The sequence below is a fragment of the Mustela putorius genome, unplaced genomic scaffold (assembly GCF_011764305.1).
Source record: "Mustela putorius furo isolate JIRA1106 unplaced genomic scaffold, ASM1176430v1.1 tig00000585_pilon_pilon_pilon, whole genome shotgun sequence".
NCBI lineage: Eukaryota > Metazoa > Chordata > Mammalia > Carnivora > Mustelidae > Mustela > Mustela putorius.
Window position 1 is genome coordinate 4,803,005 of NW_025421424.1, and position 288,358 is coordinate 5,091,362.

Consider the following 288,358-nt stretch of genomic DNA (forward strand, 5'->3'; position numbering starts at 1 on the left):
CAGTCTAGCTACTTTCATCCTCCTCACATCTCCCCACCTGCTGTTATTTACAGAGGAGTCTTTACTCTGGTCTGTAAAGCTAGGAAGTTCGGTTGAAGCCCCGAGTCCTGGAGCGAGCCTGCTTAGCTGTTAGAGGCCACAGAGAACTGTGGGAAGAGGAAGCACACAGTGTTGGTGCGTCAGGCCTGCCAACGGCTTCACTGTATATACTTGGTGTGACCTTCTAGGACTCTGGATTTCAGTATGTATTAGGTATAAGTACTGAAATCTGCATTTCAGGAGCCATTAAAAAGCAGGTGACTCATTTGAGCAGTGAGTTGGGTCAGGCAAAGGAAGTGAAGCAAGCAGACGAAACACACGGACTGTCAGTCATCGCGGGATGCATTTCTTTCCTCCTTAGGGCTGCGAGATAGCTACGTCACAGCCGTCATCCTAAAATAGTCATGGTATTCCCACCCTTGTCCAGGAAGATTCTTTTCGGTGCTCTCTAACCCAAATCTGATCTTCCCACAAGACCGTGATAGCCCTGTGACCCTCTCAAAGTGTTAGCTACTTGCTTTTCCTCGCTTCTTATAACCGCTGGGTCCCACATCAGGAGGGTGGCCTGTGAGCTGATCATTGCTGCTTTAGGATCAGTGCTGCTTAGCCAGGAGGTATCTTTCCCCACAAGGGATATTTAGTCAAGACTTAGAGACATTTTTCCTTGTCTAGCTGGAGGCTGGTGCCGCTAGCATCTGTTGTGTAGAAGTCTGGAACACTGCTCAGCTCAAGGCAGCCTTCTGCAGCAAGGAATGAACCAGTCCAAAAGGTTCACCGTGCCTCTGTTGAGCTGCTCTGTTCCAGGTCATTACCTCTCTTTTTTCAAAATATGGCCAGCCTTGAGCCTCATGCCTTTCTACAACTTGCTGCCCCTCCATGGTCCCCCCTCATTCCTTGACGATTCTAGCCTGAGCTTGCTGCCACAGCAGAACCATGCCTCATAGTCTCAGATTAATTCAGTATTCACATAGGCTTCTTAATTCCGTGTTCCTTTTCCCCTACCTTAGCCATACAGTCAGTCATCCCCTCCACCTGGCTGCGTTCCAACTGCACCCTCTTTATCGATTCCATTTCAAGCATCCCATGACCAACAAGCTCCCCCATCTTTACGGCTCACCCACAAGAATAACCCAACCCTCTTCTGGAACACAATGCAGTGATTCTACCACCTTCTCATGGTTCCCCTCACGCCTGCATGTGCTTTCCTTCATCCTCTCTCAGATTCTACAGACCCAGCATTATAATCACTCTCTTGCATGTGGTCTCCCTATCATTTTTGGTAAAACCCCCGGTTAGATCCAACACTCTATCTAACCCAACTAGATGATCCTGGAGAAAAACACGAGCACGAGGACTTAGCCTTGCTTTAAATCTACGACCACAGATTTCAGTGGGCACCTAGTTGTCTGACATCTCCCTTGTCAGTTGGCTCCCCCCTCTGCTAGACAATTAGTTCATACTCCCCTCACAAATTCCACTTTCTACCCCACTTCTCCTCCCCACTTATGACCTTGCCTCCTATTTCACCTAGAAAATAAAAGGATTCAGAAGAGAATTCTCCTACCTTCCCACCACATCTACAGATCTGCCTATATCCTTGTCAAAAGCAAAACTCTGGGGCACCTGGGTGGCTCAGTGGGTTAAGGGTCTACCTTCGGCTCAGGTCATGATCCTGGGGTCCTGGGATTGAGTCCCTCGTCGGGCTCCCTGCTCAGCGGGGTATCTGCTTCTCCCTCTGCCTGTTCCTCCCACTGCCTTGTGCACACATGTTCTCTCTTTCTCTCTCTCAAATAAATAAAATCCCAAAAAACAAAACAATGAAACAAAAAACAAACCTCTATACTTGTATGCTAGATCTCATTGCATCTCCACAACCCAGGAACATTGCTCCAGGAATTCCCTCAGGAACATGCTACAATATTTCCCCCTCTTAAAAAAACAGATTGCCCTTGACTTTTGTACTAGTCTGCTAGGGCTACCATGACCAAACACCACAGAAATTGATTTCGCTCAGTTCTAGAGGCTGGAAGCCCAAGATGAATGTTTCTCTTGAGGCCTCTCTCTCAGCTTACAGGCAGCTGCTGCCTCCTGTGCCCTCATGTGGCCTTTCCTCCGTGCAGACACTTCCCTGGTAGCTCTTCTCATAAGGACACCAGTCCTACTGAGTTAGGGCCCACACCCATGACCTCATTTGACTTCAGTTACCTCCTTATAGGCCCTGTTTCCAAATACTGTCACACTGGGGATTAGGGCTTCAGTCTATGAATTTGCGAGGAACAAAATTCAATCCATAACATGTTTCAATGCTCCATTTTCTGCTTCCCTTTAAAAAAAACTTCAAAAATAATCGTTTACTAGCTCTACGTCTCCTTGCATCCTCTTAGGTCTAACCCCATCAGGCTTTCTTCCTCACCCCTCCACCGCTTCCTCACCCCTCCACCTCTCGTCAAGGTCCCCAGTAATGCCCACATTATGGAACCCAGTGATCAGTTCCCAATGTTTCCATCAACTGTATTTAACACAACTGATCACTTTCCCTTCCTTGAAACATTCCCTTCGCTTGGTTCGCATGGCATCACTCTCCTTCATTCTGTCTCTGACTTTTCCTGACTCTTCATCTTTGCTAGTTCCCCTTCCTTTCTCCCGATCCAACATGTTGGGCTGCCCTAAGGAACCATTCCTGCATTTCTATGTCCTCCCCCTCCCTAGATGATCTCCTCCTCTCCCGACGCTAACTACCATTTAGACATGAAAACTCTTACGTTTATCTCCCACTCCAAATTCCAAAGGATTATATCCGATAGCTTAACACCTCCACTTGGAGTCATCCCAGGCGCCTCAAATTTCAGACGTCCACAACATAACTCCCAGTTGCCCATTCCCACTTCCCACCTGCCTACACCAGCAAACTGCTTCTCCCGCAGTCGGCTCCACCTCTTTCAGAGGAAAGTCCAAATCTATTCTTACAGGTGGTAGGTAGAGTCAATGTCCTGGCAAACATGTTTGACTCCCCCCCTCACGTATACATCCAATCCACGGGTGAGTCCATTTGGCTTTCCCTTCGAAATACATCTGCTGAACACTGCTCTCCACCTCCACGGCCACTGTTCTGGTATAAGACACCCAGATCTCTCCCCCGCCTCCTCCCTGGTCTCCCTGCGTCCACCCTTCCCCTCCTGTGTCCTCTTCTTCAATCAGGAGTTAGAGAGATCCTTCTGAAATACCTCAGATCACGTCACTCTCCCACTCCACACCCAACATCTTCCCATTGTACTCAGAAAGAAGCCAGCGTTTGCATTAGCATGTAAGAGGCTGCACCCTGGCTCCCTGTTCTCTCATTTCCTTCCCCCTCACCCCTAGTCACTCTGTTCCAGCCCAACCTGCCTCCCTGGGCTCCACAAACCCTCCACGGCTCTGTGTAGCAGCCTTTACAATCACTGCCTCACCATCTGGAATGCTCTTCTCACAGATATTTAATGATTGTCTCTCTTTCTCCTCAGGTTTCCACTCCTACATCAAACATCATCTGTCAAACATCATCCTATCAGAGAGGTCCCTAACTACCCTGTATAAAATAGCAACTCGTCACCTCAGGGCTCCATATCCCCCTCACTCGGCTTCATCCCCACCTCACATACATTTCTATTTGTTTAATGTTTGTTCTCTGTCAGCTCCATGAAGACAAGGATTTGGCATTTATTGACCACATTGTTCCTGGCACATAGTAGAGGCTTAATCAATATTTTGTTGAATAAAAAAAAAGATCTCATTTGGCACAAGTTTCAGTTTGGCTGTCCTTGGTATCTGTTTCTATATGCAAGACTTTGCTTCCCCCAAACGCCAGATTTGTCATTTAACCAAATACCACTTGGGGAAAAAAAATATCAGCCTTTCTCTCAAACCTGCTGGATAAATTGTACACACTTTAGGGACCAGCCTTGAATTTTCCAATTACCTCAGACATCCAGGGAATTGCTTTGCCGTGGAGAAGCTTATTGTATTACATCATTTTCCCCATGTGTCTTTTAACAAATCACGTTTCAGAACCAAGCATAAAAAGCTTTTCATGTATTTCAGTTGGAAAAGGGTTTTGGTAATTGTAGAACTCTACTGTAGATGAAGCTCTGTGCAAAAGAAAATTTCTGTCAGACATCCACGTTCTGGCAAATGCCCTAGCCTTGAAGCAGTATTCATGGTAGCAATTCCTTTACAAACACTAAGATAGTTTGTGTGGGAGGAAGTGGGTGGCTTGCTCATTGGCCTGCCGTACAGTGGGGTCCAAATTCAATTCTACTGTCCTACCAGCTGACAGACCTGGCAAAGTTAAGAGTGATCTGCAGAGATTCCTGAGGTGAGGAAAAAAAAAAGAGAGAGAGAGAGAGAGAGAAATCTGAAGATTTAGGAATTGTTAAAGTGCTTCAGAAATCACCCTTGAGCTGTGAGCAGTGAAGCATCAACATCAACAAGGTACAGTGTCATGAGGTAAGTTTTGTCTCTGGTGTTACAGGTAAGACAAGAGAGCCACAGATTATCGCCTCTGTCCTCTGGGATGTTGTCAAGGGATAAACACCTTGGCTGTCTTGGATAACAAACACACACATCCACCAGGTGGCCCGCCCACTCTGATCTCTGAAATGCAGTCCTCACTCAGCTTTACCCCAGAGGATGCATGCCTGCTGAGTTTGTCTCCAGGGGAGGTTGGGTGAAGTGACCCCTAATGGAAGCAGGACGCAGAAAGGCATTTCCCTCTGCCTGGTTAGCCTTTCGGTACTGACTTCAATTCCCTCACCGCTTTCCCAGTCTTCCCTAACTAGTTCTCTAACTAGCCATCCCAGCGACCACGCCTCTCCCAGCAGCCCTTGACATCTCCACAGCCATTGGGGAGACTTTAAGCCTCAGGGAGGACGGGGATGGTTTCAGGTTTCGCTTTGACCCTTTGGCTTTCAGTGCCCAGCAATGCCTGGCATATTTAATATCAATTTTTGAACTGATGTACAAATGATTTAGCAGTGCAAGTATTCTCCCCATCCAACCTTGCATACATCATCTCTGCCCTCCCTCAGATTAGCTAAGGATTCTGGGTAAAAGGACTCAGGCAGGAGAGAGGTGTGTAGCTGCGGATCTGTGTGCTGGGTTCCCTCCCTGGCGGTGAGGTTCTTCCTTACTTCAATCCCCACCTACTGACTCTGGGGGGTACTTGGTACACTCACTGACCCTAATTTCATTTTTATTTCTGAAAATATTTTCATCTAGGTGACATGCTTAGGAATTCTAAGTTCTTATTATAATTCTTGACGTTGCCAGCTATTTTTAAAATTCGTTCTGCCTTTTCTTAGGACAAGATGCTAGACAGCAAAGAGCAGTACAATCTCCCCCTTTGTAAACCCAATTCTCTCAAGGCATCACGGTCAGTATCAAGATTCCCAATGACCACGGAGGTCACACTGAGCACTGACAGCTCTACGACTGTCCTACTAGTGCAGAAGAGTCTGGCTTTACCTCTGAGCCCGGCTGAAAGCCGCTTCCTCAGGCAACAGAGACAACCACAGAGTAAACAAGCTGGAGGTCACACACAGCTGTTCGCAGTCACGCAAACAGCAGCTAGAGAAAAGGGTCATACTCCACGCAGATGGCATCCTACCTGCTGCTGTTCATGACTGCATGGAAACAGGAGTCCTTGGCGGGATTTTTAAAGGGCTCGATTTTCTGTCCAGTCATGACATGCACTGCACACCCTCTGTGATCAACATTGCTAACGAGAAGTCAAACTGTAAACCTGCCACAGAGGCAGATTTATCACACGAGAAATCCCTGGTAAATTGGGTGCTCTGTGGGGTTGTGCTTCTGGATGGATGCTTGCCAGCTGGCTTTCAGCTGCACCCAGGCTGCTGTATTACTCTCATATGCCCAGACCCGGTCCCACAGCAGTAATATGCACGCCCGTGTGACCCTTCACTGCTTCTAAAGCCTCAGTGACATCCTGTCCCCACCCGAGTCTGGTCCGGTAGGCAGGCAGCCGTAAGAAAATCCTCCAAGTTAACAGTGTTTCTCTCCTAAACAGTGCATGGGATGCACATGTTCATTGAATATGCCTTCTGACGTGACCAATGTCCATCCCCTCAAACAGGCTGCAGTGTATAGAGCAGTTACCACATTCCCAGTGGAGCCTGATGGGATATATACTAATCCATACACCTTACAGATCAAAGAGCTGAGCCTCGTGGGGAACCTGTAGCTAGCCTAGTATCAGACAGTCAGCCCAGGGCAGAGACTGGCTTTGTACATGCGTGCTGGCCTGGGAGCCAGTTTTCCAGGGACTGTACCTTTGCCCTGTGTGTTCATCTTAAAACCTGCAAGAAAGGGCAATCTTACTTCTTTGTTTCCTGATCTCATCACGGACCTTATTATAGTTGCTGGGTTCTGAAAACAATGCCCACTTTACAAATGGGGCAACCAAAGTGCAGAGAAGTCAATGATCTTTTTCAGGTCTACATCCCCAACTAAAAGGAACCTGGAACTCAACTGAAGACTGAGTTCTACAGGAGAACTCTTCCTATGGGCCATATTGTCACCTTTGTCGGTCTTTAAACCTTGTCCTGAGAAAGGACCTTTTCTTACCCAGGCTCTGATGCCTCAGCCCACACTGTCACTGGGTTAGCTTCAACTCCCACCCCTGACTCAAGGTTGGCACTCATAGTTCCATCTAGGAGAACTACAATCCTTTCTCACAGAAATTAGCAGATGTGTTTTGGAAATGATTGCTAAGAGGAAGAAGGAAAGAGGAACAGCTTCCCAAAGCATACAAGTCTCAAGAGCTTTTATCAGTTGCTATCTGACCAACCCTAAAATCTCAGTGGCTTAAAACAATGTTATTTCATGATCATGTGATAACACCCTGGGTGAGCGGAGGTGAGGAGGGAGGCACACATGCAGGCTTTATTCCAGTCATTTGGGAACTGAGGCTTACTAGTCTGGCAAAAGGTCCATGGCCCCAAAGGAGGTTAAGAATCCCTGATCTAGTGGTTTCTCTAGGGCCTTGTAGGCTTCTATCAGTAGGAAGAAACAGTGTGACGAATCACTCCTAAAGTTGGAGGGGAGGTTAAGAAATGACTTACATTACCTCTCTCCTTATCCCATTGACTAGAACTCAGTAATATGGACCCATGTAACTGCAGTGAACGCTGGGAAATGTAGTCTCTCTGGGTGCCCAAGAAGAAAAGGAGATGGGGTTAGCAAACACACATTATCTCTGTTACACTGTCATGCACACATTTATTGGATTATACCAACCATAATGCAAATACTAAATGATACAATGCTAAATGAGAGAATGACACTACATGCCACAAATACTGTCAATCTGTAAAAACGCAAATACAGGCATACCTTGGCTACTGCAGGTTCAGCTGCAGACTAATACAGTGAATATCATAGTAAAGTGAGTCAAAAGAGTCTCTTGATTTCCCAGGCACATAAAAATATTTACACTATATTGTGGTCCATTAAGTGTCCAACAGTAGAATGTCTAAAAAACTACCTATCTTAATTAAAAAATCTTATATTGCTGGGGCGGCTGGCTGGCTCGGTTGGTTGGATGTCTGACTCTTGGTTTCAGCTTGGGGTTGTGGGATCAAGCCCCGCATCCGGCTCCATGCTCAGAGTGGAGTCTGCTTGAAATTCTTTCCCTTCCCTCTGGCCCTCACCATGCTCGTGTGTGTTCTCTAAACAAACACATAAATTTTTTGAAAAAATTCTTTTATCGTGAAAAATACTATCATCTGAGCTTTTAATGAGTCGGTGGAAGGTCTTGCCTCAATGTCAGTGGCAGCTGACTGGTCAGGGTGCTGGCTGCAGTAATCTCTTAAACTATGATGATGGTGAAGTCTGCCACATCGAAGGGCTCTTCCTTTCATGAATGATTTCTCTGTAGCATGAAATGCAGTTTGATAACACTTTCCCCACAACGGAAGTTCTTTCAAAAATCACAGTCAGTCCTCTCAAACACTGCCGCTGCTTTGTCAATGAAATTTATGTGATGTTCTAAATCCTCTGGCATTATTTCAACAACCTTCACAGTGTCTTCACCAGGAGTAGGTTCCATCTCAAGAATCCACCATCTTGGCTCATCCAAGAGCTCCTCATATGTTCAAGTTTTATCATGATATCGTGGCAATTCAAATATAATAATGATGAAGAAGCCTCAAACACTGTGAAATTACCAGAATGGGACACAGCCACCAAGTGAGCCGGTGCTGTCGCAAGAAATGCGGTGTCGGCAAGGCGTGACGAAGGGAGGTCTGCCTGTACTGGAAAGATGCCACGTAGTAAATTGTGTTTCACAAGCAGCACATGATACTCTAGCAATGGGAAATTATGGAACACCACAAATGAAACAAGAACAAACACTGGATGGTTCGAGAATACCCAAACCAGACATCTGTTCATGGATGACACACCTCCTTGCCCTGAAGCTGGTGTGGCAGAACTGTCTGGCCAGAGACAGCTGCAGAGGCCCGGCCTCCGGGTCCACTCTCTGCCCTGCCCTGAGACATGTTACCAGCCTCACTGGTAAGAGAGAGGGAGGGCCAGCACCGGAACGGGCAGTGACACTGGTTTCCCGTGAGCTGAGAAGAACAAGGCAACGGAGGGCTTTCTGAGTTTGTACTGAGGCTTTTGTAACAACTCCCCTGGCGTTGTTTTCCAAAATTATCTAACTCTAAGGCACATTCTTTTTTCTGAAGTAATTTTTTGGTTTCTACGTTACCCTTAAATAAGTTGACTGATCGACCTGACGACCCAAGTGTTTAATGTGATCACTGGCATCCAATTCCTTGGATCAGATGGCGGCTCCTACTGCAGAGGGCCTGGCACTTGCCAGTAAAATGAGAAGCCGAGGAGGGCTTATATCAGGTCACTGTTCCAGACTACCACAAACCTGCAGTGGTACGACCCTGAGCCCTAGAAAAGTTAGATGCCAAAAAGGACTTTGAGGTCAGCCAGAGTGAGCTTCTTGACAGATGTGCCAGATCCTGATAGGACCTGTTTGGCCAAAGTTTTCTTCTTCTCTTGGAGGTGTAAGATCTTCTCTTCTACTGTTCCCTCACAAATAAACCTAAAAAAAAAAAAGATAAATAATCAGAAACCCCAAAAAGCATATTTAATAACCTAATCAAACTTGCAATTACGCTTGAGTTTTTACATGAGATTTCTTTCTTAAGTTGTCTTAAGGTTTAGTTAAAAACTCCATGTTTATGAGAGCCAAACAACCTTGACTGAACATGTGCCCATTTAAAATGATGTGGCTCAAATTATTTTTCATTTCTTTCTGAAGCTAAGGTAATTGGGAACGTGCCAAAATAAGCAAACGCCATCCCTATCCAAAAAAATGCAGAGATCCAGCTGTCCCCCAAAAAGCTCAACCTTGATCAAGTCCGAAGGCCCTAGAGCTTATCAAGTTCCTGCCGTGTGTGCTGGTGTAAGTACAGTGTCTTATTTCTTGGCGAATTCGTACTGAGGACAGGTTTTACCCCCTGAAGAAATGCCACTATACTTATTCCCTCATTCAGCAAGTACTGATTGCGCATTTGCACTATTGCCAGGCGCTGTGCTAGGTCCAAGGATGGAGAGATGCATGCAGCCCAGTCTTGTGCTCTCAAAGAGAACATAGGAAGAAAGGCATGAAAATACACAATCACACAAGCTGGAAGTGCTACAGTCCTATGTCCAGTGTGCACAGAGTAAAAGGAAACATCTCCAGTGTTCAGGGAAGTCTCTGTTGAAGACCGAGTTCGTAATGTGTGGCCTGGAGGACGAGCAAGGGTTTGCCAGGCGCAGCAGAGTGGGTGTCCCAGGGAACGGGAATGGAAAAACCATGCCGAGTTCAGAACAGGGTTATGTCAGAGGAAGATCAGGTGGTCCAGTCTGGCCAGGGCAAAAGTCAAAAGGACTCTACCATGTTACAGAGCAATGACAGAAGCTCTGGAGGATGGTAGGTCAGATCATGAGAGGCTCTGCACTTCATGCGAAGAAATTCAGACTTGAAAGAGGGAGATGGCAGTGTGGATAGGAAAGAGGAGATGGTTTTGAGACATTTCAAAAATAAAATGAATGGACTTGGTATGTGAAAAGGGAGGAAAAGGGAGGGACCCCATCTGTGGCTCTAGGATTGGATTCAGGGATGCTATTCATGTAGAGGCAGTCTTCAGAAGCATCGAGAGATTGGAGGCGGTATCTCACTTCAGTCTGTGACATTCTGAGTTCCTGGAACGTGTCATAGTACTTGCTCCATAGTGAACACTCGGCAGGTATCAGATTTAGAAGCTGAATGAGACAAGTGAACGAGTGAACGGATAATGGATACACACTCGGATTCAGAGCGTTAGCAGGGATTTGAGTATCGAGGTCTGATGCTATAGGCCTTGGGGATGCAGGTTCAGACTTTTGGACTTCCTGGAGCAGATAGGATTACTAGGGGAGGACCATACAGGGTGAGGTGAGAGCTAAGGACAGGGTAACCAGCCGGATCACTGTGGAATTCACGGATGATCTGTAACAAGAGCGGTTTCAGTGGAGCAACAGGGGTGAGAGGCTGAGGAATGAATCTGAGAGGTAAGGAAGACAAGACAGTCAGCGACTGCTAATTCTTCAGGAAACCCAGCCCTGAAAAGGAACGAGAAAAAGGGGTCCGTTGCTAAAATGGATTATTGCATTAACGCTGGCTGTGGTTCTTAAGGGAAAAAGTCCTGAAGAGTGGAACATTCTATAAAAATCACTGGCTTGTGCTCTTTAAAAATGTCAATGTCATAAGACACAAAGAAAGACTGACGTATGGTCCCAAATTAAAGGAGACAAAAGAGTCATGACAACTTAATACTACACAGCCTCTAGGATTTTCCTTTGCTGCAAGGGACCTCACTGGGACAGGTGGCAAAACAGAATAGTCCGCAGCTCAGATAACAGCACTCTATCCGTGTTAATGTTCTGATTTTGAGCCGTTTACTGTGGTTATGTAAGAGAATGTTCTAATTTAAAACCACACCCTGCAGTATTTAAGGGTAAAGGAGCACCACGGTGGCAACGAACTCTCAAGTGGTCAAGAAAGAAGTCTACATGCACACAGACACGTGCTACAACACACGAGCAGTTTCTGGTATTATTTTTACAAACATGATTTTGGGGGATATTATTCTTTTAAGAACTCTTACATCCTTTTCTGCATGCCCGAAGTTACATCAACATAAAAGTTAAAAGCAAAAAACTAATAAACAAAAGGTGGAAGGAGGGTACTTTCCCTAACCCTAACATACAAGCCTTTTCTTCTCTTGCAGGGACCAACCCCAAGGTCACCCCCAAATTGCTTGTGTTCCCTTCTGGACTGTGAATACCAAGGGCGCCGTGACTCAGGAGCATAACTAGTCAAGTGATTGCCAAATATTTTACATTCTGTTAAAACAGGACCCAAGAAAAATTGGCACAAAGGGAAAGCCTGTGAAGGGGCCTAAGCCCCAGCAGGTCTTCACTTACTTGTGCACAACAACATCTTTCTGCTGCCCGACACGGTAAATTCGGTCACAGGCCTGGTCTTCAAGTGATGGATTCCTGTGAAAAGAGAGGCAAGACTCAAAGGGGCTGCCACCCTGGACTCGGTGGTCAAGGGCCCTGGGCAGAGGCGGCCTGCAGCTGTTTCTGGATGGTTCTTCACCTACAAATGGGGTTCACAGTTTTCAAGGGTCAGAAAAAACCCAAATAAACAAAAAGCCCACAGTGAAGAATGCGGGACAGAGACCCATGGGGCCTGGGAGGTCTAAAACAGCTACCATCTGTCCTAAAATATTTACAGAGAGCTTGCAAATCCCTGTCCTTGGCTATGCTGGCCCCAGAAAGGTTAGTGTCAGATACCTTCTTGGCCTCAAATGAGAAACTCAGGTCAGTTTGCCAAGAGAAACTCAGCACCACCACCAGCTGACTTTAAGTAACACAGGTGAACCAATGCTCCAATTCAGTCACTAACCAGTTGGATGAACTTGGGCAAGTCACCTCACCTCAACCCTTTGCACTTGAGATAGCCGCATGGAAACATGATGGCTACCTAATGAGAGGAAACAGCTTTCTCTTTCTTTTTTTCTGTAAAGATTTTATTTATTTGAGAGAGAGAGTGAGAGAGCGAGCGAGCAAAAGCTGGTGGGAGGGGTAAAGGGAGAAGCACTCTCCCTGCACTACGCAGGGAGTCGATGTGGGCCTCGATCCCAGGACCCTGAGATCATGACCTGAGCCAAAGGCAGATGCTTAACCGACTAAGCCACTCAGGTGCCCCGGAACACCTTTTTGATATTCTGGGATTCAACTAAAGAGACTTAATTTCTTTCCTTCTTTACAGATGCTATCAACACTAAACTAGTTTCTCATCTTATCTCTTTAAAACCTTGGACAACATTCCTCCATTTCAGAAAACAGCATTTCTTTATTTTTCGAAGATTTTAAGTAATCCCCATACCCGACAGGGGGCTCAAACCCACTACTCTGAGATCAAGAGTCGCGCGCTCTACTGACTGAGCCAGCCGGGCACCCCCAGAAATCAGCATTTAACTCCCACTCTGCTCTCCTCCCTCAAACACATCAGGGAGTCCTAAGACCTAAACACATTCTCCCAGAAGATGGTACTGGGTTGGCCTGAGTGTGCCAATCTGGGCCGCCTGGAAAACCAGACGAATATGCAGCGATCTCTGCTTGGCATAACTAGAAAACCCCAAACTGAGACTAATTAGGACATTTTTCTCCTACCAACACACACACTCATTTATCTTATTTCCAGGAAATTTGCGGTTACGCTCCCAATGTTGATACAACTCATGCAGCCAAGGGCCTTGTGTTACGCATATTCCTAACATGACTAGAAAATTCCTTCTCCTTTTCCTTTTGGAGTAAAGCTTCTCCTTCTTTTCCAGGGCTGAGATTTCCTTGGATGTCCACAAATGGCGTGAAATATGGTATTCTGAAGAGGTAAAACTGAGTGATGTGGCTCTTAGCCAGGAGAAAAAGACTTCTTCCCAGTTTCCATGGAAACAGATGTAAGATTAACAGTAAGGTAAATGCTATTTTAAGCAGTCATTTGAAGCCTGGCTTGCTCAGGAATTCGGGGCCATCAACAGCCCCACACCCTGTACAGACCAGGAACTATGCACAGGTGTGCAGCCGAGGCAATGGCCCAATACAAAAAGGGCCGCCTCTCCATAAGAAGTCAGCAACCCCCCTGCCCCCACCCAGCTATGCTAAGACAAGGCAAGATAAATCCAGAGTCATTACCAGTGCATGTCCAGAAGAAAAAGGTGGTTTCCTCCAGTCAGGTTTAGACCCACACCTCCAGCTGAGAGAGATATTAGCATAACCTTCAAAAGAAAGCATGGCATTCCCTTTACACAAATCTGATCTAATACACCTCTCCCTCTGTCTCTGGTTCAAATCCAAGATCAATACAGATAAGTACCACGTTCCTATCAAATTTCCCTCTGCTGTCAAAAAAAACTCTTAGAGATGCACTCCCCTCACCCTGAAGAAAACTGTTCACTTCTGATGTTTTTGTGACTCAACCTCAAAACATGAATTGTACGCCTGCCAAAATACACAAACGCTGCAATTCAGAGCACGGGGGGTGCCTGGCTCAAGGCACTTTCATGGAACTTTCCATTAATCAGATTCTGTCCACTCCCACGGTTTCTGCACCCTCCACCCTCCTGCCGCTGCTGCTCTTCCTGCCTCCCCAGGCCACCAGTGCTTTCCACGTTCCCTCTGTCCCTCCAGATCTCCCCACACTTCCTTGTATCCAACTCCCACCTACCCTTCAAGGCTGGCCTCGTCCACAGAGATCGCTTGAGCCAACGAGCTCTGCTCTTCCTCTGCTTTTAGCCCTGGTATTTTATTTTCTTTCAAGTACCAGTATACTTCGATACGTACCCCAGTAAATGTCTAATAAATTAAAAGTACGGGGAAGGATCAAGGCAACAAATGTATTTACACTGCAGTTCTCGCCACGTAACTGAGAACAAGGTGCTCTCTGTGCTCTCTCTGACAAAGCTCTGGTGTGACCAGCTCATACCTGAGGACCCCTGGAGCTGTTAAAGGCCTCCACCAAGTCCATCCTCTGTTTGGGGCTGACAGAACCATCAATGGTGGCGTAAGTCAGGCCGTGCCTCTGAAGGTGCCTCGCTACAACCTGCAGCATGCTGGTCCACTGGGAGACCACGACACTGGAAGGAAGGAGAACACAACATCAGCACGCTGCCCATCCCCCACCCCGAAGAGATGAAACAAATTCATCGGCAGGGTCTCAATGCCCCTGTTACTCAGTCATCAAATGTGGATCCAGAAAGGCCTTCTGTCCCCTGCGGGGCAAAGGCACATGTTTAGGTCACATCTCAAGGTGAGGATGCTTCCAGTTGTTTCCAGATCAAAGGTTGTCATTTGTCTCATGCTAGATGAGATCAGAATACAGTGGTGGTCAGCCTAATCTAAGGGCTGCAGCTTCCTATCACCTGGAGACCTGTGGTCCTGCAGGGAAGGGATGCACGGGCCGCCCTCCCTTCGCCAGCCCCTGTAAGCTACTGGCACGTCTCTACCCTCACACCTTGTGCTGTGTTTCAATTAGGGTTGTAAGTTTTAAAAATCAAAATACTCCACATATACAAATGCAGATCCCTAACACACGTGAGGCTAACAATGAATGGATCCATGCACCCAGCTCGAGAACATTCCCAGCACCTTGGGGCTCCCTGCTGACCACATACCTCACCCTGCCTTTTGCACCTGTCACTCCCCTGCTTTTCTTTGGGGGTTTCGCTACTTTTAAACACTTCTGCAGATGCTTCGCTCACTCTGATCCTCTAGGGACTTCCTTCTCAATCAGTGCCACAAGTAATTTAACTAGGAATCATAGAGAATGTGTGCTGTAACCTCAGTGCTTTCTGCTGAGGAGGAGTCAAGGTTCTGGATTTATAAAAAGCTGAGATTCAGAACTATCAGCAATATCAGAGTTTCTGGACTCACCACAAACAATAACTTGGATAATAAAATAACATTTACCTCTTCTGGGACCCTGAATTTCCTCGGATTGCCTCCAATTCCACCAACAGAGATGTAATCTGGGAAATGTTATTCAGTATATGTTAAGTTGCAGCAAATTCGCTTTTCTCCAGCATCCCTCACCTGAACTTCTGAATGGCCTGCCTCTGGTCTGACCCCACTCTAGGCCACTCCCCTCTCTGCAGCCCAAGGACTGTTTCTAAAATGCCAGTCTGTCACTTTCCTCCCCTCCCGCAGGGCCTTCCCACCGAGGACCGAACCCAAGCTCCTGATAATGACCTACCAGCTCAGCCCCTCCTCAAATGATGCTCCTGTTATACCAGAGTTCCTCCTCTGCTAAGCCATGCTTTGTCTCATCTTTGTCCACTCTGTTCCCTCTGCCTGGAAAAGCCTTCCATGTCAGATCAACATCACTTCTTAGGGGTCCTCATTAATCCCAAAGTAGGGTTAGGTGCCTACTGCCTCCCTGCTACTAGGGCTCCCTTTGTTTCTAGCACTGCCTTTTCCACACTACCCACTGTGTCTTAATCATCTCTTGCCCTCATGGCCTGAGGTGCTGCAAGGAAGCCAAGCAACAGAAGACTGGTTCATTTTGGTTCATTCTCCTAGTGGCCAGCACGGAGCCAGAGCAGAGAAGGTACTCTCCTAACATTTGCAGGAAGAGAAAATCCAAGAGCTTTACCCAGTTTAGGGCCCACTCCAAAGGCTGTTAAAGAAGAGACCCACCCACCAGTCTGAGCGACACTTGCTAAGGTTTCCCCCAAAGGCTCTCCGGGTATTTATCAAACCCCCTCAGAGCCCATCTGAGTCCACAGGGAGCGGTCGGTAAGAACCGTGCACATGAGCATGAGCTGGGAAAGCAGCTGGATTCACCCCTCCCAGCTGCTAATGCAAAGGACCTTTTGAAAGCCTCTAGGGTCCCTGGAGTTTGTCCCTGGGATGGTGGAGGAAGAAGAAAATGACCAGGAATCGGGAGATGAAGAGAGCTCTTCTGCTGTACTCCTTCGGGGCTCCTGGTGAAGAGCGTGAACGCCTCATCACGGAAACGAGGGGCCACCCCAGATGAACTCTGAGACACCCTCAGTGCTTATCTTGTACTGCCCTTGTTTGGGTGCTCACCTCTAAAGGCCCCTACTACCCACAAGGCTGCCTTCCGATCTCAAAAAATGTGCTGGACAGGAAGTGAGGACAACACTGGACCATTCTGAATTCATAGGGAGAAAGAAAGCAGGTACGTGAGGTGCCCGGCATCTTGGCGACTTGAGGTTGTGGTAAGGGCTTGGACAGCCTCATAAAAAAGCTAGTGATAGGTATTTTGAGAAAACATCAGTGGGAGAATGAACTCACGGTCCATGAGCAGAGGTCCAACTCCAGGAACATTCTACATGAGGTTAGTGTGCACTGCCAAAACTCCCTTCCCTGAGTAAAACAACCTTAAATGGTTTGAACTACTATTAAGGGGCTCACATTGAAACACCCTGTGAATAAATACTACCCAAGTATTAGGTGAAGCACACAAATTATGAAGACTCGAAGTTTTAACCCAGTATTTACTCTGAAGGTGCTACGACAGGAAGTTTGTCCACATACGGTATCCTTCCTGTGTTTCTCTCAGTTACTAGTGGTAAAGACCTCAGTAGATATTGTGAAAGTTTAATTAAAAGTAATTCTTAAGTAACACCATTCCCTTGGCAGTGACCTCATTTCTAGTCACATTAAAAAAAAAAAAAAAAAAAAAAGAACCACTTGGGGCGCCTGGGTTAAAGCCTCTGACTTCAGCTCAGGTCATGATCTCAGGATCCTGGGATCTAGCCCCAAATCAGGCTCTCTGCTCGGTGGGAAGCCTGCTTCCCCCCTCTGTCTCTCTGCCTGCTTGTGATCTCTGTCAAATAAATAAATAAAATCTTTAAAAAAAAACAAAACCAAAAAAAAAAAAGCCTTTGAAGAGAAGCTGAGGCTGGGAATGGCAGCTTCAGACAGCAGTCGAGAGAGAGGGCCTCGCCCCACTCTCAGGATACGCAGACTAATGGTGTATACTCCAAACCAGCCAACAGAAAGGCAGCCCTCAAGTTACAGCACCTCTCAGCCTCCCTCTACTACAATGCTTCAGCCTCGAAAAGCTTTAATGAAAATAGAACAAAATGACTAATGAAGATAGAAGGCAATTTAGGAAATAATGCTCACAGATGGATGCCTTTCAACAAGTCTAAGCACTTGGTGCTCGGATGTATTACACAGTCTCTGGGGTCAAGCCTTTGTTGTTCTCCTTTAAAGCTTTCCCGCAACAAATTGCTCACTCACTGAGGCCCTGTCACTGGCGTAAACCTGACAGGCAACCTTCCCGGTGATCCATGACAGAAGATGTGCCTTGCTGCCGGGGCTGGCCCAAGTCACTCTCTGAGAGCCCACGAGGTAATAAGACTTGTTATACTCGTGAAATAAAATAAGAATTTAAGACTGGAGGGGCAACTGGACCAGCTCACTTCTAATAGTTTTAGCCTCAGCATTCAATGGCTGTGCACACTTGGACAAACGTGTCGCTCTCACAAATGGGAAAAATGTGTGAGAAAATCCATGTTTTTCTATCAGAACGGAGGTGACAAAAGTACCTTGCTGCTCGCTCTTGTGTTCTCAAAAAGCTCTGCCTTGAACCGTTCACCGTTAAGGGAAATGATGGGAGATGCCTCCCTGTCACAGAGTTCAGACAATGTCATGGCACTGAGCTGCTCTTCCAGAGAAAGGGCGAGGTCCTCGCTTTTCAGTTCTGCCGGGTCCAGGGCCTGAGGAGAATACAGGAAGGGGACAGGGTGGGGGGTGCAGATGGGCAGTTGAGGAAGCAAGCCACATTATTTGCCAACGAACTGAGGACTATTTAACATTTCACACAGCAAAATGTCTCGTAATTTATCACTGGTCTTTCCTCAGAGAAACCCTGATTAAAATGTAATCCTGCAAGTTTTTCACAAGATGAAAGATAAATCAAATGATGGAACTTCTTAGAGATTTGCCAGACAGATTACATGATCATTCTGTTTTCCCAGCTAAAGCAGTATAGTTAATTAAGCTATTGATAACAAAACACATTACCACAGCTCCTCTGAAAGAGTAACAGACTCATCTTAATTATGGATGTGCCTCTAGCCAGTGTTAAGGCAACTTTTCCAACTGTATTTTTTCCAACTTGAGTTTTCATGACTAGCCTTAAAAGCCCCTGTGCTGCCTGAAGGCAGAAAAAACTAGTAGCTAAACTGGCTTTATGACATCCTAAAATACCAAAGTATCCATGAATGGTTTAGCAGAATGACATTTTCCATTCTAAAATTAAGTTTATTTACAAAAACAAAACCAATACAAGCTGTTCTCAACACTATGGGAATAATCAAGATCAATAAAAACTAATATAAAGTAAAATAAAGAAGCTTCCACTTCTCTGTCACACCAGAAAAACAGAAACACCCCAAAATGCCATTCCCCTTGATCCAGCAGGCTGGACCCCAGTTACAGAGGCCTGAAACGGACCTCTCTGGCAGCCGCTGCGGAGGGGAGCACATGAAGAGCTCTTCTTACCGACTTCAGCAGAGACAGGTGACAGCAACACTGGCGAAGTCTCAGCAACTGGGTCAACAGTACATGGGGGGTGCTGGATCTTGGCAAGCTTGCCGCCACCTGGGGCCCAGGCCCAGTGGATGCAAACTCCTGGGCCACTTCCAAGAAGGGACACAAAGCACATGGAACAGGACAGGGTTTACAACGGAAAAGCAGGGAAGAATCACAAACTGAAGGAGGCTGTTTTGAACTTCTCTGATCTGCGATTCAGTAACAGAGCTATAACTGACCTCTCTACCAAGGAAGCCACACAAAATACTGGTTTTCTTTATGGACCTAGGTGCATTATAATCACGTGGATTTCAAGAGTAATTTTAGAAAAGTTAGATCAGCAGGTCTGGCGATAGCAGATCGGCTTATTTAGCTTTGGTCTGAGTTTCTAGCTAAGGTCAAGTCTCTGATACCAGGCATTCATAATGTCCCGCAGCCGTGATTTTTACCAGATCTAAATCCACATCTCTGTTACCTGTGTGTACTTATGAGTGTCCCACCGCTTACCTTTACTGAATGGATTATCAGGGCTTCTTCCAGACTGGCTGCCCCCACCTTCCTGCCCTCTTAGATAGGATCGCAGAGCTGACCTGCCTCAGATCGAAAGAAAAAATGCACATGGAATGTTTGCTAAGACCAAAGAGGTTTACTAGTGGTCACTGCTTAACCGAAGCAGGATCTTGACTAAGACTTGTTAAATAAAGTCAGGCTCGTGGCAAGAACTGGCAAAGGTAATTAAAATTAATTATTTTAAAAGCCAAATCATTTTTAAAAATAAGTGTCAATAAACACATTAATATTATAAATATTATGTCTGATGATAGTTATTAATTTATAACATATTATAATGTTAATATTAATTAGTATTGGTTTATATTTATCAATAAATACAATAATATTACATCAGGTATACAAGGAGAAAATAAAATTCACATTGGAAATGAAAGGCATCAAGCAGGAAAGGGTAAATCTGGAATTTGGGGAAGGATAAGAGGTTTAGAGAAAGTACAAAGAACACATGACAAGAAGGATTACAGAGCAGTTTGTTGTTTTTAAGTTCCAATGAGATGCTGAGTAACAGGTTGAAGGTCAAAGAGATGTTCTTTCCCAAAATAGCCCCACAGAACCAGACACACCTGGTGTAGAGAGACCACACTGTTTGGCTTCTACGCAAGGAAGCCGATGAAGAACAGGTTCAGTGTGTATACAAGACAAAGGTAAGCCAGGGAACAGGTGAAGGGAGAGAAAGGGAGATTTAAAACCAAAACAAACAGAAAAAGGAAGGTAGACATCCAAGTCATCAACAACACTATAAATGCAGTCTGAAGAAAGTGGACCCTTAACTCACACCCAAGCAAGGACAGGAATCACACAACAATAAATGTGAGGTACTTCCTCTATGCACACACCTTGATCTTGCCAAAAGGACACTGTAAACATTCTCTTCATCTTCAGAAAGCTTTAAACGGTGCACTTGAAATTTACGTTGGGGCAGCATCACCTGGAGGAGAAGAATTCAGCTACAGAAGTCCAACAAATGACCTGGGCATTACAGAGTACATTCCCCATGGCGGACCCTGGAAACCTAGTCAAGCCCTAGGTAGCTCTCTCACCTGCCCTAAAAACAGGATGACTATGATACATGACCACTGAGGCCCCCTCACAGAGAGACGGGACACTCAGAGGCTCCGGAGCAAAGCAGATGGCTGTTCAAGCCAAGGCAAGGACAGGGCAGCCTCCTTCCCTGGCCTTCCCCAGGGACAGGGACAAACGAGATTACCAAGGGCTGGCCAGTGGAGTCCAGCTGGTCTTTTGTTCTCCTCAGCAAAAGGCTCTTGGTTAAAATACTTAACCGTTCTCCTCCTTTCTTTGAACCATTGTCAACCTGGCTCTTCCACAGTCGGAAATCATCGAATGGAGAACAACGGAGAAATCTTTTTTTGTTAAGGAATAAGAGGGACAGTAGGAAAAAAGAATTAGCGAATGGTTTAAGAAGTAAATAAGGGTCCAAGGAAACACACAAGATGAGAAACAAATCCAATTTTCTGTTATATCTGTCATCCAATCATTTTTTAATAGTGAATTTCATACTAAAGCTCTGCAAGACACAGCAAAAGAATCTAAGTTGATAACAAAACCACATTATAAAATGTGAATTTTCCTATATCTGTATCATCACAAAAGGACATACAACCAATAGCTGGAATTTATTCCTAAAGCTTCAAAGGCCAGCAAAGAAATTCCGTATTCTCTTATGGGCTGACTTGAATAAAAGCAAGGGCTTTAAAATCAGCATTCTTTTCGGTTTGCTTCGAATAAATAGCAGGCCTGACCCTAGGCCATACATTTTACAACAGAAAAAGCCCAAAACAATCACTGGTCTGAAGAAAGAGGGCTTCTGTTTCCTTTTAATCCATCCTATATTTTTCCATATATAGGGCCTGGATAGAATCTTAGTCCTGCATCTGCCAGGCCATCAGCTGATTATCTTCTCATAATATGAATTCATTTGCCCTTTAAAGGTCGAGAAGCTTGCCATCCCCTACGTGAGATAATCTGGCATGTTCTGGAGCATTATTGTGAGATATGCAATAATGACCAAGGGTTAACTGACTGGTTCGCATTTACATAATCCCGAGGAGTTTTACTCACTTCAGCAGTGAATACATGTCCAACAAGGTGTTCTGAATGGGGGTTCCAGTGACAGCCCAACGGGCCCGGGCCTGGAGCCTGCACACAGCCATGGAAGTCTGAACTCGTGGATTCTTCACACAGTGAGCTTCATCTAGTATGATTCGAGCCCAGACTATTCGAAGCAAAGGTGTTTTTGCAGTATCCTGGAAGAAACCCAAGTGACATCATCAACAGTATGGAAAAATGTACATGTCTTCAAGGAGAGGAGGGGGAACAATGAACGAGTAGTGAGGGTTCACTCTCGCCATCCAGTTTGAGGGCTCAGATTGGGTATACTGAAATGAGAATTAAGCTGAAGAAACCAAAAGTGGAGACTCTCAGTGGGTAGAAATAAACAAGTTGACCCAAGGGCTCCAATCCTTGAGTTTAAGATGCTTGAGAGTAGGGGTACCTGGGTGGCACAGTCAGTTAAGCCTTCAACTCTTGGTTTCGGCTCAGGTTGTGATCTCAGGGTTATAAAATTGAGCCCCACATCAGGAGTCTGCTTGAAATTCTCTTTCTCTGTCTGCCCCTTGTGCTCACTCTCTTTCTCCCTCTCTCTTTCAAATAAACAAATCTTTAATTTAAAATAAGATGCCTGGGGCTCCTGGGTGGCCCAGTGGGGTAAGCCTCTGCCTTCGGCTCAGCTGGGCTCATGATCTTAGGGTCCTGGAATCGAGCCCCGCATCGGGCTCTCTGCTCAGCAGGGGGCCTGCTTCCCTCTCTCTCTCTCTGTCTGCCTCTCTGCCTACTTGTGATCTCTGTCAAATAAGTAAATAAAATCTTTAAAAAAAAAATACTTAAGAGTAAAAATCTTTTAACTTGAGTTTTCAAGTTATAACTCCAAAGTGAGCAACAGCTGTGGGTCAGGACTGCACTAGGGGTCGAGCCTGGAAATTCACCCATTTGAATAAAATATTTACTAAACTGACAAAAAAGTCACTATAAAAAAATTCACTGCCAAGTCTACTTTATAACGTAGGGTATGAAATCAGCCATAAAGGATGGTTCCTAGCCTTAACGAGTTCACAATGGAGCGGGAAGAAACACAAGCAGAAAGATTAATCACAGGCGATGTTTCTGTACGAAGTCCCACTGGATAACCCAGTAGATCCTGGAGGACTCTCGTCAGCGTGGGTCACTGCCGTACCCCTAACACCTGAAACAGCAGCTGGCTCATAGCGGATACTCAGTATCAGCTGAATGTGTGGAGGGCGAGGACATAAATAAGCTCAAGGTGCTGAGAGGCATTTAAACAAAGGATTAAAGGATTCTTGAAGGTGAAAAAAACAAACCAAATTAACCTGGAAAAGGCATGGAGGCAAAGCATTCCACTCAGAGAGAAGGAAAAGGCACCGAAGCCATGACAGAGCAGGGCAGACACACATCCCGGGGTACTGAGCATGCGAGGCTGCAGGGAGGGCTGGGCCGTAGGAGATGAGGGACGCCCAAGCAGGGCAAGGTCATCAAAAGCCTCATACATCATGTACAGGAACTAGGGTCTTATCCTGAAAGCCGTGAGGAACCACTAAGGGATGGGAATAGTTCATTATCAACCAGAAGTCAGAGTTGCTGTGCTGAAGAAGCATTCTAGAGACTTCCGCAAATATGGAGATCAGACAAAAAATAAGAACGTCTAAAAGATTTGTTCTGGGAACAGTGCTGTATTTTCAGGAGAAAAACGCCCCATAGTAACTATGCAAAAAAGCCTCCATGCTGAGTAACTGAGAGGACCCTGGGCGTCCTTGGGAACAATCAGACAATCAGGGTTTTGGCCCGGTTATCATTTAGCCTCAGGCCCCTTTGTGGCCTTACCGTTTGCAACCTCTTTCCCTGGGAGGCAGAAGAGAGGCAGGCAATTACCGCTTAATACAAAAATACTCGTCCTAAAATACTGGTCTTTGGGGGGCCTGGGTGGCTCAGTGGGTTAAGCCTCCACCTTTGGCTCAGGTCATGATCCCGGGGTCCTGAGATCGAGCCCCACATCGGGCTGTCTGCTCGGCAGGGAGCCTGCTTCCCTCCTCTTTCTGTACCTGCCTCTTCTGCCTCCTTGTGATCTGTCAAATAAATAAATAAAATCTTTAAAAAAAAAATAAAATACTAGTCTTCACAGTAAATATAAAAAATATCCTACGAGTATACCCCAGAAGATTCTAAGATAAACAGTACAACAGGTGGGGCTCCCACAGTCAAGTGATGTCTAGTATAAAAAAAAAGGAAGAGAGAAAAGAACTTTCCCCTTCCATAGATGGATTGTTTAGGCCACTCCTGACCTCATAGGAAGGTACCTTTGCTGTCTGTGATGCTGCGGAAAGACACTAGTTAAACTATGAGGTATGGGGGGTGCCTGAGTGGCTCAGTCGGTTAAGCATCTGCCTTCGGCTTGAGTTATGAACTCGGGGTCCTGGGATTGAGCTCCATGTTGGGCTCCTTGCTCAGCGGGGAGCCTGTTTCTCCCTCTCCCTCTGCTCCCCTTGCTTGTGCTCGCTCGCTCTCAAGTGAATAAATAAAATCTTATTAAAAAAAAAAATTAGGGGTGCCTGGGTGGCTCCTCTGCCTTCAGCTCAGGTTATGATCCCAGAGTCCTGGGATCGAGCCCCGCGTCGGGCTCTCTGCTTTGCAGGGAGACTGCTTCCTCCCCCCTCTCTCTGTCTGCCTTTCTGCCTATTTGCGATCTCTCTCTCTCTCTCTCTGTCAAATAAATAAAATCTTAAAAAAAAAAATTATGAGGTGTGGCTCCCAGACTCACCTTCCCCACACTAGGGTTTGCACTGGGGGTCACTCCCTCTTCTTTCTGTGTAGGAATCTCCTTGGCCAGAAGGCTATAGGTAGTGATCACGATGTCGTATGTAGAGAGGCTGCACAGATAGGACACAAAGCAAAAGGTAAACAATCCCTCTATGACTGACAGGAGAGGTGGAGAGGATCCCTTTATGAAAATGCCCACGGCTGGAGGCACATCGGCAGAATTCATCAATTCATGTCCTTAATCCACATATACATGGTTCAAGAGAGGTAAATTTTACTCATTGCCTTATGTTTTATCTCTGATCATTTTAATAGTCTGTTTACTATAGCTAAATGGCCTACCTATTCCCATCACATGAGTCAGAAAGAAAAATCTCTAGCTGGAGTCATATAAAGCTGGTTAGGATCTGGCAACAACAGGAGTAGGGTAGGGTTAGGAATTAACATTTAGTAATGCTTTGAGCTAGATCGGTGCTGAAGGCCCAAGGAAGTAAGAAACCCTCAAAGCACTGTTCATCTAGATCTGATCTTTTTTGCCTTATCATCCTATAACGGATTTCTGAAAACCCATTAATCCAGCCTTGACATTTGGGTAAAAAAACACATGCTGTAAGCTTTGAGTTTACCTTGCCTATGCTCTTTACATGTAAAGATTCTTATCAAAAGGCACAACCTTCTTTCCAATGAAACTTAATACTGTGCACCTGGGAGAATGTCCATAAATACTTTGATAAAAATGATCTGCCTAATTCAGAGGGAGCACTGTTTACACGCTGGCTTAGCATAACAGAGAGAAGAAAAATTAAGAATGACTCCAATCAGTCAACTAGTACATTCTGAATACAAATGACGTATGACTAAAGTGCAAATCAAGTAAGGTACAATTTATTTTTAACAACTATCTATTACAGCGCCGTCTGGGTGGCTCAGTCGGTTACGCATCTGCCTTGGGCTCAGGTCAGGATCCCAGGGTCCTGGGATTGAGTTCTGCATCGAGCTCCCTCCTTGGCAGGGAGTCAGCCCCCCCCTCCTTCTGTCACTCCACCCTGCTCATTCTCTCTCTCTCAAATAAATAAGTAAAATCTTTAAAAAAAAAACTATCTAGAACAAAGGCCAGCCACTGACAGTACTCTGCTGGAGAAGGGACACAGGCCTATCATTGATGCCCTGACACCTTCTGTCTGCTAGACTGACCCTCACTCGTGAGAGTGGGTGTAAGACCTAAGGCCCCAGCTTTTGCAACTCACCTCTAAAAGACTACCACTCTGTTCTTTAGGAGATAAAATAATCTGCTAGGACAGGCTGGGGAGATTATTTAGAAGCAGAAACAACTCCGTTCTTGATTAGATCAACAAGTATTCAACCCAGACCATCATATTACAATTAAGAACAAAAAACAATTCCTTTAGGGGTTCCTGGCTGGCTCAGTTGGTGAAACATGTGATTCTTGGTCTTGGGGTTGATGTTCTTGGGGCTGAAGTTCGAGCCCTACATTGGGTGTACAGATTACTTAAAAATGAAACCTTAAGGAGGGGTGGGGTTATTGACATTGGGGAGGGTATGTGCTATGGTCAGTGCTGTGAAGCGTGTAAACCTGGCGATTCACAGACCTGTACCCCTGGGGATAAAAATACATTATATATTTTTTAAAAATTTTAAATTTAAAATTTAAAAAAAAAAAACACCTTAAAAAACAAAAAAATCCTTTAAAGCCAAAAGGCAAAGACTAGGACTAAAATCACCATCTGGGGAAACATTTTCCTTCCTCCTTCCCAATCCTCCTCCTTGAGGAGTTCAGTTGGGCCTAATTCTAAACTCTTCAATCTAAAACTTCCTAAGATGATTTCTATATGAAAAACACAGCCAGTCTACACCAACTAATCATTAATATTCTACCAAGATGCTCTGTAAGACTGGGCTGGTTGCACTCACATGAATGGAAAAAGAATATGAATTTGGAATCAGAAATTCCACAAGAATGCAGTAACTGTGGCAGACCCCTGTTCCAGGGCTTGCTGGCCGAGAGCTCAGCAGCTCAGGCTACCTCGCACAGCTACTCTTGCTGAGGATGGTGACAAGAACAAAAGAACACCATTCTCTTCAAAGATGCATCTCGTAGCACAGGTGACAGATGCTGGGTGGTGACAGTGCCTTCGGTTCTTCACAAGAACCATGAGTCCTGACTATCTGAGAGCTTGGGGGGAACAGGAAGGCAATAGGGCTGCTCAAGCCAAGAGGCTGAGGGCTCGTGCCCACTGCCGTTTTTCTGCACTTACACTTTCGCACGTTGATCCCGATTGGGCCCGTGATAGAGACAGACTCTTAGCATGTTGTTGCTCACACGTTTCATCACCTCATTTTTCCAGTGATGGATCAGGGAGGCAGGACAGATGATCAGCGTTCCACGGGAAGTGAACTCACAGGAGTCTTGAGGGGAAAAAGAAATCAACACCTCATTGCTCTCACTAAATAGTCTTAAACTCCTTCAGGGTACCTCCTCTTCCTCTTGACTTTTATTCCTTCAATCAGTATTTTTAACAGACTGGTGCTCTTATTTCCACACACAGCGCAGAATAGAATGGAAAATGACTCAAACTGCTTCTTTATTTTCCCTTGTACAAAGGTTAGACAGAGAGTAGCTAGAGGGAGAGGAAAGGGTGTGGTCCGTAGCCTCGGTCTAAAAAACCCAATGTGCTTCCACGGTGGTTAAGAGGTAGAAGTGGGATCTTTTCCTACCTTGTCCTGAGTTGATGCGTTACAGGGGCTATTATTACTTTTTTCTGGAAAGCATAACTTAATTACATCCATGCTATAACACAAGTACAAAACCCCTAGGACAGGCCATGTGTGATGTGGGGTTGCTGACATGTTACACATAGGACCTTGAAAGTACTCAGACAGTAATTTTATCTTAACAGCAGCAGCTGTGGTGAGACAGAAATTGCCTAGAATTGGGAAACTTACGGAATTTCAGAAAACTTGGGAACAGTTTCTGCTAAAATCAGAGGTTGTGACGGACCTTCCTTTAAAAAATTATGTATTAACTCATTTGACCCGGTCCTGTACCTGTGTCCTTAATGTTAACAAGAATCATCATCGGAGCCATTCCAGAGGCTTGGCTTTCTCTATACACTTTTTTCAAATCACAGGTCAGGTTATATTTATGGCAAAAGAGGAAATGATCACTGGTAACGAGCAGATTCAGCCTCAGAAATGATGCCAGAGGACAGAGTCTAACACTGGTTTTCTGATCGATTAATGACACAGGACCAAAAGTATTCTTTCACAGCTAAAACACGCCCACACTCACTGCTGGCTCAGACAAGTTAGGAAAGAAGAAGCTATGAAGACATTTGTATACCATCTCTGGAAAGCCAAGTCAAGGCTGTGTTTTTGTCCTCTTCTTTGTTCTTCTCTTGATTCTTCTGGGACAGGATGAGTGCAATCATCGTCAGGGTTTTTCCTAATCCCATATCATCCGCTGGAAAAACAAAACTGAAGTCAGAGAGTTTATCACTTAGAGCAAAGAATCCCATCCACTTCCACAGAAGAAACCAACTGGAAGACCTGAGTCCTTGATGAGCAGCCGCTGCTGGTTCAGGCACTATTATTTCTGACCCTAACAAATCCTTGACCTTGGGAACAAGGAGGAACCCTCGCCCCTCTTTCTCATTATCAAAATCAAAGACATTTACCATGACCTTTGCAAAACTCAAAGTTTATTATTTAGACCTCACTCCTGTGTGCGTTGTAGTGTTACTTACCTACCACATTCACTGGCTGGCTGTTTCAGTCGGCTGACACTGCCCCGTCTTTCTTCACTCCACAAATCAGAAAGATCCGGCAGATGGAGTTAATTCAAAACAGTCCTCCATTCCCTTAACTTACTCATCAAAGAGGAGCATAAACTAACATTCCTCAGACACTGTCATTGTGCCCATCACTGAACCTCTCTCTTTGAATTTGCTATTTATACCCTAAAAAATATTCTCACCCTCACTGTAACAGTTTAAAATGTCCCAGCAAGGGTTCTGGGTCACATTCCGGCTTCGAACTCCAATGCAAGCAGGGTTCCCACCACTCCCAGAACTTCTTAGGGCAGCTCACTGTGCCTACACTCCGTGCACAAACACTGTGGTTTATGCCGAACACCTGTTTTCCTTCGGGAAGCCTGGCATTTCAGGACGGACCAGGCCTGAAGTTACCGGTGTGACCAGCTCCCAGCAAACACCTGCGGCCCAAACTCCCATGCTTGGCAATATCTTATGCATGTCATCACCCTGTGTGACTTCACTGGGAAAGGCCTCTGGAAGCTTCCACCTGGTGTTCCCTGAACTTTGCCCCATGGTTTTCCCTTTGCAGATTTCAAGTCATAGCACATCAAAATAATTTTACTTTTTTATTTTGCAAGAAATCCTAGCCATGCATATGACTATATGCTGTGCCTCCCCCTTCCAAATCATTGACCCTGGACGTGGTCCTGAGGAGCCCTGTCACAGCCACTTACTTCCTAGCCACTGTGGCCACCTGTCATATTTTATAGAAGCTGAGCACCCTAGAAATTTTTAGTTTGATGAGTCTCCAAAGCAGAGCATGGAAAACTTGCTTTTGAGGGTTCCCTGCACCTAAGTCCTTGGCAGTGTGCCTTGCCTCGGGAGAACACACGTACTCCCACAAGAGCTCAATTTAGATGCAAGCAACTTGAGAAAAGAGGCTCCTGTGAATCCCTTTCTGCAGGAAGGGGTGGAGACAGGAGTCTTTGACTTTGGGGTGGCAATGCTTTCCTTTAGAGTCTAACAGAGCAAAGCAGCCATGAGAGTTCCCACAAGACACTCAGTTTGTACTTGGCTTTGGCCATGCTCCTAGACATCTGGTCTCCAGCCTGCCTCCCCACACGTCCTCGAAACTCTCTGTGCCACCAGAGAATGAATTCTCCCTCTGCTTAGTTAGCCACGTCAGCTTCTACCACCTGCAGCCACGACCTGCCTGATCCTCCAGCTGCGTACTCTTGACCACATTGCTTTACCATCCTGCACCTCAGTTTCTTCACCTGTAAAAGGGGGGCAGCATAGCACCCACCCCAGAGTTGTCGAAAGGATCAAATGAAACCATACCATACACCTGTTGCTCTTAGCATAACACCAGACTCACCCAGAATTCCTCCGTGTGGCTTCTGACTTTCCCGCCATGACAACCAGGCCAATGCCTGCTTCTGGTGTGGTAGCAAAGGGACCTGACAAAGGAAGAACCAAAAGCTGAGTATAAATTCCTCAGGAGGGGCTGGATCCCGACTCCACTGACTCCATGCTCTCCTCTCTTCTTTTCTGTAAGCGATCCTACCAATAATCCGGCTGTCATGGGCTGCCCACAGCATCTTGGAGGTCCCTGACTCCACCTCTCACCTCCAGTGGCCGAATGTCCTGGGCTGCCCAGGACAGACTTGCCCCTACTGGCCAGCATGTCTATCAAGAGCATCCCCAACCCCCTCAAGTGAGTCTCCCTCTGTCTGCTTTAATCAGCCAGGCAGTTTCTACTGCTTGTAATCAAGACCTCTGACCGGCCACCTTCCTTTCACTGATGAAGCCATTCTGATGGTTCTTCCTCATTTTCTCTCTTAAAATATGACTCTCCTGGGGCGCTTGGGTGGCTCAGTGGGTTAAAGCCTTTGCCTTTGGCTCAGGTCATGATCCCAGGGTCTTGGGATCAAGCCCCGCATCGGGCTCTCTGCTCAGCAAGGAGCCTGCCTCCCCCACCCTCTCTCTGCCTGCCTCACTGCCTATTTGTGATCTCTGTCAAATAAATAAATAGAATCTTAAAAAAAAAAAAAAAGGTGACTCTCCTCTCTGCAGGCAAGGTTCCCCTCGCACCATGAGTTGTAAATTTTAATAGCCTTTTGGCGAACACCCCCTTCCAGTCTTTTCTTAACTCCAGTTCATCTTGCACTCTGTGACAAAAACCACCTTCAGGAAACTACCTGGCTTGAGATTCTAGAGATTTCGTCCCATCTCTGGAGCAAGTCTCTCTGAGCTGCTTCCCTGTGCCACACCACACTGCCAGGGAGACCCCCACTCAAGGACGTCACCTGCTCCCCACCTTCAGTTGCTGGTCCTGCTCCCGGGACCTTCTCTCTACCCAGAGTGTTTGGCTTCTACCCTCTCTGCTTCCTTTGGGCTTGCAGCTCTGTCAAAGCACAGGGCAGGCAGGCGACAAAGAATGCTTGACCTACAGAGACTTCTCTCTTATTCAGTACACTGTCTGTGTCCAGTACAGGGCACACTTTACCTATGTTCCTGTGTCCTTTTCTGTTTCACGGATGTTGTAGATGCACTCCCCCCCTCAACCAGTTAAGAGCAGCAAATCCTCTGCATCCTTGTAGCACCCCTGAAGCTCAATAAATGGGTCTTCTATTGCTACTGACCTACAGAACCTTATGGTTTTAAGAAAAAAAAAAAGTGGGTGTGGTTCTTTTTTTTCTCAGTGCTAAACAAAAGGAGAAAACACTCCAAGGGAAGCCATGAAAGCATTACGTGTAGGAAATGATCCATCAGGAGGGTGCTCTACCAGGCAGCCCCCAGGGTCTCCCTATCCATGGTGCAGGGACACTCTTGGAGGAAGGACATGATGTGCCTCGAGTCTCCCCCAGCTCACCTTCAGCCCGGCTGGGTCCTCTGCCATGGCTGTCTCTCCTGGCCGCGACTCCAGTGACGCGTGCAGCTCATCGATGGCTTTACTGATGATTCTCCACGTAGCATGAGGGCCATCCTGTGCAGGGCCTGCAGACAGGTGGTATGGAAAGGTGTCACAAGGGCCGCAATCTCGCAACTCACGATTCGCCAGGTAACCGATCTGCACAAACTACAAATTCTCACTCCCAGATTTTCCTTTCTCACAGGCTCCACAACCCCATTTTCCATTTGTTTAACCACACACTTCCAAAAAATCAAGAGCAAAATAACAGAAAACAGATGAAAAAGAGAGCTTGGAGTATTTTTGGTGGGCTTTTTCTTCCCCCTCCAGTTTTGAAGAGGTGGCAGAGGAAAAGGTAACGCCACCATTATTTTAGGAAGAAAAGCTCCTTGGGGCTGGATGTAAAGAAGGGAAGCCAGCAATAGGGAAGGCTGGGCTAGTGGAAGTCTGTGGACTTTTAGGGAGACAGAGGGACACCCCCTGATGTGCACGTCACACGCTGACTGCGCCGTGCCAGGATTTTGAGAACGAGCGTGCACATGTGAGCATGCAAAGTAGGGACGGCCCACCCCCAGAGAGACAGAGACAGAGACCAGCAGACTCCCTGCAGAGCCCAATGCAGGGTTCGATCTCACGAACCTGACGCTCAAGAGTCCGACACTCAACTGACTCAGCCGCCAAGTGCCCCGAAACAAGCGCATTTTCTGTTTTTTAGGCCACCCTCAGTTGTATCCAGCTCCTAGTCTATTTCTTACCCCTGTTAACTATCACTCTTCCACTTTCTCCCTTTCCTTCCCTTTTCTGTTTCCTTGCTTCCTTCCCTTTCCCCTTCTAGATCGCTAGGGCCTTCAGCTGGGAGAGAACTAGCCTTAGCTTTTCCAGTCACTGACAACCAAACAGACCAGCGAGCTTGGGTACTGTCTCCTCATCAGCAAACCAACCCATCCTAAGACATACGACCTAGTTACTTCTGAGCCATAGTTTTCTGGTAAGTTCAGGACAGAAACTCATTTAAATAGGGTATCACTGCTCTTGGTGGGTCTTTGGTCATCAGGTTAACTTCTGCTGCTTCTCCGCTCGGCCTTTATACACAGGGTGCAAATGTGCCCACTGGTGTGCCTACCTCACTGTGGAGTAAGTCTGAGTTTTCATTCACAAAACATTTACGAGAGGATTCCCACATGCCAGCCCCCGGGTTAACTGATTACGGCTCGTGACCAAAGTCAGTGAACACAGCAGGCACAGAAATCTCAACATTGTACAAGCTCAGCTAAGCAACACAATCTGTATCACGCGGGCAACTTAAACCTCCAGAAGGGCTGCTCCCTTCATACAGGCACAGAGACCTCTCCTAGGCAGCATTAAATTTGTAGGAGTAGCCATTCACACTGGGCCCAGGCCCTTGGATCTTACCTCCATAGCCATGACTGGATCCCCCAGCACCTGCTGGGCAGGCAGCCTTCCATCCTTGAGAACCCAGAGGCTCGAGACCCTGACCCTGCAGGGGCTGGGGAGGCACCCAGGGAAGGGACTCAGTGGTAGATTTGCTGAAGTTTCTCTGTTGCGGCACTGGAGTGTTACTCTTCTCATTGGTGTCTGCTCAAAAATCAAGGAAAGAACAGGCTATAATTCAGGAAAGCAAAGGAACTGTATGTGGGAGCGGAGGTCAAGAGGGGGTGGGATCACTACCACTCCTATAAGCTGGGGAAGACCTCAAGGGCACAGCACTGAAAAGTTCTTAAACGATAGAAAAGAGCTGAGTCCACAGGAAATGAAGGAAGCTTTCATAAATCACAGGGGTCATTTTGAAAAGCTCAGAAGTAGATAATCAAATGGGACAGGTAAATGGAGCAACAGATTCTTTACTTAAAGGCCTTGTCAAATGTGTCATTTAAAGTTCCTGCAGACCCCGAGTTCTGGGGTGTAACCCATTTTACCTGGCTCTGGGGAGAGGGCAAGAGCACCAAGGGCTTCCTCTAACTCCTGAATTTGCTTGAGCAACTTCTGACCCTTGTCTGGAAGAGCCTGGATGTTCACTGACTTCAGTGTGCTCTGAAAAACAGATCCTGTAAGATGATCTCTTGTCTCAAGTTGTTAGAAAGGTAGTTTCAGAATAAAGTAATCTAAAATGTGAAAACACTGCAATTAGGGTCCTTTGAGTATATGTGTGAAAACCTGGGTTTTGTTTTGTTTTTTTAAATCTACAAATATAAACCCAGGAAAAGACAGAACCTAACTATCCACCTACAAAACCTTTCCCACACTGACACAGTTGACTTGCCTGTAGCCCCCACCAACCACTGCTCAGACCTTAAACACAATGGACACGGTGGGTCAGGAGTAATTACCTTCTTTTGCTTCAGTTGTGTTGTGAGGTACACACGTTGGGCTGCTGGATCTGAAGACTCTGCCTTCCTGGAAACACCTGAGGCAGATGTTTTTGTTTGCACACTCTGACCAGGGAACGGGAGGCTCTCCTCCTTCTGTGAGTCCGGAGTCGAGTCAAAGAACAAGGGAGGCTTAGAGGAAGTGAAAACGGCATTATTCTCCTCACCGTCACCACAACTGGAGGCCGCCTCTGGCCTCTGTCCTGGGGAGCGGACCGTGGCCAGTGGTGCACACCGTGCGGCTGGTCCTCCCGGAGCAGGCCCATGCCCAGGCTCCGACTGTCGGGTGGTCTGAGAGCATGAACCATCCCTTGCCTTTGTTTCTATCACCTCCTGGCTCTTGGGGTGCTCTTTGCTGACCTGTTGTTCTTTCTGGGGCTTGCTTACTGGGTTCTGACTGTGAATAATCCCAGGCAAAGGATTGGTTCCTTTTTCCCTCAGAGGCTCTGACGTTTTTTGGACATGATGACTCTCAACGTGTGACTTCTCCCGAAGAGACCCACATGGTTTTCTCGGCTCCTCACCATGACACTGCTTGGATTTAACCTCAGAAAGGTTTCTTGTGTGCATCCCTTCCCTCTCCTTGGCTTCATGCTGAAACTCCGCCTTCTCCCCTCGCTGCTGCTCTTGAGGTATAGGCTGCTTCTTCATTCCCTCCACCAGGCCAGAAGAGAGATCTTTCTTCATCCAGCAGTGGGATTCAGGCTTCCATTCTTTCTTTTGATCCACGAGCCCATCTCCCTTTTCCTTCGGCTTATCAGCCACCTTTTCCTCACATTCGCCTTTGCTGAACTGCTTCCAGAGAGATGGTGCTTGATTCTTGTCCAGCACCTTGAAAGGGTTTCTCGGCTGGGTGGAAAGACAATGAAGAGGCTCCGAGGCATGCTGAGACTTGTTGGTTACAGAATGTTCTCTGGAACAAGGCTCCTAAAAGACACAAAAAAAATAACCTTAATATAAAACATTAATGCAAGCATCGTATCTAGAATGCCTTTTTTTTTTTTATTTGACAGAGAGAGATCACAAGCAGGCAGAGAGGCAGGCAGAGAGAGAGAGAGGAGGAAGCAGGCTCCCCACTGAGCAGAGAGCCCGATGCGGGACTCGATCCCAGGACCCTGAGTTCATGACCTGAGCCGAAGGCAGCGGCTTAACCCACTGAGCCACCCAGGCGCCCCCCCCCTTTTTTTTCTAGAGGAAATGGAAACAGTAGTCCGGTATTTCTGAACATTCCTGGGACCATTTTTAGCTCTCAAAAGGACTATATGCCTAACTCATGAAGTATTAGTTCCTGAACAGTACTTTTGAAGCCTGGTTCCTTCTCTGTCCGTGACCACTGCTTTCCTGGGTCTCAAGGACAAGCACTGACCCAATCAAGTGCTTTTGCAGTTCCAATAGCCACAATGTATACCATTCACAAAAAATTATTCTCTCGAGATGAACTGATCCTCAAATGTATACAATGTCCTATGCTTGGAGTTTGGCTTTAGGACAATTTCACTATAGGAAGCCAGAATGACAAGTCTGAGCTACATTTCGACCAACGAAAGTCTTGCCGCTTCCCCTGCGTTGAGCCTCTCATGCTCTGGGTATCTGTCAATCTCTCACGGTCTAGGAGCTTACGAATAACACGCTATTTATACCAACATCAAGGAGATACAGTCTATTACAAGATGCTGAAATTGATCAAGTAAATCCAAATTTTTTCCTAAATAGAACAGTGACTCCATTTAAGACCTTGATTATTTAAGTGAAACAAGAGGCAAATGATTAAATCTCCACTATAACCAAGAAGTCCTTTGAATTAGAAGACCCAATAGCATCTATGTTGCTTAAGGAAAAGAACTATTTTTCAGAGACAGTATGATGAAGACCAACCAGTTTATACTGGACTTCAAGGTCTTTTCCGGTGACATCACAGATTAACCAGTCTTGGGAGAGCAGGCTGAAAGACGGGAATAACTCCTACCTGCCACGGGATACTTCCGCACCATTGCTTCCCCGCCGCCTTACTTCTAACGCACTGGAAGAACAATCTAGTGAAATATAAAACACAAACAATCAAGGCTGTGGAAATCCATCACAATGAGACAAACTACTTTTTCATCCAAAAAACATCTTGCAACTATTTGGTGCTGGTTTTGAAAGGTCACTTGAAACCAATTACTCCTATATTTACATTTAGAAATTCTACTGCATGAGGTATGTAGAAGGACTAAGAAATGGAAGAAAAGAAGCGTCATGGAAACCAAGATGTACACAGGTTTATCCTTTTCACTCTGCAAGGAATGACTAAAATAGAAACATGATCAGCAGCGGCTGCTAAAATCAGAAAAAGAGAGAGAACCAGACATTAGGTATCCCTGATGGGAAACCATGATATGACCTATACAGTAAAACAAAACAAAACTAAGCCAAACCAAAACAAACAAAAATTAACCCAGATCAGGTCAAACCCCCAGATTCAATTACCAATTTACGGAAAATACAAACAACAGGAACACACAGAGCTCAGCCACAGGGATATGACCTGTAAGATCTTGACCGTGAGAAATGATCTATGACAAACAACTGCCTTCCTTCGAAACATATATTACAAGGGAGGGAAAAAATGGAGAGAGAACTTCAGAGACTTCACAGACACATCAATCAATTGCAACTGTGAACCTTATTTATTGATTTAAACATATAAACAGAAAATCATTAAAAATAAACTATGACATCTATGAAGCTCCTGGCAATCTGCACTCCAACTGGTTAAAAAGAGAGAGAATCCCTGTCTTAGAGCCATACACTGAAACATCTACAGAATAAATGATGTAATCTGGGACCTGTCTGAAAATATGGCAGGAGATGGCAGGGAAGAGAGGGTAGAGAATACACAGAACAAGACTGGCATGAGTTGGTAACTGTTGGAGCTCATATGTTGTAATAGTCTATCTTGTCTACTTGTATATATTTGCAATTTCCCATTAAAAAAAAAAGACTGTACTCATACATTCCAATACAAGACTGTCCCTATACCAGCAAACACAGCCTACGACCCCCCCCCAGAAATGGCTATGCTGCCCCATCCACAAATGAAACCATGCACGTGCTCTCTGGCACGCCAGATCTTGCATGTGATTCTCCCTCCATCCAAAGAATGTCTTCTTCGTCCCTGTTTGCCCACCACGTCCCCATCACCAGTTCTCAAAGTCCCACATGTCCCTCAGAGCCCAGTTCAAGCCACACCTCCTGTGCAAGGTTTTCCCATATTGCTTTCCCTGTTCATCCAGGGAAATTGTATTGAGTTGTATTCTACTCGTATCTGCCTGTCTGCCCGACATTTTCAGCAACCAGAAGACTATAGTCATATGTGATCTCTTTATTCGCAACTCTGCCTTGCCTTTTGTACGTACCTGTTAAGTATCGTGGAATTAAATAGAGTGAGCTGATTTTTTCCTTACCCAAAATGAGTCTTCAAACAAATTTAATAATCAGTCAAAGAGAAGCAGCTTTTAAATATCATTTTACTTAACTGTTTAACTAGGCAACAAACTCAACCAGAAAGTATAAAGCCATGAAAAGGATCATCTCACAGTAACCTATTCCCAGTTCCCATCCTTTCCAAGTACCCATTCCTATTAGCTTTCTGTTTACCTTTCCAGAGATTTTAATATATTCAGATCAATATAAATATATGAATCATAATTTCCTTTTCCACACAAATGGATAGCATTGGTATACATTATACTAAATACACGGCATTTTTTAACAATGTAGTCAAGATTTTTCTAGAACACATAAAGGGTTCACACATATATATGTGCATATATTTTATGTGTATATGCGTGTATATATATATTTAATATGTATGCACATATATATTTTTTTTTCGTACAGCTGCACAGTTTCCCCCTATCTAGAGCTCCATTATTTATTTATTAAGAACCTTCTTGATAGACAGTTTGGTTGTTTCCAATATTATGCTACTAAAAACAATGTCACAATGAATCTTAATGTATCTGTAGGGTAACTGCTTATTTCTCATATTGTATACTAGGGCCGTCTCGGTTTTTCTTGATCAATTACCTTCTCGATTTTATTTATTGCTGTTATCTGACTCATTAAATTCCATTTTTACCTACATTAATCCTTTCTTTCTTCTTTCAGCTTAATCTCTTGCTCTTTTTCTAACCTCTTAAATTAGTCACATGATATACAACATGAATCGTGACAGTCCAAGTCCCAATTCAAAATCCCCAGATGTCATTACCTCACCTGGACATAAAAGCAAAGATAAGCCTCAAATGAACAAGTGTTCCAGTCAAACTGAAAAGAAAATAGGTCCAGCCCCCCCAGTATAAACTCACAATTTTCCCGTTCAAGCTCACAATTCTCTGAAAAAAATTTGCTGGTCTCTTTAGTTTTTCTCACTGCAATAGGATATTATATTGAACATGTGTAAAAAAATTTCCGAGATGCTTCAAATGCATAACAATATAAAGTCCTGGCAACTATCGGGCAGTACCACTCCTTATCTAAGTGAATCAGGAATAAATTTCTGCTGTTATTTTAAGTGTATCAAGTACTTGAAATCTTCACTGACTAGAACATTTCATAAATCGTATCCATTTGAAAGCCCAAGTGACTGCAGACTTTCAAAAGGGCGGGACTTAAGAGACCAAGAAGGGACAAAACAACATATCTCTGATTTAACAATTAAGCATCTACTATGTTCTAGGCATGGTGCTAAAAATGCCTGTACTTGTATTTTTATTAAAACCAATCTGGGTGGGCTTCTCTGTTTTTAGGATAAAAAGTCTACTATCTTTATTAAATTGCAAATCAACAAAGAAAGCAACGGAAATATATGCTCAGAAAAAGCAAATATTGATTCTGCCACAAAGAAGAATGTAACTTCTGCAGTATATTCATTATCTCCCAGGATGTAAGCGATAAACAGTAATAATGAACACAGCTAGAGGAAACCAGACCTCTTCAATGCTCCACGAGAAGGCATATCCTCCCTTTCTCCTACAGGTTGATTGTCCAACCCAGATTTACACTGTCAGGCACGTTCACTTTAGTCAGGCCAGGATTCCCTTGGGCCCCAGAGTCTTCTCCCATTGGTCAGAATCCCAGCCTCAATACATTTAGCTCTGAATCCTCAGATAATTCATTTGATTAGCCTCTGTGCCAGTTTCCTATTCTCTAAAATGGCAAAAAAAAAAAAAAAAAAAGGTACCTACCTCTTATGATCACTGTGAAGACCACATGCATTAATACATGTAAAGATAAGGTTCAGACCAAAGCCTTTTCTAAGTAGGACCTAAAGCCCTGCAGCTGAGGGGTGAAGGATTTGGCAATTCTGGCCACATCAAAGTTTTAAACTTCCACCCGCGGGAACCACTAAGGAGCATGGCTCTCCTCTACCCTACGGCCATTAAAATAAAGTTTTAAACTTCCATGTGGTGAAAACATCGTTAGCAAGATTATAACACAAAAGGCAAAGTGGGAAAACTGTGACACTTAGAGCTAACAGCCTTCACATATGAGGATTCCTTCCATTACACAGCACAGTGTATGATACTCTACCATACAAATACACTACAAGATGTACTAGCTTTAATGAAGGGGGCTCTTCGTGGGGGTGGAACTTCATGAGCTTCTGCATGGGCCTGGCTTAGACCCAAATTTCTGTCATCTGCCCAGAAAATCATCACTGGGCTACATCGTCTGCACCCCAATCTTACCCAAAAACCAACCACACAAGGAATCTGCTAGACAAAGACTCAAATGATACTAAAAATAAAATAGATTTTTTCAATTTAAATTTTAAATTTATTTGAGAGAGAGAGAGTAGAGAGAGTGAGAGTGTGCACGAGTGGGGTGGGGGGGCAGAGGGAGAAGCAGATTCCCCGCTGAACAGCAGGCCCATCCACAGGGCTCAATGCCAGGCTCAATCCCAGAACTCAGAGCTCATGACCTGAGCTGAAGGCAGCCACTTAACCAACAGCCACCCAGGCATCCCTAAAGATAAAATATTTTGAACATCCCACAACAATCAGTTATTTAAAGAATTAAAACCTATTTTACTTAGTTACAGATAAAGAATACTTCCTTCTATTTTGATTCTAGATCTTTGAGAAGTTGAAAGACAAAGGAGAGGAGGGGGAAATGGGAAAGGAGCAAACAGAAACTCAGGAAGCTCAATGACATGTCCACACTTGATGTGTAAATCAAAGTGTGTGTATCACATCATTCAAGTCAGGGCAAGAGTTCCTTCCTCTGGTTCTACTGAAGTGACTGTTTCTTGTCCCTAAACAGATGGCCAAGGCTGAAGGGCCAGTCAAATGCTGGTAAGTGCCACCATCTGGTGTTTAAGTTAGAGAACTGCACACAAATGCAGCTACATGCCAAGGAATGAAAAATGGGCATCTTTGCCTCATCTGGGCTTATACCTCCTTCCCATTACTTGGCTACACCTGTCACCTAGTTGGGTTAAGCTTCAAACATGCTGGAATTAAGTCAAAGACACGAAGTACTTTAAGTTCAGTTTTCAGAACAAAAGGTTGTATTCCCTGAGGTTATTCTCCAGAGTACAGGGGTCCTGGCTAAAAGCTCTTACTGTCTGCTAGGGAAGTCATCTAGTGACATACTAGATGTATCTAATTCTGTTAAAATCTCCAGTCTGGACTATGTATCAGGGTACTTGACTGTTTCTTGTTTTTTATTTATTGTGTGTTGTTGAACTGTATTTTATTATCCTAAAACAACCTCTTAAAACCTCCAGTAAGTACCTCCTAGTAATAATGTTCCAGACTTGGGCTAAAAGAAAAACATTGACATACTTTACTTTTCTATTTTTTTTTTAGAGGGGGGAGGGGCAAGAGAGGGAGAGAGAATCTTAAGCAGGCTCCACGCCTAGCAAGAAGCCTGACACAGCACTCCGTCTCACAAGTCTGAGATCATGACCTGGGCCAAAATCAAGAGTCAGATGCTTAATCAACTAAGCCACCCCGGTGACCCTTTACTTTTCTATCTTAAAATAATGATCATGTCTCGGCCTCATCTACCTAGTATGAAAACTATTCACGGTAACTTGTCAGAATTCCATCTTGAGCTTAGACCTTTCTTTGGAGCTGCACTTCCTTCTCTAGCTGGTCTCCTATATATGTAAGACGTGACTAGTTCAAAGCTGTCTGTGTTGTCCACACATCCCAGTCCTCCACTGATACTACCTTTCTTTCCTTGTCTTGCTTAATGGTAAACTCAGCACCCATAGATCCCAACTTGAGCAGCATTCACTGAGCACTCACAGTGAGCCAAATGCCAACTGCATGCATCAGACCCACGACCTCACTGAATCCTCAAACCCAGGGAAGTCGGGACCGCCAGGGTCACTGCTCCTGAGGGGAAAATGAAGGACACAGGTACAAGCTTAAATGCCCTACCAAAGCTTTTCACAATCTAAGTACACCCAACTCCACTGCCAGTGCCTCAGTCCAAGCACACCTTTCACTCAGAGACTAAAGGGGATGGATGCATCTAGAACCAGCAAGACCAAGGTCTGAATCTCAGCAATGCCACTTCACAACCCTGGGACCTGCTTCCTTTCCTAACCTCTCTAAATGTTAGTTGTCACATTTTCCTATCACAGAAGAGTCTATGGTGGTAAGCGATACTGACTATGCCATCTACTAGCCATTTACTAGCACCTCTATACCCTAAGTCTCCTTGCCTCCACCGTCTTCCTGTCTGACCAACCTTCTTCAACCATGTCTTTTATTAATGCAATTGGAGCAAACATTCTTCAGTGGCTTCCTACAACCTCAAACAGTCTTCCCATATGGGAGAGGGGTACCCCCAGCAGCATGTAAATGGTTTTAGGTGTCAGGACATCCTGACTTCATGCTCTAGAGGCTTACCAGCCCCACTGTACTAACAACAACAACAACAACAAAACAGTCAAAAGGTGAAAATTTCAGAGCACCTGGGTGGCTCAGTTGGTTGAGCATCTGACTCTCGGTTTCAGCTCAGGTCATGATCTCAAGGTCATGAAATTGTCCCTGTGTGGGGCTCTGTGCTCAGCGGGTAGTCTGGTTGAGATCTTCTCCCTCCACCCCTTCCCCCACTCCCTCTCTCTCTCAGATAAATAAATCTTTTTTTAAAAAAGTAAACAATTTAAAAATACCATTTATAATAGCATCAAAAACCATAACACTCTCTGAAGATTAAATTTAACAAAAGGAGTAGAGTACTCTACAATGAAAACTATTCAACAATGCTGTGGGGAAAGAAAGCCATAAATATACCATGCTCATAGACTGGAAAATCAACTTTAATGTCAGTTCTTCCCCAAAGGATCTATACAGATTCGGTATAATACCGACCTAAGGAAATGTAGAAGTTGATGCTACATTTTATATGGACATGACTCAGAAGAGCCAATCTTGGAAAAGAATGCTGGAAGACTCACACTATCTTACCTGCTTGTGTCAGGATAGGCAAAAGGACCAACAGAACAGGTTAACAAGTTCAAAAAACAGATCTGTAACATGGTGGTCACTGATTTTTTACAAAGTGCCAAGTACTTCTACGGGGAAAGGGAAGTCTTCCATAACGGTGCCAAGACAACCAAATAATATATTCACTCAGTAACATACGGAAAAATAAATGAACTATTCCTATCTCATAAAATAGCCAAAATTATTTGGAATAGATCACAAATGAAAAAAAAAAAAGCCATTAAAAAAATAAACTATAAAATCTCTGTATCACTGCAAATAGAAGGAGAGATAAAAAGGTTCCAGGACGGGCACCTGGGTGACTCCGTGGGTTAAAGCCTCTGCCTTTGGCTCAGGCCATGATTCTGGAGTCCTGGGATCAAGCCCTGCATCAGGCTCTCTGCTCAGCAGGGAGCCTGCTTCCTCCCCTCTCTCTGCCTACTTGTGATCTCTCTCTCTCTCTTTCTCAGATAAAAAAAAAAAAAAAAAAGTCTAAAATTTTTTAAAAAGCCTCCAGGACAAACAAAAACTAAAAGAGTTTGTAAACACCAAACCAGCTCTTCAGGAAATATTGAAAGGGGTCCTCTAAGCAAAGAGAGAACCTAAAAATAGTAGACCAGAAAGGAAAAGACACAATATACAGTAACAGTCACCTTACAGGCAATACAATGGCACTAAATTCATATCTCTCAATAGTTACCCTGAATGTAAATGGGCTAAATGCCCTAATCAAAAGACACAGGTATCAGAATGGATTAAAAAAAAAAAACAAACCCATCAATATGCTGTCTATAAGAAACTCATTTTAGACCCAAAGACACCTCCAGATTTAAAGTGAGGGGGTTGGGCGCCTGGGTGGCTCAGTGGGTTGGGCCGCTGCCTTCATCTCGGGTCATGATCTCGGGGCCCTGGGATCGAGTCCCGCATCGGGCTCTCTGCTCAGCAGGGAGCCTGCTTCCCTCTCTCTCTCTCTGCCTGCCTCTCCATCTACTTGTGATTTCTGTCAAATAAATAAAATCTTAAAGTGAGGGGGTTGAAAAACAATTTACCATGCTAATGGACATCAAAAGAAAGTTGGGGTGGCAATCCTTATATCAGATAAATTAGATTTTAAGCCAAAGACTATAATAAGAGATGAGAAAGGACACTATATTATACTCAAAGCGTCTGTCCAACAAAAAGATCTAACAATTTTAAATATCTATGCCCCTAACATGGGAGCAGCCAACTACACAAACCAGTTAATAACAAAATCAAAGAAACATATAGACAATAATACAATAATAGTAGGGGACTTTAACACCCCCCTCACTGAAATGGACAGATCATCCAAACAAAAGAAAGGCCTTTAATGACACACTGGACCAGATGGACACCACTGATATATTCAGAACATTCCATCCCAAAGCAACAGAATACACATTCTTCTCTAGGGCAGATGGAACATTCTCCAGAATAGCTCACATCCTGGGTCACAAATCAGGTCTCAACCAGTACCAAAAGACTGGGATCATTCCCTGCATATTTTCAGACCACAGTGCTCTGAAGCTAGAACTCAATCATAAGAGGAAATTTGGAAAGAACCCAAATACATGGAGGCTAAAGAGCATCCTACTAAAGAACGAATGGGTCAACCAGGAAATTAAAGAAGAACTGAAAAAATTCAGGGAAACAAATGATAACAAAAACACAAATGTTCAAAATCTGTGGGACACAACAAAGGCAGTCCTGAGAGGAAAACAGTGTTTAGTAGTGTTTATAGCAGCAATGTCCACAATAGCCAAACTATGGAAAGAACCTAGATGTCCATCAACAGATGAATGGATAAAGAAGATGTGATACACACATACACACACACACACACACACACACACACACACACACACACGAACACGACTATGCAGCCATCAAAAGAAATGAAATCTTTCCATTTATGACGACGTGGATGGAACTAGAGGGTATTATGCTGAGCGAAATAAGTCAATCAGAGAAAGACAATTATCATACGATCTCCCTGATATGAGGAAGTTGAGAGGCAAAGTGGGGGGTCTGGGAAGTAGGGAAGGAAAAAATGAAACAAGATGGGATCCATAAGAGACTCTTAATTTCACAAAACAAACAGGGTTGCTTGGGGGGGGGGCAGGTAAGGAGAGGGTGGTTGGGTTATGGACATTGGGGAAGGTATGTGCTATGATGAGTGCTGTAAAGTAGGTAAACCTGAGATTCACAGACCTGTACCCCTGGGGCTGATAATACATTATATGTTAATAAAAAAATTTAAAAAAATTAAACAAAAAACAACTATAAAACCTACTCTAGAAGAAATCCTTGGAGAAATTTGTGATCTTTGGGCAGGCAAAGATTTCTCAGAGGGAACACATAAAGCACAAAGGACAAAAAAATGATAAATTGGACTTTATAAAAATGAGAAACTTCTACTTTTCAAAAGGGAGTTAAGAAAATGAAAACCAAAGACTTGGAGAAAATATTTATTATACATGTATTTTCTAAAGAACTCGTATAGGGAATATATAAAGAACTCTTCAAATTCCATAATAAAAAGACAACACAATTTTTTTAAATTAACTAATTTATTTTAATAAACATACTATGTATTTTTATCCCCAGGTGTACAGGTCTGTGAATCACCAGCTTTACACACTTCACAGCACTCACCATAGCACATACCCTCCCCAATGTCCATAACCCCACCCACCTCTCCCAACCCCTCTCCCCGCAGCAACCCTCAGTTTGTTTTGTGAGATTAAGAGTCACTTATGGTTAAGACAACACAACTTTTAAAATAAGCAAAAAATCCCCGAAGTTACCCTTTATGACTCCACTGATGTAACATTTCTGAAGGAACAAACTTTAGAAATGGAGATCAGATACCTGGTTGCCAGAGACAAGATGGAGGGAGTGAGAGGCAGGGTAGAGGAATTTAGTGATGAAGGAACTGTTCCATATCGGGACTGTGGTGGTGCATACAAAAAACTACACATGATAACTGTACAGAACTAAATCTACACACACACACACATTACCACAAGGAAAATGATCTTCACAAATAAGATCAGTGGGCTGAATAACATCCTAATTGTAATATTAGATACTATTTATGTATACTTTGCAAAATGGTACCAGGAGGTAAGAAGTCTACAAGGGCTCTTTTTGTACTATTTCTTATAAATGCATGAGAATCTACAATTATCTCAATAAAATTTTCAATGAAAAAAAAAATGGCTAAAAGATTTAAACTGATACTTCACCAAAGAAGATATATAGAGGGCAAATAAGCCCAAGAAACTGTGATAATCACAAAACAGAACTCAACTCAGCAATAATGAAGAATTATTGATACACACAACCATGTGGATGAATTTCACAGAGACTGTTTCATAAAAGAAGCCAGACATAGAAGAGTAACAGTGGTTGCCTATGGTGGAAGGGGAGGAGTAACTAGAAGGGAGTCCAATGGCACTTAATGGGGTAATGGAAATATTTTTCTATTTTGACTGAGGCTTGGTTATATCAATTACTCAAACTCAACTGTTGAACACTTAAAATCTATGCATCCTACTGTATCTACAACCCAATTAAGAAAAACAGCAGTACTGGCATTTAAGTGCCATATGAAGATGGTACTTAAATGCCAATATGCGGGGGGACTGATCTGGAATATATACATTCTGAACTGCACAGAGTATCATATAGCAAACATCATACCTGGCCTCTGCCTCCTGACCAGCCTTATCTTCTGAAATCTCTATTCAAACACACACTAAATTATTACCCAAGCAAATGCTTGCAATTCCCGGTTACTACCTAAATCTGTGCCCTAATGGAGGATATTGATCCTTCTCTTGCCCCTACTGAATTGTTACTAACCTTTCAATATTCATGATAAATATCACCTGCCATTTATATAGATGTCCCTGCCTTACCTCGGAGTTTTCATACAATAGAAGGGAAACTAACATTTATTGAGTACTTAACATACTTGAGACATTTTTAGACATTACTTCATTCTATGACTAAATGGATAAGTTGACAAGTCACAGCAAGTTAATGACTGTTGGGGGACTGACAGCAGTGGCTACTGAAGAGCTGGAGAGGGAGGAAGGAAAACCAATTGATCTGAAATTAACCAGATCAACCACTAGCTCAGCAGTGAGGAATGACAAGCTCAGAAGATATTCAATACACACAGAAATCCTCTTTGTTAAAAAATCGTTTTTACAGAATAGTCAGTTCTAGAAAACATACCTGGCTGTAACTCTTCCAGGGAAAGAAAGAAGTAAATACATGAAGATTTTCCCTTTGGACACTTACCTGTATTCTTCCTTGCCTGGCAGTAGAAGCAAACCCTGAAGCCCTACCACGCAGTCCTCATGCAATAAACAATGAGAAACAGGAATACTAGAGGGGAGGGAAAAAAAAAAGGAAATTTTGTTTTAGGAGATCATAGAAATTAGCATTCTAAAATTCAATCCAATCTATGGGTTTTCTTTCTTTATTTTTGAGAGTGTGGTGTGTGTGTGCGTGCGCGTGTGTGCGTGCCCTCGCAGGCATGCACAAGGGGGAAGGGCAGTGGGAGAGAGAGAATCTCAAGCAGGCTCTACACCCAGTGTGGAGACTGACCCAGGACTCATCCACATGATCCTGAAAGCATGACCTGAGCCAAAATCAATAGCCCAATGTTTAACTGACTGAACCACCCAGGCACCCTTAAACCATGGGTTTTAAACATAAGAATACATGTATGACCTCCATGGGTTTGTATGTATGGGTTTGTAAATCCCATACATTTGTACATCTATGCACATCCCTCTGGGGAAAGGCTCCACAGCTTTCAATTTCCTTCCCTCTCCCCTAAAGACAGGAAGACGATAAATACACCTTTCTCCTGATGACTCAACAGCTCAAAACTACACTGTGTTTGTGACCTCTATGTTGTGAGACACTCACAGCTGAAGTACCTAAGACTGGCTGTGAATTTTCCCCAAGTTCTTCCATCATCTCTCGTCCTATAACAATCTGTTTAGGGGCAGGCTCTCCTAACCTGCTTCATGCCTGGCCTAAGTTTTCTAACTCTCCTTTTGCAGTTTATCATGAGCGAATGTATACAGAACATTTGAGGTGACACAGTTTTGAGTGAAGACCTAAAGTGCTCTCATATGATGTGGGGCGCTTGTTTCTTCCTTTGCTTTGCTTATATTGTGGTTATCAGACATATTCCAAATTGGTCAAGTTTATTAAGTAACTGTCAAGTCAGCTATTATATTGTACTAGTTTGATAGCAGTATATTTGCATAAATGATATTCTATATAAAGGTATCTTTTTTTAATGATTCTATTTTCAAGTTACCTCTGCACCCGCCAAGTTCGACATGGATCACATGCTCCACCAACTGAGCCAGCCAGGCGCCCCAAAGGTATGTTTCTTTTAACATAAAGCTGAGTCTTACGCTACCATTAATGCTTCATTCAAGTCTGAACATGCTTCCATGTTTCATGAGACTTGAACGAGGTACAGGACCTAAGAAACTTGGTATAGAAATTAGAAATAAATAGTAAATCCTGACTTAATGATATGTTGTTGATAGCTTAACTGGCTTATCCCTTCTATCTTAAGATCTGACACTACTTTTTTAAAAACCATTTCGGTATTTAACTAAATTGAGTCCCGGTAATTTCTTTCCAATAAAATGACAACTAACTAGAAGACTAAGAAAGTATTTTCTCTGAAAATTTATCTGCCAAATCTGAAGACAGATTCAAATTCCTTCACTTAGTTTCAAAGCACAACAAAGACACAAATCATCTAATCATGTAAGGGAAACATAAGTTAATACATACAAGCTAAAAAATAATTTATTTTCTAGTATTGATATCCACTTTATGCCTTACAGCAGATGGAGAGAATTCATGTTTTCTACCAAATTGAGTAGAGAGCAAGAAAAATGTTTAATGTGATTAGGTTTAAAAATTCACATAGGCTGTGGACCTTATTAACACTTTATGACAACAGTATTACTTTTCTCACTTTAAGGAGATGCTTAACATTTCTGGGCCTCAGCTTCCAATTTTGTAAAACCAGAATGCTGATCAGATATCTGGTTTTCTTTCAGCATTAATCCCAAAAGTAACCTGTTTCTTTAGATTATCAATCTTACACCTTAAATGAAGAGAATCCTTTTTTTTTTTTTTTTTTTGAGAGAGAGAGAAACATAATCTTAAGCAGGCTCCACACCCACGGCTCCAAGCGGGACTCTATCTCAGGACCCTAAAATTATGACCCCAGTGGAAATCAAGAGTCAGATGCTTAACCAACTGAGCTACTCAGGCGCCCCCAGAGAACCTTCTTTTAAAAAGGAGTTGACAGGGGCGCCTGGGTGGCTCAGTGGGTTAAGCCTCTGGCTTCGGCTCAGGTCATGATCTCAGGGTCCTGGGATGGAGCCCCACACTGGGCTCTCTGCTCATCAGGGAGCCTGCTTGCCCCTCTCTTTGCCTACTTGTGATCTTTCTCTGTCAAATAAAATAAATAAAATCTTAAAAAAAAAAAAAAAAAGGAGTGGACAATCTGACCAACAGCGAGTTTTAACCTCAAACATTTAAAAACAAATTCGGCCTGAAACTAGTGCAAAACAAGAACCACTTATTTTCTACTACGTCTGCATGTGCTCACTTAGCAAGGAGCAGCAATGTCCTAGCAGAAGGCCTGGCAAACAAGAAGAAACCCAGAGCGGGAAAGGACCAGAAGGTTCCAGATGTAGTCGAACCTCCATTTTACAGGTGGGCGAAATTGGAGGCCCAGAGAGGGTGATTAAGCTGCCCAGGGCCAAAGAGCAGGCAGGAACCGAGCGCCTCCTGAAGACGCCACGCTGTCCCGGGACCACCAACTACTTAAAGGCCCTGGCTGCAGAGACCAGGGTCCCCACCTCTCCTAGTGCCAGTGGCGCAGGGCGGAGGGGAGCTGGCGGTGGCGGGCAGTCATGCCCAGCTCGAGACTTACTCGGCGGCCAGCACGTAGCTGCAGGTATTAGCCGGGCACACGTAGAAGCTCTTTCCTTTATTCGGGCCATCACGGACGCCGGTCTTGAGAAAGCAGACGCTCCCTGAAAAGAGGCGGAGGTTGACAACGATTACACCAAGCTACACCGACACACCCCGGGAGCCCTTAAAAGACCCGGACCCCTTACCATGCTCCGAGCATCTAACCACTTCCATGAGCGCTCCGGTCTCCAAATCCACGGAGCCCGCCCCCAGCGCCTGCTTCCGCCTTTTTTACCCCGCCCTCCTCGCTCAGGAGCCAATCAGCATCCACCTTCTGCAGGCTCAGCCCCCATAATTCACCGCGCGGGACCTTCACCAACCACTTTCGCGGGCGCCCTGAGTTTAAATAGTGGGGCGTGGCTTGGGTGGCGGGATGGGGTTTCGGAGGATGGGGGGGCGTTCCCGGCGAGGGGCTTTCCGGGGGAGGGGCTGCGCTTGGCAGGTGCGCTGAGTGGACCGGGCGAGGCAGAGGACAGGGAAGACCCCGGTTTATAATTGAGACCCGGAGGCGGCCCTAGAGGGAGCGCGCGTTACACCTGCAGAGGGGCCCTCTGCAAGGAAGACTCCCTTCTCCCGGTGGCAGACGGTGCCCGGAGCTTCGCGGTGGTCTCCGAGCCCCGGCCTGGGGCTCCGTCCCTTGGGAGGCAAGCCGGGAGAAGCTGCTGCCGCCAGAGGAGCCTGTGAACTTGCAGGGCGGGGGTGCGGTGGTGTGCGGGCTCCTGGGCGTGTCCCTTCAAGCTGCACGGTGAACCGAGAAGTCTGGGGGAGAGCAGGCGTGAAGACTTCTGCAGGGAACCCCCCGCCCCAGCAGTCCTTTAAGTTTGCTCAGTGCTCACGCATCCCCGTCTCTCTTGACTTGACAGCCTGGTGAGATGGGCAACATGATAAGGAAGGCCTCGAGAGGTTCATAGAAGTATGAGTGACTCAACCAAGGTCACGGAATTAGTGAGTGGGCGATTCACGGGTGCCCAGGGGACTGCGCAGCTGCTTCCTGTGTGTACTGAAGGTTCGCTAGGCCCTCCTGGTGCAGGAACCCTGAGTTGTACAAGTCAAAGTAGAAACAGCAGGGAAGAAATAGATAACCTTTAATGAAAAGTACTCTATTTTTTGTATTGTTAAACTTGTCTTATTAGTATGCTTTTGTGTTAAAAATCGAGGCTGAAGATAAATAAAAGAAAGGGAACTGTATTTGAAATGGTAATCAGAGCTATTAGTAAAAAGGGAGGAATAGAAATCAGAGACTTATTGCAACAGAGATGGATTCATATTACAGCTATTGAGGACCATATGCCCAGACATCTGGTGTGGCACATGCAACTGTTCTTAAGGGACAGTAGGACAGAAAATCTGTAATGTCTAGGAAATCTGGGTTATATGATAAATATAAGTGGTGGGGAGACAGGAGGCAGAGGCTCCTGGAAGGGAGACAAACCTGAGGTGTCATTATTAATTAAACAAGTACTTATCAAACAGCTTTTCCTGTGCCCAATGTGAGTGAGGTGCTTGGGAAACAGAATTCGTTTATTCACCCACAAAGTCTGAAACAGTTCCTCTAACCACAAGGAACTCAGTATATGAGGGAGGCTGAGTGAACGCATAGCGAATACTTAAACAACATAAAATAGTATTTAAATGTCAGGATGAGTGGAGTTGTAAACTCTGTAAGGCTAGATAAAGGTGTGTTTGGAACCAAAGTTGAGGTAGTTTATACATAATTACCTCTCTGAAACACCTATAAACTTAGAGATAAGGCAGGAACAAAAAACAAACAAATAAATAAATAAATAAAGGCATTTTCTTTTCTTTAAACCCAGATTACAATTCTGCATTGAGAGATTTTTGTGTACATATCTACTCGATGCTGTACTGGGAGACGTAGAGCGTGAGTACTGGAGCTGCAGGATGAGGAGCGTGGTAATTTCATTATTTCTTGAGTAAATAAGCCTTCTGGAACAAAGAAGACAAAATCAGAGTCTCTTAAATATCCCCTTTTCTTCTGCAGGATGTAAAGCAGTGTTTCACATCCAACCCCATGGAAGTGTGCACAGCCAAATTACAGAAAGGGGGAATATTTCTTCCATAAATTTGGGATATGCCAGATGAAAATGTTCAGGCTCCAGGCAGTTTATCCCACCTAACCATATCTGTAAGAGTGAGAAAACAAATAAGCTGATCCTTGAGTGAAATGCGGCCATAATGTTGGCATAAACTGTAATGAATTATGTAATATACGCTTTTCAAAATATACGTTAGTGTACGTGTATTAACTTTTATTCTTAACATATAGGTTTAATTTATATTCTAATTAGCCTGTAGACCCCTGGAGAGAATGTGTTTCATTGACCTCTCTTTGGAGAGAGAGTTTCACTTTGTTTCCCTTTAAAGCTTGATTTATTCAAAAGGAATGTCTCTGCTAGGTTCTAGAGCCAGATGGTTTAAATCCACAAGGTAATGAGCCAGTAAATTCTTTCCCTGTGGGTCTGGTCAGATGGAAAGTATATGATGGAATTGTTCTAAAATTGAATTGTAGTAATTGCGTAACTGTAATACAGTTACCAAAACTTCGACAACTGTGTATGTTAGGGAATTCTATGGTATCTAAATTATCCCTCGGGGTGCCTGGGTGGCTCAGTGGATTAAGCCGCTGCCTTCGGCTCAGGTCATGATCTCAGTGTCCTAGGATCGAGCCCCGCATCGGGCTCTTTGCTCAGCGGGAGCCTGCTTCTCTCTCTCTCTCTCTCTGCCTGACTCTCCGCCTACTTGTGATCTCTCTCTCTGTCAAATAAATAAATAAAATCTTTAAAAAATAAATAAATAAATAAATAAATAAATAAATTGTCCCTCAATAAAGCTGTTAAAAACAAACAAAAAACTTAATGTATGAGTCATGCCAGAACATCTGCCTGGAAAATAAAAGCTAAGATCATCTCGGTATTTTGACATCCTGAGGAAATAGAATGGGTGAAGGAGTAAAATAGTAGACACTAGTTAGTTTCAGATAGTGTGCTCCTTATGCAGCCTAGTCCTCTGACCTATGGAATAAAATATCAAATGATGCAAACACTCATTGGAAATCTTGGGAAAATGAAAGAATTCTGTTTCCCTCTGGTCAGCATTGTGCTGGCTGGCATATAGTAAACAGAGCAGGCACCTGTAAGGTACTAGAAGTGAGAGGATCAGCTCCAAGTCACTTTTTGATGTCCTTGTCACTCTCTGTATTGTTTAAAAATAATCAGTGAGGGACACCTAGATGGCTCAGTCAGTCAAGCCTCTGCCTTCAGCTCAGGTCATGATCCCAGGGTCCTAGGATGGAGCCCCGCATGGGGCTCCCTGCTCAGTGGGGAGTCTGCTTCTCCTTTTCCCACTCCCCTCTTTGTGTTCCCTCTCACTATCTCTCTGTCAAATAAATAAAATCTTTTAAAAAAATAATCAGTGATCCCAAGTTATTTGTAAAATTCCAGCTTTTGTGCAGCCTTTGGCTTTACTCGGTATTTTAGTAATTAAATTGTTCAAATGTGTTTTTCCAATCAGCTGGTAATGCTAAGAAATATATTTTGTTTTCTGAACTTCTTTCAGGGGTTTGGCTTAATTTTGGGGATGGGGTGGGTTAGGAAGAAGTAAGTACTTTGGAATGTCAGATAAAGGATATTTGTCCAGGAGGCACACAATTACTGGTGTGAACCATCACAGCACACTATTTTCTGACATGTATTCTGAGATAAGTGTTTTCACATGCATTTTCACACTTGGTTCTCACACTGACCTTGGCAGTAAGTATTCTTTTATCCCCATTTTAAAGAGTAGAAGAGTCGTTAGGAACTTACCTCCACACCACGCTCCTAACCGCTAACTTGCAGAGAGCCTCTGCTTGAACTTTGGGACCAGGTGGGCCCATACATTAATCTCGTTAGGGCTCAAAGTCACAAAGCTGACTGACACCAGGCAGATCAGGGGCTGGAAGCTATTTTTTGAGATTCCCAATCCAGTTCTGGCCCCTACAGTTTGTGTTTGTTTGTTTGAAGCATAAATTATTCAGCAATCCATTGAGATATTTAACCTACACACAGCCAAGCATTGAGATATTTGTGGTATACAGACAGGGCTCAACAAATCCAAGGTTTACAAAAAGGGGGGGCGCAGGGAGGTGGGGGCAAGCCAAGTGGCTCTATTTTATAAATGACCACGAGGTGGCGGCATAGGAACATAAAAACTAAACACAAAGCTCTCTTCCGGTGCTGTTTTTCTTTTTGTCTAAGGGTATGTAATGGTAACTCAATCTCCTTCCATATTGTGCCTTTCAAAGATATGACCGTTTTAAAATTCATCCTTTGACATAGGCACCGTTACGATGACATTATGTTAAAGGATAAATCTGGTTATCACCTGAAAAGCCAAGAGACTTTACAAATTCTTTTGTTGTGCCCTATTTCTTCTTAGGCTCCAAATTTCACTCATCTTAAAATAGTGTCCCCAAAATGTTCAAAGCACCCTCTCCTTCATCTACTTTCTGTGTGTTTGTTAAGTGTACAATTCAATACTTTTTCAGTAAACTTATGAAGTTGTGTAGTCATCATCATAACCCAGTTTTAGGACTTTTCTATTGTTATGCCCCAATAATGGGTCCGTGATTAAAGGAGCGAGACTGATACAAAGCGAAGGTCAAGCAAAGCTTTATTTCGCGCCAAGCATCAAGAATCTAACCAAATGCTCCGGGACACACCTCTTACAAGAAAGGGCAACCCTTCTCTGTTTCACAGATTAGCTTTTAAGGGCAAAGGCCATGCGGACGGGCCTGGCCTCGCACAGGTGGCCAATGAGATTGTAACACACACAGGGAACTCCACAGTGATGCTAGGTGACCAATTGAGTTACCATTTACCCTAGTAAACATTTGAACCAGCCTATTACACCTTGATTGGGATTGGCGCCCAAAGGGCGGGGCGCATACTCCTTGGTAACCACGGAGACAGTATGCATCCCCCCACTGATCCGATGTCTCCACCTGGTCTGACCCACCTTTGTATCTGGGCTTTGTTACCTGAAGCTGGTTTCTGGGACTTGTCTCCAAGTAAATCCCCTGAGGAAAGGAGAGCAGGGACAGTTTCTAAATAGGTCCTTACACTATCACCCCCAATATGTCCCGCAAACCTGTGCATAGGAATCCTCACTAACACTCGCAGCACCAAGCAACCACTGATCTGCTGGGTCTTTATAAATCGCCTTTTCTGGACATTTCCTGTAAATGGAGTATACAGCGAGTGAACTACTGCCTTGTCTTCTTTCATGAAACACAAAAGAATTTGAGTTTCCTCCGTGTTGTGGCACGTATCCATACTTTATTCTTTTTATTGCAGAAGAGTATTCCATGGTATTCATTCATCATTCCATGGTATTCATTCATCAGCTGATAAACATTTGGGTTGTTTTCCCTTTGGGGTCATTAGGAATAACGTTGTTATGAACGTTAACAAGTGTCTGTGTGGGCATTTGCTTTCATTCCTCTCAAGCGCATACCAATGGCCGGAATTTCTGGTCATTTTGCTTTTTTTTTTTTTTTAAGATTTTATTCATTTATTTGACAGACAGAGATCACAAGTAGGCAGAGAGAGGGGGTGGGGAAGCAGGCTTCCCGCAGAACAGAGAGCCTGATGCAGGGATCGATCCCAGGATCCTGGGGTCATGACCAGAGCCAAAGGCAGAGGCTTTAACCCACTGAGCCACCCAGGCGCCCCTAGGTTTCACTTTTTAAGAAATCGCCCAACTCTTTTCCAAAGTGCTTGAACCACTTTATTTTCTCCCAAGTAGGGTATAAACATGCCGCCTCTGCACACCCTCACCAGCACTTGTTATTGTCTGCCCTTTTTTGTGATAGTCATTCTGCTGGTTGTGAAGCGGTATCTCCTGGGGTTTTGATTTGCATTTCCTAATGACTTTTGACCATTGAGCTCCTTTTCATGTGCTTATTAAGCCATCATATTCCTCTTTTTCAGTGGTTTTGAAAGGCTTTTTCCTTTAAAGGTTTTTGTAGGAAAGTTAAACTAAAACCCAAGTAAAAATGACATCAATCGTTACTAATCCTAGGAGATCAAAGAAAGAGTTATAGTTTGTATAATGCTAAGTAACACAATTACATATATTATGATCATAGTCATGTGAAAATGCTTGACTACAACAAACTATTAGCTTTTTCTTTTCTTTCTTTCTTTCTTTTTTTTTTTTTTGGAAAAGGGTGGAAAACCCCTGAGCATGGGATGGGGAAGGGGCAAAGGGAGAGGGAGCAAGAGAGTCTTAAGCAGGATCCCTGGCCAGCACAGGACTGTACAAGGGTTACATGCAGGGCTTGAAGGGGGATGAAGGCGGGAGTAAAGGATTGCTGGATCTCAAGACCCTAAAGTCATGACCTGAGCAGAAACTAATAGTCAGATGCTTCACCGACTGAGCCAGCCAGGTGCCCCACAACAAACTATTAACTTTTAAGGCTATACACTGTATGGTTCTGTTCCTACGGCTTTGAGAGTTTGGGTTGGATTGGATTTTTATTTCATGCAACTCACATGTAGGATTGGGAAAAAAAAAATTCCAAATGTCTTTACATTAAAAGCAGATGGATAGGAAAAAATAAGGAGGGAATGACCTAAGCAATAATCGTGCTAATTTAAGATGGTAGGATTATTGGTGGCTCTTCTCTTTTTTCCCATTTTTCTGTGCAGCGTGTGATGCTGTTAGCCTGCCCGCGCGGAAAAGCGGTTGGAGGACCCACATTTCCACACCTCAACCGCAGCTCCTCTTAAAAACTCCTTCACTTCTCAGTCTTGCTAATTAGTCCTGACCTTCCTATAATCCTTTCTTTCTTTTACTTTCTTTTTTTCCTCCCGCCCACATTTTGGTATCTTGCTTCAAACCTTACAGCATAATTATCTTTTCCCCAATTCCCTTCATTCTATATTAGTTATTTTGCTTAATTCCAGCTTTATCCTCAACCCAGATTCCAAATAACATTAGAAAGCAATGACACTTCTTACTTGTTCCCTAAGACCCTAAACGCTTCACAAGTTACAGACGTCCTAGTCCCAGGACCTCGGTGACTGTGCCCTGGTGTCACCTTGAGCTGTGTTTCTTCATGAATAACAAAGGGCACTGGAGTAGATTCCAGGTTCTTCAAGTGGAGAATGAGAGCAAAGAATCCACTCTGAAGACTTTTGCCATGAAGTTTTGAGCCTCCCCAGGTGCTAGGATCTTCAGGCTTGAGCAACTCCAACAGAGTCCTGGCAAGCTCCCCCTCCACTTCCTTGTTGAGCTGACCTAGGGGCTGGGGCAGAACAGCCTCTGTTTTCTGCTGCTGTTCTTGTGCACTAGATTGTTCTTACAGAACTTATCAACCTCTTTTTTTTTTTAATGATTTTATTTATTTATTTGACAGACAGAGATCCACAAGTAGGCAGAGAGGCAGGAAGAGAGAGAGAGGAGGAAGCAGGCTCCCCACTGAGCAGAGAGCCCAATGAGGGGCTCGATCCCAGGACCCTGGGATCATGACCCAAGCCGAAGGCAGAGGCTTTAACCAACTGAGCCACCCAGGAGCCCCACTTATCAACCTTTTAAAAACGTGAATCTGATTCCATTACTCTTTGCTTAACACAATTCAGTGGCTCCCCACTGAACTTAGAAAAATCTTTAAATCCTCATCCTGTCTCATGTGCGGGGGGAGAGATGGGGGGATGTGACCTTGACCCTGTCTGCTTCTCTCTCTCTCTCTCACCCTCTGCCATTCTTTTCCGTGCCCCCTAGGTTCCAGCCATCCCGACCAGCTCTGCTTGCCTCACTGTGACCAGCTTTGTCTTATACTTTCTGCCTGGACTGTTTTCCTAGTTCTTTCAAAACCTAGCCTGGGGCGCCTGGGTGGCTCAGTGGGTTAAGCCGCTGCCTTCGGCTCAGGTCATGATCTCAGGGTCCTGGGATCGAGTCCCGCATCAGGCTCCCTGCTGAGCAGAGAGCCCGCTTCCCTCTCTCTCTCTCTGCCTGCCTCTCCATCTACTTGTGATTTCTCTCTGTCAAATAAATAAATAAAATATTAAAAAAAACAAAAACAAAAAAAACCTAGCCTCTAGGTCTTCAGGTCTCAGCTGAAGTATCACCTCAGAGAGAGTTTCCATGACTACTTAATCTAAGAAGATCCTTTCTGGCTCTTCCCCACCTCAGTACCATTTGCTTTCTGCATAACATTGAGTTAGCTTTCTGCTGTTTCCTGGTTGATGGGACGTCTCTTCCTCATGGATTATATACTTATGTGCCAAGAAAGCAGGGACAAGTTAGGTTTTGTTCCCCACAGTACGCAGAAATTCAATACATACCTGGTAAGTGAAATTAACTATGCCATAGAGCAGAAGGGACCTCGGGACACCTCGTGTGCCCCCCCCAATCCCCTTCCACATCACCCCTAATGGCTTCAGCGAAGGAACTTCGGGTCACAGCAAATTCTTTCTTAGAGTATATCAAAATGACAGTTAATTCTCATGTATACAGAGGACTCTGTCTTTCCATCTGAACCTTCCACTTCCTAGTAATCCGGAGTTACATATCACACACTTAATTCTTCTCAATGTCACTTTCAAATATATGAATACGGCTCTCTGCTCCTCCCCGCATCCCTCGTATTTCTGGTCCTCAGAGAGTCTGCTGCAATGACTGCAATCATGTCTTTCCCCTCCGGACCCCCTTGCCAGCAGTTTTCAATGAATGTTTGCTTCATTTGAGACATCGCAGGTAGAATTCAATATGAAGAATCCTGTGGGATAATTATCTCCTTTATTTTGGATATGACCATGATACACATGCAATATAAAACAGCAAAAAAAAAAAAAAAAAATTCTCTCTCCTTTCTAACAAATATGTCATGCTAGTAATTCTTATCAAGTGTGCAGTCAACCAGAACCACAGCTTTCATTTTTCACGCATGAACTCGCATCTCCTTTACCTGGCGCATCTAATTGCCTGAACTTAACTCTGGGTTCTATCTTTCATCCTGTTAGTGTGGCTCCATCATTCTAAGCTGTCTAGATCTCTTTGAATCTTGCTCCCATCAGCTGACCTATTGGTGCCATCTCCCAACTCCGGGTCAACCGAACAGTTGACAAGCCAATTCCCTCGGCCGCCATCTGAGTTGCCAAGAGAAATGCTGAACCAGGCAGAGCACTTGAGCACAACCTGGAGAGCTCTCCTCCGGGCAAACACCGCGCCCGAGGTGCCCTGCCTTGGGGGTGGTCCTTCGGGCCTGCACGGAGCAGAGCGCCAGGCTGTTCTCGCGCCGAGAGCCTTGCAGCAGCTCACGCATGCTCTGTACCTGTCCCTTGACTTACCAGCGTGCAAAGAGGAACGGAAAAGGAAATGAGGTTAATGTGGGCGATTTTTTTCTCGGTGAGCGGCACCGGAAGCAGCCTGGAAGCTGCTGGGGGTTGTGGTTCTTCAGGACAGAGGCCCTCGCCGGGCACCAGTCTAGTGATTTGTTCAGCCGCACCTTCTCCCGTCTTGTCGACTTGCCTGACAGCATCTGTCACTTCCCACTTTTCTTATCTAATCTGCCACCTCCCTGCTGGTTCTCATGCATTTGGATGAGGGCCAGCCGGTTCTGGGTGGTGGATTTGCTCCTGTTCCACTATGAGAAGAAGGAGAGTTGGTAACCCTTTTGATGGAGATCTGAAGCTGGCCTTCCTGGGTAATCCAGCCCAGGGCATCGCCTTCAAAAGATGGAGCTCTTCCTAGCTCTTCGTTTCTCCGTTAGAGCTTTCCCACCCTTCCTTTCCTGGACCAGCTTCCACCTTACTCCAAGCAGAAGTCCTCTGCACAGCAAACAGAGCTTCTTGTCCTCTAGGGTAGCAGGGAGACAGCGAGGCCTGTTCTCTGTGCCGAGGGGCTTGCTGACTCTCCTGGCATCTGGAAGATTCTTCCTGTAAGCAGGCAGCCTCCTTCCTTCTCCCAGTCATCAGGTGCCTTCAGACCCTGCTGGTGCCCCATGGTGGGGATGTGACCCACCCACCTGAGCCCCAAAGAAGAGCTTGGGTAGGGCTGTGAAGTTGTGCTTTCAGTGGTTTCTTGTCTTTTATTTCTGCTTTCCCACTCTTAAGCTAATTGTCTCGTTCTCTCCAATTCCTCTTTTGCTCCTGCTTTCCCCATTACCCCTCCTGCCAACCCTCAACACTTCTCCTTCAGTCCAGAGGAGACAAAAACAGCATTAAAGGGGCTGCGGAAGAGGATTCGCCCAGGCTCTGCGTATGCCAGCCCGGAGCTCTGTATGCATGTTTAAACATCTCTTTCCAACCTCACGCTTTTTTCCCAGATGACACATTTCCTACCCCTTTCCTACTTGCCTACATCTGACAGGACAGCTGGAGCATGGCTAAGTGGAAGGTGGGGAAAATTCTGCCCACTTGAGCAGCTTTGCTGTTAAGTTGTATACCTTACCTGAATGTGTGCATGTGCAAAAAAAAAAAAAAACCAAATAACTTACTCCTTCTGAACCCTCTGAACCATGCTAACAGGCATGGAGACCACGGTTCAACTCATTAATTACACCATCAGGTCCTCTATGGACTGAGTTGTGTCTCCCCAAATTCATGTGACAAAGCTCTATTTCCCAGTGATGGTGTTTGGAGGTGGGGCCATTGGAAGATAATCAGGTTAAATCATGTCCTGAGGATGAGGCCCTCAGGACCAGGATTAGTGCCCTTATAAGAGATAGCAGAGAGACTCTCTTCGTGTGTGTGTGTGTGTGTGTGTGTGTGTGTGTGTGTGAGAGTATGTGTTCTCTGTTTCTCTTTCTCTGTCATATGAGGACATAGCAAGAAGTTGGCAGTCTACAAGCTGGGAAGAGAGCCCTTGCCAGCTGGCTGGCATCATAATCTGAGACTTTTAGTCTCCAGAATGGTGAGAAACTAAAGTTCTGTTGTTTAAGCCGCCCAGTCGATGGTATTTTGTTATGGCAGTCTGTGCTGACGAAAACAAATTCTCAAGCTAATTATTTGCTACCTACCATAACATTTGTTTTCCAAATGTGCCATTTGCACTCAAATCTACATGCAAATTGAATTAGTTAATTAATACAGGTATAAAGTACCTCAGGATAGGAGTCTCTAGTGACTCCATTCCCCATTAATTGCCATATATTTATATATCTTTACTTGGAACTCCTGGATTAAACTACCCTGGCTCTTCATTTAACTATAAAGCACTCAGACGATTTTGTCCAAATGCTCCTCTTTCCTGAAACTTCATACTTATCTTTCTCTAAATTAGGCTCTTGGGCTGTGGACCCAAACAATGATCCTGTTTTGTAGCAAAGCCCATACTTGCATTCCATGTCCATACCCAGTTCTGTCCACTATCATGTTAAGAATTAGAATGTCAGGGCGCCTGGGTGGCTCAGTGGGTTAAGCCGCTGCCTTCGGCTCAGGTCATGATCTCAGGGTCCTGGGATCGAGGCCCGCATCGGGCTCTCTGCTCAGCCCGGAGCCTGCTTCCCTATCTCTCTCTCTGCCTGCCTCTCTATCTACTTGTGATTTCTCTCTGTCAAATAAATAAATTAAAAAAAAAAAAAAGAATTAGAATGTCAAATGCAGGTATCTGGTTTCCTTCTTAGGGGTAGAAAGGATTAGAATGTCCAGCTTGTCAGTGATGATAATGGTGATACCTAAGATTCAAGAATTCTAACCCCCATACATGCAGATCTCTTTAACCCTTGCAACAGACTCCATGAAGTAATGGGCTTCACCTTGTATGGATGAGGGAAGTGGGGCAAAGGAAGATTAACTGGCAAAGATGACACAGCCAGTGATGGATGTCAGGATTTGCATGCAGGCAGTCTAAATCCGGAGCTCACTGTCCTGACTTAAAAACTGGATATTTTCATTGAGCATACTATCTAAAAGGAGCAAAGAGTCAAAGTGGAGAACCCTAAGAAGGAGAAGTTTAGCAGCCTCAATTTTATCTCGATGCCTCTTACTTCCCAAAAGGGTCCATGTACTGATGATTTCTTTTGTGTGAGACAATTACTAAATATCACAGTCCTCATTTAGCCTGCTGTTGCCAGATGAGGAGTCTCTCGGTTTACTGTGTTTGAATGACCCATACCCTGAACACCTTCCCTCTATCAAGAAAAGTTTCAAGCAAGGAATTTAGACCTGAAACTTAGACTTTAGAGTTTGGTATGTGTATGTTAGGACCCAAAGTTGGACAGAGCCATAACTCTTCTTCAGTATCAAAGCCAAGTCTAGCCATTCCAGACTCCTGTACCATTGTTCCAGCTTTGCTTTAATAGTGATAGTTTTTGAGCAGCATCCCCATTTGTCAGCTCTAGGACTAGAAGGTGTTTGGTCCACATACAGTAATAAAGGCCATTCTGACATCAGCACCATCTTATTGGGCTGGTTCTATCTTGGGTACTGGGAATAGACGATCCTCAAAGAATTTTCTGCTGCCAGCAGGGCAGTACAAAGAGCTGCCATCAGACTATTAAATACAAGTTTCCCTAAAGACAGACTCAAGAACTTGTAGCATTTGCCTTCAATCATGGGAGCCCATAACAAAAACATGCATTGGTTGAATGGACACCTGTGGGAACCAGGGCAAAGGGTGCCAAGAGATCCCTTGTTTTCTAATCCAAATTCCTCCTCGTGTTTTTAGAGCAAATGGGCACTTAGCATGTGATGAAGCAAGCACCTATCATTTTTTCTATGCCAGTGGTCCTCCTGTTTCACCTTGTGTGTACAGATCTTTGCTCTAAATGAGACGGTAGAGTCCTTACAACTAGAGGAAGCACACTGCGATAGACCGTTGCTTTTGGAGTTAATGCACCTGGGTTTAAATACTAGCTCTGCCACTCATACTTAAAGGCACGATGTTTAACTGCTTTCTCTGGTTTATGGTTTAATCTGAGCTTCACAAGTTTGTCATAAAGATCCAGTCCTCATAACTCGTGATGGTTGCTCAGTGTAGAGAACATTAACTCCTTTCTTCTTTCCTCTTAGAGGGAGTGGATGATTCCTGTTGTTTCTGCATTCCTAGCTCCTACCATATGTCTTGGCACATGCAGAATATCAGAAGATGTTTGTGGAATAAATAAATCTTATAGCCCTCTATATTAAAATCCCTCACTCTGGTTGGTCATCTAGTTGGTTCTCAAATACTGTTTTTTTTTTTTTTTTAAGATTTTATTTATTTATTTGTCAGGGAGAGAGAGAAAGGGAGAGAGAGCAGGGGGAGTGCAGGCAGAGAGAGAAGCAGGCTCGCTGCTGAGCAAGAAGCCTGACTCAGGACTCAATCCCAGGACCCCGGGATCATGATCTGAGCCAAAGGCAGACGCTTCACTGACTGAGCCACCTAGGTGTTCCTCAAATACTTTTTGAAAGAGAGACGTTATTTTAAAAATGTAGGTTTAAGTTAATTACACACAGTAAGTTATTTAAGTTATATATTATTATATTTATGTAAGTTGTATATTATATAAAGATATTCTTCAATCTTAAGAAAATAGCTTTGTAAATTTTTATATGGGTATACACCCATGAAACCACTACCTAGATAAAGATAAAAAACATTTCAGTTGCCCCAGAAGTTTCTTTATGCTACTTCCCAGCCAATACCCGTCCCGCCAGGGGAGCTGATTGTTTAGACTTATGTCACCATAGACTCCTTTGCTGGTTCTTGGACTTCAAATACATGGAATCATAGAATGCATACCCTTTCTTTTTTTTTTTTTTTTTAAAGATTTTATTTATTTATTTGACAGAGAGAGATCACAAGTAGGCAGAGAGGCAGGCAGAGAGAGAGGAGGAAGCAGGCTCCCCGCTGAGCAGAGAGCCCGATGTGGGACTCGATCCCAGGACCCTGAGATCATGACCTGAGCTGAAGGCAGTGGCTTAATCCACTGAGCCACCCAGGCACCCCGAGTGCATACCCTTTCATGTCTGGTTTCTTTTACTAAAAAAACATGTTGTGCTATTCATCTATGGTGTTATGTATGTCAGTAGTTTATTTTATTTATATATTATTTATTTATACTGTAGAATACTGTATTTATACTGTATTATAGAATATAATACAGAATGTTATACTGTATTATAGAATACTGTGTAGTATTCTACAATATAAATAAATTCTGTATCCATTCACCTATTGATGGACAATTGGGTTGTTTCCAGGTTTTAGGAATGATGGCTAAAGCTGTGAGTATTTTTATATGCATCTTTTAGTGGATGTAGGTATTCATTTCTCTTGGGTAAATGCAAGGAGCAGAATTGCTAGATCATAGGGCAGGTATGTGTTTACCTTTATCAAAAACTACCAATCTATTTTACAAAATAGTTGAACTATTACACTGTTACCAGCAACATATGAAGTTTTGGTAACTCTAAGCTTTTATCTGTGTTTGATATTTGATATTATCTTTTACATTTTAATTATCCTGATAAGAGAGAGATCTCATTGGTGTCTTACTTTGCAGGTTGCTGATGAATGATGATGCTGACCATCTTTTCAGGTGCTGTGTCCTTGGAGCTGCACAACTCAAATCTCCCTTCAAGAGAACCTTCTGCAGGAAACATAGCTAACTGACAGCTTCCAGCAGCTAGATCTTGACATCCATCACCATGCTCATGCCTACGCCACATTTTCCCAGTTCTGCTTTCCGTCAAAGACTAAGCCTGGCCGGGATACTAGAGCTAGGCCATTTCTACCCAGTGGAGCACTCCTCCAACAGCCAAACTTTGTTCAACAGACTCCCATCAATGGCCCAGATTATCTCAAGATTACACTGAATCCAAAGTTCTTCCTACCTAATCCTTCTTCCTTCCCTATTTCCTTTTATAGATGTCCAACCTGCCCCAGTCCGGGCTCTCCCTACCTTCTCCTGCTCCACCCTCTTTTCCTTCCTAAGCATTTCCCTCAGTAGACCCACTGCATGTCTAATCCCATCTTGGCATATGTCTCCTGAAGCCTGAACTGATACATATGATTACTGACAGTTCCGATAACTCTCTCTTGTAAAATCCCTTGTTCAAGTCCTTTACTTATTTTTAAATTGAGTTTCAGACCCCTACTCCTTTAAAAAAAAAAAAAAAGGGATGTATAGGAGCTCTGTATATATTCTGGATGTGAGTCTTCATTAGGTATGTTTGGTGACTATCTTCCCCCCATCCATGCCTTGTATAATCACTGTATTAATGATGTCTTTGATGAACAGAGATATTTTATTTTAGTGATGTCCGGTTAATTTTTTTCTTTTGTAGTATGAAACATGAGGTAGATATCAAGGTTCATTTTTTTTCATACAATTATCCAATTGGATCAGCACCACTTACTGGAAGAATGATTTCCCTACTGCAATAGCACCCATAATGGAAATTAGGTAAAGGTACATATGTAAGTATATTTCTGGATTCCATTCTCCTCCATTGCTGTTTATACCTGTACCTATAACACACTGTTTTTTTTTTTAATACTATCACACTTTATTTATTTATTTTTAAAGTAATCTCCATGCCTAAGATGGGGCTCAAACTCATCACCCCGAGATCAAGAATGTTCCACCAAAAGAACCAGCCAGGTGTCCCATAACAGACTTTTTAAAATTATAGCTTCATAGAACTTCCTGGAATTTGAGAGCGTAATTCCTCCAACTTTTTCTTTTTAAATATTGTCTATCCTAGATTATTTATATTTTTATTTATTATTAGAATGAGCTAGCCAATTTCTAAAAATAACCTGGGATTTTCATTAGGATTCCATTAAATCAGGGTTTCTTATCCTCAACACTATTGAAATTTGGGGCCAGGCAATTCTTTGCTATGGGGAAAGGTGATGTCCTGTGCACTGGGGGAAGTTAGTAGCATCCCTGGCTTCTGCTCACTAGGTACCAGTAGCAATCCCCTACCCCAGCCTGTGCCACACAAAAACATGCTTCCATAAATTGCCTAAGGTCCTTCGGAGAGCCACACTCCCTCCCCCATGCCCTCCCTCCCCCACTGATAACCACCACATCAACTCTATAGAACAGTTTGAAGAAAATGGACCTCTTAACAGTATTGAGACTTTCAATCCACAAGAATGGATTATCGCTCCATATAAAATTGAAGCACACACTTTCAACACCCTATACCATTGTAACCTTAAAGGCATAATGAATTTGGATTTTCATTTACTGGTTATTTAATGACATATGAACTTATTCATACCTCCTATCCAAAGTGGTCTTCCATCTCTGCAAATGGTTTAATGTGATAATTAAGCTTCTAGTCAAAATACCACTATTTGAAAGTCAGAGCTAATCCAGAAGGAGCCTTGGATTTAAAGATGACATGGTAGAAATTGCAAATATGTAACGAGTAGAATAAACATAAAAGCAAGGATCAAGGGGCACCTGGGTGGCTCAGTGAGTTAAGCCTCTGCCTTCAGCTCAGGTCATGATCTCAGGGTCCTGGGATTGAGCCCCACATTGGGCTGTCTGCTCAGCAGAGAGCCTGCTTCCTGCTCTCTCTCTGCCTGCCTTTCTGCCTACTTGTGATATCTCTCTCTCTCTCTCTCTCTCTCTGTAAAATAAATAAATAAAATCCTTTAAAAAAAAAAGCAAGGATCAAAAAAATAAGGTGCCTGGCTGGTTCAGTCAGTGGAGCATATGACTCTTGATCTTGGGGTTGTGAGTTCGAGCCCCACATTGGGTATAGAGATTACTTAAAATTAAAATCATAAAAAAAAAAAAAAAGATAAGGCGGGGCACCTGGCTGGCTCAGTCTGTTAAGCATCTGCCTTGGACTCAGGTCATGATCTCAGGGTCCTGGGATGGGGCCCCGTGTAAGCCTCTCATGGGGCTCCCAGTTCAGTGGGGAGTCTGCTTCTCCCTCTCCTTCTGCCCCTCCGCCTGTTCATGCTCGCGCTCTCTCTCTCTCTGTCTCTCTCTCTCCCTGTCTCTCTCTCTTTCTCGCTCTCACAGACTCTTTCTCAAATAAACAAAATATTTTCCTAAAAGAAAGATAAGACAAAGGGAAAGCCAGGTAAGTGAAAAGATTTTAACTCTCTTACCAATAGAAAATCAGGTAAACAAATATTTACTAAACAGAAAAAGAATCTCATGTTATCATTATATTTAAAAAATACACATTAGCTACCTCTATGAACTTGATGTGATTCTTGAATCTTTCTGATAATTTTTTTTAGTTCTCAAACCTCACAAAATTGATTTTATCCCTGTTAAATGAATTAGGAAAATGGAGATTATTTCCTGAGGTTGGCTGCCCTGCTTCGCCTTGGTACTATCCCAGGCCTCACTCAACTCCTACCCATCACCTATGCTGCTGCTCTTTCAATTCTCCTAAAGGAGAGCTGCTCCTTCCATGCTAAATAACATTCAAGACTCACCACTGTCCACCAAATAAAGTCCAAGTTTTTATGCGTGTTCAAGATCTGTTCTCTTGCCCCTCCTCACTCTAACCTTTCCATATGTAATATCTCTCATTGCTCCATACATCTGACACTTAAATCAAACCAATGCTATTCTACATACTTTGCTTTTCATAGAGCCCTCTCTTCCTCCAGACTACTATTTATCCCAACTTCTCCCCTGTCAAAATATTTCCTGACTTGAAAGCCTAGTTCAAATGACATCTTCTTTGTGAAGTTGTGTCTGATTTCTCAATTGCCCCAGCACTCTACTGCATTAGGGGTAAAAATTAATAGCCATCCGGAAGTCCCAGCTGAGCCTACAGGGAATGCAAACTTCCCCGGGGCCAGTCTGATGAGTGAGCAGACTCCCCAGAAGTACAATTTGCATGACTCAGCAGCAGGGCAGACAGGAGGCCTGGGAGGAAGATGTACTAACAGGTTCCCAGGAGCTGAGTGGAGGGGGGGAATGGAAAACAGCGTGATGTCTCTCTCTTCCAAACTGGGCCCAGACTGGGTGGAGTCTGGACCCTGTGGAGCAAGGAGGTACTGGGCAAAAGCTACAGGACCTGTTTTTACAGTCTTTGGAGACATGGGGGCACAAGCAATTTTGAATTCGTTTGCAATCCTGAGTGCGACATGAGGACAGAGTGAGAGGTGCTTTTCCTTGCTTACCATGGAACAGCGACCAGCTTTGATACCTCGTACACTCCAGCATCCTAACCGCAGTGGGAGCCCAGAGATATGAACAGAGCAGCAGGAAACCATGCGGGAGTGGACTTGTTTGTGAGCTCATATGAATTCCCAGAATGCTATGGAATCCCCAGAAATACTAGAAGAACGCTTTATAGATGGCCAACAACCTGTGTAAGTAGCTTGGGGGCAAAAGTCTATAGAATTTGATTATCTTTTATTTAATTGCTTTTATGTGTAGACAGGGGAGGCCTGAAAAAAACTTGGCTATGCCCATATGCACTTACGACTTGAAGCGTTTTAAAACTTATCTCCATGTAAGGGTCTGATTCTATGCTCCACCACCATGCAAGGTGGATATTATCATCACCAGATGTTCCCCATCGCTGTGACTTTGAGCATAGTATCCACTGTGGGAAGACTCTAGGATTGGGTACCAGCAGACCTACATCAGGGCTCTTTCTCTTCTACACATGGCTGGATGATCCTGGATCAACCCAGACCCTCTAAGCATCCCTGTCTCTCCTGTAGGACATGGTAATCGTCCCTTTTGCATGGAGGTGCCCTGAAACTCTGAGACGATGAATAGCTTCTGTGCAACTATAAGAATGTATTATGGCCTTGACATTCTACCATTGTATCCATATTCTGCCATACATCAGCTGTTTCCTATACATTATCCATAGACTAAAAAGAATGAAAACAGCCTACATATGCCTTATACACGTCCACGTCATCTCGTCCTGCACAGAGCAGGAGGGCCTCCAGGGTGATGAGTTTTCCATCTCTAGGAGGAGTGTAGCAGAGGATTCGAACTTCACAACAGCTTGGACCAGACACCAATCTGGAGGGCCTCAGATTATTCTTCAGTTAATTGGGTATATAACAGATACCCGTACCATAGGCCACGGGTCCCAGGAACACAGTGCATGGTTAAGAGAAAACACAGCCACTAAAACAGGGCAGGGTTGGAAAACTTTTTCTGCAAAGGGCCAGAAAGTAAACATTTTAGGCATAGAGTCTCTATGGCAACGACTCACCTCTCCTGTTTTATGATGACAGCAGCCTGGGGTAATATGCAGGCAAACGGGAGAGGCTGTCTTCCAGCAGCTCCTATTTTACAAAATGGGTGGTAGGCTGCTCAGCCTGCGGGCCATAGGTAGCCAACTCCCGAGACGGTTTTGTTCTGTTGCCGAGGAGGACTGAAAACCCAAGATGCTGAAAGGAAAACCAGGTGCTTACATAGAATGGAAAAGTTAAAATCAGTGAATAAAAGTCAAGTTCTCCACTGAGTGTTAGAGAGTAAAATGGAACAAGTACATCATTGGAAAGAGAAGAGGTTTTGCGTAAAACGTCAATTGATTTGGGTGAACACAAATTTTATTCAGTTTGGAAAAGAGAAAAGATGACTTTGGGGTTTAGTTGCCTAAAAATTCGTGATGGGCCAAAGAGTGCAACGTGGCTTCTGAGAACATGTAGCGTGCTATATGAAGGCACAGGATCTGGAAGACACAAGGTGATGATCCCAGGGGATTAGAGCTGTGTCTGGCTGCATCCCTACTGGATTCCTCACACCTATCCTAGGCCCGGCACAAGGTGGTGCTCCCTGGGGAATAAGCGGTCCCAAGCTTGGCTCTGGGTGGCGCAGTTGGACATCTGCGTGTCTGCTCTATTGCCTTGTCTGGGCTGGATCCAAAGGTGAAGAAACAGCTGGTGAGCTCTGAGCGGAAAGGCGGGACCCAGGTGAGCAGAGAAGGAAGGAGTCAGGGGAGAGAGGACCCCAGGCAGAGGGCAGCACTAGAATCCGTTCTCATTATCTGATGGGTTTCGATTCTGCTCCCTTTTCCTTCAAAATCCCAATTAAAATACAGGTTTCGGGGGGGGGGGGCAGGAGGCATCACACTTTCTAAGAAGTCTTACCTTTAGCTTTGTTTTCTGAAAAATATGCCACCCTCCCTTTGAGAAAAGAGACAAATGCATTGACACATTTAAGGAAACACTTGGGATATTTTAAATGAGCCAATAAAGGAAGATGAGCAGAAGGGACATGGAGGTCTACACTGGGAGTTCTCATAGCCTCCGATGCTCCCCTTGCAAAGGAACTAATTATGTTTGGAGAAGACATGTGTGCTTGATAAAATAATTAAAAATAAATTGCTCTCCTTGGAAATGCAAATTAGCGAGTGTTAAAGCAACCCCGTTGGTCATATAGATAATAAATAGATGGGTTTTCTCAAGTCTGTTAGGCTGCACTGATCGATTTCCAGTTCTGGTTCCAACAGGCCCAGAGCGGCTTCTGAAACAAAGGTGAGGAGATCTCAGGCCCACTGGGAACCGGGGTTGTATCCTGAGGGCCGATGTTGAAAACCTTAAGCCAGGACACTCCCGAACCACACCCCACCCTACCCCCGACTATGCCTGGCTGAGAATAGGGGACCCCTGAGGAACCAGACTTGACCCACTGCTTCCCACGAGCTCCTAGCCGCTGCTGGGGGAGGACGGGGCAGGGGCACTGTTCCTCCTCCTCCCTCGATAACTACCACAATGCCCTGAGCTACTACTAATGCTGTCTGGTCACAGAAAATAAGGCCTTGGCTCAGAGCCAGGACCCAGATGGATCTTTGGGCGTGGGGAGGAAGGGGAGGTATGAGGCCTTGGGGGCTGATCAGACCACTGTTACTGAAACAAAAAAAAAAAAAATAGTTTTCCCTTAGCAATGACCTAATGCTAATAGACAGAAGAAAGAAAGAAAGGGAGAGACAGACAGACAAAGGAAGGAAGGAAAGAAGGCAAAAGAAGAGAAGAGAAAAGAAAAGAAAAAGAGGAAGGGGGAGGGAGAGGAAGGAAAAGCAGCAGGAAGAAAGAAAGAGAGGCTAGGCTAGGGAAGGAAAGGAAGGGAGGAAAATAGAAACTCAGACTACAAAATGCTTTACAGCTTCATGGAAGGACCAATATTGATCAGGGACCCTCGACACAGAGTTTGTTCTTGCAAAGCATTCATAGATGGGATGAGGGAATGATGGGCGTTCTGCTTTGAGGGAAGTCACACTCACCTTGCAAGACAGATGGAATATGAATGAAGGGCACATCCCTAATACCCTTTTGCCTTGCTGACGTCAGGGCCCTTCCTGCGCCTGTAATCTGGGGGCAAAGGATGCCCAAGGGCCAGCGTGACTGGACCACTCGGAGTGCTCTCCTGGGAGTCCGCGACATAAGGGAGGGAAAGGTAGCGGGTACTCTCACCGAGGCTTTGCTGTAGGATCTCAGCGAATACCCAAGAGGCTGTGTGAGGGAGGTTCTCTCCTTACAGACAGGGACCCTGAACCTCTGTGAGGTACTGCCAGTGAAAAACAGGGTAAATTGTCTAGCTCCTGGGAGGATACAAGGGGTAGATGAGGGCAACACGCAAAGAAACACTTCGTGGTGTGGGTCCCACAAACACGCTCAATGAACATTCCCTATGATTCCTAGGTAACTTGCCCAAGGTCATAGACACCAAGAAGGACCCAACCTGGATTCATTCACATTCACAAGCGGCTCAGTTCAATTCCAAAGCCCGCCCTTTCCCTGGGGCTGATGGACGCTCTCCGGATTCAATGGTCTTCCTCTTCCTCGTCCCTCTGGTTTATTGTCCAGTCTCCAGTCCCTTTCAAGTCCATCCAAAGGGACTTTTCTTTCTGTGCTTTTAGAATCATTGCCGACAACTTCCTGGCCTTGTGGCAGTAGCAGAAGAGAGCAATAAGCAGAAGAATCAACAGAATGCAGGGGAAGGCCAACAGGAAATAGAGTAAAGATGTCGAGGAGCAGATCCTGGAAGGAAGCGTGGGCTCTGCAATGAAAAGGAGAACCACCAAGATGATCAGTCTCCAACTTCCCTGCAACAATCAACCATAAACGCCTGGGGGATTTATTGTGACAGGCAAATACGGGCAAGAACCGCGGCCCCCTCAGATCAGAGGAGGACAGAAAGAGGGAAGCAGTGGGGAGAGGAGAAGCCCAGAATGGTGCTTTTCCAGCCTCGCTGCCTTCACCCAGCAAGTTCCAACCACTGGGGTTCCCATGACCTACTTAAAACCAACAGCCTCGAAGAAAAGCAAAACAAAAAAGAAAAGCTCTCCTTTAATCTTCTATCCTCAGAAAAGAGATCTATAATTCAGCCCTCGTTCTCAACTCTGTTGCTGGTCCTGAATTTTTAACTGAGTTATTCCCGCTGCTGCTTCTTGCGTGCGCGTGCACGCACTCTCACAACGTCTTGTCTTCACACGACAGCACCCAGGGTGAGCAGCTCCCTCCCTTCCCCACCCTCCAGATGGGTCTCCCCTGGGACACCCTCCTTTGGGCTCCTTTCCTGTGTTGCTCTCACGATTGCCTCCCTCTGGCGCACACACACACTCTATACCCGAATCCTCTGGGTCCTTCTGACCCAGCTCATATGACCCTCTTCCTCCCCAGGGTTATCTTCCTGCCTCAGGCATGGTCTTCCAAGGTCCTCTTCTCACATAACCCTTGGTGTAGATCTCTTTTGTTCCCCCTTACCCATCTCCTTGGTTTCATCCACCGTTACTTGAGCCTGCCTGAGAGTGTCATTTGGCCCCGTGTCCCCTGCAGTGTCCCACACACGTGCATGAGAGCTTTCGCCGATCTGAACTGAATGGGACTGATGGCAACCGGAGGCAAAGGATACTATATAAAGGCAGCCCGAAGCACATGACCGTCAGGCAGCTGCAGCCCGTGGGGAAGCCCCATCACACACAGACACACAGAGCACGCACGCGCCTCCCCAGAGTGATTCCCGGCCACGTGCCCAGGGAAGCAGAGGGACAGGACTGCAGACTTTCCCAGATTCCAGGAAGCCCCTCCCGGAATTCCTAGTCCAAGGACGGGGTTTACAGACTCTCCATGCAAAAAGACACAGGCTCAGAGAGATACCAGCTGCTAGATATAGTCTTCCATCTACATGTATTTACGACAGGATATTTGAAATCTGGGCTCTTCCGGAAAATCGGATGCTAATAGTACTTGTGTTTTTATTGGAAAATTGTAATGACTATAAACACATTCTTCTTCAAAGGTGAAGTTACAGGATTCAAGGGATTATAGATTCTTAGAGATGTAAACAGCTTTACAGGTCATTTCCATCAACCTGTTTCCCGCATTGCTGATGCATCTTGCACCGAGAAGAACGTCTCTTTGGTGGAAGTCAAGAAAGAATCTAAACATTTGTCCAGCTCCTGCACTGTGAGCTCCTGAAGGACGGGGCCTACATCTGATGCATCTTTTTACTTTGTCCAGCACTTGGTCTGTGGGTCATCAATGGAAACTGATGAATGAATTAATTACATGAGTACATTGCACCCACAAAAACACAGGGGTGGCAGCCATCATGTTACAAAGAGTAAAGATCATCACTGAACATTAGACCGGCCGCAGCGCTCGGGACTCACAGGTTGCTACGGGGGTTTGTGGCCTGGATTTTCTCTGGTCTCATTTATATTCTCCAGCCTAATTTTTGTTTTCCTTTTTGAAAGGGTGGACAATGATAAAGCTGGATTTTTAAATCCTTATCACCCTCCCTCTCTGTAGCCTACCTGACCCTTCTCTCCAAGGCCCTGCTTGACTACAGTAATTCTCCCAGCTCTTATGTGAATGTATTTGAAGGCACTGGGATAAGGAGGAGTTATAGATAGACATGCTGAAAGAGAATGGAGCTGCAGGGAACGGTGGGTAGGAGTACGGGGTTTGACACTTCGCACTACTCATACACAGGGTAGGGACTGACTACCATCCCCAAGAGACCTGGGTTCACATTCTAGCTCTTCAACTTACTGATATTGACATTAGACAAATTACTTATCCTCAACAGTGATTAGTTTCCTCATCGATCCAATGGGGATAATAATTTCTAGAGTTGTGATGAGATAATGCATAAGTTATTTAACAGAGTGCCCAGCACACTTGTTGAGTCAGCAAGAAATAAATGTTAGTTGGAAGGCTAGTGAGGATGTTAGGATGTTAGGAAAAATGATGGGCAACTTCTCTCAGGAGATGGGACAGAAAACAGGGCTGGACCAACTGAGTCCTCACACGGGTCACCCACCTGGCCATGTTCTCCCACAGGCCAAGACTCTCCCTTAAATCTCTGGTCCCTCTGTCTCCACGACTGGGTGACAGTCCACTGAGAGTCTAAAGACTACTTAGTAGGAGACTCTGACTTCTCTTCCCAGTCATGGGTGTCAGAGAACTGGAAGGTGAGAGTCTACCTTGGTCTCACCGTTGTTAGACGATGGTATGATCATGAGGGCTAGCATACAGAAGGGGGAAAGAAATCTGGTACTTGGTTTTTTCTGCCACTGAGACTCTAACCTTCAGCATGAAGGGACTGCCAGAGGGCTTGACTGTCTTAATGGGGAGGAGGCTACTCTGTTTGGAGCAATCTGCCATCAAAGGATGGTAAAGTGTGCTCTTCACAGTGCTGAATTGGCCAACAGCTAGCGACTGTCAGCTCCAGTGCTTCTAAATTACCTCTCCTGGGAAGGCAGGGTTTGCTCTGGATCCCACGATCACCATTTCGAACCATCTGCCTCTTACCCCTATTGGGATTAGAATTAGTGACATTCTAAACCGTTAAGGTTCGGCATTTTTAATCAATCCAAGTAAGTGCCCCATGCTCAAAGTACAAGTTCTGCAAGGCAGGGCCAAAAATGTAATGAGACTACTTCATCACCAGCTCTAGTTAATAACTGTCTTCCACCCACAGCCAAACATGCCAAGAGGAGCACTCCTTTTCGCTAGCGCTTCAGAAATATGTACTTCAGCAGAAGAAAGATATAAGATAACGATGGGGGCTATCAACTCCTCCCCCACCTCCCACCAAGACTTTGGCAACTGTCTATGCCAAGTGTGGCCATGTGAGAGAGTTGGCTCCTGTCCAACAATAAAAGTAGGGTTAGGGAACCTGATACGAGTGCATCCCGGAACCACTGGTGCCTGACAGCATCCTGTTTCCTTTGAAGACTTGCTTGCTCCTTCTTTCATCAAGCATTTGTGAAGTGCTACATGCCAGACATTGTTGGAGGCATTAGGGTAGCATGGGTAAATTCTATGGTCATTCCAGAAACTTCAGTGCGGTAGGGGCACATATCTCCTTTGAAGGTTCACTTTCTAAGTATATCCTTACCCAAATAGAAGTTGGGGAATAGGAACAAACACCATATAATTAGAACTAATCCAGTCCCCAGGAAGCCTTATAGTCTTGCCTGTTAATTAATCCCAGCAAATTCTGTAGAATAAGACATTTATGTCTGGGTTCTGAGGGTGAGATAAAAAGATGAAGATATCTCCAGGCCCTACATTGGCATGGTCAAAGAGAAGAAAGTAAGATGGAGAAGAAGATGAGAGGTCCATTCCCCCAGGGAATTCCTCTTAATTTTTTTCTGTCTTCATTTGAGCCACATGCCCCACAGTTTTATTAGGTGGTCCTAAACTACCCAACCTGACATTGCCACACAGAGGTGGTGGAAAAACCACCAAAGAAGTGAGAATTGCTAGCATGTTAGATCTGATCTGGACTTTATTAATACATAAGCAGGTCCTTACAAGGAGTGTGATTACACTGTGATTCGGTAAGACCTTGAGCATCTCTACTTGCTAGGCATTGCGCTGTGTTAGGAATGAGACACTCAGTCTGTGCCTTCTCAGAATGTACGGTCTGACGGTGTGGATAGATGTTAGCCAGGTGTGATAACTAAGAGAACAAGGCAAATCACAGATCGTGGCAGTTATACTTGGAGGTAGAGGATTCATGGATGTTGACCAGAGAAAGATGACATCGGAGAACATTCCAGACAGGAGGTGGTCTGTGTTGATGCAAGGTGTTGGACTATTGGTCTACTCTCTTCTGATCTTTCCCTTTGTCCTTGCCACTGCCTCTTTCCCCTCCAGAATGTAAAGGTTCTCAAGTCTCTACCACCTCCAAACCAACACGGAACAAAGTAAAAGTTCATTGACACCTCTCACCACTTGTTATTTCCTTTCTTGTCCTTTACATCAAAGTTCTTGAAAGTGTAATCTGCATCTGCTGTGTCCACTTTCTCACTGCAGTCTGAATTTTCTCATTACTTGTCTACAATGGCCCTATAGTGTGAAATCCAAAGGATATTTCCCCATTCTTATCTTCATTGATTTCTCTGAAATAGTTGAGTCTGTTGGCTTTCCCTTCCTTCTTGATACCCTCTCTGCTTTTGGTTTCTACAGTACCACTCCTACCTCTTAGCTACTCCTTTCCTTCCCCTTCACAGGCTCCTCTTCTGCACTGATCAACAGTGATAGATCTCAGGAGTCCCTCATGGGACACCATTATTGGCTATAAGTTGATGCCTTCTAATCTACAACTCTGGCAAAGATCTCACTTGGAAGTCCCCATGTCTATTGGGTAGAACTCTTCCGATAATTTACACGTACTCCAAACTCAATTCCAGCTCAGTTTATTAAAAATTGAACTAATTTCCCCTTCACACTTTTCTCCTATACCCACTAGAAATTTGATATTCATCCTTGGTTCTTCCCTTCTGCTCATGTACCCTTCAGTGTCTAACTCCTGAAGATGACGCCTCTCAACACTGAATGCCTGCCCTTCTCTCAACCCTTGTGTGTACTGCCTTAATTTAGGCCTTCATCTTGTCTCACCTGGGTTCCTACAATCAATTTCAAATGGTTCTCCCTTCTCTGTGTCTGCCTCCCTTCCAGTTCATCTTTAACACAGCTCCAAATGGGAGCTTTCTAAAATGCAAATCTCATGCTGTCCCTCCCCTGCCTGAACTTGTTTGCTGACACTCTACAACGTTCATGAATAAGTTCACCCTCCCCTTTGATATCCATACCCTCTCCATCTCACTAACTTCATCTCTGTCCCTTGTGCAACAGCTTTTAATATCATCTTGCGTAGTTTTTCCTTTTCCTAAAATATCTTCTCTTCCTTTCTCTTGCATACCCCAAGGAACTTTCTGGATCTCCTCCCCACACAGCCCTTTATCCCAGCCCTGCCTCTGTTCCTTCATCCCGAGGCTGCTGCTTTGATGACTGCTATCATTTTGGACTTCAAGTCTCCCATCGGAATCTGAGCTCTTTGGGAAAAGACTCTGTAATTCACATTTTTGTATTTTCAGATCCTCACATAGTTACTTATTGAACAACTTAAAATATTTTGTCACATATATGGATATATCCATTCGTGTGTGTGTGTGTGTGTGTGTGTGTGTGTGTGTGTAGCACGTTTGGTGGCATTAGGGGATAGAGAGTTAACATTTCTTGACCACTTACAATATTCTAGGAACCATGTTACTTTATGCACATTTGTATTATTATCCTCAATTTATGAGTAAGCTGAGGCTCACAGAGGTTAAATAACCAGGGTATGAGTTTGTAGGTAGGTAGTAGGGTGGTGATCTGAGCCTAGGCTTGTCTGATTCCGAACCCCAAGATTTTTCATACCCGCTCCTCCACTGCCTCCACAACTCCGTAACTCCCAGAAAGGAACAGCCAGGTAGAGGAAGCGAGATCCTGTAATTGAGGATTTACTTGGGAACCCTTAAATGTGGTTATAAAAAACCCTCAGCTGATTGTGGCACAGGCTTTCAAGCTTCTTCACCTGTAAGGAATACAAAGACGACCTAATTTTTAACATTTTCTTTCCAGAGTTCATCTTTTTTAAAACCTCTCACCTGATTTAGAAGGATTCCACAAAGATTAACAGTATATATACATATGCTGTGAAGGATCCCATCTGTCTCAGAGGAGATGTGTTTTTTAGTCACAGAATAGGTACATTTTATACTTGTTATCTATTTATGCTGCTACCAAAACCCGCTGATGCTATAGGGTCTACAGATTCCAGTGAGAAAACAGGTACGGAATGTGCTCAGGGTTGTGGGACTTCCCATAATTGTTAGACTAGAAGAAAAGCCAAGAGGAAGAAAAATTCTCTCTGGACACTTGGGAGAAAAGTTCTGCTGAAGAATGGTCAGGGGAAAGGATGATGGAGCCTCAGGGAACAAATCAGGTAATTGGCTTCCTCTCCAGAAGCTTGGCCGGGGCTGGGTTCCAACTAACCCTACTTCAAAGAAGTGGACACCTTTCTGGGCAGCACCTTTTCTCCATGCTAAGGACCATCACCCAAGCTAGCTGGTGTTTTAGGAATGTGACCTTTCATTGATCCTTCTTACCCTTCCTGGTGTAGGACACCGAGACCTCTCCAGTGTCCCTTTCCCAGTGTAAGTTCAGCTAATAGCTCACTTCTCAGCCTCACCTTAAACCCTGCCATAAAGGAGTGGCTCAGAGATGAGCTTGGCTACATCAGGCAGCGCAGTGATCACCAGGGAAGATTCACGGGTCTGGCTGGCAAAACAGTTGCTTTCATGAACAAATGCTTCGTGAATGTCTATTACATGCTCGGCACCAGGTTGGCTGGAAGGATGCTGTCCTCTCTTTCACAACCACCTATTCCACATCCCACCTGAAGCTGTGCACTGAGTAGGATGGTCTTCCTACATAGAGAATGGCCATGCTGTGGCCAAGGTCTTTCAGGAGCTACCCTCCTTGTCGACCCTGTGAATGAGTTCTGTGGGGCACACTTCCTCCTTCGATGCCTTGCAAGCTGTCATTAGGAGACACACATCAAACGACTATCATTATCAAAATCCTGCTAATCTGTTGAACATATAGAGTGATAAGAAGCTGGGCACTTATTAATTGAGAAAGGTTTCATTTTGTTTTTGAGGTGGGGAGCATTTAGATGTAGTTGACTTGGGTTCAACCCAATGAAACCTCAAGTCACTATACCCCTACCCCTCACTCTGACTCCCACTGCAGACCTGAGCCTTCTGAGAGTGGAGAATCAGCCAAGGGGTAAGGATGTCTACTGTGAACATTATTTTGTTCTTTGAAAGGGTACGAAGTTGATGTTTTTTGTGTGTTTGTTTATTTGTTTGTTTGGGAGGGTAAGGGGGGAAGTGGGCCAGATGCCCCTGACATTTAAATGTCAATGCCAAAAACTCTCGTAGACCTTGTCAGTCCAAATGAGGAAAGGAAATTGGCACTGAGAGAAATGGCAGAGTCACTTTCTTTAGGGAATCTGTAAATTGTTTTCAGCAAAACATAACTGAGAGGGAAAGCGTAAGAGAGGAGACAAAGATTCTCCTGACCACGGGCCAGGACAGATTAGCCCCTTGTTACCTGAAGGCAGCACTGTGAGCACCATATGCTGTGACTCGTCTGAGGCTTGCTTGACCCACTTGCTTGGGTTGCCATGCAGCTGCCACTCGGCCACTCTGCACCAGTAGAGCCCAGCATCCTCCATCTCTACCCAATGAAGCTGCAGGACAAACTCTGTAGAGGATGAACGGTAACAGACCAGAGGCCTACTGAGCTCCTCTTCGCCATACTCCAGCAAGCCATCATGCTGCAGGTGCACCAGCATTTTCGTTCCAGAATTTTCCCTGTTCCGGTACCACATCACAGAGAACAGGGAAGCTGAGCTGCCAGGACTCTCCAGGCTGCAGCGGATGGCCACCTGGCTGTGCTCGGTAGCATTCTCTGTCCTGTACTCTTTGGACACACGTACTTTACTTCCTAGGAAATAAAATGGCAATATGTTCGAGAAGAATCCAGATTTTTAGTTCGGATACTGTGTCTGAAAAATGTAGTTTTCACTGAGGAGATGCCGTCTTAAAATCCTTAGACATCAGGTCTTTCATCTGTAACATGTTTTTCCTTGACCTCTGTTCCTCCTCCACATTTGCTAGAACATTCTGTGCTAAGACTCAAACAGGCCATTTTCCTTCTTCAGCCTTATCTCTTGTCTGTTGAAAACCTGCCCCAGAAACCTCCTAGCTTCAGTGGGTGTTCTGCCCTGCTGCTTTTACCCCTCCCCGGTCAACTCTTTCCTCTGCTTCCCAGAGGGATCCTTCAAAACCTCCAGCCATCCTCTCAAGCTGTGTATGGCACCAGTGCCCCTCGTTCTTAGCAGATTACCCTCCTCCCATACGCCCACACATCATCTCAGTTCTAGGGGCAAGGAAAGAGGAGGCTATCAGAGAGAATGAACATGTTTATACAAGTGTTAGACTACCATTCAAGGAGACACTAAATTACTGGATTAGACTAAGCTGTTTTTTTTATTATGTTCAATTAGCCAATATATCATTAGTTTTTGACACAGTGTCCAACGATTCACCAGTTGACTACTTTTTTTTTTTTTTAAAGAATTTATTTATTTATTTGACAGAGAGAGATCACAAGTAGGCAGAGAGGCAGGCAGAGAGAGAGGAGGAAGCAGGCTCCCTGCTGAGCAGAGAGCCCGATGCGGGACTCGATCCCAGGACCCTGGGATCATGACCTGAGCCGAAGGCAGAGGCTTAACCCACTGAGCCACCCAGGCACCCCCAGTTGACTAAGTTTTAAACAGATTTTGACATTTACTTTTTTAAACATTCCCCTCCTAACCAGCAGGTGAGAACTTCGAAGGCCAGAATAGTCACAAACAAAATATAGAAATTATAGTACACACTAAATTTTCGACTCTACTACAAACACATTTATTAAACTGTCTTTAAAAGAATGACTTCAGGGGCACCTGGGTGGCTCAGTGGGTTAGGCCTCTGCCCTTGGCTCAGTTCATGATCTCAGGGTCCTGGGATTGAGCCCCACATTGGGCTCTCTGCTCAGTGGGGAACCTGCTAGCCCCCTGCCTCTCTGCCTTCTTGTGATCTCTCTCTCTGTCAAATAAATAAATAAAATCTTTAAAAAAAAAAAAAAAGAATAACTTAAAGAATGACTTCAGGGCACCTGGGTGGCTTAGTCAGTTAAGCATCTGCCTTTGGCTCAGATCATGATCACAGGGTCCTGAGATCGAGTCCCCCATCGGGGTCCCTGCTCAGCGGGAAGTCTGCTTGTCTCTCTTCCTTGGTCTCTCCTCCTGCCCATGTTCTCTCTCTCTTTCAAATAAATAAATACATACATAAATATCTTTTAAAAAATAAAATAAATAAAAGAATAACTTTATCTGATCCTGTATCTGTTGCTGTTATTGTTACCACCTTGACTCTCTCCTTCCCTTCATGGCAATAGATTAGTTTATATGATAGTGTCTCTGCTTCCTCATCTCTAATTCCTCCCTACTGGACTACAATCAGTCTTCCAGTCATGCTCTGGCTAAGATGCTCAGTATGGGCCCAATTTCTTAGCTCAAGACACTTTGTCTTGTTGTCCTCTCTGTGTGTTTTATCCCTGAAGTCCATTTTCTTCTTAAGTCCTCTCCTCTTTTGATTTCAGAGAAAATGTCTCTCCTACAATTCTGACCACTCCTTCGCAGTATCTTTCCCTGGGGCCTCTTCCTTAACTCACACCCCACACCAGGGTGCACGGTTGGCCACGCCCACCCACAGATACGTTTTGTTTGACACCCTCAGAATTTGAAAAGAACTCGGATTCGTTGCGTACATTCTCCAATCGAGCGATGTCACACAAGAAAGATTTTAGGTATTTCTTGATATACTAAAAGATCAGACAATACTGAGCCCACATTTCTGGATGGGAAGTGTTTGCTAGCTTGAGCTAAGGAGTGGCTGCCTCCTTAAAAAGGGTGCGCATACACTGTCAAGATCTGGCTTGGGCAAATGGGAGAAAGGGCTGCCAGCCACACAGATGGAGAGTGTTAAAGTATGCACGGGTCTCGTGGGATGGCAAGGATGATAATGCAATTTGGGACCTGCTGAGTGTAAGGGTCTCAAGGGCATCCAAGTAGAAATGTACAATAGCCAGTTGGGTAGAAAGATTTGGAGCTAAACATCAAGACTGAGAGCAATTTCATCGAAGGTGGTAGTTGAAACCAAGGAAGAATTGAAGAAGTTCTGAAGCAAGCAGAGAATAAGAAGACAAAGGGGCCCAGGATCTGTCCCTGAGGAACACCCACATTTAGCAGGGAGAAGAAGCGCCTGAAGAACATGGAGAAGAGGAAGCAGAGCAGCAGGAAGAGATCCCAACGCTAAGCTATTGTCTTGCTCTGCTGCCCCCAAAAGAGAGTAAGCTCCTTAAGGCAAGAGCTGTGCCTTATTCCTCTTGGTATCTCTAAACGTTCATTATAATCTTATTTTTGGATGTTACGTTGCAAATAAAATTTTAAGCACCACTTATTTGCATTGTGCTCTTGGATCTCAGCCAGTTCCCAAACCTTCGCTGTGACATTCATTTAATTTTAATAAACATTGGAGGTGACCTAACTAACACCGAGTGATCTAATGAACCCTGCCCACATTTCAACCACAGCACTCCTAGACCAATGCAAATGGATGGAACTTCTATTACATCTTTAAAGATCTCCTGAGGAAGAGGAGACTCCCTCAGTAAGCCATTCCAACAGTTAACTACTCTTATTCGCCTTATGTTTAGGCAGCCAAATGTTGAAAAGCAATTTCTCCACACATCCCTATAGAGTTGTACAGTTTCTGTTCACAGTGGGAGAAATATGCTTCGTATTACTCTTTCTTTGCCAAATTACAGTAGAGCCCCACTGGAATGACACAGCTTGTTATTACAGAGATCTAGAGATACGACACGCTAGGTAGCTCCAGAGACCAGGCTGCCAGGCTGATAAGCACCAAAGTCCCCATCCAAGCACCTTGAAGCCACGGACTGATTCACCTTAAGTGATACCTGCTTTCTCTGCTGGGCTACCAGGTCCTGCATTCATTGTGTAGGCAGACACTCTTCCTATGACCCTGGGTCATAGTTCTACCTTCACATAACCACTCTAGAGAAAAGATGCCCAAGAAAAGATGGAAATCCTATAGAAAGACATGTAAGAATACACTTGCAAGGTTTACCTGTGGGCCTGAGTTTCAATTCTGTCAGACCCGACTTCTTTTCTCCAAGTTTGTGCCAAGTGCCATTTGTAGACAAGAGCCATTCCTCCACAGTGCAGTGGTACTTGCCCTGATCGCTGTCTTCCACATTCAAAATGTGTAGCTGAAACAAGTCTTGGGAAACTTTCTCGGGGTAGAATTTTTGTTTTCTCCTTGGGGTGTGAAATTCATCCCCATATTTTACAACATTGGTTTGGTCCATTTGCAGGATCCTCAGCCAGATTGCGTTAGTGGAACTGGGAAAGAAGTACCAAATGACGGCTAACTGAAGGTCTCCAGTGGACTGGGACAAGATGCTACATTCTATGTTGGTGTTGGAGTTGATGAGGATCTCTCGGACTTGACTGCTTGAGTTCACTTGCAGCTTGCTCTCTAAATTAAAAGAATGGTGACAGTAACTTTTGTTACTTCACTAGAAAATAGAATTTTAAGGTAGAAGGGACATTAGAGGTCAACTAAGGCAAGGCATCCTACATTCATTGGATATAGGCATTCCCTCCTACACAGTCCCACTAACTGCCCACAAAGCCTCTGGATAGCTCACCAATGGATAAAGCAGCTCGTTCCATCTTTGGACATCACTGCCACTAGAGAATTCTTTCTGATGTCAACTTGGATTTTACCACTCTGTACCTTCCAGTCACTGGTCCTGGTTCTACCCTTAGCTGGCAGAGTAGGATAGGGAACATGGGGCAGGATGGGGTGTCATACGGAAAACCAATCTCTTCCACATGGTAATGCCTCACTAACAAAGCCTAGACATTTTCTCTTCTGTCGCATTTTATAAATCAGTGAGAAAAAGTGGCCCTATTAATGCTTTGTTTGTGTACTCACTCTCCAGAATACTCCTGGATTTACAATTTGCTGACATGTTCTTGCTTGTTTTTGCCTTCAAACATGGGTAAACAAGAGGTAGTTGTAGGTGGGCTATTAAAATTGTATGTCTCTTTGAAGCCAGTTAATGGGAATCTCATACAGATATGGAGTCAGCTATCCTTTTACTCTAGCAGCTTTTCTGCTCTATCAGAAAGAAGATTGCTACAACCTGCTTTCCAAACCTTATTCTAACTTCTTGCTGTTATCGCTAATTCTACTTTTGTAATGGCTTCTTGAAGTTGCCAGGAGGTCTCTTTCCTCTTCCTTCAACAAATACGTATTAAGCACACACTGGGTTATGTGCCAGACCATTCCAAGCTCTGTGGATACCTCCATTAGCGGGTTCACAGTCTAGGGAGAAACTAGTGCAGGCACAGAAGTTTACAGATCACAACACTGTGTCAGCCAAATGTGACACAGGTATGCAGAAATGGCTGTCAGAGCCCAGGACAGGACTATCTAACTCAAATATGGCAGTGGGGAGAGGCTTCCTGGAGCAGAGATCTCCAGACTAAGTCTTAAGAGTTAATAGGAATTTTTCTGGTGGAGAAAAGGTTAACGAGTTCACACAAAACCCATGACTTGAACAAAGACTAAAAGTGAGGGAGAACATAGAGTATTTGAAAGCCTGCAAGTAGTTTAGTGGGGCTGGAGCTCAAATTCAAGATGGAAAGTAGAAGATGATGCTGGAAAATCATAATGTAAAGACATAAATGTGCCAGGTTATAAAGGATCTTGCAAGCTGTGCTATGGGAGTTTGGATAAGGTGGATAAGGAGGCGTTGTGGTTTCTCACCTGGGCCACTGGTGGTGGACTGTATATACATGGAGAGCAGTGTAGGAGGAGTAGCTTTGGAAGAATAAAAATAGTGCATTTATGTTTGGACTTACTAAGTGTAGATATGCCTCAGAGCTAACTGCATAACGAGTCTGGGGATCAAGAGGAGACTTTCAGGATAATGGATTTGAGAGTCGTCATTATATAGGTTGAACCAGGGGAAGGAATAAGCCCACTTCAGGAAACTGTATAGACTGAGAAGAAAACAAGCTAAAGCTGAAACACAAAGGAATGGATCTGTGAAGGAGGAGAACTCTGCAAAAGAGAATGAGAAGAAACAGAGTGTTAGGAAAGAAACCAAGAAAATCTTATGTCATGAGGCCAAGGAAAAAGAAAGTTTCAAGAAGAAGGGATTGGGTTGATGATTTTAAATACCACAGGAAGGACAAAGCAATTAAGGCATGAGTTAATCAACAAGGAGATTATTAAATGTCGCTCAGCAGCAGAGAGAATAATGGCTGCCACCATGTCTGACCATCCTCTTGGTACGTCAGGCACTGTCCTGGGCACATTACATATATCACCACCTTTACAGTGCACAGCAGCAATTTAGGGATGAAGTACCTAGACTAGGACAGACTGAGTGACTTGCTCAACGCTAAGCCACTCACTGGTGCCTGTCAAGTGGCAATGACTTCAAAGTCTCTTGAACACAATGTCTTTAGAGAACAGAAGTCATAAAAGAAGATACGTTAACCCAGCATGACTTTGCCCAAGGTTGTGTCTTACTTTTTTTACCTCTGCTGTTTCGCCAGCTGATGAGGTAAATTCTATTTGACTATAATCAGATATTCTCTCTTTACATTAACATGTTAAATCAAGAGGATAAATGTATTCTAATGGAATTGACATTACCCTTACCAGTAGGGGAGACTTTGCAAACATTTAATGATCAGTAAGGCACAGGCAGTGACCAATCCAAAGAATGCCTCCCTCCCGACCAGAGCTGGTCCAAGAAGCCCCCTGTTGTGCCACATGATACCTTTCACTTGCTGGGTAGTGGGGACTTATGGAAAGAGGGGGATGGTGCCTGGAGCAACAGTAACTAGTAGTCTGTGTGGAGGTATGTCAATGCTTTAACAACAAGTATGGCTGTCCCATGTGTACTAACTTCATGTTAGCCTGGATATCAGTTTTATTCAGTGCTAACTTACACAGTCAAAACATGGGGGAGGAAGGTATTTTATGTTTTAATTCTATAACTTGCCCCAAATAAGAGAAAGGTGCTTGTTTGATTTTAAAGCAAGGATTAATTTCCAGTGGTGTTTACCTGGTAGAGCGATGGCTATCATCAGTGAGTGAGAGATGGCAGAAGCTCTTGCGGGGCTGCTTGTGCATAGGGAATTTCTGACATAAACTTCGACTTTACACTGATAGACTCCTGCTTCTTCCTCAGTGGCATCATGGATTAGGAGTTGAGAATGAAACGAGGACTGGAGAACATTTGTCTTCTTTTGGAACTGAGCTAGTTCTTCCCCCCACTCAATAGTGCCATTATGGGTGACTCGAACAAGTAGATGAAAGACTTGAGATCTCGATGGTTGGAACAGCCACGTCACAGTGAGTGGCACCTTGAGGTTGGCGTAGTCAGCCTCCACTACGCAGGACAAGCCAAAGGTCTTGCCTAATTCTACTTTGGGCTGACGGCTCATCAGCTTAACCCGTAAACTTGACTCTGTGGGCAGAAACACACGGGAAACACCAATGCCAATATGTTTATCAAATCAAAGTTCTCCTACCTACCGCCTCTTCATATGGAACCATGCATTCATACATGGGGAGCTCCAAATATTTGGGGCTAAAAGTTGACTCATGGTACAGTCTGTCCTGAATTCTGGTTTCAGTTTTCCAAAGTTGATCCTATTCTGAGAGCGTTCCTAGCGGTAACAACAAACCGGCAGGGTTTCTCCAGCCTGCCGCTTAGACAGCTGCTACTGAGTAGGTGGAGTGCTCTCCCCTCCCCAGCCCTACCCCTGAATGGTGGGCCTCCCCTGATTTCCACTCGTGGGCTCAGCGTCTCTCTGGCGCACAGGCTTGAAGAGATTCTGCAAGCCCAGAGCTGCAGCTATAGAAGCCTGGATATACAAAACTCATGTCCACAGGCACAGGTCCTCTATACGTCCACTCTAGCTCATAGGCTTTTTTGTTTAGCTCTGACCAACAACCAACAAGTGGCACCCTACACATGATCCTTATAAAGAGGAGTAAACTTTAGAGACTGGTGGACAGACATGGCAGCCAGAGACTATGCTTTGTGTCCTGGGGTGCACGTGCCACAAGGAGGGGTTTTGGGACGACGCACAAATTCCACTGCATCCCACCGTCAAGAAGGTACTGCTGATATATTTAAGTTTAGAACAGGATTTCTTCGACACTTACCCAGAGACTTGACAGTGACTGCCAACTTCTGAGTCCAGCTCTGACCTCTGGAGTGGCTCTGGGTGCCCTCAGACACTCGGCACTCATACACACCGCTGTCTGTGATGCTGGTGGGGCTGATCTCCAGCTGGAAGGTGGCCCAGTCCATTTTCTCCAGCCTCATGGGGCCCCGGTTGTTGAGTTGCTTGTAGGAGGCCCCCAGCTGCACGGCACCATCTTGTTGCATACTGGCCACCAACTCCGGCTGTGCCTGGCCTTGTGGGAGGTGCCACCATTCCACGGACAGGAGACTCACAGCCCCATCTGCCTTGCAAAGAAGCGTTAATGTCTCTCCTTCCCACATGGCTTCCTCCTTGTTCTTGGTGGATAAGACCACATTTCTTCCTATGGGTTACAGATTTGAGAGGAAAAAGAAGTATTTCAAGTAAATGAAAATTTTACTAAAACACGGTGAAATCTCTTTAATTAGGCCTTGACTGGTTTGTGACAAATCAGATCAGGCTGTTGACTGTTCTTACCACCCCCAGAAAAGAGATTTGCTAACCACTTAACTAGTGGCAATAAGACAGCAGAAAGAATATCAGGAGCACTTATTTACACTTAAACAATTTATAACTTGCCTTTATTTTTAGTGCTTTGTTAAATCAGCCCTTCATTAAGAACATCTAGTTGGGAAAACATCTGGTAATATTTTGTTAGATTAATTAGGGTGGGTGTATGAGCCTAAAAGTAACAAAGCTGTGTTTATTTAAATTTTTAGTCTTTTAGAATTTTATATTTCATAGATCAAAATGACATTGCTCTCCCTACTTATTTTTCCCCTAATTAGTATGTGTTGTGAACAGGAAAGGAGTATTGGTAATTAGATTTCTTTTCAAAAACTACCATTAGGGGTACCTGGCTGGCTCAGTCCATAAAGCATGGGACTTTTGATTCCAGGTTCATGAGTTCGAGTTCCACCCTGGTTGTAGAGTTTATTTAGACAACAACAACAAACAAAATACTGCCATTAAAAACAATTACTAGAAAAGAAAAAACAATTACTTGGGGGGAAAATACACAGATAGATACATTTCCCTTCTTCAAATCACATATTCTCATACATACACTATTGGTTGAAGGGAGATCCTTCTTTTATCTGAACTATAATGTTAAATTACAAAATACAAATGGCTCCCAGATGGGAAACTCAGAATGTATAGAAATGCAAACACTCATTCAACAGACACTTCCCGTGCAAGGCTTTGTCCTGGGTGCTTTGTGGGCAAAGCAAAGAGACCTCAGTAGCTCATGCATCTCAGGTTTAAGGCCAAGAAAATAGAATTGGGATGAGAAATCTCAATAGGATCTAAATGAATTTGCAAATTGTTTTTCCCTGTTGGGGAAGGAGCTGGGTCTTCTCCAGCTCTATGTATATACGTAGATGAGGTACAAAGGCAGAATGAAGCCTGATGTCCACAAGTACATCCAATACATGTATTTAATATTTTAATTATCTAATAATACAATTAAATAAATGATCATTATTTAATAATTATTAGTTAGATAATATTTAATATTCTATATCTATATCTTTATCTGTATCTGTATCTATATATGCAAACCTACTTCCAGATTTTGGGTAGTGAAGGCAGGATTATACTTAAAGTTCTTTTCAAGTTAAAAATAGACTCAAACTGAAGTTTAGAAAATAAAGAGGAAATTATTACTCATAATCTCACGACTTGAATGTAACCATTATGGTTAGTTTCAACTAACATCAATTTTTTTTTTAAAGAAAAAAAATGAGGTCTCCTTAGTTCTTTACAGTCATTACTGCCTCTTGGTAAGAAGTAATAATCTTATCAAGTACATGTAAGTTACACATTCACAGTGGTAGTGAGTACCCCCTTCTGTTTAAAATATTCATAAAATATGAGTTTCACGATAAAACTGCTCAGACTTTGGTTTGACTTTCAAAACTGAATGCTCAACAAAATCCTTAATAAATTTGCTAATAACTTTTTCTGTTTCCACATACCAGGCCCAGTTTGGACTCCAGCCTACACAAAGAACTATATTTCGCTTTGGAAGACCATCCTACGGACAGGCTTGTGATCTGAGGACCACAAAGCACACCTTCAGGTCCCTCTGGCACAGATTCCCATATGCCAAATTTAAGAAAGTTTTACAGATCTGTTTCAGCAGAGACTGAGATGAATGAAGCCGAGATTACGCTTCATGTAAATATGTAAACCCACCCACACAGTTCTTCCTGAATCCTAGAAAGTCAGACCAAATGTTTAGTGTGAAAACTAACACCAACACACTTCCTGGCGTGCCATCCTAGGCCAAGGCTTGTGCTTCTTCGTTGCTCGCAAACGGGGCAACAGAGAAGAGCATGAAAGGGAAATTGATCTATCTTTGGAGATGCCACCAATGAGCAAGTGAAAACGAGAGTATCTTTATTTTTAGCTAGGTTTTGTTTTGTGCTCTTGGGCAGTGGATGCTTCTAGGCTTTGAGTATAACACCCAGTCCAGAGCATCCTAACATATGTTGTAGATTTGTCTGTTTTCTCTGCACACAATAAACAAAGAGCGTTCACCACGTTTAAGGTTGTCCAATCTTCATAAACATGAAACAAGAGCTGAGTGGCCTTCCATGTCCATGCCTATGGTAGCTACGTGGACCTGTTTGGACAGGCACCTCGCATTATAGCAAAATGCAGGGAATTGAGTCTGCCTGCTATCATTTACCTCTTCATTTCTTATTCTGAGTCAGGCTTTGATGCAGAATTAACATGTACTCTCATTCCCTGTATCAGGTTTAAGCGAACAGAGGATGAACAAAAGACATCTGAAAGATGTTTGTGGGGCGGGGGGGGGCACAATGCAGGTGTTTCATCCACAGGAAGGAGGCCAAGTGTCATTCTTTCCCCTCACCATACTTGCATCACACAGACAACAAAGAGAAGACGGGGGTTTCATTAACGCTGGTGCTTTCCGCGTGGAGAAAAACCCAACGTACATAAATGAGGACTGATGGCAAATAGAATCAAAGAATCTAAGACAGCAAGAGGGGACTTCAGGGCAATCTAAATGTATGTAATTATTTTATATTTAAGGAAGCTGAGATTTAAAGAAGTTAAGCCTTGGATCTGTGGTCACAGCCTGTTTAACGGTCCTGGAATAAGACCTAGGTCTTCAGCCAGTTTGGTGTCTTCTCTTTTTAAAAAAAAATTTTTTTTAAGATTTTATTTATTTATTCGACAGACAGAGATCACAAGTGGGCAAAGAGGCAGGCAGAGACAGAGAGGGGGGAAGCAGGCTCCCTGCTGAGCAGAGAGCTCGATGCAGGGCTAGATGCCAGGACACTGGGATCATGACCTGAGCTGAAGGCAGAGGCTTTAACCTACTGAGCCACCCAGGCGCCCCTTGGTGGCTTCTCTTAACTCCACCTCAGAGTGATGGGACTGACACTGGACTCTCCAGGGGTGTGTCTGCTGTGTCCAGGGAGGCAGCCTGGCTTCACAAAGGGCGGAAGCAGAGAGCAGTCCGGGCATGTCGGGCTCTGACTTCACATACCTGCTGGCTTCCTCAGATGCACGTGGCTGTCTGGGGACTGCTTGCTCTGAAGCACCTGCCAGGAGCCCATCGGAGCTCTTGCCACCTCTGCCACAGCGCAGCTGTAGGTGCCTTCGTCCTCGGGTCCCACAGAGAAGATCTTGAGATAGAAAGCTTTGGGGCTTAACTTTGAAACCTGGAGCTGTCCTTGACTTGCTCTCTCTCTGTAGTCTCCCTTCAGGTCCAGAACACCCCCAGCGTCCATGCGGGCCATCTCATTACCGTTGAAGAACCAAATGCCCTGAAGCCATGGGTCCCGGCCACCACCTACAACCAGGCAGACCAGTTCTAAGGAATTCCCTGCAGTCCATGCGCTCTCAGCTGAAATGTTGATGTGAAAATCTCTCACTAGGAAACAAAAGCAACACAGGTGTTTAGAGAAGCCTCGGCATCTGTCCTTTCAGGACCACAGAGAGATAATACCCCCTGTAAGGGTAGTGTGGGGATTGCATTTCATGTGGGAGTCAAGCTCTGAAGAGGAAGTCAGCCAAAGCAATGCCTAGAATCAAAAATGTCCTTGCCTATTCCTTCAGTCTTTCAGGAAGACCAGCGCACATAGCTTTTCTGATTGCAATCCTATTAAGCAAGATGTATGCATAGAAGTATAAAAAGTAGGGTATATTTTTTGAATAAAAAATATAAAATATAATATGTTGAACTGCTATAAACTGTGACTGCTTTGCTCTCTTTTTGGGGGGGCTAAGACTATCCAGTGGAATTTTCCTAAGTTAAAGCCATGTGACGTGACGTATGACAAATCCACAGCTAACTTAAGACTAATGATGAAAAGCTGAAAGTCTTTCCTCTAAGATCAGAAAAAGACATGGACGTCCACTCTCACTAGTTCTATCAGACATAGTACAGGAAGCCCTAGCCAGAGCAGTTCGTCAGGAAAAAATAAATAAAGAACATTCAAGTCCAAAAAATGAAGAAAAATCATCTGTTTGCAGATGATGTGATCTTATATATAGAAATCCCAAAAGCCTCCACCAAAAAACGGTCAAAACTAATGATTTCAGTAAAGTTGCAATATACAAAATCAATATACAAAAAAAAAATCAGTTGCATTTCTATGCACTAGTAGACACATTATTGGAAAAAGACATTGAGAAAACCATTTCTGCAGATGGCCAATAAACACAATGAAAAGATACTCAACATCACTCATTGTCAGGGAAATGCAGATCAAAACCATAATGAGACATCATCTCACACCTGTCAGAATGGCTATTCTCAAAAAAGACAAGAAATACCAAGTATTGGAGAGGATGTGGCAATAAGGGAACACTTTTATATTGCCGATAAGAATGTAAATTGGTGCAGCCAATTTGAAAAGAGTAGAGAGATTTCTCAGAAAATTAAAAATAGGGGGCCTGAGTGGCTCAGTAGGTTAATGGCCAACTCTTGGTTTTGACTCAGGTCTGATCTCAGGCTCTGTGCTCAGCACTGAGTCTGCTTGTCCCTCTCCCTCCCCCTCTTCTCCTGTCCATGAGCTCGCTCTCCTTGCCTCTCTCCTAAATAAATAAAATATCAAAAAAAAATTAAAAATAATATTACCTTATGATCCAGCTGTCCCTCTTCTGGATATTTATTCAAAGAACATAAAAACACCAAAAAGATATATGCACCCCTATATTCATTGCAGCATTATTTATATTAGCCAGGATATGGAAGCAGCCCAAGTATCCATCAATGGATGAATGGATAAAGAAAATGTGGTATATATACACACACACAAAGAATACCATTTAGCCATAAAGAAGAAGGAGATCTTGCTATTTGCAATAACACGGATGGACCACGAGGATATTATACTAAGTGAAATAAAGACAGAGGAAGACAAATACCACATGATTTCACTTATATGTGGACTCTAAAAACCAAAACAAATGAACAAACAAAACAAAAATAAACTCTCTATAGAGACAGAGAACAGGTTTGTGGTTCCCAGAGAGGAAGGGGGTTGGGGAGTGGGCAAAATGGGTAAAGGGGCTCAACTATATGGTAATGGATTGTAACTAGACTTACGGTGGTGATCACATGGAGTGTATACAAGTATTGGATTAGTATTGCACACCTGAAACTTATATACTGTCTTATACTAATTTTATCTCATTTTTTTTTTTAAATCTCACTTGCAATAATGTCAAAAAGAAGAAAATACTTAGGAATAAATTTAACCAAGGAGATGAAAGACATGTGCCCTGAAAACTGTAAAATATTGATGAAAGAAATTAAAGATACAGGTAAATGGAAAGATGTCCTGTGTTCCTGGGTTGGGAGAATTAATAACACGTGTTGGTGAGGATGTGGCGAAATGGGTGTGGAGGACATGCTCTGTTTTCGGGGAGATAATGTTATAGAAATGGTGTGGAGGGGGGCACCTGGGTGGCTCAGTGGGTTAAGCCTCTGCCTTCGGCTCAGGTCATGATCCCAGGGTCCTGGGATCGAGCCCCACATCGGGCTCTTTGCTCTGCAGGGAACCTGCTTCCTCCTCTCTCTCTGCCTGCCTCTCTGCCTACTTGTGATCTCTGTCAGATAAATAAAGAAAAAATCTTTAAAAAAAAAAAAAAGAAAAAAGAAATGGTGTGGAGGTTCCTCAAAAACTAAAAATAGAACTACCATATAATCCAGTCATCCCTCTTCTGGGTATATAGCCAAAGGAAATGAAGTCAGGATCTCAAAGAGACATCTGCATTGCCATGTTTATTATTCGTGATAGCAAAGATATGGAAACAACCTAAGTGTCCACTGATGAATAGATGAATGAAGATAATATAGCAAATATATACACATTGAAATATTATTCAGCCATGAGAGAAAAGGAAAGCCTGCCATTGTCAACAACCTGGATCACCCTGGAGGACATTAGGCTAACTGAAATAAGCCAGACACAGAAAGACAGATACTGCAGGGACTCACTTATATGTGGCGTCTGAGACTGCTGAACTCATAAAAGCAGAGAATAGAATGGTGGTTGCCAGGATCTGGGGGGTAGGGAGTAGATATTGGTCAAAGGGTACAGAGTTTCCATTACACAAGATAAGGTCTATAGATCTATTGTATAGCATGGTGACTGAAGTTAATAATACTGTGTTGCATACTTGAAATTTGCCAAGAATAGATAGCTTAAGTGTTCTCACCATACAGCACAAGCACACGCCCACTACACACAGAAAATAACAAGGTGAGATGGTGGATATGTTAATTAGCTTGATCGTGGTAATCATTTCAAAATGCATATGTGTATCAAAACATGCACACCTTAAATACATATAATTTTTGTGAAAATAAATAAGAAAAATAAGACTGTTTTACATAAAAAACTGTTCTAAGAAGAGGAAAAGCACATGAGATAGGTCCTCACAGAACTCACTGAGTGTAACTTGGACCCTTAAGAGCAATAGGACAGGGCACCTGGGTGGCTCAGTGGGTTAAGCCTCTGCCTTTGGCTCGGGTCATGGTCTCAGGGTCCTGGGATCGAGTCCCGCATCGGGCTCTCTGCTCAGCAGGGAGCCTGCTTCCTCCTCTCTCTCTGCCTGCCTCTCTGCCTACTTGTGATCTGTCTGTCAAATAAATAAATAAAATCTTAAAAAAAAAAAAGAGCAACAGGACAATTTCTTAATGAAAGAGAGTAACTATCCTCCTAGGAAGGAAGGGAAAGGAAGGGGGAAGGGGAAGGGGGAAGAGGAGAGGAGAGGAGAAGAGAGAGAAGAAAAGAAAAGAAAAAAGGAAAGGAAAAAAAAAGGAAAGAAGCCTTGAGTGATCCACCATTGGATAACTGCTGTTAGTCTGGATATATACGGCGTTTGCAACCTCTTCCTGTTGGACCATAGCCCATGTAGAGAAACCAGGAATGACAGCTGAGCCTTCCCGCTTGCTTTGATGAAAATGCCAGTGGATCATGAAAAGTAACACCATCCCAAACAGGAAATGGGGTCAGATGGAAGGAAGTCCTGGCCGTGACTAAGACAAGACTCCACGATGGAAACTGCTAGAGCTACTCTGAGGCCCAGGGGTCTGTGGTGTGGAGGCTTCCGAGAGACACACCTGCTTCGAGCACCAGCTCCACCTCTCACCAGCAATTTGCCTGTCTGAGGCTCAGGTTCCTTGTTTTAAAAATGGGGAGTCAACCGCTTGCCCCATAGGGCGAGGACTAAATTAGATAATATAGATAAAGTAGGAAATGTAGATTAAGTGCTTATACAGGGCTTGGCAAGGGTGGTAACAAAACCATTTTCAGGCATGCCTTGCAGAACCTACCTAACCATTCAACAGATCTTATCCCATAGAAAACCTGCTATGGACAGACCCAACGCCAAATGTCCCTCTTCTTACTTATGCTTCCCAGATGCCAAAACCCAAATGTATTTAAACTTTCTAAATGTTTTTTTTTTTTTTTAAAGATTTTATTTATTTATTTGACAGAGAGAGATCACAAGTAGGCAGGCAGAGAGAGAGAGAGGAGGAAACAGGCTCCCTGCTGAGCAGAGAGCCCGATGCGGGATTTGATCCCAGGACCCTGAGATCATGACCTGAGCGGAAGGCAGTGGCTTAACCCACTGAGCCACCCAGGTGCCCTCTAAATGTTTTTTTTAAAGGCATGACTGAAGATCAGAAAAACACCAAAAAGATACCCCATCAATACCCACTATCAACATACTAACAAGTTTCTTGAGAAGATCATTACCTATGGGTTGGATCCTCAGAGCGGTTTGAGCTGTCCGCTTTCTCGCGATTGAAGTCCAGGTTTCATCTGGATCCTTTATCCATTCGGTGGCCTCACAGAACAGCTGGCCTTGATCTGAGGGCTGGAGGCTCCCTATGGACAGCCTGAAGGTGGCGACCCCAACCTTGCTGAGCTGGACGTCACCAGCCGCAAACCTCTCTGTATACGAGGGCCCAGGAATCAATAGGAAATCTTTGGAGAGGGAAATAATCTCAGTGATTTGGTTTCTTTCTCTGTCCTGCATCAGGTACCAGGTGACAGAGAGGTGGGTGTGCTGAGCTGAGGCTTTGGCTGCTTCGCAGGTCAGTTCTAATGATTCACCTTCCTCCTTACTGAGGGTCTGGGAACTCATGGTGGCAGAGAGGGTATCTGGAATAACTGGAAGCAAAGGAACAATGATAACTGACTGGCCCAGTATCCTGCCAGACAAGCCTGCTCGGAAGGAGATGGCGCCCTCACCCACCATCCGTAAAGCACCTACTTGGAGTTGCTTTTCCACTAGCCACAGGCTTTCCTTATTGCCAAGGGGAACATCGGCGTCTGTATTCACAGTCTGTGGAACTTGGCAGAACTAATGGCTTAGTGATGTACTGACCCTGACTTTACGTTTTTAGCTTAGGCAGTGACCAAATTAGCTACTCAGACACAGAGTATTTAAAAGGGAAGAGCACTGGGAGCCAGAAGACCTAGATTCTGGACCTAAATCTGTCCCTATTTGACTACAGGAATTGGAGCAAGTTGCTTCATTTCCTGATGCCTTAACCTGCTTCTTCGTGAAGTTCTGAAATAATCTCTTATAATCGTTCAGAGCTCAAATGCAGCCCTTACCAAAGTTTTGATAACCATCCTACTACCCTCTAACTGTGTTCTTCCTCAGAGGAAATCACACAGCCTAAGCTTATGGGAAAGCAACACTTAGATTCGATCAATGAGTATTTACTGAGCAGCTACCCAGTGCTACCCACCATGCTAGGGGCTGAGATCATGATTCTGCCGGAGCTCGAGGTGAGGAAGGAGTTGTATAAGCAGCCAAATACCACATACACTGGAGGAGTGCTAATAATAGTGATGTGAATAGAGCATTAGGAGGAAACAAAGATGGGAATATATTGCCTGAGACAGGACGGATTTCACAGAAGAGGTAAGAGCTAAACTGGGTCCACCAGTACATGTGGGTTGGCTAGATTGTAAAAGGGGTGCCAAGGTATTCTAGGCAAAGGGGCAAAATGGTAATTGCAAGGACTATGAACCTCTCTATGTAAATCTGCTTGAGATGACTAGCTTGGGAATATTCATTTCCAACTGAATGACTTACCACTTGACCTTATTAACTCCAGCTCTCTTACCAAGTTAACGTCCTGCCCCCAAGAAGAGACAGGACATGGGAAGAACTCTCAGAATTTTGTTTGATGCTGTTGCTACGATCACCCCATGGCTAGCTATGGACCAAGCCTTTGGAAGATCACATGCTATCTAAATCTTGGCAGTGGGCCAAGTTGACCAGAAAGACAAACTGAGTGTTTGAGAGAAGGGGAGATGCCAATGTGTGACCCATCTGCAAAATACCCAGAGGGCTTCCAGGGTTCTCTTGCCAAAGCGAGGACATGACTCGAAGCCCCGTCACACAGCACAAGGCATTGTGATGGTGGGGCTCTGGCTTCTGGGGGCTGCCGGACGCAGGCGGGCCCATAGCTTACCAATTAGCCTAGTCTTCGCGCTGTAATTGCCATAGTATCTTTCATCCGTGTTCGGTGTGTGACACTCATACTCGCCAGAATCCTTCAGCTGGGGCTCTGAGATGTGCAAGAAGACTGAGTTGCCCCGGACCCTCTCCACATAGATCTCCCCGCTTCGCACCCGCTGTGCGTACACCACATAAGAGAAGCTGGCATCCTTGGTGCTCACGATCTGGATTTCTTGTTTCGGGGTTTTAGGCAGGTAAACAGACCACTGGAAATTCTGCTCAGCAGGTCCCTGGTGGCCCGTGACATTGCAGCCAATGCTGATAGGGTAGCCCGCGACCCGAAACAGTGGTCCTTTCTGGATGGTTACCTCCCTCTGGCCAAGGCTGAGCTTAGCTTGCAAGGAAGAGAAAGAACGGGGAATAAAAATAGATTAGCGCTCCAGTCCCCAGTGTGCCACCTTATTGCAGCGCCCTGTATTAGAGTTCTAGCAAATGAGATCACAGGTTATTAGCTATAATCAACTCAAATGTTCATACACCTCCTTCAGGTTGAGAAGCAGTGGAATGGCTTGATGAGTTCCTGTTCTTTCATGACTTCAACTTCCATAGTAAGTCCTAATCACGTTAGAAAAAAAAAAAGGTGAGCTTCAACAGAATGATAACTATTATAACTAGTATAACACCTAGTGCCTGGTGTTATCTAAGGGCACTTATTTCAAAGTCAATATGAGGGGCACCTGGGTGGCTCAGTCGTTAAGCAGCTGCCTTCAGCTCAGGTCATGATCCCAGAGTCCTGGGATCGAGCCCCACATCGGGCTCCCTGCTCAGCGGGGAGTCTGCTTCTCCCTCTGCCACTCCCCCTGCTTGTATTCTCTCTCTCACTATCTCTGTCAAATAAATACATTAAAAAATCTTAAAGTCAATACGATGCACAATAATTCACCTTTTACATTATTTTATGGGACAATTCAGCAAATTCTTCCTTCTGACTCTCATTCCTGGCTACCTGTTGGGCCGTTCTCTCCGAGATGGCTGGAGAGGGGAAATCTACCCACAGCCTGTGGTGCCACACTTTCTCGGTCTTGCTAGTTCGTTGGAACTATTTGTAGCTCCTGGCCACGTCTGATGCAGGACTAGCTAAAATTAGCAGCAGAAGAGGCAGCAGCACTTCCTTTCTATACTGTGGAGGGTTTTTTGTTTTGTCATTTTTAAAAGAACCACTACAGCTTTATTGAAAAGCTTCATAAAAGACGGCCTGTCAAGTCTGCCAGAATCTGGGCTCAAAGTCACCTTAGTTCTTCTCTCACCAAAAGCAGTCAGTTGGGATGACGATGAAGTGTTTCCTGTTGAGACAAATCTCAAGTATTCAGTTGCAAGGAGAAAACATTCACAAATGTCAAAATTTTCTTTTGACGTGCACGTGTTCAAAATCAGACACTTTGCAGAAATGAAAAATGCATGTGTTTATGGATTAGGCTAATATTAAAGGCTAGTTTGTGTGACAGAAAGAACAGAGAGCAAATGACAGAGTTGCCCAAGGGTGAGCACGATCTTTCACTAGGGGCCTGGGTCCCAGTGGAAGGAGAAGAGGAGGGGAAAGACCTCAGAAGAGTCCCACACGGAGCAATTGCTGGCATTGTGGGATGAACAGAACAGAGCTCCGAAGAAGACATGGGGAGAGGGTGCCTGGGTGGCTCAGTCGGTTAAGCATCTGCCGTCAGCTCAGGTCATGATCCCAGGGTCCTGGCATCGAGCGAGTCTCAATTCGGGCTCCCTGCTCAGCGGGGAGTCTGCTTCTCCCTTGCCCTCTGCCCCTCCCCCATGCTTGTGCTGCCTCTCTCTTTCAAATAAATGAATAAAAATCTCAAAAAGAAAAAAAAAAAGAAGGTATGGAGAAAGCAGAATATCTGCTGAATTTCGTAAATCCATAAGAACAGCAAGTAAAGGAAACCAGGGTGGAAAAAAAGTGAGAGAAAGGAAAAATGACCTTATAGAGATCATGTAAGGCTAAGGAGAGGAATTTTGGAATGGAAACAATTCTGAGAGAAGAGGGACTACACAAAAACCAGGGAGAAAGTTCGAGTGGTCATTTGAGGCAGTGCACTAAAAATTGCCTATTGAATGCTTCATGCAAAACTGGAAAACAAACATACATCCAACCAACCACACACACTTCCAGTAACAATTAAAGTATAATAATTTATTCGTAAATCCCAGTTCATGTGATATATTGATATTATGCTCTTTTTGTAATAAATCCTGAGGGATAGAAGGAAAAAATGTAACTTACTACTTACCAATTATTGAACAGAGAACTTAAAACATTTTCAGCAATGCCAGTTAGACATATATCTCAGAGAAATGTGTGTGTTGGGCACCAGGCTACGAATGGAAAAATACCCATGTCAACACTGTTCATCGTAGCCCCATCTTGAGACTACTGGTATGTCCACCAGCAAGAATAGACATACTGTGGCATATCCATAAAATGAAATATTACACAGAAATGAAAGCAAAAGAATCCTAACCGGTTGTAACATGGATGATTGGGTTTAATGAAAGGGACCATATGTTGAGATTTTTTTTTGACGCACTACAGAATGATTCCAGGATTTATCAACTTAAAAACAGGCAAAACCACACTGTATCATTTAGTAAATGTGAACAGAAAACCACTTAAAAAAAGAACAAAAGCTAGGAAGTGGTTATCAGGGGAGTCAGGACAGTGATTGTGTGTAGGGGGGATGGTAGAGATCTGGAGGGGGCTCATGGCACAGTGAGTGGGTACTTCTAGGGTCCTAGCAATCTTCTGTTTCTTGACCTGGATAGTGATGACATGGTTTTATTTTTTTAACTTATTTCCTACACTCCATGTTTATGTTTTACTAACTTTTCTTATGTGTTATATTCCACAACAAAAATGTTTTTAGAAATAGGGTTTCTGAGGTACCACTTTAGTGGTATGTTACCACAGTGTTATTTTGGTCGCTAGGCAACACTTTTCATTATCTTCCATGGCATCAGGAGATGGGTACCATATCTGAAACATTTTACTGTGTAAACTAGCACCCTATCTTCTACTGCCTTATTTGCCAATTCAATAAATACTTTTTCAACAACTTATAGTATTTCTGATGCTTCAGGAGCTAAGACAAAAAGATGAGTTAGGGATCATCTTTGACTTTGTGATTTTATAATTTAGTCAGATAGGATGGTAGTCCTCTCTCTGTAACAGGGAGATGCTAAGAGAGCTTTAAGGAATTTGAGGGAAGGAGAGATTACATTTTGAGAGGAGGGAAACAGGAGAGATTTAAGGAAGAGACCGTTTGAGAAGTGGAATTTTAAGAATTGGAAAGATTATGATAATTCATGACAAGACTGTATGAGTAGGAATCAAAAGACTTGTTTAGGAATTAGGGAGTGATAAAATGGATTGGGGGTGGTGCCTGGGTGTCTCAGTTGGTTAAGTGACTGCCTTCAGCTCAGGTCATGATCCTGGACCGAGGATCAAGTCCCACGTCGGGCTCCCTGCTGAGCAGGGAGTCTGCTTCTCCCTCTGACCTCCTCCCCTCTCACGCTCTCTCTCTTTCTCATTCTCTCTCTCACATAAATAAATAAAGTTTTAACAAATGGATTAGGGGAAAGTTTACACACATGAAGATGAATGAAGGAGGTAAGGCTGGACAGGAATTTGGGGCCCAAAGCATGAAGTTCTTGACTATCACATCTTAAAGTTTGGATTTGACTGATCAAGTGATGCAGGATCCACTGGAAATGTTGGAAAGAAAGGTCTTAGGAAAATCAATCTGACAGCTGTGTAGGATGATGGAAGTTAGAAATAAACATTAGGGGGCGCCCAGGTGACTCAGTTGGTTAAGCAGCTGCCTTTAGCTTGGGTCATGATTCCAGGGTCCTGGGATCGAGCCCCACATCAGGCTCCCTGCTCAGCAGAGAGCCTGCTTCTCTCTCTCCCCCTCTCCCTGATGCTCTGCTTACTTGTGCTCTCTCTCTAACTCTCTGTTAAATAAATAAAATATTTTTTAAAAAAAGGAAATAAACATTAGGAAATCATGGTAGCCCAGGAGAGAAATGATTGCTGCAATCGGAATGCAAAGAAAGCTACTATAAGAGCTACTGCGGAGATAAAATCTAGTGAGTTTTTTAGTGACTTGGATGCTCGGAGGTAGAAGAGGTGGATGGAAGGATGGATGGCTGTTAGAAATTGAAAATGATGGCAAGTTTTGTGAGGTTGACTGAGAGAATAATGATTCTCTTAATAGAAGTAAGGGTATCACAGGGCACCTCGGTGGCTCAGTCAGTTAAGCGTCTGACTCGTGCTTTCTGCTCAAGTTATGATATCAGGGTTGTGAGATCAAGCCCTACATTGGGCTCCGTGCTCAGCACAGAGTCTGCTTGGGATTTTCTCTCTCCCTCTGCCTCTGCCCCCTGTTCTCTCTATAAGGAAATAAATAAACAAACAAATAAATAAAATCTTTAGAAAAATAGAAATAAGGGTATCAAGAAGAGACTGTTGTGTTCAAAGGTAAGGGAGAAGATACTGCATTTGATTTTGAAAGTACTAAATTTGAATACCATAAATTAAATAGGAAGGATATCCAGCAAACATTGGGAAATAACACTGAAATAATATATATTCTATATATGTGCTTATAGATACATAAAAGTATAAATTAAGAAATAAATGGTTTTTTTTTAATTTTTAAAAAAGATTTATTTATTTATTTGACAGAGATCACAAGTAGGCAGAAAGGCAGGCAGACAGAGAGGAGGAAGCAGGCTCCCTGTTGAGCAGAGAGCCCGATGCGGGGCTCGATCCCAGGATCCTGGGATCATGACCTGAGCCGAAGGCAGGGACCTTAACCCACTGAGCCACCCAGGTGCCTCAATAAATATGTATTTTTACTTTGAGGTCTACTCAACCCTTTGAAAATCTTTGTAATCTAGTCCTTTTAAGAAGTCTGTGATATTCCCACATTTAGCAAAGTCAAACTTGTAAATGGCTGAGCCTGACTTGAAACTAGATTTGCAAATGTGAAATCCCTGGCTGTCTCCATTGCTTCTCACCATTTCCTGTGAATGCCTGTTTATAACCACAGAAGGTTCTGGGCCACGGGCGCAGATTAGGTCACAGCACTGGGCAGTGTGAGGGAATAGAAGGAGGAGGGCTAAAGAGAGATTTCTAGAGGGTCTCTCTGTTTAGGGGATAGGATGAGGAACACACCTACAGAAGGAAAAGTGAGGGAGATAGGAGAGCAGACAGGACATAGTAGCTTGGAAACCAGAGGACGGAAAAATGTTCCACAAAAGGGCTTGTCTGGGGGTCACCTGAGTGGCTCAGGCAGCTACCTTTGGCTCAGGTCATGATCGCAAGATCCAGGGATCAGCCTCACTTTGGGCTCTTGCTCAGCAGGCAGCCTGCTTCTCCCTCCCCCTTCCCCTGCTTGTGTTCTCTCTCCCCCTCCCTCTCTCTCTCTCAAATAAATAAATAAGTAAATCTTAAAAAAGAAAAAGAAAAAAGGTCTTGTCTGCTTGCTGAAAAGCTGCTGTGAGGGCAAGGACCCTAAAGTCAGGGAACAGTCCTTTTAGTTTGATGAGGATGGTATCAGGGGAGATCTTTGTAAAAGAGATTTCAACAGAGCGGAGGCCGAGGATTTCAAGGATAAGAAGCGACCGCAAGAGGTGGGAACTTCTTCGAGAAGTTTTGTGGAGGCAGGAAACAGAAGAATAAGGTGGCAGCGGGCAATGGCAGCTGAGAGGGGAGAAGCAGGGTGGGCCGCCAGGTGTGCTTAAGGGCAGAGGAGCTGCAGAGGGGAGATGGGCCGTGAATGGAGGAAGGCCCCACAGAGGCACGAGGTCACGAACACGAGCGGGAAGGTACCGCTTTCTCAGAAAGGTGAAGCAACAGCACGGAAGTATCACAGGTATTTTTGAATGGTCCACAGAGGTCACTCAAATGGCTGTGCACTGGGGCCATTCGCTGAAGCAACTATTTTTATAAAGACATTCTCTGTGGGAGATGTCCCTATCTCTCCTCCTCAGCAGTAAAATACTTCAGAGGACTGTTCTGTTGCTTTCTCTCCTAATGGACGGAGGGTGAGAACCCTTTGCGTAAGCAGCTCAAATTCTCACTGACTGACGAATATACAGCTGGGCCCCGACACACCACACCGGGGCCAGGCTTTTGAAACCCAAACAATTCTTGGATGATAATGGGATTTTCTTTTTTTTTTTTTTTCCAAAAAGATCACTGGGATTGCCAAATTTACCATTACAATATTATTTAAAGGGAGGATGTTAGGTTGATCATATAAAATGGCCCATAAATGACCACTTTTTAAAAGGATTTGTTTATTTTGACAACGAGAGAGAGCGAGCACAAGCAGGGAAAGTGGCAGAGGGAGAAGCAGACTCCCTGCGGAGCAAGGAGCTCAATGTGGGGCTCGATCCCAGGACCTTGGGATCATGGCCTGAGCTGAATCCAGACACTTAACCGACTGAGCCACCCGGGTGCCCCTATAATTGACCATTTTTGATACACAAAAATAGCACAAATACACAAAAATAGTTTTGTATAATTACAAAACCTACCCAGAGAATATCAAACACAACAAGCAACATCTTACACGTACACATACAAAAACCTTATGCCCTTGAAGGTGGAGAGAACTTCCAACCCAAAACAATTTCTTCTATGAATACAGTCTCTGTAAGATTATAAAAAAATGGGTCTCTCCCTAGGTCCCTCCCGAATTAGTGGTTTTTCTATGGAAGGAAGCTAGTCAGGGTGAAGGGAGACAGGTCTAGATCAGGGAGGCCAAGCTGAGTGCTAAGTCCATGAGCTCGTTCACTGATAACATTAATTCATTGAGCGCTGTATTCTGGCAGAACTAATCAGTCTTTATGTTTATTAAAAAATTAATCTAGGGGCGCCTGGGTGGCTCAGTGGGTTAAGCCTCTGCCTTCCGCTCAGGTCATGATCTCAGGGTCCTGGGATCGAGCCCCGCATGGGGGGGGGGCGCGGGTCTCTGCTCAGCAGGGAGCCTGCTTCCACCTCTCTCTCTGCCTGCCTCTCTGCCTGCTTGTGATCTGTCTGTCAAATAGATAAATAAAATCTTAAAAAAAAAAAATTAATCCAGACAAAGTATACCTTTGCTAAGTAGTGCAACCAATCAATTGATCAGCATTCAACTTCTTCCCTTATTTATAATTCTGCCTCCATAATTGTCAGGACAAAGAGCAGGCTTCCAAAGTTCTTTCGAGTTGCTTCCTGACTCATATGCCCTTTACATAAAAACCATGGTTCTATAAAAAATGAGTGCTTTAAAGGGAGTCAGTACTTAGAAGCAAGAAATACAGGTCCAGTTTGGATAATTGTCTATGTGGGTTTAAGAAAAGCTTCCAGCTTCCCTTTTTTGAACTTGGTTACTACTTGCCTTCACCCTGGGCTTCCAGTCTGCTCACCAGAATTTAAAAAAAAAAAAAAAAAAAAAGAAGTGTGTGAAGGAGAGAATTTGCAATGTCTGACTTGTTGCACAACACACACCCTGTTTTCTACTCTACACAAGCTAAACACACAGTACAAATACACAAAGCATGTTTACTTAAGAATCACCCTCTAAATACATACATACATACATAAAATTTAAAAATAAACAAATAATCACACTCAGCAACTGAACAGGACAAATTGGAACGTACCAGCCACCGACCTGCCCAGCCAAGCCAGTCTGGTGAGCATCCATCCACCCAGCCACTAACCTAGTCTCGTAATTAGCCCCACAGGCCCCCTCTCACCCCATCAGGTCCCAGATCTGATCCGTGCCTCACATGATCTACCGTCTGCTGAGACATGAGCCCCGTTCGGTTCAAGCCGATGTTTACGAAGCACACCATTGTGCTGAAGGCTGTCACTTCTTCATGTGTTAGCCACAGCTCTGGCCACACTGCTGATTAAGTTCACTTAGTTCCCCTAACTTCCCACTCAGGTCCCCGTGTGAACTCCGTCTAGTCTCCACAGCAGTTCTTAGCCTGAGTCCACACTCAGGATTCAAGGTCCATAAACTCAAATTGGGGGAAAAAAAAAAAAAAACCCTACATCTTGATTTTTCACTCGTCTTAATGAAAATTTAGCATTTCCTTCAGTCATGAAGGTAGACAAACAAAGCAGAGATATGTTCACGTTACATTACTGTTGTTGAAGACATCTTGAAACATGATTTACATTCATTATGCCTTCAAAGTTTGGTGGTTAACAGACCACCTCTAGATCTTGCGATGGAACCGCCAAGAAGCCAGTAAATGACTACATCACCAGTTAAAACGATACCAATAATTGCATTTAAGTATGATGGCTTTCCCCTATAATCCTATGCATTTTATTTTAGGCATTTTACAAATTATCCTAAGGTGGGATTTATAGGCCTCGCCACTAAAGGAACCCATAACACACAAAAAAGTACCTGTTACCTGCTCTGGAATGATTCCATTCCCAGCACAGGTCATCTGTTCTATTCCAAATCTCCCCATTCCTCCACGGTTATATGTTTAAGTGCTCCTGGGCCAGCTAAGACCCTCCATGTGCCCTTTAGCAGAGCCCGGTGAATCTTTCAGCCCCTTCTCAGTCCTCAGATCAATTCCCACTTCTCCCAGGGATATCCAGAACTTTCTTTTAGCTTTGCCTAAAATTTCTAAGTGCTCTCCTAACTTTCCCTTCCATCCATCCACATTCCCAAAGAAAATACATCAGACAAGACATGAGGTCACCTCTCAGTCTGGGCAGCTGAGGCCTCCACAGATGGGTTAGCCCAGGAGGATAAGGTAAACTCAGGGCAGCATAGACAAATGTGAACATCGGTGGGCCCAGGTTCACGAACTCAACCAAGCACCGCATCTCTCTAGAACTCAAGCGCGCTGAGGTAAACCAGGACACCGTTCTTGGTTAAGTCAAAAATTAGTGCCTAAACTCAAAATGTGTGGCACAATTTTTGCCTTTAAATACCAAATTGTCCTCCTCCACCACCCAACAGCCTCCTGTTGACAAGCTCCTGGGACGACAGAGACATGCAGAATTATGACACTTACTCAGAAAGAGAAAGAAAGATGCCACATGTGGGATGTGTGCCATTTGGCCCAGTACAGACCTTTCCTCGTGGTGTCACTGAAGTTGCTCAGACACTGAGTGACAAACGCTGTGCTCTCGCTACAAAGGTAAAGAGGAAGCCAATGGTGTGGTTTGCAGCACAATGGGAAACACAGATGGCTTGCAAAGAGCAAAACCGTTTGCATCATATGGTTCTTTGCTAATCATTCGAATCTGGGTGAGAAAAGTGAGTGATCTTTATGGGTAAGTAAGCGTATACGGATGAAAATAAGAAAAGATGGGCCTCATCCTGGCTAAATGTGCATCATTAGGTCATGTAGTAAACCGGATAAATAAAAAAAATCAAGCAGAAATGTTCTCTTCTTAATGCCTCCCTCTCCTTCCCCCTTGGGAAAAAGGGTCAACATGAATGTGGGGAGATACAAGGTGGTAGTAATGACGATGGTCTCTTGAGCCAGGCTGCCCAGGTTGGTATGCAGGTTCTGTTTTCAATAGCTGGGTGATCTTAGAGAACTTACTGACCCTCCTCTGTAAAACGGAGATACTAATAATATGTACCCCATCAGGCTGTGTGGGTTGAATGAACTCATTCACTTCAAGCACTCAGAACAATACCTGGTACATAATAAGTGCTCAATGAGTATCAGCAGCCATCATGTGACATTTAAGTGTGTCTTCATCTGCCCAAGGATGGCGAGTAAATACTTAAATCTAACAGGTGCCACTGAACCCAGCCCAACTCAATCCTACCTAATCCTGGAAGACAAGGCCATATAAAGAGGAGCTTATCGAAGACAACAGATTTCTAGGTCAAGGCTACATCTAGATGGGCCAATACTAAACTGGTGTGCTTTGGGCCACAGTTTCAGGCATATTCCCACTCCATCCACCCACTGAATCATTTTTTTAGTACTGCTATGTGCTGGGCGCTTTGGTAAATTCTGCACCTATGGAGATGTTAACAACCCAGTCTTTGCTCTCAGGAAGCTTCCACTTCATGAGAGACCCACAGTGCAATGTTGCAAGCACAACCATCAATGCAGCTCCTAAAAGGAGTGAGAAAGGTTGGGGAAGAGGAGGGAAAGGCAGGATGGGCTGGGTTGGGCCAAATGAGACAACTAGGGAGGAAGAGAGGCAGTTACAGCTGGGGAGAAGCAGCCTAGTGTGAATAATGATGCACAAGCCCCCCCACTCCTGTTTGAGTGAAGTTTGAGGTTGGTCTACAAGGTTAGGCTGGGGCAGATCTTACTGGGCCATGCATGCCAAGCCTAGGACCTTGGCCTTTATCCCACAGAAAAGGGGAGATCTGAGGTCTTCTTCTTCTTCTTCTCCTTCTTCTTTTTCTTCTTTAGGAGGAGAATGGCCTGATTGGATTTTTCCTTTTGAATTGAATTCCATGTTGTGTATTGCTAACTAGTTGAAAGATGAGGGAGGGAAGCAAGGCTGGAAGCAGGAAGGCCAGTTACAGGATTTTTGTAGTTTCCCGTATAAGAAATGATGAGGTCCTGAATTAAGTCATTTAAGATATTGCAAAGGAATATCGATGCATTTGGAATTACAGGGTAGCCCCTCTGATCTTCTACATGGGATGGTGGAGGCAATCAGGAGCATGACTGGCTCTCACACAAGGTAAGTTCGGTGAGGTGGCCTAGGAGAAATACGAGTAAAGAGGTACGGACATTTGAAGGAGGGAGAGAGCACAGCTGATTCGAGGAGAAAGGGAAATCAGGCCAATCTTCAGGGGAAAGGTAACATTTTGAGACAGTTCTTACTTTCCCCATGGCCATTCTAGTAGAGTAGGGTGATATTCAACAAATTCAGGTCTGGAAGCCTCTAACTTTTACCCCTTTTCAAGTTTTCACTTCCTTCCCTTTTGGTTTTATTTATTAGTGATGATACCTAAAAATTAACCCTCCACGGTCAGTGAAACTACAAATACTAATGTCTTTAGTGAAAAGCTCTGTACTTCCCTTGTCAAGGTACTATGCAAGACTTAGTGGAAGATGAGCCATTCCTTCCAGAAACTTGAAAATTAGCTTAATAAACAACCACAGATAAGAAACAGTAGCCAGTTGGCATGAGCTCTCTCATGTGGGTCTCTCCACAGTAACACTTGAGTGCCCTCACAACATGGCAGCTGGCTTCCCCCCAGATGGAGTGATCCAAGAGACAGACCAAGGAGGAAGATGCAGAGCCTTTTATGGACTAGTATCAAAGTTACACACTATCACTTCTGCCTATTCCATCTGCTAAAAGTCCAGCCCACACTCAAGGAGAGGGAAATTAGGCCATGCCTTTTGAAAGGAGGAGTGTCAAGAATTCATGGATGTGTTTTAAAACCACCACAAACCTAACTCATGATTTTTAAACATTTTCCATATGTCCTTTAATCATATGTGTGTCTGTGAATATGTATGTATTTGTTCAAGACAAAGAAAGAGAAAGAAAGGAAGGAAGGAAGAGAGAGAAAGAGAGAGAGAGGAAGAGAGAGGGGAAGGGGGGGAGGGAAAGGAAGGAAGAGTAACCAAATAAGGCAGCATGTGTTGAATCCCCCATTTATGACTCAAACAAGAAATATCCTAAGAGTTAATAGGCTGGAGGGGCTGCTGTAGGCAGGGAGCAGCCATAGGTCATTCAGGAAACACTGGTTTCAAGTAGGTCCTTGGGGGTCTGGTGTGATTCAAATAGGCAAAGGAACGAGGGGAGGATTCCAGTAGGGAGAAATGAAATGTACAAAGATACAGAAGCACGAGGTGCAGGTTATACTCAGGGAACAAGTAAAGGGTAGTTTACCTTGAATGGGCACTTCACACTACCTCTACAGGCTGCTGACTATAATATCAGTGGGACCTAAGGTATGGTAATTGGTCCATCGTTTCAGTTGGAGAAATCATGGGTCATCCCCAGGCACCGAAATTATAGGCAAATACACTGAATCATTTAGTTATTGCTGTAACAGTACACATTATTTTTGTTCTTAAGCCTGTGGGTCACCTGTCCTCGACCAGCCTTGGCTAGCATCCCTCTTCCATCCCTCCAATAGGCTAGCCTGAGCAGGTTTTCATGGTGATGTGAGGGGTCCAAAAGGACTCGTGGAAATACAACAGCACTTTTTAAAGCTTCTCCTTTTATCATAGCTGCTAACACCTCATAGATCAAAGAGAGTCACCTGGCCAAGTCCAAATGCAAAAGATGGGTTAACAGGCTGCATCTTTTTAGTGAGGGGAACGGCAAAGCGACAGGGCAAAAGGAGAGAATTAGAACGATGGATGCAGTCAGTGCGCTACGTGCACCGGAAAGAGAATTCTTCTAGAAGTGACCATTGACCACAGAGACGGTCATTGTCAATAATACGTCATAATCAGTATTCCTGAAAAACGTGCAACCAAATTAATGCTAGACAAGTTCTCATTTCTATAGCTTTGCCCCCCCAAAAAAGAAATTTTTTCCCCTCTTTCCATTTTAAATGACTCAGTTTCTGCCAAAATTAACATTGACAGAGTGATGTTGCTTCTTTTCTGGGGCAAAAAAAACAAAAAACCAACCAAACAACAACAACAACAAAAACAAGCAGTTTTCTGTTGTCAAGGGGGAAAAATGAAGAAAGAAAAAATAAAGCCAGAGAAAGAGTGTTATTCTATTACCTTGGCAATCACTGCATTGTATCAGCTGAAAAGAATGTAAAAACGCACTTCCTGAGTCAGACGGAGGGAGAGAGCCAGGAATGGACAAAACGACACAGGAATGTACTAATGAAAAAAATTCTGTCCCAGTTCCTGAAAGATTAAGAAAAAAGAAATGTATTTTCTTTTCCTTCAGATTTGACATGCACAAGTATTCCACAGAAATCCCAGGTATTTTAGCCTCCTCTCCGAAGCATGTGGGCTGAAAACTTATTTCGACAGGGACCTTTTTACATGGGCAATTTTTTTTTAATCCTTTTTTTTTTTTAAGATTTTATTTATTTATTTGACAGACAGAGATCACAAGTAGGCAGAGAGACAGGCAGAGAGAGAGAGGAGGAAGCAGGCTCCCTGCTGAGCAGAGAGCCTGATGCGGGACTGGATCCCAGGACTCTGGGATCATAACCTGAGCTGAAGGCAGAGGTTTTAACCCACTGAGCCACCCAGGCACCCCCTTCACATAGGCAATTTTATAGAAGAGCTCACACCACCATGTGATGGGTATTACAAATCCCATTTTACAGAGGAAGAAACTGAGGCTCAGAAGAATCAACTGGCCAGGACTGTAAGGATAGGAAATGGCTGCCTTCTTGCTCTTGGCTCAGTGCTTTTTTTTTATTCATTCCAGTATAATACGTATAAGTGTTATATTAGTGTCAGGTGTAGAAATATAGTGATTCAACAATTCCACACATCACCCAGTGCTTACCATGATAAGTATACTTCTTAATCCCCATTCTGTTTCACCCATCCCCCGCCCACCATCCCTCCGGTGACCATCAGTGTGTTCTCTAGAGTTCAGAGTCTGTGTTTCAGTTTGTTTTTTCCTTTTTTCTTAAATTCCACACGAGCGAGATCTTATGGTATTTGTTTTTCTCCGACTTATTTCACTTAGCATTATACCCTCTAGAGCTATCCATGCTGTTGAAAATGGCAAGATTTCTTTCTTTTTCATGGCTGAGTGATATTCCATGGTGCATACATACCACATCTTCTTTATCCATTCATCTACCGATGGATGCTTGGGCTACTTCCGTAATTCGGCTATTGTAAGTAATGCCGTAAACATAGGAAGGCATATATCTTTTTCAATTCGTGTTTTCATATTCTTTGGGTAAATACCCAGTAGTGGAAATTGCTAGATCATAACGCAATTCTATTTTTAACTTTCGAGGAACGCCTATACTGTTTTCGGTAGTGGCTGCACCAGTCTGCGTTCCCACCAACATGGAAGAGGGTTCCCCTTTCTCCACATCCTCGGCAACATTTGTTTCTTGGGTTGTGGATTTTAACCATTCTGACAGGTGAAGTGATAGGGCTCTTCCCATTGTATCTTCTAGCTTGCCATTCATGATTTCAGAAGGCAGAATGTGCGTGGGATAGAGTGTGACTGGAGGTTGGCAGAGAAAAACCCCAAGGGGTCAGCAGGAAGCTGGGCATGATTCCCCCTGCTTGAGCTCTTCCAATTCAGGGTAAATTGAGAGTCACTCAACAAGTGCTGAACTTGCCAAGATACAGGAAGCCCAGGGACTGAGCCCACATTCATGGAACATCAAGCAGTGACCCCACAGGAAGAGATCCCGGTGACCTCAGTCAACGCCCTTGTGGAACAGAGGAAGAAACAGGCCTTCAGCGGGCCCAGCTGTGAGCTGGCCCTGGGCTGTGACCTTGCCCCTGAGCTGTGACCTTGCCTCCATAATGGGAGAATGATACCTAGGTCTCTTCCCACTTGCCCAGCTCCACCAAGAGTTAACAACTAGTTAACCTTGGCTGAAGAGGTTTTCGAGGTGTGTGGCAACCCCTCCTATGTGTGTGGGAAAAGCCTGAACTGGACTTCTGTGGGCAGAAGAAAAAGCCAGGGTGATGGGTAGGGGTGGGGATGGAGTTTGGGGGGTATAAGATGGGGAATAGGGGCACTAGCAGAAGAGAAAGAGCAACTGACGGGATTCCTAGGTCATTGGCTGTTTCCAGATCTTCCCTTGGTAAAGGCTATTCCTTCAATTTCCTACCAGGGATTAAGTGACATCCAGCCCTGATTTTTGAAAAAGAGAGTGCGGCTGGGGGGCACCTGGTTGGCTCTGCTGGTAGAACATGGGACTCTTGATCTCAGGGTTGTGAGCTCCAGCCCCATGCTGGGGGTAGAGTTTACTTTAGAAAAACACAGAGTGAGGCTCACAATAGTTCCCAAAGAGAGGAGAAAGGGAGAAGAGACAGGAAGCTGGCTTTGCCTGGGCTCTGGGTCCCTCCTACACCCTCAGATACAGATGCCCATAAAGTAGCTCAGGTGTCTCCTACCCTATTCAATAGCCACATTTTCTCCCTAGCTTCATACTACCTTGTCTTTCCCCTCCTCTTCAAACTTCTGACGGTTTCCCAGTTTTCTGTTTGATTTCCTAACTCATCGCCGCTTCGGCCCACTGCAATCTGGGGCGGTTCACACAAACATCCATGATCACAACAGTGAACACGGCTCAGTTCTCCCCTACACTCCATCTTTGGGGGCACCAGAACTGGCAAACCTGCTTGCAATTCTTTCCATCCTCCTCTGATGACACTCTCTCCAGGATCCTTCCTCAGCCCCGTTGGGCCCCTTCTCACCGGATCCTCCTCCCAGCCCACCCCAACACTGTGGTCTTCTCCTGGGTCCTCAGCAGCCCTTTGCTCCACAGGCTGCTCTCATCCCGCATCTGTCTGCTGACAACCACAGACACACATCCAACCCTGTCTTCTCCCTTCAGTGCCGGACCAGCCACCTAGCTGGTGTGGAACATCTCCATTCGAAGGTCCCCCAGGAAACTCAAACTGGAGTCTGACCCTGAAAGCCTTGTCTTCTCTCATTGGTGGTGTCCATCGTGGTTGGATGAACCAGTATCTTCCCAGATCCACGCTTGGCCTCCACACTCGATATCCACTTCTTCCTCAAATCTTTTATGAACTCATCCTACCTGTTGCTGTCACAACCAAAGGTCTCAATTTTATTGCTGGATCAACACAGTTCAACTCATCTTTTGGCCTTGCTTGCACACCCTAGTCCCTACTACCAGAAAAACCAAACATGTCAACATTGCCATGCATTCTCCTGATTAAGGTGTTCCAGTGGCTCCCCAGATATTTCTAGAAGATTGAGTCCAAACTCCTTGACTTGACCTTTACAGGTTGTCCCTTATAAACTCTCCCACCACCTCGCCCTTCAGACATAGAACCACTTGTACTCCTCCCAACCTGTGCAAAAGCTATCCCCACTGCTTCGAACCTTGTCCCCTTCTTACCTGGGAAATGCCTGTTCATTCAAGAAACTTAAAAATCTAGGTTTGTAGATTGTATAATTGTTATATGATAATAACATAATTATTTCGTGCCTCTTTCTCCTACAAGACAATCAATTTCATAATGACAGGGTCCAGTGCTTACTCATCTTCCTATCTGTTCAACAAATACTTGCTGAGAGCTTGAAATACTCAGGCACTGCCGCTGGTGTACTGATTTAGAATACATACAGTCATTCCCCCCTGCCTTGTTCACAGCTTCACTTCGCGCAGTCAACTGTGGCCTTCTGGAAGCGGATGATCCTCCTTCTGTCATGTCATCAAGAGGTCAGGAACAGCCTAACACTACGCCCCAATATTTACATCATTCACCTCACTTCGCCTCATCACACACGCCTGGTACCATCTCACGTCATCACAAGAAGGGTGAGTACAGGACAGTAAGATATTGTGAGAGATGGAAAAACCACGTTTGCTAGTTCTATCATTGTATATTGCTATAATTGTTCTATTTTATTATAGTTATTATTGTTAACTTCTTATCCTGCCTAATTTATAAGTAAAACTGTATCTAGGTACTTACAGGAGAAAAACATAGTAAATAGTAAATACAGGGTTTGGTCCTATCTGGGTTTTGGGGCATCCACTGGGGGTCCTGGAATATGTCCTCTGCAAGCAAGAAGGGGGGCACTAGTGTGCACACTTTGGAGTCAGACAGGTCCGCGTGCAAATCTTACTTCATTTGAGCGGAATTAATGCCGTCTTAATCCCCTTATCTCTGAAAATGGGAACTGTAACAGTAGGAACTCCATTATCTGAGGTAATTAGAGCTGTTAATCAATTAACAGAAAATGTCAGGTGAAGCTGAGAACTGTAGGAGGATTCCCGTGTAGCTGACATAGGTATTCTCACCTCAACCAACACACTCATTCACCTATCTCTGGGCATAGGCCTAGGTTTTTGCTTTGCGTGGGGGTCTGCTGTCCTGAGGCTCCCGTCCCATCCCTGCGTAAATCAAACCTATCGTGTCTTGTCTAAAATGTTCAGCTTTGGGCACCTGGGTGGCTCAGTCTTTAAGTGTCTGTCTTCAGCTCAGGTCATGGTCCCAAGGCCCTAGGATGGAGTCCCTCATCAGGCTCCCTGCTCAGCGGGGAACCTGCTTCTCTCTCCCTCCCCCTCTGCTACCCCCCCAACTTGTGCTGTCAAATAAATAAAAGCTTAAAAAAAAAGAAAGAAAGAAAGAAAAGAAAAGGCAACTTGCCTCTACTGAGTCTTTCCAGAGAATTCTTCTCACATTTACCAACACCTGGTTAGGAAGCGGAGCTAGTGTGCTGAATCAAGAATACGTAGGGTATAACCTGCTACAGGAGGGGGCACAAGCCACGCACACAGGGTCAGCAGGGAGCTTCCTCAGCACCCATGTTCCCCAGGGCCGTTCTGATGGAAGGTGTAGTTTCAGTGCGCTCACACAGAGGAAGTCAAGTCACAGGATTTGTTGCTTACACATCTCAGCAACAGGGCCAGGGGCAATGAACTGGGGTGAGGGTAGCCCCCCATGCCAGTCATGAGGGAGCAGGAGACAGAGAGCAGGGTGGCAAGCACCTATTATTTTTAAGGAGCGTGGGGGAGAGGTCACTAACTTTTTGAGGGTCACTAACTTTTCAAATAAAATAAGTGGTTATTTTATTTTTACTTTTTTAAAAAGATTATATTTGCTTATTTGAGAGAGAGAATGAGCATGAGAATTGGGGGGGTCAGAGGGAGAAGCAGACTCCCTGCCGAGCAGGGAGCCCGATATGGGACTCGATCCCGGGACTCCAGGATCATGACCCGAGCCAAAGGCAGTCACTTAACCAACTGAGCCATCCAGGTTTCCCTAAGTGGTTATTTTAAAAGGTACCTGGGGAAAAGCAAAGTAGGAACTCATAGCAGGATCCCTAAACAACAGTCCTTAGCTAAGAGTCCAGATTCTGGACCACACGGTGGTGGTGTCCCCCGTAAAATGCCCAGGCATCTCCTCACAACACCTGTTTGGCACTCATATCTCAATGGAGCACACATGCTACGGAGTGGGTCTGTGTAAATCACAGTCAGCAGGACCGCTGGCGAATCCAAAGAACAGAGAGGACTCAGGCGAACACCAGCTCCGCGGGTGGAGCTCAGGTGTGCCCGAGCAGCCGACAAGCCTCGGGCTGGTGAGCACATCAATCATGTCATTCTGTACTGTTTTTTGAGGCTTTGATATCTAGGGCCTCGTTGATCCCGGGGACTGCCTCTCTCCTAGAGAGAGGAACTGACGCACCGTGAGCGCGCCTTTCACGCCACCAATCCCGAGTCCACAGTTCTGCTACCCTCTCCACCGGGGCTCCCGCTCAGGACCACTGTCCCCTGCCCTGCTCCTCAGGACCAGGTACCAGAAAACTAAGGACAACCTCTGCACCCCAGAACCCACTGAAATGATCCAGTCGAATCATCCCTAAGCCTGAGGACCCTGACTCACCTGTCCTTCCCGTGAAAACCACAAAAAAGGCGCTGCCCATCCTTTACTCTCCCTCTGCCTCCTGATGGCCGCCGGCCTTTCCTGGGTGGCCTCCCGGACTGCGGCACGCTGTGCTCCCTCCTCTTGGAATCTATGAGGAGAACACTATCGTTGTTCTGCTATCCCTGAGTTACCCAATAACCATAAAACCTGTATTTTAAAAAACAGGGTGCCACACGCCCTGGGCTGTGGGTCTGAGGAACGAAGCAGCTTCTCTCTGAAGATCCAGCTGCACGGAGAGCGGTGCATGGATTGGCCGCGTGGACCTTCCACGTGTCCGGAACTGCCAATCTCTCAGCCAGGTTAGAAACTAGGACACAGCCCCAGCCCCTGCAGACCTCACCATGAGAGATGCTCCCTGCCCAGGACACATATGGGGCCCACAGTGGAGGGGGGCAGCCAGCAGGGAATCGGGGTTCTCAGTGTTCTCTCCTGTCCGGGCTCTGGAAGCTGGTGGCCCGGGAAGGAACACTGTCCTTACATCACAGGGGCTGGCACCTTCTGGACCAGTTTGGCTCCAGACTGGGTCATGAGTCAGAAAAGCCATTGTGCTCCAGTCATGATACGGTCACAGAGCCTTGGGTGTCTGTTTCCTCAGCCACAGACAGGAACAACATCTAACTTCCCGCTTTCGTGATGAAAGACCTGTAAGGTCATGAGAATTCACCGAAGAACGAGGAAACTGTGCTAGGTAACGGGACCCCGGCCCACAGCTTTCTGCTCGGCAGGGATCCAGTGCGGCTCCTGTTAAATCCACTCAGGGAGAACCTCCAGCGTGATGCCAGCATTCAGAGAGCCTGGAGATGTCCCCTGGAATTCAGCCATGGTCCCTCACGCAGAGGAGAAGAAAGGGCAAGGAGACCAAGATCAAGTTCCTCACACAACTTCAATTTAAATTAAACTTCCTTTAATGAAATAAAAAACAGATGGTGCATTGCATAATATTTGTGGTCACAGTATAAAACAATACAATTAGTTCATATAACATCGGATATGGACAAAAATACACAAGACCCTTTCTTTGTCTACGCGAAATCCGGCAGATCCTTATGTGCCACGCTAAGAAAGACAGAAAGTCACCTTTTTTTTTTTTTTTAATCTTAGTGATCTGCACACAATATTTATCACTGAGAATTTGTTCCAACAGCAGAGGAGAACTTACCCAAATTCTAGTTCCCTTCTTCCTCTGTTGTCCTCGATGAAGCTAAAAAAAGAAAAAGTTTTCTGAAAGTAGCAAGTTGTGTAGTATTGCTTATTATTCCTGCCAAAAAGGCTCAGTCTTTGGCTCACAGATGTCAGTGACAAAATCATGGCTGCAGACGGTCTGCAAAGCAAGAAGCAAGAGCCACAGGGGAAAACAGACAAGGGTCTGGGTGGCAGGGGCGTCCTTTGCCAGGATCTTAGGGGAAATGCCACATGGGTGGGGAGGGGAAAAATACACAAATAAATAAATTTCTAAATTAAGATTTAAATCCAGTTGGTGAATCAAGAGTTCCACCGTCCCATGAAAAAAATCTGAAAAGTTGTTAAAAAGTCAGAGTTTGCTTTTTTTGCTTTTTTTTTTTTTTAAGCGAAAAGTGTATGTAAACATCACAAAGTAAACAATTTAAAGTAATTTCAAGGCTTCTATCTGAACATAGCTTAGGCTCTTTCTGGGGGTATTTTTGTGATTAGGAAAAAAAAACAACAACCCAAACTTTTTAAAAGTTTCTTTTTGTTAAGAAGTGCAATCTCATCCATGTGAATTGTGGCTAGGTTCTTCCATTCCTATGAGTGCTTCTGGCAGGAACAACTTCCAGAAGAGCACTTTGTGGGGAGCCCTATTTGGTACAGTGATAGAGTGTATCTAAGACTTTTAAAAGGACACACATTCCAGGCCCTGGGATCTCTTCCTCCTCTGGACCAGCCCCTCCAGGCGACTTGCTGTTGGACCCGATGATCAGAGGACCGGGTTGGGGGCCGTGCCTGAACAACCCCAGCCCTGAGCTACAAGGTCAGTTTGAAAGGAGAAGGTAGAGTGCATGAGCACAGATTACTTCTCCTCCTGCCAAGTGTCTGCTGTGGCCCATTGATGGTCTCACATCGTCCTGGGGCCACCTGGTCACATGCACGGCTAGGTACCCTTTCTTCTACCAACGAGGGCTTACTACAATAATCCTGAACCTTCTTATAGGACTGATAACTGTGTGGGCTCAAAGGGCACTGGTGTCACTAACATAGCACCTGTGAATAAGTGTTCTCTCTTTAATTCCCGTATATACAATCACCTGTGACCCACCTCCTCTGACTTCGCATAGGCAAGAAATGACAGGTGGACAAGACCTGAACCTAGCGCTGTCAAGGCCTCCCCCTCTTTCTCTGGCTGTCGGTGCTCTGGTGGGGCAGATGCTGGGCCTGGAGTGCATCTGTGCCATTACTCTTAGCACAGTGTCCACCATGAGGGGTCCCCTAGGTGGACAGAACCAAAAGGGGAAGCTGGGTGGTGATCTGCACCTCCCCCCTTCCTGGGGTGGGGGAGGGGAGACTTGGTGACAAGGACAGAATGGATTTCGGGCAGCACAGTGAGGGAAGTGGAGGGGGACGATGGTGAGCTGGGATGGGGGGGTGGGGGAGTGTGGCTCGTCCGGCCCATTGTGACAAAGAGCCACACATGAATGGCCATCATTTTGTATGACTTTATTGCTCAAAACAAACGAATCTTTTTTCCCTTGGGAAGACAGAGCAGTGTTAGACCCGTCAGAGCCGGGACAAAAGCAGAGAGGATTGCAATGCGGGCCGTGAGTCACCAGTGGGCCTCAGAAAACCCCACTGGGATGCTTCTGAGAGGCCAGTGCTGTGCAGGGGCAGAGGCCTTGGGGAGCGGAGGATCTCTTTTGGTCTGTGTCCTACTCCTGGTACGAGCAATCGGGCAAAACAGATTGCTCTCAGATCTACTTTGTAGGCTGTTCACACAGCAGTAAATTGCTGGTTTCCTCCGTGCTCCTAACAGGAAAGCAAACCTATCACAAAGCATACCCTTCCTCGCTAACCCCCTGCAGGGGATCTTACAAAGACTTGAAGGACTGAAAAGGTCATGGAAAATGCATGGTTTTCTTCCAGGTAATTTCTGATTCTGTGAAGGCAGACAGTCTTGCAAACAGCAACACACCTTCACGTGAAGGAGCCCAAGCAGCCCGTGAAGGACAAGGGGCATCCTTGGGGGCCACAGGCGGTCCCTGGGTGGCCAAGGCCTCTGCCGCCCACAAAGGGCGGGAAGGGGGGACAGGGACGGCTCCCCCTCTCCGGACACAGCCCTGGCACCACCACCCCGCCCGGGACGAGCTGCGGACATCTTCCCAGGACCCTGTTCCGCTCTCCCTGGGGCCCCCTGAGGCACAGCGGCCTCGGAACCACTGCAGTGAGTGCCTCCTTCCCTCGTTCCCCAACCTCCCCCGCCCTTGAGGACCCCCTTACTGCCCTGGACAGAGGTGGCTGTGTATTTTTCTTCATATTCATACTCATTCTTAAGGCTAAGGTGGCAAGATAAGGTGCTTGGTGGAGAGCCAAATTCTAGATTCCAGGGCCATGCCAGGGCCATGTCAGCACGCTCGCATAAAAGCAAATATCAAAGAAATGGAAAGGGGGCAGAGAAGCATTAAAAATGTTAAAAAATTAAAAAAGAAAGAAAAAAAAAAGGAACGCATTTGGGCTCAGTAAGAAGTTACATACTGCAAGTTTAGATTTCAAATGTCGTCTAAACCCCTGAAAATCCGGGGTGGGTAGGGTGGTAACAGCCACCAGTCAGCCTTCTTCACAGGCCCGTGTGGGGCAGAGGGCGGCGTTGGCAGCGCTCTGAACACCGGCCCCCCACGTGGAAGCTGGCTCCCGGCGGGCGACTCCGTCCTCCGCCCGCCCCAAGACCAAGAACTCTGAGAGCCATCATCCTTCCTCCCCGCAACCCCTCGGAACCAAACAGACGAACACACACAGGTCAGAGATCTATAAACCGGCAGGAGAAAAAAATTAGACGAAAGGGGTAACCATTAAAAAGCCGCAGCTGGGAAAACACACACGCGATTGTTCTACCAGAAAGTGCCGTGGGGAGAAGAGCCGTGTGCTGGTAAACGTGTCCGCGCTCAGGACTGGACATGCAGAGAAGAGAGCGCGCCAGGTCCCACCTGAGATTAGAGAGGACTGGGTTTGAGTGTCACACACTGCACGTGAAAAGCCTGCTGTCCTCTTCCCGCCCCGAGGGCTCCGACGCCGGGCCGGCGGCCGCTCCCTGGCCGGGCCCTAGTCCATCTCCATGGACATGAGCCGGCGGCGCTCACGCCTCGTCTCCTGGACCTCCTTCTTGCAGCACCAGTGCGAGCTGCAGTACCCGATGAGGCAGGACAGGAGCCCGATGACGGTGGACAGGCCCACGCCGATCAGCAGCGGGTACTTGAAGGCATTCAGCACTGGGAGGGACGGAGCAAGGGGATGCGAGGTCAGTGGTGCTGGAGGCAGACACCAGAAGCCCACTGCCTGCCCCCTCCCTCCCCACGGGACAGGTAACCACCCCCCAAATACCCACCCCCCAGGGGACTCGGGCTCCATCCAGCACCTGGCACAGTGCTCTAGGAGACGGAAGCACCCTTATCTATGCACAAAGTGAACAGATCACACCCCACCCAGATCTGTGGGGAAGAAACAAAAAACCAGGAAAAAGAATTCATTTGATGTCTTTGAATGTCAACTTGCTTTTTAGGGTTTTGGCAGGAGATGGATTTTTAAAAGTCAGGATAAGGGCATCGTGCATATAGCAGCAGATGAAGCCTTCAAAAAAAGTTCATAAATCAATTCTCTGCATCAAATAACTGAAGTGTACTCGGGGAGCTATTTTAAGTAACACTACAGTAAATTATCTAGCAAAGTGAATAATCGCTCCCTTGTTTGGGAATCTGGGTTTTCGTATGGAGCTACTCCATGCGAGGAATTTCTAAGATGCAAATAGGGTCTAAGCGATGAAGTTTCAGGAAGGCACAAACACCGTACAGATCGCGTGCATTCAAATCCCAAGTCTCTTCTCCCAGACGCACCAGCCCTCCTTGGGCGGATGCTGGCGCGCCGAGGGCTGCCTGACATTTCACGCGGCTTCCGGAGCACCTTTCGGAACAGCCCGACGCAAGATGGTCACCCCGTTGTATGAGAGAGGAGACGAAGGACCACAAAAGTGAAGTCACCTGTGGACGAGCTGGGTTCGATTCCAGCCTCCCCCAAGCTGACAGCCCGTCAGGGAAACACACTCTAAGGCCCCTCCCAACCCTCGGAGGCGCTGGGGCTTTAGCGCTCTCCATGGAATTTCCCTATTAACTTGGACTCTGACGCTTTTCACAGAGAAGACCGGTTTCTCGCTAGCCAAGGAACAGCTGGCCCCACTCTGGGATGTTTGGGGAACAGAGGGGTGGGAAGGGGGCCCTCTGACAACTGAGTTAGAATGAGTCTGGTGGCAAAGCCGCCCTCCCATCTCAGGGGTTTGGAGAAAACCCCGTCTATGCTAATGACAGCAGGCGGAGCCTCTCTTGTCCAAGAAGCAAAACTAGGAGGAGGACAGGAGGGGCAGGAAGCTACTCACTGCCTCCGCTGGGGACCTGAACCCACTCTCTTGATGATGTTCTCTGCCTCTGCCTGGCAGAATCCAGGCCAACCCTCTGACAAGGAAAGTGGGTTTGCAAAGAATTTGGAGAAAGCATCAGAAATCTCTCTGGGAAGTCTCAAAATCATTTCCCAGGGGTGCCTCCTGTGGGCGATATCACAGCTGGGGAAACAGCACAGCCTGTGTGTGCTCCCTTGGGGTCCAGGTCCAGGCCAGGTCTGGAGCAAGCAGGCCGTGTGGTGGCATGGTCTCAGATAGGCCACCTGATCCCATGAGCTGCGGCCCAGCCCAGAGATTTCGCTGCACATCATTCTTACCATCCATCTTCACGGTTACAAAGATGGGCTTGGAGTAGATCTCCGCCTCCTTCTGCCAGGAACCCGTTGGGGACTTGACCCACGGAGTCACAGAGCAGTAGTAGTTGCCAAAGTCCTGATCCTCAGAGCCATGAACTTGCAGCAAGAATTCCAGCACGCTCACACGCTCCAGGCTGAGCTCGCTCTTCCCGTCTCTCTCCGCCGTGGTCACGATCCCCTTCCGATCGAGAGCAGACAGGAGGACGGGAGCCTTGTCCAGACCGAAGGAGTGCACCGCAAACCAGGACACATCAAAGGCCATGTCGTCTGTGGATGACAGACCAAGCCGGAACCCTGGGTCAGTGCAACCAGCAGAAATCGCACGTGTGGCTAATACATGCACCACATCACTGGGGGCCAGCATGGCTCACCATGCCTTAGGCCAGGCCAGCCCCACGATGAAGGTACTGCCACACTCCCCACCATGGTGGGGCCCAACACCTCTTCCAGGTCACAGAGCCAGAAGCAGCACAACATGTAGCTTCACCCAGGGACTGAAGCTCCAGAGTCCTCCCTCTTAACCACGCTGCCACCACCACCCAACCCAAGACACACCCAAAGCCATCTCCCACAAGGAACACAGGACATAAAGGGCCTAGGTGGTGACAATCCCAAAGCAGGGTCCTCTGACATGTCAGGCAGAAGAGCCCAAGACTCTACATTAGGACACTAATGTAGTCAAGAATGAAAAGTACATAGAGTGAACCAGACAAAATTTAGAGTCATAGCAGTTTAGGGGTTTCTTATTTGTTTTGGGGTCTTGGGTTTTTGTTTGTTTGTTTTTTAAAGATTTTATTTACTTACTTATCGGAGAGAGAGAGAGAATGAGTGCACACAAGCAGGGGGAGCAGCAGAGGGAGAGGGAGAAGCAGGCTTCCCGCCGAGCAGGGAGCCCAATACAGGGCTCCATCCCAAGACCCTAGGATCACGACCTGAGCCAAAGGCAGATGCTTAACTGACTGAGCCACCCAGGAGCCCCAGCAGTTTGGGTTTTATTGTTCATTGTGTTTTTTCCCCTGCAGATGTGCTTAAGTTCAAAACAAGAGGAAAACACGTCCAGCTGAGAAAGTGGAACACCGTTAACAGCCCCAGAAAGGAGGCTGCTGCATCTCAAAGGACTGCGAAGTTAAGGTTCAAACAGCTTCAAACAAATGAACACGGGCACAGGAGGGGGAAGACTCTGGCGTATGAAGACGGAGGACACGCTGTAAGCCCCTGACCTCTTCTCTCAGCCATTCCCTGCCATGGTGGGCCTGGGGCGCGTTCAGCAGGCAAGGGCGGACGGCAAGGCCACACACACTTTCTATCTTACATTCACCTGGTAAGGCTTTTTATATAAATGTTAAATGATACCATTTTTGTTACACAAAAAGTAATATTTATTCAGTTTGTGAAAATACACTAACAACCTCAAAATCACTATACACCCTCACACCCTCAGGGTGTGCTGCCTTCACGGGCAGGGGCTGCGTGGATCCGGAAGGCAAGAAGTCACAACTGTGTCGCCAATACTCAGGCACAGAGTCTAGCCCCAGTCCCGCCAGGTGTCATGGAGCTGTGGTCAGTCTGCAGGGCCAGGCTAGCGTGCCAGACTCCTGGCACCAGCCCCTGCTGGCCGTGTGGCCTGGACGAGTGACTTAATGCTCTGTGACGTAGTGTCCTCAGCTGGAAAAGGAATACTAACACCTTCGCCCATGGTGAAGTGAGTCATCTCTGCGAAATGCTTAGAACCACACATGCCTGGCACACAGTGCTCACTGTCTGCCCACCACGAGCATCCTTATCTCCACACTACAACACACCCAGTCCATGACGCTGGCAGGGACAGCCTTCCCGCCAGCAGCAGAGGCTCTTGGTGCCTCGAACATTCTCACACCCCTACCCTCTTCCAGAGGACTGGCTTCCATGGATGGGAGCCACTTCCCGAGATTAAGAAACACCCCTGCTCCCCAACCATCTGGACTGTGTGCAGCGACTGGGGAATGGTGGGGATCTAAAAGCCCAGTGCCTTACCTCCCGGAGGCTGTCCTCTGCGGTACCACGGACGCTCCAGAGCTCCCCGGGGGAGTCAGACTTGCTCTGAATTCACATCTTTGCCTGACTTCTTTCCCTGCTCTGTCTCGACTCCCTCACTCCCTGGGAGCACATCATCAATTAACCACCTGCACGCTTGTTTCAGGCTTTGCTTCTGGAGAACCGGACCTAAGACACGGCCTCTAAAGGGCAGTGATATGCCCTGTCCCTCCCCTCCCAGCACAGGAGTGCCCTGGCGCTCGGCCCACTTGCACGGTATGCCCTTTCCAAAAGAGATTTCCTTCACAGCCCAGCGGGTGCGTGAGGAAAAACTAAATTACAGCGTGTGCTTCATTATTCAGAATCTTCTACCCACATAGTCCAAGAGGGCAAAGTTCTGGAAAACTGTGATCTGCATGATAACAGCCACCTATACCTTCTGTAATCACCCAGGAGGAAGACTTTTATATTAAGGCCCAAACCGGTGACCCATTAATTTACCGAGAAAGAACATGTAAATGATTTATTTTTGTATATACCATCCATGAGCTTCGAGGGTAAACATGGTTCCAGTTTTTGAACACGATTCCCTCCCCCGTTTTCTGGCAGCCTCTTCTACTCTCACTTTCGTTTTCTCTTCCTAACCCCACTCTGTGTCCCCGATCCTCCACACCCCAGCATCCTCAAGACCTGAGCTACTTGGGTACCTTTTACCCTTGAGAACACAGCTCACCAGTGGGTGGCTTGAATGGATGGATTCCTTCTCCTTTTCTTCTACCTTCTCTTCCCTACCTCTGTAGCTCAGCCATGTTTGGGTTCCCCGAGAGAGCCAGTTTGGGACCCATCAGCTCGTGCAGGGCTCAGCAGCCTACATCCTGCAGGGCAAATCCAGCCCACCAGCTATGTGTGTCAAAAAAGGTTCATGGAGGGGTGCCTGGGTGGCTCAGTGGGTTAAAGCCTCTGCCTTCAGCTCAGGTCATGATCCCAGTGTCCTGGGATCGAGTCCTGCATCGGGCTCTCTCCTCAGCAGGGAGCCTGCTTCCTCCTCTCTCTCTGCCTGTCTCTCTGTCTACTTGTGTTCTCTGTCTGTCAAATAAATAAATAAAAATCTTTAAAAAAATAAAAATTAAAAAAAAAAAAAAGACTTCATGGGAACACCGTCAAGCCCATTTGCTTACATCCCGTCTATGGCTACTTTCACACCAACAGCCACAAAGCCGACTAGTTGCTGCAGAGACCATCTGGCCCATGAGGCCAAGACATCCTACTGGAGTAACTGCCAACCCAGAACTAGTTACTACCTACACCTCTGATCCGAGGTCCCGAAGAAGCTGGATCTCGGCTGGTGGCCACCCGGGCTTTTGTTCCTTGACGCCAGCTCTACCCAGTCCCCTACTCATGCTGTCCACTCTGGTTTCACTGCGGGCCGTTCTCACTTTGCTTACAACCTGCCCTTGCTACAGAATGAACACCCGCTTCCGCTTTCCACCCCAGGGTCACAGGCCCAGTGGTCTCTGCACAGAACGCTGAGACTTTCGTATACTTTGGCCTTTGCAAGGTGCTGATCGGTGGGAGGCCCGGGCTCTACCCATGCTGGGGTGGGCAGTACGAAGACACCCAAGGACAAAGCGTATGGGAGAGAGTGCAGGTCCCACGCAGCAGATCAGGTTCTCAACGGTCTCATTAGGAGAAGGCAGCAGTGGGTACTGTCCTGCTCGGCAACAGACACCTTATGTGCCTTTAATGTCCTTTCAAACCCCAAGGGTCTACAAGCGAGGTGGGGACACCAACTGGTCACTGAAGAAAAGGTGTAAGATTGACAGCCCAGGGCTCTTAGGCATCCCATGGGCAATGCTAACATTTTTTGCAAAGAAAAGATCCACAAAGATTTCCCAAGAATTTAAACTACCAAAGTACCATCTGGTCCCTTGCTGCTCGCTTACTCTGCTCCATCCTTCACCAGAGAGTTAACACCATCTGATAGTATATTACATGAGGATTGCTTTCTTGTTTATCTCCTTAACCAGTCTGCGAGCTCCACGATATAGGGCGTCTGGCCCCTCCTCTAGAACAGTGCCTGTTACTAGAAGCAGCTCAATAAATATCTGAATGAATCAAGGCTTAAAAGACAAACTAAAGGAGCTGGACCCTGCTGATAGGTTTCAAACCAGCCTGAACTTGAATCAGCCCTGGAAGAGGCCTGGGACAACTATGATTCCAATACCTGGATGGGTTTCCAAATCATCTAACAGACAGGGGCGGTCATCAGCAAGGATTTACTCAACACCTACTGAGTACCAGGTACGGAGCAGGGCAGTTTGGGGATTCGCACCATCTAATCCGTGACCTCGGTGTCCGGGTCGCACAGTGGGGATGACACGAGAGGCATTTACAGAAAGTGACATGGGCAAGGGGAGAAGACAGAGCGAAATACCTGGATCCAGGGCCGCTCCTTCAACAGTGATGATACAAAACAATTTGATCAGATCTCCCCGGATGACTGATGGTGTGTCTGAGTGCACGGAGGCATTAAACACCGGCCCTGGAAGAGAGTGAGAGCCCCTCATTATTTCCGCTCACGCTTCTGTTTCAATTCCACTCCTGACGCTCTCATGAGCATCTGTGGGCAGCCCCCCTTCCTTGGACCTGGGCGAGATGGTGTTCTCAGGCTGCTTTTCTTCTCTTCAGAGAGACAAGTGTGTCAGGCACAGCCAAATGAGCAATCACCTGAATTACACCCACAACAGAACTCTTTGTTTCTGGCTTTTCCTTTACCCCTTCTCTGATGACAACCATGGACCCCTTGGCCTTCCAAGGGTGCCGCTTCTGGTTCTGTGTGGTTCACTTCCAGACCGAGGTGGCAGGACAGCAAAAGGCATGGGACTGGACCAGTGACACTTCTGGCCCCAACGGAGTGAGAGGCCTCACTGTGCTGGGGACAGGGGCTCTGCCACTGGGAGGCTGAAATGCAGTCAGGAGACAGACATGCCAACCATGACAACATTCTGTAGGGGACAGTGGGAGCACCAGAGGCCCGGCTCCAATCTGTCAGGGGAAATCGAGGCAGCACGGGTTTTGCTTCAAAACACTACCCAGACTCACACACTTGCCCCGAACATCCCCTTGATATTCAGTTCGTTTTAAAAAACACTCTTTCGGGGCACCTGGCTGGCTCAGTGGGTTAAAGCCTCTGCCTTCGGCTCAGGTCATGATCTCAGGGTCTTGGGATCAAGCCCCGCATCGGGCTCTCTGCTCAGTGGGGAGTCTGCTTCTCCCTCTCTCTCTCTGCCTGCCTCTCTGCCTACTTGTGATCTCTGTCTGTCAAATAAATAAATAAATAAATAAATCTTTAAAAACAATAAAAATAAAAAATAAAAAAGGCTCTTTCCTTCTTCCAGAGACCAAAAGATGTGTCTACCCAAACTAAGCTAACTATGCAAGGCAGAGATGTTCCCACTGTTTTGAGTTGTGAGCACAAAAATGAGCAACAAAATAGGAAGTATAAAGATCAAACACACAGAGAGAATTTAGTGCCAGAATTTAATAATATTTACCATAGAGTCTGCTGGATGCATTTGACTGTGGGTACGATTATTGTTATGCTGTTTGATGATGGGGCATAAATAAGTAAATTTATTAAATTTTTAAAAAAGTATGCCTTGGATGTAAGGAATCTAGCTCCTATCCCCTTCTTAGAGAGAGGGGCTATCTACTACCTTCCTTTTTCTTTTCTTTTCTTTTTTTTTTTAAAGATTTTATTTGTTCATTTCACAGACAGAGATCACAAGTAGGCAGAGGCAGGCAGAGAGAGAGGGGGAAGCAGGCTCCCCGCCGAGCAGAGAGCCCGATGCGGGGCTTGATCCCAGGACCCTGGGATCATGACCTGAGCCGAAGGCAGAGGCTTTAACCCATTGAGCCACCCAGGCGCCCAACCTTTTTTTTTTTCTTAAAAAACCTTTTACTCCTCAGTTTCAGGCGACAGCATCACATAGCTTTAAGTCAACCCAATCCTAAGAGCCCGAAATTTACCTTATCCTAACAAGAACAGGCAAACCTGTAGAAGGTTCCAGAATACCAGTGCCATGGGATGCTCCTTGGGTTCCCCGGGAAGCAGAAAGAGATGGCCCTGGACACTGATTCTGAAAATCATTAGATGCTAATAACACAAGTATTAATACCCTTTAAATCAGATCACCAAGAAGGAAAAATAAGTGGACTTTAACATACACAAAAATGACTAAGAAAGTGTGTAAAAGGTCATGCAAACCAATGAGGCAAAGAGCTAGAAAGGCTGTGTTTTTACTTCACTGTGAGCGGTAAGATGAACTCATCAGACTCTTTCCTCAAACCAAGAGTGGGAGCAGTTGGTGTTCTGCTGGGAGAAAGGCAAAGGGTGAATGGAGGAGATGGCAACCTAGGGAGGTGGGACAGCCCTGAGCAGGTTGTGGTGAGAGTCCAGACTAACCAGAGAGCAGCAGAAGGGCACCAACTCCGGGCACAGGGGAGAACGTAACAGGACGGTGGTCACAGAGCAAGGGGAAAGGAAGGAAAGCAGAGGAGACAAGGAAACCTGACCTGCTTGTGGGTAGCCTGCCCTTCAATCAACCCCTCTCCCAGCCACAGTTCCCACAGGTCCTGACCACCCTGGATTTGCTCTGCTTGTTGGAGTGAGGTGGGACAGGATTAAGCCAGTGGCTCTGACTCGGCCCAGTGTTCATGACTGCGGAGCACTTCATACCACATATGGCCGCCTGGGAGCACAGGCCGGTAGCGACCCAGGTGAGCAACAAGGACCATGTTTTTTTTTCTTACTAAAAATTTTGCAGTCATAAACAGAGCTACACCAACAGGTTTCTTCCAAGTGTTCGAGGGCCCTTCTAAGACCCCACAAAATGATAAAACATAAGGACCCTTATAATGGATTTAGGTTCCTAAATTTGAAACAGCACACAAAGACTTACCAATTTGGACACATTTCACTTTCTTTTCTTTATATTTCCAAAGAAAACCCCAAATGCCTTCTAGGTCACAAATTATGGTTCTCATTTCCCCTAGTAGCTGTGGCTGTAGGAACAAGAGAGCATCTATGCTATGGCTTGCCATGTGGACATGGGTCTGGGAAAAGGCCGTTGCTGTAAAATATTCACAGCAGTGGATTTCCTTCTAATGAAATCAATAACTCACTGTTAATGTGGGTCATTATCCCAGGCTTGGAAATATTTTTATTATGGTCAATTTCTGTGTTAATGCTCTTTTTGTGAGGGAATTTATCTGGTTAACTTCACAGATGACAGACTACAGCACAGAGAATTTAAGTGAATCAGAGTCACTAGCTGTCCCCCGATTCCTAGCCTCTGGAGAATAGGTAGACCACATTCAGCTTTCTAAATACAAATGTTGACAGAACATGTTCTAACTCCAGCCCCTAAAAAGGGCTGTAAACAGCAGTCCTCTTGTGAGAGCCAAAATTGCAGACCATCTGCATGACCATCAATAGGGTTAAATGACTGACTAAATTCTAGGAGGTGTAGTCATTAAAATTATTTACCTAGAATTTGTTTTAACACGAAAGCTACTGATCTTAGAAGGTTAAAGAGGGGAAAGCAGGTCACAAAATTGTATAGACAGCCTGATCTCACAGCCATGAAGAAAACATGCAAGGGAAGATTTCTAGGAACAAAAACAACACAAATGAACAGTGTCCGGTAGGTTATGGCTAATTCTTTTCCTTCTTTCTACTCTACCATATTTTCAAGCTTTTATCCATTAAGGAGAAAAACTTTGTTCTTATTCTTCTTTAAAGGCCAACATCCTGAACACCATAACATTTTATTTGTATTTTCCCCCGACACTTTGGGTCAGTGAAATTCGTCACTCAGCCGCGCTCCTTTGGAAACACGGTCTGCATACCAAGAGGCAAGCACCCCAATACCGGGGGAAAGAGAGGCAGACACCAGGAAGGACCTCTCTGTTATGGGTATCTTATGGTGCTGTTGCTGATTTTTAGGAAGTGAAGACTTTTCAGTATCAAGTCAGTATTTGCTGGGAGCCATTCAGGGCGAGGGCGCGGTGCTGGGTGGATCGAGCAGCCACTTCTAATGAAACTGTGAACTGACCATGACAACTCCGTGGACTAAAGAAAATAAAAAAACTCAGCCAGTCTATTCAACCTGGAAGCTCTAGTCATTTTATCTGTTATGCAGAGATGTAAAGAATTGAGAAAAAGACTCAATGCCCATTCCTCACCCAGAAATACAAAAGATTTTATGTCTCCCCTGTTTCCCATAACAGTTCTAGCGAAACATCAAATAACAAATGTAAAACAAGATGGAATAAACTCCTACAGAGAATAAAACAGTGACACAAATAAAAGACAAAAACCCCATAATCATCTAACTCTCAAAAGACACAGACAAAGCATTTAACAACATCCAACATCTCTTCATGGTGAAAACACTCAACAAACCAGTAAGGAAGGGAAACTTCCCCAGCTCAATAAAGGGCATCTATGGAAAAAAATAAAAATCCAAAAAACCAGTTACAATGATTTTTAATGGGAAAAGGTGGAAAACCTTCCCCATAAGATTAGGAACAAGACAAGGATGTCCACTTATGCCACCACTATTCTACATACTACTAGAGGCGCCAGCCAGGGCAATTAGGCAAGAAAAAGAATTAGAAGGTATTCACTCTAGAAAGGAAAAAGTAAAATTGTCTTTATTCACAGATGTCATTTTATTATATTTAAAACACCCTAAGGAATCAACCAAAAAACAATTAAAACTAATAGTAAGTCCAGCAAGGTTGCAGAATCCAACATCAATATATAAAAATCAGCTGTGCTTCTCTATATTTGCAAAGAACAAATGGAACAGGAGACTGAGAACAATTCCATTTACAGCAACAACAAAAAGTAAAATACTTAGGAGAAATTTAATGAAAGAAGTTCAAGATTTGTGCACGGACAACTACCAAACACCACTCACAGAAATTAAAGAAGACCCAACTAAACAGAAAGATGTTCCATGTTGACACATTAGAAGGCAATACTGTGAAATGGCAATACTCTCTAAACTGATCTACAGATTCAACACAATTCCTAGCAAAGCTCCAGTGGTCATCTTTGCAGAAATCAATGGGTGATCCTAAAATTCATACAGAAATGCAAGGGACCCAGCATAGCCAAGACAATTTCGAAAAAGAACAAAGTTGGAACTCTCATACTTGCTGATTTCAAAATTTACTACAAAGCTACAGTAATCAATCAAATGTGGTCCTGGTATAGGAAAAGACATACAGAGCAATGTAACAAAACTGTGAGTCTATAAAAATCCTTACATTCATGGTTAAAGGATTCTTGACAAGTGTGCCAAGACAAGTCAAGGGGGAAGGAAGAGGCTGGGCCACAAATGGTTGACTAGAAGAACCAATGGGTGTTCACATGCGAAAGAACAAAGCTAAATTCCCATCCCTGCTACACACAAAAATCAGGGCACCTGGGTTGCTCAGTGGGTTAAGTGTCTGCCTTCAGCTCAGGTCATGATCCCAGGGTCCTGGGATCAAGCCTCATGTCAGGCTCCCTGCTCAGCAGGGAGATCTCCCTCGGCCCTTACGCACCCTCTCCCCGTGTTCATGGACTCTTCTCTCTCTGTCTCAAATAAATAAAATCTTAAAAAAAAAAATTAACTAGAATGGATCATAGCACTAAAAGTAAGAGCTGAAAACTGTAAAGTTCCTTAGAAGAAAACAGAGGCATAAATCTTCACAACCTGTGATCAGGCAATGGTTTCTTAGCTAAGACAGCAAAAACACAAGCAACAAAAAGAAAAATAAACTGGACTTCATCAAAATTACAAGCTTGAGTGCTTCACGGGACACCATGAGTAAAGTGAAAAAACTACCCACAGAGTGGGAGAAGATATTTTTAAACCATGTGTCTGTTAATGGGCTTGTATCCAGACTCTCTGAAAAACTTGACTACTCAACAATGAAAAAGATGAATAACACAATTTAAAAATGGGCCAACAATCTGTATAGACATTTCTCCACAGAAGATACACATACGAACAACAGCCACATGAAAAGATGCTCAACATCAATAGTCATTAGGAAAATGCAAACTAAAACCACAATAAAATACAACTTCACACCCACCGGGTCGCCTACGATAAAAAAGATGGAGAATAACAGGGTTAGTGAGGATGTGGCACACTTAGAAGCCTCACACATTGCTGGTGGGAATATAAAAGGGGGTAGGGGCTTTTGAACACAGTTTGGCAGTTCCTCAGACTTAAACAGAGCTCGTATGAACCCAGCGTCACTCCTGGGTGAGAAATGAACTCTGATGTCCACCCCCAAGACTTGTACACAAATGTTTACGTCAGCATTATTGACCGTAGCCACGAGGGTGGAAACAACCTCATGTCCGTCAGCACATGAATGGATACACAAAATGTGGTCCATCCGCACCACAGATACTGCTCAGCCATAAAAAAGAACAGAGTACTGAAACGTGCCATCACGTGGATGGACCTAGAAAATGGTACAACAGATAGAAGAAGCCAGCCAGAAAGTCCGCATATATGGTTCAATTTATGTGAAACATCCAGAAGAGACAAATCTCCAGCGACAGAAAGATTAGTGGTTGCCAGGGGCTGGGGATGGGAAGGCAGTACTAATGGGTACAGAGCTTCTTTCTGGAGTGGTTAGAACCTCGGGGATAAGATCGTGGTAATGGCTGCACGACTGTGAATATACTAAAAGCTACTCAATTGTACACTTGACATGGGTGAATTTTATATGTTAACTATAATTCAATGAAGCCATTATTAAAAAACAAATAAGCAGATACACAATAAAAGAAACCTGTGCTTTCTCTGCTCTTTCCAAATCTAAGGGTTTAAATCTCCAGTATTTTCTCCTTATTCAGCTAAATGTTAACAGACTTAGAGCATGCTAGAAGATATTGAAGTTTATATTAATATAAAATAATACTAATAAAAACTTCAATGGAAAAAATACACTTTAAGGTCTAGTTTACCTGTACTCTAAAAAGTAACCACGTAATTCAACAAATATCTTGTATTCATTATGCTGATTCAATTAATACCTGAATTTTTACAAGTGAGTAAAAATTTACATAGTCAGAAGCTTCTAATTGGAATCCATGGCAGATTTAGTGAAAACATTCATTATTAAACTCATAAATGATGATCCTTCACCTTGATAGCCTAAATAAAATTGGGGGATCAAAAACTTCTATCTACCTGCTGAAACACACACACACAGAGATTGTTTCAGAGGAGTTTCATGAATTACACGGACAAATAAGAAATATTTCTATTTAAGAATATGTATCCATACCATTAAAAAAAGTTGACCTTTCTGTCTTATGGCATAAAAATGTTTTACTTAGCCAAAAACAAAATCAATTAAGAATAGACATAAAAATGCCTGTTTTAATTAACCTTGCCATACATGACCACCACCAGGAACTAGACTTAACAAGCTGGTTGACAGATATATTCAACCATACCAGCACAGCTCAGGCAACTCGACTAATTGACGGGAAATCTTTTTCCAGTCCTAAAGCAAGATGAGGCACAGGGATGGGATACTCAACCCCTGTGTGGAAATACCACTTTGTAAGTCAGGCCAAAAGTAGTGCCCATCACCTTCAGTCCTAGGGACCCCTGATGAACTTGGCTTGAACCTTGCACATGCAGCAAATCATGTAACCCCTGTGGAGGTGCAGCACCCTTTTCTCTTTATTTATACTCCACAGTGTTCTCTAAAGAAGCTAAATTGCTGAGTTTTGGTTCATCTATTAAAAAAAGGTAATGAGGGTAGTATGTGTATACAAAAATTTGTACAGAAGAGCTCCTAATGGTCCAAGAAGTGGAAACACCCAAATGGCCATTGTTTATCCAAACAAAATGTAGTGTCCCCACACCGTGGAGTACTATTTGGTCATAGAAAGGAATGAAGTACTGATACATGCTATAACACAGACGATCCTCGAAAACACTGTACAACAATTAAGAATAAAGACCAAGAGAGAAAGAAAGAAAGAAAATGATGGGTTACAGTGACAGAAGACAGACGTGAGGACCACGTATTACATTCCATGAATGCAATGTAAAATGTCCACCACAGGCACGCTGACAGAGACAGAGAGTAGATAAGTGGTTGCTGGAGGGCTGGGAATTGAAGGGTGTCAGCTAAAGGAGACAGGATTTCTTCGGGGGATAACGAAAATGTTCTACAAATCAAATGTGGTGATGGTTTGCACAACTCTGTGAATATACCGGAAGCCATTGAATGATACCCTTGTAATGAGTAAACTGCATGGCTTGTGAATTACATCTCACAAAGAAAGCTGTTTAAGAGAAACGAAGCCACTGGCTCAAACCCCTAGGGTCACGTTCTAGTTCAGTCTGTGTTCAACAGGGTCCCCGCTCACCTGCAGTTTGGAAGTCAATCTCAATAGGATTGGAGAGACTGGTGGCTGCTTCTCGCCACAGGCTGCCCCTGACAGGAGACCAGGCTGTCACCACGCAGCGGTACAGCCCCGCGTCGGAGACCTGAGTCTGGTACATTCGGTATCGAAATTCATCTTCCTGCACTTTCTCTAACACGACGCCATCCACCCGTGATGCATCTGTCCAATTCTCCAGCTTCACCACAGAATCCTGGTCCAGGGAGATGATGTACTTGGTTTCATTGGGACTGGAGAGGTCCCCCACAGGCTTCTCCGCGGTGATGAGAACAGAGTAGCGTGGTGATTTAATATTCTTGGAAGACACTTTGCAAGTCATCTCAAATGTATTTCCTGCGGCAAAGAAAGGCTTCGGCTGCCTTGCCTTCACCACGAGCACAGAATCTGGAAGGAAGTACCAGAAAGAGGTGATTCCCAACAGGACTAGTGAAAATGGATATGCATCTGAAAGCACAATGACACGGAAATTGGAATTTATTTGCAAATTGCTGCACAATAGCACTTAAGAAAATCTGGAGACTCAGAAAGAAAATCACGTGTATCTGTAAGCAGGCTACAAACCACCCCGCTGGATGAAGCAGAACAGTCTGAAATGATTTAATGGGTGTGAAAGAATCCGGCAGACTGCTGGGATCCTTAAGGATGTGAGGCAGGACTCACGGTTCATGACTAGGAGGAGATGCGCCAGAACCCAACTCCCAAGTCCGGCCCTAGACCATGCCAAGACCTCTCCCTGATGTTCTGCTGGGGAAAGTGCAGGGATAGTCTGCTTGGAAGATCAGGGGAGGGAGATATGGGTTCTTTCTGTTAAATCTATATGACAGTCACAATACAGAACAGATTGTGGGTCAGGGGAATGGAACACACACCTGTCCGTCAATGATTTCCACAGAGAGGACATTTTAACATTTTGAGCAAGTGTCCATGGCTACGTTAACTTTAGGTTTAGGTATGTTACCCCCGCTTTTCTGTGAAAAAAGAAATCCCTAAGCATATACACATTAGAAGCCATCTATATTCTAATGGCTCACTGTCAGGCACTTGGAAGGTACTTAAATATTTGTTGAATGGATGAATAAATGAATTAAACACAGGCTTTTTATCCTTTAATAAGATTATTAATTCTATAATCTGTCTCATTATAAAACAAAATTTTTACACTAGGTTTGGTAGGAATAGCTGTTCTGCCAAACCTATTAAGCAGAACATGTATGTCGGAGTGTCTCTCCATGCTCACGGATGCCTGAGGTTCCACTGAGCCCCCTACATTCTTTCCTGATTCTCCTGTGAGTTTGGTAATCCATCCCTTCACTGAACAAGTACTAAGTGAGAGCCTCCCGTATTCCAGGCACTGGGAATGCCACAGTAAACAAAGCATACAGAAGTCCCTCCCTTTAGGGGCGCCTGGGTGGCTCTGTGGGTTAAAGCCTCTGCTTTGGCTCAGGTCATGATCCCAGGGTTCTGGGATCGAGCCCCGCATCGGGCTCTCTGCTCCACAGGGAGCCTGCTTCCTCCTCCTCTCTCTCTCTCTCTGCCTGCCTCTCTGCCTACTTGTGATCTCTGTCAAATAAATAAATAAAATATTAAAAAAAAAAAAAAGCTTTAAAAAAAAAAAAAGTCCCTCCCTTTATATGCTAGTGAAGGAAGATGAACACAGCAGGGAACACAAATGGCAGGGTTAGATGGTGATATGCTTGAGAGAATAAAGCAGGGAAAGAGGAGAAAAAGAATGTGGGGGGGGGGGGCAGGGAGAGACATCATAATTTTACACAGAGTGGCCAGGGATGGCGTCCCTTGTGAGGCATCAAGGAGCTGCGAAGGTGAGGGAACGAGCCCTGTACCCCTGTGGGGAGCAACTATCTAGGCAGAGGGAAGAGCGGGCAGGAAGCCGAAAGCAGAGGTCTGCCCAGCATGCTGGAGGCACTATGGGCAAGGCGGAGGGGCTGAAGAGGAGTGAGCCTGGGGGAGAGTTCTGCATGCGGTCCGAAGATAAGGGGAGCTAGATGCCACAGGGCACGCAAGGCTACCAAGAGGACCCTGGGTTTTGCTTTGAGTGAGATGCAAAGTCTTTGCAGGTTAGGGCAGAGGAGTGTCATCATCTGACATTTTAAGAGGCTGCCCCAGCTGCCATGTGCATGGGCGGGAGCAAGGAGAACAGTCAGGAGGCAGTGATGTGATCCAGGCAGGAGGTGGCGGTGGCTGGCTAACAGGGAAGCGTGGCCGGGGCAAGACTCTGAGTCCCCGGGAAGGAAGAGGAATTGAGGATGAAGGTTTTGGGCTGAACAAGTACAACGAAGGTGCCAGAGAAGGCCAAAAGGAGACCAGAAGCGCCATTCTGAACGGGAGTTGGAGATGCCCGTTAGACAAGCGGAGGTGTCAACGAGGCAACAGGGTGCTGCATCTGGCATTCTGCGAAGGAGTCTGGGTTAGAAATATACATTTGGGAGTTCCGGGTGTGTAAGCAGTGTTTCAATTCATGAGGTTAGAAGACATCACCAAGAGAGGGAAGTCAACTAGAGAAGAAGTCCGACAACTATGTCTGGAGGCAGTCCCAAGTCTCAGGCTCAGGAAATGAAAGATCCAACAAAGAACGTGGAGAAGGAGTTGCTGTGAGGTGGGAGGAAAGCTCGGGGAAGGGGCGCCCCACAGCCAAGGTATTTCTGGGAGGAGGGAACGACCACCTGCATTAAATCCCGCTAAGTAAGATAATGAACCACGGGATTTTGCAGGATGTCAGTCACTACTGATCTTAACACGGGGACCAGGGGCCGAAGTCTGGTCAGAAGCAGGCGCCAGAAAGAAAAGGAAGAGAGAAAGCGGAGACGCTAAGTATAGACAAATCAAACGCTTTGGCTATAAAAGGAAAGAAAGAGCAATGGCTGGGGGCAAACGGCTTTGGGGAAGGGGAAGACAGAGGGAGAAGTAAAGTGAAAATTACTTTACAAAATACAAAAGCAGGAACAGGTGTTTAGAGGCCAACAGGAAAGGTCCAGAGAAGACAGGGAAATTGATGACATAAGAGAGACAGGCCTCGTGCTCGACCAGTGAGAGGGCCTGGCCTTTGCTAGGACACAGGCTGCGGGCAACCCTGTAGAAATTCTCTTTAGGGAGAGAGAACCCAGGACCAACAGCTGAGGGTAAGGCTGAGAGAGAAGGTTTTCAGTCCGGGAAGGTGGTATGCAATAATCGTTTTGGAGAGCAGGGAAGTAAATAGATTATGGAAATGCAGAATGATTGCCAGGCAGCCACGAGAACCCATTGACAGAAACAATCACAGACTTAAAGTGAAGCCAGTCAACACGTTTAAATGTTTTTATCCAACTACAAATGTAGGTAGGCAGGTAACAGAAGGTTGACTTTGGATGGCCTTGTGGTCTGGCCAGAGTGTAATGCAAAATTAAGTGGGGCAAGGGAGACTGGGGTGCAGGGGGTTGTTATGGCCAGGAATCTAAGCGGCATGACTGCCTGTCTAGTCCTCTTTTCCACCCCTGGACATAATCTAAGAACGGAAGAGGGTGCTAAAATGACACGGGAACGGTGCCTGGGTGGCTCAGTCATTAACTGTCTGCCTTCGGCTGGTAGGTCATGATCCCAGGGTCCTGAGACTGAGTCCTACATCAGGATCACTGCTTGGTGGGAAGCCTGCTTCTCTCTCTCCCACTCCCCCTGCTTGTGTTCCCTCTCACTGTGTCTCCCTGTGTCAAATAAATAAATAAAATAAGTCTTTAAGAAAGAAAAGAAATGACACGGGGCAGCAGGCACAGACTGGACTGCCCTGGACAGCTGGTCCAGCTACGTGAGAGAGAAATGGAGGCCAACACAAGGCGGTAGGGTTCATGGTGGGCTGCAGGGGTGACGCTGGAGGCGTACAGGAGTGATCTAGAAAAACAGACGGTATGTTTAGAGAAGAGGATGCATGGAATTGAGAGCATGGAGGGCTTTCAGCTGTCACAACTGATATGGTCTACTACAGGGTGTGAGACGGGAGAAAATGACCAAACCAGAGGGAAGACAAGATGACTCAAGCGGAGGATGGGGGACCGAGAAGGAGACGTTGATCTTCCCCAGGGTTCCCAGCACCGGCTGCTCGGGAGAACTGGCTTAAAACTTCCAAAGCCCGGGGGCGTCTGGATGGCTCAGTCAGGTAAGCGTCCAAATTTTAGTTTCTGCTCAGGTCACGATCTCAGGATCGTGGGATAGAGCCTCGCACAGGGATCCGCACTTGGCTGGAGTCTGCTGGAGATTCTCCCCCCACCCCCCGCCCCGTTCCTCTCCCCATCTGAGTGACCTGCTCACTCACTCACAGACACACATACATGCGTATGTCCATAAAATGTTAAAAAGAAAAAAATCCCAACGCCCAAAGCTGTATACACCCTCAGACCAACTAAGATAGACCCTCTGGTGGGACTCAAGCTTCAGTGTTTTTTTTAAAGCTCCTCAGATAATCATGAGGTGCACGGTCCGAATGTGGGCCAGCATTGTGCGTGGAGAGAAACTACAAGTCAGCGAGAGCACCAGAGAGCACGGCTGTGACACAGAAGTTAACCACTTCCCCGAGGGAATGAGGAGGACCCAGGAGTCCAGTCAGTGGAGAGGGGCACGAGCTGATGAACAGGTCCTGCTGTATGAGGAGAGTGGGAAGGAAACCCCTCTACTCAGGAGACCCCAGGGCCGACAGTGGCCTCAGCGGGGAAGCGAGGTTGGTCATGTTTACTGTGGGAAAGAGCAAGGAAGGTTCCAAGCTGAGTGTCAGGCAACAGAAGATTCTGCTGATTCCCAGAGAGCCCTGTTTGGGGTTGGGGACAAGGAGAGGGTGGCAATCAGTCAACTGAGGCATGTCGAGGGGCATGTGGTACTTCACATCCAGGGGCACAAGGGGGACCTAGGAGGCCTGGGCTTCCTGTCGTGCTGGACTTAACAAGTCTGATGTCCCAACACAGTGCTCCGAGGATCAAGAGGAGATACAGCAAAGAAACCGTTTCCCTTGAGTTCTTATCACCCCTCTCCAGAAACAATTTTTCTGATGGGGTGACCGGCACCTCAGGGGTATGTGCAATAGTCTGGGCCCCCGAGCCTTACCCCCTACCCCCCGTTTGTGGCACTGCACTCAGCAGGAACTCCCAGACATGAACACACCCCCAAGGCCCAAGAGCAACCCGGCAGAGCAACAGTGACAAGGACTGTGGGCACCGTCGAGACGATCATCTAGCAGCCACCAAGCACCAGCTCTCTCCCTGGGACTGAGCCTTCACTGGCGTCAGCATCTCAAAGGGGTTCATGCTGTTTTTACAGCAGTAGTCACCTGAGCTTGCATTTTCTTGGATTCCTAGCAGGGAGACCCAGCATATAAAACCACACAGTGGGGCGACGTGGGCCACAACAAAAACCCCGAACCTCAGCCAACAAGAATAAAGCGCCCACCTTCAGATGCCCAAAATATGGTGACGGGTTTGGAGAAGACATCTTTGCTCTTCACCCAGCTGTCGTTACGCTGTCTGGTCCACGCAGACACAACACAGTAATAATTGCCTCTGTCTTCCTCTGTAGTCCTTTGGATTCGGAAACTGAACGTGTCCGTGTGCTCCTTAGAAAAAATGAAGTCTCCGTCCTGGGCACGCTGCTTGCTCCGGTCCCCATACTTGAGTGTCCAGTCCCCGTTCATGACCGCCAGGAGCTCGCTGGCCACCACGTCGTCGCTGCGCCGGTTCACCCTGTAGTACCAGGACACGGTGAAGCGGACGCTGGCCTCCGAGCTCTTCACGTCCACTATCCGGCACTCCAGCTCCGTGAGGTCGTCTGAAAACTCAGGGACTTTCGAAGCATTCAGGTACACTTGGTAGTCTGGTTCTGAACAAGAGAGGTGCCAGGATTAAAACAAAACAAAACAAAACCCCCAAAAATCAGACAGCAGCACACTAAGAATGAGCAGAAGGAACAAAGCAAGCGCTACTCTTGTCCAGACAATCAAACGCCTGTCCTACTAACTACAGTGATGGAAACGGAAGTTTATGGAAAAACTCATACAACATGGCACCACCGTGGTCCCCAGGACACCTTCCAAGGCCAAAGCCAAATATCGGCAATCCGAGTCTGGTCCTTTCCATAGGGTTGGGAGCTGCCGTCAGTGACCCCGGGGGTTAGTCCTCTGAGAAGGATCTAAGATGCTCAGTGCTCACACTCCACCAGGGTTTTGTGTAGAATGCCAAACAGAGCCCACAGACCTTCAAAGCCACCTGCTAGAGCAGCACAGGAAAACCCCATCCAGAGTACATACCAGCACTTGAGGCCAGTCCCCACCCAGTGGTATGCAATAATCGTTTTGGAGAGCAGGGAAGTAAACAGATTACGGAAATGATCTGAGCTCCCGGCATCCCTGGCCAGGCTCCAAAGGCAAGGCCCTCGGGTCATCATTCCCCCTGCCGATTCTCATTCTCACCTTCCTGGTCCTCTGACTTTTTCAGCTCAGTCTGTGCTCAGTGGTCAATAAACAGCCATCCTCGCACTCCCCGAGATGACATCTCTTCGCGGCCACACATAACCCTCTCACACAATTCTCCAACCCTGAAGCTGGCTCCCGCGGATACCGGCTCCAGTAAAGCCCGCTCCCTTAGGACCACCCCACTCCCCTGCCCAGGACAAATTCTGACAGGGGTGCAAGGAAAGCCAGCCCTCTCCTGGCGTGCTCTGCGGCCGTCGCAGCCCGCTTCTCTTCACTTGTGTGGAAACCCCTTCTTCCTCTGACATTCCCTGCACCTGTTTCATCCGTTTTGGGGCCTCTACATTTCTGTCTTCGCAGACCCCTAGGCCTTCCTCCATGCTTGCCAAGAACTGGTGTTGGAACCTCTCTGTCGCCTTCCTCCCTGTGTCCCCACCCCCTCCCCAGGTCATTTCCAAAGACCTGAGGAACTCCAGCCCCCATACCGTGTTACACCACTGTGGTCACCTACCAGCAGTGTCCTTCTCTCTTGACCACCCTGCAAACTTCCACTCATTCTTCAATGTAACCTCCTCTGGGGTCCCCTCCTAGGTCCCCAGAGCATGGCCCCCTTTCTCCATGCTCCCACAAGCCGTGGAGGGACACTTGGTCAGCAGCAGCCCCTCCCTGTTGGGTCCCCAAGTTGTAAATACAGTCTTGTATGCAGTAGGCACTCGGTCAGTGTGTGCTGCCTGGCTTTTAGGGAAAGCTACATTTTTCTCTTACGGCACATGGCCTACTAGAACATGATTTCTCCCTGAACAGAACTTTCCATCTGCCACCTCTATCTTTATTCCCAACCCCTCAACCAGTTTTGTTTTATTTAACATTGCTTTTATTTATGACTCATTTGGATTACAAACTGCTGAGGTCAAGGAACGGTTCTTTTGTGATTTACGGTTCTAATAAAATGTGTAACATCGTGACTTCTCTAAGAATGATTCAGTGGCCAGGAAATGGAGAGAACTCAAAATCCCACCTCCTTCAAATGTTGTCCTCACGAGCATTTAGTGCCCCGAGTGTGGTCCCCACGGCATACATGATAGTCAAATCAGCGGGCCCCAGCTGCCACCAGGAGCCTGCAGAGTCATGAGGTGGACACTGTACAGGGACACCACGCACTGCTGGAATGTTCCCCTGCCTTCTTCCCCAGCAGGTGAGCGTGCCAAGGCTGTACAGCTCAGGGGTGTCCTGCCTCCTGGCCAGAGGGTTAGCACCCCACACTGCTTCTGAGGTGACACCGTCTACGGGATAAATACCACCGAAATGCCTTGACGCCATCACGTGCAGAAGACAAGGTGCTCCCCATGACCCCGCATCTCAGGCTTTAGACCCTTCTCTCCTGGAGAGCAACCCAAGGGCAGGCAGGACACCCAGGTTCCTCCCACGTGGCAGGGACACCGCGGGCTGGCTGTGCATGGAGCACAATGGCACCCCTCCATCAGGGCTGGCCGGGGATGCCACACCATCCCAGGCGCTCAGGACACAGCGGCGGCTCCCACTGCCACTCACGGAGCCCACCTCCTGTGCGGAGCACATTACGGAGACCCTTCCCGTGCTCCCGTTACCCTGAATGACAACCCGAAGCCGTGAAGAACAATGGTGAAGAGCCAGGGACCTGGAGCCAGACTGCTGGGATCCGGCTCAGCCGACCACTTGCTGTGTACTCAGGCACATTCCCTCACCTCTCTGGTGCGTCACTTGAAAAAACAGAGGGAGTAACAGTAACCAGCTCACAATGCGGCTGTGAGGATTAGGAGTCAAAACATACAGGGGTGGGACGCCTGGGTGGCTCAGTTGGTTAAGCAGCTGCCTTCGGCTCAGGTCATGATCCCAGCGTCCTGGGATCGAGTCCCACATCGGGCTCCTTGCTCAGCAGGGAGCCTGCTTCTCCCTCTGCCTCTGCCTGCCATTCTGTCTGCCTGTGCTCGCTCTCTCCCCCTCTCTCTGATAAATAAATAAAATCTTTAAAAATAAATAAATAAATAAATAAATAAATAAAAAACATACAGGGGTGCCCAGCTGGCTCAGTCAGGAGACTATGTGCCTCTTCATCTTGGGGCTATAAGTTTGAGCCCCATGCTGGGTGTAGAGATTACTCAAAAAAAAAGTACTTACACATGAAAGTGCTTAAACTAGTGCCTGGTACATGTCCGTATGTGTATATTCACACACATATATACACACATGCATAGTTATCTGTGAACTGCTGTTCACCATCCGAAGCTTGGGAGAGTCAGTCACATGCTCATACAGCTCAAAAGTGGCAAATCTGAACCCGGTGCCATGCACCTCCTATCACCTTTCAAGCATTGCTGCACCTCAGAGATGGGCCAAGCTCCCTGTCTTCTGAATTCTTTATTTTCTCCCACCACTGACTGGCTCATGACCTGGAGCAACACAGAGTGCCATGACTGGCAGTGACAGGGCTGTGGTCTGCCACCAGGGATTGGACCCAGGAAGACCACGCCCCAGAGGCCATCCTCTCAGCCTGGATGACCAGCACCATCCAAACGGCCAGGAGGCAACCTACGAGATTTCCCTTCTGTCTCATCGGTCACCAGCTCTTAGGAAGAAATCCCTCGGTCCTTCAGGGTTTACTTCCTTCCCCTGAGCATAATCCTCTGAAGTGGCAGTTTGAAAATTAAGGCTGTCCAAGTTAGCAAAAAAGATGATAGAGAAGCGGTGACCTCAGTGGTCAGACCATGGGACACACGGAGGTGGCGGGCAAACCAGCTCCCGCACCATCCACCTGAGCAGCTCTCTATATACCCTCTCCTCCTATACCGTGGCCTGGAAACACCCAGGGTGCACTCCCTGGACCAGAACCCAGATGCTCCGCTTGGTTCTTCCTTAGGCTCAGACCCTAACACAGGCACAGAGTGGGCTTCTAGGCATCTCGGTTTCATGCTTCCTTGGCATCACCAGAACAACTGTACCCTAATCCCCTCGCTCCCCACCTGCCTCTGCCAATGCGCATGTGCATGCACACACATGTGTGCAGGTATACAAACATGTGCACGCACCCACACATGTATGCACCCACATGTGCAGGTATACACACGAGCACATGCATGTGTGCATATACACACGCGCATACATTCACACTCGTACATGCATGCACACGTGCGCAATTCACTCATTCATGCATGCATGCACACATGTGCACGTATACACGCGAGCACACATTCACACACTTATACATGCATGCATGCGCACACAAGCACATATTCCTTCCTACACAGGCACACTGGTTCACATGCACACACACATACACATACACACAAGCACACATCCATACACACGCACACAGCTGACTCCCACTCCAAACAGACACGGCCAACTCCTCCTCCTAACTCCTCAGCCACTCTTCCTGCTGCCACACCCAGCACTCACTCTGGTGGTCACTTCTGCTAGAAATGTGTGCCATCCCCAACTCTCCACTCTGAGGGTCCCTAGCTCTCACACGGCTCCCATTCCGAGACTTGTGCACAGGAGATGATTTATAAATAATCAGTGAACAGAAGTGGGGACTTCATGAACACCATCCTCATCTGGGCTCTCTTTGCCTCCAGCCAAGACGATGATAACCGCCCAACACAAATCTAGGCAGACACAGTTATCAGGTCACCTGCACAATAAACCTCCCGTGGCTTTTCTTCCCACCTCCTGAGTAAGAACACGCTCCCCAGTCTGGCCCACAAAGTGCTCCTCAGTGTGAGTCTAACTCATCTGCCCAGCCTCACCGCCTCCTGCCTTCTGACACATACTCTACGCCCCACTGAGCCCACAGCTCTCACCATTCCCTCACCACCCCTATGGTTCCTGGTTTTCTGCCTCCCTTCCCGCTGTTCCTTCTGCCTCAGCACCTGGGACACCCGCCCAGTTCGTTGCTGAACAGAAGACTGAACAGACTCTCCCATTCTACTCCAGCCTCTCTTCCTCCAAGTGAGTCTGTTTAAACCCTATGGTTCCAAATACAGAGAAAGGTGAGCGCAGCAGGGTCATGGTGTATGCGCCTCTAGTGATAGGAACGATAGCATGGCAGGAGAGGAGAAGCCCTTCGCTGACTGATGTCTTATTTTCTGTTCAGTCAGTATAGACTGAATCCCAGGCCCCCCAAAGGGAGGATTTTTGTTTGTTTGTTTGCCTTAATGCAAAGGCAAACAAAAATCAGTGGGTTCTTGGCTTGGGAACTCATAACGCATAGGTTCCAGGGATTTAAAGGATGTTTGAAGGTCATCTGGACCACCCACCAGCCTTCCAGGTCGACTTTGGTCTTGTACTGCTGGAGAAGCTGTGGCTCCACTATGTCCCAATGGCAGGAGTACAGGGGGGTTCTTCTTTGGTTTTTGTTTTACTGCACGTGTAGACATTTTCCCTTATTGTTGTTTTACAATTTTAAAGATTCTGTTTGGAAACTGCCTGTTCCTTGAACTCCATCAGGCACGGACGTCTCTATAGGATATAGTGTTTCCTACTTAACGGAGAATGCCTGCTTCGAATTTACCTGTCATTATCTCTACTGTGTGCTCAACAAATCTTCACCCTACCACCCACCTGGCTTCCTGCTCTCTAAGGATTTTATCTGAATGCTGTCTTGAACTTTGATGATTATTGTATATATGTCTTGTGGACCTTCTATAGGACTCTTCCTGGGGTCAGTGACCCCCTACTTAAGTCATCTGTATGTGCTATGCCTGCAATGCCTTATACGTAAAAGACATTAACACGCTTGCTGAATTGGAGTAAATTTAATATTTTGCATAAAAATGCTCATTTTTGGCATAAGCATTTCATCACTACTGATTACCGCTATATCCTGCTTGATCTCATCAAGAAATCAGCTAAGAATGCAATGGTGGTTAGATTCAAAAAATGCTTATCAGTTAAGGATGCATACTAAAGTACTTAATGTCCAAATGACATGTGTCTGGGATATGCTTTAAATTCTTCCAGAAGAAGAAAAAAGAAAATATGGGGTGTGTGTGTGTGTGTGTGTGTGTGTGCGCGCGCGCACATGTTTGTGTGTGTCTGCATGAGGGAGGAGAGATGAAATAAGATTCACAGAACACTGGTAATGATTGAAGCTGGTGCTTCTTTCTACTTCTGTGTTAGTTTTTTTTTTTTTAAATTTATATTCTAAAAAGTAAAAAACAAAACAAAACAAAAAACCAAAAACACAAACAACTCACCCACATTGCAAGCCCTTTCACAGAATACGGAGACCAGTCTAACCATGACATCCTCATTTCTACTCTTAGAAATAAGGGTCTACTCCCTAATCTGGCTCCAGGATGCTGTCTGCTTATATATATGCCACCTCCTGAAGCTACAGCCTCCAACACTACAGCCCTCTCCCCACACCCTGCCCAAAGAAAGACTTGGTTTTTCTAATACGGGTCATCACATTCCCATGTTAAAACTTTCAAAAACAGTGAAAAGCTGTCAGAATCCTTGGCTAATTCAGTAAAGCAGATACTTTGTGGCGACTGTGTGCAGAGACCTGCACTGGAGGTTTTCACATAGACTGCCTCCTTCTTCTCTCACAGAGATTCCACAAGGATGGTATTAGCATCATCCCTGTTTGACAATGACAGTTACAGCAGCTGGCATTGACTTGGGGGCTTCCTACATGCCAGGGGCCGTGCTGTACACTTTCCTTGCTTCTCACTTAACCACCATTTGACAGAGGCACCTGGGTGGCTCAGTCAGTTAAGCGTCTGGATTTGGCTCAGGTCACGATCCCAGTGTCCTGGGACGGAGTCCCGCATCCGTAGGGGGCCTGCTCAGTAGGCAGCCTGCTTCTCCCTCTACCTGCTGCTCCCCTGCTTGTGCTCATTCTCTCTCTGACAAATAAATAAAATCTTAAAAACAAACAAAACAACAACAACAAAACCAACCTTATGACACAGGTATGATTTTCATGTACATTTCTTAAATGGGGGAAAAAAAAACAACAACAAAGCAAAACAAAACCCAAAACCCAGAGGTGTCAGGTCGGAAGCCTAGCATCTTGCACAGCGCATGTGAGCAGAATGATGGCGTGGGTCCCACCAGCACCAAACTGCACAACCCCCTTACACACCCAGTTATTAACGCTTTCTCAAAGCCGACTCCATCCCAGAAGGCGAGAGTGGTAATCACAGCCGAGGCACTAATCCTGAACTGTGTACAACAGGGCCCTGTTCTAACACCCGCTTTGAAGCTTCGTTAACTTGGGAGAGCTCATCAGAGGAGCAGGCTGCATGCCCAACTTAGAGGAAACCAGGAGAGGGCAGGCCCTTGTCTCTGCTGATCCCGGTTCTACTCTCTTGAACCAGGCGGGTACGCTCCATAGCTGAGCAAGTGGACTTGCTGTCAGAGTTGCTACTCTCATCATTTGTAGAACAATTAAGTGTTCTCTCCAGCTTAAACAGACAAGGCTATAAAAGCCTGTTGTTTGGGGGAGACACTTTTCCCCACCTGAGTTGAGCCTTTCTGATGAGGTTGTTTTCAGCATTCACCATTTCAGAGGAAACAGCAGTATCATTCGGACAACCCTAGTGCAGTTCTCTCTTCATCCTCACTCAGTGCTCCCAGAGGAGGAGTGAATTCCCAGGTCTGGGAGCAGGGGCAGAAACGGGGCTGGGTGTGGTCAGCCCAGCCCCTTCTCCTTGGGAGCAGCTGCTTCCAGAACACACACCCCTAGTCCCTCCATGCCTTGAGACAGACTTGCATGTCTTAGTTAGGTAAGAACCTGGTTGCAGAAGGGTATGCTACATACTGACCCTGACTTCCCCCAAACGCCAATGTCATTATCACCACCCTGCGAAAGTACAGAGACTTCGGGTGCCAGGCACTATGCTAAGCACTTCATATGCATTCTCCCATGGAACCAAGGAAACCAAAGCCACACACCCAAGCTAACACGCCCAGAAAGCAGTAGGCCAGGACCCCAGGACTTGCCCACTGCTACTCTGCCTTCTGAGATAACTGCGGACAGAGAGTTGATAAGAGCTGCCGGTAAGGTTCTGCAGATCTGAACCTTATCTCCTATGGATGGCACAGGACTCTGAAGTCTCTACCAAGTACTGAGCAGATTAGCAGCTCCTTTTAAAGAAAAATAATTACCTTCCTCACTGGTACACTGCTGGAAGAGGGGACAGTCCTCTAGTGGGGAAGAATGCAAATCAGGTTCTTAAGACTAAAAAGCCCAACTCAGCTCTGCCTCCTCCTGCTCCTGTAGCTGAAACCCTGGAACGCCCTCCAATTAACACCACAGAAGCCTGGTACTTTGGGCAGAGAGCTCAACCATAAACTGATTAGTATCCAACTCGTGCCAAAGACTCATTTGAGACATCTGATTGCAGAGAGAGATGGCCTACTATGCAGATTAGGTAGCCCTGCCTCCTTAGATTCTCTAGTTTTAGCCCTAGACTAAATTGGATCGACACAATGCAACGTTTGTCCTCCATGGTAACTCAGCTTCTTACAGAAACTCCTTCACACACTCAAGATTTACGCCCTCAGCTTTTATAGAGAGTGGATATGAGAAACGTCCATTTAAACAATCACTCAGAGCCTTTCATAAAAGAACAGTTGAAAGCACTGTCCATTATGTTACCCAATGCCCTTAAATAAAAAAAGCGCATGATAAATTCGGTGCCAACACAAAGTTTGGCTCTCCCGGTTTCCTTCATCAGAGGTGAACCGCGCAACCACGTTTCTCTTTGCCCCAACTCTTCAGAACTTCCGAGGCAAATTCAGCGCTCCAGTGGGGCTAACTAAACGCACCCCAGCCACCTTGCGAGATCTCCTCTTTGATTTGGTTTTATCCCCTTTGATCTTGATTTTATTTTTATGTCTCTTACTTTAAATCGGGCTTCATTTTGCAAGCCAACTGAATTTTTTTTTTCCTCGTGCAAAAGTAGGACATAAATCCTAGTAAAAGAAGCTTTTTCTTACCCTCTACAAAACCGACACCGTCATCCCAGCTGCTGCAAGTGCTCTTGGACTCGCTGGACCCGTGCGTGTCGCTGCCCTGATCTCTGTCTGGTTAACACGATGGAACGTATGAGAAGACCCCAATTAGCTTCGGCTCCCTCATCTGTTCTCTGCACCAACCCCAAGCAAATAAGGACAAGAAAGCCTCCTCTGGGGCTTTGAGGACTCTACGCTCTAGCATTTCAGGAATAAAGTTGATTCCCAAAGCCAAAATGTTTCCACACAAGAGGACAACACTTGGGACAGGCTTGACTTTGGGGCATCATTTTCTAAGTCACTATAAACATTTCTTATGAAATAAAAGAAACAAGCATTCACCATTTGGTATATTCTATTTTCCAAAGACATCTGCAGCTCTGTTTCCAATCCCTCATGCCCTTTTGCTGTGTGACCTTGCCACTCTCTCATTAAGAGATGGGATGGGGTCTCCCTCTGCGTCCCTGAACTTGGGCAGACACCGTGATGGCTCAGACCTGTAGAAAACAGCCAAAGTAACACTGTGCCAGACCCCGGGACAGCTTTCAGCTGGCTGGGCACTTCCACTTCCTGCCTCTTGGAAGCCAGTCACCACCTAAGAAGTGTGACTGTTCCGAGCACAGCATGCTGGGAGAAGTCCAAACCATGTGGAAAGGGCCTGAATGACATGCCATGTGGAGAAGGGGAGAGGGCGGTGGACATGGCATCATGCATCATGAGAATGCCATCCGGAAGAGGATCCCCAGCCGTCCCTGTGTGCCTGAGAGAGGAACCCTGTTGAGTCCTTCCCTAAATCCTGACTGTCAAAATCATAAGCAAAATAAAAATCAGTGGTTTTCAGATGGGAATAGGGGCAGTACCTCACTCATAAGGTTATTGTGGGGATCAGGTATTTAACGTGTGTGCAGCCCTTAGTCCAGGGGCCAGTGTACAGCAAATGTTTGATAAGCAGTAATTATGATTTTTAATCTATCAAGCAGCAAAACTGAAAGTTCTGGATAACACCTGCACAGGAAACCAACTTCCTCCAGAACTCTTTTGTGCCAACATCCCATAATCACATCAGGTAAGATGACCAAATAAGCAGAGTCCTTGGTTGGTCATCTGTCTTCCTGTCTCTTTCGGAAACTTCTCAGTCACCTCCAACAGGCCCCAAGACGCAGGCGGTAATGTACCCACATCCACGTGTATCTGGAGACAATCATGTGGCATCAGGCCAGGCCCACCTATCTTGGCACAGAATTCAGACCTGAGGTCCTGGAGAAAGGTCAGCTGATGGACTCACGCCCGACTCACCTCCTGAACAAGTGTCTGAGCAGCTGTAACAGTGTGAGGCGCAGGGAAGGAGGAGGAAATTTAAGAGGAAGAAAGAAAAACGCGGGTGGTTTCTCTACCGCTTCCACGCCCAGGAGGCTTACCCAGGTGCAAACATCTCTGCACAGTCTGTAAGTTGAATGTGATTGCTTTCTCTGCAGATCTCATCTTCCTATGCACACACTTGCACACTATCCAGGTTTATCTACCCATTCAGCCAACGTTTACCGAGGGCTCATCACGTGCAAAACAGCCGTGCAAGGTGTGGGTTCTGCGCCCCTTCCAGCGGCCAAGGTAAAACCCGCTGCGGACTTTCGCAACAGGGGTGATGGCACTCCACAGGAAAACCAGCAACTGGGTCCTCAGGATCATAATGGAGCCTTTCCCCACAATTTAGTCCCTTTATGTCTTCTCACTCTCTGAAGAACAGAGCCACCAACAAATTCTTTCCATTGAAAAGAGCCCCATTCCCTCCCGGAGCAACCCTTCCGCTTTCTGACAGTCCCTGCGTCTCCCCCGGGCGACGCCGGGATCAATGCACCAGCACTTCAAAGAGGCCCTCACCCTGGAGTGCAGGCAGCGCTTTCTAAAAAAAAAAAAAAAAAAATCCACGGGAGCTGTGATTCTACGTTGGGGGCTGGGGGCGGGGAGGGGGTACCGGGAGCCGGCGCTGGGATTTGACGGCACCGCACAATGCACCGAGCATCAGAGCCGAGAGACAAATTCAGCTCCAGAGATGAAAAATCTTCTTTCGGTGCTGACAACATCTGTTTTATTTTGAAGGTTGCTAAGGAGAGTTCTAGCTGGGCCAGCATTGTTCCAGTTCAGTACTCCATAGCGAGACTCTCGCACAGGGTTCAGACGGCGGGAATAAAAGCTCGTCAGATAAATCCTGCTCCCTTTACTGTGCAGATAGCAAAAAATCACTTTGCTACCAGGGATGATTAACACCCTGCCTGGGCTCACTCGGAATTGGCCATACCTTCTGCTCACTCTCTTTTTCCTCCTCTTCTCCCTGCCCCCTGTCCCCACACTTGCCAACTCCCCCTCTCTGCCAAATAAAGGCTCATTAGGAAGAAACAGACAGCGAAAGGGCCACTAACCCAGGAGTTTATGATGCAGGCATGAGGAAGAGTGACCTGAGAGACGGGGGCGGGGGTCATGGTGGGAGGACACTCAGCACCAGATGATGGAGGAAATGATTTCCTGGCCTTTAAAGGTCTGGGTTACCTACTAACGTCAGAGCGTTGCCAAATACCCACAGAGAGGTCAAGCTCAAAACAGAGGAGTCTCCACCTTTGTAATGGCGTGGGAGGTGAAGCACCCCATTCTCCACTCACCCCTATCCTGCTTAAGCTTACCAGCAAGTCATTATAAGACAATAACAGAAATTATGGGCGCCTGGGTGGCTCAGTGGGTTAAGCCTCTGCCTTTGGCCCAGGTCATGATCTCAGGGTCCTGGGATTGAGTCCCACATCAGGCTCTCTGCTTAGCAGGAAGCCTGCTTCCTCCTCTCTCTCTCTCTGCCTACCTCTCTGCCTACTTGTGATCTCTCTCTGTCAAATAAATAAATAAATAAATAAATAAATAAAATCCTTAAAAAAAAAAGACAGTAACAGAAATTAGAAAGTTGGGCGTGAAGGGCAAGCACTTAGGAAAATAAGGGCCAGGGAAGATGAGAATAAAAGAAAGGCACGATAGTTTCACATATAGACCAAGTTGTTCTAAAGTGAGGGCCGCAGGAGCCAACAGCTGAGAGCCGCTCTGCTCCCCCAACTGGGGACTCGCGGATGACTGAAGGAGCCCACCACGACAGCCTGGGGTGGCAGGAAGGCTTTTCCATTTAACTGGTATCTGCATATAAAATCATTTTGGGATTCCAGGGCCCTCAGGGAAAAAAAAAAAAAAGAAAGAAAAAAACAACAACAAACCACCAAAAACACCACATTCTGTTTACTGAAGGAATTCTCTTTTCTGTTCTGGGCTCTAGGAAAGCACCAGCTCCTGCCAGAGAGCACCTCAGAGTCTAGGAAAAGGAAAGGAAGAATGGAAGTGTTCTCACTCCAACAAAGATCCATTTCAAAGAACCATTCAGCAGGGCCGACCCTGCAAATCTTGACAACAAAAGGAAACTATATCCTCTCAAATGAGGGCATTGAGACAACTGAGTCCACATTATCTAAACATTTCCCTTGCCTGCCAGATTCTATTTCAGCCTGCTTTGCTCCCCACCCCCCGCCCCCCAAGCTTGGGATCTCTCCAGGCTGAAGCATGCTTGTCCTGATGTAAAGGCCAAGATGATGCAAAAAGGCGCAGTGCCCAGAGGAGGGAGGAAAGCCCCAGAGGCTAAGAGCCATCTTCCCAGCCACTCACCTAGCCAGGTCACATCCACGCTGGCCGGGGCAGACCTGGCCTCTGCCACCTTGTGCCAGCTCCTGTTGTGTCCGGGTGCCCAGAGTGCCACGTGGCAGAAATAGTAGCCGGAGTTTTCTTTGCTAACATCTCGGACAAGTAAATGGTAGGAGCGTGCATCCGCATGGCTCAAAGCAATGTGGGGAGAGCTGTGCACCAGGGAATCCCGGTCCAGCCGTGCCAACACGGGCGAACCGGGCAAGATGCTGTCGGGGGACCTGCTGAAGTACCACGTGACCTCGGGTCGGACATCATCTGCTCGGTCTGTTGTGATGTTGCAGGTCAGATCCAGTTCCTTTCCCTCGGCCACAGACACACTCCTGGCCACGGTCGCTCGCAGAACTTGAAGAAAAAAAAAAATACATCTAGAGCATCTGGGTTAGGTTTGCCCCTCCCCTCCTTTAGATCATCTCCTTCTATGTTCTTATTTATGGCATTAGAGTTAGAAGGCTTTGTGCAATTCTAAGTGCTTGAGAAATATTTACTGAATAAATTAAGGAAATTATAACACATTTCTTTTCATTCCATGGAAATACTAACAGCAGCAAATGCTTACATACACTTACTAAATGCCAGGCACTGCTCTAGAGTGCCTTGGAAATGTTAACCTTCAAAACAACCCTAGGAGTTAAGTACGATTATTATCTTCATGTTACTGATAAGGAAACTGAAGCACAGAGAAGTTAAGTAACTTGCCCAAGGTCACACAGGTAATACATGGCAGAGCGGGGATTCAAACATAGGCTCTCTGCCTCCAGGGACTCAGCTCAGAACTGTTAACATTTGTTTGAGAAGAAGTCAGAACATCACAAACTAGCATTATATTTTTTCTCCATGTGTACAGTTAAGCCTTGGGTGATTTTAAGGAGAAAGGACAGCTCAGTGCTGACTGGCATGGGGGTTGCAGGGGTTGGGGGTTGAAGGCTGGACTGCAGGAGGTGAGGGTGAAACCATCTTCTGGGTAAAGAGGAGAAAATCCTAAACAGAAGGACCAGGAGGATGAAACCAGACAATATGCTTCATGAGTCAAGCCTTCAAAGTGCAACGTAATGGGATAAATGCGAAGCATCATTTATTCCATTAGACATACCCACCTTAAAGCCAAACATCAAGCAGATATTCTAAAACCAAACCACAATGACTTTCGGGTTATCCATGCCCCTGCCTTCTTGCAAGAGTGTGGATAATTAAAAGTAGACTATATTTAGAGGAAGCATTGAAGTATTTGGTGTTACAGTCTCAAGGCAGATCTGGTTTCAGCATTCCCCTGTCAAAGCTTTTTACATGGAAACATTTTACTTTATTCGAGTGTTTGTTGTTGTTGTTTTTTTTAAAGAAGTTGAACATCTGTAATCAGAGTAGAAAAACATTCAATTCGTGGTAATGCTCTGGGAACCACTGCTTAGATGAGGAATAGCTAACACCTCCCAGGGGATTCGAGTAGAAGCACAGCCCTGGTCTTCCAAGACTGGCTCAGCAACAAAGGCTGGTGCCTGGCTCAGAAAAGGCCCAACCCCAAAGCCCATGCCCTTTGAGCAAGTTGCTCTCATAGGAGTATTTCCAAAGCCCGACAACATCTCCAACACGCATTTCAGGCCAAGGTCAAGATCCACCTTGACGAAGACAGAAAATCAGATGGGAACAGTATTATAAAAGATAATTTAAAAGTCTGATTTCTCACCTATACCCACCCTCCAAATTCTTCCTCCTCCTCCACCCCTTAAAAGGGCCCAAAAGGAACTTGAGGGCCTCTTGTGAGAGTAGTCAGTATGGAAACTGCTGCTCTGAGCCTGCCCTGGGGTTCAAACCGCCCCACGAGTACTGCTTGTGATCAGAGACTCTGGAATCCTGCTGGAGTCCCTGTGTGCCAGCTAGAGGTAAAAGAAGGCTCAGGAGGGAAGCAGGTTGAGTGAAGAAGGGGTAAAGACACAGCTGTGGACTGCATGTATGGAGAAAATGGATTCTTAGCTTGAGGAGTATCGGCAGAAATGTCTCTTCAACTGAATAGTTCACTCTATAATCGTCTCTCTGCAAATTGCTAAAAAGCTTGCCGCAGCACTAACCATTGCTCCCATATGTTCTGGACTAGGGGGCAATTCACAGCTGGGAGAGAGGATAGAGCAGGTGGAAGGGGGAAAAAAAGAATAATTTCTAAGGACTCGTAATACAAGGGGAGACCCTGGACAAAGCCTATAGTGGGGAAGCTTTCTCTGGTTGGGTCAAACTGAAGCCATAAATTAGACACCAAGATCTGCATGAAGCAGACCACTCCTAATATGAGGGGAGCGGGTTACTGCTATATCCACCACACAGCCCCAAGTTTAAGTAGCTCTGGGCTGTTCATCATAACAAGACAGTAAGAGTATTTAAGAAGCTAGCTTTGGTTAGTGCAGGTGTTGACAAAAAGAGAGAGGCCAGCAATCCAGGGTGGTGGTTCTTAACCTGGGGTCCAAGAAGATAATCTAGGAAGTCTGTGACTTGGGTGAAAAAAAAAAAATCTAATCTTTGTTTTTACTAATCTCTACCTGAAACACAGCATCTCCTCTCATGATGAAAGTAAGCAACAAATCACTATAGTATTATCTGTCCCTGGGACTTCGGCCCCATAGAAGTCAGGGATATTTTCAAATCTCATTGCAAGTAATTGCAGTTATCTTCAAATATCATGTGCACTCATTGCTACTTGGGAATTACAGTGGTTTGTTAAGTCTGCCAGTCTGTATTATTTAATGCATTAATAAAGCATAATATTACTATGTAACAAATTTGTCTTAAAATACTTCAGTAACTATTTCAATAGAATCACTTTCCTTTGTCATCTTATGTACATTTTTAATGAATTAAAACATGTTAATTCCGAGAAGGGTTCTGCGGGCTTCAAAGCTGTCAAAGAGGTCCATGGCAACAAAATGGTTATGAAGCCCAGGCTCAGGAGAGAGCCAGATGTTATTACATGCCTAAGAGGTTCAGTTTCCAACTCTTACACTCGATATTATGGGTTTTGTGGCTTGTCTGAAATAAAAAATACCTTTACAATTAAAATTACGCAGAAAAAGATAACTTGTTGCAAATTTGAACCTCTTAATCATTCTGTCCCCAGGGAACAGTTGTGTGATGCAAACTGAATACCCCGGTTTCTTAGGACAGATTGTCATCTTAGGACAGATCTTAGGACAGATCACATCCTTAAAGGAAGGTGACCTGAGTCCACTTAGAGAGTGAGCACCTGGGGGCACCTGGGTGGCTCAGTGGGTTAAGCTTCTGCCTTTGGCTCAGGTCATGATCTCAGGGTCCTGGGATCGAGTCCCACATTGGGCTCTCTGCTCAGCGGGGAGCTTGCTCCCCCACCCCCGCCCCCACCTGCCTCTCTGCCTGCTTGTGATCTCTCTCTGTCAAATAAATAAAATCTTTAAAAAAGAAAGAAAGAGTAAAGAAAAGAAAGAAAGTGATTTCTGCAGCCACTGCAAGACTGACCAAGATGGGTAGCTCCTTTCCTCCGCAAGAGCACCTCCCACCTCACTGATGGCCATAGTCGCTCAGGAACCTTAGTCCTGCTTTTTACCAAACCCAACTCCTGTGCAGTGATACAAATGCAGAGTAAAGTGCCCAGGACCATGCTGCCTACAGGGGGAAAATACTCCCCATGAGGACTGTCTCCTGCTTTCCGTCCCATCCAAGCAACAGAGTGGCCACACATTCACATTGACACTCAGAAAATGAGTCTGCCCAAGGTCCTCCCAGTTTACAAAGCAGGAGGCGGCAGCAACAGATCTGAAGATGTTAGCCTCCCAGAAAACCTAGGACAGCCATCCATCTACAGCAATGACCTCATCCTGAGATAGTCTCTTTATACTGTTTCTGCTAAAGCCCAAGGCTCTACGGGGCCCGGGAACGTTTCCCAAGCACCTCTGACCCCAGGGCCCAGACAGAGCTGATTACCCAGTAGTTTCTTTACCAATACTTGTTGGACACTGAATCAGTAATAGCTTACTTTTGATGGTTTTTTTAAAATGTATCTTGTATTTTCTTACTTTCTAGGAGGAGTAGGAAAGTACGTTATGTGTTTTTTTCAAAAACAAAGGCTGGTTCCAAGTGAGAGGACAGAGAACTTCTCACAGGGAGACCCCAGGGCTGGAGGCACACTCCTGGGGAATGTGTCATACACAGCCTGAGAAGAGGCCCAGGCCTAGAGAAGTCTCACCTAGCTGGGACCGCACAGCTAGAGGATCTACAGTACACCAGACGTCGGGTGGTGAGCCAGATGCACTCCAACCAGTTGTGCAAAAGAGCCAAGCCAGAAATTCGGGAAATACCCAAATAAGATAAAACCAAAACAAAATAAAGAGAGCAGAGTGGGGGCAGCTCGGCCCCAAAGTCTCACGAACACCAGGTCAGACCTCATTCTGGCACCTGAAGGGACTTAATCTTGGTGTCAACAACTGACTTAGTATTTTATGCAACCTGCAACGTCCCAGGAGTAGGAATCCAGAGGAGAAGCCGCTGTAAAGCAAAGCCGTAGGCACCCGGCACAAAACGCATACACACACCTTCCTCAAACTCACCACCACCCCACTCCCCCAGGCCCTCGACGGGAGGCCTCACGCGGCCAGCTCCAACAACCCTGTCAGCAGAGGACCGGGCTCCCGCCTGGTCCTATGTGTAAGCCAGACACGTTCCAGAAGCTCACCTGTGGGCTGGATCAGCACGGCGGCCACTTCCACGGCTTTCTCTTGAATCTCTTGCCAGCTGCCCTGCCCTCCGATCCACTCGCTGACCACGCACCGGTAGGAGCCCTGGTCCGAGGCCAGGGCGCGGGCCACCGACAAGCGGTAGCCGTCGCTGCCCACGGTGTCCAGACGCACGTCGCCGGCGCGGTAGCGCTGCTCGTAGCCGGGCCCCGGGTGGAAGCGGCCCTCGTGGGTCAGGGCCAGCACGCTCCACCGGGCCGCGCCACGCTGCAGCTCCCACAGCAGCGCCAGGTGCGTGTGCAGCGGCGACGCCGTGGAGGCCGCGCAGCGCAGCTCGAACGGCTCACCTAGGCGCAGGCTCAGGTCCGAGGCGGGCGATGGGGCGGCGGCCACGTGCAGGGCATCGGCCAGCACTGCGGGAGGAAGCACAGCCGTCAGCGTGCCGCGCCGTGCCCCCTCCCCCGGCGATCCCCGCCTCTTCTGGGGGGGGGGGGTTCTCCGCGGGGGGTTGTGTGGCGTGGTGCCCTTGCCCTGTTCTAATGCCCACGCGGGAACGCTCTCCCATTTTAATTCGTGCGTAATCCCAACTGACTTTCTGACCCGGAAAATAAAAAAAAAGGGAAAAAGCAAAGGGGTGGGGGGATAAAAAAAGAAAAAAGAAGAGGCACTAAAGACCACCCTCCCACCCTCACCCCCACTCCAGCCAGTCTAGAACTGAGTGGCGAACACTCCCTAACTCTCTTTCCGGAGCTGTGTCTGGGGGATGGATTTCTGCCACCCCTGAGCAAGTTACTTCACTCCTCTGAGCCTCAGTTTCCTCATCTCTAAAAAGGGATGACAACTGGACCCATAGCAGGGAGGCGACAGAGTTGAAGGAATGATAAGCCAAGGTGAATGGTGCTCAGCAATAGGGGTAAAATTCCTGTTAGGGTACCAGGCTCCAGAATCTAATACCAGTTAAAGCAATATGATCCAAGGAGGGCAGAAGCTGGCATGAGCTGCCTGTGCCCCGAAGCCTGGGAAATGCTTACAAACAGCGAGTGAGAGTAGAATGTACAGGCCGAAAAGAAACTGGTCAAGGAAAACTGAACCCTCAGCTATGTGCCCTATCAGGGCCACTTGGGGAAAGGTGGGCTCTTTACTAAGTCTGGAATGAGGGGGCCAGAAAGCCAGAAAGTATTGGTAAGTGCTAATTAGGAAGGGAAGCGATAATCAAAATAATCAGAGAAAAGGCCTCTACGAAGGGGCGTGGACCATCTCTGAGGCCTGTCTACAAAGCTGGATAGAAGAACCCTCCAATGCTACTATTCGTGACGTCTTTCGTTTTTCTCGAAATTTCACACTTGGAAACTAATTCAGTGTCCTTGAGGAAAAAAAAACTGCTCAGTCCTCAGAAAGACCTATCCCAAAGACCCATCTCTACAGCAAAATGAATATAATGACCTTCTAGTATATCCATCAGTCTGGGAGTCCAGTTAACAGGACTCGCTTCTCATGGCCAGATATCTGTCAGCACATGGCTGAACAGTTTCAAGACCCACAAAGCTGAAGGCCAGAAAGACCCCGGACCCCACCAGAGGCCCCACCTGGGCAGCCAGCCAGTCTCATTCATGGCCATCTATCTGCTTTCCTCACCCAAGAAAAGCCTCTCCTTGCTCCTTCCTTCCAAAGACTGGAGAAGAAACAGGAAGACACTGGGGGACACGGTCGCAGGAATTCTCCAGCTGCCCCTAGTCCTCAAGATGAGAATTACAGGGGAGGTAAGTGTGCACCTAACCTAATGAAGGTACAGCATGGGTGTGATAACTAAAAGCAACACATTATTTAACTTCAGTGCAAGAATGTCTTGCAGGACTTTTTTCTAAAAGACATCTTTAGGGGGCGCCTGGGTGGCTCACTGGTTAAGTATCTGCCTTCGGCTCAGGTCATGGTCCCAGAATCCTGGGATGGAGCCCAGCATCGGGCTCCCTGCTCGACGGGAAGCCTGCTTCTCCCTCTCCCACTCCCCTTGCTTGTGTTCCCTCTCTCACTGTGTCTCTCACTGTCGAATAAATATATAAAATCTTAAAAAAAAAAAAAGACATCTTTAGGATTTCCTACAAAGAGGTAGATTTGATGTTTTGATACCTACATAATGGATATGGCTGTTTTATTCCCTCCTGAGTTGAATGGAGGGAACAGCCCCTAAGACATGCCGGGGTTCTGTACATCATTACAGAGGGGGATAAATACCAGGATCATCCCCTTCTTTTTATTTTTTTCATTTTTTTCTTAATATATAATGTATTATTTGTTTCAGGGCTACAGGTCTGTGAATCATCAGTCTTACAAAATTCACAGTGTTCACCATAGCACATACCTCCCCCATGTCCACCACCCAGCCACCTTATCCTCCCCACCCCCTCCACTCTAGCAACCTCAGTTTGTTTCCTGAGATTAAGAGTCTCTTGTGGTTTGTCTCCCTCTCTGTTTTCATCTTTTTTCATTTTTCCCTCCCTTCCCCTATAATCCTCTGTCTTATTTCTCAAATTCTTCCTGTCACTGAGATCATATGATAATTGTCTTTCTCTGATTCTCTTAATTGGCTTACCATAAAAACCTCTAGTTCTAGCCACATGGTTGAAAAAAGCAAGATATCATTGTTTGATGGCTGCATAGTATTCCATTGTATATCTATACCACCTCTTCTTTACCCATTCATCTGTTGATGGACATCTGGGCTTTTCCCATAGTTTGGCAATTGTGCACATTGCTGCTATCAACATCCGGGTGCACATGCCCCTTCGGATCACTACATTTGTATCTTTGGGTAAATATCCAGTAGTGTGATCACTGAGTCATAGGGTAACTCTATTTTCAAATTTTTGAGTAGCCTCCCTACTGTTTTCCAGAGTTGCTGCACCAGCTTGCATTCCCACCAACAGTGTAGGGGTATCCCTTACCAACATCTGTCGTCGTTTCGTGACTTGTTAATTTTAGCCATTCTGACTGCTGTGAGGTGGTAGATCACTGAGGTTTTGATTTGTATTTCTCTGATGCTGAGTGATGTTGAACACTTCTTCATGTGTCTGGTGATCAGCCCCTTCTTTTTAGATCATCAAGTACATCTTCTATTGTCCCGATCTTTACCTACACTCCCTATTCTGATATAAATGCTTTTTGGAATAAGGCAGGATACAAAGAAATGCATCATTAAGTAATAATAACAACAATCAGGCTTCTATTTTATTGACCCCAAATTACTTTGTTCTTGCTCATTTACCAATTAGCTATATGATTTTTGGCCAAGTAATTAACCTATGCTCTTTCATTTTCTCATTTGTAAATCAGGGAAATAGTCTGCCTGATCTTCTTCACTGGGTTAGAGAACTGAATGTGGGAATAAATCTAAAAGGACTTAGAAAATGGAAAAAAAACAAAAACAAAAAACCCCCACAAAACCCCAAACCTTCCATATATATAAGGCAAGATTCTCTGCAGAATCAGGCCAATAGGCTAGTAGGATTCCATCATAAGCTAGCAGTGATGACACCGTTCTTTCTCTACCTATAACCCCCCACAAATTCCAGAACAAACTGCCCTTTGTGAAGCACACAAAGACAGACATGAGCTTCAAAGCATCTGATATCCCCATTAAAGTAAACATCGTCATGACCATCACCTTCTGAGTGCAGACCTTACGGATGCTTACTATGGAACTGCTCTGAGGCCTGACACATGCTAACTCACGTTGTCCTCATAACCTTTAAGGGAAGCCCTGTTTCACAGAGGAGGAAGCTGAGGCACGTAACATGCCCGCGGCCAGTTGGTGAGAAGCGGTAGAGCCAGCAATCAGACTGAGTGCAGGCAACCTGGCTCAGAGCTGGGGCTCTGCCACCACCCCAGCCACGGTTGGTTCAGAATCACAGGGAAGAGAAAGGGTCCTCAGAGGGGACCTGGCCTTTCCTCTCCTTTCAGTCAAGTAAGACACTTCTGTTCACTGGACAGAGGAGGGGGGCAGAGGCCCAGAAGATTAGTAAGTTTCTTGACAAAGCAGAGTGACTGAGCAAAGTCTGGCCCCTGATGTGATGATCCCTCCATGAGGACGTACCTTTGACCTGCACTGTGTCCTCATAGTTGCCCTGCACGGTGGCGTCTGTGCTGGGGGTCGAACATTTGTAGTGGCCCTCGTCTGAGGTCTGGACGTTCTTGATGTGGAGCTCCACAGCATCGTTGGCAGTCCTCCTCAGGGCGATCTCGCCCCGCTGCAGGCGTTCACGGTACAGCTGGGCTGCAAAGCCCGCCTCCCAGGTGCTGGCAAGCTCCACGAAGCTGCTCCCCGAAGACGAGAAGCTCCAGTCAAAGTTCTGCTCGCTGGGGCCGTCATAGTCACTGACATTGCAGGGGATGACCAGCTCAGTGCCTACCACCCGCACCAGGCTCCCTGTGGGGACTCTCACCACGCGTCCTCGGCAAAGAGCTGCAATGACAAGAGATAAGAGGTGGGACCTGAGTCATGGAAGGTCATCCTGCTACCAATGTGTCAAACCCGCGGGTGTTCCTGCTCACAGGCTCATGGCAAAAAAAAAAAAAAAAAAAAAAAAGGGACATCTGGCCAGCTGGGGAAAAAAGGGTGTGCTTTCTGGGGCTCAGTAGAAATAGGGTAAGCCCCTCCCTGGAACCATGAGCCAGGAATACGACCGTGAAATGAGTGCCTCTCGCACAACAGTTTCCTAGGATTGACAGGGAAGAAGACAAGTATTAAAAGTAGGCTAACCATGAACCTGAATCGCTTCTTCCCTCCCGTTACTATTTAACATACCATTGTCACTCAGTGTGATGTAGAAGTATTTTAGGGTTGGTGTGAAAGAAAAGGACACAGCTAATCAAGTATTTACATTTCTGCCCACCCTAGATCAACCCTCATCCCTAGAGACCATTCCCCAGGGCTCCTGAGACCTGATTTACAATGATGGATGCCAATTTTTAAACCCTAGAGCAGCCCGCTGATAAAAAGATTTAACTCTGGTTATCTGACATTGCCTATAAATTAATATTAAAATATGACGACTCCACCAAGTATTAATTTTCTATTTTCTGGCTCATTTCCTTCTCTCTACTCTTCGCCCTGATCTAAATTCAGAATGAGGATAGGGAAGCACAAAGGGAGACAGTGCCTTGTCTGGCTGGTTGCTGGGCGTTGTTAGGAATGCGGCAGTTTGTGGGGAAGATGAGTTCAGGGGACAAAGCCAGGAGTTTACTGGCACTCCCTGCCCCAAGAGCACATACCTCCCAGGCCTCCGATAGGGCCCTAGGGACCCTCACCTGTGCGTCCTTTAAGGGGTCACCTTTGCCATGAACTTCAGTGAGATTTTGTAGTATATTTATTACCTGTGCATAACATTTCGATTTGGACCAAATGAGCTTGTCTGGCTCCTGCATGATGTTCTATGAAGAGGTACAGCACGAAGGCAGACAAGGAAAAGCATGGGTTCTGAAATCCAGAAGGCTCAAGTTGGTTTTACTTTTTTAAGTCAAAAATTCATTTTATTTTGTATTTGAGTAACATAACAGAAAATAGAACACCCACACTCCATACATATTCCTTGTACTGGGATAAGGGTACATTCACTAAGTTTCTCTAAATTAATGTCTTCAGTATTAACATCAGGCATAAGCTATGTCAAAAGAAGTATCACTCAGGGAGCCTGGGTGGCTCAGTCGGTTGAGCATGTGACTCTGGAGTTCAGCTCAGATTTTGGTCTCAGGGTTGTGAGATGCAGCTGACATCAGGCTCTGCACTCAGCACGGAGTCAGCTCGAGTTTTCTCTCTTCCTCTTCCTATGCCCCTCTCCTGCGCCTGTATACTCTCTCTCCCTCTCTCTCAAGATAAATAAATTTAAAAGGAAAAATTTTTTTAAGATTTAAAAAAAATCTATCTGAAAAATGGGGCACCTGGGTGGCTCGGTGGGTTAAAGCCTCTGCCTTCGGCTCAGATCATGATCCCAGGGTTCTGGGATCCAGCCCCACATTGGGCTCTCTGCTCAGCAGGGAGCCTGCTTCCCCCCCTCTCTCTGCCTGTCTCTCTGCCTACTTGTGATCTCTCTCTCTCTCTCTGTCAAATAAATAAATATAATCTTTTTTAAAAAGATTTTTTTTTTTTTTATCTGAAAGAGTCGGAGAGGGAGCACAAGCAGGAGGGAGGGGCAGAGGGAGAAACAGACTCCACAGTGACCAGGAAGCCCAACATGGGGCTCAATCCCAGGACTCTGGGATCGTGACTTGAGCTGAAGGCAGATGTTTAACCGACTGAGCCACCCAGGCACCCCTAAAAAAAAAAATCTTTAAAAAGTTTTCAAGGGGCGTCTGGGTGGGCTCAGTTGGTTGAGCATCTGACTCTTGGTTTTAGCTCAGGTCATGATCTCAGACGTCCTAAGATGGAGCCCTGCCTTGACTCTATACACAGCACAGAGTCTGCTTGAGATTCTCTCTCTGCCTGTCCCAAGCACACCCATGCTCTCTCTCTCTGTCTCGAATAAAATCTTACAAAAAAAAAAAAAAAACCACTCAAAAATTATAGGAATTTTGAAAAATACTCACTTCTTAAAAAACTGAACAAAATCAAAACTATGCTAACAATTATAACGAAAGGAAAAGCAAGCATGAAGTCGTTAGAACGACTGGGAAGCACTCATTCCTGATATGAAGAGGTTATATTTTTATAAGGGAATCAGTTATGTTTTATACAGAAATCACACACAAAATCGATGCATTTGCCCAAAAAGTTTAGTTGCAAGAGCAAGTACCATGTCAGATTTACCCTCAAGGATATCCTCTGAAGGAGAGTTTAAATCTGGGAGACTGACCTCTCTCTGCTTTGGCTTCCTCAACTCTCCTATGGGGCAAGGAAGATTTACTGAGTTCATAGAATAAAATGCCTGGTGGAGAGTCTGCCTTGTCGTAAGAGCTCAGTAAGTTGGGAACTTCTATTATGACTTTTCAATTTTGTATTTTTATCATTTCTTATGGGTTGAGTTCTGCTCCCCCTGCCCCAAAACAAAACTCATATGGAGAAGTCCTAGCCCCTAGTACCTAAACATGTGACCTGACTGGGGAACAGGGTCCCTGCAGATGTTATCAGTGGTTATTAGACAGCATTGGGTCAGGTTATACGAGAAGAGGGTGGGACCCTAATCCAATGACTGGTATCCTTAAAAGGGGGGAAGCCTGCACACAGACAAGCACGCAGGAGAACGCCATGTGAAGATGAAGGCAGGAATAGGGGTGAAGTCTCCACAAGCTAAGGAACATCAAAGACGGCTCACAAATGACCAGGAGCTGGCAGGGAGGCCTGCAGCGGACAGCCCCCCCACCCCCCCGCCAAGGAAGCCACCCCGCCGACAAGTGGACTGCTCGTCCTTGGAGCTCTGAGAAAGCACATTTCTGCTGCTGAGGACACCCAGTCAGTGGGTCTTTGTTACAGCAGCCCAAGCAAACGAATATACCATTGTTGCTTGTTTTTCAATGATTTAATTCATTTCTTTTTCAAAGTCTGAGCTGCCATTTAGTGGTTGTGAAATGAATTTAGAGCCGTTGTGACCAGCATGTGTGTGTGTGTTAATACAATGAAAAAGAAGAGGAAATATTAGAGCCCACCGCATTTTGTAAAGAGTAAATACTCTTTCATTAAATCTTAAGTACACAAAGAGGTGTGTGTACCAGAATATGATGAAAACATTTATCATAATTTGGGTTGGCATAGAAAAGAAAAAGGAAGGTGAACACTTTTTAAAAGCCATCTCTTGTTTCCTCCACCCATTATCACTTCCCTGGAAAAGGGAAAGCATCCACAGGAGAGAAATGGTAATAAGGCCAGCATGTGCTCTGAGCATGGGGCTATGGGCCAGCCTGGCCAGGAGCAGTTCGTAGAAAAGATGCTGCACCTGGGGCGCCTGGATAGCTCAGTGGGTTAAGCATCTGCCTTCAGCGCAGGTCATGAACTCAGTGTCGTGGGCTCGAGCCCCGCCTCGGTCTCTCTGCTCAGCGGGGACCCTGCTTCCCCCTTTCTCTCTCTGCCTACTTATGATCTCTGTCTGTCAAATAAGTAAATAAAAAATCTTTAAAACAAAACACAAGATATTGTACCTGAAAGCACTCTCCTTAAAAATAGAGTGACAGGGGCACCTGGGTGGCTCAGTGGGTTAAGCCTCTGCCTTCGGCTCGGGTCATGATATCAGGGTCCTGGGATCAAGCCCCACATCGGGCTCCCCGCTCAGTGGAGAGCCTGCTTTCCCCCCTCTCTCTGCATGCCTCTCTGCCTACTTGTGGTCCCTCTCTCTGTCAAATAAATAAATATTAAAAAAAAAAATAATAGAGTGACAACTCAGGCCTGGGGTCACATCTCTTCCTGCAGACAACAGAACCAACCCCAAATATTCTTGCGGAGTAGGGCTGAAACATGCTGCTTTTTTCTTCCTAAGGCAGCTCAGTGCCAACAGGAAAATGCCCATGACCTCACACCTACTACTTCTGACAAACATGGGGCATACGCGTTCCTCAACCGCTCCTCAGCTGGGGCTGACCCTGAATGCCCCAGGCCCAGGGATGGACATGGCTAAAACCAGGTCACTTGGGGTCCTCTGGGCTCATTTTTGCTGAAGCTACTGAGAAATTTTCAATTCCTCCCGAATCAGGGTACTATAAAGATGATTTGCAAAAAAAGAGTCCAAGATGGTTGTGTAGGAAAGTACTGAACTCCCCTCCTGCCAAGGACACATGAAATCAACAGATACATACGGATCATCTCCCTCTGGAAAAAAGATTTGAAAACTAGATGAACTGCTCCCCACAACAAAAGATAAAAAGGACTGCACTGAGATGGATGGGAGAGGCAGGGACAAGGTCCTGCCAACCAACCCCCCAACTGCCATGACCCACCAGAGGGAAGGATCTCACTGGACAGACACTTCTCCTGGAGGAGTGAGGGGTCATAGTGGCCCATATCAGGCCCTCCAGCTCTTGGGATCTGCATCAGAGAGACAAGCTCCCAAAAACATCTGGCTTAGAAACCCAACAGAGTTGACATCCAAGGAACCCAACTGCCATAGGAAACTGAGATCCTCCTTTTAAAAGGGATCACCTGCAGTCTCACTTTCTGCAGAACCTAGCAAAAAAGCACCAATTTCAAAAGCACCTAGACTGTACGTAAAGGAGATTCATCTGCTGGTCTGGGGGCATTTGCTGGAGGGGCAGGGGACAGTCTGTGCTCTCTCCAGAGCTGGAGGCGCTGGGGGGCACCATCTGTAGCTCTCCACTTACCCTGCTAGTGCAGACTAGGTGCTTGGGCACAAGCACCCTCCCACTGCCTCACCAGGTCCGGCAGGGGTGAATGGTTATGGCACATCCTGCCGCCTTGCTGAGGCTGCATATCTAGGGAGGCTGCAGCAATTCCTGGCTTCCTGGCAGGGGCAAGTGAGCAGAGACAATCACAGCATTCTCTCCCTAGCCTTCTACTCCAGTCCGTGAGTGTAGGTGGCAGTTATGACACCTCCTCACCCCCTGGCTGGGGCTGGTGAGCACTCATGGTCATGGCATTCCCCCATCCCGAACGTGGGCCAAAGCAGGCATGCAGACAGGGGCCACTCCTGCTGCACTGCTAAACCCCATAGGCATGCATAGTGAGGGCATTTTTCCACTGCCTTTATGGGGTTATTGAGTGCGCCCCGCCCCTACATGTCCAGTTGCCCTGCTAAAGTCAGCAGAGAGGCAGAAACCACATAGCCCCTGGCCCTGGTGGCCATGGGGGCTGGCGTTCCTGAGCTCCAAGGTACTGTAAGAATCAGAAAAACAGTTCTTAGCAGGCCAACACCTGCAGGGCACTGTCCAGACAGCAGACTGAAACACACATACCATCTTCCTATGAAAAAGCCCTATTTACTTATCTAGAAGCTTCAGCCTGAGGGACAACCCTCTGGTTTTCAACACATCTAGAGGCTATGAAGGTACTCCCTGGGAATTACCTGTGTATCTCCCAAAGAGATACCATCCCCGTGTACCCCACTGGCCTCACTACAGCCTGATGAGATTATATGCTCCTTTAGAGTCCCAATTTTTGCAACTGTTGCCCAGAGAACACCTGCAAATCTCCTGGTCTGGAGGCCAGTAGGGTCTACAGCTGCAGTCCCACAGGGCTGGTATATATTTGCATACTTTAAAAACTGCTGCCTAAGGGTCTGGCTTCTAATCAACCTAAAACTAGGTGATAAATGAGATTCGTCCCCTTGGAACACTGACAGGTCTTGGCACAACCTCAACAACAGGGACATATCAAGAATAAATCAGGCTACTTAGACAATCACAAAGGTTCCAGAGACAACCAAGAGCTGGGGCAAGGTTGAACAAGAAGGATCATTATCCACAAAGCCTCTCCTTCAAGACTGAGAGAGGTAGCCATTTCACCTAATACACAGAAACAAACTGAAAGTCAAGCAAAATAAAGAAACAGAGAAATATGTTACACACACACACACACACACACCCCCAAAAAAACCTTGGAAAGAGACCTTAATGATATGGAGATAGTCATCTACCTGATAAAGTATTCAAAGTAATGGTCATAAAGCTGCTTGCCAAACTTGGGAGAACAATGTATGAACCAAGTGAGAAGTTCAACAAAGGTAAGAGTTAAGAAAATACCAAGCAAGGTTCCTGGGTAAGTTGGTTAAGTATGGAACTCTTGATCTCAGCTCAGGTCTTGATCTCAGGATCATGAGTTCAAGCCCAATGTTGGCCCAGTGTGGAACCCACTTAAAAAATAAGAAAAAAGAAAAGAAAAGAAACCAAGCAAAAGTCACAGAGCTGAAGAATACATTAACTGAAATGAAATATACACTATACAGGCTTAAGAGCAGACTGGATGATGCAGAAGAATGATTCAATGAACTGGAAGACAAAGCATTGGAAATCACCCAGACAGAGTGGCAAAAAAACAAAAACAACAACAACAAAAAAACAAAACAAAAACCAAAAAAACAACAAACCCCTCCCCCCACACACACAAAACACAACTAAAAATTTTTTTAAAATGAGGAAAAGAGATCTATAGGACACTATCAAGTGGAATCACATTCACATCTTAGGGGTTCCAGAAGGAGGAGAGGCAGAAAAAGGGGCAGAAAACTTACTTGAAGAAATAATGGCTGAAAACTTCCCTAACCTGGAGACAAAAACAGACAGAGAATTTCAAATAAAATAAACCCAAAGAGAGCCACACCAAGACATATTATAATTAAGATATCAAAAGTTAAAGAGAGAACCTTAAAAGCAGTAAGAGAAAAGCAACTTATCACATAAAAGGGAAACCTCATAAAGCTATCAGAAGATTTCTCAGCAGAAATTTTGCAGGCCAGAAGAGAGTGGAGGGACATATTTAAAATGCTGAAAAAACTTCTGACCAAGAATATTCTCCCTGGCATGGTTATTGTTCAGAACTGAAGGAGAAGTAGAGTTTCCCAGATAAGCAAAAGCCAAAGGAGTTTATCACATAAACAAGCTTCATACAAAATGTTAAAGGGACTTCTTTAAACTGAAAAGATATGTCACTAATTAACAACAAGAAAACATACAAAAGTAAAAAATCTCACTAGAAAAGGCAAATGTATAATAAAAGTAGTGGATTAACCACTTATAAAGCTACCACAAAAGTTGAAAGACTGAAGTAGTAAAATTAAAATTATGATAATTAGTTAATAAATGCATAAAATAAAAAGAGGTAAAATATGACATTAAAACCAAAATGTGGGCCCTGGGGGTAGTAAAAGTGTAGAGTTTTGGAATGTGTTCATATTTAAGTTGCTGTCAATCCAAATAGACTGTTATATACATAGGACAGGAAATATGCACCTCAAAGTAACTACAAAGCAGAAAATTACAGTAAATACACAAAAGAAAATGAGAAAGGAATGTAACACTAAATAAAGAAATCATACCACAAGGGAAGAGAAAAACAGAAGAGAGGAACTACAAAAACAGCCAGAAAACAATGAACGAAATGGGGAAAAGTACATGCCTCTCTATAAATATAAATGTAAATGGACTAAATTCTCCAATCAAAACACACAGAGTGGTTGAGTGAATTTTTAAAAACAAGTCTTATCTATACACTGCCTACAAGAGACCCACTTTAGGGCACAGACAGACTAAAGGTAAAGGGATGGGAAAAGATATTCTGTGCAAATGGAAATGAAAAGAAAGCTGGTATAGCTATACTCACATCACACAAAATAAACTTTAAAACAACGACTGTAATAAACAAAAAGGGCCACCACATAATGATAAACGGTTCAAGCCAACAAGAAGATGTAACACTTATATATTTTTATGCAATCAACATAGGAGCACCAAAATATTTAAAGCAAATATTAACAGATGTAAAGAGGGAAACTGACAGCAATACAATCAGAGGAGAGGGCTCTAACACCCCACTTACACTAGTAGATAGATGTCCTAGACTGATAATCAGTAAGGAACATCAGCTTTAAACAACAGATTATTGGGCCAGTTGGACTTAACAGATATACAGAACATTCCACCCAAAAGCAATAAAATACACATTCTTCTCTTGTGCAAGTGGAATATTCTCCAGGACAGCTCGCGTGTTAGGCCATGCAACAAGTCTCAATAAATTCAGAAAGACTGAAATAAATCATGTCGAGCATCTTTCCCAACCACAATGCTATGAAACTAGAAATTAATTACAAAAAGAAAACTAAATAAAAACCCCACAAATACATGGAGATTAAACAACATGTTACTGAACATCACTGGTTCAACAAAGATATCAAAAGAGAAAAAAAAAATTGCTAGAGAAAAACAAACAGAAATGGTATACCAAAATCGACAGGATACAACAAAGTGGTTCTAAGAGGTAAATTCATAGCAACGCAGGCCTGCCTCAAGAAATAGGAGAAATGTCAAATAAGCAATCTAACTTTATGCCTAAAGCAACTAGAAAAAGGAGAACAAAAGAAGCCCAAAATTAGTAGACGGAAGGAAATAATATAGATCATAAGTGGAAATAAATGGAATAAAGACAAAAAAGAGAAAAAAAATCAATGAAGCTAAGAACTTTGAGAAGATAAACAAAATTCTTTAATAAACAATGCTGACAAGTCTTCAGCTGGACTCACCAAGAAAAAAGAGGAATCAAATAAATAGAAATGAAAGAGGGACGCCTGGGTGGCTCAGCTGGTTGGACGACTGCCTTCGGCTCAGGTCATGATCCCGGAATCCCGGGATCGAGTCCCGCATCAGGCTCCCAGCTCCATGGAGAGTCTGCTTCTCCCTCTGACCTTCTCCTCGCTCATGCTCTCTCTCACTGTCTCTCTCTCAAGTAAATAAATAAAATCTTTAAAAAAAAAAAAAAAAGAAGTGAAAGAGAAGTTACAACTGATACCATAGAACAAAGGATAATGAGGCTATTGTGAGCAAATATATGCCAACGAATTGGACAACCTAGAAGAAATGGATCAAGTCCTAGAAATACTCAATCTTCTAAGATTGAATCAGGAGGAAACAGAAAATCTCAAAGGACTGATTACTAGTACGGAGATTAAATCAGTAATCAAAAACTTCCTAACAAATTAAAGTCCATGACCAGATGGCTTCTCTGGTCAAAGAAGCTTTAATACCTATCCTTCACAAACTCTTCCAAAAAACTGAAGAGGAGGGAATCCTTCTAAACTCATTTTATGAGGTCAACATTCCCCCAATACCAAAACCAGACACACCGCAATAAAAAACAATGAAAACTACAGGCAAATATCCCTATGAACACAGATGCTAAAATCCTCAATAAAACATTAGCCAACTAAATTCAACAATATATTAAATGGATCGCACAGCATTCACATACACACACCATTATATACTACCAGCAATACGTTAAATGGATCCCCACCGTCAAGTGGAATTTATTCCAGGGAGCAAGGCTAGTTCAACATCCACAAATCAATCAATATGATACACTGTATTAATAAAATGAAACATAAAAATTATATGATCATCCCAATATATGCAGATAAAGCATTTGACAAAATTCAACATCCATTTATGTAAGCATTAAACCACCAAGCTCCTGGAAGAAAACATAGGTGGTAAGCTTCTTGACATTGGCCTTAGTGATGTTTTTTGGAGGATCTGACTTCAAAGGCATGGGCAACAGAAGCAAAAATACACAAATGGGACTACATCAAAATAAATTCTCCTGCACAACAAAGATAACCACTAACAACATGGAAAGGCAACAGAGTGAACAGAAGATACTTGCAAATCATATATGCAATAAGGAGTTAATATCCAAAACATATAAAAGACTCATACAATAACAAAAAAAGCCCAAACAATCTGATTTAAAAAGGGGTACAAAATCTGCATAGACATTTTTCTAAAGAAAATCATATAGACAGATGGTCAATATCCCTGATATCAGGGAAATGCAAATCAAAACCACAATCAGTTATCATCTTAAATATGTCAGAATGGGTATTATCAAAAAGAGAAGAAATAAGTGTTGGCAAGGATGTACAGAAAAGGACCCTTCGTGCACTGCTGGTGGGAATGTAAATTGCTACAGCCACTGTGGGAAACAGTACTGAGGTCCCTCAAAAAAATTAAACAGAGAACTACCATATGATCCAGCAGTCTCACTTCTGGGTACCTACCTGACCTTGAGGGATAGTATCCTGCTAAATCAAAGAAATCAGACAGAAAAAGACAAATACCATATGATTTCACTTATACGTGGAATCTAAAAAACTAAGCAATCAAACAAAAGCCAGACTCCAAGACACTGAGAACAGACTAGTGGTTGCCCAGAGGGGAGTTGGGGGAGGTGAAAGGGCTGAAGGGGATCAAGAAGCACAAACTTCCAGTTATAAAATAAAAATGTCACGGGATCTACATGTGGGGAATACAGTCAATAGTATTACATTAACTCTGTGTGTTAACAGACGGTAACTAGATTTACTGAGGTGATCATTTTACAATATACACAAAGGTTGAATCACCACACCATACACACCCGAAACAAATCTGACACTTTCTGTCAATTACACTTCAATTTAAAAAAAAAGAGAGAGTGATGATTTGCTCTGAAGCTGCACTTGGGCAGCCCTCCTGACTAGGTGAGGATGCCATCTAGAGCGAAGAGAGCCAGGCCAGCACCTGGACCAGAGAGGTGGAATGAACGTGACCTAGTGACCCAACAGCGTCACACGTGCCACTGGATCGAGCCACACCATTTTATCATTCCACTCACACACACACAGGGGCACACATTTCAGTTTCTTGCAATTTCTCTCCTGCCCACTTACATTCCTTTGGTGAATTTCTGTCACTGGCAACCCAGGGCCTGAAATAACACAGCTATCTGGCCCTGAAGCCGACCTCACCAGAGTTCACAAAGGAAATACGCAATCTCTTTTTTCCGTTTAATTTTAGCCATGAGCAGACAATTCTGCATCTCCCTGAGAGACCTTTCAGAAGGAACTGTCGTGGGGGGAGACCCTTCAGAAACAGTGTGGCCTGCTGCTTAACCTCCTTGAGGCCCATGTTCCTCATCTGTGAAGCGGAGACAGCCGTAACCCCCACCCCCAGACTGTGCACCCTCACCACAGAACCCTGCGCAGGAACGAGCTGTAGCTAGCTATCTGCTTTGCAGACTGTACCAGAATAACCTGATCACAAGCCCTGCACTCTGCTTTCTTGGCAAGGTTGACAAAGGAATTCCCTAATGTGTAAATCTTGTCGATTCCTGTCCCCTTGTCAGGAAGTCGACCAGGGTTAACAAGCTGCTCACAGCGCCCTGAGGCGGGAGCCTATGGCCTTCATAAGGTCTCTCTCTCTCTTCTTAGTGATCCGAGCTTTGGAACCTGATCCAGCCCCTAGTCTCAGCCCCGTAATCCTTTCTCCAAATGGCTGCCAAAATCATCTTTTTAACACACAAATCATATGTCCGTTCCCTGGTCAAGGTCTGTAATGGCTCCTCATCACCTCCAGGATACAATCAATCTTCCCAGCAGCCCCCCACACGATCACCCCAGTTCGAGCCAACATCCCTCTCACCTGAATGATTACAGCCTCCCAACCGGCCTCTGGCTCCCGCTCGCGCCCTCCACTCCCAACATGGCAGCCAGTGCGCTATTTTAAACACTTAAGCTCCATTATGTCATCACCCTGCTGCACACTCGCCAATAACTGCCCACCTCAGGAAAAAGCCCAAGCCCACAGGGGCCTCACAGGACCCGGCCCTCTATTTCCAGAACCTCCTGCTCCTCTATCCCCTAGCCAGCCATGCTTTCCCCCTATTTCTGGAACAAACCAGATCCACTTCCCTCTCGGGGCCCTTACACATTCCCTGAGTTGTGGCACACTCCCCCTGTAGGCCCCCTCCCCACCTTTATTCCTGGGTCAGCCTCCTACACGCATGCATGTGCGTGCGCACGTGCGTTCTTGCACGGCCAAATTTTCTTATCCCGTATCACTAATACACTTAATGGGTATTTGTTTATTTTTACTATTATTGTCCATCTCTGTGCTCGCTTCAGCAGCACATATACTAAAATATTGTCCATCTCTCCTTACTAGAATGTGAGTTCTACAAGAGCAGTGCTTTTGATTTGCTTTGTTCACAGCTAAATGCCAGTGCCTAGAACGGGACCTGGAACATAGCATTTGTTCGGTAAATATTTGCTTAATGATGGAATAAGAGACCTACAAGATCATTCACAGTCTGGCCCACAGCAACCCCCTCACCTCCTCCCATTCCCCCACCCTCTAAAGTTTACCCTCCAACAAAACGAATGGCCCTTCACATTCTGGAAATGCCCTGCTTTCTTTCCCACGCCCCCTGCTTCTGTGTCCCCTTCCTGAGATGCCCCTCATGCCCCCACAAGGAACTGCTCCAGCGCCACCTCCTCTAGGAAGCCTTCCACATCTCTCCTGGGATCATCTGAGCGCTCCTGCCTCCATGTTCCAACTCAACCTGCAAAAATCCCTCCAAAACTGACTATGTTATCGTGCCACTGGGAAAAGTAAAGCAGGTAGGAACAGATGCTTGAAAGATCAAATTCTAATCTAAAAAGATATAAACCCAAGCAGTGTCTTGCATGCAGAACAGAGATGTCTCCTTATCCGTACAAATCAAGATTTAAAATTTTGGGAACAGAATTTTAACTTGTCATGAGCAGTCTGGTATTCAGCACAGATTTCCCTTAATATTGTTAAATAACAGCTAATAATATTTTTAAGTAAATAGAACTTGTAAAATATTAAAGCATATGGCTCTTTTCAAATCAAGAAGAGTATCTGCATAGCCACCCATTGCCAATTTTGGTCAAAACCTCTTGTAACAGTTGATAACTGAGGGGAACAAGAACAAAATTTTCCTCTGGTTTTCCAAATCATACCAGTATTTCAAATTAGGAGCTCCAGACCCTTAAAGGTAAGCGAACTGTATTAATTTAGCTCTCTATAAATATGTCTTTTCTAAGTAACAATTTTAAATTGTGGTTTCATTTGTTTTTAGGGGTCAATATAAGAAAACTTCATATGGGGACGCCTGAGTGGCTCAGTTGGTTAAGCAGCTGCCTTCGGCTCAGGTCATGATCCCAGTGTCCTGGGATCGAGTCCCACATCGGGCTCCTTGCTCAGCAGGGGGCCTGCTTCTCCCTCTGACTCTGCCTTCCACTCTGTCTGCCTATGCTCGCTCTCGCTCGCTCTCTCTCTGACAAATAAATAAATAAAATCTTTAAAAAAAAAAAAAAGAAAACTTCATATGAAAAGCATTTTTTTTTTAAGATTTCATTTATTTATTTGACAGAGAGAGCCACAGCGAGAGAGGCAACACAAGCAGGGGGAGTGGGAGAGGGAGAAGTAGGTTTCCTACTGAGCAGGGAGCCTGATAAGGGGCTTGATCCCAGGACCCTGGGATCATGACCTGAGCTGAAGGCAGACCCTTAACAACTGAGCCTCCCGAGCACTCCATGAAAAGCATTTCTTTATCAGCCTTAGAAATACTATTGGGGACACAAGAATCCATACGATAAAATGCCCTCAAAATTTTAGTACCAGAAAAAAAAGTACCTATTGAAGGATCACTGTACATCCTTTCCCCAGAAAATAAGAAGTACGTGGGTATTTCCTACATTCATGCCAGTTAGCATAGCCCCAGAGTACCTCTGAAACTCAAGACAAAATAAGGACACTCTAATATCACATCTGTGCAGTGGTATGAAGGCTTCTAGGCCAAATGCATTAGCACTCCCAACTCCTAAGTGGCCCAGTACCACATCCCAATGCCCTGATTAGACCCTTATAGATAAGTCTCAGCATCTTCTACAGTCTCCAACTCCTGTTTTTTTTTAAAAAATTCCCTAAGCCTACCAAAAAAAAACCCAGAACAGGGGCACCTGGGTGACTCAGTGGGTTAAGCCTCTGCCTTCGGCTCAGGTCATGATCTCAGGGTCCTGGGATGGAGCCCCGCATCAGGCTCCCTGCTCAGCGGGGAGCCTAATCCCCTACCCCCCACTCCACCTTCCTCTCTGCCTACTTGTGATGTCTGTCTGTCAAATGAATAAATAAAATCTTTAAAAAAAAAAAAAAAACCAAAGCAAAACAAAACAAACAAAAAACCCATGTAATCATTACTGCTAACTTTATCTCCTTTTTTCTATCCCAACTTTCAAGTCCTGTTCCCCAACTTAATAAAATTCATGAGTCATTTGTATCTTAGCTTCAAGACTAGTACTAAAGATGATGGTCAACTATGGAAACCATACATAGTCTAAATTTCTAATAATTCCCTTTCTCTATTTCTATATTTTACCTTCCTCTGCCTTCCCTGCTACCCTTGCACTTTTTTTTTTTTTACCATTATTTTAAGGTTTTTCTTGCATGTGTATATGTATTTCATTGCAAATTGCCTCAAATATTTTTTTGGAAGGAGGAGAGGTAAGTAGGTATAAATTTCAAGAGATCACTAATTCAGCTTTCCTCTTCCAGGAGACTTTCGCCTTCTGCTACGATGGAGTGGCTTGCATCAGATCAACTTCAGCCCTGAAAACAACTACAAAAGATGGACAAAATACAAGAAACAGCTAATTGAATGCATTGTGAGTAATTAAGGTATGCAGGCTCAAGGTGCTAAGATCACAGAAAAACACCAAGGTGGGCCCCACTGCTTTTTCTCTTGAAATATTTGCCAATTTTTAAGTGATAGAGGCCAGAGAAGTTAGCGTAGCTCCAGAGCCTTCCAACACCTCATGGGGTCCAGAAGACAAGTAAAGTTAAGGACCCTTTAGAAAGTCATAGTTTGAGAAGTCAGGACTCCAGAGAAAAAGGCAACAGCAGAGAAGCAAGCCTGACATGCTGCACTGCTTTCTCCTGAAGGCAAACTGATATTATGAAAGTTACACTGGGAGGGAACGGACTGGGATTGGGTAAGTGGTCGAGAAGCTAAGAAGAAAGTAAATAGTAAAAGGTTAAAAGGTTAAGAATTTTAAACCATCTCCCAGTACTGGGGAGACAAAAATTGGAATTCTGACATTACAAAGGAAGGTAGATGATAGTAAACACCCCAGGCTTTTGGTTACAACCCTGGTAGGGCCATGCCCTTGGAATGAGAGCAAAGCTGAAAACACTAGCTCTCATCAACACTGAAGTCCAGGCTCAAAACATCTTAATTCCTCATTGGATCATGGTAAGCGTCTCTTATTCTATTGGACCATCAAAAAATAAGCAAATCTTTTTAGGAAAAAGAGGACATCATGCAGAGTCTCCACAGTTTTTCCGTATCCAACCAAAATTTACCAACACTGCAGATGACAGGACCAAATGGCTGAATACAAAAGAGAGAGAAAAAAAACAGACAATAGATGTTGGTGTGATCAGTATGGACTTTACAATAACTATGATTAATTTACTAAAGAAACAGGTAACGGGATTTCACGCCTTAATTAAAATCTCTTGAAATAATCAAACTGAAACATAAATATATTGAGTCTCTGAAATTAAGAGCTCAAATTGGTTTGAGAGCAGATTAGAAGTAGTAGAAAAAAAGTCAGTACAAGCTATTCAAACTGAAGTCCAGGGTACAAAAAAAAGGACAAAAAGTACAGAAAATAGCATACAAAACACATAGAAATAGTTAAAAGGTTAAATACATGTGTGAGAGAATCCTCCAGGAGAAAGAAAGAATGTGGTAGAATTAGGCAAAATTAACTTTTGAAGAAATAATGACCAAGATATTAAACTGACTAAAGATATCATGCCACAGATCCCAGAAGTCCTATGTACCCTACGCAAGGTACATACAGGTACATACAGAGAAAACCACACCTAGGAACATCATGGAACTCTAAAAGGACAGAGAAGGGAGAAACAACACAACTGACAACTGATTTTTTTAACAGACTCTGCTCGGGAGACAACGGAATGACATCTTTAAAGTAATGAAAGAACAGAACTGCCAACCTACAACTCTATACAGAAAAAAAAATTCCTTAAAAGGCAAGCAAAATAAATATGCGTCCAACCAACTCTGAATAAGGGAAAGAGAATTAATTTAAAAAGTATTAAAGAAATACCAAAAAGGAATACTAAAGGGAACTATTCAAATGGAAGGAAAATGATCCCAGATGGAATCATGGAAATATAAGGAAGCATAAAGAGCAAGAGAAAGGATAATGGGGGGGGGTGTGTGGTGGTAAAGGATAACTTGTGGTAAATCTACTGGATACTGACTGCATAGTTGAATATTACTAATGCCTTCTGGAACTTAAAATAGAGGCATAATTAAAATATATGACATCAACGGCACAAAAAAGTGAGAGAAGGGAGTGGAATAAATGGAGTTTCAGTGTTCTAAGTTCTTTCAAGATTCTGGAAGTGATAAAAGGACCACCAGTAGATACATTACTAAGTCAACAATGCATACTCAAATCTCTAAAATAGCCACAAAAACGAAAGAATGTGTAACAAACTAATGGAAGGAGGGGAATAATACAAAATACCTAATAATTAATCAAAGATTCCATAAAGGCAGCTAAAATCATGTAAGCATTTCTCATTTATTTTGTGACCGTTCACTTTGATTCATCAGCAACTATCTCTCAACAATAACGCTGGGACAGAGTATAAGCAGGAATAATATACCCCATGTCTCTTACACCATGCACTGAGCTAGGTGCTGTTCGTAACTCACTTCAGAGCAGGATACTACCTCCCCTATCACAGACCTAACGAAACTAGGAACTGAAACAGAAAACTGAGATTCAGAGAAGTTACAAGAGCTAGCAAATGAGGGACCAGACCTCAGATGCCTCTGGTCTCTATGTTGCCGAGTCAAGGCAAAGGTGGGCTAGGCTGGTCTGCTTTCAATTGCACTGTTGATGTTACCACCTTCTATTGGTTTTGCCCTTGCTCTTAGTAGGAAGAAGAAACAGCTTCCAATTCCCTAACTAGAGGGTATAGATGCTACGTGAAATAAGTCCATCAGAGAAAGACAATCATCATCTGATCTCACAGATAGGAGAAATTTGAGAAACAAGACAGAGGATCTGAGGGGAAAATGAAACCAGATGAAAACAGGGAGGGAGACAAACCATTAGAGACTCTTAATCTCAGGAAACAAACTGAAACAAACTGCTGGAGGGGAGGGAGGTAGGCGGGGTGGGATGGGATGGCTGGGTGATGGACATTAGGGAGGGTATGTGCTATGGTGAGTGCTGTGAATTGTGTATGATGAGTCACAGAACTGTACCCCTGAAACAAATAACACATTATATGTCAATGAAAAAAAAATAAATAAATAAATAGCCCCCCCCCCCAAATTTCAAATTCTCCAAGGGCAACATGAGCCAGACAGGCAGCAAAGTAAAAACAATGAGAGCCTAACAGAGGAAATAGTATACATCCTCAGTATGAAGCGGAGAGACAAGAGAAACAGAATTGTTAAAGATAATTTCCAGTTTCTTCAAAACCTTTTCTGACCTATAGCCTTTACTATTTTAAGTGAGACCAACTCTAACATCTCACACATTCGTATTCAAAAAAGGTGAAAGGAACTTTATCCCCAAATCCAAAGAGGAAGTGCTCTTGGAATCCTACTGCTGTGACTTTTCAGCAGCAGGAGTAAGAAAGCAAGAGGTAATCGTTTCCAGAGTCCCATTTCCCTCCCTTTGAAGTACTCGAGAAACTAAGTGAATGCCTTCAACTTTCTTCTATCACGTAGAGTGTGGATGGGGACAGGAAAGAAAGGCAGGCAAGTTTTTCAAGGTAAGCTATTCCTGCAAAGCTTATTTCAGTAAGTGCTTACTGGCAACCATGAGGCATCATTAAGAGAGACAAGCTAATGAAGACTAAACTGTATTTATCTACCCTCTTCCACCCCTTCATGATATCCATGGGAAATATGTAGATTTTATTTCTTGGGTTATCATCAACATTATTCTAAATCAAGACCCGCAGAGTACAGCCTATCTGAGAAGGATTTTTCGCAACTGTTTCTATTATGGCTCAAATTTTATCATCTCGCGGAGCTGCCTAGAAGCAAACAATCCGACTCTCCAACCTGAGCCATTTGTAAGATAAATATTGGCAGTTCCTGAATCCACTGGTACAGGTAGAAATACTGCAACAGAGAGCTTATGGTATTTCAGCTTGCCTTGTCAAAGGACACCAAAACCCTCTTTGTGAGTCCTTGCGAGGCCATTAAGAGACGGGGGTGGGGGGGGGGGGAGTGGGGGGTTGGGCGGGGGGCTGTGGATTTCCACATGCGGTCCCCATCCACAGGCAAGCTAGAGATGAGCGCACGGAAGGTCAAACTTGTAAGCTCTCACAGAGCCTAACTGGAGTATTGGATGCAACAAATGAAAAACCTTGTCTCTTCACGTCTGCCATTGAGAGGTCTGGCAGGAAGAGATGGTGCCAGCTTTCCCTAAGTGAGGAAAATGCAGCAATGTACACATTAAACAAGTCCCAGCCAGCAGAGAATGTGTAATGAAGTCACATATGGCCGTGCTTCAAAATCCCATGTAAACGCAAATAAGGTTCTACTAGAGCAGGCCGTATAATCATTACAAAGAAAAAAAGAAGGTTCAGCTAAGACCTCACAGAGGTACACTGGACGAATATAAGACGGTATTACTCATTCAACAAAGAGCTATGGAGCAGGAAGCCCATGCACTGAAGGATGGGGGAGAGAAAGGTTAATCAGCCTCCTGATCTTCTTTTACGAAATTTAGAGTACATTAAGGGCCACGTGGGCCACGTGAGAACGGCAATTAAAGGAAGCACAGAAGAAACCAAAGAGAGGTACCAACAAGTGCCATGGGGTTCGAGAGTGATGTCATGTTCATCCAAAGGGATCAGTGGAATGCTTCATGCAGCGCCAACATTTGAATGAGGCCTTTGAGAAATGACTGAGGGGGAGCACTGGACAGGGGACACTGAGCATTGGACAGGTGACTAGAGCTGAAGGGAGGAGCACGAGCAAAGACCTGGAGTCTGGGGGGAGGGGAGCCTGTGGGGAGCACGGGGGGTGGTGAGGGCAGTGTACCAAAGGCAGACTGGAACAGACACCTGGGAGGTCCATTGGGAGCCCTCTACAAGAGGACAGGGGACACGTTATAAGGACCCAAACTGGAGCAACGTGGGAATGGAAAGACAGCAGCTCTGAGGGCCACGCTAGATGCAGCCCCAATTGACAGACCCGAGGCATGAGAGAGACAGTGAGGGGAAGCTAACAGCTGGAGGGAAGAGAGCCAGTGACATTTAGGCAAGTTGAAAGGTCCACGAGGCCATGGGGATAGAGACCCCCAAAAGGTATCTGAGCCCAAAGTGAATGTGGAGTCACACGCATTGGGGGAGGTGGGTAAAGAGGAGGTCTGCCTAAAGGCAAAGATGTGGGATCGCGGTGGTCACTGAGGGACAGGGTGCAGAGAAGAGCTGGAGGGACAAGCCTTCATGAGCTCCTATATTTCAGACACAAGCAGAAGGAAAAGACTTAGCAAAGAAAAAAAAAAAATCTCGGGCAGTTAAGAAGAAAACCAGAAAAGGTTTATATCCTAGAAGCCATGGGATGCAAGGATCTCAAAAAGGAAGGGCTGAGAATACATCTGCCATTGCTCCTGGACATACCCACTTACTTGCTCCCGGTAGCCCGCAAACTCATCAGGCAAGACCTGCTTCCTACCCCCATGGCATCTAGAGCGGACTCGTGTGTTCAGGTTGGAGGAAGGAAGGAAGGAAAACGAACAGCAGTGTCAAACCTGCAGAAAAGTCAAGGGAGAGAACTGCTGAGAAAAGCCGATGGAATTGATGACCACTGATGATCGGTAACCACAGCGGGAGTGCACTTGCAGTGACGAGGCCAGGTGGAATTCGCAGAGAAAGAGCCAGGGGAAAGGCACCAATCAAGGCGGCAATGAAGACAGGGCACAAGCATGAAAAAGATCCAAAGCAGGCAAGAGGAGATGAAGGGCGCAAGTGGGAAGTTTATTCCGTAAAGTCAGCTCATCGGTTCCCTAAGCACATTCTAGGCCCTGCAGACGTGCAGCTCAGGGTCCTTGCTTATCAGAAGCTGGGGTTCTAAGGAGGAGGAAGCCAGGAACGGATCCATAGGACTGATAAACACTATCAAGATAAATAACCTGATGTGATAGTGACGGGGGGGGGGGGGGGGGGGGGGGGGGGGGGGGGGGGGGGGGGGGGGCGGCTGTTGGGTTAGGCTGCTTTAGTCAGCATGGTCTGCAAAGGGGACCCTCTCACAAGGTCACCTTGAATTTGAGTTCATACCAGAATGAGGAGGAGGCAGGGGGGCAGGGATCTCTGGGGCAAGAGTGCTCTAGGCAGAGAGAACAGCTAATATAAAGGCACAAAGATGGTGCAAGCTTGGTGCGTTCACGCCATAGGAAAAAAAGATCAGCATGACGGATTATGAATGAGGGGCAGAGGCCTTGGACTCTGGCTGAAATGGGAAGCCTATGAGCGAGGGAATAACAGACACTGCTTTTCTGCAGAAAGTTCACCCCAGCTGCTGTGTGAAAGATGGATTATGGCGGGGCCAATTTGGAAGCAAGGACATCGGTATGGAGGAAGTTACTGTAGACCAAGTATGAGACGCCAGACCTCAGGCTGTAGTGGTGGTGATTGTCAGGAGGGGCTGGAGTCAGGATACAGCTTGTAGAGTGGATCCTTAAACTACATGGGGATTAGGGGCACTAACCCCCCCGCACACAGCCAAAATGTACATATAATTTTTGACCCTCCAGAAACTTAGCTACTAATTAGCCTACTCTTGACTGAAAACCTTACTAAAAACATGACGTTGATTAACACGTATTTTGTGTGTTTTATGGATGATACATTATATTCTTATAATAAAGTAAGCTAGAGGAAAGGAAATATAAAGGAAATTGTAAGAAAGAGAAAATATGTTTATAGTACTGTAAAAAAAAATCCCCATGTGAGAGAATCCGCATATATAGTTCAAACCCATGTTGATCAAGGTCAACTGTGTGTGTCTGGAGCTAGGGGGATGCCCAAGCAGAGACCTTCATTAAAGAGTCATCAATACATAGACGGTGTTTCAAGCCACGGGTCACATGGGTTCACACAGGGAGAGAGTATGTACGTAAAGAGGAAAAAGGAGCCAAAAATAGGCCCTTACTTTTGTTAGAATTTAGGAGAAAAGGATAGATAAAATTACAGAAAAGTTTTGAGGCAAAAGCTTGAGGCACATTAGGTTTGTCTCCAATGTCTCAGTAAAGTAGCAGAGAGGGGTCATGACCCTTATCACAGAAAAGGTTCAGAACAAGCATCAGAAGGAAGGTAATCGGAAGCCAACACAGAACCAACACAAGGGAGGGCTGACATGCGGCAAACACACCCTGACTTTTGGGCAACTCATGTGGGCAGGGTTTGAGACTTTCCCCAGCAAGATGATACAGCTCAGGCTCAGAGACAATGGTCGGTGGGGATCACTCAACCACAGCGTGACCACAGTGTGAGGACCGGGAAAGGAGCACGGGAGAGGGTCCTGGGATGCTACAAGCCCCCTGCTGAAATGCACACTGAGAGTAGAGCCCGGGACAGTGAGAGTGGCCTGGTGAGCTGGACAAAGGAACATTCAAGATCAAGGGATCCCAGGGGAGATGAAGAGTAGGTCTCACAAACACGGGGGAATTTGAAAAGAGTAAAGGGAAAAGACTGTGGTCACAGAGGAAAATATCAGAGATGACAAAAAGGTGAAGGACTTCTGAGTGACAAGGTCCAGGTATGGCCATTAAATCTCACCAACTGTATTTCTTTTCCCAGGGGCTAAGATGACCATAGTAGGCACTCCCTGGGTCCTTGCTGCCCAGGCTGGCTGCGGAAGCACGAGGGAGGACTGGTGTGCCTAAGAGACCATGCGTGGAGAAGGGTGGTCCAAAGATCGAACCCTGGTTCTCACCTAACCTCTACATGACAGCTTCTGCTCTAGTCTGCAGCCATTCATACCTGGAAACCTTGGGGCCTTCTTACAGGGTGAGGAGCAGTAAGTATCTTTATTTCCTGAGTCAAACAAGAACTCTGTAATAGAAAGGAGACTGATTCCACCAGAAGAGACACGCTCTCCAGGACCTAGCCACCTTTACTTAGCTTTTGGTGCCGAGATAACCGTTGCCTCCCGCACCATAGACAGGATGGCAAGGAAGACAGGACAGGTGCAGAGCCACCAGCAACTGAACAACACAACTGAAAGTCACCTCTGAAAAGACTGGATCATTAACTGACCTTCTCACTGGTAAAATGCTGCATCACACAACCATGACATTGCGTCCAGTTCTGTGGGCTTTGAGAGATCCTGGGAGGCTGGAATCTTTAATTCTCTATTATGAAATTGTGAGGCTGAGTACCATGTCAGCTTGGCCAAGTTGGAAATACATTTCCCAGAATCCTCCTCCCTGTGCCGTTCCGTGTTAAGAGTCAGACTAAATAGAAGTACACTTGAGATTTGGGAGGTGGAAGCAAGGAAGCCTGCAGCCATTGTGCTCTGCTGGTTGCCATGGTCAACGGTGGTGAGACGGAGGCACAGGTGCTGGTGGGCACTAGTTTGTCCTCATTCTTCTTTCTGCTCCATGTTTCTTCCTAAGAACTATCCTTACTGGCCAAGGATAGTGATCCCAAGACCACCAGATGCTTGGCTGGAGATTTGGATGGTAGCTCTAAAGAGCTCTGAAGAGGTGGTAGCTTTCCATGGACTCCTATGCCATCCCCCTTTCCCTGCCCTACTCTGTGTGGCTCCCAGCTCCTCTGCAAGCCCTAACCTGTCCACCCGTGCTTCTAGAGGGCTAACTAATGGTTTTCCTTGGATCCTCCAGCTCGCCTTCCCAAGCTATCACTTCCCCAACTCCTCCCATAATTGTGTAAAAATTAATTCCTCTAACACATGCTTTATTCCATAATATTTATGGCAGCTCTGCTTCCCTGATGGAACCCTAACCGATACAGTAAGCCAAGTATTGAGCAGACGGCTTTGCCCTCAAGGACCCAATAATTGACAGAAACCACCTTACATTTATAGCACTGCTTTATAGTTTGAAAATCCTGTTCACATGATTGAATACTCAACCTTGAGAGGATTAAATAAGGAAACTGAGGTTCATAGAAGTCGGGTGACCAAAGGACAGATGTGAAAACCACTTGGCAGCAATCTGTGCTGATCAGTCACCAAAATAACTCAAAATGCATGGAATGACTTAAACAATTCCCTGTCCGAGGACCAGAAACTGAAAAGGCTGAGACAAGATCTACCCACAAGGATTACTCTAGAGCGTTCTATAAAATTAACAGCTGCTAACGGACCAACCACTGCCCACCATCCCTCACTACTCAGCCATTTTTAATTTTCCCCATGTTCGAATCAGCCTACATAGTCTGCCAAGTTCTGTGTGAACACCTGGTCCTCCGTTCAGCCTCTAGTGTAGAGAGAATGGGCGATTCAGGCTGGGTTTAAACTTGCATGTGGGTCTGAAAGGCACCTGAGGTAGTTGTTGAAATTTCCCCCCACTCCCTGCCATGGGCAGCTTTGTCCTGTCTCCCTGTTTTACTATTTCCTGTACCCTATTCCTGTTCTTCCCTTGCCTTGACCACCCTCCCTCCCCAACAAGGTCCCACCTTCCACATCTCCAGGCATGTTGCCAGACACCACGGGTGGTGTGGAGGTCTCTGCCCAGCTTCCCCACTAAGGCCCAGTGAAGAATAGTGTGGTAATCTGGCTTGAACAGATGACTCTGGATTTACATGCCCTTCAGAGAGAAGGCTTTGGCTTCATCAACCTGATATTTCATTCCTCCATTCAGCACTCCTTTACTGCACACCCAGCCTGTGCTGAACCACATCACCAGGTGAGCTCCTGAGCATACGCCCAGCCCAGTGTCAGAGTTGAGGAGGGAACAGTGTGGCAGCTATGCAGAAAGGCCAGGAGGAGATGAGTTGTTCAACAATGGGAATCTTAAAATATAACTAAATAAAGGACATGAAAGGTTAGGGTCACTCTAGGGAAGACAGACCGAAAAAAATAAAACAAAACAAATTCACCTATGACATCAGGTTTAAAGTCCTCCAGGTGACATTCAAAGAGCTTCCCAATCTCACAACTTTCTCTCCAGTCCCAACTCTTTCCCTCTGAAGGACCTGCAACACAACGCTCCACTCCAACCACAAAAAGTTCTCCTCATGCAACACCAGCATGCTCTTATAAATAGGTCTATTTCTTTACCCATATTCTTCCTTCTGTCTGAAACAAATAACCCTACCCCTTCTCTGGCAGATAAAACTCCACTGATTGATAAGACTTAGGGAGCTTACATGAGTCCACAGGAAGTCTCCTGCTCCTCCCCTCCCTCGGCCCCGGCCAGAACTCTGAATGTGTCTGCTGGGGATCAACTTGGCTCCACCACTGCTAACAGTCTGAGCTTACTTGCTTACCTGCCTCCCTCACAGGATTGTGAGCCCTTTGAAGGAGCAGATCATTCCCTACTCATCATCACATTCCCAGCCCCACAACACGCCTGGTGATAGAATGATGTGATCACTGCAATCTCAAGGAGCTTCTGCAAACTGGAATTTTAGAACCCAAACTGACCTTTGGATCATTGTCTAGGTGGGTTAACGGGCATGACTTCATCTCATTTATATGAGAAAGGACCCCCAATCAACCATTTTAAAAAAAGCTCTTTGCTAATAAGGTCATCACAGGAAGAGAAACACCCACAACTAGAGCCACCATGAACACATAGCATCAGCCAAGAGACCCCAGAGTAGGGGACCTCAGCACCTTGGGATGGGACACAATCACAATATTCCAAATCCCAAAGTCTGACGCATCGGTTTTATTATCACTCTTCACTGGGGCTAGAGAAGCCAACATATCTGAGTGCTTTGGAAACTTCTAGAAGGGATTCATTCCAGACATGGCACCAAAGACTAAAAAAATGTATAGACAGGTACAGAGGAGACACGGGTAGTAATACAAACAAGTAGAGTGAATTATGTCCGTCATCTTACCTCTTCTGCAAGAGCACCTCTGTCTAAACTAGTCCCTAATACTCTCCCTTTTCTCCAAATTTTCGACATTGTTCTGTCTCGAACCATCCTGGGCGCTTCTTCAATGCCACCTCTCCTCCTGTGCATGTGTCCTGCCTCCACCAATAGACTGGCAGCTACAGGAGTCGAGGGACTGTGTCTCGGTCCCTATGTGCCCAGAGCTCTAGAACAATGTTTGGCATAGTGTGGATAATGAGGAGTTGCGAAATAGGCAAACGGAGAGACGAGGCTTATGCTCCCTGCAGCACCATGGCTGTCCCTTCACTCAGACGTGGCCAGAGCTGGCTGCTGGCCGGCCGGAGCAGGGATGACAAGCAGACAGTCTGCGGTCAGGGCTAACACAGACTCAAGGCATTTGCAGCCTGTTCTGCAAGGAAGGATGGCTTCTCCACACCGGGAATGACCCAGACAAAGCTGCGGAAGCGAGGGGGATGTTGGTTTGGGTTGGGAGAGGTGGTTTCAACCCCACCAAGGGAGGAAAGGGTGGAGGGAGCACGGGGACAATAACGAGGACCTGTGAGTCATGTGTCTCCCATACCAGCAGCCACGGAAGTAACTGGGGAAACGCTCATGAAGGGGGACTGGACACGTTCCCATCCCTTCGTTTCCGTGTGTGGACTCCCCTGCTCCACAAACCTCTGTCCTGGAAATGGAGTCACAAGCCAGTCTCTCAGAAATCGTGTGGGAGTAACAAAAGGGAAAAAAAGCGAGCAAGGACACATGGATAACCTCTGCCTCCTTTACAACTTACGGCCCCACAACATAGACTTTACATGTGCCTTTCACGTGGGTGTTGTGGGTCCCAGACTGCACAGACGCTGTATGTACCTGTATAGAGATTACAGATGTCCTCTATGCACAAAAATGAGCCTAATTATTCACAGACTCGAATTCCTAAGTACTGGGATAAACAAAAACAGACACTGTCGCATTTTTGTGGTGTTGACAGCTGGGATGAGACCAACAGCCCTCCTAATAAGCAGATCACTATCAATGGAAGGGCTGTGCTCTCAGGGGACGCGGCTCAATGAGAGCCCACGACAGAGGAATGGGCCACGGGCACCCTTGCTCCGGATCAGAATGTGCTGTCCTCTCGTCCTCTCAGGGCAGCGATGCTCCACCTGGGCTCCAGAGACTCAAACAAATGGAAATAACTGACAGATAAACAAAAGAGGGGCACTGCATACGGAAACTGGATAGTCGTCTCTAAGGGCAAGGAGAGAGGGTTACTTGGGAAAACTTCAGGAAGCGTCCCCGCAGCTCGGATCATGCATCCCGTTTTCACACTTCTCTGTTTGGAGGGCCAGAAGCCTCTATGAACACGCTGGGTGGAACAAAGAGCTTGCCTTAGCACAGCTGTTTTCTTAGGACCAAACTCAGAGCCGGCTTCGTGGAAGTCCCTTTAGGCCCATGGCTCCTGAGGCTACAAATGGGCAGCTCGCCTGGCCTCGCTACCTCTGTGAGAGTCCAGAGATGGGCCAGTTACTTACACGCCAGGTACGACGCTAAGCTTTCTGGAAACTCGTACTGCTGCTCTGAGCGCAGCTTATTTGTGGGATAAATTGTTATTAAAGTGGGACTCTGATGAACAGGCCACATGATTGCATAGATCTCGTTTCCCCAAGAAACACATCTACAATTTCCCATCTTTCCTCTAAAACTTATCTGTGTCTCTTATCAGGTGTTAGTCCTTCGAAGAAATGCTCTGATCAGCTACCTGAGGGGAGTATCAGTAATTGTTTTGTGAGCCATTTTCCTTGTAAGAAACCACCCAAAATAGGATTATGGCCTGACTTATCACCTTAATTTAGCCCACTAGCTTCCTGTAAGCCCCAGCAGACCTCACCAGCCTTACGCATGTGGGCTCTTAGCTGTTCTGTGGGCGCTGACAATGCTGCCAACACCTTTCAGGGTGACTTTGCTCACATTCTGCCTCTCCACCAACCTCCCCCTCCTCAGAGTTTAATATCCACATCCGCTGAGGTCTCCCTTACGGTTCCAGTTTAAGTCAGCTAATTCCCAAATGGAATGCCAACCTGCACACACTGATTTACTCCTACCTCTGAGAAACTGTGCTAGTCATTTCCTCCCTGAAGTGGTCTGCCTGCTCTAGGCTCAAACCGCTTTCTAGTCCTACCTGCTCCATGGGGCCTTTCCCCATTAACAGCTCCTGGCCTCCCTATGATTCTGACAGCCCCATATGCACAGCTATCTAATGATTCAGCTACTTCAACATTTAAAAAGCACCAATGATCCATTCTGTTATCACTGGTTCATTTCCTAATTCCTCTGTGATCTCCCAGTGGTAGAAACACAGTAAACAGTCCCTAAATGCTCCCAAAGTTCTAAAAGTTAAGATCATAAGAAAGAGCAAAAATGTCATAGATTGGAAAGTATGGTCGTAGTTGGGCATGAATTATTTATTCACAACTGTGTTCACTTTGCCCAAAGGAAGCGCCCACTGTGTGCCAGGCTCCAGGCAAGACACTATGGCCTGAACTTGAAACTTACTGGATAGATTTCTCAATCAAAGATGATGGACTATATATAATGTCTTCTAATAAATAAGAAAACATTTGGATATGCCAGCCTTTGGAAAATGGAAAAATGAATAGCTGTGCCAAAAGTGGTTTGGGTTTATTTGTTTTTTGTTTTTTTTGTTTTAAAGTCCTCACTGCAACCTAAGCAAAGCAGTGGCACACTGGACAGACACCAAATCGGCCACTATTCTGCTCTCAGGACATCCTAGGGGGACAGTGCATTTATAAAAGGCTCTCCACCCCTTCACCTCCAGAACAACGCAAGCCAGCAAGGCACTTTGAACATTTGCAAGAACTCACTCCTACAAGGCTTTTTCAGGCATCCAAGATGAGTAAAAGAGAACATGTGGGGTCAGCACTAAGGGTTACATCCCAAAGTAGTCAGGCCACAGTGAAGACCAAGGCCATAAACACACGCTCTAGTAATAACACAGAGGTTCTCCAGGCTATACCCTTTTCTCTGGTGTTACATCCCACATCATTCTTACCTTCCCTCTTCAGATGAAGAGAACAAAAAGGAAGAAAGTCCCCAAGCCCTGGAAACACATTTCTTAGCCAATTAAGGCTATTGATTAGAAATGTCTGAGTTTCGACTCTCCTATCCTTTAGGAAAGTGGAAAATCCAAACTCGTGTCAATATTTGGACACTTTTAAAGATCTTTGTCTCTTTTCATGGCAGCATGGAGAGTATTCGGGAAAGGAGAGCCTGTGCAGCCTGTGCACCTGCCAGGCGAAATGGGGAAGAACACACAAGTCACATTTCTGGGGGCTGAGACTCAATTATCTCAACCCCAACTTACTTATGGCTGATTTCCTCAAACATAAGTTGTTTTTTTTTTTTTAATGATAGTAATAAGAAAAACTCTGCCATCTAGAAACGCCTATTGGTTTTACTGTTTCTGCAACTTCTCCCACAAGTTGGTCTGAAGGTGTAGTTAGCCTGGGGGGTGGGGGGGGGGACACCTCCATAACCTGAAGAACCACAGGGATTATGCCCTGTTTCCCAGCAGGGGGAGCAGTCTGGAAGGAGGAAGTAATTGCCGAAACGGAGACTAAACAACAAACTATTCCCAGAGCCCTCTGAGGCACCAACCAACCCTCTGTGGAGGGGTGTCAAGCAGGTGAGACATGAGAGGGGCAGGCTGCGGACAATGGGCCAGCAGCCAGAGACTCCAGGGTTGGACCAAGCAGCCCATATGGCCACCAGCAGGGGTCAGCGTGGACTTAGTGAGTTCTGGAGATGGAAGGGAGCCTTCAGGAAACAACTAGCCCAGACCCCACTTGACTGAAGCTAAGAGCTAGTTCGCAACTTGTCCAAGGTCACAAAGCTAGTGAGTGGAAGGTCAAGGGCCAGAATCCAAGCCTCCTGATTTAAAAGACAAGGAAACAAATGTTACCACATTTTGGCTAATTGTATCAATTCCTCTCCTAAGTATTCAGACACATGTTTGCCTTTGAGTGTCTATACTGACACAGAGATGCAAAACAGCCTATTGTGGTAATGAGCCCAGACTCTGGAGCCAGGCCCTGTGGGTTTGAATGCTGGCAGTTCTGTCAGTTACTGTAACCTTGAGCAAGTCACTTCATGTCTCTGCAACTTAGTGTTCTCATCTGTCAAATGGGAGTAACCACCACCCACCTCATGCGTTATGAGTTATGTGCTAAATGCAATTTCCAGCACAAAATAAGTGGTATGTAAAAGGCAGGAAGGAATTTCTTTGGGAGGAAATAATCCCCATACTGGTTTCTCCCCAGCCCCTAGTTCATCTTAGTCACAGGTTACTGCCTTTTCCCTACAACACCTGGACATAATCCATCTAAAATCTCACACTGCTGTCTCTTCTCCCTTTCAGGCCAAACCCAGTCAGTTATTAGAAGTGAACTGGCCAAAATGCCCCAAGAGGTATGAACTCTAGCTAAGGATCTACTTTGGCTACTGCCTGCCCAGCCTACTGCACCCTCAGATTTCCACTTTCAAGATGATGGACTCAAAAGTTACCTTTTCAGATCCTCGCCTCCTACCTTCTGAACCCACCCACTCCTGTGAGTCTTGGGGTCTGCTTTGCGACCCTCATGATACACTCTAGTCCCTCAAACCTGCTGTAATCACAAGCCTTCCAACCTCACTTACTTGCCTGTCCTACCTTGGACTCCCTGGCCATCCTTCTCTGTGATGCTGTCACCGACTCCCTATAGATTCCTGCATCCCTCATCCCATGGAGAGATCACACTCATCCCTCCCAGGCTGCCAAACTGGGTGGAACAGTCCAGAAACCAGGCCAACTGCCTCCAGGACAGACTACGCTAACCTCACCCTTCATGGCTAACTGGAGGTCTGCCACACTTCCATGGAGCCCACCCTGGCCCACTCTCCTGTGACTCTGACCATGGCCTCTGCCTCGGAGTTCACCAAGGAAGCCAAGGCCACCAGAGAACAGAGATGACAGGCTCTCTTTCAGACTAGGGCTTCTCAGACATTAGCAGGCATTCGAATCCCTTGGGGATCTGGTTAAAATGCAGACTCTGATTCAGTGGACTGGACTGGGCCCTGAGCTTCTCCCTAGTGCTGCCAATGCTGCGGGTCCCCAGATCCCACTCTGAGTGGCAAAGTTCAAGGGATCACTTAAAATTCAGTGGCTACGGGGCACCTGGGTGGCTCAGTGGGTTAAGCCTCTGCCTTCAGCTCGAGTCATGATCCCAGGGTCCTGGGATCAAGCTCCACATCGGGCTCTCTGCTCAGCAGGGAGCCTGCTTCCTCCCTCTCTCTCTGTCTGCCTCTCTGCCTACTTGTGATCTCTGTCTGTTAAAAATAAATAAATAAAATCTTTTAAAAATAAATAAATAACAATAATTAATAAGATTCAGTGGTTACACTGTTGCAGATCTATTCTTTTTCAGATTCATGACAAACCTGCAAGATAGTCATCCCAGTTTACAGATGCAGAAAACTGAGGTTTAGAGAGATTAAGAAACCTGTCCAAGGCCGGGGGGCTGCTGGAGAGAAGATTCCAAAACCTGACACCTACTTTTGCTCTACATAAGGGATTTCCATGAGCAGAAATCATTAAGAAAAGCACATGGAATGGTTTATTCGTAATACGAAATCTTCTTAGCTGATGAGGATGAGATAAAGACGGGTTATAAAACGGCCACAGCGTCCCCATGCTGGAGAGTCCACCTAACAGCTGAAGGCCTAAAAGCAGCTCTCAGAAAGTAGGTTAATTCTACCAGTCAACATGGAAGAAGACATCCAGGGGAACAGAAGGAAAACTTTCCATTTGTGCAGGGAATGCAAGGGAACGCACAGATAACCTCTAACTGGCATGTTGGAGACTTTGTGGCCACTCCTTGGGCTAAAAAGGTTGAGAGCACGGTGAGGACCATGTTTCCTACACCATAGTGCTCCCTGCACATTTGACCTCCACCTTGCCCTTCCCTCCTCTCTGGGAGACCACCTAGCCCTCTGACCTCCAAGGCCAGGGGTGCCCTGGGAGCCCCCCCCACACACACTGCTCCACCTTCCCCAGAAGGCAAACCCAGCAGTCATCCTCCCTGTGGGCACACTGGAGGCCCTGGGTACTGTCAGGTCCCTGACCCTGCCATGCTCTAAGCTACTCCCCTCATGGTGGTCTCCCACCTGGGACCACCTGAAAAGGTGGGCTGAGGTGTCTGATGGCGACCCCACTCAGCTCACTCCTCCCCATCTCCACGTCGGTGATCCTCAACCTCCTCCTTCTGACTATTGAGTCCGACTCAGTCTCCCAGTCTGGTCCTTCTCCTCATCTTGATCTTCCTTCATTTCAGCAGCATCTGCCCAATCCCTTTAACGGGTCTCCTCGAACCCCCTCTGTCTGCTTCTGACGGAGCGCTCTCCTGGGTCTTCCTGCGTCCTGGACTACAGCTTCCAGAACTCACCTTTCCCGGCCCAGCCCCTCACTGCCCTCATTCCCGAGAACGTGCCCTTGACCCTCACCTCGATCATCCAGGTGGTGCCACACTTTGTGCTGACACCACCCGCCACATGTCCACCCGCCACACATCCGAGACACACCCTGCCCCACGCGGGATGGGAGCCCCAAGTCAGCTGGGGTCATGGAGGAATCAGCATTCAGAACAATGCCAGGGCTGGAATAGCGTGCACTGTCTCGGGGCCACTGGCTAAATAAATGACGTCCTCGCCAGATCACCAGGCTGCCCAACTTCCATCTTCCAACAGCTCATCCCAAGGCCAGGCCAGGGCCCATCCAGAGCAGGCTGTGGCTCACCGGGTAAAAGAAAAAACCAGCAATCTCCATCAAATCAGAGGATACAGGGGAAGTGATAATAACAGTACAACTGTCTTCAGTAAACAGAGTTTCTGGTTTTAGGAGCAGCTCTGACCTGTGGGCTCCGGAGGCTGAGGGTCTCAGCGTCCTAGCACACCTCCTATCCACTTGGGTCCCCTTACTGAGGTCCACAAGCTGTGAAGTTCCGGCCCTGTCCAGGTTGAAGTAAGGATAAAGAAGAGCCATTGTCATGATGCTCTTGGCCTCGCATCCCTTTTGAGGTCTGAGGAGTAACCCAACTCTCTGCACACCACTTGTAGTTCATTAGGATTCAAAGGTAGCACCCATTCTAAACTGTGCCCCGAACCTTAATCATAATTCTGTTCTTTGCAGTGCTAAGTGAAAACTCCTCCCAGACACAGCAACACTGGCCAGTGTTTCTCAATTCCCCTGAAATACCCTTCGTGATGTAAATGCTCACGTCCCAGCTGCTTACAAAGGTGCGAAGCAGGATGCAATTAAGGTCCCAGAACATCATACTTAAATTCGAATCATGCCGCTTAGCAACTCCATTATCTCACACAAACACTTATGGAGTATTGTAGAGGAATCAGCATTCGAAGAACACAAACGTGGACACAGTGCCATTATCTCTAGCCTCCTGAAAATCACACCACTGGTCTGCAACAGTGTTAACTACTGGGTCTAATTCTGTTGCTCTGCGAAGACTATCCAGTTGGTGTGGGGGAAAAACAGTCCAAGATCTAAAAACCACTGACTGTGCCAACTGCAGCACTTTGCCTTTTCCAGAAGATAAATTATGAAGAATTTTTGCCAGTTCAAGTTATTTTTCCCAAAGCCGAGAGTCGAATGGCCTTGGTACCCTGCCTTGAAGACACAGATGCAATTACACTGAATAGCTATGAACTGCCCCGCCAGCTTCCCCCCAACTTCATTTGATAAAGTGAGACGCAGACACACACTGACAGACAGGCACACACCTTCTTTAACTGCCAGATATAGCACCAACAGGAAAATGTACATCCAATCTACAGGGTGAAAATCAGCTCTGCAGCTCATCACTGAAGCAAAATAGCCATATACACGCCGACCAGCCCGACTGCCTTGTAAGGAACGATCGCTGACAACTAGGGTTCCTATTCAGCAGGCTAATAAGAATAATTATAGCCAGGGCAGGCATTAATCAGCTTGGCAGATACAGGAATTCTGTTAACAAGGCTAAAATGAGTGCCAAGGAATCTCTGAAGGCCACAGCACTTCAAAGACTGTTAAGCTGGGGGGATTCACTAAGGTTCCTCCTGCCAGCCTTCCCCCGCCTTCTGCCTTTGGGTCCCACCCCTCAGAGCAGGCGCAGGTGTGGGGACCTGCTAGGAGTCAGGGGTCACCACATGTGGGAATAGGGGTCCTTGGTCTGGCCCCTCCAGGAATTGTGCCTGGACTGCGCTCACCCCAGACTCTCTTATTTGCAACTGCACTCTGGCTGTCAAAACACAGCCGTCCTTTTTTCTGCCAAAACTAGTCTCAGGCAACACACAGCATGAGGTTACGGAGAGCACCAGTCAACGCGTTCCTGAGTGCAGGCACAGTGGAGCCCCGTGATCACATTCTGGCTCGGCCTCGGAACAGCTGTAGGACTCCGGACACGTGATTTAACTTTTCTGGTCGTCGCTTTCCTCGCGCGCAATGGGCAGGAAAGAACAGCACCTTTCTCAAAGGGTTGTGAGGATTAAATAAGAGAAGGCACAAAAACCCTGGTGCTTGATATGTACTCTCTAAACAGCAGCTATCACTTCCGTTCCATACAGAGCCCTCTATAGAAACTGAGAGAAAAGAAGAAACCAAACATTTGGTATCACGGACACGCGCACGTGATAGGAGCGGCTTCGCCTGGGCTAAGCTTTTTACCTGACCTCCTTCAGAGCTGACAAAGAGACTGCTTAGCTCTCCCCGCAAGTCCACTGTTTTTGCCCACGGATGTTGGTCCTCGGCAGCCGCCAGGCTACGTGGCATTCCTCGACCTCCCTTGCAGCTAGTGTGACGAGGCTAAGTTCTCTTGAATGGAATGTGTGCGGAAATGATGCATGCCCCTTCCAATCCTGGTCTATGAAACCTCCATGTGTTCTCCTCCAGGCTCTTTCCCTCTTTATGGGGCAGGAGAGGGGATGAGGGCAACCAAAGTGATCTGAGATGGGCTGAAGACAGGGGAGTCGCTATCAGCCTGGGCACCAGGCTGGCTGCAAGGACCAGGCATACCACGCACCCTCGTCATGTGAGGCCTCCCCTTGGCACTGTTGTGAGACCTTTCTATTGTTTGAACCCTGATGCTTCTGAACTGTGAAGCTTTGAGTCTCTTCCTTTGTTAAAGCAGTTTGGCCTACCTATATATAAAAGTCTTCTATCTAATTTAAATTTGAAAATGCAGATATAATGCTTCCGTCAATTAAAAACCGTTTCAGTGGATTTGAAAGTTGTTGTGTGTTTTCTTTAAAGACACAAATGAAGAAAAATTCCTCCCCCCTTCCTACCTTTCACTAATTCATGCTGCACAATAATGAAGACTCACCTCCTCCCGCACATTGCTGTGTTGTGTTAATTTCACCCAGAACCAATGAGCTTTTTCTTTCACAAAGAACCAATGAGCTTTTAATGGCTACCCAATACCCACAGAGAGAGGGATAGATGCATGTATCTACTCAGTTGGCCGACACTGACCAAATACCTACTACGTGCAGCCCACCAGGAACCCTATTAGTAACAGGACTACTACAGTGAACAGGATGAATGGGATCCCTGCCCCTGGGGATATAATCCGTGTGGGGATTCAGACCGGAAACAGACAAATATTATATACAGTGAGATAAGCGACATGACAGGAAGAGTACGGGCTGCCTGGCAGCACCCCCAAAACCAATGAACCCACCCCTCACAGCCCAGACTGCTCAGCCCAGCAAGAAAAGCCTTTAGGAGATACCCCAAACCCACCCTTCCAGCTTGCTCTCCCATTAGAACCTCCCCGTCCCGCCTCCAGCTCCATGGACCTCACATGCCCTTCCTGAAAGAGCCTAGCACTTTCACACGGCCCCACTCAATACCCTTCCACAAACGTGCTTTTCCTAGAACGCTCTTCCACTCTTTCTTTCAAAATTCTAATCATCCTCAAGGCTCAGCCCAAATGTCACCTCTTCAGCAAAATCAACCCCAACCCCAAGTCAAAATTAATCATTCTCTTCCCTACTTCCTCTGTCAGGTATCTCATTTGGCCTTGGAGTTATCTGTTTTTATTATCTGTCCATCTACCTGCACTGACCACTCAGGGAGGTATTTGTCTGCGATATTCTGTGGACTCTGATGGACTTTCAAGAAATGCCGTAGTGAATGGGTGGACGAGACAGGTCAGACACAGGGACCGGCTCCGTGAAGCTGAGTGAGTTCTGATGTGATTGCAACCTTTGAGAGGGAGACTTAGAAAAATGTTGTGGAAGAAGCGAGTTTGGGGGGAAACGGGAATACAGAGGTGAGAGAAGAGAAGCAGGAGGGACATTCCCAGGCCATGGAAAAGGGAAAGGCCGGAAGGTTCACACAATTCTCTGTAAGGACAGCAAACAGATTCCTTAGAATGAAGTATTTGATTCAGAGGGAAGCGAACACAAGGGGCAGAATATCCTCGGAAGAAAAACCACAAAGAACCAATGAGCAAAGGTGAGACACTCCCCAAAACGGATCCTTCTGGAAAATGATGACCTAAGACGGGACGACAGAGGAAAAGATCAGCCAGGAAGACGTCCGAAGTTAATCTGAGCAGGGAATTGCCAGAACCCGGGCTAGGGTAGCAGCTGTAGAAACAGGAAGAATGGGAAGATGCCCAAGTCTGTGCTCGGAGAAAAGCCACAGAACTGAGGGACTATGTGAACGTGGAGGTCACAGAGGTCAGTGATGGCAAGATTATGCCCAGGAGGCAATACAAGAGGAAAGATGAGCTTGTTGATTGACATATTAAGTTTCAGGAGCCAGTAGAACATGGAGGGTTTCCCAGAGGTCACAAAGAAGCCACACTGGGTGAGTGCTGGAGGGCAGAGCTGTCATCTGGAACACCAAGTTCAGAAGCTGTTAGGTGGAAAGGCATTGGCTGGGGATGCCTCAGATATTTATGTGTAGTTAACATGAAATGTCCTGCCAACATACAACCAAGACTTCTCTGAGCTGTGCTTTTCCCACTTCAGTTTTTTTCCCTTTGTCCATCTCTTTGCCCCCGATCCCTTTTTCTCCCTCATCATAATTACTCAAGGGCATCCTTTTCAGACTTCTTCATGAGCCCACCATCTGAGCTGGTACAAGGGTTGTCAAGAGCACAACTCTAGGGGGTCATTCATCTTGGCTCCAAAGTGAAGAGCAGCTCCTGGAGTAGTGCAGTGCACAATCTGTGTGACTATAGGGCATGGCCTGGTGTGACCCAGACACATTAGCCAATTAATGTGTATAGACTATCACAACAAACGGAGAACTTCAAGGGTCCCAGTATGAAAGGGAAAGCTCTGGGGCCTGAGACCATACAAAACATGCTACAAAACCAAGTGAAAGATCTGGAAGCTTTCTGCATGTGGTTGCAGCTAAAGCAGCATGGCTGGATGAGCTCTCTTGGGGAGTGAATTCCAGAAAACCCTTCAAAGAAAGAAAACACAGTATCGGCTAGAAAGGGCAGCGGCAGTCATGGGGGTGGGGACAATGTGGGCCCTGGAGTGGGCAGGATGGCAATGGCTGTGGAAGGCTTCCACTGGGACCCTCTGACTGTACGTGCAGAGTAGTCATTTGCCCTGTGTGCAGCTGGGTCCTGGCTGGGACAAACGCCACACACCATGCATTCTGCAAAAGATTCAGATCTGCCTTCTCTAGGGGCTTGGAAGAGAACCCTGGGTCAGGTCACAGGGCTCCTTCTGTTCCAGCTGACACAGACCAAAGGGATCCAAGAATATGAAAGAATATCAAAGCACTGGGGTCAGTCCTCCAGCACCTCAGAGGGCATTTAACAAACATATGTATTTCTATGGCTGATAACTGCATAGTTATGTTAAATAACCATATTACCATAATCATGTGTATCTACACGAAAATGGTGTCTGTGTGTATGGGGTAAAAGGAAAATGGAGAGGAGGGGAAAAAAAAAAACCCACCAAAGATTCCTTGGGTAGGGGGGACCCCGCTGGGTCAAATGCTCAAGAGGCACCCAGGTTTGGGGAGGGTGGAAGACGGGGGCCCTAAAGGGAAGAAAAGTAACAGGTAGGAAAAGTTAGAGAAGCCAAGGCGCCCGGGTCTTTGTGTGCAAATGTGCAGCTAGGCAGCTTCAAGAAGAGCTCAAGGAAAAGACTGAGGAGGCAGAATATCGAGCCACCGCCAACATGACTAAGGACGCGCACACCGATTTTTTCCTTTAGCGCTCTGGGCCACCCCGTGACCTTCGTAGAAGGAAGTTGGCGGATTGTCTCCCTTCCCTGGAAAGGCAGCTCGGCGTGGGCTGGCATGTGCCAGGGACGACTCGGCCGGTCTCGGCTACGGCGGGCCACATCAAAGGCGCATATTTCCGCCCCCGAGCTGGGGACGCGGCCGGGGACCGCTGGCACCTTCCGGGCCCGGAGTTCAAGGTGAGCCGGGCTCCCGGCGGCCAACAGGTAGGGAGGGCTGGGGGAAGCCGGCCACCGGCCACTCCCCCCCGCACAGGTGGGGCGAGGCGCGGCCTGGCGAGGCGGCCCGGCCGGATTCGCGCCCGGCTCCCCGATCCCGCGCCGTTCCCCGCCGGCCCGCGCCGCCCGCGGACCCCGCCGCCTCTCCCGGGAGCCGCCCGGCACCTCGGCGCCCCAGGCCGCGCGCCGCAGCTGCGCCCCGCCGAGCCTCCCCCGGCCCCCGCGCCCCGCCGAGCCCGGCGCGCACTCACCCAGCCCCAGGAGCGCCAGCAGCAGCGGCCTCGGCGCCAGGCGCCCCATGCTCGCCGGGCGGGAGCGACTCTCCCCCGCCTCCTGCGTCCCCGCCGCCTCTCCTCCTCCTCCTCCTCCAGCTCCGGCTGCTCCAGAGTCCGCGCTCCCCCGCCTGGGCCGCGCGCCTGCTCCGCTCTCCTCGCGAGCCGAGAAATCCCAGCGCTGGGCCGTACGTGCGCCCCTCGCTCCGCGCCGCCCGCCCGCCTGCCCCCGCCCGCCGCCCGCCTCCCGCCTCCCGCCGGCCGGGCACCGGGAGCCGGGCGCCGGAGCCGCCCCGCCGAGCCGAGCGCGCAGTCCCGACCGCTTCCCGAAAGCAAAAGGGAAGAGCCGCAGCGCCCGCCCGCCCGCGCCTCCCATCCGGCGCTCTGCCAGCTACAAACACAAACTTTCCCAAGCCCCTCCCCGCTCCAGGTAACGGCGGCAGCGCCCGGCCACCCGCTTAAAGGGGAGGAGGCGTCGGAGCCCACCCCGCTCTCCCCTCGGGCCCCCGCCCCACGACAAACTTTCCTCCGACCTTTAAAAGTTGGCCTGGGAAAGGACTCGTCTGGAAACCTCATCGCCTGTGCTCCATTCCGGGACACCCCGTGTTCCCGTCCCTCTGGAGTCACCCACGCGTGTCTGCTCTTCCCTCGGCTACCTCCCCGCCGTTCACCCCACTCATCTCAGGCTCCGCACCCCACCCACCAGCCTCTGGGTTCTTGCTAAAAATTGCTCAGGTAGGACTTTCCCCGGAGATGAAAGGACTTTAAAGGTCATGAGTTCCAGCCTCTTCGTGGTGCAAGGCCAGAAGTGACCTACCCAAGGGCTCACGGCAAAGTGGCAAGAGCGGAACTCCGATCTCACAGGCTCTGCTCCCTGCCCTGCGGCCGGTGGGCCTCCCTTCCCTCTCCAGGGTGCCTATGGCATTGATTAGAACGCGTCCCACAAGTACACCCACGGGGAAACAAACAAACAAACCAAGTGTATTAATAGCTACAGTTCTTCATATGGAATGTACTCTGAAGTCTAAATATGTGTTGCTCTGAGTGGACACAACTAGTTGCCAATAAAGACCCCTTTTTTCCCCCACAATAGGGTTTTGTGCTTCTACTTTGAATACAAAAGGCCCAGTATTGAAAAAAAAAAAAATTAGAGTTCATTGTTTAAAACTTCACAAGGGTTCTTCACAAGGTGCTCCCATAGGGAGCCATCCTGATGCCCAGTGACTGCCCACCCACACCCCCTGGGACCACAGCCTTTCATTAATAAATGCAAAACACATTGCAGATGTGAATGGCCAAACTGCCCAGACTGGGGAGAGAAGCACTGCTTGAACTCTGATGCATCATTGCTTCCACTAACAAGCATTTCTTATTTCTGCAAAAAAAAAAGTGTGATTAGGGGCACCTGGGTGGCTCAGATGGTTGGACATCTATCTTCCGCTTGGGTCGTGGTCCGCAGGGTCCTGGGCTCTGGCCCGAATCCAGCTCCCTGCTCAATGGGAAGCCTGCTTCTCCCTCTCCCACTCCCACCCCTTGTGTTCCCTCTCTTGGTGCATCTCTCTGTGTCATATAAATAAAATCTTTAAAAAACAAACAAACAAACAAACAAACAGGGGCACCTGGGTGGCTCAGTGGGTTAAGCCACTGCCTTCGGTTCAGGTCGTGATCTCAGGGTCCTGGGATTGAGCCCCGCATCGGGCTCTCTGCTCTGCAGGGAGCCTGCTTCCCTCTCTCTCTCTCTCTCTCTCTGCCTGCCTCTCTGCCTGCTTGTGATCTCTGTCTGTCAAATAAATAAATAAAATTTTTAAAACAAAAATGAGTGATTGGCCAGATAGGGACCCCTTTGAAAGGGACTCAAAAACTCTTGGTGGCACAACAATGGGAATGTCTTAATGCTACTGAACTATTCACATAAAAGCAGTTAAAATGGTAAATTCTGTTTTAACACAATAAAGAAACAATTTTTTTTTTTAAGAAACGATTTTTATTTCATGTTTGCCACGAGCCTTTCTTCATACTGTTCACCCACCCTGAAACCCCTTTCTGCTCCCCATCTCATGGAACCCTCTAGAATTTTTCTGGAAAGTGTTTAATTTAATTCAATCGACCTCAAATGCCAGGCCTAACATTAGGCCTTGGGAGATGCTGGAACTACAGAGAAGGGTAAGGCCTGGCCCCTCTGGAAACTCAGAACTTTTCCTTTCTTAACTACCCACAGCCCTTAATGTCTGGACCACACATTTTGGCTCTTCAAGGTTACTCATGCTTGGACCGAATGTTTGATTGCCCCCCCCCCATTCGTATATTAAAACCCTAATCCCTAATGGCATTTGGAGGTGGGGACTTTGCAGGGGGCGGTAATTAGGTCCTGAGGATGAGATGGAACCCTCATGAATGGGATCAGTGCTTTTATAAGGAGAAGTGCCAAATATGATCTCTCCACTGTGTAAGGATACAGCTAGACAGTATCTGTCTGCAAACCAGGAGGAAGGCCCTCACCAGGAACTAAATCTCGGGCTTTGTTTAAAGAACTATGATAAATAGTTTTTGTTTGTTTTTGTTTTTGTTTTTGCTCCAGAACTATGATAAATAAATGTTTCTTGTTTAAGCTACCTAGTCTATGACATTCGCCATGGCAACTTGAGCCGAAACAGCACAACATACATACCACTCCCATTTTTGTCTAATATAGAAATGAGGCAATGCTAAACGCTCTTTTATTTAACAGATAAGTACAAGTCTGGCGGTGTGCCTGGCACATGATAGGTCTTCAATAAATATTTATAGGCTGAATGCATGCCAGGTGCTGGGCTGGACCCTGGGAATACAGAGATGGGTAAGACAGTTCCTGCCCTTAAGGCACTCACAATCTGTGCTTCATGACTTGGTAGGTGTGACAGCATATGCAAGGTACAGGTGTGACACAGGGAGTGGTCAGTCCTGGGTCAGTCCTGGGAATGTTGCCCAGAAAAGCTGCTCAGAGAGGAGGATGTCCATGAAATGAGTTTGGAATGACTGCGAGGTCTTTAGCTGTACGGTGGAGGGATGTACTTACTGTCGATGTTGTATATTTAATATGATAGGGATTCTTCTCCCCTCCCCTCCTCACCCCCAGGTGTTATTAAATTAATGGTGCATTTTCAATCATGGAAGTAACAGTGGATAGTAGTTGAAATGGAAATAATAAATAAGACTGTCCAGGCAGGGCAAGCAGAATGAGGACTAAAGTGGATAGCCTATTGGCGGTAGGCAGTCAGCTGTGTCGTGAGAGTCAGCCCAAGACAGGCGTTTTGTAGCAGAAAATGAGTGTCAATTAATAACTCAACTCTAGACACTTGCTCATAACCACCACCTTTTGCATAGCCCTGACTACCAAAGGATAAAATCCTAAAGAAACATAGTACCTTCAAGCAGACCAGCACACTTCGTTAATTCACGACTCTGGAATCTGATGATGCTTTTATTATGAAAGATATTTATTTGTCAGAGTGAGTAACCTCCTACACAGGTAAGGCTTTTGCCCCAACCAATTGTTCTCAGTTTGGTTAGTCTTCTTCGGGCTTGCCTGGGGCAGAAGAGCTCATTTTTCTAGCAACTCTGACCCACGCCCATTCCTAGGGAGGTGAGCCCTACCCTGGGTTTCCTTTGCCAGATCACAGTGACCCTGGGAGGCTCTGGTTACAACAGCCAAGCCTTGTCTCTTAATGACACATAACTGCCTACACACACTGCTCCTGAAGACCCCAGGAAGGTCCTCATACTCTCACTCCCGATAGATTTTCCTGCTGAGATCAGGAAAGTCACCTATTATTTAAAGTCGAGAATGGAAATATTAGAAGGTCCCAATGAATGAATTTGCTGATTGGTCTAAGATTCACCAGGGCCTGGTGCATTAGTTCTCCCATCCTAACAACCCATGCACACACGTATACACACACACACACACACACACATACAGTCTTCAGGTGACCCTGACCCTATTTCAGCAGAGTGGGGAGGCGAGTATTCAACCTTTCATTCCATTAATCATTTTCATTAAAATAAGTCCTTGTTTTTTTTAGGTGTCTTTTCCCTATGGAAATTAAGGGGATTACTAATTAAAAAGAAATGTAAGATTTAATCATAGAATTAGAAGTTGGAATTAAGAGTTAAAAGTGGGGGAGGGGGGACACCTGGGTGGCTCAGTGATTCTGAGCAACCGACTCTTGATTTCAGCTCAGGTCATGGTCTCAGGAGATGGAGCCCCTAGTCCTCCAGCTCTGTGCTCAGAGTTTTGTCTGCTGAAGAGTCTCTCCCTTTTCCTCTGTTCCTCCCCCTGCTCACTCTCTCTCTCTCTCTCTTGCTCTCTCTCAAATAAATACAATCTTTTTGTAAAAAGTTACAAGGGAAGAGTGGGGAGAGAAGGCTTTCATTTTCTGATGAGTGATAATCACTCACCGTTGCCGGGGAGCCCACAGGGAAAGTTATGAAATGCCCAACTGACCAACTTAGAAGACAGTAAGGGCCTTATTTGTTTGCACTGTGTCAAACAGGGTCCTGCTGAGGGCTGTGCGCTGTGACCTCCGTTCTCATGCTGGCACAGAAGCAAAAGGTGGCCTGTCCTGGGAGAGGCAGCAGGGTCTGAGGGTGGTGCGGGGTCTCTGGGAGCTGGACTTCAGGATGTCAGCGGAGACTCTTTACCCAAGGCCAGAGGTGCCCCACCAGGCCTAACCTTGTACCTGGCAGCCGGAGTGGTGGCCAGTGGGTGCGGAGAGGACTTCATGCCCTCCTGGGAAGGCACCACACCGTAACATTCACGCATGCACTTGGAGGGGCAGGAGGTGAAGGAGGGATGCCCTCCTTTCTCTTACGGGTTCCCCCCACCAGCCTTTCTCATCCCACTTGAGCTCTGCTTTGGGGTTCAACTGGAACATGAACACTACACATTTAAAATATTTGCAACCTAAAAGGCATTCGGAGTAGGGCTGCTAGCTAAAATACAGGAGGGCCCGTTAAATCAAATTTCGGATAAACAAGGAATACTTTTCAGGATAAGTATGTCCCAAGAGTGCACAGAGCACCCTCGTACTTAAAAGTATTCCTCATTTATCCGAATCCAAGTCAACCAGGCATCCTGCATTTTTATTTGCTGAATCTGGAAACCCTTGACCAGAGAGGAGTTTCCATATATGGAATTAGGTTCTTTCTAGATGACAACAGGGAGCTCTAAGTAGTGATCTTCCAATTATTTTGGAGTTTTGCATTTCAAAGGAGGAATAGACTTGCTTCGGGGTGTTATGTTGAGTCACTGGGTAAAAATTGCCAAGAGACAGAATCGGCCTCATTTGTCATAACCAGAGTGAGCTCGATGATGAGGGGACCTACGGGATTTGTTAGAATCCTCTCCTCTCTAAAAATTATTCGGCGAGACACTAAATGCCTACCTGTAAGCGCAGTCTCGGGAGAATTACTGCCTTGGGTAGGGGGTTACAGAGAAGCTGATCTCAGAGGCAATGCTTTCCAACCTCAAGATCCTGTGAATTGTCCAAGGCCAGCCATCTCTTTCCTAGTCCCTCTTCCAAAGCCAAATCTTTGTCCATGCCACTTCTCCCTTTTCTGGAACGTCTACCCCTTGGGGCTAGGCTGGCTGTCTGTCCTACAGCGGAGAGCACATTGCAAATTCATGCAGATGCCAAACCTACCGCCTCTCTACTGGAGAGTACTCAGGTGAGTTCTTCTAAAACCCAACCACCATTTTGGGGAGACATCTCCCATTTTTATCCACTCCGTAGCCCATAATCCCCCTCGGCAAGTCACTTAGCAGAGGGGTCCATCTGGCAATTTTGTCTATCTTGGAAGGTGCGTAGGGAATGGCATTTTGCCAGCCAGCGACTTCATGGAACTTGACCGTATGACTTTTGTCCCCTATATCCGAGCAGCTTTGTAGCACCTGCTTCAGTATTTTATTCTGGCCTGAAACTGTATCCACGCTTTGGGACATAAAGCTTGTGGGGGTCTTAATCAACAGTTTGCCTCCAAGGTAGGAAGAAGGCAAAGTTACTTTCTGAGGAGACCCTTGGGCACCTTGCCCATGAAAACACTGGAGGGCCACTTCTGAACCACGGCGACTGTCCTGGCGTGGCTCCAGCATCTTCACGAGGGGATGTCAGATCTGCCCCGAGAGGGCTGATGGATTGGAGGGTAAGTGTGTCTGGGCTTAACCAGCCACCCAGAACAGCCACCATCCAGGTCATGATTGCAAACTCACTGCTCCTTGATATTTTTAAAAGCCCAACTGAGAGCAACAATATTTATGGAAGATTACCTGAAGTAAATGCAGCCTGTACATTCTTCTAGATACCCTAAAATCCCCCTGAATTATGAATTAAGGAGCCCATCAGTAAGCTTGATACCTAGCTATATCATATTGGCACCCGCGTAAAGTTGCTTTTACTGAATTCCATTTTGTCATGATGCCATCAGTTTCTATTGAGGGATGAACTAACAAACAGTCCTGTGCACTTTGTCACTGTCTTCCCTAGAAGGACAGGTTTACAGATGCTCTTCTTGACATCAGGCAGCAGCCTCGCTACTTGGGATCCTTGGAACGTTTTTACTCCGTTCTCAGTACTACAAATGACTGCACTTTTCCTTAGCAACTGGTTTCATTTTACCGTATGGACTCTGTAAATGTTATAAGTGGCGGTGTTTTCTTTTCATGTCAGTGATTAGAAAGCTTCTGGTTGGGGCACCTGGGTGGCTCAGTGTGTTAAAGCCTCAGCCTTTGGCTTGGGTCATGATCCCAGAGTCCTGGGATCAAGCCCCACATAGGGCTCTCTGCTCAGTGGGGAGCCTGCTTCCTCCTCTCTCTCTGCCTACTTATGATCTCTGTCTGTCAAATAAATAAATAAAATATTTTTTTCTCTTTTTTTTTCAAAGATTTTATTTATTTGACAGACAGAGATCACAAGTAGGCAGAAAGGCAGGCAGAGAGAGAGGGGAAGCAGGCTTCCTGCTGAGCAGAGAGCCTGACATGGGGCTCAATCCCAGGACCCTGGGATCACGACCTGAGCCAAAGGCAGAGGCTTAACCCACTGAGCCACTCAGGTGCCCCAATAAATAAAATCTTAAAAGAAAGGAAGGAAGGAAGGAAGGAAGAAAGAAAGAAAGAAAGAAAGAAAGAAAGAAAGAAGAAAGCTTCTGGTCAGATCTCTGACTCCGTCCCTCCCTACCCCCCTACCCCCAGGAAACAAATAGGTCAAAAAGCCCAAATTTTAAATAACCTTACTTGCTGCTGTTATTTTCCCTTTCCCTCATTTGACTCCTGTCATTTTCCTTTCTTTTAGGTTCATGCGTGTGCACAATATGGGAACCCCTTTCCCATATTCCTACTACTGCCCTATTCTGTTCCGCACCTCCTGCCCTTCAAGAGACATTTTACGTTCTCAGTCCTCATTTGCAGATTAAGTGCAATAAGGTAATAATCACAATGAACTCTGCTTCCAGGGGAAGGCTGGAATAGGATGAAGCTGAGCCTGGGGCTGCCCTGGAACTTGAGGAGACACGGGGAGTCCCATCAGGTGCTCCTGAAAAAGGACATCGTTTCTGAGAGCAGCAGACTCTCTTCCCCTCACCCTAGCACGGGGGCACTGGGTCTCTGTCCACACTGGCTGGCAAATACTAGAATTCACTTGCTTTCTCTAAGCACACGATGGGTGTAGGGTTGAGGGGGTCCGAGCAAGTCCTGAGCGGATGCATGGTAGCTCACCACGAGTTCTACATAGTCAAAGGCTCAACCCTGAAGGTCCAGCCAGCCCTGAACTCTTGGGGTTCCCCACACTCTGCGGCTTCTCACTTCCATTTGCTGCCACCTGGCCCAACTTCTGAAACACTCTTCCTACTCCTCCATTCCTCTGGTCGGCACCTGTCCTCGCCTAGAGCAGGCAGGTTGAAAGACACGGGTGTGCGTGAGGTGGGTCACTGATGGCATTGGCTGGACAGTCCCCCACAGCTTGTGGAAACCCCAGGAGAGGCCAAGGGATGTGACTCGGGGAGTCACTCCTCTCTCTAGGCTTGTGTCCTCCTTCCCAAGATGCCCTGCGGGTAGCTCCCGCTCTTCATTTAATGTGTCTTAGGGTTCTACAACAGTTGTGCAAGTGTCTGTCTCCCCACTAATGAGAGCAGAGGCTGCATTCTACTCAGCTTTGGACCCCAGTGCCCAGCACAGTGCCTGACACAGAGTAGGTTGACTCCATAAATGTATCATTTCTGACTAGTGTGGTTTGTGTCTCTTTCAAATGTTGGAGTGTCAGTAACAGTTTATTTGGGAAAAAATAATCCAAAACCACTTATTTAGTCCAACCCCCTTGTTTTACAGATGAGACAGTGGAAGCCCAGAGAGCCTGAGTAACTTGTCTGAGATTACACAGTATATTAAAGTGATTATGGAATATTAAAATGATTCCAAAAGTATGCCAAATGCAGACAAGGGAGATGGCGGGAGTTACAATGTAAATTATTAGCACTTCAAATGGAGGGTATGACCACTCTGTGCTGGATTTCTAACAGGAAATTGCTTAAAATAAATTAACTTGGAAAGTTCCTGAGCTCCGATTAAAGAGGTGAATGGCTTGAATGGGGCTCTCTCTTGGAGAAGAAATTCACCCTTTGTAAACACATTTTCAAGTACTGTACCCAGGATTTTGAATCAGAATGAATTCACTTAGCATTCTCTTCCTCCAACCCATTCATCCGACAGTGGCAGCTATAGGGAGAGGCGTTTTCATTTTTAATAATAATAATAATAAAATGGGATGTGGATAGTACTACTTAATAAATGAAAAACGCTCTGAAGGCTCCCTCTTCACCTGTCCTCCCTCCTACCCCTAAAAAACCTGCTGCAGTCTTCAGCACATGTGTGAGGTACAGAATGCCAGGGATGGTCAAAGATTATGATGAAAACCAAGAAAAGTAACAGTTTGCCACTCCTCGTTGCATGGTAAAAAACAAAAAAAATGCAAAACCAACAAAACAGTGAAAAACTTTAACTTGAGCGGGCAGGAGGGAGATTGTGAGTCATGGGAACTAGTCTTCCTGCCAAATGAGAGAGAGGGACTCATTTGAACAGACATACTTGTACTCAACTTCTCATTTGCCCGGACATGGGCCAAGATTAGTCTAGAAAAAAGGGGCTCATTTAGTGTTTTCAGAGTCCATAATACCAGGACAAACCCCCTCCCCCCACAAAACCAAAAAAACTCAATTGGATGAGTGTAAAGCAGATTCCTGCTTCTTATCTGCGTGGCCCATTTCTAAAGTCTTCCTCCTGACACTCACCTGGCTCAGAAGCTCCAAAGGTCAAGTGATAAAGGAGTAGTGACACTTTCCTTCGGGCAATGTAGAAATGAAGGTTAACAGGACTGAAGTCACACAGTGTAGGTGAACATTCAACCTCTCCAACCTTGCACCAGTTATTTAACCTCTCTGGCTCTCAGTCTCCTGATCCGTAAAATGGGTACAATAATAATATTTATGGCAAAGTGTTATTTTGGGAACTGAGAAAGGGTTCATTACATATTCATGAGGTAGAAGCTATAGGTTTGTCACTCAACAGTGAGTGGCCCCGCCTCCACCATGACTGCCTACCAAAATGTGTGCCCCATTCTCCATTGTGGAACCATCACTGGAAACTCATCCTCCCGTGGAGAACTGCATTTCCAGCTTCCTTTCTGCCTAGATGACATGACAGAAATGACACATGTAACTGGAAGGGAGCAGGTTAAAAAGCAGTTATGTGGCTTTTCCATACTCTCTTCCCATCTGCTAGTTGGAAGCAGAGGCTTAAGATGGTAGAGACTCAAGATGGGAAAGAAACAAGAGTCCCCAAACCACGACATGGAGGAAAGCGTCCCCCAGCCAGGAGCACCGGCATTGTCCTGTTAGGTGGGGAAGAAATAGGCTTCGATGGTGTTAAGTCACTGGAACGTGGGCCGTACTTGTTCCAGCTGTTCAAGTTACCCCAAGTAGTACATCTCCCTCCTTTTTTTCCAAGAAGCTTCTCTGTTGCTGAGTCTGGCCACCTCTGTTGAACCATATGCACCAAGGGAGGCTGGCTCCTTCCCCAGGGGAATTCTTGATTACTCTACAACTCCAGGTCTCTAAAGCTCTACACTCCAAGATTTCTAAGTTTAATTCCCTGGTCAGTGATTGATTTAAGCATGACATGTGAGAAAACTCTGGCCATCGAGACGTAAGGCGAGGTCTTCTAGAGGAGTCTTGGAAAGATCTCTTCCTCACATCAGTGTTACTTCAGCTTTTTTATGATTATCGCTTTTTCTTTTTGTTTTCCTCTTATCATTTTTAATCTTTATTGAGATATAATAACATTCATCAGCTTGAGGAGTGTTTACAAAGCCATGCAACTACCACCACAATCATGATAAAAAGTATTTCCAGAGCACCTGTCTAGCTCATTGGAAATAGCATGTGACTCTTGATCTCAGGATTGTGAGTTCAAGCCCCATGTTGGGTGTAGAGTTTACTTAAAGAAATAAATTCTTTAAAAGGGGGGGGGAACATTTCCATTTCCCACTAAAGATTCCTATGCCCCTTTGTAGTCAATCCCCTTCCTTCACAAACCCAGGCCCTGGCAGCCACTGATCAATTTTCTACCACTATAGTTTTTTGTTTTTTTTTTGTTTGTTTGTTTTTTTTTTTTTTTTTTAAAGATTTTATTTATTTATTTGACAGAGGGAGATCACAAGTAGGCAGAGAGGCAGGCAGAGAGAGAGAGGAGGAAGCAGGCTCCCCACTGAGCAGAGAGCCCGATGCGGGACTCGATCCCAGGACCCTGAGATCATGACCTGAGCTGAAGGCAGCAGCTTAACCCACTGAGCCACCCAGGCGCCCTCTACCACTATAGTTTTACCCTTTTAAAATTTTCTGTAAGTCAAATCATACAGGTATAGTCTTATATGTCTGGCTTCTTTCACACCACATAATGCTTTTAAGATTCATCCATGCTGTTGTACAGCTCACAGTTGTATGGATAAGTTCACTTACTACTATTTATTGCTGAGGAGTATACCATTATGATATAACCCAATTTGCTTATCCATTTACCAGTTGATGTGCATTTGGGTTCTTTCCAGTTTTTGTTTATTATGAATAAAGGTACTATAAACGCTTGCAGGAAAGTGTATGGGTATTCATTCCTTTTTGTTTCTCTTGAGAAAATAGCTGGAAATGGTATTATTGGATCCTATGGTATTATTGGTATCCTATTGGTATTATTGGATCCTATGATAAGTTTTATGTTTAAATTTATAAGACACTGCCCAACGGTTTCCAGAGTAGCATTTTGGACTATATTCCAAATTTGGGCATCTCTACCCATAACATATGAGAGTTTCAGTTCCTCTGTGCCCTCGTCAACACTTGGTATTGTCAGACGCGTTTAACTTAAGCTATCCTAGTGGGTCTGTAGTAGAATCTCATTGTGTTTTTGTTTTTGTTTTGTTTTTTTAAAGATTTTAAAAATTTATTTATTTGAGAGAGAGAACATGAGAGCTGAGAAGGTCAGAGGGAGAAGCAGACTCCCCATCGAGCTGGGAGCCGGATGTGGGACTCGATCCCGAGACTCCAAGATCATGACCTCAGCCAAAAGCAGTCACCCAACCAACTGAGCTACCCAGGCGCCCCTCATTGTGGTTTCAATTTGTATTTCCTTAGTGACTAACAATGTGGAATATCTTTCCACGCACTTATCTTCCAACTGTATATCTTCTTTGGTAAAATACCTATTGAAATACTTCATCCATTTTTAATTGGGATGTTTGTCTTCTTATTCATGAGTTATAAGGGTTCATTATATATTTTGATTACAAGTTCTTCATCCAATACACGTTACACAGATTTATTTTCCAGAGTCATGTTTTCATGGTTTATCTTTTGTCATCCTTTTACCTTTACCTGTTGGTGACTTTATATTTACAATACAATTTTATTAGATAGCATATTATTTGGGTTTTCCTTTCTTATCCACTCTGACAATTCCTGCCTTATAATCAGGATATCTGAAACATTTACATTTAATACAGTTTCAATGTAATTGAGGTTAAGCTGTAATCTTTTTTTTTTTTTTAAGATTTTATTTATTTTTTTGAGAGAAATCTAGAGACAGAGAGCCTGAGCAGGGGGCGGGAAGAGGGAGAGGGAGAAGCAGACCCCTGCTGAGCAGGGAGCCCAATGTGACACTTGATCCCAGGACTTCGGGCTCATGATCTGAGCCAAAGGCAGATACTTAATTGACTGAGTGACCCAGGAACCCTGCTATTTGTTTTCTATTTGTCTCATCCATTCTGTTCTGTTCTTTTTCTGCCTTTATTTGGTCTGAGTTTCATTTTGTTTTTTAGTATTCTTTTTTATGCCTTCTTTTGGCTTTTAGCTATACCTCTTTGCTACTCTTTTTAAAAGTAGTTTCTGAGTTTCCAATATGGGTCTTCAACTTGTCATGATCTACCTCATGTAAATATGAAAATCCTTTTTTTTTTTTTTTTTTTTTTTATCAGAGAGAGAGAAGGAGAGAGCAAGCACAGGCAGACAAAATGTCAGGCAGAGGCAGAGGGAGAAGCAGGCTCCCTGCCGAGCAAGGGGCCCGATGCGGGACTCGATCCCAGGACGCTGGGATCATGACCTGAGCTGAAGGCAGCTGCTTAACCAACTGAGCCACCCAGGCGTCCCAATCCTTTTTTTTTTTTTTTTTTTTTAAGATTTTATTTATTTATTTGACAGAGAGAGATCACAAGTAGGCAGAGAGGCAGGCAGAGAGAAAAGAGGGAAGCAGACTCCCCCCTGAGCAGAGAGCCCAATGTGGGACTTGATCCCAGGACCCTGAAATCATGAGCTGAGCCGATGGCAGTGGCTCAACCCACTGAGTCACCCAGGCGCCCCTAAATATGAAAGTCTTACAACACTGCACTTCCATTTCTTTTTCTCCTCCTTTGTACTATTTTTCCCCATTAATTTTGTGTGTTATATGTTATAAATCTCAGACTACCTCACTGTTATTTTTGCTTCAGACAATTACTTAAAAAATTTTTTTTAAATAAGAAAAATATCTCATGTTTGTTTACATCCTTACACTTCCAGAGCTCTTCATTTCTTTGTGTGGTTCCCAGTTTCCATCTGGTATTGCTTTCATTCCACTTCAAAAACTTTCTTAACATTTCTTGTAGTGTAAGTCTTCTGGTGATAAATCCTCTCAGCTTTTGTTTACCTAAAAATGTTGTCTTCATTTTTGAAGGATATTATTTCTCTTGAATAAAGAGTTCTAGGTTGTAAGCTTTCTTTTTCTCTCAGAACTTTAGAGATGTTATTTCATTGTCTCTGGCTTACAGGATTTTTGACAAGAAGTCAGCGTTACTCTTATCTTTGTTTGCTTATTTACAACGTGTCTCTCTCTCTTTAGGTTTTTCTCTTTAGCACTGATTTCCAGCAATTTTATTATGATGTGTTCTGCTGTGATTTTCCTTGTGTTTGTCCTGTCAGGAGTTTATAAAAATCTTAAGATCTGTGCTTTTATAGTTTTTAGTAAATTTTGAAAAATTTTGGCTACTATTTCTTCAAATACATTTTTGGCTTTCATTGTCCTTCTTTTTTCTCTTTCTGAACTCCATTTATGGTGTATATTAGTCACCTGGTATTATTCCATGGGTCACTGTGGCTCTGCCCATTGTTTTAAGAGATTTTCCGGCCTGTGCTTCAGTTTTGATAGCTTTTATTGCTATGTCTCCAAGTTTATTCATCTTTTCTTCTGCAATGTTGATTATTCTGGTAAGCCCATCCAGTGAATTTTTTATTTCAGATATTGTATTTTCAGTTCCAAAAGTTCTATTTCATTATTTTTATAGTAGTTTCCATTTCCATCTTTATTATTTTCATGTTTTGGTCTTGAATTCTTGGACATGTTTATAATAGCCATTTAAATTCTTTTTTTGATAATTCCACCATGACTATCACCTTTAAGTCTGATTTTTCTTCTGATTAAGAGTCACATTTCTTGGGTACCTGGGTGGCTCAGAGGGTTAAACCTCTGCCTTCAGCTCAGGTCATGGTCTCAGGGTCTTGGGATCGAGTCCCACATCGGGCTCTCTGCCCCCCCCCCCGCCTGCCTCTCTTCCTACTTGTGATTTCTCTGTGTGTGTGTGTGTCAAATAAATAAATAAAATCTTAAAAAAAAAAAAAGTCACAATTCTTAGGGGTGCCTGAGTGGCTCAATCAGTTAAGAGTCTAACTTCAGTTCAGGTCATGATCTCAGTGTCATGGGATCGAGTCCCCCCGTTGGGTTCCCCGCTTAGTGGCAAGTCTGCTTCTCCCTCTCCCTCTGCCCGCTGTGCTCTTTCTCTCTCTCTCTGTCAATAAATAAATAAAATCTTAAAAAGAAAAAAAGAGTCACTTTTCTCTGCATCTTTGCATGTTTAGTAACTATTGGATGCTAGGTATTGTGAGTGTTATGTTAAGTATCTGGATTTTGCTGTCTTCCTTGAAAGAGTGATAGGCTTTGCATGAGGAAGCAATTAGGTTACCTGAAGATCAGCTCAGTTCTTTTTAACTACTTTAAATGTTTTTATTATTAGAAGTAATGTTTCCTTTTTACACAAGAGTTGGAAATCTGGAAAGTATAAAAAAATTAAATAAAGCAGTCTAGAATATAATTATCCAGCAATAACCACTGTTAATATTTATATATTTATTTTCAATTTTTTTCCCCTAAGGATACATTTTATTTAAAAAAATACATAGATATTATCACAATGAATATACAGCTCTGTTTCTTGCTCCTTTTCATGTGAGAACATTTTCTCATATCATTAAAAATCTCTTATGACCTTGGGGTTCCTGGGTGGCTCAGTCAGTTAAGCATCTGACTTTGGCTCAGGTCATGATATCAGGGTCCTGGAATTGAGGCCCAAGTCGTGCTCCCCACATGGCATAGGGTCTGCTTCTTTCCCTCTCCCTCTGCCTCTCCCCTGGCTCATGCTCTCTCTAATAAATAAATAAAATCTTCAAAAAAGGGCGCCTGGGTGGCTCAGTAGGTTAAGCCGCTGCCTTCGGCTCAGGTCATGATCTCAGGGTCCTGGGATCAAATCCCGCATCGGGCTCTCTGCTCAGCAGGGAGCCTGTTTCCTCCTCTCTCTCTCTCTGCCTGCCTACTTGTGATCTCTCTCTGTCAAATAAATAAATAAAATCTTAAAAAAAAAATCTTCAAAAAAATATTGTATAAACTTAATTGTTTAGCCTTTATTTTGAGATAATGTTAGTTTTACAGAAGAATTAGGAAGGTAGCACAGAGTTCCTGTGTTTCATTCCTGCAGCTTCCCTGGATGTTAACATCTCTATAACTGTAATATACTCATCCGGTGTTGCCAGATTTAGCAACTAAAAACACAGAAGGCCCAGTTAATCTTGAACTTCAATGAGCAATTTTTTAGTACAAGTATATCCTGAGTATTGCATGAGACAAAACAAAAACAAAAACAATCCCCCCAAACAAAAAAAATCTGATTCTTTTGAGCATTTAAAAGCTATTATTGGGGCATCTGGGTGATTCAGTGGGTTAAGCCTCTGCCTTCGGCTCAGGTCATGATCTCAGGGTCTTGGGATCGAGCCCCACATCGGGCTCTCTACTCAGCAGGGAGCCTGCTTCCTCCTCTCTCTCTGCCTGCCTCTCTCCCTACTTGTGATCTCTGTCTGTCAAATAAATAAATAAAATCTTTAAAAAAATAAAATAAAATATTTATTTTAATCTAATAAAATCTAATAAAATCTTTAAAAAAATAAAATAAAATAAAAATAAAAACTATTATTAAGCAAGTTGCTTTTAATCTGGGGTTACTCTTAAGGCATGACCCTTCCAGAGTCCTTAGCCAATGCCCAGGTAGCCAGAGAAGATTCCACTCCAGCCAGCTAGAATATAAACAACTGTCTTTCCTGTGTGAACAAAGAATTAGGAAGCTTCAAGAATTGTTTTATTGCCCAGCCCCTGCAGTTTTACTCTGAATTTATGCAACTTAGTTTCAAGCAAAGACTCAAAGTTTCCCCTCAAGCGGATTGCTATGCAGTTCTTTCTGTGTGGCTTTCATCTCTCCAGGGCTCTGACTCCCCCATTCTAAACTCCATGGCCCCAAACTCTGATCTCTGTCTCCCATACTTGGAGAGGTTGTCATGTTCCATGTATGTCCCCCTCCTGCTCTGGGATCCAGAAATGTCTGCAGGAAGAAAACCATGGCGATTGTAGTGGTCATCTAATTTTTCCACTTCTCTTGAGAATCATCCTGGATTGCCTGTGTATAATGATAGAAAACAGTTTTTAAATATATTTTGTCCAGTTTTGTAATTCTTTATGGTAAAAGGTAATTCCATTATGGCCAGAAATGGAAAAGTCTCTTTTTTAACAAAACAGCATTGTGTAAGACTGATGAATCACAGACCTGTACTCCTGAAACAAATAATACACTATATGTTAATAAAAAATAAATAAAATAAAATAAAATAAATTTGGGACACATTTAAAAAAAAAAAACCTCACATACACATATGATCTTCTCTTGAGTGGATGCTGCTGTGCCCGACTGTGAGGTTAGCTATGTGTAAGCCAATTTAGAGACATGATAAGAGCTGGCCTACACACAAAGCTAACACGACAAGAATGGCAGGAACAGAAGTAGAAATGACCTGGGTCCTTGGTGACATTGTTGATCGGCTGATCCAATTAACCCCGGAGCCCCTGCCCCCCCCTCCCCACTTTGGAGACTTACCCCTATGTGAACATATTTTTTTTTCTTAAATTTTAAGCCAGTTGGGTTGGGATTTTTGTGACTTGACATTAAAAGTACCCTCATTAATACAAGTTAGCGTACTAATAAAACCGTGATTGCTTAGTAATTGCCAGGAGGTAATTTTTAAAATAGGATTGTCTAGCACTATGTGCCAACTCGGTGGAGTGCTAAGAGTCGCGTACATGTTATCTCATCTACTATCATACCAAACCTAGGAGGTAGTTAGGGGTAACCCCATTTTACACGTGTGGAATCTGAGGCTAAGAGAGCAGTACATTTTTCAAGCTTACAATGTTTAGTCTACGGCATGGCCAGGATCCAATCACGGCCTCTCTGCTTTCAAAGTTACATTATTTAGTCTTCCAACATTGGTTTTTGGGTCCTTGAACTTAATCTAGACCACAGTTCTTTTCACTAAAAAGGAGAAAGCTGATCAATGAAAAAAAAAAAAAACCCCTTTGAGACAGGGATCCAGGACAACAAGTGTTAGTCCAGACTCAGTGGATGGAAAGTTCCAGACCGAGTCCTGTATCCTAACTTCCCCTGCCTGCCCGTTTCTGAGATATTGGTTTGCACATCTTCTGCTAAGCCATGACAGGTAGGGGAATCATAATACAAAATACCCCAAGAGAAACCCTAAGCAAGCCAACACCCAGGAAATAGCTAGGCCCCCTGAAACAAGAGGCCCGGATGTGCAGCGAGATTGGAAGGAGCAGCGGGGGAGCATCATTGGGGGTCTCAGAACTGAAGGAAGAACTGGAAGTGAGCGACACAGGAAGTGGGAGACAGAAGTTGTGGGGGTAGGGAGGGGCAAGAAGCCCCCAAGGCCTGTGGCATGGTCCTATTACAGGCAGGAACCTGAATGGTGTTAGTTTAGAGGTACTGCAAAGAGCCACAATCCTTAATCATACCCAGTGCCTGCTAGGAATACCAAAGTCATAGTTTTAAGACTTTGAGAAATGAAAAAGATGGGCTGCATTATGATGGTGTACAAACACTATAAATCCTTTTGAAAACCCTTCCCATAGTCACTTAATGTAAGCACAGGCTCTGAGAGCTGTTATCAGTGGAGAGAGAGAGAACTCTGGAGCAGGAGCCTGAGGGGCAATCTTGGCCCAGGGCCACATGCCCAGGCTGGGCTCCAGGAGGTCAACTGTACTGACACATCCTTCTGCAATGACACGCTTTGGGCAGGCTCACAACCAGACCGGGCAGGAGGCTGAAAAAGCTCATTTCTGTTCCTAACAAGTGCCTTTCCCAAAGAAGGTGGGCAAAGTCCCGGAGTCAGCTAGTCATTGGAGATACATCCCCAACAGAAAGGAGGCACCTGGAGGGAAGAAGGGAAGGAGAGAAGGAGTGTGTGTGTGTGTGTGTGTGTGTGTGTGTGTGTGTGTGTGTGTGTTGGGGGAGTGAGCCAAGAGACACAGAGAAGGAAGGAAAGCCATTGCTCTTTCCCCCTCTGATCCCAGAAACGTGCAAATGACAACATTTTGGGTAGAACTGCCTTCAGAGGTGGGGAGGAGACAAGAGAAATCCAGGCATGACTGATGAAATAAAAAGAGCAATAAAAATTGCATTAGCTGTGGAGGAGAATATGGAAAAATGAAAACAGTGAATTTGCTGGGGGGGGGGGGGACTCTGCACAATTTTCAGTCTGTTATTTCAAAAGAAGAGCTTTTTAAAAACGATATCCTGTGTTTGAGTCAGGATTCTGTCTGGAGAGCCCTGAGTCCCTGTTCCTGGAATTGAAGTCCCTGCCCAAGAGGCTGGTAGCACTTTAAATCGATCCTGAGAACAAAGAAGAGAGCCTTTGCCACATTTTAATGGCCTCCAGCTGTTGAACCAGCCCTTCCCTGGGGCCTTAGCCACACCCTCAGTGCGCTCTCTTTTTGGGCCGGCTGTGCTCCCGAGGTTTGGCTGTCTCTGAGTTAGACTGGCTCCCTGGAAAATGTTACGGCTAGAGTCACCAGTTGCAGAAACCATCCTGCCTTTGGCATAAAGAACCTTGCTGGCTTTGCCTTCCTTAGGCTTTCCCGTGGGAGGAAAGCCACGCAGCACTGACACGGGGCCATCTCTCTTCTCTGCTCTGGTGGGTGGGCAGAGGGACTTCCCAAAAGGCATGGGCTGGTCGGTCAAGAAATGCAAAGGCCTGACAGTCCCCTTGCTAAATGGTCCAGGCTGGGTGAGCTGATGTGACCTACAGCCCTCCTTCCAGCTTTCCCTTCAGGGTATCTTATAGGGGATGTGAAGCAAAGCTGTCATTTTATAAATCACCAGATTTGAAGGTCATTCCTCCTTTCTCCCAGCCAGGAGAACCTAGATGTTTAAATTGCTTATCTCCTGTGCTACTTAATTAAGGTTTTAAAATTTAAAATGAAATGAAATGCGATGGAGCCTCCTCAAAAAAGTTAACCAGAGAAATACCATATGACCCAGGAATTCCACTTCTGAATCTATATTTACCCTGAGGAATTGAAAGTAGGGGCTCATACAGAAATCTGCACACCCACGGTCAGAGCAGCACTATTCACTTAGCCAAAAAGATGGAAACAACCCAAATATCCATGGACAGGTGGGCGGACAAGCATAATGTAGTATAAATACACAGTAGAATATTATTCAGCCTTTAAAAGGAAGGAAATTGGGTATGACACGCTATGACACAGATGGACCTCAAAGATACTATGCTCAGGAAATAAGCCAAACACAAAATCCGCAAATGTCTTATGACTTCACTTTCCTGGGGTACCTAGAGTAGTCAAACTGAGAGGGACAGACAATAGAGTGCTGGTTGCGGGAGAGACGGTGAGAATGGAGAGTTATCGGTAATGAGTATGGTGTGTCATCTTGGGACTAGGAGAAGCTTCCAGAGATAGATACTGGTGTTGGTTGCACAACAGAGGTGAGTATACTTAATGCCACTGGAATTGTTCACCTAAAAATGGTTAAAATGGCACATTTATGTTTTATATATTTGACCCAATTTAAAAAAAGAAATGAAGTGGAATGAGTAACTGAGTCATTCATTCATTCCGTCAGCATTTGTGAAGACCTCGGACACCAGTGCTGTACTAAACGGAATATGAAAGTGAGGACAAAATAACTATAGTCCCTGGGGCGCCTGGGTGGCTCAGTGGGTTAAGCCTCTGCCTTTGGCTCAGGTCATGATCTCAGGGTCCTGGGATCGAGTCCCGCATCCGGCTCTCTGCTCAGCGGGGAGCCTGCTTCCTTTTCTCTCTCTCTCTCTGCCTGCCTCTCTGCCTATTTGTGATCTCTCTCTGTCATAAAATAAATAAAATCTTTAAAAAAAAAAAATACTACCGTCCCTTTCCAAGGTGCCAAATACAGCCATGCCCAACTGGCCTGCTCTCCTTCCTTGACCCAGTCCGGATGGAGAATCCGTGGATAAAAATCCATCTAATTCTGTCTGACCTTTTCTTTTTTTGTTGTTTCCAAGTCTTTGTGCCCTTCTACTCTGTTTCTTTCTCCCCTCTGCTTGCATGCACTTACATAACCCTTTGTTAACACTCATTACATTATAAAGTAAACAATGGCTTGTGTATTTACCGGCTGCTGGCTCTTATTTCCCTGACTTGCCCCTGTGCCTAGATTCTCCTGCCCTCAATGCTGTGTTCCTGTGTCAGAGGTTCGGGAACTTCCCTCCTCAAAGTGTGGTCTGAAGACCAGCAGCCCCAGCGTCCCTGGGCAATTTATTGACCATGCAGACTCTCACACCCGCCCCTCCCAGACTGATTTAGTCGGAATCTGCCTTTTCTAGAATCCCCAGGCGATCTGTATGCATGTTCCAGTTTGAAAAGCCCTGGTTTGGAGGCTGATGGAGGTGAATGGTGAGCCTGTGTTTTTGAATTCACAGGCACCTTTTACGGGTCTGACTGCCCCCAAAGGAGGCTTTGATTGGCAGACTCTAGAAGCATCTCCTCTGATCACTCAAGCTGGCTCTTGCCCACAACTTTACTTGTATAAGAAGTAGCGAAAAATGAGCTGCCTTGGAGAGGAATCCAGCCGGCCTGGGTGGGGCTCCATTTGCCACTATGAACGTCACTCCTCCCTCAGACCAAATCTTACTACCACAGCAAAACTGGCGTGGCAGAATCCCTAGAACCGGCATGGTTTCTCCATTCCAGCTGACTGTCGACTTCTCCTAAGGAAGAACTTCAAAGATCCATGTGTTTTTTGTTTTATTTTTCAAAATATTTTATTTATTTATTTGAGAGAGAGAGAGAGCACGCAAGCAGGTGGGGAGGGGCAGAGGAAGAGAGAAGCAGACTCCCTGTCAAGGAGGGAGCCCATTTCGGGGCTCAGTCCCAGGACCGCAGGATCCTGACCCCGGCTGAAGGCAGCTGCTTAACCGAGTGAGCCAGCCAGGCACCCGATTCCTATGATTTTTAAAGGTACTCAATTAACCAACATTTGTTAGGCTTCGACTTTCATTCTTTCTTTTCACAGGACAGCAAACCAGAGGCCAACCAAGGCTGGAGAGGCCTGAGCTGATTCGCCCCGCAGGATCAGTGCGGACCAAAATTGTCGGCACCTGGCAGGCTAATGAGCTGTTTTGAAATATTTGTTCAACATTTATTTAGTGACTCAAGGAATAAACTGATCCTTCTATTAATAAAATTTGCATCTAGAAACAGATTCTCTTGTTCATTTACACCCATTGGCCAAAACAGACTTGATGTTTTTGCAAAAAAAAATAAAAAAAAAAGAACTTGGCAAAATATTTTCCTCTCTTCTGATGTTCTTGTTCTCGATTCAGTTTTCTTTCACAATTTTCTAAACGAGGCAGCTTCATGATAGGAATACGAAAGGGTTTAAAATTGAAACAAAAAAGAATTCATTCCTTCAGTCTCAGTAAGTAGCATTATGTTGCCCCATTCCAGTTCAGAATTCACTTAGTGGTGACTTTTGGCTTCAGGTTTGGTTGCATCAAGCACATGGAGGTGACTTATCTGAGTGTAGTCCACAGAGACAGGTCAATCTGGCAGGGTTTTTCAATTTATCACTCAAGCATGCTGTGTGTTTTCAGCAAAGAGACCAATGTTCGTATGACTTCGGTGGGGGGGATATCTGAATTAAGTGGCAATCATTCCCATTTATAACAGTGGTATTCTGCTACCCTGGGTAGTTGCTTGGCTGGATCATCTTAATCTATCTCTGATTGAAATTCAGATGTGTCTGGGCATATCTGGAGGATTAAAAGCACAAGCTGTCAGCAGACGATTTGCATGAAGGGGCTGGGAGTGTTTAGACTATTAGAAAAAAGAGTCATCCCAAAGAGCGAGATCTACAGTCTTGTGTCAAGACCTCCCATTCTCTCGCGGTGCCCTTCTGCCCCAGGAGAAGACTAGGGGCTGTTGGGTTGTTCCCTGGCTTCCTCCCCTTCCTCTTTCCACTCCAGAATGGTAGACTTGACCCAGAATGGCAGCTCTGGCTCTGGCATTGAGGACCGGCTCCAGGGCTCCTCACCGCCCGCACCAGCAGCAGAGCACCACGGGACTGATGGGAGAGCGGAGAAGAGGAGAATGGAGGGTGTCACGTGACAGCTGAAGGGCTTGTGCAGGAGCACACACAAGTCTTCCAGGGGCTCCCCAACATAAGGGCGATAGACTTCAAGGTGGACTAGAGAGCCAGCTAGCACTTATGAGGGTAATTCTGTTTGCATCCTTAAAGCTCCTTTGTCTGATGGGGTAAACAATAAACAAGGAAAATGTTTTCTTAACTGTAAGTGAAAGTAAGCAAGCTGTATTTCTAAGCAGAAGAAATGTCAACACCCAAGGTCACAGCATAGGGGAAGGGACTGTAAGACGAGAGAGATGCCTAGGAATCCAATGTCAGAAGTATTGTATTTGTACCAAGAGAACTAAGAAACGACATAGGAGAGCCCGCTCCAAGTTGTTGGCAGAATAATGTGCGAACAGCGCCCCCTGGAGTTGTGCAACCCAGCCGCTCGGGTTCTTTGGATCCCCACATTTTTTTCATATTTTACTAAAATTGATGTGTGTTTGAATCACCTATCCTAGACTTCATGGGGCAGAACTGTCAGGACGGTACCTTAATGGGGTTGGGGGGTGGGGGTGGGGAAAACCTGAGGAAGGTTTAGAAATGATGGACCCAGGGTGAGTGGACATACCGACCTCCATATTTCCCCCGGATGGTGGCAGAAAAATTTAACCCTAGATCTCCCAGACCAATATGTCCTATGCTATCTGAAAGAGGGCTTTCCCAGGCAGAGAGGAGACTCATTCAGCATTCTGTGGAGTACTGCCATTATGTCACAGTCTTGGGCTTTCTGATAAGAGGTAACAGACTGATGAGCACAGGTCAGGGCATGGAGTGCTCCAACAGGTTCTGGCCCCGCAAACCAAGGTGGAGCCTTAGGTGGGTAGTAGAAACCTTTCCGTGGGAGATTTCAATGGCCTGAGTTATGTCCATAATTGAAGTTAACCTCACCCTGGTGGATCCCATCACAATGGAAATTTGGGGTGTTTTCCCAGCCTAAGTAGGGTGTGCTTTTCTTGGGAAGGAACATTGCAGAATGCTGTGTTAATCACATTTGGACAAAAGGTATTGCAGAGATTTCCTCATTCCATATAGAAAGCTGTAGCAGTTCAACCAGAAAATGCAGTCTTGGCAGGGACCGCTGGGGTTCCTGGAAAGCTCCCCAGTGCAGAGACACCTGAGGCCAGATCTCGGAGCAACAGAGGTGTTCCCTTCTTCTCCTGGGCAGTGACAGCTGTTCTGTGGTCCACTCCCAGGCTTCTAATCGGTTCAATTTTCAATCAAACAATCTTCCATCAGCTATCAAGGTCCCTTTCAGCTTTAAATGTCTACAAGTCCGTCATCAAATATTGATTGTGCAACTAAGTGTTCAGCGCTCCGTCCCTGGCACTGTGGAAATTATGTGCTTTTTTTTCTTCCCAACACCCCCCTCCCCACCCCACCACCCTCCCAAGAGCTTCGCTATCTGAGAAGCCAATGAAAAACTAGAGAACACTCGCGTTTACTTAACATCTTCCGTTAAAACATTGTGAGCAAATTATTTTTCCAGATAACTGAAGCTTACTCCATTAAGTGCCAAGATCTGATCTGAATCTGTTTTGATGGAAATCATTTGAAAATGTATTACACAGGCCTCTGTTTTCTTAAAGTGATGGTGCTGAATATTATGTAGCTATTTGGGGTTTTATATTTTCGGGTTCCTATTCGTTTGCAATCATTTGTTCAACAAATGTTGATTAAGTAACTATTACTCTGTGGAGAATGTCCTGGTGACCAGGACCCAAATCCTGCCCTCCCAGAGCTTTCAGGTGTTAGAGACAGAGAAATCAGCAAGCAATTGCCATATGGTGAGCTCCTGTCACAACAGAGGAAGCAGAGTGAGGACTTTATCTAATCTTGAGGTCAGCAAAGGCTTCTGAAGAGGTGCCCTCAAGGCTGAGAATGGAAGTCCCGGTAAAAATTAGTTGAAAGGGGAATGAGGAGCTAAAGGGAATCCCTCAGGAAAAGCGAACTGTGAAAGCCAATGCCAAGAGCCAACATGGAGTTTTGAGGGAAGACACCTAGAAGCGTGGGGGAGGGGCGCAGCAGTGGAATGCTGTGTAAGTGGGGTGCTCTGCCGGGGGCTTGAGCCTGGAGGCATTACCAGAGCTAGGACGCAAAGAGCCTCCCAGTGCCTTTGGATACAAATTGGATCTTTATCTTCTTTTCAGACAGTGGAGAGCACAATTTGATTAATTAGTGCACAAATGTTAGTTGGCCACTTACCAATTGGCAGGTGGTGATCGTAAGGATTGCTAACCATGAACGCTTACTATATGCCAGACATTACATGAAGCAGTCGTGTGAATCGCCGTATTTCATCCTCATGGTGCAGGCGTTAGTATCATGCCCATTCTAAGGATGGGGAAATGAAGGTTCTCAGGATTTAGGCAGCTTGCCCACAGTCACACAGCTTGACTGGTGCATACCATGGGAGGTGCCACAGACGATGAAATGTCTGGGGAGATCCTTGTAGAAGTGCATGGCATGTTTATGACCTAGCTTCAGAGGTCCCATGTCCTTTCCGCCATCCTCGTTGATCGAAGCAATCACAAAGATCTACCCGTGTTTTTTTGTTTTGCTTTTAAGATTTTGTTTTATTTATTGGACAGACAGAGATCACAAGCAGGCAGAGAGGCAGGCAGAGGGAGAGGAAGGGAAGCAGGCTCCCTCCCGAGCAGAGAGAAAGCCCAACTCGGGACTCGATCCCAGGACCCCGGGACCATGACCAGATCCGAAGGCAGAGGCTTTAAGCCACTGAGCCACCCAGGAGCCCCAGATCTACCCATGTTTAAAAGGAGTGGATTTCAGCCTCACCACTAGATGGGAGGAGTGTCCAGATCACGTTGTCAGAAGAACAAGACAGATAGGAGATATTGAGGCTGCCATTTGGAAAATGCAGTCTGCCAGTGCGGACCTTGGGAAAAGGTAGCAGATTGAAAGCTGATCTATCACCCCACTGAGCAGCATTGTGCCATGTACCTGTTGTAGAAACATACATGACACCCTTGGCCTCAGGGAAGACCCCTGACTGCGTGAATTGAAGGAGATGAAAAGTTTTCCGGATCCCCATACTATACCTCCTGGAATTATTTTTACTTCATGATGCCAAGATCTCATCATCAAGGCTGGTGTGGCTGGTAGTCGTTCCCGTGATGCTGATGCTGGGCAGTCTATCAAGCACTGGGGGCAGTTGTGAGTGGTGGAGGCAGTAACTGTAGCATTTGTCCATGAGAGTTGATTATATCTGAGTCACCGCCTCCCTGGACGACGGTGGGCTCTGTTTTATTCTTCTCTGAGCATCTTAGCTACCCTTGGGGAGCTTATTTAGGACGGGCTATTCTAGAAAGGACTGGCGTCTCTGCTGGTAAAGCGGTCGGAGGGTCATTGGATCCGAGCAAACACAATCTCATTTGAGAGTGTTTGAGCAGCCAAGACACAAGAGCAAGAAAGTGTTAAAAACGAACGCAGACAAAAAACTCCAGAATCTCTGGTTGATCGGATCCACTTTACTGAGGTGGGTGCGCTGAGAAGTCAAATAGTGGGACAGGAGGTAGAACAGAGCATTGCGGGGGACCATGAACGGCAGACTGAGGTGGTTCATCTTGCTTAGACCAGTACCTTCCAAACCTTTTTGCTCATGCAACCTGTTAATATGACAACTTTTGCACAGCCCTTGCTGAAATGAAGAGTCATCACAGCTGTACTAGTATACAACCTATTTAAGACTAGACATTGAGGCAGAGGCCAAATAATTGTTAAAGATAATCTTTTAGGGACGCCTGGGTGGCTCAGTTGGTTAAGCAGCTGCCTTCGGCTCAGGTCATGATCCCAGCGTCCTGGGATCGAGTCTCACATCGGGCTCCTTGCTCGGCAGGGAGCCTGCTTCTCCCTCTGCCTCTGCGTGCCATTCTGTCTGCCTGTGCTTGCTCTCTCTCCCTCTCTCTGACAAATAAATAAAATCTTTAAAAAAAAAAAAGATAATCTTTAAAAAAAAAGATTTTATTCATTTGTTTGACAGACAGAGATCACAGATAGGCAGAGAGGCAGGCAGAGAGAGAGGAGGAAGCAGGCTCCCCGAGGAGCAGAGAGCCCGATGCGGGGCTCTATCCCAGGACCACGAGATCATGACCCAAGCCAAGGCAGAGGCCCAACCCACTGAGCCACCCAGGTGCCCCTGATTTGTCAGTACACATACATGCCACATTGGAGATTCAGACACTGGGAAAACTTTGAAGGTTCTTGCTCCAGGGATAGGCACGGTCAAGGTGGCGTGTAAGGAAATCTAAACTAGTTGAGACTCAAGAAGAGGGGCTTGTTATCTCTGGACCTGGGCTGGCCCCAACCTTCTCCGTGATTTGGTTACCAAGAGAACCTCTTATTCAAGCATGAACTCACCTGGCTTCCTCCATGCCCTTCACATCTCTCCTTTCTCAGCTGTTCAGGTGGGAAGACTCACCGCATTGTTCCATACATGGAACAAATTGCACCGAGTTCTCTAGACCCGCAACATTTCAAATAAAGGCAAATCATATCTCATCCTGTCAAAGCTTTTTCTTGATCAGTCCTGAAAAGCTATCTGGTCTACCTTCTTCTGTTACCACGTGCTCCAATTTCTCTCATCACCACAATCTTGATAGGTCTCTTTCCCTGGCGGCTGGTGTTGGAACCTCGTGAATCACCCAGTGGGCCAATAATCTGCTCTGCGTAGGAGAATGTCTGATAATATTGTGTGATACGCATTTAGCAGTGAGAATATGCACAGCTGTTGAATGTTAATTCTCTCGGCAGGCTTAAAACCATGAGTATCAGTCCACCAGAAGTCATGCTTTGGGTTGTCTGTACCTCTTGTTTGTCTAAAACTCCTGTCTGGCAGTCAGTTGGAGAACACAGGCTTATACTTGCAAACGGGGCATGGAAAGACTGTCAGCTTATCCCCTTCCATTATTGTTACCTTTTAGTGGAAGTGAACTTTTTTTTTTTATAAACATGCCATGTTTAATTAGAGTCTGATGGGGAGGTAGGCTGCCGGAGGGTGGCAATGATCAAGTCAGAGCCTTGCTGTGATTTTAGAGCAGGGCCAGGACTAGGGTGAGGCCAGTGAGGTGCCTTTTAAGAAATGAGGAGATGGGGGGGCACCTAGGTCGTTCAGTTGGCTGGGTGTCCGACTCTTGATTTCGACTCAGGTCATGATCTCAGGGTCAGGAGATTGAGCCCCACATTGGGCTCTGTGCTCAGTGGGGAGTCTGCTTGTGATTCTCTCCCTCTCTTTCTGTCCCTCCCTGCCCACCCTGTTCACATATACGTGCACGCACACTTTCACTCTCAAATAAATAAATCTTAAAAAAAAAAAAAAGATATAGGAAAATGGATCATTTTTTTACCAGGGTTTAAGCTGAATTCAATCTGGTCTAAACATACACTAGATCCTGAGAGGTTTTCCTATCAGTCCAGAGGAGTTGAGCCCAGATGGAGTTGGGAATGCAGTTGGTGGTGATTCATAATTTTAAAAGCCTCTACCTGAGGCTAGGAAAATGAAATAGCAGAGATCAGGGAGGTTAGAGGAGCAGAAATAATTCACATCTCCTGCATATTCACACACGGCATTGTGGCCCTTGGCAAGTGGACAGTGGCAGCTCTGCAGCTTGCAAAGAGCGTTTGAATCATATGCCTGCATCCCGTTGGTTTAAGGAGCCCCGACCTTTTGAGCTCTGGCCAGTGTGCCATCTGTTACCAAGTTAAAAATGTCACTTCTGTGAGGCTGCGGCTCAGCCTGCTCTGCTGGTCTCTGCTATCCACAACCACTTCTGACACCTCGGTGGCAACATTCCATTACAGAATGAACGGCATTCTGGCCACTCTTCCACATCTTCTGAATCCTTCCGTAAAGAAGAGCACCTGTGAAATCCTTCCAGCTCACAAACCTCTAACCTTCGAGTAAACCTTGGGTGCAGGCCTAAGGTTATCAGAATGGCTCCAACTGCACGCATTCCTCGCCTCTCCTCTGTCTCAACACAGCTGATGCAGTCAATAAAAGGGAAAAATGGGAGCCGAGATGGTTTGGTTTTGTCTTTTCCTTTTGAAATGGTGACATCCTGGAAACAATCTAAATGTCCGAACGAAGGGACTGGCTAAGTGAATTATTGTACATCATCCCGAAGGAATGCTGTGCAGCATTTAAAATCAGTAAGAAAATAACCTTATGAAAATATCCTTATAATGTCACCCGAAAAAGCCCACAGAATACAGAATTAGACGTTCACTCTGTGAAACCTATGAGTTCCTGGACTGTGGAAACAGGCATGTGTGGAATCAAAGGGGTAATTTTAGCAGCCACTGCTTTCCCCCGCCATTCGAGCATGTTCTTAATGATGTTATTTCTATAAAGGTATTGGGGTTGAAAAAATTCCTAAACACTCTGAAAAAAAAAAAATGAAGATAATCTGATGAAGACTGGCGGTTTGTGTCTCTCAGTGAAGGCTCAAGCCCCACTCTGAGAGGCTGGAGCGTGGCCTCCGGCTGGAGACACTTGGCCACTCTCTAGCTCTGCGACCTTGAGCATATTCTTATCTCACCTGTCAGACAGAGATAAGAATGATGTCTATTTCATAGGCAAACGTAAGCCTAAGTTAGTATATGTATAGTGCTTGGAAAAATTCTGCGCCCAGAACGCGCACTCAGTAAATATTAGTTCTCTTGATTATATCGTGGATAAGCCATAAGCCTGAAGTCACATCAGCCTGGGTGAAAAACTAAAAGCACAATTAAAAAAAAATTATATATATATATACATATATGTATATGTATATATATATATAACACAACCTAAAAGCACAGAAATTTCTTCTCTGGCTTGACCACAACCTGGTCTTGCAGATCTTTCCTGATTTTCTCCAGGAGGTTCGGGGTGGTGGGGGGCAGTTTACTGGCCATTCGGAAGGTCCTGGCTGCCTTAGTGAGCTGGCAAGAGGAAAGCCCTCCTGTGCTTGCTGCAGGCCAGCAGGGAGAGGCTGGTTATCTCCTCCAAGGACAGGGAGGTGCCTGCTGCTGATGCCGCGGGGCCGGCAGATAAGGCAGAGGTCACTGCGGATGCCACAGCTGGTGCTGCGTCCTGCGGATGGCCAGTCTCCTGCCAGCTGCCTCACACCCATCTACCCTGGGTCCTGCCACTCTGTCCTTGTGAAAACATGGCTATCGCTCTCCCCATGCCCACAGCCCCCACACATTCAGCCCATCGGGATGGAGACAAGTCTGGGTGACAAATCCTTTACTTCTCTTCACGTTGCCCCTCCTCTGTGTAGTGCAGGGGTGGAAGTGTGTGTCTGACGGACTCTCTTTCCCTGGAGGCACCACAGGCGGCCCCGCCTCCCAGCTCGACAAGCCCAGACTTGACCATATCCTCCCAGGAGGACAATTCTGCTCCTGCTAGGACCCCAGGAGGCTCAACGCCGACTGACATCCAACCTGGAGAAAACACTGGGAAGCAGAAAGGAGGCGCAGATGCCTAGACAGCAAGGTCAGCGATGGCCAGAGCGGAGGGAGAGGGGCGCCGGAGGCTGCTGACTGGACACTAAAGATGTGGGGGGGAGGGAGGGGGGAGGGAGGCAGCTGCTGGAAAGGAAGAAGGGAGGTCCCCAGCAGATGCTGAAAAACCAAACCAAACCAAACCAAACCAAACCAAACCAAAAACAAAACAAAACAAAAAAACCCTGAGGCTGGTTTGCACAAAGCTGCTTCAACCTCCCCAGAGTGTCAGGAAGACCCCAAACCACTCCACTCCCCCATTCTTTTCTGACTTCTAATCTATGCAAAAAAGGGTTTTTTTGGGGGGGGGTTATTCATAAATGTGATGGTCTCACACACCTCATTCTAGACACAGACCTCTTCTCTCCAGTGATGCTTTCTTTCCCCCTCGTGTGAGTGGGATTGGAAATGGGGACAGTGTTCCTTAATAAAGGGGGAGGGGGTGTCTGAGGAAAATTGGATGTTGCGTAAAGGGAAGAAGATACACGTAAAAAAGCCCTGGTGGAAATAAAGTGTTCAACCAGTCCTGTATCCATTAAAGTAATAACATCGTAGCCTGGCAGGTTTATCACTCCCTTGCAGCCCCTCGGCATGGGAGCTGTGGCTCTTTTTAAACATGAGAACAGAGTTGTGTGTTGCTGCTCCGATGTGGAAGGGCAGGTCTCCCTGTCCCTCTCCCCAGCCATCTTCCTCTAACCGCCCCCCACCCCACCAACCTTGGACTTCTCCCAGTCTCCAGAACCATCCCTAAAATTCATTTCACTCTTTAATTAGATTTCATGGAGTAAGGGATTGGGAGGGGTTTTGGAAAAGGCGTTCATATGACCTCTTTCTGTAGAAAGGGGTAATGCTGTTGATAGGGGAGGTGGGACAATGGTTGCTATGGAAACATATTCCCAGACATACAGACACACACTCATTTTTATGCCTTTTTTTTTTTTCCAGCAGGGGAAGGATCCGGTGCCCTATTTTTAGTGTCAGATTTCAGCAAAACAATTCACTTTCATTTCATCACACACACACTGCTGGGTTTTAAAGTAGGTCACATTTTCTCACCATATCAGGAGCTCAGATCTGTCTTGCTTGAGTAGTGCAAGGTTCCACGGAAGATTTTACTGATTGAGACGAAGATCTCAGACTTGCCTTGGTACAGCTTTCTTTCATCTCTGTTTGACAGGCTTTAGAATAGGCAGAATGAATAGCTGCAGGTAAATTTACATTTTAAAGACGAATGCAAAATGTCTAGGCAGTAATAATAGTAAGGGGAGGTATAGAAATTAAAAATGACAAACTGATCTGTTATTCTATTATCAGATTCTCACTGATTATTATAAAAATAGTCCTTGGGTGCCAATTTCTACACAGTCCATTGGGGAAGAAATAAGTCCTGACTGGTAGCTGTCCAATTTAAATTTTTGATCTTTGTTTCAGTTCGCCTGGGTATGTCAGAATATGTAAATCCAGAGTTAGGGGTTTTCTTTCTGCCCTGTGCCAAGTTGCAATTTTTAAGTGTTTCTGTCTGCATTTCTTGCTTTGTGCTCTCTGCCAAATCTCACAACCCCTCTGAGACTAGAATACCCTATTGACTGGGATGAGTACTAGACGTTCCTCAGCAGAACTCGCCTGAGGCACTCACCCACGCCCCCCGAGATCATCCCAGAGCCTCCTAATTTAGGAAAGGCTACTCTCTAGTCCCTTGCAACATAGTAGATATTAACAAAGCCTTTTTGTTTCTAATGGGGGAGTTACTTTCACACTCATAGACTTCTGGCTTCCCTTCCGTAACACAGAGTGGGGAACTGCCTGCGTGTAATAGAATCAAAGGGGACAGCGTGGTCCACAGTCTTAAAGATAATAGCCTGATAGAAAGAGGAAGACTATAATGAAGTCATCAAGATATAATACTGACAGTGTCATCTCCAGCAGTAGGAGTTCAGCTGAGTTTTATTCTCTCCTTCCTAACTATATCTTTTCCAAACTTGAATGAGCACCCATTGTCTTCTTAATAAAAAAATAAAAACAAAAGTGATAACCTCATCTTGACTGTTTCGTGCTAATTGCTGTGCTGTATGCTCCTTGTTCTTTTGCGTATAATCCTCATGACCACGCTCTGAGCTGGGCATTATGATCCCCATTTAATGGAAGAGGAGACTGACAAGGAAAGTGTTGGCCCCCCGTGACACCAATTGCAAGGGGCAGTATGAGGATCCAAACACGAATTGTCCAAATTAAGACCCAAGTTCTAACATCGTAATCACCTGCTTCTAAATAAGTGTAGCTACTATTTATAGACACTTACTAAATCCCAAACGCCATTTCATGTACATGTAAACGTGTATATACATACACACACATACAAACATAAGTATACACATATACACACATAAAATTCTCTTCAAGTTTATGTCTAAATCTCTGCAAACAGGTAGTTTTGTTTTTCATCTCTATTCCACAGTTAAGAAAACTGAGATTCAGAAAGGTTAAGTAATTTGTCCAAGTCTTAGAGGTAGTAAATAATGAAAGTAGGGACTATTTGAACCCAGTTTTGTGTAAAGCTCATAGGAGTTCCCCGGGGCTGTGGGTTCAGATTGGGGAATCAGAGGAAGCCAATCTCTCAATTAGGGAATAAGATATTCTCTTATATGGATGCTCTATTGTCACTCACATGAAACTCTATCAGTTGAAAACTTTTGAGTTTTGCCTACAGAGCAGTCTAGGTTCCCTCAAGACCTTTTCTGGGGCCAGCGTCTAGGATAAGCAGCTCTTATTCATCCTCTTCACTAATACTAGTATAGCTGCTTTGTTTATGAAGATGGTCTCAGTGATGCGGGACCCTAAATCCCTGGAGCACCTATCCCCTACAGATATGTCAAAGGGAAATTCATTTCTCGTATCTTAGAGAGATTAAATTATTAGGTCTACTTTCAGTAGTCATTTTGCCTATCTTAGCTAAAACATGAATTGGTATCGGGATTTGGGGTTTGTGGAGTATTGTCATTATACACTCTTAAAATCTTTGAACAGCAGGAAGAGTAGAAAACTAAAGCTAAATCTATCCAATTTGTAAGATGTTAGGAATTGGGCCGCTGCCTTCCGCTCGGGTCATGATCTCGGGGTCCTGGGATCGAGTCCCGCATCGGGCTCTCTGCTCAGTGGGGAGCCTGCTTCCCTCTCTCTCTCTCTCTCTGCCTGCCTCTCCATCTACTTGTGATTTCTCTCTGTCAAATAAATAAATAAAATCTTTAAAAAAAAAAAAGAGAGATATGCTTCCTGCCTTTGACCTACCATTGAAATTGACTAGCAGTCCAGGTGTTTGGGAACTTAAAAGTGAAAAAGATAGATGTTCTGAATGCCCCCTCCCCCCAAAAAAACCTATGTTCACAAGCATGGCTGGCTCTAAATTTGTGTTAAGTTCCATTCTGGTAAGTACCATTAAAATCTCTGTGCTAGACAATGGGTGACAGCTTAGCGGTTAATATCCAATTAAACGTGTTGCTTTCCTTCCCAAATTTATGGTTTCGGGTAGCCTCAACAAACTGCCCTTAAATTGGGGGAAGGGAGGGACAGAGGACAAACGTCTGTAAGTAAAAACCTGAGTCTTCACATTCAAACAGCATTTTTAGACAAGATCTTTGGCTGTTGTTCCTTGTGCACGGTACTGATGGAAGGCAAAGGCAAGAGATGCTTACCGAGTTTTTTAAAGAACTGCATTCCCAAAGAAACCACAGACCTAACGCACAAAAGCCTATTCAGTGCCAAAATAACCCTCGTGCCTCCACATCGGCATCTGCAGGAAACAGTTGCGAAAGCTGTGCAGAGGGCGCAGCCACTGCTCCTTGCCTCCACTAGTACCATGGAGGGTAATGGATGCAAGGGAACCTCCCACAGGACGGTTGGCTGGCCTCTTCTGTTTAAGAAGTTGGCCTCCTCTACTCTTGCTCGGCACGATTTGGTGATTGCTATGGACGGCGACTTCTTGGGCTTTCCCATTTTCTGAATGGTAGTTTTAATTGTGGCTTTCCTGTTCTTACTCTGTCACTGTGGACAGAGTATGGTAGGGGGCAGATAGCTAGTTTTTCATTGGTGGGTTGCAAGATCGTGGAAGATCACCTCTGGACTCATGCAAGGAGACTACATACCATCCACTGTTCTCAATTTTGAGCTGGAGGCAGTCCTTTCATAAAATTTTGGTGGTTCTCCTTTTTGGGGAGGTAATATGTCTTGCACATATATTCTGGGGACATCAAAGGGGTTGACTATGTCAGAGACTGCTTAATTATCTGAAAACATTTGTTTTCCTTGATTCTATAGGATTGAACACTTCATATTTAGGCAGGCATATGCTGCTATAAAGACTCCACTTCCCAGTTTTCCTTACTGCCTTCAAGTTAGGTAAGTCCATGTGGTTAAGCTTTCGTCAACTGGGTATAAGTAGTAGTGTGAACAATTTCTAGCCAGTGTTATTTTTTTTTTTAAGATTTTATTTATATATTTGACAGAGTGAGCACAAGTAGGGAGAGCAGCAGGCAGACGGAGAGGGAGAAGCAGGCCTCCTGCTGATTGGGGAGCTGGATATTGGGCTTGATTCCAGGACTCTGGGACCATGACCTGAGCCAAAGGCAGCCACTCAACAATTGAGCCACCCAGGCTCTTCTCTAGCAAGTGTTCTTAAAGGAAGGGAGAGTTTCCTTCTCTTTATTTTTTCTTCTGTCTGCTGGCTGGAATGAGATGTAAGGGCTGGAGCTAAAGCAGCTGTTTTGGACCATGCAGTGATTTGGGAACTCAAGGTCATGCAAAATTAAGAAAAAGGAATCTGAATCCCTGATACTCTGAAACACTTTGCAATCAGTGATCTACTTACCTGGGTTCTTTGAAAGAGAAAGAAACTTTTATGTTCTTTAAGCCACTGTGTTGTTTTTGTTTTTTGTAGGGGAGAAGGGTAAGAAAAGTTCAACTTCCTGCAGCCAAACCTAATCCTAACTAATACATGTGAAATTACTTCCTTGAGTTATCCCAACTTCCCTATAATGAACATATTTTGGAGGCTAAAGACCAAAAAATGGCTTACAGAGGCCACAGATTGAGGTAAACAAGATATCACCTTGTCCTATGACACATAAGTTCAAGGAGAATCCCACACTCAGGGAATTCACGTTCTGATATACCATAATTTACATTATTGTCAATCTCTCTAGGAAACACAAATACCTATCCCTCTGTATTGAGAAACTGGGGCTTCAGAAACCCAAATTCATTTACTTCTCTGGGTTTTAGCCAGGAAGCTTGTCTGCAAAGCTCCCTTATTAGACAATTGTCTGCCAGGTTGGTTTAGGAAAAATTTCCCAACTGGCACAGAGTATCTGTGGCTCTGGAAAATGACTAAACTATTCCAAACTGTTTTAAAAGCAAATCCATTCTTAATATCCCAACAACTGCTTAAATTTTGTTCCATCTAGTTTGGTATAAATCTATTTTTATTCCTTAATTCCTCAGATCTCCATTGGCTTCAGGTTTTACATGGAAATTTTCATATTCCATTTCTTCCAAATTCTGTTTTATTAATTTGATGCAGTTGAAGCCTGCCTCTGATTCCACATCATTATTTAATCACCTCAGTATAACACTGATTCCATGATTTTGCTATTGGTTACCTCAATGTTACTAGCTCCCTTCCGTTTCCTCTCTCGTACAATGATAGTGCTTGTTTTTAAAACTGCTTTGAAATTACCAAGGGGAAAAGCTACATCAAGATGAAGTGCTGTGTTGTTCTTCCCTTGGAAATATGCCTTGGCTCAAATTGGAACATGGGGTATAAATCGTTAAAGATTCTGCCAAGAGCACTCCAGTTCTGATATGCAGTTTTGGATGAATTTCTGCTTCCAAGCCAGGTCATTGTGCAGCTTGAGGGAGATAGGAAAGGAGAGGCAGGCAGGAGAAGCATTTCATTCCACAGCTCTCCATACAACCATCACACTCAGAAATGGGAGTAGAGCTCTGTTTTCCCCCTCTGCCCCCTTTATGCCTCCTCCGCCCCTCATTTCTTCCTTTCTAAAGTTTCCATTCTTCCTCCCCCACCCCCATACTTCTTGAATGCTGTGGTAGATGTCACTCCCAATGTACCGGGAGAGGTCACGTCACGTGTAGGCACTCGAGACCACAGCCCCAGCTGAACTCTTAGTCGGCAGCGAGCACTGGGTGTCAGACGTATCTTTCAGGTGACTCAAGCTAAGATACTGTTGACCCCAACCACGCAAAAGATTCCCAGTGAAGAACCACCCAGCCAAGCCCAGTCAACCCACAGGATTGTGAGATTAGAATGTACTGTTGTTTTCAGTCACCATATTTTAGGTTGTTTACGATGTAGCAATAGTTGCAATGAGCCAGGCACCGTTCTAGAACTTGGAGAGTGAACAAAATAAATGAAAATCTCTTCTCTCATGAACCCACAGGATAGCAGGAAAGAGAGTAAATTAAAAAAAAAAAAAATCACAAATAGTAATAAAATCCATGGGAAGAAAAATAAAGTAGAAAGGGGAGTCCGAAGCGTGCAGGAGTGGGGGGTGGGGTTAGGCTTGGTGAAGGTAGTTGGGGAGGGATCACTGAGGAGATGACTTCTGAGTCAGAAACTCAGAGCAGTGGGAGGTAGCCATGCAGCTGTCTGGAGCGTGTCCTGGGGAGCCAACAGTTACTGCCAAGGCCCCGAAGTGGGGAGCGTATCTGGGAGAATTAAGAGCAGCAGAAGCAATTACAGCTGGGACAGAGAGAAGAAGGGCGAAGTAGCTGGTGTTTGAGGTTGAAGAGGGGGAGGGGGGCGCTGTTGCAGAGCAGCAGGGCCTTGTGGGTCTGAAGGACGTTTGTCTTCATTCTGGATGAGATGGAAACCACTGGGAGACTTCAAGCTGGTGGGTGATATCATTGAACCCATGACTGAATGAGATCACTCCAGTTGCTGTGTTGAAAACAGAGAAGGTAAAATGCAGAAACACAGTCCCCTTAGGAGATTTTACAACCATGCTATAGAGACATGATGATGGCTTGCGTGGGCAGTGGCAGTGGTAAACGGTGTGAGGAGAGGCTGAATTCCAGGTGTACTTTCAAAGTGTGGGGGATGATGGTTTGAACTTGGGTTGGGGGAGAAGAGAGGCATCAAGGATGATACCAAGATCTGACCCATCAGAAAATGAAAATGACATTAATCGAGATGGAGGATTCTGTGGAAGAAGTAGTCCGAGGAAGAGTATCTGCTGCTCTTCCCCTAATTTCCTAATTTCTGTCCTTTGTTCCTTCCTGTTGAAGTGGGTTGTCTCTCTACCCATTTGGAGATGCAAATAGTATGTCCAACGGGCTCCCAGAACATGTCATTTAGGACCCCATAAGCTGGTAACATACAGGAAGTCCAAAGGGAGGAGCCAAACCTTCCCCCTCCATATCTGTAACCACCATATTATGTCCAGGGATCCCAGAAGAAGGCACAAGAGCAGAAATTTGGGCTGGGGAGCCATGTGGCCACAAGGTAACTGAGAAACTTAGTAGAAGAAAAGTTGTATCAGAAACATCATAGTGGTCGAGTCTTCCTGGTAGATGGTAACAATTTCAGGAAGCTGAAGCAATTCCAGAATCTTTCAAGCCTGGAGAAAAGAGGTAGGACCTGAGCCCACTGTTCCACATCCTTCAGGGTCCTTCAGTTAGTGTGCTGGGTCAGGAGGACCCAAAGCCTAGCTGGTCTCATCCCGTAAAGGCTGAGAGAATGAGTAAGTCTCACGGGGTAGTCAGGGGTGTGCTGCTAACTGTCTGACAACTGGTTAGGGGGAAAGGAGGGAGTGCTAATTAACAGTTTGCCAATTCCCATGGTGTAAGTACCCCCCACCATGGCTGCTTTCAAGCTACCAGCATTAAAGGCAGAGTTGGGGGTGCATAGTAACCCACATTAGGTGTAAAATTTCCATCCACCATGCTGCAGCTATGATCAATATATATTATCTCAAGAGTGTAAGTAATAGTAACATGTGGTCAAATAATTAGTAGGTGATGACATTTGAGTATTTATTACCCTTGTTTTTAATATAATGATTTAGTTGAAAGTTTACATCATTTAATATTGAATAATGGCTATATTGAACAAGCGGCTGGCAAAACTCCTGACAAGTTAATAACGAGTTCTTGCAAGCCGGTTTCCAGAACACCATTGGTTTACATCTCTGACCAGTCAACTGTTTTGTTCGCGCACATACACAGTCACTTCCCTGATATCACGCTGGCTGAAAGCAGTGAGTTCAGAACTGGAGCTGATGGAGGAAGGATGTTCGGTTTGAAGCCGATGGCCAAGAAAGAATTCTTGAGACATCTTTGGTGCAAAAAGGTGATTTTATGGAAGCCTGGGGGACAGTACCTATGGGCAGAAAGAGCCACACCAGGGTCAGGAGGAGTGGCCCATTATACACTTTCAAGCTGGGAAGTGGTTAGGCATAGTTTAAGTCTCTAAGGAATTTTGGAAGCAAGGTTTCCAGGACCTTGAGGGGGCCTAGCTTTTGTTGGGAAAAGGTCATTCATTACCGTCTAATAAAACCTTAGTCATGAGACCCTTCAGATGTGTATCAGTGGGCCATGTCCTTGGGGGATGATTGCCAGCACATAGCTTAGGGGGTTTAGAGATAAAGGAAGTTTCCAAAGGAGTTTTTATTTGTTCAAGTAGACACTTGGGGGAGGGAGTCAGGCTAGGATTGCCTTTTGCCTTTAGCAAAGTGTTAACATGGAGGCAGTGGAGCCCCTAGAGGAATGTCACTCTGCCAGTTTCAAGGACTTGTCAATGGGCTGTAGGCAGGAAGGAAATTTAGTAATTTTCTTCTGCCTTTGTTTCCCACATCAGTGCCAGCCTTTGCCCCTGATGGACTCATATGACTGGAGAGTCCCCACCCTCAGCGGAGGCTTGCTACCGAGGGCTAGTTAGCGGTGCCAGGTGCACTGTAGCCTCAAGGGAGCTCTACTGCCTCTCCCCTGAGTCACCATGCTAGAGACTCTTGACTTTGAACCTCAGGGAGCAGGGTCTTGAATTTTAATCCTTTCCCTACCAGGAGGCACTGGGCTCTCAGGAAAACAGGTCCCCCAGTTCCAGAATATCTCCATCTACAGATGAAAGACTGGAGACTGGTTTCAGAGGTGGGGAGAGGGGAGGGAGGAAAAAAAGTCCTATTACAAATTGTCTCAGGACTTAGGGCCTACTTGTCCGACATTTCTAGAACTAAAAGAGATTGTGGTGACTTTCACTGAGCCAGGGATATCTGCCTTAGGATAATTTAGCCCTCTACAGGACAATGGTCCAACCCTTCCACATTTGTATAAACAACAGCAGGAAACCACTTAAGAGAGTTTCACAGAACAAGGAAGATACACTTCAATGTGATTTTCGATCCTTGACTATAGAAGGAGGCAACTTCTACCACAGACAGAAAAGAAAACCACAAGTGTCTCTGTGGTGTATCCCTCTGGGGAAACCTCTGGCCCCCCTCTCTTCTTCGTTTTGTCTTCTCTCCTACCCTTCCTTCCTTCTCCAAACATTTATATAGTGCCTCTCTGAAAGCCTGCTACCGAGCGCTAGGAATGCCAAGATGAGTCAGCGGTGAATCTATTCTTGTTTACTTTCAAGTCTTTCTCCACAAATCTTCCAAAGTGCTTTTTCAAAAATGCAAATTGAAAGATGACCCACCTCTCTTCTTTTTCATTCCCTTCCCTTCTCTTCCTTTTCCTTCCTGTCTTGGGGGAAAAAAAAAAGTATTGGTTTCTTCGCTTTCTTTTTTAACCCAAAAGCATGAACAAGGGAGCTGCAAGCTCAAGGAGGGATGCAGGGGGTTGGGGGTGGGCATGAGACAGTAGTGTTGGGATATGGGCCATGGAGAGGTAGGTTGAGTAACACAGATAGATGTTTTCTAGCTCTGTCCAGTGAAAGAACCTAGAAGGATTGACATCCCAAGCAACAATAAGAATTCTTCGTGCTCAGATGTTGGTTTCCAGCACTACTCTCCACCATAAGGGACATTGGTTTCCTTGAACAAATGGATGATTCCAGGGGGGAGGCAGGGAAAGAACAAGATGCTACAAGGACAACGTTTGTTGCACCAGAATAGAATGTAAGGAATTTCTCCAAAAATGATGAGGATGTGTCAAAAGGACACAGAAACTGTCTCGAAGGGGCTTTTGTTGACCAAATCTGGGACAATTGGATGATCAAAATAATGATACCCCATTAAACAAAATGGAAGCCTTGAAGTCCATGTAGAGAGAATTATATTAAAAAAAGTGAAGAAAATCATTCCTTATAGTAGAAAGCCACTAATACATGCAGAAGAAATAATGGTATAAGGAAGTTACCATTTGACAATCATCAGCGTAATAATTTAGGCAGGAAACATCAATGGATGGTGGTGAATATGGGTAACAGGGGTGTGAGGAAAGAGCCCAGCCTCTCCACCCCCTATGTCCTGGCCATTCCTGGATCAGAGTGGGTGACAGTGCTCGGGCAAGGGTCGCTCCAACTTACACCGGCAGGGGCACCTGGGTGGCTCAGTTGCTAGTGCCCAACTCTTGGCTTCAACCCAGGCTGTGACCTCAGGGTCATAAGATCAAGCCTCCCATCGGATTCTCTCTCTCTCTCCCTCCCTCGGCCCCTCCCACAGGCATTCACACTCTTACTCGCTCTCTCTCTTTCTCTAAATAAATAAATAAATAAAATTATACCGGCAATGCTGACCAGGATGCATACCTCTGTCTGTCTGCGGGGTTCCTTCTCTTTCTTTATTGCCTGCAATCTAATTCACAAGCTTGAATTTTATGAAAGATTTTTAAAAATTGTTCCTTGGAATTAAGCACTGTCTATTTCATATGTTCTAATAGAATAACGACAAAGGTACAAAGAGGGAAGAAGAGCAAAATAGGGGAAGGAGAGTGGGAGACCCAGGTTTCCGGCCATGGAGTGAATAAGTCACGGGAATAAAAGGCACAGCATAGGGAATACAGTCCATGATAACAGTAATAGCATTGCATGGTAACAAACGGTAGCTACATTTGTAGTGCGCGCAGCTTAATGTATAGACTATGTCGCGCAGCTTAATGTATAGACTATGTTGGACACCTGAAACTAAAGTATCGTTATGTGTCTACTATACTTAAGTTCAAAGAACTCACACTGGGGCGCCCGGATGGCTCAGTGGATTAAGCCTCTGCCTTCAGCTCAGGTCCTGATCTCAGGGTCCTGGGATAGAGCCCACATCGCATCAGACTCTGCTCAGCAGAGAGCCTGCTTCCCCCTCTCTCTGCCTGCCTCTCTGCCTGCTTGTGATCTCTCTCTCTCTCTGTCAAATAAATAAATAAAATCTTAAAAATAAAAGACCTCACACGATTTAAAAAATAATAGCAACAAAGAGCTGACAATTTAACCATACAGTATGCCTCCCATTTAATTAGTTACCATTGTTTACAAATATAAAGTGAAATCTGTGCTTAAAAAAAAAATTAATAATAACAGCAAGTAACATTTTTTGAGTGCTTACGTATATTCTCCTGTTTAATCCTTACAATAATCCTTCCAGGAAGGACCGTTCTTTCGTTCGTTCTTTTTTTTTTTTTTTTTAATTAGGAAGGATGGTTCTCAGCCACACTCTACACGTGAGAATACTTGAGCCCAAAGACATGGAATAATAACTTAACAAGGAAAGAAGCTGGCTCATACGTGCCAGTAATGTGACTCTGGGAGTGAGGGTGAGGCCCCACACAGATCAAGTCCCATGCACTAACACTGGCATTAACCCGCCAGAGGAGCTCAAGCCCAGTCAGCTAGGGGTTCCTGTCTTCTGGTAACATTTATGTCTTCAGATGCAATTTTTTTTTCCCCTCCAGCACCTTCTCAGAGTGCTTGTGGTTGCAAGCAGAAGGCTATGGCGAAGGAGCCGGTGGGAGAAGTCAGCCCAGGTGCAGGCAATAAGGGGTGTATTAGTCTGTAGAGAGCTTAAAAATAATAAAACCGACTAAAAGCCATCTGGTTTGTATTATCACCATGTACCATGGCAATTCTAAACAATGTCAGTGACATAACGCTCCTCCCAGCCCAAGGCTGACTCCACCACCCTCCACCACCCTGGAATGCCCCTGGTGGGATGAGATCCATCTTCCTAGATCGCAGGTTTTATCTCGTTTTGAATTCCCGGAACTTGCAGAGCCCCAGTATAATAGATGCTCAATAAACATGAAACTGACTGACTGTAAACTTCAACTCAGATAGGCCGGTGGCCCTTTAAAACGGGCTGGCCATCCCCAAAAGGCACTGCCTCGGGTGTCACCTATCACAAAGGAAACTTGCAGCAAAACAGGCCCACTCTGTTAAAGCACAGAGGAAAGTGGAGGCAAGCACCCAAGATATGTAGGCGAAGTTGGGGCTTTGCCGGGAAGATATAAACAGCTGCCTTCATTTCTCGCTCTGTGTTGGCAGTGGTTATCAGGCACGCCAGCGGGTGGTTTTATTTATATATTTTATTTCCTTTTTTTGAAAACCTGGTGAAAATCACCTCATAATTCAGAATATTAAAGGATCCATTAGTTCTAGCTGGGCTTGGGATCCTAGTGCTTAAGAGAACCCTCCTCCTACTGCACAGACACCCTCCACACTCTTAAATTACCCCATCCAGCTCCTAATTGGGACCAGCTGGCAGGAGGAGAAAAGGGGCCCCTGCCCGGAGCCAGGAATCATGTTACAAATTTCATCCCTAGAAAGAAACTTGACTTGTTCCTTTAAGGGTTAAGATGTGGGGAGGTCAAAGGCACAGTGCTGAGTGGCTGAAATTTAAATGGGCTACAGGAAGAACCTGCAAACAAAGGGTGTTGGCATTAGGAAGCGTGGCTCCTTGCTTTGTCTAGAAATGAAATAATAAGGCAGCGGTGTCAGGCTACAGCATCAGCCGAAGTTCCGCTCGCAGTCTGTCTTTCTAGAACGGGCATGACTGATTTGCCTACTGCCCCAGAGCTTTTCTTGTCCCAAAGTCCTCCCCACAAAGCAGAAGAGCAGACCTCTAGTCTGTGCACCAGAACGAGGGTGGGTTGGAAGCAAGTTGTGTCTGTGACACTGGGAGTTTCCGACCCGCTAGTGTTTCTGGAGATCTGCTTTCCCCAGCTTTCTCGTTCGAATTCTCAGCCCCCATTTCGTGTTGAGCCAGAACTACCGCTCTGCTTTTGGAGAGCAACACATGAGGCCTGGCCTTCTTCCCTGCCTTGGCATCGGGCTCTCTGGCCTGGACGGGGAGTCTGGAGGGTTTGGAGTGAGTGCACGCTCATTCCTTACGGTCAAATGGCAGTGGTGGCCAGTGGCTGTTAGTGGCCAGGGGCTGTGGCTCCGGTGGCACTGTCCCAACTGAGTGGTTTTTAGTGGTGTGACCTTGGCTATCTTCTCTAGTGCCAGTCTCCTTTGGTTCTTGCCTCTTGGCCAAGCCAGATTCTGTGGGCTTCCTGTTGATTCTGTGAACTACTTGATCACTCTCCAAATTTTTTTTCTTTCTGCTTAACAGAGTCAATTTCGAGTGTCAGAAACCAAGACCCCTGACTGGTACAGCATCTGTCCCTGCAAGACTTAGGAAACCAACTCCGGTGCTTGAGACGGGGAAGGAGAGATGAAAGATGGGAGAAGCAGAATAAAGAAGAGGAATTAGCAGAACAGGGGGAGGCATTGTAGAAGTGCAAGGAGAAGGAAAGGGAGGCACAGTAAGGGGGAGGAATGGCGGGGGTGGGGGAGTTTGGGGGTGGGGGGGATTTGGAATCCAGGGATTGGCAGGTGAAACAGAACAGCCTAGAGGGGGTCGCCCACCTTGTTAATGCTTGTAATAGGAGCCCTGAAGGAAATTGCCAAAGTGGCCTCCCTGAGGTATTTCTACATTTCTATTTTTGGCAGACAATGTGGTTTAAATGGTTTTATGTGACTGTTTCTGGAACAACAGCTCCTTGATTTGGATTTGCTTCTGGAGAGAAATGAAGGTGTGAGCTTTTAGTTCATACATTTATCAAATGTGCTGCATGCTTGGAAGCACACAGATATATGGGTATGCATATGCTTACTGTGATACGATAAATATATGCATGAGGAACACGGGTCTTGGGCTAGTTATATAGGTGGGGAAATTTTATGTAACAAGCCTATTTAATATCTCAAAGGAAAAACATTACTTACTATGCCATATTAGCATATCATTCATCTTACCAGGAAGACAGAATGAAGAATATTTAACAATTAATAGAAATCATAGGAAGAATTATGATTAAGTGCCATCTGCTGGCTTCTGTGGGTTTTATTTTTATGCAGCTTCAAGCGTGTCCTCATAATTATTGAATGTTTCTCTTGTGCTGAGGGTGAACTTGGTTGGTCCATATTTGGCTTATTAATGGATGCCTCATTTTGTGGCATCATGTTTACGTGTGTGTGTGTGTGTGCGTGCGCGCGCGCGCGCATGCGTGCGCATGCCCTCACACGCACACACGGGTATGGATGTGTGTGTGTGTGAGAATGAAATTAATTTGGGAAAACAAATTCACCTTACAAAAACCCATCTTCTTCTAAATTCTGATTTGAGAGAGCAGACTTGGGTTTATTTTAAAATTCTGTTTTCGTAGCAGATTGCAAAAGCTCTGTGTGCTTAGCATGTGTATAGAGAGGGAAGGCAGGGGGATGGTTCTTTGAAAGTGACTTCTCTCTTCCGTTTCACTCCTCTCCTCTGAGAACGTATGTAGTTTGCATCTCAAAAGCTCTGTCTAGCTCATGGCAGGTGAAGCATTTCCATGTCTCATTTTGATGACATTGCAACAAGCAAGCGTCTAATCGCTTAGAAGTTAGTGGAAAGGGAAACAGGTTCCGTGTGAGCATATCTGACCTCTTCCCCTGTGAGTAGTTCTGGAGCTGGGGCGGGGAAGTGCTCAGCAGGAAATAGTTCTTGCTGTTAGTAAATTACTCTGGCTTGTGTTTACATGGTGAGTCAACAGGCATAGGTCAGCTCTCTTCTCCAACGAGACCCTTGAGCTGATTGTGTATCTGGGTAACTCATATTCCAGATCCATTGTTTGCCTGGGATTAATAAGACTGATGGTCACTAGTTCCCAAGTAATAGCAGCAGCCATTTAATGAGTGCTTGCTGTGTACTCTGAAATTGTGATGCACTATTTAGAAATAAATATGAATACTTATATTCAAATACTTATATATTTGAAATTAGTCTTAGAATTTCAACAATACATAATGTCAAGTGAGTGTCTTTCTTATGTTCGCCTTATAGTGACACATAAAAACGTGGGTATGTTGGAAAAGACAGTAATAAAACAACGTGAACCTATCACGTGACCCCAGATTAGAACCAGAAAGTCACCAGTACTGTTACAGTGTGGCAGATTCTTCATGTGCCTTAGTTTTGTTTTTCACGCTCAGATAACATAGGCCTTACTCGCCCCACTTTACGAATCAGTAAACTGAGGCTCAGAAAGATAAAGGGACTTCTCAATCCCTCCCAGCTGGTAGGGGAAAGGTGGTATGGTAGATGATATTAAGGCATAGCAATGTCCACTTCTCCTTCCCTCCCTGAGGTCCAGGCCGACTCCTCCCAGCCCCACACAAGTGGCCCAGGTGACTAGTTCTCTCACTTCCGGGCTGAGGCCGACTATCCCCTCCCTGGTGTGGCCGACCCTGTGAGTGCTCATGGTTACCGTTCCCACCAAAGGCTTCTTTCCACAATCACCCAAGCCTCTGCTCCGGTGGGCCATGGAGGTTGGAACGGCCATGGAAGGGTGACCTCCGGGAGTGGCCAGGAGTCAGGATGCCAAGGATTTGGTGATTAAATACCGCCCCTCCTTCAGCACCGGTGTGGGACAACTGCAGGCCTGTTTTATTGGGTCTCGTAGACTCGCCAGCAGTGCCCTGATCGTGAAGGCCCTCCATATTGATTTCCGTTCCTTCCCCAGCTCACTCCCATGTTCCTAAGTAAGCTACACACACTTCCATCCCAGGCTGGGGCGTGGCAGAGGGGGAGGGGCCTCAGGAGAAAACCCAAGCCCAGATGGCCTGGTGTGGGTTCCAGACGTGCACCAGCTACTAGATGACATGGACCGTCTGTGGGCTCGGTCCTTCCTGGTTTGCAGCCCCTTCCGTGGAAGACATGTGGCTCCCTTGGGGCTGAGAGTGCTGTCTGTCCCTGCGGGGATCACCTCAGCTGCCCAGAGCCACCTCACCTGTGGTCCACCCCTGCCTGATATGGAAGTATAAGGACCTAGCTCTCCACTTTTTTGTGTCTCCAGCTCCGGACAGCTCTGGGGGTGCTCTTCAAGCTGCAGACATCCCCGGGATTAGGCCAAGATTGCGGCAGGCCTGCACTGCTCACTCATCTCCTCTGGCGCAATCCAGGCTCTCTCTGCTCTTTTTCACAGGTGTTGATCCCAAGGGTCCTTCCCAACACCCCGCCCCCCCCCATGTTCGTTTCCTTTCAGTGTCCGCTTCGCCCTGGGACTTCCCCACTCCGTCAGCCAGCATGGGTCCCCTTCACGGACGCTTACTGGGAGTGAAACTAGCCTGTGCTGTGCTAAGTCGGCGATATTTGGGAATTAATTTATTAGTACAGGATAACACTGTGATTTTGCCTTTTGGGACTCCCAACACCTGGGTTCTGTCCAGGCAACCTTTTGCCTCCTAAAAATGATCATTCTTGGGGCGCCTGGGTGGCTCAGTGGGTTAAGCCGCTGCCTTCGGCTCAGGTCATGATCTCAGAGTCCTGGGATCGAGTCCCGCATCGGGCTCTCTGCTCAGCGGAGAAGCCTGCTTCCCTCTCTCTCTCTGCCTGCCTCTCCATCTACTTGTGATTTCTCTCTGTCAAATAAATAAATAAAATCTTTAAAAAAAAAAAAAAAAAAAAAAAAAAAAAAAAAAAAAAAAAAAAAAAAAAAATGATCATTCTTCTCCTGACTTTCGCTAGCAAATCTAACGTCTACTTACATCTGGGCTGTATTTCAGCTTCTCACACATTACGTCCTTTGACCTCAGTAGTCTGAGAGACTGCTGAGGCCAACATCTGGGTCTAAATGCAAGGTTTCCAAGGCCTGGGGTGACTCAGCTAGCATCATGCCTTGGGGCAGGGACCTGGAATCTGGACCTGGGCCTCTAGCCTGCAATGAGTTTTCATGACACTTCCTGACCTTTATTGGATTTCTCCAGAGCTCTAGAAGAAGGCGGGGAGGGGGTCAGTGCTTCTTTACACACAGAACATGTACACTCCATACACATTTTTTTTTTAAGATTTCATTTATTTATTTGACAGAGAGAGATCACAAGCAGGCAGAGAGGCAGGCAGAGAGAGAGAGAAGGAAGCAGGCTCCCCGCTGAGCAGAGAGCCCGATGCGGGACTTGATCCCAGGACCCTGAGATCATGACCTGAGCCGAAGGCAGCGGCTTAACCCACTGAGCCACCCAGGCGCCCCTCCATACACATTTTTTAAAGGAACTCCTGTGTACCACATGCTGAGAATATAACAACAGGTAAGAAACAGCTCTTATTCTCAGCCTTGTCCCAGAGACAGGCAGGTAGTCAAATCATTGCAATGCAAGGTTGTAAGTAAATAAAAGGTACAGAGGGGCGCTTGGGTGGCTCAGTGGGTTGAGCCTCTGCCTTCGGCTCAGGTCATGGTCTTGGAGTCCTGGGATTAAGCCCTGCATTGGGCTCTCTGCTCGGAGGGTAGCCTGCTTCCTGCCCCCCCCATCCCAACTCCCTGCCTGCCTCTCTGATTACTTGTGATCTCTCTTTCTGTGTCAAATAAATAAACAAAATCTTAAAAATAAATAAATAAATAAATAAAGGGTGCAGAGAAGGGGCCCAGGAACCTGGAGAACTTCAGAGCTGGCATCGTGGGGAAGGTGCAGTTTGAGCTAGATCTTACAGATGCACGTGTGCTTATTAGCAGTGTGAGTGGGGGGAAGGGAATTCCAAGCAGAAGGAATAGTCTATGCAAAGGCACAGAGACAGGACAAGTGAGGAATTTAACTGAGTAGGGCAGAAACGGGGGTCAGTAGGTCAGGTCCTTATTTGGTCTTTAGACTTTATTATGCAGCCAGAAGAAGGATTTATATGACCAGATTTGCCTTTTAGGAGGGAGGTAGGAGTTCTAATATGTATTGAGGAATTAGCATGAGCTATATATTTTACATAGATTATTTTACTTATTCCTTGTAAGAGCCTTATAAGATAAAGAGCATTACCACCATTTATGGATTATTACGCTTACTAGAGAAGCTACTTCTGGCAGGAGACTGGGGGATAAGCTAGAGTGCGCAGATCCTGATGGCAGAGAGAATAGGAAGTGTGTGACATTTGGGGCAAGAAATGACAAGGCCCTGAGAGAAGGGGCAGCAGAGGGAAGGAGAGAGAAGTTTGGAAGTCTGTGCTGTTTCTCCACAATCTGGTGATAGACTGGCTGAGGCTGGGAGGCCAGAAGACCCCCCCAAGAACCATGGAAGGGATCACTAGAGGGGCAGCTTCATAGGGAAGTCTATTGCCTTTGACGTCCAGGTAGGGATTTCTACAGAGGAATGGGGTGTATGGGTTTGGAGACCATGGGAGAGGCCTGGAGTGGTAATCAGATTTGGGATTCTCTCTCCGTAGATGGTGCGTGAGGACAGAGCAAGGTGAGTGACAGAGAGGAATAGCTCTGACATCAAATCCCACTCCATCATTCACCGATGGTCTGACCTCAAGCAAGCGAATCTGTGACTTCAGTTTCCTCATTTGGAAATTGGGGTTGATAATGCTAACCTCAGAGTGTTATAATAAGCATTACAAGTCCAACATGATAAGTGGAGGAGATGAAATCACAGGGGGCTAGTGTGAGCAGCGGAAAGCAAGCAAGGTGAGGTTGGCATCATGGAGAACGGCACTATTCCAGAGGTAAGAAAAAGAAGCCAGCAAAAGACAAGAAACAGGAACCAAAGACTCCAAAGATGGCAGTGTCCCAGAGGCAAAGGGAAAAGATCTTTTCTAGTAGAGGTTTTCTGCTGGTATCTGTACTGAGATGAAGTTTGCAGGGGGAAAAACAATCAATGGCAAATAAATACATGAAAAGATGCTTAATCATACTCCTCACTATAGAAGTGCAGATTAAAATAATAATGAGTTACCGCTTCTCATTGTGAGACTGGTAAAGATGACAACGGTTAGTAACACTCAGTCTTGGCCACGGTGTGGGAAACAGATGGTCCCAGACACTACAGGAGCGTACATTCACGGACAGTCACGTCATTTTTTAAACAGCAGTTTGTCAAAATATACCCAAATTGTGAACGCAGATGTCCTTGACTCAGACACTGCACTTCTAAGAGTTTACAACAAACTCACAAGTTTACAAGGCATGTGTTTAGTGGTATTAATGATGACATTATTTAATGGGGCAAGAGAAAACTGGAACCACCTACAAGTCCATCACAAAGGGGCTGGTTAAATAAAATATGTTGCAACCTTATATTTTAACTGGGTTGGGAGAAGGTATGGGGTTGGGGTTGGGGTGCAGAGGCCTTGCAATAGGTATGGCATAATTACTGAGATTGCGTACCTGTGTACGTGCGTGTGCATGCATGCGTATGTGTCTGCGTGTATGTATGTTGGCAGTGAACAGGGGCTAAGAGGAGTATGCCCAGTAGGGGCTGGCTGCACTGTGGAGGACATGCATATTGAACACAGTTATGTTTTATTGGAGTGAGAGATGAGGATGTCAGACAACGAGACCCTTCTTCCCAACCCCATCGATCTTTAATACTACTTGAAACATCAGAATATATTTGGTATAATTTGGTATGATTGGATTTCTTGTAAATGCTGGTCAAGGGGCTGAGTTCTGAATCAAGCATGGCGTGGGACCAAAAGAGACTCAGTCCTGCCGATGAGGTAGCTGGCCGACATCTGGGCCACACATGTGCACATGTGAAATATTCTAGAAGCATTTGCCAAAATGTTATCAGGGTGACATCCAAGACGGGAACCTGGGGATGTTGTGTGGATAAGGACTTACTTTTCAGTTGTTATTCTTTCAAACGCCTGGCATTGTTACTTTAAAAATTATTTTACAGGGACGCCTAGGTGGCTCAGTCAGTGAAGCGTCTGCCTTCGGCTCAGGTCATGATCCCGGAGTTCTGCTCAGCAGGGAGCCTGCTTCTCTCTCTACCTCTGCCTGGCACTGCCCCAGCTTGTGTGTGTGCACTCTCTTTCTCTAACTAAAATCTTTTAAAAAATAATTTTACAAATGGTATCGTTCAGACAATGCAAGAATGGAGCATAATGACAACTCCTCACCAGCTGAGCTTAGATTCTCAACTTTGCTTCTAACTTCATTCTTGGATGGCTGTAAAGAGAACAGTGATTTTCTTTTCTTTTTCTTTTTTCTTTTTCTTTTTTTTTTTTAAGATTTTACTTATTTATTTGACAGAGAGAGCTCACAAGTAGGCAGGAGGGGCTGGGGGAAGGAGACTCCCCACTGAGCAGAGAGCCCGATGCAGGGCTCAATCCCAGGACCCTGGGATCATGACCCAAGCCAAAGGCAGAGGCCTTAACCCATTGAGCCATGCAGGTGCCCCGAGAACAGTGGTTTTCACAAGGAGGTGGAGGTGGAAAGATTATGCTTGCAAAGGTTGGAATGAAACATGTTCCTGGAATTACATAATCACACCTTATAGAGAAAGGAGTGTTTGCTCTACTCCCTTATATTGATATGGTATGAGTAAGGGTGCGACAGGTTTTATTGGCTTCAATAATATTTAAAATATTTAAGCGTTTGTCCAGAGTTAAGATATACATGTATACTCTAATTTCACAAAATGCTAAGGGAACTGTTACTCAGTTGGTTGTGAACCGCGACTCTGATAATAAGGCCCCTGCTCTGGGTTTCACATAAATATGGCGCCATTTTTCTGACCGATACCCTGTGCGATCCATCAGACCGAAACATGACATCCGAGTTCCGACGAATCACCTGCACCACACTTAGAGGTGGGGCCCACACTCTTCATTTTCAGGACGTCTGAGGCACCCTTTTATGAGCTGCTCCGAAATTTCATTTCATTCTCGAAGAGTGGGGTGCCTCTCACCAGCTCCTGAAGTTTCTGTTGAAATCCTGGGGCTGGAATTTTCCATCTTGAAGCAGAGGAATTGTTTGTAACGTGGCTCCCCCAGGCAGGCTGGAAGCAGAACTGGAAATGATCATGGCTCGGCTGGTGGGAGAAATCCCGCACAGATGTTCCAAGTGATGCAAACTTTCCTGGCTGCACCAGCAAGACCCTCTGGTTTCAGCCCCGTGTCCACAGGCAGGAAAGAGCTGCTTCCTCCGCCTCCCCAGTACATACCAACCTTTTTTTTTTTTTTTAAATATTTTATTTATTTATTTGACAGAGAGAGACATAGAGAGAGAGGGAACACTGGGGGAGTAGAAGAAGCAGATTCCCCGCAGAGCAGGGAGCGCAATGCAGGGGTCCATCCCAGGACCCTGGGATCATGACCTGAGCTGAAGGCAGGTGCTTAATGACTAAGTCACCCAGGTGCCCAGTACACCCTGACCTTCAACTCCCGGTCCCCACTGCCCGTGGGCTGATGGATCTGACAGTTGAGATCCCTGTACCTGGTCACGGTTACTCATGGCCATGAGAGCTCGGAGGGACCTCACGATAAGATTTTTAACTTTACCTCCTAACATTTTGTTATAATGATTTTCAAACATTCAGAAAAGTTGGGGGAAAAGTGCAGTGAGCAACCGTATACTGAGCACTGAGATTCTAAAATTGACATCTTACACTGTTTGGTCACCCGTGCAGGCCTCCTGTTTTGAGCACCTCTGGTGTTCAGTCACTATACCAGGTCTCCTTCTCTGAGCTCCTATGGCAACTGTAGACCTAAATGCATAATTTAATAAGTACTTATATTCAAAGAGGCAATCACATTTAGTACCTGCCTTGTGCCAGGCCCTGAGAAAGGCATAAGGTACTTTTAAACATATGATATATATATATTTAAAGATATTTATTAGAGAGAGAGGGCACACGCAGGGGGAGCAGACTTTCCGGTGAGCAGAGAGCCTGTCACAGGGTTCGATCCCAGGCCCCTGGGATCATGAACTGAGGCGAAGGCAGACGCTCAACTGACTGAGCCACCCAGGTGCCCCTGCACATATGATCTTATTTAATTTTTAACCCATGAAATAAATATTATCATTGTTCCTAACTTATGCCTACAAAAATGGAGTCTGGAGACAATGGGACTTCCAGAGTTATTTATGGCAAAAATTATTACCATAAAATAAGAAATAATTATAAGGGAAATAGCTTATTACAGATATTTAAAACAAAATAGTTATACTCTAGTACTCTTTTTTAGAACTATTATTTTATTTATTTATTTGATAGAGCGAGAGAGGAAACCCAAGCAGGGGCAGTGGGCGAGGGAGAATCAGGCTTCCTGCTGAGTAGGGAGTGGGATCCCAGGACACAGAGATCATGACCTGAGCCGAAGGCAGACGCTTAACCACCGAGCCACCCACACGCCCCTAAGTGCTCTTGTTCGTATATAACTAATACACTGGCAGAATTACATTGCACTCCTGGCAGGTGTGTTTCGGAGCACGACATCTTCAGGGGTTGTTTGCAGGTATCCAAGCTGATGGCGGTGTCTAGATGTCTACCCCAAGTTCCCAGCGAGGTTTTGTTTTGGTTGGCCTCTGCAGTTGGTGTGGTTGTTATGGTCAGTGGTTGGTACCGTACCACTCCACTCTTGTCCCCCACCTGGAGAATCCAGAGTGTCTCTCGCGTTTCAGGTTTGCTTGATAAAAATTAATGAGTATGGATGACTTAATGTGGGCAATCTAATAGACAATTCTGGACAACAGCAGAAGACACCGCGCCATTTTTACTCATTTTCCTTGCCTAAAAACGAGCCATAAAACTTGCAGTTATAAACAGTTCTTGCCGAGCCTCTGCTCCCACAAGCTTCATAACAACACAGTACACCAGGGGCCATGGCAAGCATTCAAACGGGCCACGAGGAAAACATCTTAGCCATTGCCAGTGAATACTGATAGGAGGGATAGTGTTTCGAATGAGAGGAGTTCTACAGAAAGGGGATGCAGAAGTCGCCAAGGGCAAGATTTGCATTGCTCAAGACCAGCCTCTGAAGCCCTCCCCTTTCTTCCACTGTTGCAGCGGCCCTGCCTGCGAGAAACCCCATCGGCATGTGACACATTTATAAGGCCCCCTACGATTTACAAAGCCCTTGTCTAGAACTTACCAAACTTGAACCTCCCAGCAACTAAGAAGGCAGGTTCTAAGTGGTATTGTTCTCATTTTTCTAAGCCTGGGAAGTTAAATGACTTAACCAGGAACATCCAGTCCTCTCCTACCTCACCAGGGAGAGAGCATGGGTGTTAGAGAGGAAGGACTTGAATCCGAATTCCAGCTCTGCCTTCTGCTAGCTCCAGGCCTCTGAGCCGCGGACTTCACTCCTCTGAAATGGCTACTTGTGAAATGGAGATAATAAAACCCATCTCAGAGGCCTAAGGTGAGGATTACAGTAAATTACGTACAGAAAGTGCTCTGTAAACTGCAATGTACGATATGAATCGGGCGATTCTTAATATGGAGGTAATATGCCACCTGTGGTAGCATGCACTTGATTTCATGAAACTTTATTTATTTATTTAAAAGATTTTATTTATTTATTTGACAGAGAGAGATCACAAGCAGGCAGAGAGGCAGGCAGAGAGAGAGGAGGAAGCAGGCTCCCTGCTGAGCAAAGAGCCCGATGTGGGGCTCGATCCCAGGACCCTGAGATCATGACCTGAGCCGAAGGCAGAGGCTTAACCCACTAAGCCACCCAGGCGCCCCTTTCATGAAACTTTCTATGATGACATTTTCAAACGCAGACTACAGTGTGTTAGGATATAATAAATATATTTACAATGGAACTCTATGAACCTATTGCCCAACTTCACTGTTTACCAACATGAGATCATTTGCATTAGATAACCTCTACTGTCTCACCCATGACTAGATTATTATTATTTTTTTATTAACATATAATGTATTATTTGCTTTAGGGGTACAGGTCTGTGACTCATCAGTCATACACAACTCATAGCACTCACCATAGCACATACCCTTCAATGTCCATCACCCAGTCACCCTATCCCTCCCCCACCCTCCAGCAGCCCTCAGTTTGTTTCCTGAGATTAAGAGTCTCTTAGGGTTTGTCTTCCTCCTGATCCCATCTTGTTTCATTTTTTCCCTCCCTACCCCCCAAGACCCCCCACCCTGCCTCTCAAATTCCTCATATCAGAGAGATCATATGACAGTTATCTTTCTCTGATTGACTTATTTCACTCAGTATAATATCCCTTCGTTCCATCCACGTTGTTGCAAATGGCAGAATTTCATTTTTTTAAACCTCTATTTATTTTTTGAAGATTGTATTTATTTATTTATTTGACAGAGAGAGATCACAAGTAGGCAGAGCAGCAGGCAGAGAGAGCGGGGGAAGCAGGCTCCCCACTGAGCAGAGAGCCTCATGCAGGGCTTGATCCCAGGACCCTGAGATCATGACCTGAGCTGAAGGCGGAGGCTTAACCCACTGAGCCACCCAGGTGCCCCAGGATTTCATTTTTGATGGCTGCATAGTATTCCATGTATATCTATACCACCTATTTATCCATTCATTTGCTGATGGACATCTAGGTTCTTTCCATAGTTTGGCTACTGTGGACATTGCTGCTATAAACATTCGGGTGCACGTGCCTCTTTGGATCACTACATTTGTATCCTTAGGGTAAATACCCAGTAGTGTGATTGCTGGGTCATTGGGTAGCTCTCTTTTCAGCTTTCTGAGGAAACTCCATACTGTTTTCCAGAGTGGCTGCATCAGCTTGCATTCCCACCAATAGTGTAGGAGGGTTCCCCTTTCTCTGCAACCTTGCCAGCATCTGTCATTTCCTGACTGGTTAATTTTAGCCATTCTGACTGGTGTGAGGTGGTATCTCAGTGTGGTTTTGATTTGTATTTCCCTAATGCCGAGTGAGGTTGAGTACTTTTTCATGTGTCTGCTGGCCATTTGGATGTCTTCTTTGCAGAAATGTCTTTCATGTCTTCTGCCCATTTCTTTCTTCCTTCCTTCCTTTCTTTCTTTCTTTCTTTCTTTCTATCATTCTTTATTTCTTTCTTTTTAAAGATTTTATTTATTTATTTGACAGACAGAGATCACAAGTAGGCAGAGAGACAGGCAGAGAGAGAGGGGGAAGCAGGCTCCCCGCCAAGCAGAGAGCCCGATATGGGGCTCGATCCCAGGACCCTGAGATCATGACCTGAGCCGAAGGTAGAGGCTTTAACCCACTGAACCACCCAGGCGCCCCTTCTGCCCATTTCTTGATTGGATTATTTGTTCTTTGGTTGTTGAGTTTGATAAGTTTTTTATAGATTTTGGATACTAGCCCTTTATCTGATATGACCTTTGCAAATATCTTCTCCAATTGTGTGGGCTGTCTTTTGGTTCTGTTGACTGTTTCCCTTGCTCTGCAAAACGTTTGATCCTGATGAAGTCCCAATAGTATATTTTTGCCCTTGCTTCCCTTGCCTTTGGCGATGTTTCTAGGAAGAAGTTGCTGTGGCTGAGGTTGAAGAGCTTGCTGTCTGTGTTCTCTTCAAGGACTTTGATGGGTTCCTATGTCACATTGAGGTCTTTCATCCATTTTGAGTCTATTTTTGTGTGTGGTATAAAGAAGTGGGCCAGTTTCATTCTTCTGCATGTGGCTCTCCAATTTTCCCAACACCATTTGTTGAAGAGACTGTCTTTTTTCCATTGGACATTCTTTCCTGCTTTGTCAAAGATTAGTTGACCATAGAGTTGAGGGTCTTTCTGGGCTCTCTATTCTGTTGCATTGATCTATGTGTCTGTTTTTGTGTCAGTACCACACTGTCTTTTTTTTTTTTTTAAGATTTTATTTATTTATTTGACAGAGAGAAATCACAAGTAGATGGAGAGGCAGGCAGAGAGAGAGAGAGAGGGAAGCAGGCTCCCTGCCGAGCAGAGAGCCCGATGCGGGACTCGATCCCAGGACCCTGAGATCATGACCTGAGCCGAAGGCAGCGGCTTAACCCACTGAGCCACCCAGGCGCCCCAGCACCACACTGTCTTGATGACAGCTTTGTAATAGAGCTTGAAGTCTGGAATTGTGATGCCACCAACTTTGATTTTCTTTTTCAACATTCGTCTGGTTATTTGTGGTCTTTTCTAGTTCCATATAAATTTTAGGATTATTTGTTCCATTTCCTTCAGAAAAATTGATGGTATTTTGATAGCGATTGCATTAAATGTGTAGTTTGCTTTAGGTAGCATAGACATTTTCACAGTATTTGTTTTTCCAGTCCATGAGGATGGAATGTTCTTCCATTTCTTTGTGTCTTCCTCAATTTCTTTCATGAGTACTTTATAATTTTCTGAGTACAGATTCTTTGCCTCTTTGGTTAGATTTATTCCTAGGTATCTTATGGTTTTGGGTGCAGCTGTAAATGTGATCAACTCCTTAATTTCTCCTTCTTCTGTCTTGCTGTTAGTGTATAGAAATGCAACTGCTTTCTGTGCGTGGATTTCATATCCTGACACTTTACTGAATTCCTGTATGAGTTCTAGCAGTTTTGGAGTGGAGTCTTTTAGGTTTTTCACATGAAGTATCATATCATCTGCAGAGTGAGAGTTTAACTTTTTCTTTGCCAATTTGGATGCCTTTTATTTCTTTTTGTTGTCTGATTGTGGATTGCTAGGACTTCTAGTACTATGTTGAATAGCTGTGGTGATAGTGGACAGCCCTGCCATGTTCCTGACCTTAGCGTAAAAGCTCTCAGTTGTTCTCCATTGAGAATGATATTCACTGTGAGTTTTTCATAGATTAATTAATTTCATAGATTAATTAATAGATTATATTGAGGTATGTACCCTCTATCCTTACACTTTGAAGGGTTTTGACCAAGAAAGGGTGCTGTACTTTGTCAAATGCTTTTTTAGCATCTATTGAGAATATCCTGTGGTTCTTTTTCTTTCTTTTATTACTGTATTGTATCACATCAATTGATTTGAGGATGTTGAACCAACCTTGAAGCCCAGGAATAAATCCCACTTGGTTGTGGTGAATAATACTTTTAATGTTCTTTTGGATCCTATTGGCCAATATTTTGGTGAGAATTTTTGCATCCATGTTCATCAGGGATATTGGTCTGTAATTCTCCTTTTTGATGGGGTTTTTGTCTGGTTTTAGGATCAAGGTGATGCTGGCCTCATAAAATGAGTTTGGAAGTTTTCCTTCCATTTCTATTTTTTTGGAACAGTTTCAGGAGAACAGTTTCAGGAGTATTAATTCTTCTGTAAATGTTTGGTAGAGGGGCACCTGGGTGACTCAGTGGTTTGGAGTCTCTGTCTTCGGCTCAGGTCATCATCTCAGGATCCTGGAATTGAGCCCCGCGTCGGGCTCTGCTCAGTGGGGAGCCTGCTTCCTCCTCTCTCTCTGCCTGTCTCTCTGCCTGCTTGTGATCTCTTTCTGTCAAATAAATAAATAAAAATATTTTAAATAAATAAATAAATAAATAAATAAATAAATAAATATTTGGTAGAATTCCCCTGGGAAGCCCAATCTCTTTACTGATTATGGGTCTGTTCAGCTTTCTATTTCTTCCTGCTTCAGTTTTGGTAGTTTATACATCTCTAGGAATGCATCCATCTCTTCCAGATTGTCAAATGTGCTGGTGTGTGGTTGCTCATAATCTGTTCTTATTATTGTTTATATTTCTTTGGTGTTGATTGTGATCTCTCTTCTTTCACTCATGGTTTTATTAATTTGGGTCCTTTCTCTTTTTTCTTTTTTTACTTTTAAAATTTTATTTATTTATTTATTTGACAGAGATCACAAGTGGGCAGAGAGGCAGGCAGAGAGAGAGGAAGGGAAACAGGCTCCCTGCTGAGTAGAGAGCCTAATGTGGGGTTTGATCCCAAGACCCTGGGATCATGACCTGCGCCAAAGGCAGAGGCTTTAACCCACTGAGCCACCCAGGTGCCCCTCCTTTCTCTCTTCTTTTTGATAAGTCTGGCCAGGGTTTATCAATCTTATTAATTCTTTCAAAGAACCAGCTCCTAGTTTTGTTGATTTGTTCTACTGTTCTTTTGGTTTCTATTTCATTGATTTCTGTTCTGATCTTTATTATTTCTCTTCTTCTGCTGGGTTTAGGCTTTCTTTGTTGTTCTTTCTCTAGTTCCTTTAGGTGTAGGGTTAGGTTGTGTACTTGAGACCTTTCTTGTTTCTTGACAAAGGCTGGTATCGCTATATACTTTCCTCTCAGGACTGCCTTTGCTGTGTCCCAAAGATTTTGAACAGTTGTCTTTTCATTTTAATTTGTTTCCATGAATTTTTAAAATTCTTCTTTATTTTCCTGGTTGAGCCATTCATTCCTTAGTAGGATGCTCTGTAGCCTCCATGTATTTGAGTTCTTTCCAATTTTCCTCTTATGGTTGAGTTCTAGTTTCAAAGCACTGTGGTCTGAAAACATGCAGGGAATGATCCCAATCTTTTGGTACCTGTAGAGACCTGATTTGTGACCCAGGATGTTATCTATTCTGGAGAATGTTTCATGTACACTAGAGAAGAATGTGTATTCTGTTGCTTTGGGATGGAATGTTCTGAATATATCTGTGATGTCCATCTGGTCCAGTGTGTCACTTAAAGCCTTTATTTCCTTGTTGGTTTTTTTCCTTAGGCTATCTGTCCACTTCAGTGAGGGTGGTGCTAAAGTCCCTTACTATTATTGTATTATCATCAATGTGTTTCTTTGATTTTGTTATTAATTGGTTTATATAATTGACTGCTCTCATGTTAGGGGCATAGATATTTAAAATTGTTAGATCTTCTTGTTGGACAGACCATTTAAGTATGATATAGTGTCCTTCCTCATCTCTTATTATAGTCTTTGACTTAAAATCTAATTGATCCGATATAAGGATTGCCACCCCAGCTTTCTTTTGATGTCCATTAGCATGGTACATGGTTTTCCACCCCCTCTCTTTAAATCTGGAGGTGTCTTTGGGTCTAAAATGCATTTCTTGCAGACAGCATATAGATGGGCCTTTGTTTTTTTTTTTTTTTTTATCCATTCTGATGCCCTGTGTCTTTTGATTGGGGCATTTAGCCCATTCACATTCAGGGTAACTATTGAAAGATATGAATTTAGTTGTTTTGCCTGTAGGGTAACTGTTACTGTATATTGTCTCTGTTCATTTCTTGTCTGTTATTTTCAGGCTCCCTCTTTGCTTAGAGGACCCCTTTCAATATTTCCTGTAGGGCTAGTTTGACGTTTGCAGATTCTTTTAGTTTTTTGTTTGTCCTGGAAGCTTTTTATCTCTCTTTCTATTTTAAATGAAGCCTAGCTGGATATAGTATTTTGGCTGCATATTTTTCTCATTTAGTGCTCTGAATATATCCTGCCAGTCCTTTCTAGCCTGCCAGTCTCTGTGGATTGGTCTGGTGCCAAACTAATATTTCTGCTATTGTATATTTCAGATCCCTTGTCCTGAGCTGCTTTCAGGATTTTCTCTTTATCACTTAAACTTGTAAGTTTTACTATTAGGTAACAGGGTGTTGAACTATTTTTATTAATTTTGAGGGGGCTTCTCTGTGTCTCTTGGATTTTCATGCTTGTTTCCTTCACCAAATTAGGGAAATTCTCTGCTATAATTTGCTTAAATATATATCTCTTTCTTCTTCTTCTGGGATCCCAATTATTCTAATATTGTTTCATCTTTTGGTATCACTTATCTCTTAAGTTCTCCCCTCATGGTCCAGTAGTTGCTTATCTCTCTTTCTCTCAACTTTTTTATTCCTCATCATTTGGTCTTCTATATCATTAATTCTCTCTTCTGCCTCATTTATCCTAGCAGTAAAAGCCTCCAGTTTTGAGTGCACCTCAAATAGCTTTCTTTTATTTCAACTTGGTTAGATTTTAGTTCTTTTATTTCTCCAAAAAGGGATTTTATTTCTCCAGAAAGAGATTCTCTAGTATCTTCCATGCTTTCTTCAAGCCAGCTAGCACCTTGATAATCATCATTCTGAACTCTAGTTCTGACATCTTACTAATTCTATATTGATTAGGTCCCTAGCTGTCATTATGGCCTCTTGTTCTTTGTTTTAATGTGAGTTTTTCCTGCCTTGTCATTTTATCCAGACAAGAATAGATAAATGACAGAACAAAATACTAAAAGAGTAGCAACAACCCCAGAAAAATATACCCTCTTGATATTGGTTGTATTTTGGTCTGTTAGGAGAAACTGCCTCCCAAAATATTAAAGAAAGAAAAATATATATATATGGGTAAACAAGATGAAGGGTTGGAATATGACTGTAAAGATGAAAATTTTAAAAAGATTCTAAAAAGGGAATCTTTTGATGAGATAGGAAGTTGGTTGAAAAAAGGGGGAAAAAAAGAGGAAAGAATGTGATAAAGCTGGAGACTAGAACAAAGTCATGCACTAGATTTAGAGTATATTTTGATCTGTTAGAAGAAACTGTATCCCAAAATTTTAAAGAAAGAAAAACCTGTATGTATACAAAAAAAATAAGGTTAAATACAATAAAGGCATAGAATATGACTATAAGAATGAAAATTTAAAAAGATTTTTTGAAAAGTATTGATAAGATAAAATAGTTTAAAAATGTTAAAATAGGAAAGAGGAAAAATTTTTCAAAATAGAATACAAAAAAAAAATTTTTTTTAATTTAATTTTGAAAGGCTAAGGAATCATGGGGGAAAAAATGCATGAATTCTATGTGTTGCTCTCTCCTAGCTCTGAAGTTTTGTAGTTCTCATTGATCTGTGAACTTGGTCTTGGCTGGATACTCTTACTGATCTTCTGCAGGAGGGGCCTGTTGCACTGATTCTCAAGAGTCTTTGCCGTGGGGTTCCTGCTCAAAGAGCAGTGGTCAACTGTGTCTAGGATCATGGTTTAAGATAGCCCCGAGCTGAGAGCCTCTACCCTGTCTCCGTCTCTGCAACCAGCTTCCCTGCTCTGATACCCGGAAGCTCTGTCACACTCAGACTCCCCTGGTCTTTCTGTGACCCCACGGGACCTGAGACCACACGTCTCTGCGAGGGCTTCAGCCCCACTTAGCCTCTGGAGCACTGTCTCTCAGTGGAGCAGACTTCTAAAAGTTCTGATTTTGTGCTCCACTGCTCCTCCGCTTGCTGGGAGCCGACCACACCCCTACCCACCATGGTCTATCTTCCCATATATCACCCCAGTTCACTTCTCCCCATGTCCTACCTTCCAGAAAGTGGTCGATTTTCTGTTCCTAAGAATTGCTGCTCTTCTTCTCTTTGATCTTCATTTAAGTTTATAGGTGTTCAGAATGTTTTGATAACTATCTCTAGATTATTTTTAAAACAATCCCAGACTTTATATCACTTCACATTTTATTTTTTTAAAGTAAGTTCTACGGGTGCTTGGGTGGCTCAGTCATTGTCTGCCTTCAGCTCCGGTCATGATCCCGGGATCCTGGGATTGAGCCCCGCATTGGGCTCCCTGTTCTGCGGGAAGTTTGCTTCTCCCTCTCCCACTCCCCCTGCCTGTGTTCCCTCTCTTTCTGTGAAATGAATAAATTAAATATTTTTTTTCATCTTTAAGAGAAATGAATAGTAATTCCTTAATACCATCTATTTATCCAGTCATTCTGATGATATCATAATTTTTTTTTTTAATCTGAATCAGGATCCAAACAAGGTGCACACATTTCTTTTGGTGATATTTCTCAAGGTTTAAAAACCGAAATGACAGTCTCTGTTCCAGCCATAGGTTTTTTTAAACTTGCTATGTATTTGTTGAAAATCGAGGTAATTTGTCCTACAAAATCTCCCCTATTTTGTATTTGGCTATATTTTCACAGTGTCTTTTTCATGGTCTCCTAAGTGTTTGTATAAACTAGTGTTTTTGGTTTTGTTTTGTATTTTATTTATTTATTTATTTGAGAGAGCGAGTGCGAGCACAATCGGGGGGAAGAACAGGCAGAGGGAGAAGCAGGTTCCCCGCTGAACTTGGAACCCGATGTGGGATTCATTTCCAGGACTCTGGGATTATGACCTGAGCCAAAGGCAGACGCTTAATCGCTTAACCGACAGAGCCACCAGGCATCCCAAACTATTGGTTATATCTGTAGGCCCGATCAGTTTGAGAACTAACTTTTGTTGACAATATCTCATAGATGTGCTATTTCCTGTTTCATCCCATGAGGAGGCACACACTTGGTTGTCTCCTTTTCGTGACCTTCAGGTTGATCAGGGTGTTCACACAGTGATCCCAGTTTTGTGAAGATCGAAGTTTCCAAATTAAATGGTTTCCTTTTTAAGAGCAAGAAATCAGAATTACAAGTATAAAATCAGCTTCCAGGCCTTGGTGAGGAGGCCCATGCCAGTGAGGGGTACTGAAATTTACCCTATATTAGCTCATGGTAAATTTGTCTCTGGATTTGGGTGAAAGCAACATGGTCCATCCCTTATGTTCCCTGTTGGGTTTTCACTGAATGCCTGTGTTATCCATTGATGACCACTGCCTTGATCCAATTTTTTTTTTTTTTTTTTTTAACGGTGAAATCTTCCAATTCTACCATTCCTTGAACATTTATTACCTGGTCTTCCTGTATCAATTATTTGATTACCTTTTTTTTTTTAAGATTTTATTTATTTATTTGACAGACAGAGATCACAAGTAGGCAGAGAGGCAGGAAGAGAGAGAGGAAGGGAAGTAGCTCCCTGCTGAGCAGAGAGCCCAATGTGGGACTCCATCCCAGGAACCTGGGATCATGACCTGAGCTGAAAGCAGAGGCTTTAACCCACTGAGCCACCCAGGCACCCCCATTATTTGATTACCTTGAGAATCAGTCAAGGTTTAGGTAGGAGATAGAAACCACACAGTCATCTGAATAGAAAAAAATTAAGAAGCTATCAGCTTTTTATGATGGAGGATTAACCATAAAGGGTTAAATAGCTCTAAAGAATACAGGAATAGCAGATACAGGGAGTCACCATACCTCTAGAGTGGATTTGGAGCACCTAAGGGGGTGATAAACCAGAAGAAGGTCTCCCCACCTCCAAGGATGGACAGAGGGTTGCTGTAGCCCACTGGATACTGGAGAAGTGCACTGAAATACTTTAGGCTAGGGCTAGAAGCAGGAAACTGGACACTGGGGTGCTGACACCGTTCATTGGAAAGCTGACGTAAGCTGTCACTCTCGGCCACGATGCCCCCATAGAAACAGGCAAGAAAGCCCAGTGGGACCAGGAGAACCTCTTTCCTCCTGCTATGTCCTTGTAGCATCCTCTACTGACAAATGCTTACTACTATGCCAGGTGGCAGCAGGAGAGATTTTTTTTTTTTTAAGATTTTATTTATTCATTTATTTGAGAGAGAGAGAGAGCACAAGCAGAGAGAGAAAGGAGGAAGCAGGCTCCCCGCTGAGCAGAGAGCCCAATGCGGGGCTCGATCCCAGGACCCTGAGGTCATGACCTGAGCCGAAGGCAGAGGCTTTAACACACTGAGCCACCCAGGCGCCCCAAGAGGAGGAGAGATGTTTACAAGGTCCAGCACCAGTATCCTGCAGGGGAATCAGGAAGGGTGGGGCAGGGGAGAGACAACTTTGTCCTTTCCCTTTATTTCCCGATTCCCCGAGTTAGTACCCTAGAAATCTCCAAAGATTGCCATCATGATTTCTATTGTTGTTGTTTTGAAATCACTATGAACTTGTGAACTTCAATATATTTGATGTGCTTGGTCCATTGCATTATTATTCTTGATGATTGGCAGTAGATATTTTAAGCAGATCCAATGCACAAAGAATGTATGTATTCTTCCCTTTAACGTTTATGGGAGAGAATGTGGAAAACAATCTTAAAGCTTTTGGACACATTAGAGTAGAGAAACCTATAGCACAGAGGAATCAGAGCTGGCGAGTTTCTTTTCTGTTGGCTCAAAGATTACCCTGAAGCATGTGGGACATTTTGCTCCCAAGTGCACATTAGTCAGAAAGCAAGGAAAAGAAGCCTTGTTAATCACTGACGGTTCCTAACTGATGTGTCGTGAGCCACACATATATTCCCAATTTCTGTGTGCTGTGAGGTGACTGAGCATTGGTTAAATGAGAGTTGGCCAAAACAATATTTCTTACCCATGTGCTCCTTTACAAAGTGACTTTTCCAAGTCTCCCTCTAGAGGTGGAGCGTCATTCCCCTGCCCTTGAAACCGGTCTGTCTGTTGATTCATGTGTTAACTCACTGAATGCCAAGGGGGTGGTCCTGCGGGACGTCCAAGGCTGAGTCAGAAAGACCTTGTAGTTCCTGCGGGGTTCTCTCAGACACCAGGTATGAAGTCCTAGCACCCTGAGGTGGCCAGATGGGAGAGCCGGTGTGTGGACTCTCTAGCCGACAGCCTGTTCAGACCAGCTGAGGCCTTCCATACTGCACCTCTAGCCAACTTAACCACAAGAGACCCCCACGTAAGAACTGCCTAGCCATGTCCTTCCTGAAATTTTCACCCAGAGAATCCTAGTTAAACTAATACGATTGTTCTAAGATGCCAGGCTTGGGATAATTTGTAACTCAGTAGTAGTAGCAGCTGATGTAAAGGCCTTGAAGTTTTTTGTTTTTTGTGTTTTTTTTTTCTACAGATGCCTCATCAAGATGGTAGGGAAATCCATGAATTATAGGATTCTGCAGAGGAGATTTGCAGAATAGAGGTCGCCTTCTAAGCTCTGATCTGAGGATTCCATGAGCGCATGAGCAAAGCCCTGCTCATTCCTCCACAGGCGGTATGTCTCTGTGTCTCCTGAATCACCTGTCTCTGAGTCTGGAGTAGACCAGTACCCTCTCCTGGTCACTCATAGGTGTTTGCAGCCTGGTCACTCATTCTAGGTAAGGACAGGAGAGGACCGGTGGCTTTCCTCCTGATGTGTCTTGTTGTGTTAGCTGTTGGAAGAATATGCTATTCTTGGGAAACAGGGAGAGTAGAAGAAAAGTAGAATCTAGAGTTGAGGGTTATGGGGCGCCTGGGTGACTCAGTTGGTTTAGCACCCAACTCTTGGTTTTGGCTCAGCTCATGGTTTCCGGGTTGTGAGATTGAGCCCTGCTTTGGGCTCTATGCTGGGCACGATTCTCTCCCTCGCCCTCTGCGCCCACACCCTCCTCCTCCCTCATGCTTGCTCTCAAAGGAAAAAAAAAAAAAAGACCCCAGTTCTAGCACAGAGTCATTCATGTGCTATCTGTGTGATCTTGAGGAGACAGTTTCACAGCTGCAGCCTCAGTTTCCCCATCTGAAAATGGGGAATGTAATCTGTTCCCATAGAGATGATTTGAGGATTAAGGAAGATTACACCTGTGAAACCCTAGAGGTTTCAACCGGTTTGTGCTGCTTTTTACTATTCCGATGCCTTTTCACTTTGTTTTTAGAATATTAAAAAAAAAAATGTAGAATGTACAAAAAACAAAAAGACATTCAGGTCCTCACACTGGGAATTACCTCCAGGGACATTTTGTCTTACTTCTGGTCTTTTATCCGTTTGTTTTTTTTTTCTTCCGAAGAATGAGAATGTGTTTGCACATGGTGGGGTTGGGGGTGTGATAAAGGGAGGGGCAGTGGGAGAGGGAAAGAGAGAATCTTAAGCAGGCAAAGGCAAGCAGGCTCCGCACCCAGGGAGGAGCCCGATGCTGGCTGGCTTTCTCCACCCTGAGATCAGGACCTGAGCTGAAATTAAGAATCAGTTACTCAATGGAATAAGCCACCCAAGTGCCCCAGACTTCTTTCTTTTTAACCACTTTGTTGCTTATTTTGGAGAAACTGAGAAATATTCCATATTTATTAGAAATTCTTTAACCACACAGAAAAGTCCCCGCAAGTAGGGAGTGCTTCATGAAGATGCAAGACCGCTGGTGGGGGGCCACGGTAATCCCTGTGTTATTCCAGAGTTTTCCTATCTCTGACACCCCTCTTAGCATCTGGCATGCTTTTAAATACTAGGATTTTTATTGGAACCTATGAGGAAATGCAGTTATTTCTACTGTCACTCCCCTGGCCTTTTGGACACCCTTTAAGCCATGTCACTCTTTGAGTTCTACTATACACTTCCTTAGTGGGATGCTCCTATCCTCGGGAGGTGACCTTCTCTATCGTTCTAGTCAAAAGGAGAAGGGTCTCCACCTGCTGTCTTTCCTCTGCCTCTATCCTGCAGCAAATGGCACTGAGCCAGATCCCACTGCCCCGCCCTCAGCTCAGCCTTCCTTCCGCTGTACCCCTGCTCTTCCTGGACATGTCATCATTTGTATCGGAACAAAATTTTGTTTTTTAAATTTTATTTATTTATTTATTTGACAGACAGAGATCACAAGTAGGCAGAGGCAGAGAGAGAGGAGGAAACAGGCTCCCTGGTGAGCAGAGAGCCTGATGCGGGGCTCGATCCTAGGACCCCGGGATCATGACCCGAGCTGAAGGCAGAGGCTTTAACCCACTGAGCCACCCAGGGGCCCCAATATCGGAATGAAATTTTACCCAAGTCTGCGTTTGGTGGCATGACCGTGAAGGTCATGGGGACCGTGAAGGTCCAGTGAGTGACTCAAAATGGCAGAAATTCCCGTTCCAGTCCTTTGGACTTCCCTTCTCTGTGGGTCACACAGCAGTCGTGTTCACATGGTCAACTGTATTGGAGTTATTCTTCCCTCCCGCCTTGGTGGCTTTGCAGCCGGTCTACCGGGGCGGCCTCTCTCCTGTGGCTCTTGCTCCTCTGGGGTCCAGGAGCAGAGAAGGCAGTGCCCATGTCCTCTCCGGTAGTCAGGGTGGAGCTTTCTCTTGCTGGGCACAACGAAACCCCCTAAGGCTCAGGGAGGGCATGCATCATCAGCCTGCTTCCTCAGAGAGGGCTTCTCTGTGGCTTGTCTGTGCATTTTCTGGGAGTCCTCAGGAGCCTCAGTGTTGTGCGTGTGAGCTCTTGGTACGAAAGGGTAAAGAAAAGATATTGTATCTGTTAAAGAAGCAATTATTCCTGGCCCAGTTAGAGCCAAGTAAGGCAGACTTTTCAGGGGAACTGTCGTGCTAGGTGTACGGACCACTGCAATGGGGTTTTGCAGTGGAGGAAAGAGAGTGGGCTCAACTCTGAACACAACAAGGAAAAGTAGGGGAGATTTATAGCCAAGGAGCAGGGCAACGAGTGGTGGATGGAAAATTAAGAGGAAGCCTAAGGAAGGATTTTGGCTAAATCGATATCCTGGGATTCTTGCTGAAGGCAGGCCAGTGGGGGGGATCGTGGAGAATGAAGAGCTGATCAGATATGCGGGTCACCTGCTAATCTTGCTAAACTGACTCAGCGGGATTCTTGCTAACATTGGGCAATGGGTAGCCAAACATGGAAGCCCAACTTCAGGGCCTAGTTGAAAAGAGAGTTCAGAGGAACCCAGTTAGAATTTGCTCAAGGAGAAGGGCTTTGTCAGAGAGCAGGTGTTGATCAGTGCTCAGAGATCCAGTTATCGTGACAACACATGACCTAGCACCTCTTGGGCCGGGGCCCGGGGGCAGATCAGGTGCTGGTTACGTCATTCTCAGTGTTTCCTACCACCTGGGATTCCTCTACCAACCAGCCATGGTCCTGTCAAGATTAAGGAAGTAGAGCACTGGAGGAAGAGGGGCCCACCTGGGCTTCACCAGAACAGGAGCTGAGGGCAGGAGCCATGGTTGGAAGAAAAGAACTTCCCAGATAAAATTGGCCTGGAGGGGCCCTTTGCTCTTCTCCTCTCCCTCCACAGGGCACTTTGAGAGTTAGTACTTACTTCTCCCTTTGTCTTCCCCAAACACCCGGGCCCCTGACCCCATGGGCTGCTGGCCGGCTGGGATGAACAACCCCAAAGGGCCCACTTCAAAGCCCTGCTTTTGGAATCAGTCCTCTTTCTCTCCAAAGTGCCTTTAAGGATGGTAGTTGCCCAGAAGCCACTTAACCCATTTGCGCTCATGTTGGTCCCGGGCTGACTAATAACTTGAGCCATTAAGCACAGTGTTAGGCTGTTCTCTTCCCCACTTCTGGTCTCTTCCCCACTGCATTTTTCTGTGGAGGTGTGAGGCTCTGCTTGCCCCAAGGAGGCCCATATTGGGCAAGGAACAGACCTACAGAAGGTGCCTGATTCCTAACTTCAGGGTTTAAAATCCCCATCTCTAGTGAGACTGAGAGACCTCAAGTACAAAGAGACAGAACAGGTTTCTGCCCTCTTCACGCTAGACACAACACCTGGAGAAACCTGTGATGGGAGAGAAGATAGGGAGAGCCCTGGAAGTTCTAACAGCACAGGAGTGGGAAGGTCTGCCCCATCTTTATCTCCCACCAGAAGGTTATGGAAGGCAGGATCTAAAATAGAGTTGCCTTTGGAGCCTGGGGAGCTTCCTGCATGGGCATGTAGAGGGGACAGAGCATCCCATGGACCACTGAGACATCAGACACTTCAGGCTCCTGAGTGGTGAGGAAGGGTTCCAGTCTAATTTGTTGGGGCTGGGTGGGAGGGCCATGTCTATTAGGAAGGTTCAGGAGAAGGGATGCTGGTATAAGGGGTCTTGGGAGTCAGAGGAGAGTGTGGATGCTCAAAGAGCAAGGATGGGAACTGAGTCAGCAGGGACAAACTGCCGAGATCTGCCCCCCAGGGAGGGCTATATACCATCTGAGCCGAGAGCTCAGATGGGAAGAGGTCACTAGCCACAGACGTGAGCAGAGCACTGACATAACCAAGGACTGAGAAGTCAAGATGAGTTTCAGGGTCCCCTACTACGGAGGGGAGGCAGTTAGCCAAGTTCCCTAGAATGGAGCCTGGGGAAGGCAGAAAACTAAAGAAGGACATGCTAATTCTGAATGTGAAATGTTTAAGACGGCAGAGATTGCTGCATGCCCTTTTAACATCTTCCTGTAGTGTTCCAAAATCAGCCCATGGAAGGCTCATCTGATGTTCTAAGACAGTGCTCTCAAAGTGGGGTCTAGAGACCCTGGAGGTCCCAGAGACTCTTTCCAAGGCTCATGAGGTCAAATGATTTTCACAGTAACTCAAGACATTATTTGCCACCCATACAGAACCCCCCACATTGGACTGATAAGAGATAAGAGACCAATCCCGCTCCTTAGGGACATAGATAGACTGCATTCTCCAGCTTTCCTGTGCTTAGGTTGGCCCTGTGACAGTTTCAGCCAGGAGCTTCTCAGCAGGGGTGACACCTTCCACTCTCACACCTGGCCCAAAGGCCTCCCACCAGTGACCATCCATGGTCTCCCCTCCGGCTGGTTGGAATGAAATGGGCTTCCCTTCCCCCACCCCCCAGCACAGGACAATCTTGGGGGTGGGAGGGGGACATCCTATTGACTATGACACAGGAGGACGGTGGATCTCAGAATCCCTGCTTAGGCGAGAGGCACCTATAGAGAAGCTGCAAGAGACAAGAAATAAACTTTTATTGTGTTAAATCACTGAACCTTCAGGGTTTATCTGTTACTAATACAATGCGCTTCACACCATGAAGACTGAGGCCACTTATCTAGAGTTAACTGCTATTGTCAAATTCAATGCATGGCAAATGTAATCTGACAAATCCCTCATTTGTTTGGCAGCCCTTCAGACTTTGACATCAGCTGTTACTGTGCCGCATGACAACTAGGCATCAATAATAAACATTTCATAAAAATGGTCCTAATAGCTTTTGCTTTTGAAAAGACAAACTAATTTCCTCCTCTTTTTCTCCTCCAGTACCTACACTTGGCATCGGTAGATAATTGCTTCTGATACTCTGCACATTGTCATCAGTAAACTGTGGCATTCATAGGCTTATAATATGTAGAACAGGCTGGCGGATAATCCCGTTGCTGTCCAGCCTGGTCAACTGAGAACTGTGAAGTGTAAGCAGAGCCCGTCACCCCAAAAGATGCCACTGTGGCCCAAGGATTATTTGGGGCTGGAGGTAGCTGAGAAGAAGCAGATACAGGAAAGCTCTCTGCCCTCCCCATCTGCCTAAAAGCAGAATGTGAGTTGTGAATGTGTCCCCCTCCTCCCCTCTCTACTGAGAAGGAGAGAAGTTAATCACCAGAGATAACAGAGACTTGTCACACAGAGACCAGCACCAAAGGAACCTATGTAACAAATTTTGCTAAATCTAGCCCTTAACTACCATTGGTTTTCCTGTATATTTTCTGGCCTAGAAACTCAGTATTTCCTTTGTTTAGTCACTTCTCTACAAAATGTGTCATTCTTCTGTTAAGATCCTCTACAAGCGGAAGTTCTATCCACCTTTCTGAGTTACTCTTCATAGACCACTCCCATCAGTACCCATGCTCATGCTAATAAACTCCTGTTTGTTTTGCTCTCATTAATGTGTCTTTTTTTTTTTTTTTAAGATCTGTATTCATTTATTTGTGAGTGAGAGCACAAGCATGGTGGGAGACAGAGGCAGAGAGAGAAGCAGACCCTCTGCTGGGCTGGATCCCAGGACCCCTGAGCTGAGCTAATGTGTCTTTTCTTAGTGTAATTTGCAGGGTCCACCAATGAATATAAGATAAGTAGCGGGGGGGGGATTTTTTTCCTGCTATACAATCAGAACTTACCTTAAGATTGGGCTCCCTGGGGGGCCTGGGTGGCTCAGTGGTTAAACCTCTGCCTTAGGCTCAGGTCATGATCTCAGGGTCCTGGGATCGAGCCCCGCATCAGGCTCTCTGCTCAGCGGTGAGCCTGCTTCCCTCTCTCTCTCTATCTCTCGCTTTCTCTGCCTCTCTGCCTACTTGTGATCTTTGTCAAGTAAATAAATTAAAAAAATCTTAAAAAAAAAAGATTGGGCTCCCTTCTTTCTTTTGGAGAGAGACAAAGTGAAACCCAAGAGCAATTCAACCAGGATGGAGAAGGGGTTCAAACCTGCCAGCTGGGAAGGACTGAGGGACTGAGAGAAACAGAAGACACCAAGAAGATGTGATAACCGTCTTAACCTATTTGAAAGGTTGTCATGTTGAAGAGGGATTAGATTTATACTCTGGCCCAAAGGGGTAAAACAGAACCAACTGGCTGAAAGCTCCTCAGGAGAAATCTTTCAATAAAGAAAGAACTTTCTAACAGGGCAAGAATATCCACAAATGTGAGGTGATGACTAGAGTGAAGGAGGAAGTTACTGCTGATTTAAAAGCAGAGACAGGAGGGAGAGAAGAAAGAAAAAACAGGCTTCTTTACAGAGGTACCAACACAGTCAGGTTTCCTTGGAAGGTTAGGAGTTTTCTGCCCTGGGTTAACTTTCAGACAGATTACTTCATTGTTCTGGGGAGGGAAAAAAATAACAACACTCCTAAAGAAACTTTTGTTATGCAAATACAGAAGAGTCCCTTTTCTGGAATGACAGGTTAGAGAGCCAGGCTCTTCCCACCCTAGAATGCATCACATAATAATGAAAAATATTTTTCCCTTTTTTTGTGGGGGGAAAAGTCACATCTCCGCTGATTGTGTTTCGGGGAGAAAAATGTTGCTTTCCTAGATGTGGGTTTGGACTACATGGACGATTGCTATACTATGACTTGTCCTTGTGGAGGTGGGAATGTGGGTTTGGGTCTCAGCAGTTGCTTGGGATAGACTCAGCAGGTGGTGGGAGGGCCAGGCCAGCCCACCTTCACCCTGAGCTGGACTTGCAGACTTGGGCTATGACCCACTCACTTCTCAGGAATGGGTGAATCAGACTCAGGAAAAGTGTTGGTGTAGAATGCTTAGCTTTGATGGATCTGTTGTGAGGCTCTAGGGCGTTGTTGCCTAGGGCAAGGAGGGATACACTCAGTTTAAAGAATAATTACAAGACAAACTTCTATGTCATCAATCAGTCAGAATAGAACATTGATTTCCAGTTCAAGTACCCTGTATGCCTTCCAATCACAGCTCCTTTATTCCGTGGCTTGTCTTTATAGTTTTAACATCTATGTACCCCTAAAGACATTTCTTAGCTTTGCCTGGTTTTGGACTTTAATTAAATGGAATCGTATTCTATGTATCTGTCTTTGATTGGCTCTTTTTATTCATGAATCGTCTATATTAATGTTCGTGGCTGTGTTTTATTTCTTTGGAATGCTCATTAGTATTTCAAATACTCCAGTTCATTTGTCTAATCTACAGTTGATGGGCATTTGGGTTATTTATTTATTTTTTTGGTTGTGAAGACAGTGATGCTATGGACTTTCTTGTACATGTTTTCTGTGGCATGTGGGCAAAAATTTCTCTAGGGTGGTGGTTCTCAGAATGTGGTCCCAGCATCAGATCTCCTGGAAACTTGTTAGAAACGCAAAATCTGGACTCCCTTTCCAGACCTCCTGAATCTGAAGTGCTGGGAGAGGGATCTAGCAATCTGTGGGTTTTGTTTTTAAAATTTTATTTTTTTTTGAAGATTTTATTTATTTATTTGACGGACAGAGATCCCAAGTAGGCAGAGAGGCAGGCAGAGAGAGAGGGGGGAGTAGGCTTCCCTGCTGAGCAGGGAGCCCGATGTGGGACTCGATCCCAGGACCCTGGGATCATGACCTGAGCCGAAGGCAGAGGCTTAACCACTGAGCCACCCAGGCGCCCCTAAAATTTTATTTTTAAATAATCTACACCCAACATGGGGCTTTTACTATGCCGAGATCAAGAACTGCATGCTCTGTGGACTGAGCCAGCAGATGCCTCTAGCAATCTGTGTTTTAACAAGTCCTCCAGGTGTGTTAATGGCAGAGTATAGTCTAAGAACCGCGCCCGGGGGTATGTGTCTAGGAGTGAAATGGCTGGGCTCATCCAAGTTTGCTAGATAAAGTCAGTCTGTTTTCCAAAGTGATTATCCTAATTTACACATTAACAGCAATGTATGAGGGTCCCTGTTTTCCCATATTCTTGCCGACACTTAGTTTTGTGAATCTTTTTACTTAGCTTTTCTGGTGAGTAGTATAAAATGATACTTTCTAGTGGTTTTAATTTACATTTTGCTTTTCAGTAACGAGATTGAGCCATGTTTAAGAGAGAGCCCCAAAAGGCGAAGGATGGCATACTCAACACACTCAGTTTAGGATAATGTCCTGTGTGTGTACGTGTGCATGTGTGTGTGTGTGTGTGTGTGTGTGTGAGCTAACAAGGAGTAGTTTAATATAGATGTGAGCTGGCGTAGAAGAATTCTGGATGTAATGCAGAAACTCAAAGCTAGGGGTAGTGAAATCTGTCACTACTCTAAGGCCAAAAAGATAGAGTTAGAGTCCCATTGAGTAGGTTGCATTCAGAGGACCACTGATCTAAGAAAGATAGAGCTAGTTCAAGGCAACTACTCAGAGGGAGGGAGGGAACCAGAGGATAATACCCTGACCTCACTTTCCTCCTTTTTCTGAACTCTGGTGGGACTCCCCTCAGGGAGGGGATATTTGCTGAATCTGGAGGCTTAAACTGAAGATAATCTAGTCTAATAAAAACATCTTTTTTATATGGCCTTAGCCCATTTGGGTTTCTTTTTTGGGAGGAAGTGTATGAAATGCTTATTCAATACTTCTTTCTGTCACCTTTTTCTTGTTGATTCATAGGCATTTAAATATTCTGAATATATGCCCTTTGCCAATTATTTGTGTTGCCGATGTATTTTCTCACTGTGTGGCTTGTCTTTTTGCTCATTTATGATGTCTTTTGATAAACAAATTCTTAATTTTAGTGCAGTCTCATCAAAATATTTTGTGGTTACTGCTTTTTGTGTCCTATTTTAAAAATCTTTACTCCCTTGGGGGCACTTGACTAGCTCAGTTGGTGGAGCATGTGACTCTTGATCTTGGGGTCATGTCTTTGAGCTCCATGTTAGGTGTGGAGCCTATTTAAAAAAAAATATATATATATATATGCACACACACATATATATCATATATATATTTATATATATAAAATAAATTTATATACATATATACACATATATATGTGTATATATATCAATATATAAAAATATATAAATATATATTTTATTTATACATATATATGCGCACACACATATATATCATATATAAATATATATATATCATATAAATATATATATGATATATATGTGTGTGCATATATATGTATAAATAAATATATATTCATATATTTTTTATATATTGATATATATACACATATATATGTGTATATATGTATATAAATTTATTTATACATATATAAATATACAAATATATATTTATTTATACATATATAAACATGTATATATTCATATATTTATATATATTGTATATATTTATTATTATTAATTTATTATATATAATATATATTTATATATGTATAAATATATATTATATATAAATATACATATATATTTACTCCTTTGAAGTGATAAAGATATTCTCCTTTATTTCTAGGAGATTTATTATTTACATTTCACATTTAGAGGCAGAACTGATTTGCCTAGCATTTCCAGCTTTGTCATGTGAAGTGGCCATGTATGTGTGAACCTTTTCCTGGGCTCTCTTTTCTTTTCTTTTTTTTTTTTAAATATTTTATTTATTTTTTGACACACAAAGAAAGATCACAAGTAGGCAGAGCAGCAGGCAGAGAAAGAGGGGGAAGCAGGCTCCCCGCTGAGCAGAGAGCCAGATTTGGGGCTCTATCTCGGGACCCTGAGATCATGGCCTGAACTGAAGGCAGAGGCCCAACCCCTGAGCCAGCCAGGTGCCCCTGGGCTCTCTTTTCTATCATTGGTCTCGTAGTCTGTTCTTGCACCAATATCATGACATCTTAAGTATTGTAGTATTATAATAAGAACAAGTCTTCACAGTTTGTTCTTCAAGAGAGTTTATGCTATCCTTGGGTCTTTGCATTCCCATATATGTTTTAGGATGAATTTCTCAAATTCCACCAAGAAATCTCCAACATACACTTGGAATTTTTACTGAAATTAAATTGAATTTATATATCAGCTTGGGAGAAAATATGTATTTTTAGTGTCGAGTCTTCCTATCCATGAATATTATATACCCCACTCTATTTAGGCATTTAATTAAAAAAAAAAGTTTGGTGTTTTTTTGCATGGAAAACTTACACATCACTTTTTTTTTTTTTTAAGATTTTATTTATTTATTTCTGTCTGTGTGCAAGTGTAGGAGGTGGGTGGAGGGGACTGACAGGAGGAGAAGCAGACTCCTCACTGAGCAGGGAGCCAGATGTGGTACTCAAATCCCAAGACCCTGGGATCATGACCTGAGCCAAAGGCAGATGCTTAACCGAATGAGTCACCCAGTTGCCCACACATCACTTTTAGATTTATAACTAGAAATTTTGTATATTTTGATGTTAAGTGATATCTTTAAAATATTTCATGTTCTGATTCTATTGCTGAGATATAGAAAAGCCAAAGATTTCCATATATTGAACTTTTATTAGCAACCTTGCTAAACTTTCCTAAAAATTCTAATAATTTAACTTCTTTGGGATTCTCTCTGCGTACAATCATATCATCTGTGAATAATGATAGTTTTATTTATTTTTTCCAATCCTTTCAGCTTTTCCCACAATTCTCTATCTCATGTACAAGGGTAAGAGTTTTTTTTTTTTAATTACAAATGTATGTTGAATCTAATCAAATGAGGTGTTCATATGACTTTAATTATTTTCTGTGTTAATTACATTTTTTTGAAAGCTAAACCAGTTTTTGTTCCTGAATGAACCCAACTTGGTCTTGATGTTGTATCCTTTTCATACAACCGATTTGGCTTGCCAATATTTTGTTTAAGATTTTTACATCTGTGTTCATAAGTGATATCAGTTTGATATTTTCCCTTCTTGCTATGAACTAGTCAAACAACATTAAAGTCAAGGTTCTTTCTGCCTCACAAAATGAGTTGGGGAAATGGTCCCTGATTTTCTATTCTCTGAAAGTTTATTATTATTATTTTTTTTCTTTAAGAGCTTGGTAAAATGTGTTGGTGAAGTCATCTGGACCTGGAGGGTTTTATGTATGTATGTATGTGTGTGTGTATGTATGTATATATAAATATGTATGTGTATATATATGTATGTATATACATATATACATATGTATATGTGTATGTTGATGTTATACACACACACACACACACACACACACACCCCAGATGGATGGAATCTCTCTACCGAATGTAGGGCTTGAGCTCCCGAACCCAAAGTTTAAGAGTTGTCTGCTCCGTTGATGGAGTTAGCCAAGCACTCTTGGAATTTCTTTTTGTGAGGGAAAGTTTTTCATTATGGCTTTCATTTCTGTAACAGTTTGTGATTATTAGGAATTCTTTCCTTTTCTTCTGTTTTGTAAATTGTATATTTTTTTGGAATGTGTTCATTTCATCAGAATTTTCAAATTTATTGCCATAAAGTTGCTCCTGATATCTGCCTATTGTCTTTGTAATGTTTGCATTAAAAAGATAAGCCCCACTGGAAACTGGAGAAAAGGGGAATCTGAAGTCAAGGTATTTATGCCTGGTTCCCTGCCTGTGGTCATGTTACCTTTCTCATTCCTGACATTGGTTATATATATATATATATATATATATATATATAATATATATATATATATTTTAATCAGTCTTGCCAATGATTTAACAGTTTTATTAATCTTTTCAAATAACTGACCTATAACCCTATAACCTAACCTCAATCTTATATTTTAAACATTTCTGCTCTTTCTTGTTTCATTTGCTTTACTTTCTTTGGGTTCCATTTGCTGAACTTTTCCTGCTTTCTTTGGATGAGTAATAACGTTTCTCCTTTCTAATGTGTGCATTAAGAATTATAAATGTCTGAGGTGCCTTGATGGTGTCTTGAGGTGTCTTGAGGTGCCTGGGTGGCTTGGTTGGTTGAGCATCTGACTCTTGGTTTCAACTCAGGTCATGATCTCAGGGTCATGAGATCAAGCCCCACATCATCATATATATATAAAATATTTATAATATAGCATAATACAGAAATATATATTTTTAGCTATATTTTATTATTGAATTTTAGCTAAATTTCACTGTGGCTAAAGAACGCATTCTGCAAGATTTTAGTTCATTGAAACTTGTTGAGACTTGTCTTATGGCCAAACGCATGGTCAATTTTTCTAAATATTTCATGTACAATTAGAAAGAATGTGTATCCTGCAGATGTTGGGTGCAGTGCTTTCTGTGTTAATTAGGTCAGTTTTGCTGATACTGTTTTTTTGTATATTCTAAACCCTTTCTATTTTTTTAATCTGCTTGTTCTGTCAATACTGAGATAGCGTATTAAAACCTCTAACATTGGGCAGTTTGTCTATTTCTTTTTTTATATTTGTCAGCTTTTACTTTACATTTTTGAGTCTATTTTATAGCGGCATGCAGACTTAAAATTCTGTGTCTTCCTGGTAGATTGCACATTTTACCACTGTAAAGAGTACATCTGTTTAGCTAGGAATGCTTTTTGCTGTAACATCTACTTTGTGTGATTTTAATATAGTAATATGGACTTTCTTTTGCTTAGTTTTCAGATAGCATATTTTTTGTCTCTTTCCTTTTAAAATTTCCATAGCCTGATGTTTAGGTAGCCTATCCAAACTATTTCATTAAACCTGACAGTCTTTTTTTTTCTTTCATTGGAGCATATATTCAGCTTAATCTTCTAATATATTCTGATATATTTGTCCTGTTTCCTTTTAAACTAGATAGTCGATATGTTGGAGCACTATCTTAACTGTATAGCTTACTATGTAATTTACTCTGTGTCCCAGCATTCCCACTTTGGAATAATTTGATTTTTTATTTTTTAAAAAATCTTTTTTTTTGTTAAATATTTTATTTATTTATTTGACAGAGAGAGATCACAAGTAGGCAGAGAGGCAGGCAGAGAGAGAAGGGGAAGCAGGCTCCCCGCTGAGCAGAGAGCCTGATGTGGGGCTCCATCCCAGAACCCCGAGACCATGACCTGAGCCTAAAGCAGAGGCTTAACCCACTGAGCTACCCAGGTACCCCTGGAATAATTTTATAGAGAAACTCATGCACAGGTCCAAGAAAGGCAGGCATAAGTATGGGCGTCATAGTGTTGTGGCAACAAATCAGAAGCGAAACTGCTTTTCATTATTGTTGCTGTTGTCCTGTTGGAACATGGCCTCAGTAGTGATAGATTTCCTTACGAGAAGTAGGAAATTGGGTTATTATGGACATTACGATCTTTAATTTCTTTTCATCTTCCTAAGCAACAAAATGCCAGTCTTTGCACCAGGTCAGATCCAGGTTCTTTCTCTAGTTCGTAACTCATGCTTTACCAGGACATCTTTGCCCTTCCTGTGTTGGTCGTGCTGTCCTTCTGTGCGCTCAAGGAGGATGCCACACAGAACGCTGCAGAGGTGAGGCATACCATAACTGACAGTAAGGAGCCTTACTTAGGTGAGTTGGCGAACCTGCCCGTTTTTCGACCGCCCACTTCTGAGCAGACTGAGCATTGAACCCTGGTCTGAACGGGCTCTGATGTTCTTGGTTTGGTGCTATGCTGCCCACCAGCTGGTAGGGGATATTCGTAGAATTTGAACTCAGGCCCTGAACACCAAATCTTGTCTTCTTGTCTTATGGCCAAATGTTGTCAATGAAAACTAAAGAGATTCAGAATTTTAAACTTTTTAGGGCAAGTGTTTTAGCTCTATGGTATATTTTCAAATTATTATGTTTTTGTCTTTTGTTCTGAAATTTCATCATCGTGGGCATAGGGGAGAGTCTTTTATTATTACTCGTTTCTATCTGGCTTGATGTTCAAGGGCCCATTCTGTTGAATGGCTGTTGGAGATATTGTTCTTCTTATTATTTGTTTTATAATTGCTCTCTCCTTTGAGATTTCCTTCTTGAGGAATAACGGACATTCTGGGTCAGTCTTCTCCCGTCCCTGCCCTGAAGTTACATTGTCTTCTCCTCTTCAGTCTGTGTATCAAATCTCTCTCTGCCTCATTCTTACAAGGTCACTTGTGATGGCATTTATTTACTTATTTATTTACTTACTTTTCCTTTTTGTTGATTTACTTGCAAAACTACTTCTTTGTCCTCACGCAATTATGTGGACATCAGATTGCAGCATCTCCAAACATGACATTATGAATGCGGAGATAAACACCACTAACAACCGCAATAGCAGATGCCACATTCATCTGTCTACTTCTGTTCCCCAAACTAAATGAAAGCCTTAAGCCTATCCCATGTGTTACTGACTCAAGATAACAACCCTGTCCTTGACTTTGGCAATGCTGGTGTCTAAAGTCTGGCGATCACCTTCGTGGATAGGAAAATCATAGGAAAATGGCAAATTTTTTTTCCCACCATGAACAGATGAGTGAAAGCATGGTTAACATTGGTAACTTTGTACCTTTTCCTTTATTTTTATTTATTATTTTTGAAGACTTATTTATTTATTTTAGAGGGCAGGGAAAGAGGAAGAGAGAGAGAGAGATCGGGGTGAGAGAATCTCAAAAAGGCTCCCCACTGAGCAGAGAGCCTAATGCTGGGGCTCCATCCCAGGACCTGAGCCGAAATCAAGAGTCAGATTCTCAACAGACTAAGCCACCCTTTTTTTTTTTTTTTCCCCTAAAGATTTTATTTATTTATTTGACAGACAGAGATCACAAATAGACAGAGAGGCAGGCAGAGAGAGGGGGAAGCAGGCTCCCTGCTAAGCAGAGAGAACGATGTGGGGCTTGATCCCAGGACCCTGGGATCATGACCTGAGCCTAAGGCAGTGGCTTTAACCCACTGAGCCACCCAGGTGCCCCGACATTCATAATTCTTAATACATACATTAGAAAAGAAGAAAGTTTATCACTCATCTCAAGAAAGCAGAGAAAGTTCAGCACATGGAACCCAAAGAGAGTAAAACAATTGAAATAAGCACAGAGCCAGCCAGTCGCCCCTTTATGTTTTCCTTTGAATACCTGTTGTGATTTTTATTTGAAAAACCCCTCTTCTAAAGGCTGACTCCTTTGCCCTTCTCTGTGTGGAAACTTCTGCTTTTCTTGTCTATCTACACTTGTCTCCAAGTCTTCTCACACAACCCACATTTCTCTTGCCAGACAATGAGCAAGTAGGATGTGGGGGTGGCAACCATGGGACACAGGAAGGGCAGAGATATATGTGCAAACAACACACAGCTATCTTAATATATGGTGTTAAGTAAACAAAAAAAGAAAATAGACAAATGGGCTCTTCCATGCTCTGATCTATTTCATCTTCACAGAAATGCAAGAGATAAGCTTCCTGAGGGCAGGGGATTGTGGCTGGAACAGTGCCTGGAACATAGCAGTCCCTCAGTAAATATCTGCGAGTGTTTGTTGAAGGAGTCCTTATTTTACAGTCGGGGGTGAGAGTTTCAGGCTCGGGAGTGGGGTGAGAAGGATTGGCTTCTCCCTGAGTGACACAGGCTGAAGGGGGAGTGGGGTGGCATCCAGTAAGGACCCCTGGGTTCTGTGAACCCCTGCACCTAGTGTGGAGGTTGATGTTAGTTTGGTGGATGTCCTGTGATGCCTTTGGCCTGGGTTTTAGGCAGGAACCTTGTGAAGTGCTATCGCCTCTTTTTTTGCTGTCATGGTGAGGAATTGGGGGAAGGGCCTGTACCCAGTTTGGAGGACTGGGTCAAGCTGGCCAATGATGAAGGAAAGACATTAGGGTTTGAAGCTGATGGCTAAGAAAGATCTTGGGACATCTTTGGTGTAAAAGGCGATTTTATTAAAGCACAGGGATAGGACCCATGGGCAGAAAGGGCTGCACCGGGGATCATGAGGAGCGGCCCATTTCAAGTTGGGGGGGGGGTTAGGGATAGTTTAAGTCTTAAGGAATTTTGGAAGCAAGGTTTCAGGACCTTGAGGGGCCTAGCTATTGTTGGGAAAAAGGTCATTTATTACTGTCTAATAAAACCTTAGTCATGAGACCCTTCAGACCTATATCGGTGGGCCATGTCCTTGGGAATGATTGCCAACATGTATCTTGGGGGGGCGGAGATAAAAGAAGTTTCCAAAGGAATTTTTATTTGTTAAAGTAGGCTTATAGGATCCTGAGTGTGGGGGTTGGCGGTTGGGCTAGGATTGCCTTTTGTCCTTAGCTAAGTGTCAACGTTGAAGCAGTTGAGTCCCTTAGAGGAATGTCATTATGCCAGTTTCAAGGACTTGTCAGTGGGCTGTAGGTAGTAAGGAAATTTAATAATTTTTCTTCTGCCTTTGTTTCCCACATCAGCCAAAGCAGCTGTGCCAACCAGATAAGAATTCCTGGGGCGCAGGTTACCAGGAATATTTAGGGGGGGATGGAGGGAGGCAAACAAGTTTTCTGGAGTAAGAAGGGGTTAGGATAGGTTCCACGACTTTTTCAATTTTTAAAAAAGATTTTATTTATTTATTTGAGATAGACTACACAGAGGGAGAGGAAGAAATAGACTCCCCACCACGTAGAGAGCCTGATATGGAGCTCGATCCTAGGACCCCGAGTTCATGACCCCAGTAGAAGGCAGACACCCAACCCACTGAGCCACCCAGGCGCCCCTCCACAACTTGTTTTTACACTGTTTAGACACTGTTGGCAAAGCCACGTACATTTTCCTTACCCTGGCACACAGTGAGTCCACCCAGCACCATAAATGCCTGTCCCCCCCACCCACCAACCCCTCTTCTTTTGTGGTCTTTTTCCCACAAGGCTGCTCTTGGAGTTCATTTGCATATCCTTTCCCCAGTTAGACAGAACAAGGCATCAGGCAAGGCCCCTCTTACCATCCTGGATGGCTGTCCCCATCCAGCTTCAGGTACCCTCTCTGACCCTGACCTCTGCTTGTGCCCACAACCACAGCTCGGCATGCAAGGGCCTGGCCGGACGAGCACCCTGGCGCAAGAGGGCCTGGGTGGGCGTGTGAACACCCAGGGCCCAGGAACTGTGTCCCTTCACCAGCTGCGGTTCAGCACCACACGCCTGGGAACATCCTGAGAAGAGCAGCAGCGGGGGTGCGCCCTACTGAAAGGGCAGGCCCCCGGCCAGGAAGTGGTGTCTGTCCTTCACCAGAGACAATCGAGCGGCACTCTGCACCAAGTTTATGGCCTGGCCTTGGCCAGGTTCCAGCCTTCCGAGGTCTCAGGCTGTAAATTATCCCAAAGCCCAGGCCGCTTCGAGGTGGGAGAGGAGAAGAGGACGGGTCACACCGTCAAATGAAGACGAACATTCTGGGGGCCTCGGCGAGAAAAGAAGCCCCACGGGGCTGTGTGATTTGTGGCTTCCTGTTTTGAAGTGATGGCAGGAATGGAGCAGGAGGAAGAGGGTCCTGATCCCTGGAACCTGCTGCAGGGGGTGGCCAGGTCTGTTTTGAGCCTCAGCTGGGGGTGGGGGATTCCTAGCGCCTTCTTCCCCTCCTACTCCTGGCTGCTGCTCTGGGCAGCGCCTTCCGTCCTGTGCTCACCACAGGCTGGGAGAGGGGGTCTGGGGCCTTTTGGCATGAGGGCTACTACCAGCAGAGCAGACGGAGGGGAAATACGGACCATGAACTTGAGCAGAGTGGGGAGACAGGACTGAGTGAAGCTTGGCCTGAATGGGCAGGGCTAAGGAAGCCAGGATGAGCCAGCAGAGCCCAGGGATTTGGGATCCAGGACAATGGGAGTTTTGAACTTGAGGGGTAGAAGACACAGCCAGGGAAATCCTCTGTCATTTTGGAATTAAAAACTGGGAGAGGAGGAAGGAGAGGGGAGGGGAGAAGTGATTTTCTAACAAGTGAGGGAACAATGAGGTAATTGTCGGCCAATCCGAGCGAAGGACGGCATTTGAAAGGCCCCCGGGGAGAACTGACAGTGCCACATTCTTGCCTCCGCCCCACCGCTCCCCCCTACAGCTCCGGAGACTCTGCGAGGGGAAGGCTGAGAGCAGGAGCAGGAAGGCCAGCTGGAGGCCCACGGGCTGGGTGTTAATCCAGTCTTCCTGCATTCCCTTTGTGCGCTTTTCAGCGTGTGCGTCGGGGAGGGATGCCTCCATGGGGCAGGGGGACAGTCCTCCCTGCTAGGTAAGGCAGACTCTCCCTACAGGCCCTTTCCGCCCTGAATCCCATCGCACAAAGGCAAGGTTCTCAGCTGAGCCCCACCTCTCATCCCCGGCCGGTGGCTCCTCCCCGTGCCCCCGCCCCCCTTGGCCCCCCCCCCCCCGCCCCCTCCTCCTCACCTCCCCTTCCATTCCCTGAAGCACTTAGTCCCTGGCAGGTGGAAATTCCATGATCCTTCAGGGGCCCATCCTTCACACCCTTGACAGGTGGCCCTCCAGGCTCCCTTGGAGCACTTCCCAAACCGGAGTGCATAACTCACAATGTAGCCATTCTAATTTTAGCTCAAAGAAAAAAAGATTGTATTTATTTATTTGAGAGAGAGAGAGAGCATGAGCATGATGGAGGTGGGGGAGGGAGAAGCAGGCTCCCTGCTGAGCAGAGAGCCCAACATGGGACTCCATCCACCCCGAGATCATGATCGGAGGGAGCCACAGCCGAGTGCTTAACCGACTGAGTCACCCAGGCTCCCCATAGCTTTTTTTTTTTTTAAGTCTATTTTTTCATTTGTTTAATAATTTAAGTAATCTCTACACCCAACCTTGGCTCAAACTCAAGACCCTGAGATCAAGAGTTGCATGCTCTTCTGACTGAGCCAGCCAGGTGCCCCTAATTTTGGCTTATTTTTAGCAAGTTTTTCTTTTCTTATATCAAAGCGAAAAAAAAATCTACCTCCCTCTAATTTCCACTGATTTTTCTATCTTAGGGTCTCGCAGAATAAATGTAACCACTTTCCAATATGGCAGACCTGCCAACACCTTTAGGATTGCTCTCACTTTCTGACAGATAGTATCTTTCCAGATGGTTCTAGCTCCCTCACCCCTATCTTTCAGGAACCCTGTCCTCATCATTTGCTTTCCCAGTTGCTCTCCTCTGAATGGGCACCTGTTTTTCACATACTTATTTCTGGTGTTTATTCATTCAGATCCCCAATTTATTCCATAGGAGACTTGAAGTAACATAAATGATAGGACAGCATTATAAAAGGGATGAAGGAAAGGTCAGCAAAGGGGAAATCAGTACAGGAAATGTAGACCCCAGGTCAACACAGGACACAGACGTTAAACCATATAGTTCTCTGGACTTGGCTAGATGCAGGCCCCATGGTTGTCTTTTGAGCTGACCGGCAACCAAGGCAAAAGGGAAACATGGATACTTACACCATTCAGAGGAGCAAACAGGAAACACAGCTACTCCTGGATCTGGAAACAAAAGTAAAATTTCCAGGTCCTCCTGAAGAAAAACACATCTAACAATTCTCTCAAGATAAATTCAAGAACACACTTATTCCAGCTGTTTCTTAGAAAGTCATCTCTCAGTATAGACGTAGATTTTATTTTATTTTATTTTTTTTAAAGATTTTATTCATTTATTTGACAGAGAGAAATCACAAGTAGGCAGAGAGGCAGGCGGTGGGGGGGGGGAAGCAGGCTCCCTGCTGAGCAGAGAGCCCGATGTGGGGTTCGATCCCAGGACTCTGAGATCATGACCCGAGCCAAAGGCAGCGGCTTAACCCACTGAGCCACCCAGGCGTCTCTAGACGTAGATTTTAACTCGGAAGCACACTTGCAAAGAAAGTGTGCACTCTGGCTTGTTAACGTGCCTCTCGAAATGCCAAGAGAATATCTCAGAATCCATGGGACCCAAGAAAATTGCAATGAGCTATTTCTGCCTGTTTGGGGACATGGTAGCTTCTTGGGCAGCGACATTGTTATTGACTCTTAGTTAACAGTCTGCTCGAGCCCATTTCTGCCGCTGTAACAGGAACTGAATTGCAGCCAAGTTGTCTTCATCTTTTACTTGTGCAATTGATTTTTTGAACTTAAGTGCAGGGCTGTTTTGTTTATCACTACAAAATACCATCTTGTGAGAGTCATTCCATTTTTTCTATCCTGTTGATCATCTTTGATTTGGATTACATCAACCCAGATATCGTATTTCGCCTAGTATAAGCCTCTTTTGATTGTAATATGGACCATTAAGAATCATTTCCTATGAAGGAGCAAGAAACACTACCAATTAAATTATGACTTGCCATCCGTTGTGCACTGCTTCTGATTTTAGACATGTTCAAATGCGCATCTTAGAGTTTGTGAAATACGCTGTTATTAAACTCCCATCCTGTCATTTGCAATTCAGTAATCCTCCTCTCCATAGTACCATTTATTGGGGGTCACAAAAGGCAGCCCGCTGCTGGAAATGCTGAACCAGACAGGACAAGGTGATAGATTCTAGTGAACTTCTATAGGGGCTCCCCTCCGATTTGCTTGTTCATTTTTTGCACCCACTCCCCCAATAAATACTAATGTCCAGTGAGAGCACGAAAGGTGCAGCTTACACAACTGAAGAAGACCCGGTCCTTCAATCCCCGCCTGGAGCTCACATGTTAATCCGTCGCTGCACACTGCCTGGGCTTGGTTATTTGGGTCCATCAGAGTCTCCTTAACCGAACTGTTGTCCATATCAACACTTGAGGCTCACTCAGGAAGGCGACTGGAGGAGGATGGACAGATCAGGAAGAAGAGACCCTGGCCTCCAGCTGTAGGGATAAGTCAGTAAGTAAGGAGGTCACAAGGCCTGAAGCGTGCGATGAATTCAGGAAGAATGGGCGCTGGACCAGAAATGTCACAGGGGTCAATCCTCGGGGTCAGGTAGATAGGCAGGGGACATCCAGAGACGAATCGGGCCCCGAAGACACCCCCAGCCTATGTTTTGCTTCTGGATGGGACCTGGACACCAGGAGATATAAACAGCCTAAGAACCAGGTCCCGAGACTGCAGACTGGTCCTGTTCTCACTGCTGTCATGGAGTGGGTGGAGTGGGGGCCATGGGGAGGTGGCAAGTGGAGAGATTTTCTCCTAGGGGCAGTGAGAGTTCAGGCCTGGCTCAGCATGGAGCAAGGGAAGCTGGACCCTTGCTGCTGACATGGGACCAAGAAGGGAAATCAGGGGAGAAGGTGGAGAAGAACACAGGAGCAAGTGTCTGCATCTGGGATGCAAGCTGAGATCCCCTAACCCCTGGCCCAGGAGATAGAGTGCTGAGGCCCCTGACATGTGGGAATCTCAGTTGGGTACTGGCTCAGGGCTCAGAGCTGGCGCGTGACAGCATGGGCCCGCACCCGTGAGGACCTGGCGAGGGCGGAGGCAGAGGGAGGAGAGAGTTCTCTCCTCTTCCTTCGGAAGGCGGTCACTTTTTTATCCATCCCCTAAGATAACTGACGAACATGGTTTCATTAAGCATGTACTCCCTGCAAGGTGTAAGAGGGGAGCAGTTGACAGAAGGCACTTAAGGACCACTTCTGACTTAAGAATCTCATTGTCTAATGAGGAAGGCAAGACGAGAGCTCAAAGACTTCAGTCTTGAGGATGTAGTCTTCTGTGGCTGCAACACGAAAGACGGCCCAGGAATTTCTGTGATGGGCTCCTGCGCCGCACAGACCCCAGCAGGTTCCCTCGAAGTCCCCATGCCACCACCTTCTGCCGGACCCGCCTGCTGTTCTCATCTGTTTTGGAGCCTCCCCATGCCTCATCTCGAGGCTTCGAGATCCTACTACAACTGTGTGTGGACAGGACAAGAAGAGAGGCTATCTCCTAACTAGGTCGGAACCTCTTCAGGAACATGGATGGGGTTGGGAGAGTTTCCTTCGTGTTCAGCAGAAGACAGGTGCTCAAAAGCAGTTTATAGAATACGTAAGTAGGCTACAATGAAATGATTAAGGAAACAGTCCACTCTTTTGTCTTTCATTTATCTTAAATCCTCTATGGTATCTTCTGTGTTTTTATATGTGAGCGGCACCTCTTAATAGTAAAAGTTGGGCTCAGGGTTACTTTTATGACATCACCTTAAATATCCAACACTTACTTAGGTTCTTCCCTACTTCCTATTGTTTTTAAAAGTGAAAGAGAGAGAGAGTCAAGGATGAAATATGCAGTGTAGTGAGTGCTTATTATGTACCAGACCTCAGGTGGTAAGTGCCATGGGGGTACAAAGATGTGACAAACATTGCCACCGTCTGCAGTGACTTACAATCAGACTTCTTCCTGTGTTTAAAATTGGCAAGTCTTCCTTACTGGGACAAAAATGCTGTGCCTTCTTTCTTAAGAGTTAAGGAATAAGTTCCTAATGGTGGCTTAGAGTAAGAATTATAAATCGAATGCAGAACATTAGTTGACTCTCAGGTCAGAGTGAAATAGAAATAGAGCCCATTCTGGCCCAAGTCAACTTCATCCAGAATGCAGCAAGGTACCCCATCCTCTGGTTCTGTGTTTTTGCTTTTTTTTTTTTTTTTAGTTATTTATTTGACAGAGAGAGATCACAAGTAGGCAGAGAGGCAGGCAGAGAGAGAGAGAGGAGGAACCAGGCTCCCTGCTGAGCAGAGAGCCCGATGCGGGACTCGATCCCAGGACCCTGAGATCATGACCTGAGCCGAAGGCAGCGGCTTAACCCACTGAGCCACCCAGGCGCCCCTGTGTTTTTGCTTTTAAGAAACACACACACACACACACACACACACACACACAATGATACAAGATCTAATTAAGTCAAGAATTTAGATACAAACTTCAAAACAGTATGAATTCCTGGGAATGCATGAAGTTATTATTACATATTATTACTATTACTGCAGAAGGCTTCGACTTGACAGAGCTTCTTCTCTCCCTGGCCAAACTTAGATTGAAACGTGAAGACAGCTGATAGAGATTTGGCTTTGTGTACTTTTCTGGGAGGGCAGACACACGCCCCAGACCTGGATATTGTTTGCAGGCTCCTTGAGACATGTGACTCAGTGAGTGGATGATGGTGACATTAGTGACAAGAGTGTATATAACACTTGCTGGGGCCAGGGTCTGCAGCCGACCCTGGGAATGCAAGAATAAGTAATGTGGCCAATGTTTGATGGCCAGGTTCCCTTCTAAGCACTCCACATGCACTGTCATCAAACCTCACAATGACACTGTGGGAGAGGTGTTATTACCAACCCCTGTGATGGTGAGTTAAGTAACCAGACCCAGGCTTAAGTGAGTAAGTGCAGGCCAGAGCCTCCAGCCTCCAAAAGGTATGCTCAAGTCCTCAATTTGCACAGAGCCAATGCTCAGTACAAGTTATACAGAAAACCACTAAGCGCAGACATGTCATCGAAGAGCTCACTCACTTGGACTTTCCGCAGTTTCACTGTGGAGCAGTCCTCATTGACCTGAATACAGATGGCTTTGTCCTATCCTGATGAGTCTACTCTACCTTGGAGGGTTGGCCAGTTCCTGCACCAGAGGGAGTGCAAACAAGAGTCCTGGGTCAGGTAAAAAACTCTGTCTTGGGGCGCCTGAGTGGCTCAGTGGGTTAAGCCTCTGCCTTCGGCTTGGGTCGTGATTTCAGGGTCCTGGGATGGGGCCCTGCATCGGGCTCTCTGCTCAGCGGGGAGCCTGCTTCCTCCTCTCTCTCTCTCTGCCTGCCTCTCTTGTGATCTCTGTCTGTCGAATAAATAAATAAAATCCTAAAAACAAAATCAAAAACAAAAACAAAACAAAACTCTGTCTCTGCAGGCTTGCAGGGGTTTGTCCTGTTATGCTGCAACCACCACCAGGGGCTGAATGGTGACATGCGAGGCCTGGGAAACCAGGAGGAGGAGCCCAGAGGAAGGAAGGCAGAGGGAACAGCTAGAGTGCTGCCCATCTGCGGTGGGGGCGAATGCAAGTTCCTGTTCTCCCAGCAGGGGGCAGCAAGTGCTGAGGACAGGCAATTGACTATCTGGTGGGCAGGGGGCACCTAGGTGGCTCAGGGGGGTTGAGCATCTGACTCTGGGTTTCAGCTCAGGTCATAATCTCGGGGTCATGGGATCGAGCCCCCCATGGGGCTCCATCCTAAGAGGGAGTCGGCTTGAGATTCTCTCTTTCTACTTGTTCGTTCGCATGCTCTCTCTCTAACAGATAAATAAATCTTTAAAAATTTAAATAAAATAAATAACTCTGGATTCACTCAGTGATACTTGGGAAAAGTAACCCTGGAACATAGTGAATTTCTTTTTTTCCCCCCTTTTTAAGATTTTTATTATTTATTTATTTAACAGAGCAAGCAAGAGAGGGAGAAGCAGGCCCCACACGGAGCTTGATACCAGGATGCTGGGATATACCCTGGGCTGAACCTTTACTGACTGGGCCACCCAGGTGCTCCCATAGTGAATTTCTTATCAATTTGAGATACAGCAACTCAGAGTGATACTTTGGGTATTAAAGTTATGGGACTTTATTTTGCAGTCCCAAGCTGGTAGGGCCAGAGTACTTGAGTTATAAAGAACATTGAGTGTTAATACATTTTAATAAAGGAGTTAAAGAGATAAATCACAGCAGAATGACTGCAAATTGCAAAATAAGCTTACAGAACCATTTAACATTGTCAGTACAAAGTGATGTAAGCAAGATAACATTTTTAAACCTGTCAAACTATCAAAAAATTTTTGAACTGTAACTACTGATGGTTTTTTTAAGATTTTATTTTTAAATAATCTCGACACTCATCGGGGGGGGCTTGAACTCACAACCCCAAGATGAAGAGTTGCTCCCTCCACCAGCTGAGGCCAGCCAGGTGTCCCTAAACTTCTGATAGGCTAAAAGAATGTGTATGTTTTGGGCTGCTAATCCTAAAATAGTCCCAAGTATCAATCCCATTTTATGAATGAAAAAACTGAATCTCTGAGAGATTGAGTGATATAAAGACATCAATTTGAATATATACGTACATACTGTCTATGCCACTAAAATGATAAATAAGTCTATGTTCTAGCAGCCATCCTGTGCCTTGCAGGGTGTCTAACAACATCTCTGCTCTGCACCCCTCAAAGCCAGTGGCAGTCCTCCTTTCCAGTTGTGACCATTAAAAATGTCTGCAGACTGGGTGATGGGTATTACGGAGGACACCTGTGGCGAGGAGCACTGGGTGTTATAGGCGACTAATGATTCACTGAACACGACATCATAAACTAATGACATACTTAAAAAAGAAAAAAAGGAAAAAAAAAACCCTAATGATGTACTATACATTGGTTAACTGAACATTAAAAAAAAAATGCAGATATTGCCAAATGTCCC

The 288,358-nt window shown here is 45.3% G+C and overlaps 3 protein-coding genes across 12 annotated transcripts; all 3 read right to left on the reverse strand.

The window, feature by feature from the left end:
• Positions 1–7,291: 7,291 nt before the first annotated feature.
• Positions 7,292–48,980, reverse strand: TTF2 (transcription termination factor 2). 6 transcript variants are annotated; one of them, XM_004771067.3, is made up of 23 exons: positions 48,898–48,980; positions 48,711–48,813; positions 46,028–46,114; positions 35,173–35,239; positions 33,168–34,133; positions 32,757–32,871; positions 32,233–32,415; positions 30,781–30,905; positions 29,284–29,365; positions 27,494–27,613; positions 26,409–26,559; positions 24,134–24,242; positions 21,364–21,548; positions 20,492–20,645; positions 20,121–20,212; positions 19,219–19,301; positions 18,682–18,818; positions 17,724–17,894; positions 15,115–15,173; positions 14,132–14,282; positions 13,342–13,424; positions 11,563–11,637; positions 7,292–9,151 (listed from the first exon to the last, which is right to left on the reverse strand). In XM_004771067.3, the coding sequence occupies exons 1-23, from the start codon at positions 48,923–48,925 to the stop codon at positions 9,007–9,009; spliced, it is 3,471 nt and encodes a 1,156-aa protein (XP_004771124.1). In that variant the 5' UTR covers positions 48,926–48,980; the 3' UTR covers positions 7,292–9,006. The 6 variants fall into 6 exon arrangements, 1 of the variants encoding a protein (XP_004771124.1); XR_006607262.1 differs by having other exon boundaries at positions 9,085–9,151; positions 13,342–13,402; XR_001176246.2 differs by lacking the exon at positions 13,342–13,424 and having other exon boundaries at positions 9,012–9,151.
• Positions 48,981–68,223: 19,243 nt separating this feature from the next.
• Positions 68,224–105,151, reverse strand: CD101 (CD101 molecule). Of its 5 annotated transcripts, none has more exons than XR_006607264.1 (10): positions 104,991–105,149; positions 95,902–96,282; positions 94,166–94,582; positions 89,437–89,823; positions 85,873–86,256; positions 84,764–85,168; positions 81,742–82,152; positions 78,095–78,490; positions 70,377–70,694; positions 68,224–68,367 (listed from the first exon to the last, which is right to left on the reverse strand). XR_006607264.1 is itself a non-coding variant. In XM_045081861.1 (9 exons), the coding sequence occupies exons 1-9, from the start codon at positions 105,031–105,033 to the stop codon at positions 70,459–70,461; spliced, it is 3,060 nt and encodes a 1,019-aa protein (XP_044937796.1). In that variant the 5' UTR covers positions 105,034–105,149; the 3' UTR covers positions 68,224–70,458. The 5 variants fall into 5 exon arrangements, 2 of the variants coding, with proteins under 2 accessions (XP_044937796.1, XP_044937797.1); XR_006607265.1 differs by having other exon boundaries at positions 68,224–69,161; XR_006607266.1 differs by having other exon boundaries at positions 69,919–70,694.
• A 10,231-nt stretch (positions 105,152–115,382) lies between these two features.
• PTGFRN (prostaglandin F2 receptor inhibitor) lies at positions 115,383–198,624 on the reverse strand. Its single transcript, XM_045081863.1, has 9 exons — positions 198,213–198,624; positions 159,926–160,294; positions 155,835–156,248; positions 151,109–151,489; positions 138,406–138,831; positions 132,946–133,365; positions 124,918–125,025; positions 120,432–120,737; positions 115,383–118,936 (listed from the first exon to the last, which is right to left on the reverse strand). Exons 1-9 carry the CDS (start codon positions 198,607–198,609, stop codon positions 118,770–118,772), a joined length of 2,988 nt encoding a protein of 995 aa, XP_044937798.1. The 5' UTR covers positions 198,610–198,624; the 3' UTR covers positions 115,383–118,769.
• Between the last annotated feature and the right edge of the window lie 89,734 nt (positions 198,625–288,358).

Excerpts from the sequence above, each read along its gene's own strand:
- PTGFRN (XM_045081863.1), bottom strand. The coding sequence starts at position 198,609 with ATGGGAGGCGCGGGCGGGCGGGCGCTGCGGCTCTTCCCTTTTGCTTTC. Across the intron at positions 138,832-151,108 it reads CGTGGATGTGACCTGGCTAG|AACCAGACTACCAAGTGTAC; the intron begins GTGAGTGGCTGG and ends TCTCTTGTTCAG. Across the intron at positions 133,366-138,405 it reads CATATTTTGGGCATCTGAAG|ATTCTGTGCTCGTGGTGAAG; the intron begins GTGGGCGCTTTA and ends ACTTCCTTCCAG.
- TTF2 (XM_004771067.3), bottom strand. The coding sequence starts at position 48,925 with ATGGAAGTGGTTAGATGCTCGGAGCATG. Across the intron at positions 27,614-29,283 it reads GCCACACGGAGGAATTCTGG|CGGATGATATGGGATTAGGA; the intron begins GTGAGTCTGGTG and ends TTGTTTTTCCAG. Across the intron at positions 14,283-15,114 it reads AATTCAGGGTCCCAGAAGAG|TGTCGTGGTCTCCCAGTGGA; the intron begins GTAAATGTTATT and ends CCTTCCTTCCAG.
- CD101 (XM_045081861.1), bottom strand. The coding sequence starts at position 105,033 with ATGGCACACATCCCACATGTGGCATCTTTCTTTCTCTTTCTGA. Across the intron at positions 94,583-95,901 it reads CGCGAAGACTAGGCTAATTG|TTATTCCAGATACCCTCTCT; the intron begins GTAAGCTATGGG and ends CTTTGCTTCCAG. Across the intron at positions 89,824-94,165 it reads TCTGAGGATCCAACCCATAG|TGAGAGATTTTCACATCAAC; the intron begins GTAATGATCTTC and ends TTTGTTTCCTAG.